At 41.5% G+C, this 285,169-nt stretch overlaps 2 protein-coding genes across 3 annotated transcripts; both read left to right on the top strand.

Annotated features, from left to right (window-relative positions):
* Nucleotides 1-49,127: 49,127 nt before the first annotated feature.
* On the top strand, nucleotides 49,128-251,601 carry KCNQ3 (potassium voltage-gated channel subfamily Q member 3). 2 transcript variants are annotated; one of them, XM_051609671.1, is made up of 16 exons: nucleotides 49,129-49,460; nucleotides 214,008-214,098; nucleotides 214,779-214,905; nucleotides 216,679-216,851; nucleotides 218,809-218,964; nucleotides 220,310-220,420; nucleotides 221,545-221,640; nucleotides 223,185-223,279; nucleotides 224,845-224,871; nucleotides 228,475-228,531; nucleotides 235,908-236,095; nucleotides 237,070-237,172; nucleotides 240,222-240,353; nucleotides 242,364-242,462; nucleotides 248,058-248,142; nucleotides 249,083-251,601. In XM_051609671.1, exons 1-16 carry the CDS (start codon nucleotides 49,129-49,131, stop codon nucleotides 249,818-249,820), a joined length of 2,610 nt encoding a protein of 869 aa, XP_051465631.1. In that variant the 3' UTR covers nucleotides 249,821-251,601. The 2 variants fall into 2 exon arrangements, with proteins under 2 accessions (XP_051465632.1, XP_051465631.1); XM_051609672.1 differs by lacking the exon at nucleotides 228,475-228,531 and having other exon boundaries at nucleotides 49,128-49,460.
* An 8,196-nt stretch (nucleotides 251,602-259,797) lies between these two features.
* HHLA1 (HERV-H LTR-associating 1) lies at nucleotides 259,798-280,581 on the top strand. The gene is made up of 17 exons (XM_051609679.1): nucleotides 259,798-260,033; nucleotides 260,272-260,334; nucleotides 264,029-264,137; nucleotides 265,944-266,003; nucleotides 267,151-267,231; nucleotides 267,711-267,794; nucleotides 267,888-267,971; nucleotides 269,593-269,676; nucleotides 270,244-270,300; nucleotides 270,405-270,491; nucleotides 270,766-270,858; nucleotides 271,848-272,054; nucleotides 272,572-272,643; nucleotides 273,340-273,411; nucleotides 279,520-279,676; nucleotides 280,018-280,100; nucleotides 280,325-280,581. The coding sequence occupies exons 2-17, from the start codon at nucleotides 260,329-260,331 to the stop codon at nucleotides 280,366-280,368; spliced, it is 1,380 nt and encodes a 459-aa protein (XP_051465639.1). The 5' UTR covers nucleotides 259,798-260,033; nucleotides 260,272-260,328; the 3' UTR covers nucleotides 280,369-280,581.
* The last annotated feature ends 4,588 nt before the right edge of the window (nucleotides 280,582-285,169 follow it).

The following is a 285,169-nucleotide window of genomic DNA, read 5'->3' as shown; positions in this document are numbered from 1 at the left end:
CCAGTGGCCCACAAGAGTATAAACACACATCACAAAGTATCAACTACAAATGACTAAGGTAATGCACCCTTGAGATAAGAAGACATAAGGAAGAAGACAAAGAACATAGAGCCAACATAGATAAAAGAACCCCTGTATAGTGAAAATGCAAAGAAGATAACAAGCAGAATGAAAGAGAGGCACAGCACTGACAAGAAAAAGGAAGAGCAAAGAAGGAAGAAGAGCACCAGCTTTGTCTCCCTCAGTTAAGGACGCGATGGCTGATGAAAGCTGCTGTGCATCTGCAGCAGGCTGCTCCTATCCACAGTGGAAAATAAAGGGCTGCTTTTTTTGAGGCACTTGCCTCATTCTGCCACTGCAGACTCAGCAGTTGTATGTACAGCATTATCTTACTATGTAATTGGGTTAAGCAGATTAAAATTTCAGAGAGCACTGTGTGTGTGTGTATTGCAGTATTTCACCTCTAGCTGGATGACTGGCAGAATTTAAGCAGTTTGCAGTGGATAGATCTGTTTATCATCCTGTAGACAGGAGAGGGATGGAGTTAATGACAACATTCTTGTAGTAATGAGAAGAAAGAGGACGTACAATGGTTCAGGAAGGCCCTTGGATTTACCACAAAACTTCCTCCTTGCTCTAAAGCTGAGTGGTGGGATGTAAGATTTGGATTTACTCAATCACAATGAGAGTTTTGTTGCTCATGCACAAAACTGAAGAATCTGGTTCCTCCCAGAGCAAAGTCGACTCACCTGGGTTAAAAAAAAATCCAACCCAACGCAGAAGAGAATTTGTTACACTATTACAGTGTAAAGCTATACTGCACTTACAAGTGTATTGCAGAACAACATGCACTAAAATAGCAAAACTTGGTTTAAAACTGCCTTTGGTCTTAGAGTCTGAGTTGCTCAGTGTGGGTATCTGAATATACCCAGTAAGGGGAACAGGATTGGGCATGCAAAGTGTGCTTTCCCATTCCTTATTTCAAATGATAATTCCCATAAGGGCAAACCGGTGAATGTCAAATACATTTCTTACTGGTTAGTGAATAGTGGAAGAAAGCTGCAGGGTAGCTTGAGCATTTATTCTCTTCCTGAGCTAAAGAGCAGGTGTTAGCTGTCAGAGCTAGACTGTGTAACTGCAACTCCACCGAAGCAAAAATCACAGAATCACAGAATCAGAATGGTTGAGGTTGGAAGGGATGTCTGCAGGTCAGCTGGTCCAGCCTTCCTGCTCAGGCAGCACCACCCCGAGCCAGCTGCCCAGGGCAATGTCCAGATGGCTTTTGAATATTGCCAGAGACTGGAGACTCCACAACATTCTGGGCCACCTGTACCAGTGCTCAGTCACCCTCACAGTGAGAAAGTGTTTCCTGATGTTCAGAGGGAACCTTCTTTGTTTCAGTGTGTGTGCCCATCGCCTCTTGTGCTGTCACTGGGCACCACTGAAAAGACCCTGGATTCTTCTTTGCACCCTCCCTTCAGGTATTTATTTGTAGTGATAAGATTCCCTTGAGCCTTCTTCAGGCTGAACAACCCCAGCTCTCTCAGCCTTTCCTTATAGGAGTGATGCTCCAGTCCCTTCATCATCTTTGTGGTCCTTCGATGAACTCTCTCCAGTATGTTCATGTCTCTTTTGTATTGATAAGCCCAGAAGGGGACACAATACTGAACTTTATGAGACTTCATGAAGTGTATATGAATTTACAAACTTGATGAATCATACTTACAGAGGGCAGCATTTACTGGTAAGGTTTATCTTACCCGCCAGCTCGTTCATTTAAAATACCCCATTATCAATGCCATCCTCTGCATGGAGGTGAAATTTACAACACAAGATATGACACTGTCAGAAACTGGTGGCTAGGATCTCAGCTGGACTGCTGTGAAGGTCACAGCCAGATGTGAGCTTTAGAAGGACTTGTGGAAGAGAGATGACCATAGAGCAAATACTGCTTGTATGATGGGATCAGAAGCATCTGCCTGCAGGGCTAATGCAGACATAATATCCATGCAGGGCTTGTTGAAAAGCAGCTCATCACACAAAGATGTAGTAATTGCTTTAGTGATTGCAAACCAACCATAGCAGCTGATATCCATCCACCAACCTAATTACATGTCCTCCCTTTGTAAGGTGAGGAAGTTTGTCATGAGTCCAACTGCCCCTTGACTTTGATTGAGAAAGGACTTGTCTTCAACAGCATCTCATGTTAGTGGAATAGACAGAGAAGGCCAGAGTGCCAGAACTCAGGGTGCAAAAGATCAGGTAGATGTATAGGAAATTACTGGAGTCATGACACAACCCTTTCCCCTACCCATCGGCACAAAAGTCCTGTTAGTTATTGTTAATTGTAAATTATTTGAGAATAAACGTGTTTCTTCTGCTATAGAGTAATCTGTAGCATGTTGAAGTTTATTGTTCCTATGCACACCACCTGAGCAATACTGGTTCAGTATACAACTGTCTCCTTCCATCTCTGCTACACCCAGGCAGAGTAAAATCTCAATGAAGCTGAAAACTAGGAAAGCAACTTAAAAATTAGTAAGGGCACGAAGTATGACATAATTTAGAAAACAAAGCTTACAGAGTGACAGTTTATGTTTTACATTTTTAAAAGCAGAAATTGACAAAAAGGATTATTAGTAGCAGTAATGCAGATGTTGGCTTCGTGGTCGTGCAGTGGAACTATCTAATAATCAACTGGGATCTCTCTGGGTAAGTTTTGTACAGTTTCTGCAACGAGTCTGTCCCAGTCAAAACGTTACAAGAACCACAGAGAGGCATCAGGCCTCAAGCCTGGTAACTGTATTGGTTTCAGAAACACCATGAATTAGCTGAGGTGATTTTAAAACTTACTGAAATTGGAAGGAGGAGGGAAGGAAGGGAAAAAATGTCTCCCACTAACCAAACCATGGGAGATGTTACTTCCATTCCTTGTTTTCTTTAACATAGAGTCAGTTAGACATACTGGACATGGTCTCTTCTGCTTTACAAGCCCTCCCTATAGACAGCAACAACCATGCCCTTCTACAGAGAAGAATCTCCAACAGAAAGCTTCCATGAGAGGCACACAATCATTTAAGAAACTCTACCCCTACAGCTCCTCTGTAGAAAACCCCTGACTTGGTGGGAATTGGCCAGGAATCAAGAGCTAAAAGTCCATTCATTAAAGGAGATGGTATAGTACAGGATCAGCCCTCTATTTTGTCTAGATATCAGTTTAATAGTTCACCCTTGGGTGAGTTCAGATCTGCACTCAATGGCAATTTTTCCATATAGGGCACACTATGGAGGTATTTCCAACTATAAGAGATTTTTCTCCAATTTGACAACAGTTTTTCTAGCATGAAGAATAGGAAAATCATCATAACCAAGTCCACATTGGAAGCTGTACTTCTGTTACAGTGAACATAACTTTCCATGTAGTACAGCCTTAGCGTCTGGGAGAACAAATCTCTGAAGTTGTAACATCATACGAGCAGAAGCAATTAAAAGCTCCACTGCTCTAAAATGTAAGTATTTTCCTCTTCAGAAACTTCACAGAAAATATGTGCATAGAAGAGGAGACTGGTGAACATTTGGTTAGAAAGGTGTGAGCTGTGGCTATGCTTTGACCCTTGTTTTTGTGCTCTCAGTGCTAACCATCTGCAAGTCTACTGGCAGGATAGTTATGCCTGGTTTACAGTGTACATAAATTAGTGTTGGCTCCTCTGGTTTTACAAGCAGGCAGGCAGCCATCTGACTTTTTAATTAAAGATTTCACTGAGATTGATAATAAAGTTCCAAAATGCTTCCATATTTAAATGAAAGTGCATCAGCACTATAAAATTTTCAAAGGGAAAACATCCACAGAGATTTATCAGTCACCTATGAAGTATGCCTGAAGTGAAGCATGACATCAGCTATGAAAGAAACCCAAGCTGTCTGATTTTCTTGCACAGAACTACATTCTGCTGTGAAAATAACTGAGGGAATCAAGTTCATTTTTTTCACTCAGTTTATTTTAATTTCTGGGAGCCTGAGCCTTTGCATTGGACTTCTGAACATTTCAAGATGCTGACATTCTGCATCATTTTCACAACTCCCTTTGTGCTTATCCTCAGCCTCTATAAGGAAAATTGTGTTCATCTCACTACAATTATTTTTCAATATGCTAGATAAAAATATATGTCTGATTAAATTTACTCTTACATTTTAAATTTGGTAATTCATAGAATCATAGAATGGTTAAGGTTGGAAGGGACATTAAAGATCAACAAGTTCCAACCTACCTGCTGTGAGCAGGGACACCTCACACTAGACCAGGCTGCACAAGTCCCATCCAACCTGGCCTTAAACAATTCCAGGGAGGGGGCATCAACAACCTCCCTGGGGAACCCATTCCAGCACCTTACTACCCCCATGGTGAAGAATTTCTTCCAGATGTCTAACCTAAACCTACCCTCTTTCAGTTTAAAACCATTACCCCTTGTCCTATCACTGCCCTCACTGGTGAAAAGCCCCTCCCCAGCTTTTCTGTAGCCCCTTCAGGTACTGAAAGGTGCTCTAAGGTCTCCCCGGAGCCTTCTCTAGGCTGAACAGCCCCAAGTCTCCCAGCCTGTCTTCATAGCAGAGGTGCTTCAGCCTTCAACCATCTTGGTGGCCCTTCTCTGGACCCTCTCCAACAGCTCCATTGTCAAGCATTCTTAAAACTTTTCCTAGTGTGTTTCCAGGTCTACAGTAACTGGGCACTGGAACAGGTTGCCCAGGGAACTGGTGGAGTCAGCATCCCTAGAGGTATTTGAAACATGAGTAGATGTGATGCTGAGGGACGTGGTTTAGTGGTGGACTTGGCAGTGCTGGGCTAATGGTTGTACTAGATGATCTTAAAGGTCTTTTCCAACTGAAACAATCTTATAATTCTATGTTTGTATTATTTTAGATAAATTAATTAAACTTCTTCAATGTTCCCTTCAGAAATGTTGAGATTCAGTCTGAACATGATCTAAGTGGTCGGGAAGTGTCAAAAGTTCCTGGGACATGTTAATTTGTACCTTATAGATGTGAATGTGTAGGCAGATTACTTTGTGTTAACTGTGCTGGGATGATTTCTGTGGGGCTGAAGGTAATTTCTCACACTGTATCAGCTCAGATGGGACATATAATTACATGCCTGTGATCTGTAAAGCAAATTCTGCCTCTTTATCAGTGTTTGACAGTGGACACTTAACAACCTGGTTAATCAAAACCAAATTATACTATTAAAATTAATGAGGCATTGAAGGGGTTTAATGACTAACGGAAGATTTTTTAAAGCCTCTTCCAAAGGGATTACTCAGTTTAGTATTTGCTCTTAAGTAGCAGACAAATGTTTGGCATGGAAGTTGTAGCTTTTCAGTCAAATGCATTTGGGGTCAACTCAACCCTGCTATCTCATCACTGAAAACCTTACATCTTGTTCATGTTCTTTCAACAGACAAAAAAGCTCTTCCTTCTTTCTTCCCATTGTATTACTTCAGGATTCAGTGCCAAGGATTGAAGGGCAGTTGGCAAAAATGAGCATTTAAATCAGCTTGGGGCTGAAGAGACTTTATTATTGAGAATAAGCTGTATATAGTAGCTGAAACACAAGATTAAAGCAAATTGCCACATGTAGTTAGAGAAGTCTGCATTTTATGAGATAATGAATTAGTTTCAGCACCTGCTAGCTCTTGAGATATGCTTTGGTAGATGAGGATTGGGTTAGGGATCAGTTAAGGAATCTGGACATCCATAAATCGATGGGTCTGGATGGAACACAGCCGCGGGTGTGGAGGGAAATGGCAGAGGTCATTGCTAGGCCACCCTCCGTCATCTTTGGTAAGTCATGGGCAACAGGAGAGGTGCCTGAGGTCTGGAAGAAAGCAAATGTCACTCCAGACTACAGCAAGGACAATAAGGAGGACCCATGTAACTATAGACCGGTCAGCCTCATCTCCATCCCTGGAAAGGTGATGGAACAACTTATTCTTGGCACTATCTCTAGGCATATCAAGGATAAGGGGGTCATTAGGAGCAGTCAACATGGTTTTACCAAGTGGAAGTCATGTTTGACCAAACTTATAGCATTCTATGAGGAACTAACTAGGTGGATAGATGATGATAGGGTGGTAGAGGTGGTTTATCTTGATTTCAGTAAAGCATTTGACACTGTCTCGCACAGCATCCTCATAGATAAGCTAAGGAAGTGTGGTCTTGATGATCAGGTAGTGAGATGGATCATGAACTGGTTGAAGGGAAGAAGTCAGAGAGTTGTGGTCAATGGGACAAAATCTAGTTAGAGGCCTGTGACTAGTGGAGTCCCTCAGGGGTCGGTACTGGGACCAGTACTATTCAGTATTTTCATCAATGACCTGGATGAGGGAACAGAGTGTAACCTTGGCAAGTTCGCTGATGACACTAAACTGGGAGGAGTGGCTGACACACCAGAAGGCTGTGCTGCCATTCAGGGAGACCTGGACAGGTTGGAGAGTTGGGCAGGGAGAAACTTGATGAAATTCAACAAGGGCAAGTGTAGAGTCTTGCATGTGGGGAAGAACAACCCCATGGACCAGTACAGGTTGGGGGCTGGCCTGCTGGAGAGCAGAGTAGGAGAAAGGGACATGGGGGTCCTGGTGGACAGGAGGATGACCATGAGCCAGCAGTGTGCCCTTGGTGCCAAGAAGGCCAATGGCATCCTGGGGTGCATTAGAAAGGGTATGGTTAGTAGGTCAAGGGAGGTTCTCCTCTCCCTCCATTATGACTTGGTGAGGCCGCATCTGGAATCTTGTGTCCAGTTCTGGGCCCCTCAGTTCCAGAAGGACAGGGAACTGCTTGAAAGAGTCCAGTGCAGAGCCACAAAGATGATGAAGGAAAGGCTGAGGGAGCTGGGCCTCTTGAGCTTAGAGGAGACTGAGGGGAGACCTCATCCCTGTTTACAAATATGTAAAGGGTGAGTGTCAGGAGGATGGAGCCAGGCTTTGTTCAGTGATGTGCAGTGATAGGACAAGGGGCAATGGGTGCAAACTGGAACACAGGAGCTTCCACATAAACATCAGAAAAAGCTTCTTTCCTGTGAGAGTGCCAGAGCACTGGAACAGGCTGCCCAGAGAGGCTGTGGAGTCTCCTTCTCTGGAGACATTCCAAACCTGCCTGGACACGTTCCTGTGTGATGTGCTCTAGGTGATCCTGCTCTGGCAGGGGAGTTGGACTAGATGATCTTTCGAGGTCCCTTCCAAACCCTCTGATTCTGTGATATCAGACCTTAAAACTGGGCCCTTGAATCAAGAAAAAAATTAATACTTTGGTCAGACAGTCTGAGAGTCCTGTTTCCTGCCTAGCTGCAAGGACTTTGTGTGTTATTCTTTGATCTGGAGCCTTTCTCCAGTTGGGAAAGAAGATCCAAAATATTGTTCAGTCTGTCCAAAGAATGAGCACCTGTGTATGAATGCAAATAAAAGTGACATACCCGTGTCACTCATTCCACCAGTGACAGAGCCTGGGATATGGTTCAGAAGCCCATCGGTTGAAAACAGGAGACAAAAACATGCTGATAAATTTCTTATGCCATTGCCCACAGCAGTAGGTGTGAAAAAAGCCAGATGAAGCCAAATCAGAACTCCATCTAGCCCAAGATGTGGCTCAATACCAAGCAGGATATTTCATAAGCTGGCAAAATGTGTGGAGTGGCAACATGCCCACCACTTTGGAGGGCTGCGTGTAACTGCCCCCCAAGCTTGCTGACCCTCTAGGGGAGGCAGGGCTGAAACTCAGGTTCTCTGGGACACTCTAGCTGAGTCCTTTCCCTCTCATACTGGGAGAGGCAAAATTCAGTTTTGCATACCCTGCGGGGAAGTATTGACCATGTCCTGCAGAAGAAATGTTGAAACTAGAGATCCTTCCCTGATACAGTCTCAGACAGTCAGCAATTGCAGGATAACCTGACCTGGGGGCTAACATGCAATTATCTTTGATGGAACACTCCTCTGTGAATCTCTGTAGTCATTATTTCACACTAACTGTGCTTACAACCTGCAATCTGTATCCTGTAGATACAAGATTCATGCTTTAATTATGCATCTGGTAAATATTGCATCTGGTAAATATTGGTCTTTGTTTATTTGAAGACTTCCAACATTTCCCTGGGGATTCCTAGTTCCTTTGATTATTCCTGACATCTTCCTCAGAACCTTTTCTGCTTCTGTTACATCCAGGAATGACCAGGACAATATATAAGGAGTGAGTGCTCTGTGGTTTGACACAGCAGTATATTCTCTCTCACTTTTCTAGATTCTTAATGGTCTCTTATCTTTTGAATACTGTCAAGCACCAAGCTCACATATTTATAAAACTGTCTACAGGGAGCTGAAACTTTATTTCCTGAGGTTCAATAGCTTGACAAGAACCTGCCACTGTGTGTTGACAGATCAAGCTGGTTTAGGTAGAGTTTTTTTCCCCTTTGTATTTAAAGACATTGAAATATTGTTTTATTCAACCACCTGACCACTTGGGATTTCCAGAAATGTTTGCCCTCTTCTCAGGCAGTGTGAGATATGACTACTGCAACTCCTTTTGTGGCTTCAAAATTTATCTCAGTGAATGCTATCATCTCATTATTCATCTCTTTTTCTGGACCATTTGAGAAGATGTTGAGTAGCTCAACTTTGAGCACAGATTTCTCTGGGGATCCATACATAATCCTCCTCCATTGTGAAAACCAACCATCTAATCCTACTGTTTCCTGTCTTCGAGAAATTTTTAATCCTTGAGGTGACCTTCCTTCTTTGACTGTGATGGCTTAGTTCTCTTCCAAATCTTTCAACCTTGTCAAAAGCTTTTTGAAAAACTCGGTGCATTTTATCAACTAGAACATCCTTTTCCACCTGTTCACCAAAAATATTTCTATTTGAGCTGAAATATTGACAGTAAGACTTTCAAGTGATCACTGACTTCAGTTGATGCTGTTTATTCTGAGATGCCTTTATAGGGAAGTGAGTTTTTTTACTTTTTCAGTAAGTGCTGAGACTTTAGAAATTCCCCTGAAGGAGTTTAAACTTGAACATTGGAGATCAGCATTTCCTGCCTTAAAACTTGTTTTGACTATGTGGAAATACACAAAGAGAAAGTAGAATACACAGAATCATTGAATCGTAGAATGGTTTGTGTTGGAAGTGACCTCAAAGAACATCCTGTTCCAACCTTCCTGCCGTGGGCAGGGACACCTCTCACTAGATCAGGTTGCCCAGAGCTCCGTCCAACCTCACCTTGAACACTTCCAGGGAGAGGGCAGCCACAACTTCCCTGGGCAACCTGTTCCAGTGTCACACCACCCTCATAATGAAGAATTTCCTTCTGATTCTGCTGAGGACAGAAGCTGGTGGCAAAATGAAATGGTAAGGAATTTCAAAATTATATCTCCCAAAAAGCATAAACAGACAATTTTTACTTCCCAGCTTTTGTCAAATTAGGAAAGATAAAGGCAAAAAAGTTTTGTTTTTTTTTTTCCCCATGAAGGCAGGTAGGATGAAAAAAGATGTTACCACTTGCAGAGAAAGCAGAGGAGAGAACTAGAGACCTTCCACCTTCTGGACTGAAGCTGAGGAGTAGGCAGAACATGCTGAGATACCAAAGGCACAAAAGTGCAAAAACCTTCAAGCATTTTTGTCCATGTTACTTCTTAAGAATAAAAAGCTGGAACCTTTGCAAGCAAACCTGCCATCTTCACTTCCTCAGCAATCAGGCTGTAAAATGTTTTTCAAAAATGTAATTTTCAAATGGAAGGTTGTTCCAGCAGAAAAGTTCTCCAACAACTAGTTGCATGTATATTTCCTTTTATCTTAGAAACCCATTTTCAAATTCAATATTTAAATTTTTTCAAAGGTAATGAACTCTTGCTCTACACTAGAGCTGGAAAGAGCTGAATGTTCTCTTGTCCCATTTAGACCTGAAAAAAACGCATATCATTTGCATGTCAACAGTCTTTAGTAGATTCACTTTGTACATCCTTTGCATGTCTTTGACTGTATGAGTATTAACAAATCACTATCTGCATATGAAAAATCTTTCTGGAAAATGGTAAGAGGTTGGTGAGAAGCTTTATCATATTTATCATATTCATTGGCATTTCAGGGAGAGGCGATTACAGTGACTCCACTAAATTTATTACCACACTCTGTCAGGGGATTCAGACCTTGACAGTTTTCCCTTGGGTATTCTGATAGTGTAATTTAGAAATCCAGTGAACCATAAAAAATGCAAGAGTTTTTTAGACCTTAGTCAAGAAACTCATTGTGAATTCCCACAAAAAGGATTTTGGAGTGAAGTATGACTTGGGAGTCTAAATATAGCCTTCCAAATGGTGATAGCAAATACATCAATGAACCTGAGAACATCAGTCAGGAGAAAGAATTGTGGTCTGAATATAGGCTTTGAAAACAGGTGCTAATCCTTCTTCCACTAAATCCTTATGAACCTGAACAGTTTTATTGGTCTCCTCCTCCAATCTGGTGTTTCAAGACAAGAAAGTCTGTGCAGTTAAGAATCCAACTGCATTTCTGTGAGTAGGTGTTGAAACCTTGGAAACAAGGTTTAATATGAATTCCTGCAGCACCTATGCATATAAATCAACTCATGCACCACTAACTGATGGGTGTATGTGTCAACCCCTGCACAAGTGAATAGAACAGAACAGTTGGAAGGGACCTACAAATATCATCTAGTCCAACTGCCCGACCAGTTCAGGGCTGACCAAAAGTTAAAGCATGTTATTAAGAGCAGTGCCCAAATGCCTCTTAAACACTGACAGGTTTGGGCATCAATCACCTCTCAGGAAGCTTGTTCTAGTGTTTGACTATCCTTTTGGTAAAGAAATATTTTCTAATGTAAAATCTGAACCTGGTGAAGTTTCAAAGCATTTCCACACATCCTGTCACTGGATCCCAAGAACTCAGCCTCTCCCTCTCCCCTTCCCCTCCTCAGGAAGCTGTAGACAGCAATGAGTTCCCCCCTCAGCCTCCTTCTTTCCAATCTAGACAAACCCAAGGTCCCCTACCGCTCCTCATAGGAGCCCTTTCACCAGCTTTGTCGCCCTCCTCTGGATGCAAAAGAAAAGGACCTTCCCTTTCATGGATTTGCTTAGAGATCAACCAAGGACAGCAGCTTTACTCTTTGCCAGCTTAGAGAAGCAGAGTCCAGACTGGGAAAATGAATTCAAACCTTCTATGGGGTTGATGAGTCCCTGCCGTCTTGGCCCATGTTTGCTGTCGTATCTCAAAAGCTGCGTGATCCAACAGAGGCAATGCCAGCTCCTGTCCCTCCTCCAGTCTTCACATTAAGTCCTTCCCATCCATGACCTAGAGACAAGTGCATTTTTTTTCACCACGCTTCACACAAGCAACACCCTAACAACAGATATTGCAGTGCCTATTTGCTGTGCTAGGTCTACTGCCTCATGTTGTCCATCAAGTGACTAATTCAGCCACTTGGGCTAGAAAGGAGAGGACTCTTGATTTTTCTTTCTTTTCAGGACACTGTTCTTCTCCTGCCTTATCGACACAATCAGTAGAGCTGCTGGAGGCCCTGTTCCTGTCACCACCATCCTGTAGGCATCCTTCAGGCCTGTGCAGGATGGTGCTGCTGGCAGAGCTCCAGGCATTGTGCAGGAGTACACCCATGCAAGAGCTGACAGCAAAACAGGGTCAAGCCTCCCTGCCTTACTGCTGTTCCAGCCTGATTCCTGGTGTTTTCAGACTCAGAGAGTGTGGTGTCCCTAAAAGTTTTATCCTTGTTGCCCCAATCTTTTTAATATATATATTGTTTTTTATTAGCTTGATATGTACCCTGTAGCTTCAGAGATCACTTATACCTGTCTCTTTCTCATCAGGGACTTGTATAATCCTCACAGGATTGATGGAGTTACCTGGTCATGGTCCTCACTCCCTCTGCTTCCTCTTTCAAAGTAGGAATATGGAATCATAGAATCATAGAATGATTTGGCTTAGAAGGGACATTGAAGATCATCAAGTTCCAACCCCCCTGCATGGGCAGGGATACCTCCCACTAGAACAGGTTGCTCCAAGCCCCATCCAACCTGGCCTTGAACACTTCCAGGGATGGGGCTTCCACAACTCCTCTGTGCAACTTATGCCAGAGTCTCATCATCCCCACACTAAAGAATTTCTTCCTAATATCTCATCTATCTCTCTACCCTCTTCCAGCTTGAAACTGTTCCCCCCTCACCCTGTCACTCCATGCCCTTGTAAAAAGTCCCTCCCTGGCTTTCCTGTGGCCCCCTCACGTACTGGAAGGCTGCTCTAAGGTCTCCCCAGAGCCATCTCCAGACTGAGCACCACCAACTCTCTCAGCCTGTCTTCACAGGAGAGGTTCTCCAGCCCTCTGATAATCTTTGTGGCCCTCCTCTAGATTCGTTCCAACAGCTCCATGTCCTCCTTATGTTGGGAGCCCCAGAAAACACTTGTGTTTGGCAGCAAAATTCCTGCCTCCAGTGGTGATGGTAGAGAGCACTATAGTGCCCATATTATGGCTGGCTGAAAAATTCTGTTTCCACTGGAAAGTTTTCTTCATTTGCTTTCGATAAAATTCAGCCCCTGAAACTAAATTTCCAAAATTACTTCAAAGCAGGAGGGTCTGCATGGAATGAAAAATACACCAACAGTTTAATGGGCTGCTTTTGAAAACATGACTCTTTGTTTTTTGGCTAAGTCAATGTTTCAGGTACAAACAGAGCTTTCTGCTGATTATGAACGAGCTCAGCTTTTCCCTACTTGTAGGATTTTATGTTTCATTTTCAAAAGGACCTTGCTTTGCTCATTTGTCATCTTTGGTGGGTTTTTTTTGCAGTTTCTGGGATGAACCTCATGCTCTCTACACATAGTGGTGAGTCTGGGATCAAGACAAGGTGTTGTATGTGTTCAGAGACAGTTTGACACCAAATGTGTCATTAAAGTGCCAAAGCACATAAAAGTAATGGTCCAGGAAGTGCTGGCTCCTACCCCAGGGATCTTAAATCTAAAGACTTGTTCACTTAGCAAAAGTGACTGCATTTAATTTGCAAATTGATGTAATCCTTGTTACTCCAAGCAAAGTGTCATCTAGATAGTTGAATACAGGCCATGTCTGAGATACATCGCTTGATACTCAGCACTGAGTAGTTACTGAACTCACTGCATAAATTACGGGGAAGAAACTCTTGTTTTTAATAAGCCAGGCAGAGAAAAAGGGATCTAAAAAATAAGATGTGGTCAGAATGTCACTTTCTTAAGAGAGTCAGCATCAATCCCTGCCACAGGTCCAGCTTCACAGCAAATTATGGCTCTTTCAGAAAACAAACAAGTGTGGTTTCTGTCACCTATACTAAAATGATGAGTTTGAGGTCCCTCAAAGTCAATGGAAAGACAAAAAAACATCCATACAGTTTGTCTGTAGGGTGAGTAGGCTCCTAACCTAGAAACTTTGATAGGAATATATGCCTAACTTCTTAGGCAGATAATTCCAAATATTGTTTAATCGATTATTTTGTGGTATCTCCCTACCATCCTTCACACCACATAAAGTTTGCTATGAAAATATCTGGAGATCTCTGTGCTGCACCTGGAGGCCAAAGATAAAAGAATTCTGAAGGAAATAAATTTTCCAAGGTCTTGTTACAACTACAAAATGAACAGAAAGGTATCAACTTTCTGCATCTCCTTCTGACATTTCCACATTTAGCAAGATAAGTTCTAATGAAGAAAAATACTGTTTATTATTCTTCCCCATCCATGATTTTATAACCTTCAAGCAGAAGGAAAGATGAGCCAATACTGGAATATAACCTGGAAAACATTTACTTGTGTTTATTGGTTCAGCAAAGGAAAGTTTAATAATCAGCACAATGGGGGTTCCTCTTCACTCAGACATTTTTCCTCTACAATTGCAAATGCATTTCCAGGCTGTCCCTCACTTTGAGAAGTTTGCTGTTTGAGACATAGCCAACTGGTTTAAGGAACTGAAACACTGAAAGACCACCATACCCTGTTTTGTTCTGATACTGCCTTTGTTCTGAGATTGTGAGTTTGAAGAACAGACCTCATTGGGAGGACTGGATTTGGTCATCTTTGAGAGAACTTTGTAGAGCAGGGATGATGGTTGGACTCAGTGATCCCAAGGGTCTTTTCCAACCTGAATAGTTCTATGATTCTATGATTCTATGAAAAAATCTTGTAGAAGAGTGAAGAGAACAAAAGTAAGAGAGAATGGAGGATCTTGCTAGAGATGATCCTGACAGCCTAGAGGACAGCTGGAGCACTCATATGAGGCCCCCACTTTAGACGTGCAGAGGATTAGGTTGCACAAAAAGGTTGAAGGTAGATAGGAGAAGGGGATTTGTGGGGATTTGGGTGTGTTAGCAGCCTCTAGCTAGCTAATGCTGGATTTCATAAGAAGTATACAGCTTTGATCAAACATCCATGGCTTCTCACAAGCCTCCCACTGCAATGTCCAGAGCACCACATTCCAGGGATGACAGCCAGCTGTCCTGTCTGGGGCTTGAATGAGTGCCCGTATAGGAAAGCTGAAGAAAGTCTGTAGCATCCCGGGCACTTTTTGAATGACTCTTGGCTGGTAGCAATGGAGGGAGTTTGACAGTGGGTGCCCCATCCCAGGCTCCTGAGGCAGTGGCAGCCAGCTGGCAAGTGACACCAGAAGGCTGAAGGCAAGTGATCCACAGACTGCAGTACTCAGCCATTCTTAGCATCTCTTGCTCTTTCATAAGAAGGTAGGATTGGCAGGACTTTTGGGTGAAATTAGCTCATAGAGAACAAACCTTTGCTTGTTAAATGCATGATGTATCAGTTGTTTGTACATGCATCTAAATAGCACAAGATTTTAAGACCAGAGGGCAGGGGAGGCATCACATTCTGTTTGTCAGTTTTTCGTTGTAGAAAACATGAAATTTCTTCTATTAAACACCTTATTAGCCAGAGCCTGACTTTCTGGCATGCAGAAGTTCATCCCTTTGAAACTAAGCTGTCTGGATTATGTAAGACCCAAGACACAATTTTCCAGCCTTGGAACGGATTAGTCTTTTTTACCAGCTCAGTGAACACTGACATCTCTTTTGTTTGATAACTGCATATTTAGCTGCTGAGCAGGCTCAGATCCCATCTTTATTTTATTTTTTTTTACCATCTGGATGCAGTGCCAAGGTGCAGTCAAGCAGCAAACTGTTTCAGTCAGGTATTTTAAGGAAGAATTCAAATTTAGTTATGTCTTCCACGAATTCAGCCAAATTCACCCTCGTTAGCTTTAAATTCTCAGCACTCTCTAGATGGGAAGTGTGCAAGTACTCCTTTTTAACTGAGGACCTGTATTTTTACTGTGTCCATCTCTGGAGCCCTCAACACAAGAAGGACATGGACCTGAGTGCCTGAAACTGGAGTGGGTCTTGAGAAGGGCCATGAAGATTATGAGAGGGCTGGAGCACCACTGCTACAAAGACAGGCTGAGAGAGCTGGGGTGTTCAGCCTGTAGAGGAAAGGGCTCTGGGGAGACCTCACAGCACCTTCCAGCATCTGAAGGGGCTACAGAAAAGCTGGGGAGGGGCTTTTGACAAGGTCTGTAGTGACAGGATGAGGAGCAATGGTCTCAAACTAGAGCAGGGTAGTTTTAGATTAGACGTTAAGTAGAAGTTCTTTACTATGAAAGTGGTGAAACACTGGAACAGGTTGCCCCGAGAGGTGGTGGAGATCCCTTGAAATATTCAAGGTCAGGCTTGATGGAGCTCTGAGCAACCTATCTAGTTGAAGATGTCCCTGCTCACTGCAAGGGGGTTGGTCTAGATGACCTTATAGTTCCCTTCCAACCCAAGCCATTCTATAATTTTATGATTTTTCAAGTGTCTTTCCACCTTGACTGAATTTCACTTACGTGACTAGTACTCTCAACAATCCCCTCTTAGCAGAGTCTGCAGCACATCCTAGGAGCTCTTCTGCAAGATTGTCACGCACAGTGCAGTCTCATGTCATGCTTGAACACGGTCACTTCACCAGTTTGCCCATCCTGTGTCACTATGTCTCAATATCTTTGAAAGGTGGACTGATACGTGCATTACCATAAGTGACAGACTTAAAGAAGTAAAAGATTTTGCCATCTCTTTTCTGATGGGCAATTGTAAAAAGAGTTCACTGCCTTTGAGAGCTGTGACTGCAAGTCCCCTGACAGCTGCATTTGTACAGGAGCCAGGGGAGGAGTGAACAGGGGAGCCAGACTTCGAGCATGGAGAAGGGCACTTCAAAATACCAGTCACCTGTGAGAACACACCTGTAGAGCTGAAGGTCATTCCAGAATCTGAGAGGTGAACATGTACCATGACAAACCCATCAAAAAGACACAGACGTGCTTGCAGAAATGATTCATAGACCTGTTGTAGTCAGAGGGGCCATTACACATAAAGGTCGGGCACTTTGCACACAGCACATGTGAGGGGGTCCCCCAATCAGCAGTCCCTGGTTACACACCTTCCAGCAGCTTCCCTCTGTGGAGCTGTTGGTGCAGATAGCATTAATTTATCCTTAGACTCTCCAGAAGTCAGGCTGATTTGCTTTACTCCTGTCCACATGCTTGCTCTATCTAGTGCAATGTGGAGCAAAATATTGTGGTGACCGTGAAGTTTTCATTCCTTTGGGTTGGGTTCAGAAAATGATGGGAAGTAAACCAGGAAAAAACAGCAAGCCTGAAGGAGGTCAGTGTATTTGTGGTTGATACCATGTAGAGCAGGCACAGGTTTGGGCTGATGTGAAAGGCAGAGGTGATATCTCACCACTGAAGTGCTATGTCACCTCAGATACTTCACTCTCAGAGGTGAAATATCAACTCTGAGAGTGACAGAGCACTGCCCAGAGAGGTTGTGGAGTCTCCTTTGCTGGAGACATTCCAAACCCACCTGTACACATGCCTGTGTGATGTGCTCTGGGTGATCCTGTTCTGGCAGGGGGGTTGGACTAGATCATCTTTCGAGGTCCTTTCCAGCTCCTAAGATTCTGTGATTCTGTGATTCATCTAGGGATATCAGTAACTATTTTCATTTATTCCAATGATCCTCCAGATCACTGCAAATATTCTGTTAGCTCCAGAGGGCTGGTTAGCCCCAAACTGCTGATCAAATGAAAAAGAACCCCAAACTGTAGAGAGAAATAAAAGGAATATCAAACACTCAAGAGACAAGGAACAAAAAGATATGGCTCTCCTCAGAAAATCAGATCTTCTGTAGTGCACACATCTGGCAGTCTTTATTCAGGCTTTCTTGTCTTTGTATAGAAAGAGAGAGAGAATGAACATATGTATAATGAAAAGATAAGACTGGATATGCACTGAAATGAACCATCATAACAGTAGGAATTCCTGATTTTTATGTGCCTAAAATATCTTCTTTGAATAATACTTGTGTTAATCTTATTTTTAGTTTTAAATTATTTAATTCTGAAAAATTATTTAAGCTCCAGAGATGCCTTGAAAGATGTCACAGACAATTATATACTGCTGCTTAATATTCAGAAGAAGGAGAAAAGAAGCTGTTAAAACTATCCATGGTCTGTGCCAGAGCTCCAAATGTCTCCTCTGAAAACTAATTACATCTTGGCATATGGAGTCCTGGCAAAAGTGTTGCAATAAAAATAGAGGACAAGAAAAGAACTAATTCTCTCCATTTAAAAAATAATTCATAAAGCAAAACTCCTTGGTCTCCTGCTGCTTGCAAGCTGTTAATATAGAGCAGAGAGGAACGTTTCCTAATTTAGTATGGACTTTCTTCTAAGATCTGCCAATTCTTCAGATGCTGGGGGAGAGCTAGAGTAGCAAAGCTGTCCAGAATATCAGAATTATAATTGTTTTTGTCAGTCTCTGCTGCCTATCAGCAGAGATACTGGCAAGTAATCCAATTAAAACAGACATCTCTTATTTGGAGACTTGCATCCTAAAAAGGTCATCCAGGTTCCCATGAAGAAAGTGGGACTTTGTCACCAACTTCAGTGAAACCAGGATTAAAAGATTTATCTTGATTTTAGTAATCACTGATGGGATAGAAGGACACTGGAAGTATATGCTTAAATCTAAGCTATTAATAGGCTGTATTGACTGTAAATTGGGACATTATGCTTCAAGGAGATTAGTCTCAACTACCTTTAGATTTCTACCATGTGAACAGCTGTCTCTCTTCTAGTCACTGTTCACACTTATATAGTTGTAGAAAGGAAGAAGCATCTTAAAGGTATGAGTAAACTACTTCTGTTGCTTATGACAAAGTTAATGTTGATTCTCCACAGAGGTTGTGGAAATTGTTCCTGGTGCATTTTCTGCCTGGGGCCAACTAACACGTTCCCCAGTAGTCTCCAAACACAGCTGAAGAGCTACTGCAAGCCAAGGTCATTCCCCATAGGCGCTATGGATGCAGCTCTTTTGCTTCACAGGGTAAAGAATTTGCTCCCACAGAAGCAGGCAGCTGCCCTTTGTGTCACATAGCAGGGATGTAGACATAACCTAAGACACTTGGTGCAGCTCACAGTTTAGCTTTGGAGATGTCTGGATTCAGCCACATGGATGGCTTTGGCACATCTGAGTACCTGCATTTCTTCCTCATATAAAAGCACAGAATTGAGCTCCAGTGTGGCAAGGGCAAACACGGCAATCGAACAAACAGCATTGCATGATGTAAATTGAGGTAAACAAGAAATCACCGTCCAACAGCAACAGAACTGAATTTTCTTGCAATTTTGATGCAAAATTCATCCTCTCTGAGCCTGGTCTGGCAGCCAGGAATCTAGAAATTCTAGAAAACAACTGCAGCATTTTGCAGATACTGTGCAAGCCTTGGTCTGCATTTCTTGGAGCAAATGGAAACTCGATTGTCGATTGTCTGCATGAGAACTTCCAGTGCTTCTCTTATTATATCTGGCATTTATACAATAGCAATATCATCAGTATTTTGATATTCATATAGAAGGAGGGAGAGTTAAAGCTAAACAGATGTTGATCTGTCTTATGGTGACAGCACATTCCTGAACATCTCTCAGATTTCATACACTTTGTGCCTTTTAGTGCTCAAGTATTTTTCTTCCAAAATTTATTTAGAAGAAAGTTAATCTTGAAACACTTGTGACTCTGTAAGTTCTTCAGTTTAGAAGAGTATGATTTTTCTAAAGTCTGAGGAGATAAAAAGAATTAGGAGATCATTTTGACCATCCAAACAACAATTTTGTGGGAGATTATTTTCAACATCAGCCAAGAGACTGTACTCCTGGTACCACTGAAATAAAAAATGTCAGGACTTCAAATCACCAGGTCTATTTAAGAATTTTAATTAGATTACAGGTTAATATTTTTTACCTATGTCATTTTTCACCAGGAGTCAGTTGGGAAAGGTACTCCTGCAGTTTTAGACAATTTTCATAACGTATAATGAAAGTATATAATGTGAGCATGCTACTTTTCATTTTAAAGCAAAACAAAATGTATTTCAGTAAACTATTATTGACTATGCTTTTGGTGATTAAACAAACTTCAGTTAATATTTACTGCTTTTGCTAATTTAGGTTTTGAACTTATCATGATTTGACTCAGGACTGGCAGTTAAATGGGTGACAACAATGCCCTCCATCCCTACCCTCTCCCAACCCAGGTAGGGAAGGGAGAGAGAATAAGGAGAGGGCCTTTCCAGATTGAAAACTACACTAGAGAGCTTTAATTAAATGCTAGTGATAAAATATGTACAAATATATACAAATATGTGCAGGAATGTGCAAAACCCCTATTGCCTTCCCCTACCCCCAGCAGCTCCCCTGGCATCTCCTGAGCTGTGAGCAGCTCTGAAATGTCCCGGAGCTGCCAGAGAGAGGGCAGAGCAGACAGGAGCTGAGGGGAGGATGATGAAGGTCAGGAATTCACAGGCCTGGGGATCAATGGTGATGGATAGATGGAGTTCTCCCTGGATACTGGCCATGGATGGAAGAATAGGGAAGAAGAAGGGCTTGACTTCCATGATCCCTGAATTTATACCAAGACCTACGTATATATATGGATGGAATACTTTGGTTAGCCAATTTTGCCATCTGTCTAGTCCACTCCTTCCTATGGGAGGGTTGTAGATACAACAGATCTGCTCCTTTAGTGTCCAAAGTAGCAAATCTGACAGGTAGAGAAAAGTGTCCTTGGTGTCTCAGCAGTATCTATAAATATTTGAGTGTTATCAATCCACCAGCTGGAAAACTTGCTGCTTAAAAGATAGTTCACTGAAGAAAAAAAATTAGTATAAAGAAAATTGGTTTCATCCTGGCTCAAACTAGAACAGAAGTATTACACAGAATTATTGCATGATGTTGTAAAGTCATTTAGACTAAAATGAAGAAGTCGAGTCATACCTGTTATGCTTGAAATTAAGAAGGTGTGTATTTTATTTAGCTTAACATCTGCATTAATAAAGATGACATGAAATCTAGGAACACTGCCCTGGGGAGAACAGCAAGAAACTAATCCCTTGTATTGATTACACACACTCTCAAAATTATTTACATTTACTACAATTTTATCAAGATAATATAATTTCTACAGCTTCACCTTGTATTTCATTACCAAGGACAATTGTAGCAAACAATCATTCCCATTTATGTTAATGCTTTCTTTTTATTTTGCTTTTCATTCAACAAACAGGGTTGTACTAATCTTCCTCAGGAACACCCTGGTGTATTAATAGAACTAGAAGTTCAATGTTCAGCTACCAAATGATGCTAAGCATAATTTTTATTCCATAATCAAACAGTAATAAAAACAAATAGAGGGTAAAACTTAATTAAAAAAAGATAGATCCACATTAACACAATGACTGAAAATTATGAGATTTATGAACATTTCATAGATGTCTAGTGGTTTCTCCCGTGTTGGCAAAGAGTAGATAACAGGGCACCAATCAAAGTCAGATAATTAAATGCACACAGATTCACAAGACAATTAATTGGTAGTAATAAGAGCTCCATGTGGTCATTTGGGGAAAAGAAGGGTGCCCAGTGATGCTCTGTAGAAGCCAGCAGCAGAGCCTGAGCGTGGCTTGAGCTCTGGAAGTCGCGCACTGCAGTGAGAGCCCCAGACCCAGCCTCCAGGTGAGGAGCCCACAGGCATTGCTGGACACTTGCTGGCCCAGTTTGTAGGCAGCTCCACAGAGACCTGATAGGCAGCCATGGGCCCTCTAATCCAGGAGGTAAAAGTGCACCCAGGCCCAGGGACTGTAAACTGAAACAACACTGCCAGGAATGGAAAAATGAAGCTACTATTTAACTAAGAGGGAAATTAGCCCTCACAACTTTGTGATACATCAGATAAAGTCTTCATCATTTCAGGCCTTTAAACCATGGCTGAATGCCTTCTACTATAAAAATTGTAGGTCAGCTCTAAGTTAAGTTATGGTACATGTTGAGTCTTGTGACATGATACTGGCAAGAGAATTATTGACCCTTTTGCTAACTACATATTCAGGTACTTGCTTCATTTTTTGAGGGAGATGATTTAAGGTTCCCTAGAATCTGAATTTCATCCTCTTTAATGCAGAGGATGTTGCTAAATAAGGTATAGACCTCCTTCATTTCACACATAGCAGAGCATGGAATCACAGAAACATTATGGTTGGAAAGAACCTTTGAGGTCACTGGGTCCAACCATCAACACACAAAAACCCCAAAACTAAACAATTACACACACCCCACCAGAAAACACCCACAACCCCCCCACAATCTTGGCCACTAGAGCATGCCCTGAAGTGCCACATCTACACGTTTCTTGAATATCTCCAAGAATGGTGACTCAACCACCTCCCTGGGCAGCCTGTTCCAACGCCTGACCGTTGTTCCAGAATAGCAATTCTTCCCCATATCCAATCTAGACCTCCCCTGCTGCAACTTAAGGTCATTTCCTCTGATCCTGTCATTATTTTCTTGGGAGAAGATATTACTGCACCTCTTAATTTTAGACTACAGGAATCCAGAATCTCCTGCCCCACTGCTCTTCTGCAGTCTGTTGCAGATGTCGCTTTCAGAGGGAGAGTAGGAGAGGAAATTTCCATTTGAGCAGGGAGAATTGGGTCTGTGGATGAAGGTCATGTCGGTCACATTCCCTGAGAAACACTGTGTCTTCCTACTGGCGTCATCTTGATTTATTTAATCTAAAGATCCAAGAAAGAGTGTGAAAAAGAAATGGGATCAGGACTGAATGGCACAATCAAAGGCCATGGCTCCATGTCACTTGTGAGTTAAAACTTTCTGACTGTCAAAAACTGAGAGTGTTAGTGAAGCTCAAAGGCATCTCATCTCATTGAGAGCAAAATTAGGGTTGTTGTGCGTGGTGTTCGGAAATAGCACAGTATGTAAATGTAATTAAACCAGTATCATTGATGACTTTGAGAGACTATGCCAGCAGAACAAGTCTTGGCAAAGCTGTGGCTGGCTCTGAGGCCCCCGTTCCACTCCTCTTGTGGAGCAGCTACTCCCTAGGGAATGAGATGTGAATGGCCATAAAGACTACAGTCTTTTGCCCTTCATGGCTGAGGTGGCTTTTTGGTCACATCTCAGTGTGGCCCTGCTGTCAAGACCTTCCTGTGCTCACCACACACCAGCATCTGGTTCCCAGCACCACTGAGGGATCCCTCACGGCCATGGGAATTAGAGCACTCAGAGTACACAGAGACTGTTTCAGTTCCTCAAGGTCAGAACAGTTATATCCATTTTTTTCTCACATGTTTGGCCAAAGTGCCTTTAAAAGCTGTATCTATTGCCATGTTTTTTCCTAGGTTTTAGGTTAAGGGATTACCACTTATTCTGCCCTCATGGAGCAGAAAATACTGCTTATCCTTTCCACAGCATCCATGACTCTTAAAAGGCTCAGCCACAGTTTTCCGCTGCTTCCCAGTGGATGCTTTCTCTGAAACACTTCCCTTTTTTGGACACCTTGATCAAGCTACTCTTTCTCTTTCCAAAGGTTTGTGTTGGAATTAAACCTGGAAAATTTTCAAAGGTACAGAGTAGAGGTAGGCAACAGCCTAATAGTAAATATTACTGAGAACTGCCAGCTTAAACCCTTGTTGCCTATGCAAATACTGTTATAAAATATAAATAAAATATTTAGATTGTTCATTTTGTTTTGTTTCATTTTCTAAAATGTATGGGTTTTTTTCTTTGTTTGTTTGTTTGTTTGTTTCATCAGAGCTTTTAAATATAGCTTTATTTTCAACTTAGCTTTGTAGAATTTAAACTGAAAGAGGACAGATTTAGATTAGATATTTGCAAGAAATTCCTTTCTGGGAGACTGGTAAGGCACTGGACCAGGCTGTGCAGAGAAGTTGTGGTTGCCCCATCCCTGGAAGTGTTCAAGGCCAGGTTAAATGGGGTTTGGAGCAACCTGATCTTGTGGGAGGTGTCCCTGCCCACGGAAGGGAGATGGAACTAGATGATCTTTAAGGTCACTTACAACCCAAACCACTCTATGATTGTGTGATTCTATGATCCTATTATTTGAAACTGAATTGAAGATACTGTTTTCTTAAGGGCTGTGCAAATATCTGTGGGAGGCAATCTTACCTCAGCAGCTGAAATCAGCTCTGGGCATCCACCTGCCGTTTTTCTTCTGCTGAGCACTAAACCTTCCCTTGAAATGGTACCAGAAAGATAAGTAAAGGGTTTGTTACATTAAAGAAGATGAAAACAAAGAGTAGGGCAGTCTATTGTCATTGCTAGTATTGAATCACTCTGTGGGAAACAGAAATTTCCAAAAGCACAAGGTTAAGGAGGATTCTGTAGACATCCCCACTACTTGAGAGCCAGTACGGAGAGAAAGGTAGAATGTGAAGGCAGTGATATTTTAATAGTCAACCTTACCAAAGATAAAGATACAGTCTGAAAAGAACTGTTCTACTTTGGAAATGTGTTTTCAGTACACAGAAAAAAATATTATAAGAAGACTTCCAATTTGGATACTCTACTTTTGTTCCACCCAATTTGGGAAATGCACTGATAGCAATTGATATTACTGATGAGAATACAGAGAAAACTGGAAAAGACTGAGCCATTCAGAGCCTTGCTGATCCCAGTAATGACAGCTGATGGGCATACAATAAGCACAAAGGACAGAGTCTTTACTGGTCAAAGCCTTCTTATAAGTTCCTAGCAGGAAATAAAAAATGGAACTCAGTGAAATGCAAGTTCATATACGTGGTGAGAGAGAAATTAGATGAAACACTGAACAGGAGAAAGCCACTGAGAAAGCAATAAGGATGAAAGAGGCATAAGGGAACCATAAGTTATTAATTAGATCAAAGCCTGCAAAACAGTAGGAATAAAACTTAGTCTTTCTTAAAGAAGCCAGTATAATTTTGGACTGGAGACCCAGGTTTCTCCCACTCCAAGGGATGGGGAGTAGTTGCATGGGAAGTAGTTGCAATACTCCTGACTTCTAGTATTTGAAAATTTTGGTCTCTGTAATGTGATTCTCTTTCCATTTACCCATTTTAGGGTCCATGAGCCTATTAACACTATCAAATATAAATTTGCTCCCCTCTGTTAAAAATGATATAGTAACTTCACTTTAGTTTATGTCATGTTTAGAAACTTTAGCTGACATTTGAAGGATTTTGATGTACATAAGCCATTTTCAAAACACTCAGAACATTTTGTGTCTTTGGTGCCAGCCCTAATGGAGTTCTCATGGAGGTAGTGACAGGAATACGTGGAATTGTGCCCTGAATTTGATTTCTGCAGTGTGCAAAACACTGGAAATGGGTAACATTGTTTTATGTTGCTCATTGGTTATGCTCTTTTATTGCTTTAAATCTCAGACCGAACTGCATCCAGTTCAACTCAAGAAATTTTAGGTAAGTTGGAAACAAGTAATAACATACTTCTAGGAAGATTTTGGCAGAGAGGAGAGTGTTTTGGAGGAGAAGGCAATCAGAGGGGGAGGACATTGAATTTGGTGACTTAAAGGAAAAAAGGTTAAATAAAAAGGCAAATACTACATTAGTCTAGTCAGTTTTTATCCCTGTTGAAAAGCCTACACTGATATCCCAAGCAGCTCTTTAAACAGTGGACACTTAGAAGCATTTAGAAACCTAGTTTGCTTTGATTTCAGTGTTGTCAGACAGCTGAAGTGCTTTGAGGAAGTTTGACTAAAGAAAACATATCAACATTTGGTTCCACATTAGTTTAAGGGGGAGATGATTCCCTACAAAAAGCCTTTAGCTGGAGGAGCACCACCCCAGATGGATGTAAAAGGACACAGACCAGAAGCATCACCTTATCAGTCTATTTTGAAGGGATGAGAAGAATGTGTCATATCTATTTTGATCCAAGATTGTGTGCTAAAACCAAATAATAAAACCTAGTAATATGACAACCCAAAACCTAAGCCTGGCAACAGGATTTGTCTAGCTTGAGATGTGCACTCTGCCTGTATGTTTGTGTGTTTGGCAGTTATTCTGCATAGTATGAACATACTTACATTTATACAGCATATAGATATATGCACATAAAAGTGTTCTAAATCACCAACATGTCTGCATCACAAATACAAACACTATTGTTGCAGTAGCTAATTCTTCTGCATGCAGCCCAGACCATCTCCTTTGAATGATGTCTGTACCCACCACTCATTATTATCCTTGTTGATTGCAGCTGCACTGTCTTGTCTCCACTAGGGTAGTTCAGATACGACCTGCTGTCATTCAGTGTACCTTGCAGACACAGGATAAAAACGTGGTCCTTCTAAAGTGCATCAAAGGAGTGAAAGTGAAATCAGAGACACCTGTTTCGTATTTGAGACCTGGAGCTGACTAATTATTGTGAAGCCTAATGTCACATCTAGCAGATAATCTTAATAAAAGCTCTGCTGCTGACTTCATTGCCAGGTGGGACAGCTGGGGAGATTCTGTAAAGTCAGGGAAAAAGAGGCAAGGGAACCCAAGTCGGATTGCAAAGGAGGAAAAAGTAGGATGTAAAGAATACTGTAAAGAATATTCTCCATTGTGGCAAGTGGAGCATGTTAGAAATCACAAAGATATTTTGAGTTTACTCCCCAAGGGTTTGATTTATTTTGTCCTTGATCTCTGTGCAAGTTTCTGCTTGACATTGAAGGGAGATCCTCTTGCTGTCTTTACCAGCCTGAGGACCATCACCAAAAAGGACTTTGCCAACCACTTCCCAGTGTCAGTGACTTGCCAAATGAGCATCACTCTAGTTACAAATGGTACTTTTTCTGTCCATCCACTCCCCCCCCAACCCACACCCCTTACAAGTTCATCAGCTTAATTCTAGCAAATGTTACCAGCCATGAAGGCTCCAGCTCTTCTCCTTTAACCCAGGAAGGCTACAGATTGACCAGTGAAGTTTGTCTATGCTCTTCTGCTAATATATCTTCTTCCCCAAAGCCAGAAACCTGCAGGGAGCAGAAGGAATTGAATTTCTGCCTTCCCTGTATTTATGTTGCCAATTAAAGAGGCTCATGGGCACATTCCTTCTGAGACACAGACAACTATTTTTTGAGAAATGGGACTGAGAGCACAGCTCCTTTCTCCAGGGCAACTCATCAGTGAAGACAGCCACTCTTGTGATCAAACCTCCTCCTGGCTGCTTGCAGCCTTCCTCTGGGGGTGTACTGGGAGGGAGGGGAAGCTGTGTGACAACATTAATTAATGCAAAAGCCTGTGCATAGCTCCCTGCCTGGGAAGGGGATCAGGGGTAAACAGAAAATGCTGAGACAGAGGAGCACGCACTGCAGAGTTAACCAGCATACAGCTAGTGGCCTTTTGTCAAGGCCTTTTGGTCACAAAGTGGCCAAGTCAGTTGGTTTCCATTCCCACAGTAGTGTGCTTCATCAACAATAGTAGTGGGAGGGCACAGGGAAAAAGGCTAAACTCCCTGAAACCCAGTTCTCCTCCATAGTAGGTAAATGCTTGCTTGGATCTTCCTTTTGGCCCATCAGCATTACTTTTGTCTTGCTTCATCACTGGGACTCTAATGTAGGTCTCCATCTCTCCATCTCTCCATCTCATCTCAAAGTTGACATGGCTCACGAATTTCTGCAGTGGTGGGTACTTATAAAGGCTTTTGGTAACAGCATAGGGAAAGTTGTGTCTGTGGATACATAAAGCATGTAATTCTATTTTCTACAAAGAATATAAAGAGGGAAAAATTTCATGCAGACATTCCTCATTTTTTTTTCCTTCCATATCCTAAAACAGCTAAGAAATTCTGCTAAGAAATACCATAAATCACTGCTTAGTATGCATATGCCTGGAGTGGAAGAGTGCTGTCCTTTGCTGGAAATCTGAAGCTGGCAGTGTACCCAACATGGCACTGGAGATTTCTGTGAACACCCTCTACCAATTAAATCCAAGAGCAATCCCTTTGGAAAACTGCCGGAAACACACACCTGTGATAAACTAACCAGCCACTGAGTGTCATCTTTGCTCCACAAACCCAGCTGAAAGAGTTATTGTGTCAGAAAGGAGAAAGAATGATTGACCCTTAAGGAGACCTCAGATCTAACAAATATTAGGACCTAGATACAAGCCTCGTTACAAACTTGAGAGCTTTAATTAACTCACCTGCTTTAATAACACAGTTATCTGCAGTTTCTCTCTGATATAAAGTACATATTTGAGCTTAAACATCACAGCTTTCTTCTAGAGAAAGGAAAGACCAAATTTCTTTCTTCTGTTGACTCCAGTGACAGCAGCCATGTTAAACCCAGGGTGGATTTGACCCAATGACTCACAGGGCTGAGCTAGTGGGCACCAAGGCAACATTTTTATATCTTCCTCTTCAGACTTAGTGGCTGAATCTCAGAATGCAACAATGGTTCTGCTTCCTTCCTCATTAATTAATTGCAGTATATACTTCTCCTGTTTTGGCTTATGTGTCTTTTGTATTGTAGCAGATAACCTGACTTGTATTTTCCTCTAAACACTGGCCAAGGTTTTCTGCCCAGGGATCAAATGCTACATAGTTTGAAACAAGACTCTCTACTCAATGACCTTAACTCTCGTAATGTACGCAGCCCCCTTCTCAGTTCTTGCTGGACAGGCTTTTGAGGAGTATCAGCTCTGTTCCTGACCAGGTCAGAGAATGCTGCTAAGACCTCAGGGACCTACAACACATTTCATGGCTTGCCAGGAGGCAAGCTCTGACCTTTCAAGTTTCTCCCATATGACCTGGCGTGGTGGTGCAGACTCTGGGCAACCTCCAGCATGTCTGCCCCAGACCCCCTAGTTATGGGTCTACATGAGGAAGGCCATGCACAAAGACAATTCCAGCTGCTCAGAGATGTTAAACATAATTTTCACCTACTGTTAGTCTGCTGACAGACATTTCCTTTTGCTTAGCCACAGGACTCTCAACATCTTTGTTGTCACTTCCAAATCCCTCTCCTTTGCCATTTCAAGATGATCCCAGACAGCATCTCTCTTTCTGTATCATGAGGCACAGGTGAGCACCACTGCAGTAATCAAAATGTATTTATTGGTTTCTTGATACTATATATAGGCTGTTAGGAAGTCTGAATCCCTGCTGGGGCAGATCAGGAAGTCATTAGACTGAAGTAGAAGAAAATTAAATTCCAGAGGATACTGTTCTTCCTAAACTGTACTGTATAGATGGAGAAGAATATGGACATTCAAGAGGAGGGCCCCGGGTGCCAGAGGAAATTCTCTTCCAAGAACTTCTGATGGAAGGAGAAACAGAAGTATGACAGTGTCTGTGTGTATATTTGCCATTTCAATTTTATCTGTGTATCTTCTGTGCTGACACATAAAGAGTTACTGTGTTGAGACAGTAAATGAGCAGTATCTGGTTCTCCAAGCAATTTATCCTTGGCTAATTAAAAGTCTAAACTCAGGGCATCCCAGGGGACTGTTGTTCTGCAAGATGACAAATCTTGCTCAGATCTGAACAATGGCACCTGTAGGTACCTGAGTTATGGAGCTTGAGTTTCACCCAACTGGCAACAGACTGATGGCAGGAACATACCCCAGTGTCAGATGGATTGGTCCAATCTCATAGGTGGATCACTGACCTTAAACTTCAAGGCTGACTTTAATTTCTAGGTCAGCTATGACCCGTTGTCTCCCTTTTATTGTCAGCCATCCCAGTAAAACCCACACACAGGGCAACTTGCTGGCCTTTCCAGCCTCGCCCTCCTGAGGAGCCTTTGTCCATCCACTGTGGCACTGCAGTCATCTGAACTATGCCCCTACATCTCTGTTGTTGCAATGAGACTGTGTTTGATGGGTTTTCTGCTAAAAAGAGTGTATTTTTACTGGATTAAAGTTAAATGGTCAGGGTTAGCAGCCTTCAAATGCATACCTCCCTGTCCATATCAGAGCTTAATGAATAACCCTAAAAGATGAGCTATAATGATGAAATAGAACAATATGGGAAAGATGAAGAGAGAGCAGCTCAGAAAACTAATATTCTTCAATACAAATTAATAGAATAGTAAAGACTGTGGTCTAGTGAAATTCAGGCCTCATTAAAACCGGTGGGATCTCAAATGCCCTGTAAAGAGTGTGGCAGGAAACAGAGGCAGAGGAAGATTGTTGTCACCTGAGGAGTGAGTCCTCATGTTAGAGCTGGGGAAACAGAAGTGTCCGCTGCAATGTTCACCAGCAGATGGAGGGGTTTTGTCTTTCTAGAAGAGCTACTTCTGCACTAGGGACCGGCTTGTAACAACTATGCCAAATAGAGCTGTGTGGCTGTCACTAGTTTCTCATGTTGTTGGTCAGGGTAGTCAATTAGTCACGTCTGCCTAGATACTTTTTTTTCCTCGGTGTGAGGGCTCATCTGTAGGCCTTGCAACAATGATTTTTCTTTTTTTTTTTTGCCAGTAGTGAGGCACTAAAGAGCAGCTCATATGCCATGATATTTTGTAGCTGTCTCATCCTGTTTGTTTTTCTGCTTCATAGCCATGTATTTGCTCTTGTGCAAACTGTAATGAACCTCCTTCTCCTTTCTCCTTCTCTCCATATTTTCCATATTTCCTATCTGTCTGTCTGTCTGTCTGTCTGTCTGTCTATCTATCTATCTATCTATTTATAACAGTGGTAGCTATATGGAGGTTTGCATTAATTGCATTTCTGCCAGTTTGTACCCAGGAACCCAAGAAGAACAAGAAGTGGTTCCTTTGCTAGAAATCATCAACAGAAGAAATGCCCCAGGTAGAGAGAGGATGTGACATATTAGACAGTTCAGTGACCACATATTAATATTCCCTCTACTTTCCATTTATCTGTAAAAATAATGTTCCAAGTCACAGAATCACAGAATCACAGAATCTTAAGGGTTGGGGGGGATCTCAAAAGACCATCTAGTCCAGCTCCTCTGCCAGAGCAAAATCACCCAGAGCACATCACACAGGAACGTGTCCAGGCAGGTTTGGAATGTCTCCAGTGAAGGAGACTCCACAACCTCTCTGGGCAGCCTGTTCCAGGGCTCTGGCACTCTCACAGGAAAGAAGTTTTTTCTGATGTTTACGTGGAACCTCCTGTGTTCCAGTTTACACCCATTGCCCCTTGTCCTGTCACTGGTCATCACTGAAACAAGCCTGGCTCTATCCTCCTGACACTTGCCCTTAACATATTTGTAAACATTGATGAGGTCACCCCTCAGCCTCCTCTTCTCCAAGCTAAAGAGACCCAGCTCCCTCAGCCTTTCCTCATCAGGGAGATGTTCCTCTCCCTTCATCATCTTTGTGGCTCTGCGCTGGACTCTTTCAAGCAATTCCCTGTCCTTCTGGAACTGAGGGGCCCAGAACTGGACACAATACTCCAGATGTGGCCTCACCAATGCAGAATAGAGGGGGAGGAGAACCTTCCTTGACCTACTAACCACACCCTTTCTAATGCACCCCAGGATGCCATTGGCCTTCTTGGCACCAAGGGCACATTGCTGGCTCATGGTCATCCTCCTGTCCACCAGGACCCCTAGGTCCCTTTCTCCTACCCTGCTCTCCAGCAGGTCAGCCCTCAACCTGTACTGGTCCATGGGGTTGTTCTTCTCCAGATGCAAGACTCTACACTTGCCCTTGTTGAATTTCATCAAGTTTCTCCCCACGCAACTCTCCAGCCTGTCCACGTCTCACTGAATGGCAGCACAGCCTTCTGGTGTGCCAGCCACTCCTCCCAGTTTAGTGTCATCAGCAAACTTGCTGAGGGCACACTCTGTTCCCTCATCCAGGTCATTGATGAAAATATCAAATAGTACCGGTCCCAGTACCAACCCCTGAGGGACTCCACTAGTCACAGACATCCAACTAGATTCTGTCCCATTGACTACACACCCATACAAGTCCAGTCATGCTCTTCAGAGAAGAACACCTAATGCAAGAAATGAGACCTTGAAGGAGTGAAGGATACAGAGGAAGTGCTAAACAGCAAGTAAATAGTGAATCTGAGGTGGAGGGAAGGAGAAGGTTGAAGTGAGTCATAGTGAGAAGAAAACATTGTCAGAGCAGAGCTTATGAAGGAGCCAGACATCTCCACTTTGGATGCTCTGGGAAGTGCTTCTATCAGGTGTGCTTCCCCAGGCCTGCACCGTAAGGATGTAAGGTGTAGGTATTTTCTTACCTGAGGTGAGGAAGCACATGATGCTGCCCTGAGTTGGAGCTGAAGAAATATCCTGTTAATAAACTTGTATTCTTCTTGTCCACCTGCCCAGAGACCAGAACCCAGTGTGCTGCCTTGACCTCTCTTTTTACTCAAAGCCTCTGGATATTTGTCGCTTCTCATTTTTGTATTTTTCCTAAACCTCAACACAATACTTAATGCTGTAGGAGGACAGACAGCCAACACAATGCAAGGTGCAGGCCTGCTTCCATTTTGTACATATACTTTTGTCCCTCATCAAGCAGTTCTTGGTAGCATTTATTGTCTGTAGGAATCCTTCTTTCATCAAGGTTTGGGACATGATGAAGCATAATTAGATCTTTTTTAAGGCAAGACCTAGAGTCATTAAAGCAACAGCTACAAGACAGAACAATCTAGTGTGGACTTCAACACAGCTTGCGTTTACACCCGAGCTGTTTGCCCTGGAGCATTTCTTTCCTTATCTCTGATTACTTAGTCATAAAGATTTAAGGAATAAGGACAAAAATCCTATCTTCTCAGTATGTCTTAAAATTGGTACAGAGCTTACAATGCTAATATTAATAAAGGGTTGCAACAGTTCAGCTATTAATACATTTTCTCTGGCAGAGCTTAAGAGAATACAATGAATGCTGGGTAGAGTATGTTATGTTAATTAGCATAAATATAGGAAAGACCTTTTCCCTTCTGAATATAAGAATACTTTAAAATGAATGCTGCAATTAACATATACAGACAGGAAAGTAGAGATTAAATGTATCACTGGTAGCACCATCTTATGAGCTACAAACATATGTTTTGTACAAGGAGAGGATCAGAAAATTTGCAGACAAGGTGAGGAGCAAGAATCAAGAGATGGAGCTCTTTGGATACAGTGAACAGAAACAACCCTGGAGACTTCTCCAGGTGGAAAACTGCCTGGTTTTACACAGTATAGAGAACGTCGTCTTCAGGGTCTTTTAAAATCATAGAATCATAGAATGGTTAAGGTTGGAAGGGACATTAAAGATCAACAAGTTCCAACCTACCTGCTATGAGCAGGGACACCTCACACTAGACCAGGCTGCACAAGTCCCATCCAACCTGGCCTTAAACAATTCCAGGGAGGGGGCATCAACAACCTCCCTGGGCAACCCGTTCCAGCACCTTACTACCCTCATGGTGAAGAATTTCTTCCAGATGTCTAACCTAAACCTACCCTCTTTCAGTTTAAAACCATTACCCCTTGCCTATCACTGCCCTCACTGGTGAAAAGCCCCTCCCCAGCTTTTCTGTAGCCCCTTCAGGTACTGAAAGGTGCTCTAAGGTCTCCCCGGAGCCTTCTCTAGGCTGAACAGCCCCAAGTCTCCCAGCCTGTCTTCATAGCAGACATGCTCCAGGCCTTTGATCATCTTGGTGACCCTTCTCTGGACCCTCTCCAACAGGTCTATAACTTTCTTGTGCTGAGGGCCCCAGAGCTGTACACAGTATTCCAGGTGAGGTTTCACCAGAGCAGAGTAGAGGGGCAGAATCCCCTCCCTGGCCCTGCTGGCCACACTTCTTTGGATGCGTCCCAGGACACAACTGGCTCTCTGGGCTCCAGCACACACTGGCAGCTCATGTTGAGCTTCGCATCAACTACCACCCCAAGTCCTTCTCAGGACTGCTCTCCAGCCATTCTTCCCCCAGCCTGTATTTGTGCCTGGGGTTGTGCCAACCCAGGTACAGGACCCTGCACTTGGCCTTGTTGAACTTCATGAGTTTGGCACTGGCCCACCTCTCCAGCCTGTCAAGGTCCCTCTGGATGGCATCCCTTCCCTCTTGGGTGTCAACCACACCACACAGCTTGATGTGATCAGCAAACTTGCTGAGGATACACTCAATCCCACTGTCCACGTCTCCAACAAAGATGTTGAACAGCAGTGGTCCCAATACTCACCCCTGAGGAACCCTTTTGGGGAAAAAAAAAACCCAGTGACCCAGTTGTCTCCCTCATCACATTTATATCAGTGAATTAATATGGATTGTTTTTTTTTTTTTCTAATGAGAGCTATCCTGGAAAGAGAAAGGGGAAAAACCAAACCACCAAAAGATATCTTTCCTCCCAGTATTCCAGGTATTCACTTCTATGGAAATTAACTGCCTTGTCTGAAGTGTCTCCCTATATCATTCCCAAGACTGCAATAACCTCATAGGAATAAATGGTTGCAGTGTTGTGTTTTTTCTTTTCCTTTAAATACTGTCTTGAAATATGAAATGGAGAAACTTCCAAAGCTTTTTTTTTTTTTGTAATCAATTGGCAGAATTGGATACTGGGTCTAAAATGTTTCTTTTATAGAGAAAACCAGGACCATGTCACAGCAGGAGCTACAGTAGGGTAATGAAACACAATCCTTCTGATTACAAGACCAAAACAAAACAAAATGCTAGTGCTTCTCAAATCACATGTAATGCACACACATAGTAGATGTTGTTAAAGTGAAGGTCTTTATATATTTCTCCTTGCTTTTAGTGTCCCGTTAAGCCAACAAGAAGTCCTCTCCTATTGTGGCTTTTCCCACAGAGCAGAGTTTGGCTCATGTTTATTGATGGCACTGATGTAAAGTGATTTAACCACCCCAACAAAAAGTAAGAATTTAATAAGCAATGGGAGTTTTGGATTTGAAGGCATGTGGGGCATAATGTTGGGCAAGGATATCTTACAAAAGTCCAAGGGTCTCCACCACCCACTGCTAAAATTTGCTCCTGTTGATGCTGTGCTGAGTTTACTGTAGGTTTCAGTGAAAGTTTTGTCAGACACCTCATGGAGAAGCCAATTAGGACTGGCAGAATTATTAGGTGACCTTTGGATCTGGCCTAATGAAGAGGTTATTCTAGTTACTTGAGTTTGACCTGTAATTTCCCTGTGAATGCTTATGAGCAATTTTTTATAAGATAGTAACAAGAGGAAGTAGAAATAAATAGACAGCAGAAGCTCTTTTCATTTTTCATTCAGAATCTGCCAGAAAAGTCTACTTTCTTCATCTCAAGATTAGAAAATGGCACCATATGCCATATTTGAAGGACTCTGAGCAAATAATTATATGAGCAGCCTGCTCTAGCAAAGTTCACAGGAGTCAAACAAAAGTTTCCCACTGACTTCCTAGAGTTTTCTCTGGTGTCTTAAGAGTGAATGTTTCTATTTGACCTGCATTGTAGTGTTGTATCATAACAATTTAAGATGATACACAATATCTTCTATTATTCAGTATTACTGTGAAGATGTATCAAATGGAGTGTGTTTTCCAAACACAGGATGGTCTGTCTGCCGTTACTGAGGTTGCAGTAAATTCTCTGAGTGATACATTATATGACTCAGAATCAGTTTGAAATAACACAGCCCCACTTGGTTCCTGGTAATCACACTGGAGATGTGTTTTGCACCATACTATGCACAGAAGTGTTGTCTTATTCAGATCCATCTTTTTAGCCTCTGTTTTCAAGCACACAAAACACATGACTAGGTATGCAAAAGTTCAGGTTTTGGTGAGACAACGTTTGGGATTATTGTTCTAGCCTGTGTTGTTTGTTTATAGTAAAAGGAATATATGTATATATAGCTGCACTATTAGCCTGACTGCTCCAGATTCTTTTCTGGGTCGAAGGAGGAAGAAAAGGGGAGGCAGAACTGAACCCAGCCATTCAGATACAAAATGAATTTGTTTTTTTTGTTTTGAATTTAATCTTAGATACCTTTATTTACAAAATGCCTCTGTCCCTTACTCCTGATCCAATCAGTACAGCTTTTTTGCATTTGATACAATAGAAGTGTGTTAAAGGCAAAAATAATGGCCAAAGCCTTATGCAAATTATTGGTATTACACTTCTGTTAACAAGCAGATTTTTAGTCTCCACAACAATTTGGAGATTAAGACAGATAGATCAGAGAACAAGTATTTCTCCATCTGTCCCAGCAACTATGTATTGAACATCTCTATTTAGAAACCTAGATAACAAATAGCTTGAAGAAGGCCATGAAAGTACAGCTGTTCCAAACATTTTGTACCATTTTGATTATCAGGATCCAAGCGTAGGATGTGTAGTGCATGGATGCACTTTGAGCTTCAGGGTGGACTCCTGTAGTCCTACAATTAAGGGGTGGAAGCTGCCTAACAGCTCTTTTGAATTTGATTGCTCAGAAGCACATGAGGGTGGGTTGTTTTTTTTGTTGTTGTTGTTTTTGTTGGTGTTTTTTTTTTTTTACATGTTATAGAAATGTTCTGAATATTGTGCTTAGTTTTCCTTTAATGTTTTCTCTGTCAACCAGATAAAATTTTCCTCTGCCTCACTGGTGTACTGTAAACATCGGCTAAGCGAAGAGCTGGAAGTATTTAATTATTGTGATAATATGAGGCCATTATATCTCATTGATTGTAGGTAGCTGGCCCTGGGGAATGCACTGTATAAGCAACTGAAGTGCTTTCCAGACACTAATTATTGCCACAAGACTATCACTCCCACTTGAAGGTAGGGAAATCAAGGCATGGAGCAGTAAACACTTGGGCTTTCAAATACAGCAACTCTCAGTCTAGACACTGAAATCCATACTGAAAATTTTCAACTAATTATGGTGTTTTTCTCTTTCCAGGCTTGCTGCAAAGCTGTTGGTGCAGAGTTATTCCAAAGATCTGAATGAGGCCTTTTAGTTTGGCTAAGACAGCCTTGCCTTTCACTTTTGATCAGTTCTTTTAGGGCAGAAGTTCTGGTGGCTAATACACCTTGTGCCTCCATGACTTAAAAGCAAATGTTGGAAACTGCAGGCCAAGCTGCTTGCTCCTTGATGTGCTGTGAGCTGTTGGGGTGACACCTGGGAATTCCAGATTCAGTCTCCCAGATCTCCTTTCCTTCCAGCTTTCAGTCTCCAGCAGCAGGAAGTCATACTTGTGGCCCAGCAAAGCTGTGCCACAGATGGAAATGCCAAAAGGCAGCTGAGGTAGTGAGAAGGAACATGGGCTTCTTTCTAACATGCACAAATATGTAACGTCTCTCCAATGCACTTAAATTAATGTTCCTGTAGTTTCTTGTTAAGAACAGAGATACCTTGTGGTGCAAGCACTTTCCCTTTCAGTGAACAGTGACGCCTCCAAAGAATGAGGTCTTGACAGTCTGAGAGAATTAAGTCTCTTTTCAAGCAGAAAGGCAAGCTACAGGGGAAGGAGCTGCAATGAGAATACTTTCCAGCTGCTCTGTCACTTGCTTCCATGGTGAATTGCTGGGGGCTCTTTCTCTGAGGCTAGATATATTTAGACTTTCCTTGATAGATCATTCTTCTAAGAGCAGATTGATTGGGTCAAGATATCAGCTGCAATTTGGCCTAAAAGTAGGTAGTGATCTGGCAAAGGATTCTACTCTGCAGCTCTTCCCCTCAGCTTGTTTTCTTCTAGTAAATCTGCCTGTGTTCTCTAACTGGCCCCTGTGCTGAATGTTGCTACATACAGAAGGGCCAGCAGGAGCAACAAAATGCCCAATTTTTAACAAATTTAAAATGTAGGGATTGAAACATAAGCTACAAGATTCTGTTAAACTGGAGGGTGCAGTGTGCTCCTCTGCAAGCAGTTGCAAAGACTTGGGATGGGCTCTGGTCCTTGTTCTCTCCAAAGCCTCTGCAAGGGACTCTGACTTCCAAGACCTCCAACTGTGGCATTAAGAGAAATCAGTCTTTTCCAAAGCAACCTCAAAGCATATTTCCCCAACTTGAACTAATCCATTTTTTTTTTTTAACTTGTTTTTTTTCTCCCCCATGAAATCAGGAAAGTGGATTTGCAGTGCTTTTCTGAAACTACAGAGAGTTGCCTGACCCCTGTTCCGGGGAAGTCCCCACTAGGATCGCACATCTGGAATGGTAAATCCCCATGTCAGAAAAAAGAGACCATCACAACCACAAGGCTCTTAACTGGACCAGCTGAGGCACCAAAAACTATGGCTACAGCAGAGTCAGAAATAATTCCCCTGTAGGCAGAGTTTAGCTTCCTCATGCCCTAGGAAGGAAACCACATCACCCTCAACTCCAGCTGCTCCAGCAATGTCCCTTGGTCATCAGCAGTCTTTGGTGGATGGGCCTTTGGGTATCTAAGGCTGTTAAGATTATACAACTGCACTGATGGTTTACATGAAAAACAAAGAGATGCCACACTGAAAAGGAACAAAAACTGGGTTCTGGTTGCTGTCGGGTTGCTGAATGCAGAGCAATGCTGTGAAAAACCTCACGCAAGTTCAACTCCATTAAAGACCCTCATGCAATCTCAACAGTACAGCCAGCAACCTCAGGGCTTGGAAAGGACAGTGGGAGCAACTTGTTTGCATCTCCTCAAAATTCTGTCTTTTGGTTTTGTCCAGATTTTGAGTTCTGTTGTTATTTGTTTGAATCTCCAAAACAGAACTGTGAAATAGTAAAACAAACACTTTAAACAAACTTTAAAACGATAAATTTGGGCACTGTCTAAACATCTGAAAAATTAGTAAAACCCTCTCCACTCAATTTAATCCTTATAATAATTTTCTTGTTAACATATTTTGAATTTTACCAAAAAACTTGTTTCCCCCTAGTTCTGCTTGAGGCCTCTTCACGAACTCAAGAGACAGAAGCCATTCATCTCATTATGTTTTTGTTCTTATATCTTTCTAGAAATGTTTATCAAAGACTTCAGTGACAAGGTTTGCAATGAACCTGGGTATCACTACCTGCATATCTTCTGCCTAACACAGAGGATCAAGATAAAATTAATTTTGAGTGATCTGCAGTTTGTTTTCAGCCTCCTACGAACCTGTCTCCAGTCACAGTCCAAGCCCAAACATCTGCTGCGGTGAAAGTGACTTGGACAGCAAGATTAACAGATGTGCAAGGAAAAAAGATTTTGTTTTTAATCAAAAAGCCCAAAAATGAAATTGATGTTCAGCTTGGAAGCCCATGGCAGACTCTTTAAAAGGTGAAGCTACAAAACTGAGTGTGATTTCAGGCTGTCTGAAGATTCAAATAGACATGGGGATATGTGGCCTTGCTACTGAACCTCAGACAAAAATACTTCAAATCTTCCCAGTTTACAGGATCCATGGATCAGCAAACAGACATTTGACTGACTGGGAACAGATCAGTGATGCTGCCCTGGCCAGCCATGGGTGTCCTCAGTATCCACCCCAAGGAGGAAGCAGTGTCCCGGTTTAAACCTCCCTGAAACTCTGAGCATGAGCAGCTACCCAGACAGTGAAACTGTTACTGTTTCCTCAGCCTTTTAACAACTTATTTTAAACTGAAACCACCCCCCTAACAGTTTTGAAACTAATTCTAATGAACAAGGAGTGATTTACCACCTTCTCCCAAAACTTGTTTCCAAGAAAGAATAATAATAAGGAAGATCTTAACTTACCCCATGTTGATTAGAAGCAGTATGTCTTTTTTATGTCAGTTCATACCATTCAAAATTAAACTGAGAGAGCCTTTATATTATTGCTGAAAAAATGCCACGGATTTCTGCTCCTAGCAAAGTTTTCAGGTGTCAGACCACTATTCTCATATCTGGGACGTGTCTGCTCCTCAGCAAGCCCTGAACTGAATTATCAGTGAAATAAATGACAGTAACTTCAGGCACTGAAAAGAACCATCTGGTGGAGATGACACTAGCAGATGTGCTTTCCCTGTCGGTACCTCAATCCACTCAATACTTAAGAACTGCACTGCTATGTAACTTCTTGCTCACCTGATTCTTAATAATAAAACATTTCTGTTCTTGCAGCACTGAGGGATCCTGTTCATTGTGCCAGGCTCTGCACAGTGCCAGGCATTTTGGTCTCAAAGCACTGAAGCCAGAATGCTCCAGTGAACTCTGTGCACTGGCCTTAGAAGAAAATGAAGCCTAGGGCCAAGTTCTAAGGAACATGACAAAAAACTGCCCTCTGAATGGGATACAAAGTGACATTGATCACAGACACACACAGGGAATAAGTAATAGTAGGAAGAGAAAGCAGGATTTTCAAGTTCTACACCCACATATTAATTGTCAAATCAATTCTCCTCTTGATGTGGCTTAAAGACATACTGTCTCTGATCATGGTTGCTTTGGATATTCTATTCTGAAATCAAGCTAAACAATAACATTATTAAAGAAGCACATCCATATTGTCACTGGACAGATACCTTGGACTCAGACCTACATTTGCAACATTCCAGCAAATGAGACTTGCTGGCAAGGCAGAGGGCTGCTCCAAAGCAGAGCTTTGTGAGCTTGCTCTTATGGCTACTTCCTAATCAGCTCTGTTTAAGAACACTGAAGTCATTGATAGCTGAAACAGGGTCCCGTGATGGTGAAGGGTCCTGTGTCGTTCAAGATGGGAGATGTGGACAAATGCTCAATTTGACAGATTTCTGATGTATCCTTGCTTGCTAAGGTACAAGTATTATACTATAGCTGGGAGCTGCAACAAGAGTATGGTCACTCCATCATTTCTTGCCTGAAGTTGACTTTGGAACAGTGTAGGCTGATCAATATTTATCTTTGTGCAATAAAAGAGAGTTTTCTACAAATGATGGTAAACCTTTCCTCTTACTGAAAGCTAGCACATAGAAGGTGCAAATTATAAAACAAAAAGGCAACATTTGAGAACAACACAAGCTATAGATTGGGGAGCACCATTCAAAGGGGACGTGTGTATTTGGGTGTGTCTGTTCAGCTGGAAACCAAGTAGAAAAAAAAATGAGCTCCTGGCATTGTGCAGCTCGGTGTTGTTTTCAGCATGAAGAGACAGTATGGACAAGAGAGTGGTGTCTGCCTGTGCAGAAGAATGCCTGCACTGAAAGAAGCCACCTGAAAACAGAGGTATGCATGTGGTGTAGGCTTGAAGGCTTTTGGTGGTTCTTCAGAGCTTCAGTGTTCGAAAAGCCCTTAAGGAGCTCCTTGTCAGAGACTGCTCCTGATGAGAGGTGGAAGTTGGCAATGGGTTTTGTATCTTGTTAGAGAAAACTGGGCAGGGAAAGAGAGGCTGGAAATAGGTTATAACTGTTACACTTGTGAAGACAGAAGCTATCCTGACTCAGCACAATTTCTTCTTGTGTTTGGAGAAGCTGATTGGTGACATCCTTGGAAGGCGGAAGTGGAGCCTTGCTGCTACCAAAGACAGTGGACAAAAACTTTGCCTGTGGAATAATTGCCAGCCCACAGGCTCTTTTAAAGGATGTTCCCCTCTCAATGACTGAATGTGAAACGAGGATGGGATAGCTCTGCAAACCAGAGGTGGGTTGATAGCTGTGAATCATAGTGCACTTTTTGGGTTAAATTCCTTGAAATTAAAAGCTGTGTCAGATACTTCAATCAATCCTTTGTGTTGCTGGGTGTTCAGACGTTGGAAATGAGGTAATATTTAATTATGGAGTCTCCAGCCTTGCTGAGATTCAAAAGTTGTTTGGACATGATCCTGGGCAACTGGTTCTAGATGGTCCTGCTGGAGCAGGGGGGTTGTACAAGATGACTTCCTGGTACTTTCCAGCCTCAACCAGTCTTTGATTCTGTGATGATTCTGTGATGATATAAATATCTGAAGACTGCTTCCTATCCATCAGAGAGAGGTCCAAGTGAAATTATAAGGACTCTGCTGGAATAGAACTATTGAGGGTTGTAAAGCAAACTGTACCATGACGGCTTGAAAGCCAACATCACCATTTCAGTTTGTGTGATGCCTTGTACAACTAGTTATGATGCTACTCAGAGCTCTTGGTGGTCTTGTACTAGTATTCAATTGTTTTCATATTTTACCTACAGTGATGGAGCCCATGTGGAGAAACATAATTCTGGCACCCAAGACATTCAAAACAAAGGCCTCTCTTTGTCTATCTCCACTAGGTGGGACCTGACTGAAGAATTTTCAAGGTGTCCGTGTATAGCAAATACAAACTGATACTCAGAGGTTTCTCCCAGATGTTGCCATATTTCCCCCTCCTCTACTTCAAATCATGGCATGTGGCCACTCCTACTCAGCAGAAATTTAGAAGCACTGGATAAATATTTCCAGAAAATACCCAAAAGACATACTGGTTTGCTAAGCCAGGCTGGTTCCTTGTTTAAAAGTAGACAGCATAAAGAAAAGCAGTGGGTAGGTTCCCTGCAAGAAAAATCCTTGGAAACATGACTTCTTCAGGACTGAAAGAAGGACTTTGGTGGGAGCCCTTTGTAAAAACAGTCACAGGCTGCACTTCCTAGTAACTCCAGGATAACATTGTTTGTTGATGAATCCATAGCATGATCAGTAAGTATTTTGGACATTTCAATTCATTATTCTGATGTTAAGCAAAAATATCCAATTGATAGAATCACTTTAACAGGGAGAGACTACATTATATTAGGCACAATTTGGGAACTTAAACATTTTCTGGAAAGAAATGGAAAAATCATTCCAGGCAGACATGATTCCACTATGTGTTCCTCAGAGGTGCCAGCTGTAGTGATGAGAGTTCAAATGTCAGGATTTCAGGCTCATCCTGTGATGTCCCAACACCTGGAAGTGAGACTCTCACCTTACTTTCATTCACTTCCAGTCAGGAGGAGAAGTGAGAAATGCCAGGGGGCTCAGAAAAAGATGTAAAACATGAGGTTAGATGAGGGAAAATGAAAGACCCACGAAGATCCATCCTTACTTGCTTGTTTTTCCTTCCCTGAAGAACTGTGCTATTTTTTCAGGCAGCCCTTTGACTTTTAATATCACAGTGCTGGTGTGCCTCCTGTGCTAAAGAGGCATGCCTGGAAATCAATCATAGGAAGTCAGATCCAAAAGCCTGAAAAGATTAAGCATGTTCTGCTAATTGGATAGAGGAATAAAAAATATAGGACAAGTGTTTTTTTCAAGAAAGTCAATGACTAAGATGGTCACAACTCAGAAGTGCAAGGGATGACCCAGGAGTCCAAGGTCTGGAGCTGTTGTTGGCCAAGGCCCATACACTGCTTAAACTTTGCTGGCTGAAATCCACCCTCCAATCTCCAAGACAAGGACTGTGCAAAATGATGGGACAAGCTTATGGATTTACACATGCTTTCTGTACTGTGCCATGGATTCAGTAAGGTAAGCGTGAGTGAATTATAGATGCTCTTTTGATTGGTTTACAACGATCTTTTAATGGCACTGAGACAGTGTGAAGTTACAGTGTATTGATTTTCTTTTGTAGTGGTGGAGATTTATTCTCCTCTTTATGTTTTCCATGAAGCCAGTAGGCAGCAAAGCCAGTGGCAGCTGGCAGTTGGTCTTCCATTTCTTTGGATGGCACAGGCAGCCATCTCTTGTGCTCAGAGGATCCTTGAGTGTCAGGGAACTATCTTAGGGAGAGCAGAGTTGACACTGGTGATTTCTGTGGACTTGTTTCCACTGTTGACAGGCAGTGATATTGTCTGCTATGTCAAAGTTGCTGCAGTTGCAATACAGGGAACATTTGACCTGCCAGCTCTCAGACCAGTGGACCAGTCCTGATAAGTCTTCTCTTCAGGTGAGCACTGTTTCTATGAAGGTATTTTACAGAGGGTGCTTTACTTTGTTGGATTTTTTTGTGGGGTTTTGTGTTGGGTTTTTGGGTGGGGGATTTTTTTGTGTGTGTGTTTTATGTATGTTTGCTTCCTTTAAATGAATTTCATAGAATCATAGAATCATAGAATCCTAGGGGCTGGAAGGGACCTCGAAAGATCATCTAGTCCAACCCCCCTGCCAGAGCAGGGTCACCTAGAGCACATCACACAGGAAGGCGTCCAGGCGGGTTTTGAATGTCTCCAGTGAAGGAGACTCCACAACCTCTCTGGGCAGCCTGTTCCAGTGCTCTCTCACTCTCACAGTAAAAAAATTTTTTCTGATATTCACCTTAAACCTCCTATGCTCCAATTTGTATCCATTACTCCTTGTCCTATCACTGGTCATCACTGAAAAAAGCTTAACTCCATCTTCTTGACACTCACCCTTTACGTATTTGTAAACATTGATGAGGTCACCCCTCAGCCTCCTTTTCTCCAAACTAAAGAGACCCAGCTCTCTCAGCCGTTCCTCATAAGGGAGATGTTCCACTCCCTTCATCATCTTTGTGGCTCTGCGCTGGACTCTTTCAAGCACTTCCCTGTCCTTCTTGAACTGAGGGGCCCAGAACTGGACTCAATACTCCAGATGCGGCCTCACCAATGCAGAATAGAGGGGGAGGAGAACCTCTCTTGACCTACTAACCACACCCTTTCTAATACACCCCAGGATGCCATTGGCCTTCTTAGCCATAAGGGCTAAGAAGTTTGAAGTTTGGGACCAGCAGCTCCAGCCCCACAGTTACTCCAACCCTGAAGAGGATCTAATGTAGGATTTGGTTTCCAGCTGCCTTTTGTCACTGCAGAGAAAAGGAAAACAGCTTGAGGCAGCAGCCGCTTTTCATCAGGCTCATCTGCAGTCTAGGGAAGGAAGAGCTGGATGGCATAACTATCTTTTATTTTTCTGCACAGCATAGACTTTTCATGGACATGTCCTCTCCTCTTCCATCAACAGATAGGAGGAGCAGAGACTGATTGTAGCCTCTCCAACACAACTTCCGTGTGCCCTTCTGCTTGGCCTGGTTTCATGGAGTTCATGCAAAGATTTGGAAGCCAGAAGGTGACATTTTAATCACTTTGACTATCTGGAGATCACAGACTGTAACTTCCAGTTAAATTAAGCCATAGCTATAAAAAAAAATGATCAAACCTGCAGCTCTGTCTTAAGATCGAGTCTGAGAGTGTTTTGTGCTAGACTAGGCTGTTCCACTGATTGACTGTTAGGTTTCATTTTCTGTTAATTTAGTAGGCAGATTGCCTCAGTGCTAAACCCTAAGAAACAAGCCCTAAAATAAAAAAGGAGCTTGACATTTAACTATGAGGAACAAGGAGGACATGGATGCAAAAAGAGGAGAGAGGAAATGCTTGAGCATGTCTGTGCTGCTGAACGTTGAAGCCATGGTAGACGAGTTAAGTTGGGCGTTTCAACAACGTAGCTACAGCAGCACAGCACTGTGTTTGTGATAGAAATCCCCTAAACCAGCCCCCATGGGGCTTCAGGCCTCTTTTATGGCAAGAATGCTCCTTCTGCCCAAGTTAGCTGGGGTATTAGTGGTGTGCTCTGCACTTCCACTGCCTCATTTGATGTTCATCTGTAGGTGCTTCCAGACTGTGTGCAGATAGATTTTGTGGGCATCCCAATAGGGAGTTCTAACAAAGTGGCTGAAAGTGATCATGAGGCAGGTTTGTATGTGGATGGAGTGCTCCTCAAAGCCTTTGGAGCATCAGAGGAGACGGTATGAGGGCGCTTGTTGGAGCTTTTACCAAAGGCTGAGTGGAGGCTGGTGTTAGAGACCTGCTAAAAATGGAAGTAGAAATAAGAAGCCTTGAAGCACTGCAAAAATTTTACTAGGTAAGATAGGGGAGCCAGCAGGACAGAAACAGAAAGGTAACAATATTTGAACCACTTGTGCACTCACACTGAAACTGAGCTCCCTCTTACTTGTATGGTTATACATCTTCATCCTTCATGTGCTGGGTCTTGTTGTATCTAAGACAATGATGTTAAGAGATCCTCAAGTTTCAAAGCTTTCATCCCAAGAAATGATCCCTGTGGTTCTGCTCTTCAGCATCTTTCTAAAAGTGTGTCTTACTAAAATAGGATGTGGCATTTTAATGACACTTTCATTCACACTACAGGCAGTGTTGTTTTCTGTTCCAAACTCCTAGATATCCCCCTGACCATTTTTTTCAAGTACTAAAACCTCTGTTCCTCTGTCCCTGAAGCTCAGGAGCAGCTGTTTGTCCATTTTGCTCCTGAAGCCTTTTGCAGAGTAACTGGTTTTCTGTTTGCAGCTTTCCTTCTTGTAAACATCATCCAGATGTTCCAGCTGAATGTCCATGTGGCTCTACTAAAACACACTCTGTGTTTGTATGTGGTTTACCAAGCAGCCCTGTGCTTTGTCAGTCACAAGAATCCAGCTGATCTATGACTAAGCCCATATAAAGCCATATTATCTTGAAGAACATATATAATCCCTTCCTGTTTTCCTCTGATTTTAGACTAGATCCAGTTTTCTGTTTCACAAGGGCCTGCATCACCTACTGGGAGATGCTTGTCGCTGGTCCCTCTGCACACTCCCAACAGAGCCTGTTAAAGCTTCCTGGCTGCAAACTGCAGCTCAGCAGAAGCACTTGCTTTTGATTACAAAGATCTCCAGTGCCAGCCAAGGAAGTGGATATCAAACCTGTGCACGTTGGGTGCTGCCAGAAACACATCATAAATAATACTAATGGAGCATAATTGCTCATCAAGCCAAATCATAGCCTGGAGTGCTCCATCTGGCCAAACTCCCTTTGACATCAGGGGGAGCTTTGCCAGCAGGTGTGCAATAGGATTGGGGTCCCAAGCAGCAGTACCACCACTGAGGTACTGTAGCATCAGTTCTGGGGGCTGATTCAGATCCTTCTGAAGCTGATGGATGTCTTTGTGCTGATTTGGAAGACTGCAGCTAACTCCACTTGTGTTACACTGCTTCCCAGCTAGTACAGGCACATCTGCACAATAGTTATCTCAGGAGGAGCATGGAGGAGGAGAATTTTTGACACTGAGAGATGGGATTTTAAATTTGGAGAGGAGACAAAAGACTCTTTCCTATTGGGTCTTAAGAGGTGGTTTGTACAGAGGGAATTTTGAGACTTGAAAATGTCCCAAAAGCCTGCCTTTTTGGGAAATGCAACTGAAAAACCCCAACATATAACTGATATTGAAAAGTGTTGTGTTCCTAGTATAAGGGCTATAAAAGCCACACAAGCTGGTGTGTCTGCCTATCAATCACCTATTGCAATTTGACATTGGTACAACCCTTTGCAACAGAAAATAATTTACTACTCCCCCTTGCTCCCTGTGAAAATTATTTACCATCCCCATTTTGCTTTGTACATTTGGTGTTGTGGTTTAAAATGGTGATGAATTGGTTAGCTATAAATTTCTTTCCTACCCCCTTCTCCTCCCACCTCTCCCTGTGTAATGGTGAATAAAGGTTAAGGTATAGGGTGTTCTCTGAAGTAAGTGCTCTATTCTCTGTACCCCATATATCCTTGCTAATGTTTATAGCTCCCCTGTGGTATTGGGAAGTATCATCGCTATTGTACTGAGGTAGAGCAGGAGCTGGAGAGAGATAAATGGCCTAGTTATCAAAACTTCCTAGCCTCCCACAGACCTCCTTGGGAATACAGCTATAAATGACATTCAGATGATGCTGATAGATGTTAGCTGAGCAGGAAGCAGAGCACATGTGTTCCCAGTGCCACGCTCAGGCCAGCCACTCCTGGCTGATAGTGTCATGGAGATGGGAGCTAACCTGACACCGGCTGCTGGTGCCAGGGCTGTGTGGGCGAGATACCGGGCTGGCTGCTCACATCTGCTGGTGGACAAATCCCCTCGGGGGGTTTGTAAAGGTTCAAAATCAGATGGTGACTGAGATGTTTTAATGCTGGAGCTTGCAGAGCTAAAGGCAGATGTGTTAGCTACAAACAGAGAGAGAGGAACAGTAGCAGAAAGGAACTCCAGGCTGCGAGAGGTCTTTTTTCTTCATTGACTGAATTTGCTCAGTTTGGACCCTCAGAGAGTCCAAAGATCAGAGGGGAAATGTCCCTCCTTCCATGCAGTGATGCAATGACAGAAGTGTCATTTTTGGTGACCTGGGACATTTCCAGTAGTGACCTATAGTCTGGTCCAAGGTACTATGGCCCCTGTAGTCCTATGGAGGGTCCAAATATCCCCTCCAGGAGCTTCCATCTGTTGTTCTTCCTGGTGTGTGAAACAGGAGAACTGCTCAGATGATAAATCTCTTGGGAAACAGAGCAGAAGCAGCTACAGTAGGTAGCAAATCTGCTACTCTTACGAGTCTGAAAGCGTTCTTGGATGTCTTGGCACCTCTTCAGGATATACCAGGAAAACTCCCCCATCTGGAGGAGGAGAACTCTCATGAAAACAACCAGCAATCTGTAAGGCTTTGTCTTTTAAAATTTATTTTTTTATTATTATTATTATCTGGCAAGAAATAAAGGCTCAGTTAGACCCTTCCTATCCTTCCAAGGTGTAGCGACAAATACGCTCAGCCCTGCGGGCAAGTTTTTACTCAAAAGCAGCTCTGCGAGGACAGAGGATGTTTCTGGTGTGTAGTGGCAGAAATCCCAGGGCACCCAGGGTGCAGAGCACACAAAAGCCGTGGCTTCCCATCTTCCTTGCAGCCAAGAAACTGAAAGGAAAAGGGTACAGGGCTGCCAATCACATCCCTTCAGGACTTAGACCCGAGGCTGGTAGACATGCTAAAGCGATGCGGGGGGGGATGGTGCTCTTGTGTCCGACAGCTCAGAGCAGATCCCCGCGGGGCTGCTGTGGGGCTTGGGCGCTGCTCCCTCCAAGAGCCGCCCTCGCTGGGGACCGCAACCCGCGCTGGGGCAGAAGCAGCATCTCCCGCGAGAGACCTGTGCAAAAAGCTGTCCCTCGGCGGGTCTCGGGACTGCTCGGGGGTGCTGCCCCCCCCCACCCTCCGCTCCGCTGGCCGAGGCTCCGGCTCGGCTGGGCTCAGCGCGATGCGGATCGGCAGGCAGCGCCTACAGCCGCCCACCCGCCGCCTCTCCCGGCATCCTTCATCCCCATCCTCCGCTCCTTCCTGCTCCGGCGGTGAAAGCAACCCCCCCCGCCGGGGGCCGGGGATGCCCTCCCCCTCCCCTCCCTCCCCTCCAGCCGCAGCGGGGGAGGGGGGCTGTGATGCTGCAGGGGGATCCCCGGGTGTCGAGCGGGGTCTCCCCTTCCGCCGGCTGCCGGGATCTCCCCGTTCGGAGCCGGCGGCCCCAGCGGCGGCTGCTGGGGGCTGGCAAGTGGTGTGTGTGTGTGGGGGGGCGTTATGGGGGGAGGAGGGGGGAGCCCCGTGGAAGAGGGTCGACACCCGGGCCCCACGCACCGTGGATGAGTAGACACCCGGGGCTGGGGGAGCGGGGGGCGGGCGCCCGGCTATTTGCTGGCTGCATACAATGGGCCACTCCCTAATGTGAGGGCTTGGGGGGGAGGCAGGAGCTGGGAGGAGGAGGAAGAAGAGGCGAAGCGGGGCGGGGGGGTGGGGGGGAAGGAAAGGGCTCGGGCATCGGGCTGGTAAATAAACTCCCTCCCTTGCGCCGGTCCAGGTGCCCGCCGCGCTCCTGCCTACCCGCTGCCTGCGGGCGAGGATGACCTGACGGGGATGTGACTGCCTCTCCCGTCCCACCTTTTTTTTTTTTTTTTTACCCCCCTCCCTCCATATATACATATATATACATATATACACACACACACACACACGTGTGTATATATATATATATATATAAAAATACATAAAGAAATCATTTTTTGGGGGGAGGGGCGGGGAGCTCGGATCATGGCCCTGGGGCTCCCGGGGCTGCCGCCGCCGATCTGCATCTCGCCTCCGGGGCCCGAGCATGGGGCTGAAGGCGCGGCGCGGCGCGGCGGGCGGTAGCGGGGCCGGCGGGGCGGCTGCGGGGCAGCGGGGGGCGGCCGGGACCGGCGGAGACCCCGAGCAGGGCTCGCTGGCCCTGGGCACCGGTACCGACCGCGACGGGACCCTGCTGCTGGAGGGCGGCGGGAAGGAGGAGGGCGGCAAGCGGAGCCCGCCGGGGCTGGGGCTGCTGGCGAAGACCCCCCTGAGCCGCCCGGTGAAACGGAACCACGCCAAGTACCGCCGCATCCAAACTTTGATCTACGACGCCCTGGAGCGGCCGCGCGGCTGGGCGCTGCTCTATCACGCCTTCGTGTGAGTACGCGGGCGCGCAGCTCCCGCGCAGCGCGGAGCGGGAGCGCGGAGCGGGGCTGCCCCGAGGAGATGCGCTCGTGGGGGGGGCACCGTTTTGCTTTATCATTCCGGGCGGAAAGTGCTCCGGGGGACTCGCTGCAGCCCCGGGGAGGGATGGAGAGGGTCTTATGGGATGTGCTGCGGAGAGGGTTTGTTTATTATTTTCTCTGTCATCAGGTTTTCCAAAATGAGCAGCTTCTTTCAAGTCTGTGTCTCTCTCCTGCATGTACACCCGCGTTGCCTTGGAGCCGCACGCCCGAGCCCGTGTGTCTTAGAAAAAGGGATGCCCAAAAGACCAAGCTCTGAGCAGCTTTAAGGCGCGCTGTGCTGAAGGGGTTCAGTTCACCCTAGAGCAGGGCGTGGGGTTAAACTGGCTGTTCTAACCCCCGAGTGAACCGACGCTTTCAATAGGTGAAAGTGTCAAATGAAAACCGGTCGGGTTTGGGTCCAACGAGCGTCACCCTGCAGCCCATCACAGCCGAGCACTGCAGCACTGACAACCAGAAAGTTAAACTGGCCACAAGTGAATGAAGCCGAAACATAACCAGAGGTGGCAAGTCAAGTTAATGATCATTGGTTTGAATTCCTAAAGCTTCTGTTCCCTTAAGTTTTCATAAGTAATATAGAAAAAATAACCCTCTTTACAGCATAGAATTGATGAGTCCTATTAATATATCTGCGGTTTTCAGAGTTGCAAGTGTGTTTGGAAACCCAGGGATTATCAGTGATCACGGTGTTGCAGCTTTTCTTTAATGCTAGAACATGTACAACCCTCCATGTGACAGAATCTAAGCAGCGGATTCTGAAATCGGTTTGTTTGCCAAAGACAAACAAAGTACTCAAGGCTGCATGGTCTGTGAGCCTGGAGCTGGAGGCTGGGAATCCTGGATCACCGCGGTAGTCTTTGCACTTGCAAATAAACAGTTTGAGTGTAGGGCTGTGATTTTACCTTCAGGCAGATTTCAGGCAGATTTCTCCTTGGTGTTTGCAGGGATTTAGCTCTGGGCAAGGAGTAAAAGCCAGTGTTCACTGTTGAATTGCTGCTGTGTACCACTCAGTCCGTGCTGCTCCCCTCTTGTCAGTGTTTCCAGAAAGCGTGTCTTGGGACAAAAGTTCTTGCTTTCCAGATAAATTTCTGTGAAAATATGGACACTGAATGCTGTGACTTTTTTTTTTTTTTTTTTGTTATTTTGCCCCATTTTGCCCCAGGAAAACTTGTTCTAACTGGCAGGCAGTGACAGCATTTTGGGGTGTGTTATGCTGGGAAGACTCTTTGGTTCCAAGGTTGATATTTGATCATGTTCAGTATTGTGTAGTGCAGCTTCTGCTTGGGGAGAGCCGTGGCTGGGTGGAGGGCACCCTGTTCATCCTGCCTTGGTTGGCCCAAACACACTGCACAAGTGAGGCTTGAGCACGCACCAGAGCGTTACAGGCACTTGGCATCTCTCTGTGGCCAACTGTGGCAACTGGGTCAGATCTATGCCCAGGCTCATGTCTGGATGTTAGTGACAGGACACTGGATGAGTCCAGAGTGGCTCAGATGGGCTGCATTTACTTGCAGTGATATAACAATTTTCAAGTTAGAACACTCATTTTATATGGATATGTGATTAACCTTAAGATTCTTATGCAATATGGATCATAGAACAGGGGGAAAAAAAAATAAATCAATGTTTTTGTAAGGTTTGATTGTTCTTATTAGTAGATCTGATGTTCTATGTGGCCAGCTTCTCTCTGGTCACTACTCAGTCCTGAAAAACTGGGATATGAGTCTGACCTGGTCTCACTGAAGTAAATTACAGTCTTATTAAGACAATAAGTGCCAAACTCAACATTAATGAAAAAAACCCCAAAACACTTCTAGGAGTCCTTATCCTTAAAGGAAGTAAAATACACAAGTCCTGATCTGCCAGCCCAGCACAGACACCCCATACTCATGCCCCAGACCACCCAGGGGGGCTCAGCAGTCCCAGCCTGCCATGGGCCACACTGTGCTTTTTTGTTCAGTCTCAGCTCCTTCTGAACACAGTAGAAGTTGTGGGCTCTTACCTCACTGCAGGATCAAACCCTACAAAGACATATCTGCCAAAAGTGTGAAGAGAAGAGTGTGTTGAGATCTTGCTGACAGGCTTCAGAGCTTGTTTCTGCAACTGGAGAACGATGACCTGCTTGAGAGCAGAAGCAGTGCAGTGAGGAAGTTGACATCCTTTGTCTTCGTTTTGCTTTCAAATGAATTGTCTTTCAACCTTTTTTTTGTTTGTTTGTTTTTTGTACTGAAAGGAGTATCTCATGTTGGAGGTGCTGCTGTGACACTGCACAGTGCCATCCCAGCAGTCCCCTAGTGCTTCTCTTCACACTAGAACAGTGAGACATTACCAGCCTTTCCATGAAGTCTACAAATTTGATTCTGTTTTAGTTTTGAAGAAAAGTCCCGTTTATCCTAATCACAACTTACACTTTCTCAGTTCTCTGAGTAAATTTGCAGTAAGTACCATGCAACCAAATTAAGAGCAAGAAAGTTGCTCACGTGTGCAAAAATCCAGAGAATAAACAGCTGAGGATCAAAAAGAATTTCAGTATGGTTGGATGTGATGGATTCCCAATAGATCCAGGCCTTCAGAGGTGTTTAAGGAAGAACAGAAGCGAAGGACACTGGTTTCTCAGGATTTAGGAGGTGGGAAGCTGCAGATGGAAGAGGTTTTCTAACTGTCAGGACACCCCAAGGCTGTTGTGTAGGGGCAAGAAGGGACTTTGGATGCCAGAACTTTTAAAAGGGTGGTACATTTGGGATCTCACTAAATAATATGATGATGCCCACACGGCTGCAAAGGAGTCATGATCCCTTGTATCTCACTGCTACAATGTGCACATAAATAAGGTGTGATGCAGTCCCTGTTGTAGATGCTCAGTTTGTTTTAGGTGGGGTCAGATCTGCTCAAATGATTCAATCTATTGAAATAATTCAACTTGAATGAATAAATGTGATCATGCCTTACCAAGCCCTAGGGACAAAGATGCAGGGGAGAAAGAAAGGGAGAAATTCCTGTTGCCAATTTTAGTGTTCATCTCTCGCTGGCAATGATTTACGGAATGTGTTATGAGACATCTTTCTTGTGATTTTTCCCCCTTCCTATTTCTGCACAAGTGAGTTTGTCCAAATCTATCCTTATAGCAAAGAGAAAGGTGATTTGTTCCTAAAAAAGCTGACTCTGTTTCCTTCACCATCTGAAAACATTTATTCTCTGGCAGCTTTAGTAGACAGGAGATTCATGTAACACTTGTGAGGTTCCCCTCTGCTAGAACACCAGGGTTCACAGACTTCTTGGCAGTATGGCAATATCTTAATGGCATAGCTGATAAGAGAAAATTGATTTTCCCATGAAAAATTTCCCCTGTGTAGAACGAAATTCCTGCTGAACATTTTCAGTAGAATAAATGGGAAAAAAATAGAATCTGGTTTAAGCGTTGAGGTTTTTAATATGGAAATTTGTATTGGGGGCTGCAGGTCAGACTACTATCTATCCTTCCACTTTTCTGAGCCAGTCTCCCTCTAGGTCCCACTGCTGTTCCAGTGATGTACTGTATTTTCTTTCGTGTCTAGCAGCACAATATTTTGCAAGAAAAACCTTGCCATTGTGCCTCACGGGATGTGTACTTCAGCCAGGGAGGCTGGCTTGAGACTTGTTTGCCTCCATGAGCCATCCAAAGGCATTATTTGTGCACAGAAGGATCAATGAATCAAACAAAATCTGAAAACAAGTAATATTCTAATTTTCCAGATTACTTTTAATTGTAAACACACAAAAATTGATGGATAATGGGTAGAGTTCTGAAAGGTAACAACATATAGATCAAGTTTGAAATTGCAATTTGTGGAAAATTTTCAGCCTGACTTAAAGACAAGAGAGGCTAAAGGAGAAGTAGCTAAGAGATGTTCTTATTTTCATAGCATCCTCTGAAACAACTGTAGCCTTTACTTTCTTAGAAAAATAATACTAGGAAAAGACTTGGGATTAGATTTTCTGTTTTGAGAAAATATGTAATATTGGCTGTACTCTGCTGGTGTAGATCAGCACAGTGTGCCTGCTGATGAGAGAGGAAAACCATGGGGAACACTTGAATACCCTTCCCTATTTGCCATACAATCTTCTTTCAATACCACTTAATACCTGTAAAAAAAAGGGGAAGCAGAGTCATACAGTCCATCAGATCATCAGTATTTCTGGCAAGCATCAAGGAGCATGACTGATCATGGGTGAGTTTTTTGCAGGAAAGGACTTGGGGAACAGGTTAAAGGTCTGGGGACTCTCCATTGTTTACCTCTTCACCCTTTGGGAGATGCTCTGTAAAATGAGCTGATCCACCAGCCTGTGTCAGCCATCTGGAGTGAGCTGGGAACAGGCTTGGGGTAAAAAGAAAGACAAATATGAATCCTTCCTTGGCCAGTTAGGCATGAACTCTAAGTGAGTCCCTGGAACAGAAGGGCAAGCCAGCTCCATTAGCAAGTGCCCTTTGCTTATGTGTTCACCAATACGAGGTCTGTTTTAATTATTTATGCTAATTCGTTGTAATGCAGGGATAAATATTCTGCAGTACACTTTGTAAAAAATAATGAAGTCTTAGTCATTGGAGACCTCACCACACACCTCTGCTATGACATCTCTGTTGAGGCTTGGAGGGTCCCCCCGGGGTCTGCATGTGGTTTAGCCAGATGTGACTGTATCAGCCCAGCAGCTGGGATCAGCCAGCATCGCCAGCTGTGGTCACCAGCTGCCCAAACCTGGGGCTTGCTGGTAGGAAGGAAAACAGACAGCAGAGCCTGGGGAAGCCACAGGCTGGATAATGTGGGTGGCTCCCAATCCCCAACCCTAGCTTTGGAATCACTTCGGCAGCTCGTAAGTGCCCAGTGCTTGTTTAGGCACTCAAACTACCTCTGAAGTGATAGACCTGGTGGTGGGAATAGGTGTGGGTTTTTTTTTTTCCTGCGGCCGCAGAACTCCTTGCTCGGGCACCAGTGCCGACAGTGAGACCCACTCCTGGAGCGGGTGCCGGCAGGTTGGTCGGTCAGCCCGTGCTGGGTGTTGCCATGGCTACGCTGCTAACTTGCCGAGTTTTGGTGCTGCTTCCCGCCTGCTCCACGGGCTGCAGGGAGCTGCAGGCACACGGCTGCCTGTGGCACAGGCGTGTGCCTTGGTGTGCCCCCAGACCCCGGGGGATGCAGGTCCCCCAAGAGCCCTTCCGCAAGCACAATCCCCCACTCAGGCAGTGCGGATCGACCATGTGGCCTCATCCCTGGACCCTCCACAGCTGGGGAGGCAGGAGGGAGGATGGGAGGTGTGGGAGAGCGTTGATGCTGCCAGAGACAGCCAACAGCAGCTGACTGCTCGATGCCATCAGCTCAGCCCAGGAATAAGCCCTTCAGAAAGAAGTCATAGCCTCTTGTGTAATAATTCCTATAAAACCCAATAGTCCCAAATGCCATCATTTTGATGAAAGGTGATACAGCAAAGCCCATCCAGCAGCCAGCAAATCATGTTTTTCTTATTGAGAAACTTGGTAGTGAGGAGTAACACCATCTCAGTGCTACCCTGGCAGTCCTGGAGGCACCACCAGTGGTAATGCCCACGATTAGATTTATCTCCAGCACAGCAGCTGGGAGTCTGGTTGAAGATACCATTCAGTTCATAAAAGCCACCTCAGTTTCTTCTTGTGCCTCTCTTTTCTCCTTGCAGCAAACATCAGACCATCATGGGGCACAGCAGGGACTCACACCTCTGGGCTGGCTGCTGGGTGGACAGGACACATGGGGTTTACTTACTGTTTTAATCTGAGATGGAGATTAGGGAAACATTTCAAAAATGAGCAGGGAGAGACTTTCCACACCCGTTTTGCTCATTTTGGTGCAGAATGTAGAAACATTCAAAACAAACCTAAAGGAAATAATAGTAACTAAAGACTATGCGTATTAACAGCTGGATTAAAAAATCCTCATGTATATATAATGCCAGTTATTTATCACTGCGTGCTTGAGTGGGTACCAGTGAATGTGAAGGTGCCCCAGTGGTGCCTACCTCTCCCAAACGTCACCCCAAAAGGCCACTCACCTGGCATCTTCCTTTTCTTTCTCTGGGGCTCCCCATCTTCAGACACCAGTTGATTAAAACCCCTTTATCATAGAATCATAGAATCATAGAATCATAGAATCATAGAATCATAGAATCATAGAATCATAGAATCATAGAATCATAGGGGTTGGAAGGGACCTCGAAAGATCATCTAGTCCAACCCCCCCTGCCAGAGCAGGGTCACCTAGAGTACATCACATAGGAACGCATCCAGGTGGGTTTTGAATGTCTCCAGTGAAGGAGACCCCACAACCTCCCTGGGCAGCCTGTTCCAGTGCTCTGTCACTCTTACAGTAAATTTTTTTTTTTTTTTTTTTTTTTTTTGATATTCACCTTGAACCTATCTATGACTTTATCTATGACTTAGGCAACATGTGGACCTGTTCATGTATGTAGAGCCCAATTCTTTACCTCTTAGTCAGTAAAAAGTCCTTTCAAGCATTGAGTTGTGTGTTGAAGGTCAGGTGGTAGTGTGCATGATCAAGGACAGGGGCTGAACTTGAGTAATTTGGATCTAATTTAACAGCAGTAAGACTCTTTCAAAAAAAAATCAGTCAAGTAAGTGTTGACTTAATTTATATTTTGTTTAGAAACACGGTACGTTGGTGACCTTAGACATAGCCAGGCAGCTGAGTGGTTGGGTGCTACCATGATCAGCCTTGCATGGTATAAATAAATGATAATACTTATTCTTGTAGTTAATAATGCTGTATTCCCTTCTTGTGCTTGGAACTTTACAGAAGGAATGGAGCTGCAGAGACATTGCATCTGTTATTGCTTCTGGCAGATACTGTATTAAATGGGATAACTTAAATATTAATAGCTTTACAAGGAATATGGTCCACAAGAACTGTTAAGTATATGCTGCCTTCTGTTTTAGGATGATAGTTGAGAAGCTTAGCATTTTCTGTGGAGAGAGGGACATGCCCAGGGATATTTAGATTTATGGTAAACTACTTTGGAAAAAGGCCCTTTGGGAGAACTTTCAGACTGGAAATCTCTAAATTGCATTCCCCAGCCTTAAGCAAGCAGACGACTTAAGAACATGTTTAACTTGGAGCAAGTGAAAGGTCCCCCTGATGTCTGGAGGAACCTACCCAAGGTGATTGTGAGGTAATCCAAAGCAAAAGAATGTGACTGAGGTTTGGTGGAAAGCAGCACTAGCTATCATCATCTTCCTCTGCACAACCAACTTGCTGCTCTACTTGGGCCTGGTGAGATCTTCCTAAACTACGGTTCTCCACAGATTCTGTCACAGCCCTTCATCTCTTCTGTACCTTAATAGCCACCTCTGGTTATAGTCACCAGTCACCCTGTCCTCCTTAGAGGTTCTACCTTTTGGTCATGTGTGTGGGTTTTAAAAAAACAAACTGAAATGAAGTAGCATATCTCCAACACTGCTAAATCCCAGTTGGGAGAGATGCTGAGACCCTGACATGAGAAGTATTCAGTGTCTCTTGAGGTGGCATGTGCTCTCACTCCCTTCTCCTACATGCATTAATCTTGCCCAAGTCTTTCCTACTTTACTTTTCTTAGGTTGCTGGTAGAGGGTGGTGGAACATCACAGGTCCATTGTATGGCAGGACCATGGATGCATTTCTTGGCCAACCCATTATTTTGTGATTGTCATGTTGATTCTCCAGGGGTGATTATTTTTTTTTTATTATTCTCAGATGCTTTTCATATTTACTTTCTTCTGTCCTCACTGGTGTTTTGATCACCTTCCAGATTAGTACTTAGTAATTTTGTTAACATTCAATTGAATTTTTTTGTAGATCATTAAGGAAGCACTTAATAAGACCAGAACTGAGCAAATCCATTCAGCATTTCACTAAACACCAACTTCCCCCCTTCCTCGTTAATATGATGTTATTTTTATTGCCTTTATTTATAGCTCTGAAACCAGTTTTCAATTTAATGTAGTTTCTCCTGGTCATCTAAATTAAGAACTAAATCTAGAACTAAGATTTTATGAGATATTGCACAGATGTCAAAACAGCAAATATTTCCTCATTTCTTTTTGTTCAAACCTGGTTCTAGGAGTATGTTTGTTTATTTGGTTCAGTGATATGCATTTATTTGTTATCTTTCAATCTCAGCTTTTTCATGGTTATGACCTGGTGTGTGTCTTGTATAATTAAATAAATCAGTGTTCCTAGTGTTGTCCACCACTAGAGTGGACCTAAAGCAATGCTAAAAGCTTAAATATGTTCCAATCTGTCCAAGTCCTAGTTCTTATATATTTTACAGGAACCATTAAATTTGGGTTACACCTAACTTTGGATGAATGACAGAGATGAAAATCCTAAATCAGGAGACTCTTTCCTGGCTGTTTCCCACTGACTGTAAATACGGAGAGTCTAAAATCTTCTGTTTTCAGTGGGATGGAGAAGAAGTAAGTGCAGCTGCTGAAGGACTTACAGTGAAATCCCCAAAGCACATGGTGGGGAGCTGCCCACCAGGCTCTCAGCAGTGCAGAATCAGCTCTGCTTACCTTTGTTCCCCTCGTGCTTTTCTGTGCACTACTCAGAGTGTTTATGAGGAGGGATTACACCCTGAGGAGGGAATGTCAAGAGCAGCTGATTGAAATTGCAGGGGAATTAATTTAGGAAGGCAATTACCTGAACTGGAATTTGCTCTTCTACCTTTGCTAATACTGCTGCTCTTGTGGGATGTGCTGGGAGAATTTCAATGCACACAAGTGCTGAGACTGATCAGACCTCAGACACATCTGCCCAGTGGCATCAGATGCACAGGACTGTGGGTTAGGACCAGCTTTGCACTGCAGCCATGGCAGCAGCTTTTTTCATGCATACAGTAGTAATTAACTATGTCTAGACTAATTGGCAAAGCCATGCTGGGGATGTTCCCAAGCAGTGACACACACTGGCCAGTAAAACAGTGTTTCTGGATCACCAATGCTGTGGTTTTAGTCTGAGACAACTAAGTGCCTGGGCACTTACCAAGTGTTGCCACAGACCTGGGGCCACTCCCAACAGGAGTCTGAGTGTGCATCCCTGCTTTGGTGGCAAGTGAGGTCAGTGATGAGGATCCTGGCCATGCCAGCTGGCCTGATGGGCAGAGAACAGGACAGAGTGTCTTGGGGTTATGAGAGCAGATGTAATAGTTATTTGTGAGACCTTACCATGTTGAGAATATCCTCCTGGGTCTATGCAAAAAGCCATTTTCCTTTGAGATAAGACCCTTTGCTTAAATAAAGACCCAAGAAATCCTACCCCATTGAAATAATATAGGTTTTACCCTATGTGTGTGTCCAGTAATACATTTTATTTCCTGTACCTTTTCCTCTTCCTCTTCATGGGATTTTGCTGAGACTTTTGCTTTTCCATTTCAATATTCCTTGTTCTGATCCAAGTCCCATGAAGATTCAAATACTTCACCCCCCCATTTAGGCATATTAACAAAAGAATAATTTTTTTGTGGTACTAATCCAAGAGAAAGAGCCCAGTGATCATTTATTAGCAAACATCTCATAATTTGTGCAAAACACAGAAGAAGATACTGCTAATTGCCTTGTTGCTGATATTTGGACATTTCTTCCAATTTTGTCTCACTGTTATTGTAGATGTTTCTCCATTACCTTGACAGGTCCCAGATGCAATGACACTGTGCAGAGGTGGCCTCTGGCAGTTTCTGCTCTCAGGATATGGCATTGTCACATAGTACACTCTCAAATACACTACTCTCTTCTGTGCTAAATTACTTAAAACAGCTAGATTTTCCTGTTTTTCCTCAGGGCCTGAGAGGCAGTCTCTCAACACTCAAAAAGGGATCCATCCATCTAGGGCTTTATCTGAGGTAGCTGCCTGGACTCCTTTTATAGCTGCTGAAGAAAAACAGGAAATAGAAATTTCTGGAATGCAATTTATCTCATCCTAAAGGCGAATCTGAAATAGGTGAGATCAATCACCTCTTGCAGTGCCTGAAACTTTCCACTGACTACAACAGAGACATCAGGTGACTAACTTGAATTTATGTATTTATGCTGCAAACACCTGGCAGGTGGGAAACTTTTTTGCCAGGCCTGAGAGGCAAGACTCAAAGCCACATTAAGATTATTAAATTTAGATATGGTCATGTACATTTCTGTATGTGCAATAGGTATTTCTTTATAGCCAGTGGGGATTTAGTCAATACAGTCAACAGATTTTATGGTGTAATTAATCCAACCAGATGTAGGGGTCTGCTTTACGTGGAGATAACTCACAGCTCCAGCTCCATTGAGCAACTCTCCATTATCCATAGCAGGAGGTGAGGTGACCTGATCTCTGGCAAATGTCTGCAATAAAAAACATTGTCTAAAGGCAAAAGGAATATGACTGTTATTGTTACATAGGCTTTTATCAATATTAGGCTCAACATAAAATTCTAATTCCCTTTCCTCAGGAGCTGAATGTATGAAGCTGCTTATTATGCCAGGTCATGACAGGCCTTCAGTTATTCCTGACATAATGCCAAAGAAAGATATGATGATGTAGATAATGTCCTCAGTTTCATCATCCTACTTATGTTGCTGATTCCAGGATCTTTAAGATACTTCCCTAGCTGGGAGTCTTGAATTTACCTTTCCACTTTCCCTTGGTACTCTGGTTTGCCATGGGTTCTATCTACCTGAGCCTTCCTGCAAATTTACTCAGGATTTATAATCATAGTTGCAGTTGACCCTGAGGTCATGTGCAAACCCAGATTTAACCACCTCTTGTACTGAGTCTCAAACCCAAGGGCTGTGATTGACTGTTTTCCCTCAATCTTCCTCAGGCCATTCAGAATTTACCCTGGCACAGGAGTCACTGTGGTGGAAGTTTGCCAGCAGCACTCCTGCTCCTTCCTATTCTTGAATTTCTGTCCATTTGCATTGCTCCTCTTGTATCCCTCACTCAAAATGAGCAGACAGCACTGCTAGAAGTTGTATTTTAGGGACCAAAAAACATCTTGTGAGTAGCTTGGAACCTTCAACATTGTCCTTCTGAAACCTGCAACAAACGTAGAAGGTCAGTTTAAATGGCCTGGATGAACAAGGGTGATTGTGAGGGTCATTCACAGGGTTAGACTGGTGTTTATGTGCTATAGTTTTCTTTATAAAGCTGAAGACTGTAGCTATGTAAGTACCATTCAGTGTTTTCAAGGGCATACTCACTTTCATACACCAGCTCAGTCAGTAAACTAGCATAATTTGATCTAATGCTGAAATCATTGGAGAACTTGTACAGAATTGAAATGCATGAAAAAGCCCTGACAGAAGGAAGCATTTCTGAGTGGTGGTGTATTCCTTTAACACCTGCTAGTATGTGTTTTGCTTGTTTTTGCAGAAATACTGAGCCAGCAATCTCTTTTAGTCATGTCAGTACAAATGTAGAGTAAATCTATTAAAGTTAGACTAACAATTGGATTTGGCTGCTGTACTGTGAGCTTCCTCTGAACCCACTGCAAAATCTTTACATTTTTTATGGATACTCTGCTAGTGCCAGAGGCCATGGTCAAGGTTCTGCACCTCTTGTGAGGTACATCCCTGCCACAAATAACTTGTCCTCCCAGTAATGTAAGACAACTTGAGAAATGGGGGAAATAGAGATGGAAATGCCCTGGCATAATAGCAAGGGTACACCAACCTGACCCAGAGTTGCTGGTACTCACATCTTGGTGTTTGTAGCTTTTTTTCTTCACTTCAGGAGCTGACTTATACAGGCATGGCATCTTTCTTGCTCTCTCTGCTCCCCAGAGTGAAGAGAGGATTTTTTTCTTCCTTACAAATACAGTTACTTGGTTAACAAATGCAGAGCAAATAAGCTGGAGAACTTGTGCAAGCAAAGCACAGCTGTCTTTCTGGCAGCTTCCTAGCGTAGGTTGTGTGTGGTGTTGGGGCTGTAGGGGGGAGTGGACAACTGCAACCATAAAAGCCATTTAGTTTGGAAGGTTTTAGAGGTCTCCAGTCCAATTTGCAGAGTAGGGCTAACTCTAAAGTCAAATCATCTTTCTCAGGGCTGAATCCAGTTAAGTTCTGTGCACCTCCAAGATCTGAACCACTTTATATTGTGAGGAGTGATACGTTTGGTTATACTTAATAGAATATGTTGCTTTATACATTTCTGATAAGGGCCAGAATTCTAGCCTCAGAGTGGTGGAGAGTCTTGTTCCCTCCCCACTCCATTCCATCCTAAATATGCATGACAGAAATAAAACATAATGTCTGGACAGAAATGCTAGACAGGTCACCACCCACTGTGGAGGAAACAATGCTCGTGTGAACCACAAAGGAAGTTCTTTGTCACTGGGCAAACTAGCGCCAACGGTGTCTATGGAGTACTGGCTGGGTAATACTAGAGATAATTTTTGGTGTAGTCAGGAAGTTCATTGAAAATAGGAAACCTTTCCCAACTACTTCTCCGTTTTTTTAAATTGATGTTGCTGTAATTTGACATGTCCACCAGTTCGTCATCATTCAGAAGAATCATTCACTCTGCGGTAATTTATCCCTGCTCTACAGCTCCTCCTGATTTTCCTGTCTCTTTCCCCCTGTCTTTCTCCTCTTTCTCTTTCTCCTCACTCAATCCCACCTTCTCTCCTTCTTTTGGTGGCAGTCATCACCTCACTAATGAAGCACAACACCAATCACTGGATCATCCAGCTGGGCTTTGTGTGAGATCCCTCAGCCTTTCTTTGTGTCACTATGACAGTAGAGTTCGATCTGACTTCAATTCAGTCTGCCCAAGTGCTTTTAGCAGGTTCATGGAGCTGACATGACAATTTGTCCCTTATCCAGACATAGCTGTACTTACTTTTTCTGTTTGTGGTGGTTTTTTTGTTTGTTTGTTTGTTTTTAAATTTACTGGACTTTAACATTAAGTTAATCTATGTCAGGATTAAAAATTTTGCCTCTAATTGCCTCAGAGTAGGGACTCAATAGGAATGACTTAGTTCATACAGTGCAATCTAGTTTAGGTGCAGGAGTTATCTCTGAATCACCTTGTGTTTCATCACCATTAGTGTTTCTTTTTTGGTTGAGCAGCTCCCTGATACTGAATCCAGCATCCAGTGGTAAGATGGACCCTCTGGACCATCCTGTGACTTTGGGCACATCCTGAAGTTAGAGTCCCTACGTAAACAACCTCACTGTAGGAGACGGTCTAAGAGTTGTTGTGATTCAAACCCACACACTTCTGAGTCACTGCTCCTGATCACTCTTTGCTCTAGAGGTGATGGTGGTGTTAGGGAAGGAGTGATTTATTGATGACCTGTGTAGGTAACAGATTTCTTGCAGTGACTCAGCTGTTCCCTCCAGAAAGCAGGAGCACAAAGTGGAGGTGGACACCTATCTCTCTTCCCAGAAAGGCTAAAAATGGAGATAATATCCATCCCTTGAATTTATCCACATTCCTGGTTCTAGTGGTAGGAGGAAGAGGTTTAGGAACAGCACATACAGACTAACCCAAGTAGCATGCTTCTTTATACACAGCCTGAATCACACCTGCAGCTCTTGCTTTCAGAATCTAGATGATAATACAAGGCCCTGGTTTGCAGCTACATTTGTTGCCAGTGCTGATAACTAAGAAAAATAAAGGACGGGAGCTCCTGGTGTAACAATAAATCAAACTTTCTCTAGCTAGTAAGCATATAGGCAGGACTGAATGTTGTGTCTCGCTGCCTGAAGAACCACATTCTCCAGCAAATGGAATGAGAACACAACATCGCCCCCACAGACCAAAGCAGGACATAATGACCTCCAAAAAAACATTTTGCATGAGACCACAGGAAAGCTCTTCTCTTATAGAATAATATCTTCTAGTTTTCTGGAAACAGTATCTCTACAGTAAACTTTATTGGAGTGAGTGAAGAAAAGAGATTTGGGGCAGATGGAAATATGTCAGTGCTCATCTTTTTTGGTGTTGCTTGTTTTCACTTACTCTATGGTGAGTTAATTTCCAAGCAACTCAAAGTAGATAATGTGTTTATAAGCATTAATCTGAGTGCTCTGTCAATATTTGTTCCAGGCTATGAAGACTGGGAGTTTCTGTAGAGGGCTTTTTCATTGCATAAAAGATGATATAGCAATGGTTGGAAGATTATGCAAGATAAATTCTAGCTACAGATAAGGTCTTTCAGGGGAGTAGTTATCTGCTGAAGAATTTGCACAATAAATTATCAATTTTCCACTTGTCATTTTTAAACACAACTTGGAAATTTTTCCAAAAGACAGCTGTAGGCTGTAGTTTAGCTGCAAATTATGGGCTTAAATCAATAATTCTTCATATTTTTGGCTGTGATTAAACAGAGCTTCAAGTTATAACCAGGAATATGTTGGGTTTTGTTTGTTTAGTTGTTGGTTTTGTTTTGTTTTGTTTTGTTTCATTTTAAATTTTGCAACAGATAAGCAAACAAGCAATGAGGTAACTCAGGAAAAAGTGATTAACTTGTTTCTTGACTGGATCATTAACATAATGTAACAGCATAAGTAGTAGAAGGAATAGTCAGTGTGCTGGCACTCTTCGGACTAACTGTAGGTGTCTTCCATGTAGATGTCTAGACATGGTCAAGTCATTTCAGTTTCCTCAGTTGCCAGTATAGACCACTGCTATAGGAATATTGGTGATTGTTCAACTCATCCTGAAATAAATTATGACATTGATAAATCACATCCTGATTACCAGAGAGGATGCCAAATAAATAGATATCGCTTGACTGTAATAGGAGCCTCAATACCTGGCTCAGATGTAGACACTGACATTACAAACAGTAACTTTACATGAGATGGATCATATCCTAATCACATTGTTGAAGGCTTAGCAGGGATAATAACTTTACAAACTACTCCAAACAAGAAGCTGAAACAGAACAATCCTTTTATTGGCTTTAAGATGACTGCACCAAATCTTTAAATCTCATACAGTCTTAAGTCTGGAACACCTTTCTCAGAGTAGATAAATATATGAACTGAGATCACCAAATCTTGACAAGACTGGATTTGAATTCAGTCTTGTACCTAGAACTTGTTGTCTTGCCTCTTAGGTTCATGTTATATTCCTGTGGGACTCTGCTGGTGTCCCCCAGGCTCCAAGTGTATCCAGAAATGAAATCTTGTCTAGCAATGCAGTGCAGGACTGGCATCAGAAATTGTTGCTGGTCCCTCTGGGTAATGTAGTCCCTACATTGATTGCCAAATAATAATTGCCAGAATGTTGGGGTTTTTTTTGTTTGTGTTGGTTTTTTTTTTTGTTTTTCTTTTAATTTGGAAAGGGTCCCAAGTCAATGTTATCCTATCCAGAGCACAAGTATCCAGCAGTATCTTGGAGTTACTTTAAAAAGTAATTACAATATGGTCATTCCTTCAGAGCTGTCAGCTCTGTTGAAGAGTGGGATGTAATTTTTAGGTGTCCATGCAGTCTCTTTGCCACTGATCTTACAAGGAGAACAGATGGAGCTGTCTGGTTTCTGCCTTGTCCAGAGGGAAAAAACGAATGGTTTTCAGCCCACTTGGTTTAAAATAAATAAATTTTATATATATAAATAAAACAAAATTAAACAAAATAAAATAAAATGAAAAAAAAAAAAAGACAGGGGATGTGAAATAAGCAATAAAGCAAATTGTTTTCTTTAGAGTGTGGTAAGAGCAGCAATGGTGCAGTAAAGAAGCCAGCAGCTGTGAATGCAGTTCCATTGACAATGACAAAACAGCAGCTGAGCTGGAGAAAGAGGCAAGGGAGATGATGGGAAGGAAAATGCAAAAGGGAAAAGGAGTAACTGCACTATGAAAGGTAAAACAGAAGGAGGAAGGGAACTAAGGCTGTTTTTGGAGGTGAAAAAGTTAGGAGCTACTTAATGATGGTGATGCTTGTATAGAGGAAACACCTTAATTGCCCCCCTGGTGCTTTGGTGCCTGTCTCAGCCAAGTTGCCTATTTGCCTCTAATTGCAAAGTGTCTTCAGTGTAAAACCTGTTGTTGCTGTTGGAGACCCTGTGTGGTCTGGGTGGACTGAGGGCAAGCCCAAGACCTGGTCAGCAGTGGGGGGTGTCTTGGCAGGACAGGAGAATTGAACTTCATCTGTTTTTTTAGTGCAGAGCACAGTTCTCAGAGCTGAAATCCAAGGGTAATTTTGTAGCAATTTGGAGCTGACCGTGGGACAATGAACCTCCCTCAGTCCCCTGCACACTCATAGTTTAGCAGCAAAACCTGAAGAAGATACAAGAATAAAGAGGGAGATTAAAGAAGCAGCATATTCAAGGCACATTAGATGTGACTTCTGCCAGGGAAAAAGAGGAATCACTTCACCTACTCAAGCTACAAAACGCGATGCCGATGAGACACAAGGCAGGTTACCCTTCAGCTTAAACACTCTTAGGAGCAGACTCCCTGTTACCTCAAATACTAACCAAGCAGGAGCATCTATAAAGAGACGCAAGTTGAGAGCTTTGACCCTTTAATGAAGCTGAGATGGGTTAGAAAAGGTTAACAAGCAGTTGCCAGTTCACCTCTTTTCTTCCTGATGCTGGAACCCGTGGTATATACCTGGAGAGACAACTTTTGTCACCATTGCTGCATGGGAAAGCAGCCTCCTGCTAAATCAAGCCTGAAATGTCTGTTTTAGATGGTGCTGGATGCAGTGACTACCATTGAGGGGCTGTTCTTTACCAATTGGGTTATGGTTCTTTACTCTGGTACCAAGAGGTTGGATTTTCCAGATTTTCTTTCTAAGAATGAAGCAAAAATTCTATGTGTTTTTTTTTGTTTGTTTTGTTTTTTAAGAAAAGGAAGCTGTGTTTGCCATGACATACCCTGGCTCCACAAGCTGGGGATTAAGAGAAACACCAATAAATCTAAGGGTTGGCAGCACTGTGAAAGGCCCATAAGTGGGGGAATGTTCTGAGCCATTCTCTCCTCCTGGCCTGACAGCACCTCTCTGATAATTTTCTTTACTTCTGTGACTCATATAATGTGTTGCTCTGTAACATGGAGCAAGAACTTTTGTAGTTTTGTTTATGGTTTTATATCACCTACAGAACATTCTCTGAAAGTTAGTGGGTTGAGTTTTTTTAAGATTAGGCGGAGGGACGTCACTGGCCTTGTTCTGAGTCAGCAAATCTAGCATAAAACCAGGCTTTTAGTTGGAGATTAATCTTCATGTCATTACACCCTATTTAAGCCCTCAAATAATTTTTTGTGCAGATAAGGAAATGATGAGCAGTGTGCAGTCATGTGATAAGCTGAAATAAATGGGAGGAGAATGTGATGGCAAAGGTTATGGCTGACATACCTATGAATGTGTGTTTGAAACAGCATAGGACAACACAACTCATATTCCTATTTGGATGCAGTAAGTGCTTTTTTTACTAACCCAGAAATTTCTGATATACACACTACAGAAGTACCTCTAGAGAAAAACAGAGATGAAAGCTCTTTGGACTATGCATCCTTGTACCTCCTAGCATACCCCAGGCTCCTTCCAGCCCTTTTAATCCCATCATATTGTTTGCATAAAGACTCCAGCCTTTTCCTGAGAAACTGGTGAGCTGCAGATGTACCTGACCTCTTCAGCCAGATGCAGTTCACCCTGCCCACCTGTGTCTCATGTGCTGTGCACTGCCCATACATAGCAAAGAGGATCACAGAATCCTAGAATAGTTTGGGTTGGAAGTGACCTTGAAAATCACCTAGTTCCAACTCCCCTGCATGGACAGGGACACCTCCCACTAGACCAGGTTGCTCAGAGCTCTGTTCGGTCTGGTTTTGAACACTTCCATGGATGGGGCTTCCACAACTTCCCTAGGCAACCTGTGCCAGTGTCCCACCACCCTCACACTAAAAAATTTCTTCCTAGTGTCTAATGTAAATCTCCCGTCTTCCCACTTAAAACCATCCCCCCATATCTTATCACTATGTGCCCTTGCAAAAATCCCTCTCCAAGATGTTGGAATATATTGGGAATTAAATCTTGGAGAGTACTGGAGAGACTGGTCCCTCTATCTGGCCTGGTAACGATATGCAAAAGCCATCCCCAAAGGTGACAACCTCACGGAAAATGTCTTTGGTTATGTCACAGTTTAAATAACTTTCTTAGGGCACTTTTGCTTTGTCAGTCTTCCTGAGAGGGTGGACTCCAAGCCTATTGGTAATGAAAGGTGAGAGAAGGGAGAGAAGACAAACCAACTAAAGACTGTTGTGTTTCAGGGCTGCTAGTTTAGTTTCTTTTGCATCAATTCAGATCACTTGGAGACTGTTTTGCTCATAGTGCTGGAGAGGCTGGAGTAAAAAATGTAATGGCATTCATCCAAAAACATATACTTTTTTATGGCAGGTGTCTCATACATGGTCATGCCAGTGGCTGCTCATACACAGCATGTGATGGGTGGAGTATTTGCATCTAAACCAGCTGTTTGCCAGCTGGGTTTGTGTTTCTGGCTGATCAGGAGTTCCTATCCATCTGCATTCTCAAACCATGCTTTTGAGCCCCATCTTGCTCAGATTCATTGTACAAGTTTCAGGTAGATTAGGCTGATTTGTGTAATTCACTTAACCTGAACTCTGCTATTCTCTGCTGTTTCCCTGGGCCTACTGAGATTTTCTTCTTCTTCTGGTTCACCATGAGCAGATAAAGCAACAACATTTCATGCTGCAGCATTTTGGGAAATGAATGGGCTGAATCCTACGAGCAAATCTCAAGGTGTGTTGTGACCCTTCTGACAAGTGCTTAGCCCATGTATGTTGTTTATGTTGCTGCTGTGTGCAGATAGGCTGCACTTGGCTTTGTTTCTGGCAGCTCTGGAAAACTAAGACTGTTTTTGTGTGTCTGGATCCTGCCTGTGGAGCTGCTGCATCCAGGCAATGTAGGCAGTATTTACACAGGTGCTGGGTTACACTTGCCTGTCTAGCTCTTTGAGACACCAATCTGAATCTTTTCAACAAGCTGGTCTTCAAAGAAATTGTCTGTTTTATTGGGAGCTACAGTGAGGTGAGATGGGCCAGAAGGGCTGGCAAGGAAAAGCCAATCTTCTAATTTCAATAGCCAGAACTTGTTAGTGTGGGATGACATTGATAACTGGGATATGAAGGATCAAACTTTGCTGATTTTTCAATCATCAGGGGAGGGAAAAGAAGGAAGAAAATTGAAAGACCAGTTCATCAGAAGTAGGACTTCAATGAAAATATGTGGCAGCATCAACAAGAGCCTGGTTATGGTTGGTGATCTCACTGAGCTAGAAGCTGTTCAGACTCAGAATAACAAATGGGTCTTTGACCCAAATACTTTACAGATTCAGTGTAATAGTGGAATTAACAGGTGGGTCCGGAAGAAGAGGAGTGAAACAAGAACCATTGGCAGTACTTTCAGTTTGCCCTCAATATAAGCTGCTTGTACTGTTGTATGTACCACAGGAATGGATAATTTGAAGAAAGGCTATTAAAATATAATTGAGGTAGCTTCATGCATCTTTGCATCTTCCAGCTTATACCAGTGCAACTAATGCATTTAGAGTGTGTGTGATGAAGATCTGATATGTGATCAATAAGGGCTGGCACAGATCTGGAAGAAACTGCTCTTCCAGCAAGAGGAAAGAAAAAGCACAGGAGGAGTCATGGCTCAGGGTACACTTCTCAGTCAAGATGGTCTTCTAGTGCTTGGACTGTGTTCTGGCATCAGTGCTGAAGCCCATTCCTTAATGGTAAAGCTTTCCTAAGGCCAGTGTGCTGTGCCTTGCAAGACATAGTGGAGTCCTCCAGGCAGGGCACCTCTGCTCTGTGTCTGATCCTCAGCTGCAGAATACGGGGAGATCCTGGATGAACCCTCCAGGGTGCTGAAGAGCTTCCTTCAGTAGAATACAAATTAGTACTTCCTGCTGTAAGAAGTTTGTTTTGACTCAGGGGAAAAAAAATAATAATAAAAAATAAATAAATAAAGAGCCCCAGTACCTCTCTGGATTCAGCTGCAGATGGTTTTTCCAGAAGGATCCTTGTCTGGTCTGTTAATGCATTGGAGGTTGTCACTGACAAATATGAATGGAAAGAAAAATGAGTTAGAATCTCTGAGTAGCATGTTGAAGGGCTCTCAGAAGAAACAGTGGCATTTCCAGCTGAGCTGGAAGTTGGCTGGATCTTCTGGTGAAGATGAAGTGAACTAAGAAATAAACTTGCTGCAGAGAGGCCTGTAGTGCAGAAGTGCCAAAAACCATGTTTCTGGCAAAGCTGTTAGACGTTCTGTTGATCAGCATCTTTCAGTGTTGTGTCCTTTGGCTTTGTAGTCTGACTGACACAGGGAGGAGCAGAGGTTGGAAAGCAGAACTGTAAGTGTGCAACTAATTTTAGATATGTCGATAAGGCACACACTGCTCGTGGGCTTGTTTCAATCTGGCAAGAAAACTGCTGGTTGTGGAGGAATAAATAAAGAGCTTATTCTGGAGACAGCAGCTGAAAAACGTTAAAAGTGAGCAGGATAAAATGCCTTTTGGATTTCTGACATTTCTTGTAGCAGTCAGCCATTAAAAATCCCAAACAACTCCCTTCGAAAAAACCCAAAAGACTTCCAAGGTACAGAAAGCTTCATGCCACACTTCTGAATTGGCAAACTAAAGATGTATCAGGAGAAGCTGCTCAATGTGTCTACATACAGCTTTAACTTGGAAGTGTCACCATTTTAAATGTCACCACTGATTTCACTAGTTACTCTATTGGTGTTGAACAATGTGTCTGGATAACAAACATACTCCAAACAAGAAAAGTCAGTTGATTTTTTTCCTCAGTTGTGGTGTGTTAAGGCAATGTCCTTAAGGCAGCAATTATCCTTTGCTATTAAACACAATGTAGGTAAATGTTTCCAGGACTAGAGTACAATGCTAATATCTCACCATGGATAGTAGCTATGAAACATAAACCTTAGCTATTCATATGACAGCATTATGGTCACCTCCCGGGTCCTTTTCTGACTGTGATGGGGGCAGGAGGTAGGATGGCTGAGCCATGGCAGGAACATGTTCCTTCTAAAGTTGTCAGTGCTTTTTCAAACATGATATTTTCTAAAAGCTGTTTTTTGCTAGATACAATATTTTCTTGGGTATGAGGTGTTCTGTTTTGGGAGGGATCTTTCCTTGTTTTAGATGGTGTAAATCTTTTGATATATGAACACCTAAATTCAATATAAGGTAGAAGAATATTGTTAGCAAAAGAAATTGATAATCCAAATTTGTTAGACCACCTGGGGAACAGTAGTGAGTAAGAAATGTGGTTACCAGAGAGAGGGAGAGGAAAGCATGTAATGGAGCCCATATCTTTCACTGTTGTGAACTGAGGGATTACTAGGCAGGTAGAGGCTGGAAACAATTGATTGTAATTACTCTGTTGGGATTTTAATAAAACCTTTAAAGCAATTAAAATGCTTTTATTGGAAACAGATTTGGGCATCTTTTCTAAGGAGGTCTTATCTCTAAGTGCTGTTTTCAATGTAAATTATGGTTTTGTGAAACATCTCTTTGCAGCAAGTGATACCAGGGCAGCACGTTCTGCAGTCAGGGCTGGATCCCATGGCAGAGAGGAGATGTAGTCAGCTCCATGCCTGTGATATCCCTGCCCTTTGGAGCATGTGGGTCCTTTCTGGTTTCTTCTTGTCCATGTCCGTGCCCATGCCCATGTTCTGCTCGACATTTGTACAGCTCAAGATCGATTTATAAACCACACCAGCAGACTCCTTGGGTTTATCTACAGTGTGTAGAGATGCAAGGGGTCTATGGGGCTGCTGTGTCATGTGAGGGAGGACTATTTATAGCCAGAAAAGCTGAAAAGGTAGGGATGAAAATAAGCACATTATATAAAGATCAGTAAAATATTCCAGTTTTCCTCAAGGTTATGAAACAGCCTTTGTTAAAGTAGAAAAGCATAGTCTTTAAAATATATCTATATTTTGCTGGAACTTAGTGTTTGGAGAAAGCACAGGGATCCTTCTACAAAAATTAATTTCATTGCTGTTGTTGCTAGCACCTATTAAGAGTAAAAAGTTGCAAAGCCATTTCCAAACAAATCTTTCTTTTGTGTGTGCTCCTAATTAGAAAAAAACAAAAACAATATAAAATTTTTAAAAAATTCCTTTAGACTTATAGTGCTTCTCACCATTAGAAAAGCACACTTTAAAAGAAATGTCAACATATTTGTTTATTGAATCTTGAATAACAGATGACCTGGCTAGATTTAAAAAAAAAAATCTTAGTGGTGCTGACTCTCAGTTTCAGTTCAGATCCCAAGATACTTGCAGTATTTCTTGCAGTCCTTGCCACAAGAGCCCTTTTGTGATAATTATAGCATCTTTTTACATAAATGTTAATCTTCTTTATTTATTCTTTTTGCCTTTGGAAGGCTTATGTTACCAACCAGTCATGGAGATGTATGTGTATGTATAAGCTTTCCAAGATAGAAACATAGAAATGAGTACTTCTAGCTCTCTCAAAAATACTTCTTAAAAAAACCAAACCAAAACAAACAACAAAAGCCAAACCAAACCAAAAAACAAACTTTGATAAAAAAAGAATCAGAATATTCTCATTTTTCTTGGGAACTGTTTTCATTTTGTCTGTGAAGGGCTGCTGCTATTGTATCTTTCCAGAAGAGCAAAAATGCAGAAGTTTTTTGAGACTTAACAGCTTCATAGTCTAAAAAAGTGGTGTGGGTAAGATTATGAGGGCAGAAGCAGAAAAAGCTGATGTAGTTAGGTGGAAAAAGTGACAAGCCCGTTAAGTAGATATTGTGTGAGACAAAATCCCATTTACTTCTGTGATGTCACAAGAGCACCTGGCGAGTGTCCTGGTGAATGGGGACTGCTCTGGGCTGTGCATTGTACAGCCAAGGGAGAAAATTGGATCTTTCCCTCATGTGCTCAGAAAGCTCTGCCTTCATTTGGACATCAGGAAGGACTTTATAGTTCTCAGAATCCCTTGGCAAGCTAATGACAAAAATACTGGGATGAAGGAGATTTTAATTTAGTTCTTTGAAAAGCAGCAGCCGGCAATGTAAGAATCCAGGGCAGGAAGGAAATCTTTGCAGGGACTGAGTTCTGTCCTCTTTTATCCAAGGCAGGAACATAATGTGATTTTTTCCTTAAATGAATAAAGTCTTTGTGAAACTTAATTGGAGGCCATCCACACCGGACTGGGAAGAAGACTGCAGTGCAGTACAGGACTCACACTAGTTTTGAATTATGATCTCAGGTATCAGTAGCAGCTGAGAATGGAGCTCTGCATGGGCTGTGAAGGAGGCTGAAAAGGAAGCAAAAAGGCTGAAATGCTCGGTAAATTAACCTGAACTGAGGTCCATGCTTCTGTAGCCAGGCAGTTCCCAAGAGTGAACAGTGTACAGAGAGCCTGGACACATCTGCACATCACTGCGAGGTACACGGATCCCACTGCTTTGCTCCCACGGCTGCTGTTTGAAGGCTGCTCAAGGCTTTTCCTATATTAGTGGCTCAACACCTTTCAATCCCATATCTATATTTATGTTCAGCCTGTGTATGTTCATTTCTGTCCTTTGCCAATGCTGGTTTTCAGTTCAAACAGCTCTCCTGCTTCCCCCATTCCTCACTTTCCCAGCATAAAACAGTCATCAACTTACTGAAAAGAGAACATTTGTGGATATATGAGGAAAAGACCCAAAAAACAACCTTGTGACTTTTTTTGGACCTGTTTGCAATTTTTGCTGCCTGATTCTATAAGATAAGGATCAAAAGTCAACGCAGAGAGACTCTTTTGTCTTGTGATTTATTGACATCAGTGTTTTAAAGTCCTCAATCAAGACTAGACTTCTAATTTTCCTAGGCACTGCACAAGCACAGCATAAGGGCCCTCCTTCCACCTGCTCAGTTTGTAATTATAGCAAACGAGAGAGACAACAGAAATATGAGGCATGAGAGACCTTGTTAATGGATGTACTTGTTCCTCTTAAGGGTTTCTTGAAAATAGTTGGTTAAATTTAAACTTGGGTTCTTTTAGTTCCCTTATGATTTATTACAAGAAAAGTAATATAGGCAGGAAACATGCCTAAAAATATCCAGAATCCTTTTTTTCTAATGTTATACCTTGGAATATGGAAAATGTCAAAGCTAATCTTTGCTTCTCTGGAGGAGGCTCTGGCATGTGTTGGAACCCAGTCTCTGGAAACTCCTTAGATCTCTGTCCAGCTGTGCTATCTGTGCTGGGAAGCAAGAGCCAGTGGCACTAAGGAGGCCTTGCGTGGCCAGTGTCTCACTGAAACCTCACCTGTATCTCCAGTAAAGTCTATAGGTCTTGGTTCACCTGCTTTACAAAAACAGGCTACAGTATTGCTACCTACCAGTCGCCTGAGGTGGTGTCTATGAGTTTACCCCTTTGACTAACAGTTCTCTATGAACTTATGAATTCCCACAATTTCCCCTGTGAATTCCCATAATTTCCCTTATGAACACCTCTAAACTGTTTGAAAATGTGCCAGGTATAATTCTGGTGATGTTTTGCTCTTTGCTTAATCAAACACATTTATTTTAACATCTCCTCATTAGACACTTTTGTCCTGGATTTCCACTTTTCCATATTACTTAGAACACACTACTATTTCCTCTAAATGATAACCTTAATGGGTAACAATAACTTTAAAAAAAAAGTTATTATTTGTTTTTATTTAACTTCACATCTGAAGAATTCAATGCATTGGGTTGTTCAGTGAAACTAAGTCCCAGCTTTAGGAAAGGATCAGTCAAACATATTATCTTTGTACAGGTGTCAAATTCATAGTCCTCCTTTATCATAAACTGCAGAATTAATCCCAGACATGAGCTAAGGTACGACTGAGATTCATTGATGATTCATAGTCATAGAATCATAGAATCATAGGGGTAGGAAGTGATCTCTGAAGATCATCGAGTCCAACCGCCCATGCTGCAGCAGGAACACCTGGGGCAGATCACACAGGAACGCATCCAGATGGGTCTTGAAAGTCTCTAGAGAAGGAGACTCCACAACCTCTCTGGGCAGCCTGTTCCAGTGCTCTGTCACCCTCACAGTAAAGAAGTTTGTCCTCATGTTTAGGTGGAATTTCCTGTGTTGTAACTTGGTGCTGTTTCCCCTCATCCTATCACAGGACACCACTGAAAAGAAACTGGCCTGGACTTGACATCCACCCTTCAGATATTTATAGACATTACTAAGATCCCCTCTCAGTCTTCTCAAGACTAAATAGCCTCTGGGTCGCTCAGCCTTTTCCTTGTATGACAGATGTTCCACTCCCTTAATCATCCTCGTAGCCTCCATTGACTCTTTCCAGCATATCCTTGTCCCTCTTGAACTGGGGAGCCCAGAACCAGACACAATACACCAGGTGTGGTCTTACAAGAGCAGAAGTCAGAGCAATTCATGTTTTTAACTGAACTGCTCTGTCAATACAGACAAAGTTGCTGTGTGTTTGCACCGGGTTGGGCACTGATCTTACTTCTTTCAGATGGTAGAAACGCATTAATTACAGCCTCCTCCTGGATTTCTTCTCGTTCTTGTCACAAGGTAGTTGCAGAGGTGGGGAAAATGCATAAATTATTTTGTGGGATTGCTGAAGACTTCCATCAAAGACAACAAGAGAAGTGTGACAGGTGATGAGAGCAATGCACAAAGGGGAAGCATCTGCAGCTGCTGTGTTACAGCTTTTTTTTAAAGCTGTGCAGATAGATGATGATAAAGGGATCAGATAAAAATGGCTGTAATTAACTAGCCCCTTTGTGTAAAGTTTGGGCCCAGTGATTTGAAGGAGAGAGAGGAGGAAGAATCCCCAACTAACTAATAGATATCCAGGATATTTTAGCTGTTTTTTGTTTGTTTTTTTTTTAATAGATTTTAAAATTTCATTAGAATCCAATGAATGTTTATCCTGTGTTATTAACAAGCTTCACTAGATGTTATGTGGAGTTGAGGAACATTAAAAAGCCACTATAGAGATGTAGGGCAGAGAAAAATATGTGAAAATTAGCTTTTTCTCTCCTCTGGACTCCAGTTTTATTAAACCAGTTTGGAAGATAATTTTTTCACTTTGTAAGGAAATGAACCATAGGAGGAAGATTTTGTGAAACCTCTGAGTGTTTTACCTTTTTATAGCACTTCCCTGACCTCTTTGCATTCTCTTTGTGTTCTTCTGAAAACAAGGAGTAGATGAATTCTAGAGAATACACATTGTCCCCTATACTCAGTAAAGCCTCAAAATGTAAGATCAGGTGGGACCTCAGCTGGTCACCTAGTCCACCCCTGAAACAGAAACCAGAGCACGTCAGATATCTGTTTCATTTGTAGAAGATGTTTGTCCAACCTCTACTTAAAAGCCTGAAATCATGTTGAGTGAATAATGGTTTAGACCATCTACCTCCATTTCATTGCCTTTCCTGTTGGACAGTTTTCTTCCATTACTATTTGAAAACCATTTCTTCTTACCTTTGTCTCTACACATACTCACTGTTGTTTGATATCCCTATGGCCATTTTGGTGAAGCCACTGAGGCGAGGGACACCAGAGCAAGGGATCGTGCCGGTGGATCCCTTCTGCAGTGGCTGAACAGCAAGGAAAACCTCGGCAAAACCGGGGAAGAGAAGGCGAGAGAGAGAGAGAAGTGGAGAGAGAGGGGGAGGGAGCCAGTCCCAGCCCCTGTCCCTGGACAGGGAGTGAGAGATTCTGAGGAGCAGCAGCTCTGATTCACCGAGGGTGGAGGCAAAGGGATGGTGGCCTGACCCCCTCAGGTAGAAGAGCAGCCCCTGGGGAGCACGGCCAGTCTACAGCAAGGGCAAGAAGGAGGACCCAGGTAATTAAAGACCAGTCAGCCTCACCTCCATCCCTGGAAAGATGATGGAACAACTTGATGAAATTCAACAAGAGCAAGTGTCGAGTCTTGCATCTGGGGAAGAACAATCCCATGGACCAATACAGGTTGGGGGCTGACCTGCTGGAGAGCAGGGTAGGAGAAAGGGACCTGGGGGTCCTGGTGGACAGGAGGATGACCATGAGCCAGCAGTGTGCCCTTGGTGCCAAGAAGGCCAATGGCATCCTGGGGTGCATTAGAAAGGGTATGGTTAGTAGGTCAAGGGAGGTTCTCCTCTCCCTCTATTCTGCCTTGGTGAGGCCACATCTGGAGTATTGTGTCCAGTTCTGGGCCCCTCAGTTCAAGAAGGACAGGGAACTGCTGGAAAGAGTCCAACAGAGAGCCCCAAAGATGATTAAGGGAGTGGAACATCTCCCTGATGAGGAAAGGCTGAGGGAGCTGGGTCTCTTTAGTTTGGAGAAAAGGAGGCTGAGGGGTGACCTCATCAAAGTTCACCCTCTATGTTAAGGGCAAGTGTCAGGAGGACAGAGCCAGGCTTTTTCTCAGTGATGTCCAGTGATAGGACAAGGGGCAATGGGTGTAAACTGGAACACAGGAGGTTCCACGTAAACATCAGAAAAAACTTCTTTCCTGTGAGAGTGCCAGAGCAGTGGAACAGGCTGCCCACAGAGGTTGTGGAGTCTCCTTCACAGGAGATATTCCAAACCTGCCTGGACACGTTCCTGTGTGATGTGCTCTGGGTGATCCTGCTCTGGCAGGGGGGTTGGACTAGATGATCTTTCGAAGTCCCTTCCAACCCCTAAGATTCTGTGATTCTGTGATTCTTATAAATCCCACATCCTCTTTTTATTACTGCAGCAAGAGTTCACTTTGTGACCATAATCCATGAAGAATTTCCATCTGAATCACCTTATCTGGGTATTCAGGGTTGGTTTTGTAGCTGTGGCAGTCAGTGTGTTTTGTAGCAATGACTTTCTCTCCTTACTTTCTCTCTACTGGTCTGTGTGTCTCTGCAGATGTTACAGATAAAGGCAATCTATCAGTGACCATAGTGGTAGAATTAAAACCAGTGCTAGACCACCAGCCAGTTCTTGGGGAGTTCTTCTAAAGTATCTCCCACTGACATCTATCTTTTCAGATCTCTCAGTAAGCCAGTTGTAACCCATTCATTGTATATTGCTGCAGGTGTTTAATGTCAAAATGCAGGGTGGTACCAGGCCACATGCTTTTCAATACAAGCACAATAATTAATTGACAATTGATCTTTAAGACAAAAATGGATAGTTTGAAAAACCCACTTACCATGAGATCATACTGAAGGGTTTAATTACATTTTTGCTTCAGGTTTTTCACTGATATAATCTATAATGCAGCATTATATTATTTACCCAGGATCAGCACCAGCTTGGTTGCTTTGCAATTCCCTAATACATTCCTTTTATACTTTTCAATAGTCAAATGTTGTTGGTAGTCCTGCAGCCATTTGAAATTTTCTTTGTTTCTCAAGTTTTGTTGAAATTAACTTGACTGAGATTTCCTCATCCCTTCAAGGCTTTTGGTGCAAGATATGTGTCTGTTGTTTTTAAAAAAATGTTTAATTTTAGCAAATGCTACCTCACATCCCCTTTTCATCACAGATGGCAATCTTTCTGTTCCACCCTCAGTATAAAATTCCTGCTCAGTTTGATATACAGACAAAAATATCTGTCTTTTCAAAATTTCTACATTTTCTACTTTCCTAACAGTTTTGCTGTGTGCCTTTAGCAATAACTCACATTGAAAAAATATGCTGTAATTATTTCTAGCTGTATTGGTCATTTCATTGTTCCCTTCATCTCCCCATTATCGGTCGTGTGTTTTAGAAATGATATTAATTATAATTTCCTTTCCCTTTTCTGCCTGACTCTACAGATATATAAAAATTAATGCCTTACTACCACTTCCACATCCCCTTTCAATATTTAAGGTTTCATTTTCTTTTTTTTTCCAAGCAGAGCACTGTCATGACTGGGGGATTCTGGATTTTTGCAGCCTCCAGTAGTCTCTGTGAGAACAATTCCCACTACAGTCTTCTACTAGGATTTCTTGCTTTAAATATTTGTCCCTGCCAGTGATGCTGAGAATCTCTCTGAATTGGTAAAAATTAACCCTTTCAAAAATTCTTATACTGCTGGTGACTAGTGTGTTCTCTTTATAAACAATAAATGTAAACAGATCGGCTTCATAATGACCAGTATCTAAGCAACCACTCATTTTTAGGTCATCAACTGATTTTTCTTTCTCCATCAAAATGAGATCTAGCATTAAGTTACACTATGCTAGGTGGAAGATTTCCTTTTTCAAGAAATTACTTGTTATTTCTAGAATATCTGGCAAGATTTTATTACTGATTGCAGTTGACCAAAAAAGCATCTCAAGTGAGGTGACATATAATTAATAGGATGCCTATGGACTGGATAATTTAATTTTCCAGTGAGATTTAGAAACTGATAACAGGTAGCACCTAGTTCTGCCTCTTCATGTGGAAGAATGATCCAAAGGGGTGAAGTGCTTTGTTTGTTGTCACTCAGTAAGTTGATGGCAGATTTAGGAGACTTTACTCCTGCCCTGTTATCATGCTAAAGCTGGAAAACATCAGAGTACAGAAGCCAGAAGCTGTGGGTGCCTTTGGCTTCAGTGGGGTAACCTTCACCTGTGTCTCCAAGTGAGTCTCAGCAGGCTGAAAGACTTTATCCCAGGTTTCAAAGGATATTAGGTCCCCATTTCTCATTGCAGCATATAGGTCTTTAGCCCTTTCTCAGTGCCTGGAAGGCACAAGTAACCCTAAGAAGGTGAATCCCATAAGCTTCCAAACTGAAAGTCTTCTTTTCAGGCTCCTGAATATCAAATACCTCTTTCAGGCAGCAGAGAAGCATTGTGGTAATGCCTGTTTTCTTTGCAAAGTGTTTCTGCAGCAGCACATTAGAGCTACTGTAGGCTCTTGAGGCCCTGCTGGACTATTTCTCTCTCAGTAGCCTGACTGACTCTTCACATCTGATGCAATTTCTCATATGTTAGGTAAATATTCAACTGGATGTCATTTAGAAGAAGACAGTCTTCTGAGGGAGGTAACAGCAAACCACCACACTTCTGAGGCCTGAAGTCTAAAGGACTGTATATCCATAATAAAAGCTGGCACATAAATAAAACTCCAGAGTTGTTTTCTGGTATATCTTGAGGCTGTGCTTGAGGAGAACAGGAAAGATGGAACTCTGGACTTGATTCTCCCTCTCTACTCTGTCCTGGTGATGCCACAGCTGGAATACTGCATCCAGTTCTGGGCTCCACAGTTCAAGAGAAACAGGGAGCTACTGGAGAGAGTCCAGAGGAGGGCAACAAAGATGATTGGGGGACTGGAGCATCTCTCATATGAGGAAAGGCTGAAAGAGCTGGGACTCTAGCCTGACGATGAGAAGGCTGAGAGGAGACCTTATCAATATATACAAGTATCTAAAGCTTGGGTGCAAGGAAGATGGAGACAGGCTCTTCTCAGTAGTTCCCAGTGTCAGAATGAGTGGCAACAGGTACAAGTTGGAATGTAGGATGTTCCATTTAAATATGAGGAAAAACTTCTTTACAGTGAGGGTGACAAAGCACTGCAACAGGCTGCCCAAGGAGGTTGTGGAGTCTCCATCTCTAGAGATATTCAAAACCTGTCTGCACGCAGTCCTGTGTAAAGTGCTCTAGGCTCTCCTACTCTGGGGGGAGAGCCAGATTAGATGATATCTAGAGGACCCTTCCAACTGCAGCAATTCTGTGATTCTGTCATTTCACGTTGACATCATCACAAGCACCTCCCAGGAGAGAGACTGGCACCTGAAAGGAGCAACTCATCACATACCTGAGATACTGGGCTGGATTATGCTGTTGAAGCAGCCTCTCTGTTGAAAACTGAAGCACCCCAACTGATGTACCCATCCAACCCCTTTGCTTTCGGGGGCTGCGGCTTAGTGAGTTGGCTGATGCATCCCACCCTGTAAGTCATGAGACATGTCCAAGTCACAGAGAAATTCACTGCAGAGCTGCTAGTGAAACCTGAGTCTCTTGGTTCAGGTTAACAAAATGTAAGCCTGGAGTCACAGAGTGGTTGGGGTTGGAAGGGACCTCTGTTCTGCAGCTGATTTGTCCAACCCCTCTGCTAGAGTTGGATCTCCTACAGTAGATCACTCTCTTCCCTTGTACACATTTTTCTTTGCCCTGTCTGTGCTACCTGGCTTATACAGCTGTAGTTGCACGTGTACTGGAATATGTCACTTGATCTTACCCTTGGCATACTGGGGATGAAAAGCAGTTCTGCTTCTGGAACTCCAAATGAATATTTAAACACATATCTTTTTATTAGATGCTAATTAATATTGTGGATAAAACATTCTAGGGAATTTTGGGAGGGGAATTGTTTTAAATAGGCAAATTATTTCATTTAAAAGTACGTTTACTATACATAATAATAGATAGCTTTCTTACAGTGCTTTGCAACTTCAAAGTGCTTTGCAACTATTAATTAATTAACTGACATGTATGTTCTTTTGGAGGTAAGAAAATAATTATTAACAAGCCCTGTCTTGCACACGGGGAACTAAATGCTAAACATTCATGTTATTTAAACAATTTAGCCACTGTATTGCATGCTTAATTTGTCTCCACAAGCACCACTTCTCCATACATCATGTGAATCAATGCATATGCAAATGAGTAAGTTAAATAGCTGCATGCATACTGTGCATGGTGATTGGCATGCGTAATTATGCGCCCAGTGCCTTGAGTCTTAGGACTCCCTCAGAAGGACAATCAGTCACCCTTCCTTGTGTTCCCTGAAAGTCATTTGAGGTTAATATTTGTCCCCAAATGGGAGATGAAAGATGACATGAACTAAGAGGTGTCCGGGGAGATGGTCCTTGATGTAATCGCTTCTGGAGCAGACCCTGTAACATGGTGGGAGATCAAGCCTAGACTGTCTGCAGCTAGTGCTGCATGTGATGTGTGCCAAAAAGACCCCAACACAATCCAACTAAGACAAAGGGAAAAAGGTCAGTAAAAAAATCAGCCTTGTTTTGCTGATGGCAGACCAGGGAGTCAGTGGCTCAGTCAGCACGCTGTACCTCAGCTCCTATATCCCACACCTTGTGCTCCTGTTTCTTTACGCAGCCCAAGCTAAACCTTATGTTAGCCTCTGTCCAGATCCTATCAAACTTGTGGCAGACAAATCTCAGGGTAATTTTAGGGAACCCTTGTCTTTGTCAAGCATCAGTTAGGGGATAATGCTATAAAGATGGATGGGACAAATGGTTCTGCTGGAACAGGAGCTGAGCACCAGGCTTGCACCCCAGCCAGGAAACTGTGCTTCTGTGGATCGTTAGAGGAGAATGCCCTTGTGTCTCATCCTCCAGGAATATCAGGAGATCACCCAGAGCATGTGTAGAGTGTGGACATGCAGAAAATTGAGACTGCAAAGCAACGTTGGCAAAGCTGGAGAAATGAAGTGACCTGCTCCGGGTCCAGCACTTAAATAGTGTCACATGTAATTGAAGAGAGGTTCCTAATTTTCCCTCCAAGCTGTAGTGCATTTGGGGTTTGAAAACCTGGTGATGGGATGGGAGGTAATTTACATCACAGACATGAGCAGATAGATCCACAGCTTATCCGTTAGACCAGGCACCCTTCCCCTGAGAGGAGAAGAAGGCAATGTGTGTAACTTGTGATGAACTTCCCACCTCTCTGTGACGAGAAGAGAAGCTGAGCTGTGAGATTTAGGACTTGCTGAACAGAACAGAAAGGACATAAGGAAAGTGGATGAGAGCACCCTTGGGAGGGCAACAAAGGAGTGTGACAGCTGAGAAGCAACTGCTGAGTAAGCAGAAGGATTACCAGGCTCAGAGTCTTGAGGAGCTTAAAAAAGGCAACAGGAACAAAGCACCTAGGAGTGTGCAAGAGCCTGTGGATCTTAACAGAAGTGAATCTGTGTAGATGCTTCCCAGGCCCCTAAGGACATCCAGCCTGTGAGCTGCTGAGAAAGTGCCAACAGGATATTCTGATCTCTGCACAGCCATGTCTGTTCCTGTGAGGGTCTCAGTGCTGGAAGGTGGCTCCTTATCTCAGCTCCTGACTCTGTGACTAATAGTTAGCTTCAGTTTTTCTAGTTGCCATTAATCCCACTTCCTTCCTCATGGTCTTTTCCAGCATCTTTTCAGCATTGCCCCTTTGGGCTCCCCTTTGCCTTCCCAGCAACATCCACGTTATTTCTATTTAACCCAACCCACCCCAGGGAGAAGCTCATGATTAGATGATTTATGACACTTGGATGACCCTTGCAACTCTCCTTGCAGCTCTCCTGTTACCTGTTCTCCCTCCCTTATATTTTTCTGCCTCTTCTGATATATTTGCAGCCCCTCCTTGTGTACATTGCCCTAGCCTCTATTTATACAACTCCTGGCATGCTTATTTCTAATCTGAACTGATGCCTCTAGGCATTGCCTTCACATTAGTAACAGTCACACAGCTTTTTAATTTCTTGATTATTTTTTTTTAAGAAAACCTATGATTAGCTCTTAATCCTGGTGTAGACAGTGTGTCCTTATCAATAATTGGCCTATTAAGTTATGGGTACAGCTGAGTAAATGTCATGCTTACAAAAATGTTTGAGAAGGCAATGCATTTAGCTGACTGCAGACTGGTATTTATGTAGTTCCAGGAGAGTAAATAAAGCCTATTCAGTGGCCATCATTACAGCATTATTTTGTCTCCCTCCTTCCTTTGCTCTCAACTTGATGCAAAAGCCCAACCTTGTGCACGGAGTCATACCTCCCAGAGAGTATGAAATCTCCTTAGCTGCTACTGAAATCAATAGCATTGGGGATGTTCCATGCCCTCCAAGACCAGGCTCCAAATCCAAAAGTATCTGCCTTAGTTTTTGGTCCTGCTCCGGCAGGGGGTTGAACTCGATGATCTTCAGAGGTCCATTCCAAACCCAAACGTTCAGTGATTCTGTGAAAGATTATGAGGCCGTTTCTAGTGTTCATTTCCATCACAACTGATGATGTTCTGTGCAGGACTAATATTACTTTTGCCTGTCCAGCTCCTTTTGTGGACTGTACTGATGACATTATCTGACTCATAAATTAAAATATACACCATGAAGGGGAGTGTTTCTGAATGCTGGACAAAGTTGCGATTCTACATTTTTTTCTTCTAACATTTACTCTTGAAATAACTTTTTAAGTTCTACATTCCTTATCTTGTAATGCAACTTGTTTGGAGGTTCTGGCAGGAGGGCACAGCTACCATATACCTTTGACCGATGAACAGTACATCTGTAATTCAGTTGCAAACCAGCCTTCTACAGGAAGTGCTTGTTTTGAAATCATTTAAAAGACAGCTACACCCCTCTGTAACCCCTTGGGCAAGTCTGTGTGTTGATACTTGTGTGTGAATGCCAGGCCTGCAAAGCTCTCAGCTTGTGCTTTGCTTTCTTTCAGTTCTAATGGCTTAAGGTGTATGACTGGACCTCTTCAAACTTAAAGGTAGGTTTGAAATGACGCACATAACTGTAATCAATGTCTGCTAGGTCCGTATCTCCAAAAAGTGGACCCAGGCAAAAAATGAGCAAGAGGTCGTCCCCAAGAAAATGAAATCACAGAATCACAGAATCATAAATAGTTTGGGTTAGAAGGGACCTCAAAGATCATCTAGATCTGACCCCCTGCATGGGTAGGGACACCTCCCACTAGACCAGGTTTCTCATAGCCACGTCCAACCTGGCCTTAAGAACTTCCAGGGATGGGGCTTCCAAAAATTCCGTGGACAACATGTTTCAGTGTCTCACCACCCTCACACTAAAGCATTTCTTCCTAGTATCCAACCTAAATCTCCCCTCCCCCGGTTTTAATCCATTACCACTTGTCATCTTGATACAAGCCCTCATAAAAAATCCCTCCCCAGATTTTATGTAGGCCCTTCAGGTACTGGAAGGCCACTATAAGGTCTCTCCAGAGCCTTCTCTTCTCCAGGCTGAACAACCCCAACTCTCTCAGCCTGTCTTCATAGCAGAGGTGCTCCAGCCCTTTGATCATCTTCATGGCCCTTCTCTGGACTCACTTGAGGAGCTGCATGTCCTTCTTATGCTGGGGGCTCCAGAACTGGACACAGTCTATCTGTTTAAAAAAAACCCAACTTTTATTAATCAGGATTTCATCTGCCTTGATGCTCAAAATAAGATGATATAGGCAGGCAAGAAAGCATATGCACATACTATAATTCATTAAAACATGATTAATAATGACATTCAATAGTGTAATTATAAGAGACCTACACCAAGATGTGGAGGGTTTGTGGAGCTAATAGGACCCTGGCACTTTGGAACAACACTTTGCAATTTCCCAACGGAGACCAGTAACTTCCTAGCTTATACCAAAGCAGTTGCTCAGTTTAGAGATGCCAAGTAGGGAGCTGCAGACATACCATTTGCTTGGGCAAATAAACTGAAACTAAGTTGTTGTGTCATGTTAGGTGCTTGTAAAAGAGTATGTGAAGCCTAAGGAAAAATAAGTCAACCAGTGCCTCTGGAAATAGAAAGACAGTGGGAAGGAGAGTGAGCCTACATAAATAGCCAGCAAACCAGATAAATACATGACAGCACAAGCAGCATCTCTGCTATAGGTTACATATACTTGATTTTCTGGCTTCAGTGTTTCCCAGCCTGGCACTTCCTTTCATGAGGACTCCCTCTGCCTTTTAACATTTTGCACTGAAGGTGAAGCAATTATACTAACTTAACATTTTTTTGGCTTCCATCAGTGTCCAATGCATTTTTCTTTTTGTTTAAAGTTTTTCTTCTGTCTTTCAACAGCTGGTATGTCATCTCCACCAGTAAATGGAGAGGCACCATCTTGCAATAAAACCAGAACCAATGTGGGGAGTGAGACCCTTCTGCACAGGGACAGGCAAAGGCATGTCAAAACAGTTCAAAATGATGGAAAGGTTTATGTATTTAAAATATGAGTGATTAACTGCTAGGACAGATTAATTGAGGAGGTGTATCTAAATGCTGTATGCCAGCAAGTCTTTTCTCTGAGAATAGCTCTCTCTCTATTTTGCTTAACCAAAAAAAACCTGAATGGCTTCCAGAAAATTCATGTGTTAATTTCTGTGTTACACCATGAAACCAAGGCAGATGATCCTAACAGTCCCTCAGAGATTTTCCTGCATTTCCTCCAATTATGATCAGTTAGTCTGACCTCTCACATTGTGTGAACCAGGGCTTTCACTGCTGAGATTTTCCAGCATCAACCCAGTCCCTTCTGATCTCCAAATAGATGTCTCTGGCTCTCCCAGGCTGATACATGGAGACAGTTGGTGCTTGGAACAGGGTAATCCAGATCTCCCCACTCCCACACCCCTGCTGTGGTGCCACATTCACTGTCCCTTATATAAAGCAGAGCTATAGGCAGCAGAGCAAACCCACAGATCAGCTTTTCTGGTACCAGGGAGCTGGTGGTTCCTCTTTGGCTGCACAGACTTAGAAAAGCCAGGGCGAATTTTTCACAATGAATAATTTAAAGTGAACCTTTTTGACCTCATTTTCTATATGCATCTCCTAGCAGAAAGTTGAAGCTAAAGTCATTTGTCACAGCTGAGTGTAAATCCAAGGGGAGCAGATGGGGGTTTCCCAGCCTTGTAGTTGTGCAGGCACCATGTGCATGGAAATGGACTGCCTGGGATGAGGCAGGCAAAACCTCCATGAACAAAAATGTAGCTGCTGCTAAATTTTTCAAAATCGACATCCTGAGTTTACTGGTGGGGTTTTGTTCTTCTGTAAACCTAGTCTAGACTTCCACTAGCTAGGGGCAATGTCCTTGTCAATTAATTCAACTTGTTTATTTTTATTTTTATTTCACTTAGAATGTGTATTGCTGTACATTAAACTGCTTTTCTTTCTGGGATCTGCTGATAACGGCTTTGTAGCACACCACGGGAAGGGCTGAAGACACTGCTCAGGATTTAACCATTATTTCCTCTGTATTTACCACACTAAAAGATGCTCAAGACATCTGGAGGGGGTGACGGGTGGTCAAGAGGGCAGAGGCTGCAGTGCCACTTGCAGAATTGCTGGCCATGGTTAGAAACAGGACTAAGGTGGAGACCATCTTTCTTCTGCCATCATGTACTCTTTGTGACCTTCTTTGACTCCAAACTTAGAGGTTTGTGAAGTGGGCGCAATGCAGGTGGGCTGGCTGGAAGTGTCTGGGGCTTAGTGAGAGGGTGGAGGATTCTCCATCACTTGAAATTGTTACATCCAGTCTAGTGCCTTCTGGAGAGATGTGTCATAGCTGCATTTACTGCCTCAGTGAAGAAATTATTATCATTTTGTTAACACTCCTTTACCAGCAGGGTCCTAACGGTGATAGAATAGCTCTGTGTTTTCCCGGGAAGCCCCAGTTATCTTCTTTTAGCTTTCATTACCGTGCAGAACGGCGTAGCCTGCCAAAGAGCAATATCGATTCCAGCGCATCGAGCGGATCAGGCCTTTGTTTGTTGTGCAAATAGCAAACCAGCAGCAACACTGCAGACAGCAGGAGCAAAACCAGACAACGCTCTGTCTCAGGCATTTGAATTTATTCATCACACCCGGTGTTTGCAGCGCTGGATGACGAGCTGCCTTAGCCTCAATGCCCGGTCTCCATACGGGCTCGAAGCTCCTTTCTGCGCAGTGGGGACTCGTGGCTGCAGGAGGTGGCTCTTGTTGGAGCGTGGCCTTGGAATGGCTGCCGGGAGCTCTTGAAGATGAATTATTTAGATAGAGCATCTTCTAGCCACAGCTACAGATACATCTGCATGTCATGGGCAGCCATAACTCTGTGACGAGAGCAGAGGGGTTTCCCTCTGCCCAGCCTGTTGCTCACTGCTGCAGCGCTGTGCTGCCTGAGGCACAGCAGTGGTGGGAAAGGAGATGCTACCCAGATGAGTGATTTGCTCTGCATCACTGCTGCAATCTGATATATCACAACATGATCTTTGGCTGAATCAAAACCTTACACAGTTATACGAAGGTTTTGCTGAGGTTCTGGCTGATGAAGCGCAGGACTGCAGTCATGGGTGAGTCTGAGCAGAAGGTGCTGGTCCTGGGAGCTGTCACTTCTGCCACCCCTAAGGCAGTTTGCTCATACAGATGATGTCTCTTAACCTGAAAATAGACTCTAGAGGGGTTTGCAGCAGTTTAAGCCTTGCCCTGAGCCAGTGCAGACAACTGCATTATGGATTTTCCACTTATGTGGTCACATTGTAGGGAGTTTCCTTAATATAAACATGGCTCAAATGCCTTAGGCAAAACATTTAGCATCCTTATCTTCTTTAGCTGTCAGATCCGCAAGGTATGACCTGTCTGCCTTGAGTGAGGAACAAAGCCTCATTATTTTAGCTTTAGCATCCGTATAACATGAGGTTAGAAAGATAACTTCCTTGAGGTTAGACTCCTATGTTCTGGGTAGCTGTGAGATCTCTTATGTGTTCCTCTGAACTCTCCTGTGGGAGATGAGATGCTCTCACTATGGAGACCTAAGGGCTTATCTGAACTGGCAGTTCCTCCCCTCCTGCTGGTGTGGGAATTAATTAGTATTTTTTGTGCTACCTAAAATCATGCAATGGTAAAGCAAAAAGTGTCAGTTGCGTGTTTCATGACTGAGCTTGTTTTAAAGATATTTTTTGGTGTGAAACCTCTTTTTGACTGCTCAGTGCTGTATTGTGCAGTGTTATCAAGCCTGTCTGGAACACCTCTAGTAGTAGTGATAATAATGATAATAATAATTTCTAGCTCTTATATAACCCTCCTTTGCAGTGTTTCTCAATGTGCTTTTCTAAGGAGCTTGTGTGTAACAGAAAGAGAAAATTATATTCCCCAGGTCCCTCCAAGCTGATGTGATGCAGGTGGGAGTGCAAGTGAATTTTTCGAGCTCTGTATCCTGGCAGGCAAAGTCTCTTAGGACACCAACTCATGTAGGTTAACTCAAGAAATTGAAACTAGCCTTCTGAATTGCTTGTATGGTGGGTTTGGGCAGTTTGAAAGGGGGAAAAGGGCCATAGATGTGTCACCTGCAGGACTGTGGCTTTTAGGAAAAAAGTAGCAGTCTTTCTTACACCTATTTTCTCATCCCATTCTCTGCTCCAGTTTCCTTCCTTGCTGCATGGGTACTTCCATAGCTTGAGTCATTAGCATCCCGGGTGGGAGGCATTAAGTAGAGCAGTAATTACTCTGATGCCTGACTCAGTTTGATATTGACTGTCAGGAAATGGTGCATTTTTATTGGGAAATAATGTATTCTCAGACTTAGTTAATTTTAAGTAATATTAGCTACAAGACCACATTCCCACCAGTAGAAGGACACTGTGGAGCAGGCAGAGGGCTCAGCCCTGTCAGTGCTCCTGGACCGAACAGGTCAGTACATTTCAGGAATATTGACAGACTAAAAATGTATCACAGGAAGGATCAGGCCTTTTCCTCATCCCAGGGATAACAGCTTTATCCCAGAGTCAACAAGCTTCAAAGCAGAGACTATAAATGAAAGAACTTCATTCCTTGAAGTCCAAAAAGGGACTTTGCACAAAACTGTTGGAAGCCTTGGTACCACAACTATGAGTGAGGTGGCGAAGTTGCCTGTATCACCTCTAGAGATGCTCCCAAGGGCTTGGATGCTTAACTCTGAACTGCCAAAATGTACCCCAGTTTGTTTTAATTTAAAAAGTAGAGAAATCATGAGTCCTACCTGGAGAGAAGATTTTATTTTTTTTTCATCATGGCCCAGCAGGATTGCTGGTGTGAGTTACAGGAAAAGGAATATCCTTGTAGATAGAAAATGTGGAATCAGGTAAGGAAAGAGGTGGCACAGATTGACAAGCCCAGGAGGAGTGCTTGGACCTAGACTGGTGGCCCACACCTCACTTGGACTATTACAGTACCCTAGTGCTTGGCCAAAAGGAGGGACACTTGAGCTGATGTCTCTCTAGAGGAGAATCAGAGCCTTCTAGACACTGCCAGAGTTAAGGAGGAGTTTAATCACTTGGAGAACTGTATTGCTGAGAAGAAACGGGTCTGAATTACTTGTGCTTGAACTGAAGTACTGAAGTTCCTTTAGGGGATTTTATGCTGGGTGCATTTTGAGAAAAACATCTGATTTCAAATTTTAGTCAGGTCTTCAGTTTTTCCCTTTGACTCAATACACCTATTGATACGTTGAAAGATGCATGTTAAATGCCAGGTACACAGCTTGTAAATGCATCATGGGTCATCATTACCAATGGATACATTGCAGAATTCATGTGGAGCTTTCTTTTTTTCAAGAGCATCTTCCTCATGTAGCACATTCTGGTCAGATCATTTCCTGGCTGTTCACAGAGGACAGGAAAGAGAGTAGGTTTGAGGATTCTAATTTATTGGGAAGATGAACAGTTTATGACTGGTATCTTAGAGTTTCTTTCCCCATTCAATAGCAAAACACATATGCCAGCTCTTGCTGTTTAGAACAACAGATGAAATAGTTTCTGAGAAGACTGAATATATTATTTTCAAAACCATTTGGTCTTGGTCTTTTGAGGAACATGAAAAGTACATTTGAGAAGGATTTAATTTTGCTAAAGAATATTTTTGTTTGATCATGCTTTTTGTATTAGGATATTGCCAATCCCTTGTTATGCATTATTAAAACAGATAATGAGATACAATTCTTGCTCGAGGGAGTTTTCAGTCCTCAGAACTGAAGACTTTACAGTCAAAGAATTTGCAATTAACAAGACAGACAAACAGTGGAAGGAAGGAAAACATCGTCTCTGCTCTTAAGGTGAGGAGTGAGGTACAAGGAGATTGAAACTTTAGGTTTAAAAACTTAAATGTAACTTGTGCCTAGATCAGCCCACAAAGGAAACATTGTCTTTCAGTCCTGGTGATCTTGGGTGGCTTCTTCAAAGGGCCGTGGAATCCCAACAGCACAGTCAGATGTGTGTCTGTTAGTTAAACAGACAGTTTTAGGTGTCTAAACTTAAATATTAACCCCATGTTTAAACACCCATTTAAGCTGGGACTAGTCTGTGTCAAAGACATTTGACCAGGGATTAGATGGAAAGTCAATGGGAGATTTCAAATTCTGATGCTCCTTCAGATATTGACTTTATGAGTGCTTCTCCTACTGCCTCTTGTTTTCCAGGCTCATCTGCCAATAAAATGAGACCTGTACATCTCAATGATACTTTACCCTGAACTAATAATTCCTGTTACTCCTTTGTCCATGAAAAGATGAATTTTCATAGTTTTGAGATTTGATTCAACATGACTTTAAAATCTCTGCTGTTGCAGGTGATCTGAGATACCTTACTCAGGCATGCAACGAGCATGGCTATCCACATCAAAGGTCCCCTTTTCAGAATAAACTAATAGAATCACCGTATGGTTTGGGTTGGAAGGGATCTCAAAGATCATCTAGCTCCAGCCCCGCTACATGGGGAGTGACACCTCCCACTAGACCAGGTTGCTCAAAGCCCTATCTAACCTGGCCTTGAACATTTCTAGGGAGGGGGCATCCATAACTCCCCTGGACAACTTCTTATGAAAAGCACCTGAAATGTAGGTCCAGTTAACAGATCTTTTCAGTTTCTCAATCTTAGATATGCATTCTGTCTGCTCCCCTCTTCCAATGCCTTTAAATATCTCTGAAGATTACTCAAAAAAGGGTGGATTACTGTGTTGTTTGCTGGGATTTTTTTGCATCCATCAAATGATAAAGTTTCATCAGGATGCCTTCTGTTCTTGCATTCAGAGTCTGCATTGGATTCTGCCTTTTGTCATTGGGTCTGGGTTTTTTTCCTAAGCTTTTATCCTCTGTGCAAAGGATACATAATCTGCATGGTCTCTGCTGTGGGACTGGCTGAGTCATTCCCATATTCACAGATAGTCTCAGACCTGCTGTGCATTGATACTATTGGTGCTCATTGATGACCGTAGCTGGAGCCCCCGTGTGTCTCTCCTACTAGAGTTCTCTTCTTCTCTTTCAGGCACTGCATAATATGTCCAGATTTTCCTCTTCCTATGCACTTTGGAGTCTGAACTCCGAAGGATTTTCTTCTTCAGGGGATTGGCACTGCAGTGGTTTCTATGTGGGACCCATGTCTAGCCAGATGACAGGGGAGTGTCTACAGAAATAAGCTGTCACTGGGAGGTGATGCTGAAGTGTGGGAAATGGTCTACCTAGGAGCCATCTTCTGAACATGAGGTCTTGTTACATGCCATGCTCCTCTTCTGGCACAGACACCACTTGTCTTGAGGTCTTTTCTCTTACGTGCCGGGGACAGATGGCATGCAAATTGGCAAAGCAAGTTTACTTATTCTATGGTATCTGGGGACAGAAGAGAGGACATAACCATACATTGCAAGGGTGTCAGGTACAGGCATTGGTTGGAGAGGAGGAAGCAGTTGTGTGAGCCCTGTGCTCAGTGTCTCACCTGTAAGGGACCCAAGGGTATTATGGGACAAAAGTGTTTCATTTTCTGCTCCACCCCTCAGACCTGAGGCATAAAACGAATGATGCAATGAGACCTGTTCCAGCATGACAATGCTCTGCTGGTGCATGTACCCCTCATAGTCCTCTTTGGGGCTCAGTTTGAGCAATGCAGCTCTTGATTGAGACCTGTGCAGATGCTGAAGGACAAGGAACTACTGGAGGGCATCCAACAGAGGGCCACTAAGATGATTAAGGGACTGGAGCATCTACCACATGAGGAAAGACTAAGAGAGCTGGGGCTGTGTAGCTTAGAGAAAAGGAGGCTGAGGGGGTGTCTCATCAATGCTTATAAATACCCAAAGAGTGGGTGTCAGGAGGATGGGGTCAGACTCTTCTCAGGGGTGTCAAGCGATAGAACAAGGGATAATTTTCACAAACTGGTACACAGGAGGTTTAACCTAAATATAAGAAAACACTTATTTACTTTGACGGTAACAGAGCAGAGGAACAAGCTGCCCAGAGAGGTTGTAGAATTTCCATCCCTGGAGACATTCAGACCCCACCTGGACATGTTCCTGTGTAATCTGCTCTAGGGGATCCTGCTCTAGAAGAGGAGTGTGGACTAGATGATCTCCAGAGATCCCTCCCAGCCCCTACCATTCTGTGATTCTGTGTGATTCTGTGATTCCCTTTGTTTTTTTCTGCCTGAGTTAAGCTGCTGCTGTAAGTGACAGTTCCCAAATTCCCTTGTTAGTCCAAAGGAATCGACTCCACCAAGATATTGCCTCAGGAGCAATGGCCCACCAATCTTTCTAGCTTTGCCATTTGTATAGCTACTCTTCACCCTGTTTTTTCACCTCATCATGCAACTTGAGAACTTCCATCATAGTATGTGGCTTGGGCTTGCTGCCATGGTGTTAAGATCTTCTGTAGTTTCCACAGGCTTTTATCTCCTGCTTTCTAGAGTTCTAATTAATTCCTAAAATAGAGTAAGTAAGTGAAGAAAGTTAATTTCAGTGTGTCCTTCCCAATAACCTCATTTGCAAGAAAATAGCTCAAATATTGTCATTCATCATTCTTCTAGGCAGTCAGTAAGCCAGCTGACTTTCTTCTGGTTTCCTGGTCAACAGTTTCATAAGAGGACTGCTCAGGTCACCCAGGAGCTGTTTTACTGCAGATTGCAGTCCGGGTGATGGGAACAGGAATAAGATGTCCTGATGACCAGACAATAGGGTGGTTGAATGGATGGTAATGAACCAGAGTGAATCTCTCCATCTTGTAATACTCCAGTGAAAGCTGTTTACTTGATAACGAACATTTCCTATGTGTGAATCAGGCACCTGAAGAAATATTTGGTAATCAGTCACAGAGGATTTGCCTCTCCAGTTGGAGCAACACCATTGCAATTATTGATATTAAGCTTGGGTAAACTGGTTGGAAAGTGTGAAGAGAGCTGGGCCATCAGCAGCCCTTGCACAGAACATCTGGGGAGCTGCCAGTAAAGAGGCAGCTTTTTGTTATTTTCCCAAGTGCAGGCACAGAGGTTTATTTTCTCTCATTATTTATATAATTCCAGCACACAGTTTGAAAAATGTCCTTCCATCTTCCTCTCATTTTAATTAGCTTCATGGTGGGAAATGCAGATTTCCCAATCTGTTGACATACGATGTATGAAAGGGATAACCTCTGGATCTCAGTTCTTCTGTTCATGTTTGAAGCTGCTTGCTGGTTTCCATTCAGCCACAGATACAATTAATTCTTAGCATCTGGCTGTAAATAGTGTTATGTCTGGCTGTGGCAGGGAGACAGGGAGCCCAATTAACACAGCTTTGAATTAGCTGCTGCTTTGCTTTCTGGACCCACTTCTTTTGTGTGTTAGAAGGCTTTAAGCAAAGAAGAAAAAGAGGAGCAAAAGGTATTTTAGATGTGGTTTTGTCTCATTTAATATTCATTTGGAGAATACAGTATGATAAATACTGTCAAATTCATGAAACTACTCTTTCCCTTCTCAGTAATGTGATGATGGTAATTACATGTGCAGAATGGAGTAAAATGCATACAGAACTTCCTCCAGTGAATTACTTTCAAAGTAATGTGCTGAGGATTCTTAATCAGTCAATAGATAACAGGGAGAATAGGGTCCTGACTGTAGGAGAAGGGTAATATAAAGGAGGCAGCTTCATTTGTTTGACACTGTACTGTGTCCAGCACTAATAGACATGGTTGAAAAAATAGAAAGATTCTGGTAAAGTGTAACCAGACATATCTGAGGTTTTCAGGATGTCTTTTTGAGAAAGAGACATCAGAAGATGAAAATATTTAATTTATACAGGTAAAAGCTCCCTTAATCTCTTAAGTTCTTCTAAGAGGAACTTGTGGAAAAGTACACAGGGAAGACATTGGTGAGAATAGATTGCTGTAGCAGTAAAAGCAAAGAGCCAATGGGTAGAAAATGAGGCAACTGCTACTAAAAATACACAGAAAAGCTATCTTGACACTGAAACAACTTAGTGGATGTCATACTGGTAGGTTCTGCACTTGTTTTAAAGTCAGTTTAAAATAGTGTTTGTCTTCCTTGATCATATGCAAAATTTCAAATCAAAGTTGTGTGCTTGAAGCAAGTTCTGTGGGGAGGAACTATGGCCTGTGTGATGCAGGAGGTCAGAATATCCTTCATGACTATGAGGATTTCCTCAAGGCTTAGAAACTCCGTGTATCTAAAACAAGATACTGTTTCTCCCCAAATCTGTGTTATAACAGACAATATACCAGGACTTTTCAGTTTTGGTGCCCTCAGGGGAGCATCTGTGGAAACTTCCTTCTTTTTTCCCTTTCCATGTTCTCATGAATGAATCACAAAAGTTTTTGACTATCTCTAATTCAACCACTTTAAAACCACCACTTTGTGAGGAAAAGAGCATCCTGTGAAGCACACTGGTTTTGGACTATTTAAATTGCATTTGCCCCTGTTTTCCAAGACTGATGCACAAACTTAAGGATCAAAAAATAAGGATGGGATTCAGTTTAAATTTAAGATATCTAAGTGGAGATGAATTCTAGTCTCAGCTGCCATGTTAGCCAGTGGTTATCTGGGGCTTGATTCAGATGCCTGTATGTGGGCATCTCAGTGTATGAGATACCCCCATGGAGCGAGCAGGTAGAGGCTTATGGATTGATGCAGGACCTGCAGGAAACCTAAAGCCTTCTGGACTGGCAGCTAATAGGCAGATTGGATTCCAGAGCAGCTCGAAGGGTATTGAATGTGTAGATGTGAACACAGCATAGTCAATTAAATCCAGAGCACAACTCAGCTCACCCAGAAGGCAGAAGCCTGCTAACTTCAAGAAAGGGCAGGGGGTGGGTTTGCTCAGTCTGAGGCTGTGCTTCCACGTGTGTGAAGGCTTCTGCCAACTGGATTAATGGATTTGCATCATTCATACTGAGGGACTCTAAACCTGGGTTTGATAAGTTCAAGGATGAGGGGGTGATGGAGACAGGAAACCCATGGGATGCTGTTCAGGTGCAGGTCATCATCAAAAAACCTGCAGCTGGGATAAGTGTTTCAGTACTCTGATGTTTGCTTCCCAGCCTCACAATTTTTCAAGGCCCACGAGAGAGCACACCTGAATGTTTTCCACCTTTCAAATATTATGCAAATATTCAAATATATTAAAAAATTATCAGAAAAGTGGAATGTCTGTCCTGTAAGGAAAGGCTGAGAGAACTGGAATTGTTCAGCCAGGAGAAGAGAAGGCTCTGGGGTGACCTCATTGTGGCTTTTCAGTACTTTAATGGGGCCTATAAGAAAGATGGGGACAGAATTATTTAGCAGGGCCTATGACGATAGACCAAGTATTAATTATTTTAAACTAAAAGAGGGGAGATTCAAACTAGACACAAAGAAAAAAAATTATTATTAATATTTATTATGTGAAACACTGACACAGGTTGCCAAGAGAGGTGGTAGGAATGCCATCCCTGGAAACATTGAAGGTCATGTTGGATGGGGCTTTAAGCAACCTGATCTAGTTGAAGATGTCCATGGTTATTGCAGGAGGGGTGGACTAGATGACTTTTGAAGTTCCCTTCCAATCCAAAGCACTCTATGATTCTATGATTCAATAAATATTGTAAACAAGGCTGATATTTCAATAGTCCCACTGATTCTCCTGAGGAGACACTGGATTCAAAGGGGTCCAAGAAGGTTCCTGCCTCTCAAAATGAAGTCAAAGTACAGTGAGATGTGTCAACACCATCATAAGGGCTCAGAAGTAACCTCTGAGGCTTTAAGAAGTTGTGTCCTAAGGGCATAAAAACAACAACACTTCCAAAGTCTGGAGATCACAAAATGTGTGGAGATTCTCTACCAGCCATTAGGCTGCACTGGCTTCCTGTTTTCTGGAAGTTGTGACATTAGCAGCACAGTGCAGATTAATCTCAGAACAAGGTTCATCCACATATATTTTCCTCAAACAAAAAGCATAAAATGTAATGGAAGGTGCTAATGTCATCTCTTTGGCATGAGTAAGAAACTGTGCTGCAGGATCAGGCTCTTCCATTGCAATTTTAAGTCTCAGAGACATTTTTCCATTTTGGAAATTTGCATTGTGACCCTGAATACTCTCTGTTAGATTTTGTGACACTGATAGCCCTAGTGAGGATATTTCTGAAATGAGCCATTTTCATGCAGCAGAAGGAATGTTTCATGGAACATTTCATATTGAAGGTCATCCTAGGAATCAAATCTGTTTTGAACCTTTTCCAGCTGTAGGTGAAAACAGCAGCTTTCTGCAAGTTGGTTGCACAAAAGCGGTCCTTGCAGGAATCAAATAGTCTTAGTGAAACATCCACCTCACTTTCCCTTCACTATCTGAAAGCTTCTCATTGAAGACTGGGATCTGAGACTTTTTAGATGGTACTTGTTGGCAGAGGGGGTAAATGCATCACTAATCACAACTGGGTGTCAGCAGTCGCACTATGAGACAAGTAAAAGACTTTGAAAATGCCAATTGTTTTCTAAGTCCTAAGCTTGTTAAATACTTCATCATTTTTTTCTCTGACAATTGCTAATTCTGCTTGCAGGCTTGTTAACTATTTCTCAGTCAATGAATAAAGTTAATTTACCTAGGTCAAAAACTGCATAATATTCACTGGTCTTGTACCAGATGGTACCAACAGCTCAGCTGAAAAAAAGCAACCCCAAACTTGTTCACTGTGGCCTCTTTCAAGGTTTTTGTGTACTTGTCTGTAACTGCAACTCAAAGCTAAAATTACTTAAAATATATATATAAAAATCATAAAGTGTCCAGTAAGATCTAGATTGGGAAACATCAAAACAAGAAGTACCAAATTCTTGGACCAAACAAACAACCAAAATTTGTTGATTCACCACTGGAGATTTCAGATACTGTGTTGAAAATGGTTTTTAATTGATATTGACATTCCTGAATTTAAATCTCTTTGGATAACTTGAATCAAGAATGTTTGACGGAAGAATAATCTGCTACCATATCAATCTTATTTTGCTTGTGTCAGTGTTCCCAAAGCAAAGGTTGTGTCTTAAATTTCCTCTTAAGACCTTTAAGATAGGTCACACAGCATCCTACCAGTATCCAGCTGAGACAGCCCAAAGTTAACCAAACCACAGCTGAAGTCAGAGATGCCAACTGATACATCACCACTGTTATTGGGTTTCAAACTGTGACTAAGAACTCTAAAATCTGATTTTTGGCTGAAAAAACCCAAATCACAGGAAATAACCAGAACGCTTGGGCCGTGTTTCTTGTTGCTGGAAGGAGGGAAACCTCCCCAGTGTGAACCAGTTCACTGATGTATTATTTCCATGTGGCTTGAGACAGCCTGACAGAGGAATGACTGTATTTATGTCTGAGTTTTTGTTCACATACACTGTCATATTGATTCCCTGTGTCAACAAACATAAAATACAGCATTTAATATCTCATTTTGGCATCCCCAGCAGACTGCAGCAGAGAGCAGTACTGAATATTTTTATTCTGAGTAAAGGAGGAGCCCACAGACAGGGCACAGAAGTTCTGCCCTGGAGAAGCAAGGCCCAAAGAGTTCCTCAGAGACCCAAGTTGAGCCAAACTTATGGGCTACACCTACACTGCTGTTCCAGGTAGTGGTCACCTGGGCATGAAGTGAGATGCTAAGCTGTCTGACAGTATAAATGTACTGAAAGCAGCCAACAGAACAAGAACATTGATTTTTCTGGAAGTACAAGCTGCTTTTCCCACTTCAGTTGGGTGACAGCAATACCCACCCACCCCCCATCCAGTGCTCTGCTCAGCCATGAGTAGGACATTGTGTGGATGCAAACAACTGCCTACACATACATCCTGTTCAAGATTTACAGTATAAAGTATCAGCATATTTTAATAAATCAGCAGATCAGAATTTTTTCCCACCGCTTCTTAATGACTGGCTTTTAGATCTAACAGTTGGGTCTGAGGTCATGGAAATAAAAGCCTCAGCTCACAAAATGGAGGACTAAATCTGGGATGTTACACAGGCACTTTTGTTCCCCTTTCTGTTTGTGTACTCTGCTCGCTTCACTGCCTGTGAAAATCTGGAAATCTTAATATAAATAGAGATTACAGCAGTAAACAGAAGATTCTTGATCATGCCAGCCAGAGTACAGTGGAGGTGTAGTGAAATCAAAGCACTCTATTTTAAATGAGCCTCCTTCCAATGTATTATTTAACCCTCAATATCTAGGGAATGTTGTTTCCCTGAGTATATCTCCCACCCTTTGCTCGAGCTGCCCCATGCCACCTGCCTCCCCTTGTGAAAGATGGATGCACAAACTGAGAGGCAAACCTTTGAAACCTTAACATGGGACAAGTTATAGTGCAAAGGGGTGTACATGGGAATGAATTTCCATTCATGAGAGGTGAGAAGGATGTGCTTTGAAGGTTGGGCATCAAAGAACACTGTTCAGATTTGGCAGGGATTCATTTTTACTGAGATATCCTGTTCAACTGAATGCTGATGTTTAAGTACTCAGACAAAGTAGCCTTTAATGCAAAACCAGAGGTCTTTGGGCCCATTAACAAAAAACGAACCAAAACTACACAAGCACTTTTAAAAAATTTACTGGCAAGCACTGTGGGTGTACAGAACAGTTCACTACTCTTGACTTCAGCCTGGAAGAACAGCTTCCAATCTACAGCTCTGCCACTTCCTTCTTGGTTTGCCCAGAGCATGTCTTTGCTTCCCCAGGGCAGATATTGAATCTTCCTTTCCAGAATGCTTCAGACATGCTGATGAAAAGAGCAGTATGAGAATCCTCAGAGACAGCCTTGGCCTACTGCAGGGAGGTGGGAGTTGTTGCATCAGCACCTGTCTCAGCAGGCTTCTCAGCTCAGGGTTGGTGCCATGTTACTGCTAGTCAGCTTCTGCTTGCCTCGGAATGAGTAGAACAATGTTGTATTTAGCTGGAAGAACTACTGACAAACCTGTAGCTGCTTTGGTTCACAGACCTCACCATGTTGCCCTTGCCCAGCACAGTATGAGTGCAGAGAATCCTGCAAACCACAAAATACAAGTTTTATCTAAACTCTCAGAGCAGTTTTCCCTAAACTCTCACTTCCATGCAAAGCAATTCAAACCCACAACCAGATAATATTTTTAATATATGTTACTGTCAATTCTTCTGCAGTCCCCTTTTCTGCTGGTTTTAAGGTGGTTGTGGACATGCCATTCCTGACCCCAGCCTCTCTTCCTTTTCAAACCAAGGGGGGATTGCCTTTGACTGAAGTTGGCTAGTAGGAGAAATAAGAGACTCAATGAATACAGGGATCTTGTTTCTTTCACCCAAAATTGCTGCACTCTTGGATACCCTGGTGACAGTAAGTAGGGAAGTCCTTTTGTATCAGGTATAGGCAGGGCTGGTACTAATGTCAGTCATTAATACTAATTAGTATTGGCAACATTTTGACCATTGACCCCTGCTGAAAATCTGTCACTAGACTCTTAGATTTTCAGCAAAACCAACTTCTCACAAAATGAAATCAGGAAATATTTATCCTGTATGTTATAAAAGGAGGCTCCATGGGAATTTGTAGTACCTTTATGAACATGCGTTTAGTACTGGTAAGAAATGCCTTTTTGTCTGGGATATTCCATTTGCTGCTCCTGTAGAAGTGTGTACGTGGCTTTTTACAAGGGCATGTGGTGATAGGACAAGGGGGAACAGTTTCAAGCTGAAGGAGGGTAGATTTAGATCAAATATTAGGAAGAAATTCTTACTGTGAGGGTGGTGAGACACTGGCACCAGGTTTCCCAGGGAAGTTGTGGCAGCTCCCTCCCTGGAAGTGTTGAAGGCCAGGTTGGATAGGACTCTGAGCAACCTGGTCTAGTGGGAGGTGTCTTTGCCCATGCAGGGGGGTTGGAACTGGGTGATCTTTAAGGTCTCTTCCAAACCAAACCATTCCGTGATTCTATGGAGAAACTGTGAGTTCTGGAAAATCCTGGTGTCTCACAGGAACCTCATTGGAATTCGGTAGCTGATTCCTTCCCAGATTCTGACAGCTCTGGTTCTGATCAAGCTGGAAGGTCTCAACTGGACTTGCCTCTGGATAGTCTCCTCCCAAAGAGTGGCATAAGGCTGGAAGAGGAAAGCAGGATGACTTTCCTCCCTCTCACCCCAGGGAGGAGGATGACTGGGTGTTGTGGTGGGAGGAAATGGGGCAGCACATCTCACTTGCAGATGTGCTTATCGCTTCTAGCTGCAGCCAAAATCAGTGAGAGCTGTGCTGTGGACTGATAAAAACTCTGAGAAGAGAAAAAATTAAGTGTGGTGTCCCTGTTCTGAGACTTCAAAAATTAAACTGTTCTTTTGAGCCAGTCCTCTGGGCCTCAGTTCTCCCCTCAACAAAATAAATCTGGGACCACTCTGATGTCACAGAAGATTTATGGAAAGAAACCTCTGTGTGTCTGTGAAGCTCACAGGGTGGTGAGGAAGCAAATAGTCTTATTTTCCTAGAAGGGTTTTGAAGTGTGCAGCAGGGTTATATACAGTGCAGATCCAGGGTGCAGAGATAAGGAAATACTGTTTATAGGCTTGCCTGGTGTGCCCCATTCTCTCTGTGCATTGGGTCAGTTGTGAAACCTGTAAAAATAATAATATATGTTTGTTTGTAATTAAAGGTTTCATCATAAGGCATGAGCACAGGGGAGGCAACTGAAGGTTTGTGTGTGTGCAGTTATTGAATAACTTTCTAAATTACAACACCCTGCTAAAGCAGCTAGAGGATCAGGCTAATTTAGTGAGTGATGGAAAAGGTCTGTAATACCATTCTGTGCAGAAGTATTCTTACTCCCTACAGCATGATTTTCTTTTCTTTATCAAGGCTTAGCACATTTAGCTATTATTATTATTATTATTATTATTATTATTATTATTATTATTATTATTATTATTATTATTAATTTTCTGTGTTCAAGGAAGGGTATATGGAAAGAATTCCTAGTTTTATCTTCAGAGCAGAGCTCACTTGCTGCTTTGCATTGTCACTTTACTTGACATCAGGAGCACCTGGCCCTTTTGGTCCTACTCTATCTAACATAATAAATAACATTCTGAGCTCCAAATTGCAGTGAGGTTGTATGTCTATGCATATATATGAACATGTGTGTTTCAAAGATCCTTACACTACAATTTATTCTGTTACACTTAGTCATAGTTAAATAAAAAATATCATTTATTTATTTATAGAAATTTCTAATCAACCTTTTCTAGGGATGTGTATACCAAATTTAATAGTCAAGTCTTTCAAAAATCTCAGAAGCTGAAAATATTTCCTCATATCAGATAAGGACTTTTTGGATTTAATTTCTACTTCTGCATGAAGCTATGGCATTGAAGAAAAGAAATAGAGGTGAAATCTTGACTCCACATAAATTGAATTTCTCCATAGCTTTTAGTGAAATTGGGATTGTACTTTAAGTGAAGGAAAGAGCATTTAGCTGTAAATATTATGCCTTTGTCTGCTAGATTTCAATCTCTTGAGAAGGTTCATAGAGATATTTTTAGCATCTCCTGTATTTTCTTCTCTTTGGCTTCTGAAATTTGTGCTGTTATGCAAAAGCAATACCTGCCTTCCATTTTCTTTCTTTCTTTATTTTTTTTCCAACAGAAACTTCTATGAGGCTGAGGTATGCCTGAAAGGATAAATTAAGCAATAAAGTGCATCCAGATACAGTGGAGGGAGCTGGGCACTTAATTCCCTCTAACTTTTTATAACCCCCATCTGTTCAAACTGCAGCACAAAACCAGTTACTGCCTTCCCGTACTCTCAGTGGACATTGGAGTCAGACTCTGCTCCCAGTATGGGTTTGAAGTGCTGCTGTTTTTCTGGACCATTTAAGAGCCCTGGGCAAGGTTATGCCAGCACGAATAGTTTTGTGTCTGTCTGCAGTGACCTTTCCTGGGCTCTAAGAGGAAATCATTGTGCTGAAATCTATGCTTCAGTGAATTGGGTGCAAATGCTCTAATCTCACCCAAACTTTTTTTCACTGCTGCAACAACCGAGGTCCAATGTGGACAAGTTTCCACAGAGTTTTTGGTCTCTGGCAGCCACCTGCCATGTTCTTTTCCAAAACAGCTGAGACAGAAACCTGAGAAAACCTTGCAGGGAGAGGGCAGTCGTATGGGCAAGTTCTAGTGCACCATGATGTTAGGTTGCAATTCCCAGTGTGGGAAGAAGGTTCACATAGAAAAATGGGGAATTTTGGGATCATCTTTCCTTAATCCTTTAAAGACACGTGGGATACTTCATACAGCCCATTGTATTCGATTACTCTTGGTTCCTATTTTTCAAATTTGAGACAGGAACAGCAGCACATGGCAAAGAAGAAAAAAACATTTAGGTGCCTGACAATGGTGCTTAGATCCATTGCAACTGTGTCTTACAACCTTTCTCTAGAACCTCACCTACTGGGTGCTGTGCAAAGAGCACAAAATACGTAACACATCCCCTGCCCCAGGGATCTCACAAGCCAAACATGACCAACAGGCAACACAGGTACCTGGAAGGTGAAGAAAATGATAAGTTAAGCAGAACTATCCTCTGACTGCTACCTTAGCTTCTGGAGGCAGACAGTTCAGGAGAGGTAATTTTAAGAGTCTTCATGTCATATCATTGGATGCTAGGTTTTTCTTAGGTTCAGGACATGTCAAAACATTGACTTAAGTTTTCCAAAGTATTCCTTTCCTTGGCTTAATAAACCATTAGAAAAAATAAGAAATATAGTAATAACATAATTTTATTTTTTGAGTCACAGAGGCTCCAAATCTAACAAGAGAGGAACACTGCATTGCATGTTACTTATTTATGTTGGGTCTTTGATCCAAAGTAACTCCAACAAATCAGATCAGTTCACAGCAAAGTAGACAGACCAGTATACAAGAAGAAGAAACATCCTGCAGGAGAACAAACTGGCAATCTGGGCATACACAATATTTATTAGAATTATTAGGGTTATGGACTCAAAAGCAACTTAAGGGTCTGCATCTCCAAATGGTGGACTCGTTAAAGAGACAGTGTCCTTAAATCATGCAAAAAGACCTTCCACAAATAAGATTTATTTTTAAAAAGCCAGTTACAAGTACTAGTGTTCCAACTATGAGACTGTATTTTAATGATAATTTAGACAGTAGGATCTTCAAGTGTCCACACATTCATAGCACCCCTGTGTTTATTAGGGGATCGTCCACCAAATTATTAGGACATAAGCTGGTATATATTCTCCCTGTAATAAAGAGGGCACCAAACCAGAATAAAGAAACCTGGTTTCTGTCATGGAGTCTTTCATTGATTTATTGAGTTTTATAACTTATTAATTATTTCTTTGAGTTCCAGTCAGGATGTAGAGACTCATCAGAGTAGCTGAGATCCAGACAAGATGACACTGTCACCCAAAGCTCCCAAGTGGAGTGGCTCAGAGTATCACAGAATCATAGAATCCTAGGGGTTGGAAGGGACCTCAAAAGATCATCTAGTCCAACCCCCCTGCCAGAGCAGGGTCACCTAGAGTACATCACACAGGAACGTGTCCAGGTGGGTTTGGAATGTCTCCAGTGAAGAGCAGTCTGTATTGTTTAGGCACCGACAGGATAGTGACTAGTATCAGTCAAAAGAAGCATTTTTCTCCAAACCTGAAAATTATTTAGCCTCCAAGTGCCAGAATTTGAGAGGAAAGAGCTCTGAAGGACACTTGAGTTTTCAGAATTTAAATCAGATTTTTCTCAACTCTCTTTTGCTTGGTAGAAAATCTAGTCTGACATCAAAATGAGGTGCTGACAGAGAATTTTTTACCAGCTGTACCACGGTCTCATTGGAAGAGACAGGTAGTTCCTGTTAATAGATACAAAGGCAGGAAACAGCAGAAAGGAGACAATCAGCTGTAGGCTTCACATGTTGTACTGCCTCAAGGAATTCTTGCCAACTCGGTGCTCCTCTCCTTCTCCTGGCTAGCAGGAGTATCCTGAGTCATCTCCATGCATGCTGAGACCAGAAAGATAAATTACTTCTGAGACATCAGACTTTTGCAAATTCTGTTGGACTCACTCTCCATACCTTAAAAAAACTAGTATCTGATTAAACTGAAACATTATTTATATTATGATTTTATAGTTTCATTAATAAATTCAGGGAATTCTTAGGTCGTTTGCATGGCTGAGAAGGTTTTATTGATTGTTTTATTTCTATGAGTAAGATCCACTTTAATGGGAGGGGAATATTTTGTTTCTCACAGAGGAATTAATATGGCATAAAATAGTACAGGTTTTGTCACATAGCTATATTCAATGCCAATATAACCTGATTTGGCATAAAATATAGATGCACATCAGGGAACATGTGATTTTATAGCTTTTAAATTCAGTATAATGGAAACTCAAGCTCTGTCACTGAGAATTAAAGTTGTTCCAGGACAGAAAATTTTTGAATAAAGAACAAATCCATTACTCAAAATGCAGAGTTCCAGGCACAGTGTTTTTCTTTAGATTTATTGCCTCTGTATAATGCTGTCTTTGTTTAAGAAAGTTTGGGGTATTCTAATAATACAGAAATAGCTTCTCTGGAGTGGTGTTTTTAACTCCTGTGCTTTTTAGGACCATCTAATTGGTTTAGAGATTTATTGGCCATGTAATGTGATACCAAGGAGTCAGAACAAAGAACAGGAGATGTGAATCCCAAACACTTTGCATGTTTGAGACAAATCATGTGTTATGGATGGCACTGTGACTGACACAGTAAATACTGATAATCTGTGAATTAACTCATTACCAGAAGAAGTGGGTGTGAAACATATTTTAAGACTGGTTAAAGACCATTTTTTTTCAAAACACATCATAAGAACAAAACATTTTGGAGTCAATACTAAATACACTGTAACCAACACCACCACTCCTGGTTGTGGAACCAATACTGTGGAGCTCAGCTTTCGCAGGGCTCAGCACTGGTGAGGCCACACCTCGAGTACTGTGTTCAGTTTTGGGCCCCTCAATGCAAGAAGGATTATTGCATACTTTTAGATGAATGCAGCTTACTGCTCTTCTATGATTCTATGTTTTTTTCCTGCAGATGCCAAAAGAAGGGAGAGAAATCATGTTACTGGGCTGGAAAGAGCAGCCTGAGACAGCTCATTACACTGCAGTCAGAGTTTCTTTGTGGACACATGGCAGACAACTGATAAATTGCATCTGTGCTGCCATGAATATGAAGCTCATTATTGGGGAACTACCTATTTAATGGCCAATCTCTCTCTGGTTTGTTGTAACGTCCATAAATAGCAGTCAGAACACAAAGGGCTTCTATAGCAAATGGTGGAGCTGCCTTTGACACTGGAAGTCACATTTGGGTGGCTGGTGCAGATCAGCTTGTCTGAATGTTGTTTTAGTTGAGTCTGAAAGTAGCTGAAAATTTGTTTAAAAGTTATTTTCACAAAACAAGCAGACAGCTGAACTCCCTGCTGTTCAGTGGGCTCTGGAAAGAAACTTTTGTTGTTGTGATTGATCTGAAGAGTTTAGAAAAGCATTTGGTTTCCACAGTTTTCTCCTGCATTGCACTGGGGACTCTGTTTCCTCCTGTGATTCCAACTTCTCTTTCCTCTTCTTTTTCTTTCCATTTCACCGCTGAAAAAGAAAGGACAACATAAAGAGAAAAGACATGAAGAGGAAAAAAAGTTGCTATTAATTTAATGTTTTGTTGGAAACCACTTCTAATGAGTTTTGGGCCTTTCTTTTTTACTCCCAAAGGAAGCAGTTAATTTTTAGCAACCTGTAGTGCACAGACAATTGCTTTCACTTTTCCTGTGGAAAATAAATGAAGTGAAGCTAAGATACCTCCTTGTTATGCAAATGTGCATAGCTAAATTTACAGGGCTTAAGATTAAAAAAAATTAAGGGACCCAAACCTCCCAAATAGAAAATTTTTGATAGGGCTGCAGCTGGTCTCAGTGCTGACTCTGCTGCTCAGAGTTGCCAGGAGCAGTATCCAGCTCTCTGAGCTGTCCTGGGGTATCTCACTCAGAATGATGCAGCTCGTTTAAAGGTCCTCAGTCACTTTAGAGCATCTAGATGGCACTAGCAGCCTATATTTAGGCACCTGAACTGAGCCCCAGGGGCATGATTCAGCTTCAAATTCATACATTTGGATATCTACAGTGTGCTTTAGGTGTCTATTCTCATGCTGAATAGACACTCGAGTCTGAACCTACCTACAGACATCTAACATTATTGCAAAAGCCTTTGGATATTGGAGGCACCTCGTGAAGGCTGGCAGATACTAATGGGGGTGAGCAGAATTTCTCCGTAAACTCCCTCCACTGTGCTGGATTTCCACATGCTCCTCCCAGCTGGACACACCCACTGTAGAACTTTCCATTGAGGCATCTCAGTCCAGAGCTGGGAGGCCCCTGGAATGCATCTGTGCTCTCACACCTCACACACTAGGAGCAGATGGAGAAAGTACTCAGGGTGCTCTTCTTGCAAACCAGCCCCTCCCTGCCCAAGTGGCAGCTCCAATAAAAGACAGTCTTGTTGTCTCTTTTTACCCACCATTCTTGAGAAATCACGAAGGAAGAGAGCCAGAATAGCCTGGGTGTATTTAAAACCATGTAGATGTGGCATTTCTAGTGGGCCTGGTAAGTTTTTTCTGGGTTGACAGTTGGACTTCAGTATCTTAGAGGTCTTCTCCAACCCTGACAATTCTGTGATTCTGTGATGATCTTGCTGTGTTGTCAGGAAGGAACACTACTATTCCCTTTAAGCTGGTGGCTAGTGGCAGCCATGGCTAGATGACTCCCACTAGCTCTGATGACCTTTTAGCACTGGTGCGACGTGGAATTTGGCAGGCAAACAGTTGGTAAAATGGATTTATAAGTGAAGAAGTCACAGCAATCCTTCTTCTACAACACACTTCAGTTTGTATTTAACTGGGAGGCCAGGGCAAACTTTTGACACCTGCTCTCAATCTACTTTTTGGAATGATGAGTGGGTAAATCAGCATCATTCTCTGAATTGCACTGAAGGAAGACTGCACTGAACAGGGATCTATTTGTAGAGATATTTGCCTGATTCCCTGTACTGTATGAAAGCTAGTAGTTTAGAGACCTAGTGAATAGGGTTACCCTTCCTTTATATATATATATATATATATATATATATATATATATATATATAAACTATTTAGGTAAAAAGGGGGGGGGAAGAAGAATTTTAGGTGTCTGAGAAGCATTTTTCCTAGAAAACTACATTATTATTATATTTACAAGGAAAAAAAATAATCCCCTGGACACACAGGTCTGACAGAAAACATTGAGAAGCTGTGTAGTCCAACCCCAAATCACAGTTAATTTCTGTGTTTTTTCATACAACAGGTGGGGAAACTGAGGCATAGTACAATTACAAGTTTTCCCTGGATGCCTACAGCAAAAGATCCTGTCATGAGGCTCGCACCTGTGTCTTAACCAGCATCTGTTCTGTCCAGGAGTCAGGCTGAAGTAGGAGTCTGTTATGACAGTCTTCTCTAGCAGACCCTGAGATGCACCTGGAGAGTGTGTGCTGTTAATTACTCAGTCCCAGTTTAAACTTCTCCAACTAAATCTCCTTGGTGAGAATGCAGAAACACTCCAGATTAGCAGCCCTATCAAACGGAAGTGCATTACTCAGTGAGTGAAATAAAGTGGACACTAGCTTTCCTCTCCACTAAAATCTTAATGAGGAAGAATAAAAAGCAACCTCCAGACTAATTTTCTAAGTTTCAAACTGTGAAATATTGCACACTGAATGTTTTTGTAGCATTTTAACCCTCCCACACAGGGGAGGAATAGATGATGACCCTCCCTTCCACACTATTGCTGATTTATATCTGTCTGAGATTACAGGCACTAGAGGTTCATCATAAAAGTGCTGACTCAGCCAATTGTGGGGCTGTGATAAATATTGCATGAGATATCCATACATGCAGAAATCTTTTATGGAACATTAATCACTGCTAACTTGATGCTGTGTGATGTTTTACTACTTTATAAGTACTGGAGGATTAATTTAAAAAGCTGATTTACTCTGAACTTTCACTCAAACTTTTGGTAGGGTGAGAATGCAGAGATGCAGGAGCAGCAGAACTTCACTTTGGGGTGTTTTCAGGGTAGGAAATGGGCAGAGATGAGCTTTTCTCTCTTTTGTTCTGTCATTTTTCTTTCCCATAAACTCTCTCTGGAGTTCCCAGCGCTCAGCATCATAGCATACTTAACCCAGTACTGCCATCTTTACCACTAAACCATGTCCCCAAGCACCACACCTATATGTGACTTTTAAATAGCTTCAGGGATGGTGGCTCCACCACTTCCCTGGGCAGCCTGTTCCACTGCCAGACAATGCTTTCAGTGAAGAAATTTTCCTAATAACCAATCTAAACCTCCCCTGGCACAACTTAGGCCATTTCCTCATCCTATCACTTCCTACTTGGGAGAAGACACCAACCCCCACCTCACTGTAACAGCCTTTCAGGCAGTTGCAGAGAGCAATAAGGTCTCCCCTCAGCCTCCTTTTCCCCATTTCTCTCAGCCACTCCTCGTAAGACTTGTTCTCCAGCCCCTTCACCAGCTTGTTTGTCCTTCTCTGGACTCACTCCAGCACCTCCATGTCCTACTTGTATTGAGGGGCCCAAAACTGAACACAGAATTTGACATGCAGCCTCACCAGTGCTGAGAGGACAATCACTGCTCTGGTCCTGCTGACCACACTACTTCTGATACAAGTACCATTTAGAGATACAGAGCATGAATATTCTTCCCTTACTTACCTTATACTTCCCTTAACTTACAAATGCTGGGCCACAGCCACTTCAGCAGCACTGTTTATTTTGCCTTAGTTGCAAATCTTCACACTTTTCATTACTGTTTCTTGCCCCAGGCTTAGACCAAGCCTTAGGTGATATTCATCTGAGTGAATGCAAAGGTCTGATTCATCTCAGCAAAGACAAGCATTGACTTTGACATGTGTGACACTCTAAATTTGCTGGTTATTTGACAAGCTTTTTGTGAGCTAGAAGGGGAACCTAGAGGTGATCCTTCACCTTTTGTAGCTGCCAGTGGCCAGTAATATTCAGATGATGTTGTGTCTTCGCAATTTAAATAACCCAATTCTGGTCAGGCCACCCCATATGTGAGCTTCCTATCAATGCAGAGAAACAGGTCTTTTGGAAAGAACTGAGGGGCCCAGAGCTGGACATAATATTCCAGATGCGGCCTCACCAAGGCATAATGGAGGGGGAGGAGAACCTTCCTTGACCTACTAACCACACCCTTTCTAATACACCCCAGGATGTCATTGGCCTTCTTGGCACCAAGGGCACATTGCTGGCTCATGGTCATCCTCTTGTCCACCAGGACCCCCAGGTCCCTTTCTCCTACCCTGCTCTCCAGCAGGTCAGCCCCCAACCTGTTTTGGTCCATGGGATTGTTCTTCCCCAGATGCAAGACTCTACACTTGCCCTTGTTGAATTTCATCAAGTTTCTCCCTGCCCAAATCTCCAGCCTGTCCAGGTCTCGCTGAATGGCAGCACAGCCTTCTGGTGTGCCAGCCACTCCTCCCAGTTTAGTGTCATCAGCAAACTTGCTGAGGGCACACTCTGTTCCCTCATCCAGGTCATTGATGAAAATACTGAATAGTATCAGTCCCAGTACCGACCCCTGAGGGACTCCACTAGTCACAGACCTCCAACTAGATCCTGTCCCATTGACCACAACTATCTGACTTCTTCCTTTCAACCAGTGCATGATCCACCTCACTACCTGATCATCAAGACCACACTTCCTTACCTTATCTGCGAGGATGCTGTGGGAGACAGTGTCAAATGGTTTACTGAAATCAAGATGCTGTGAAAGCTATGATCTTCATCCACCTCCTTCTCTTTGTGGTCTGTAAAAAAAGCCAGGGCAATTTGCTTGGATACAGGGATTTATGGCTAGCTGAGATGATGTCCTCCTTTACCATCAGGGTCAGCTATCTGGACCATGCAAGATGCCTTGGGGCATCAGAGCTGCCCCTAGTTCCTCCTCTCTGGAAGGCTCTGATCCTGTGCCATATCAGCCAGCCTTGCAAATGTCCCAAGGCCCTTGGACATCTCCAGTGGCACCTGACATCCACATAGGGGTAAATTAATTGAGTCCTTGGTGGTGTTTATTTGTACTCCTCCCCACCTTTTCCAGGGTTCATCTCTGAAATATTAAAATAATCCTTCTTGTCATCATTTTAGGAGAAAAAGAACTTATTTTTACAAGAGCCTGCTGCAAATACAGGAAATTAGAATCAAAGCTGAACTTCTGAACTGTGATGTCCAAAAATAAGGCTTATTTTTCTTCTTACTGACAAGCAGATCAGCAGCTCATACAATCCAGTTGCAGACCAGTGGCATTTAGAATCACAGAATCATAGAATGATTTAGGTTGGAAGGGACCCTAAAGATTGTCTAGTTCCTACTCCCCTGCATGGGCAGGGACACCTCTCACTAGACCAGGTGGCTCAAAGCCCCATCCAACCTGTCCTTGAACACTTCCAGGGATGGTGCATTTAGGCTAGAAGGGTTTTGGCTGTTTGTTGCTGATAGGGCTTGTGATTGTGCAGATCACATTTTCAGCATCCTATGGACCACAGCTGACCTTTACGTTCTTATTTCCTTCCTTGGCTGTCTCTGTTTCTTTGCTTCCCACAGTCTGAATTCCTTGGGAAATGTGGAAAACTTTTCCTTCCTTTTACTACTGCTCCAGTGAGGAACATCTGGTGAGGTGTGCTCCTCTTCTGGCTGGAGCTGCTGGCACAGATCTCTGCTGTGTAGGTGTCTTCATTACACTTCCATGTAACAGCTGAACACCTGTGTGGTGAGAAAAAGCAGGCATAAAAATTGCCTCTAGGTTCAGACTTCTTCTCTAAAGTGTGTTTTAATTTTTGGTGGGAGATGTTGAAACAGAGAATTTGGGTGTCTCATGTAGAGTTTATTTTTCAGCAGGGATTTTCTTTTGTTCCAGAACACCTTTACTAACAAACTGCATAACCAGAACAACAGCAGTTTGTGACTGCACCAGATTAAGAAACACACAAACCAGTAGGATGAACAGAGCTGATGGAATTTCTTGTATCTTGTATCTTTCTATAAAATGATCAGTATATATCATAATTTAGACTTGATTCTCCATACTGAGTGTAACTTGACCACATAAAACCTATAACATAGAACAGAATGCACCAATGTCCTCTTATTTGATGCTGGAGGAAAAAAAATATATTAAAGGTATCAATCAAGCCAGCTAATTGAGAGAGAAAAATACAAAAAAACCAACAAAACAGCAAAGCTACATTTTTGCAATGCTAAAAGCTCCTTCTATTCCTTTTCTTAAGTCTTCATTTTTCTATCCATATCTGTAGTTTGGAATTCTCTTAATATGTAACAGCATAGGTAAACTCATATATTAGATTGGTTTAAAATAAAAGTGACCTTGTAAACATTTTGATCAAAATTTTAATGAACCAGAAGGAAGTTTTTGCTGGGGGCAAATCTCTGAAAAGTGTAAACAGGAAAGGAGGAAGGGGAATTATAGGGGATGGTACAAGATGGTATATTTATATGTAACAGGCTGGAACTACTGAAGAGAAGAAGTAGGCAAAGGTGTAGGGGAAATGACTGAGCATTGGTAAGATGAAGTTGTGGAGCAGTCACCTGGTTTGCTTGGACTACAGTTACTGAAATGGACAATAGGGAACCTTGTTGTGCAGCAACAAGGTACTATATATTGATTTAATGGGTCTGTACATCCAGCCTTCTTTGTTTGGTCCCATCCCTGCCATGGGATAGGTATGTGTCTGGCAACCTGGAAAAAGGGGAGTGGGGAGCTTGGTTAACACTATTGGAACAGTTCATTTCACCTACCACTCTCTGCCTCCTCCAAAATACTCTAAAGAACAAGGTTAACTGTTGATTTTTGCTCATGAGGTCAAAACAAAACTACTGTTGGATGTTCAATGCAAACAATGTTCATTGGATGTTCAGTAAATTGAGCTCTTCTAGGGATTTAGATTTACTGAACAGATTCATTATGCTGTCCATACACCAGCCATCTAAGTTGGTTATTAGAGAAGAAGCTCTACTTTAGAGCCCTTTCATGCCAATGCAACAATATGAGGAATTTTCCCAAAATAAAAAAAGTGAAGCATCATTGGTCACCACTAAAGTGTTTTTAAAGGAAATTCTTGAGATGTGTTACTGTCGTGACGAGAAAAGAAATCAAGAAACCATGTGAATTTCATGTAAATTTGTTAAATAAAGAGAAATTGCTGAAAGTAAGACAAGTGGTTGTGCTCTTACAAGGTTATACAAAATTGGAAAGCAGATCCTGAATCTGAAGTCAGACTACACTAGAATCTAACTGCTAATATCACTGTAGAAGAAGCTAAAGCTGTTACAGAAGTCATTTCCAACTTAAGAAAGCTGATGGGAAGCCAGGCTTCCCTACTTCTCTTCAGAACTAACATGAAATCTTCCAGAGACAGACTCTTCTCAGGTGGTGGGATAATGATAACAGTGAAGACCTGAAATTCTGCTTCCTGCTCTGTCTGGATCAAATCAGGGACCTGACCTCCAAGCTTTAATTTCTTAGCTAAAGAACCACAAAAGCAGGGTGGAAATAACCCTGAGATAAATAATGTGAGAACTTCAGAACCATGTCATGGCTGGTGGGCCTGTGTGACAGCAATTGGGGTTGATGGGGAACAGAAGCAGCTGCACAACATCTCTCTTTCATCTTTGGGTTAGTAATAATTATATGTGCAAGGTGGAGCCATTCCTAAAGAAAGCTGGAAAGAGCCTGGATGATGGAGAGGCTTATAGACCAATCTCTTTGTGCTGTCTCTTTGTGCCTTTTTCATTTTAATCAAATGTTTTGTTTCTGTTGAAATTGGTACAGGCATCCCTAAAAAATAGCTTCATTGTGAATGGTTCTTGTTTTCCTGCCAAAAGTCATTTTAGTGGGAAATGCTGGAAAATCCTTTTGTTTGCTGGCAGTCTCTCCTTGTGGAAGACCAGCTGCTAATTTCTATTAACAGAGCAGGTCTTTATTCCTCCAGGGAAATACATTGTACCAGCAAAGCCTGCCCAGATGCAAGTGCAAAAGTATAGGACAGCCATTGGGGAGGGAGCCAAAGATTCAAAGAGGAAGATCATTTTTGGCTAGAAAAGGTACTGCGTTTGCTTAGGGAATGACTCACAACCTCATGGCAGCATGCATGGCAACACTTCCTCTTGTTAAGAACATTTTTAACCACATTGGGCCCCACCACATCAACCTGTGTTGATTCTTTGGGCTTCTCCTATTTCTCCTCCAAGTTAGGAGCTTCTGACTGACACTCAGTTTCTAGAAAGGGCTGTGGGAAACACACCTGGGCAGACTGGCCTCGTGGGGACGGGCAGAAATGGTTGATGCCATCTGTCAGGACATCAACCAGCAATATCCAAAACTCTGAGTACTGCAGACTTATTGGCAGAAGTTTTAGATGCAGGCATCACACAGGCACTGATAAGCCTGTGATACCTAATGAGGCAATTTTCTCACCAGGGGCAATTTCGTTCCTTTCATCTAGTGCCGGTATTACTGTCTGCTCTTCATTTTCCTCCTCCCTCCCCTCTCTTTAGTCAAAATAACCAGAATTAATTCTTTGCCTTAATGTAGATGTTGCTTGTCTTGGGGAAAACCTGTTTCATATGTCTTGGTAATGAACCCTCCTTTAAGAGCGATGGTATTTTTAGGACTCACTTGCATATATAATCATGCTTTGCATCGCCAGGGATTTTATAGCACACCAGATTTTCCAACATTGTCAAATTCTCCTTATTTCTTTACTGACAAATAGGTATATATCTCATTCCCAGTGATGAGAAGCTTAGCTGCAGGAGCTACAAGAGTGGAAATCAGAGACCAAACATGGCTTTTTTGGCAGCAGCAATCCCTTTCTTCATCTTCCTGCTAGTGCTGGTAGAGAGGCTCTAGATTTACACAAGGGAGTGTGAGGAATTTATATTCCTGGGAATCTAAAAGGTGTCATAGACAGTGGCAGCAGCTACCTTGCACTTAACTCAGTGAATGCTAAACTTCTTTGTTTCTTAGAGGAATTAGCTGAATGAATAAATAGTTGTCTGCCCTGTGAAAATAAAGTCTAATATGCAATTAAAGAGAAAGATCTTCTTTCTGAGGTTGTGGGGAGCTGTTAGCTACAATTATAGGAGGACAAGATGCAAAAATGCTGTTGTTTAGCATATTTAAAAATGAGGATGATTAAAAGAAGTGAAACATACAGAGTCTGTCTTGAAAAGGGAATGCATTTGTAAGCCCCCATGCTAGTATCTGTATCATTAGAGAGAATGCAAGGACTAGTTATAGTATGTGGCAGATAGAAGACTAATTATAGAACACACACTTGATTTTCCTTAATATAATAATGAGAATTCATTAAACAGTGGCAGGGAACAGCAAGATCAGTGCTGCAATCTCCTTGTTATTTATTTCTATTACAGTGCTGCATGGAGGAATCCAATGAGATGGGAAGCCCTGTGGTACTAGGTGCTGTATAAGCACAAATTAGGTGATTGTCTCCTGCAGTTTAAACACTGCTCTCTGCAGCCATTGCCTGTGGGGATCAGGCTCTAGTTCCAACAGCCTTGAAGCAGGTAGCTCTTTCACTTGAATTTGTGGGAATTATTTTTCCATTACATATGTCATCAATTTGCCTGGTTGAGCTCCAGCAGAGGGATCAGGTAGGGCTAAGGGTGTACATGAAAGGGTAGAAGTGGAAGTTGCATTGGGGTAAGCAGGGTGGTGGCACAGACATATAAATGGAATCATTCATGATCTCTGGGTGAAGAGGGTGGCTTATGGCAAGGACTGCTTGTTTCAGAAAAAATATGGAAATTGATAAGTTCAAATTTCCTAGAGCTTCCTATGTGTCTCAGAGACTATGAAATGCCCAGCATAGGGTTTCTGTTGTGTAACGGGTTCCTAATCCTTTTGGGGCTTCCTGGAAAAGGAAGCTTCAAATGAAAATGAGCCACAGAGCAGCCAAATCCCAGGTGCTGGGCAGGAGACTCACACGATTTTTCCCCAGTTCTGTCTTCTGCTTTGGGAACGCAAGGCCACGTTCTCTCTGGTCTTCTGAAAGTCCTGCAGCAGGATGGCTGATCAAGACATATGAGAGGAGTCCCACTGGTTAATGCACATTGCCAGCTGCAGCCCTGTCCTATGATCCTTCTGCTGTCATCTATGAGAGGAGCCATCAAGAAGTTTTTCTACAACTGAGACATCTGTCAAGGTGAAAAATGTTTATTTGGATGGTTTTTCCTTCCACTAAAATATCTTATGTCTTTTGGAATCTCTCTGGTTCACACCCTGTAATGTAGATAACATAGAGTAATGGAAAAAAAATAGGTTTCTTTCATCCCAGTGAACACTTGCAGCATTTATTACACCTACACATGGCTAATATAACTTCATTACCAGGAAAGATCAACGAGCTCAGGACCCTCTTCTCAATATTTATCTGAACTGGATGCAGAGAAAGAGATTAAGACTAGGATAACCATATCCTGATACTATCCCTAAAGACTTGCCCATTTTCCTGAGAATTCTGACTCAGAAATTTCAGGAGATAAAGGTGTCTTTTAGATTCTTTCCTTCTACTCTGGTGTGTCTTCCATTTTTATGTAATGGCTTTATCTAAAGTCACCTGTAAACATAGTATGTAATGAATTATCTCATTTTTCTTTTTTTTTTTTTTGCTTTTGTTTTGTTTTGACTGGCATTTGCTGTTTTTGTGTTATTCCTTCTACCTTTTTTTTTGAAAAGTCAGCTGGTAATTGTCTACCCTTTCTCTGTCTCCATGCTACTTATCATAGAATCATAGAATCCTAGAATCATAGAATCCTAGAATCATAGAACTATTCAGGTTGGAAAAGACCCTTGGGATCACTAAGTCCAACCATCATCCCTACTCTACAAAGTTCTCCCCTAAACCATATTCACCAACATCACATCCAAGCGACCCTAATGACATCAGAGTACTTTTTTCCATATTGATTGTTTCATTTCCAGACAAAGAAATGAAGTTGTTCTTCAAATGGTGACTCTAAGTGTACTTAGGTTCATTCCTATGGTGGAATGAGCCATGTTTGTTAGGAATGTTATAGATTTCCTTTGGCAATAATTGGAATATATATGTAATTGGTCTTTGAGAAATTTGTCTGCAGTAATCAATTTCTTTGGTCAGGAACCAATATTGGCTTTCCAAAAGTCTTGAGTTCTCAGCATTGCCTGAAGATGCAATGCTGCTTGCTGGAAATTATTCACTTGCCTTAAATAAGTGTCTAGTATGAGAAGTTCTAAATTATCCAAGAAAATGACACAGGGTAGCAGAAATGAGGTGGGATCTGAAAGGGACCTACATTTTCTGTAATCTGACCTGGGCTTTCTCAAGGTCAGATCAGATAACCTAGGGTGTATCAGGTGATGTTTACTGCCACCTTTTAGCCAAATTACTCTCCTCTACAACACTGAGTTAACCCTTTGTTATGAAGGGGTCCATATAAGGAATTAGGGTCTGGCTTTCACAGAATCACAGGATCACAGAATTGTCATGCTTGGAAAGGACATCTGAACTCATCGAGTCCCACCATGCACACACACACAAAGAAAACCCCAAACAAGCACAAACAACCAGACATACCCAACCAACAAACACCCACAAAAAAACCCAACCTACAACCTCAGCCACTAGAACATGCCCTGAAGTGCCACATTTACACGTTTCTTGAATACCTCTAAGGATGATGGCTCAGATACCTCCCCGGGCAGCCTGTTCCAGTGCCTGACCACTCTCAGTATAGAGATTCTTCCTAATATCCAATCTAAACCTCCTCTGTCACAACTGCAAGCCATTTCCTCTGGTCCTGTTGTTATTTACTCTGGAGAAGACACCAACTACAACCTCCGTTCAGGTAGTTGTAGAACACAGTGAGGTGTTCCCTTAGCCTCCTCTTCTTCAGACTAAACATCCCTAGTTCCCTCAGCTGCTCCTTGTTTGACTTGTTCTCTAGACCCTTCACCAGCTTGGTAGCTCTTCTCTGGACATGCTCCAGCCCCTCAGTGTCCTTCTTATGGTGAGTGGCCCAGAACTGCACACAGGACTCAAAGTGAGGCCTCACCAGTGCCAATTACAGGGTCACGATCACTTTCCTACTCCTGCTGGCCACACTATTCCTGATGCAGGCCAGGATGCTGTTGGCCTTCTTGGCCATCTGGGCACACTATGGCTCATGTTCATGCAGCTGTCAACCAGTACCCCCAGGTCCTTTTCTGCTGGGCAGCTTTCCAGCCACACTTCCCCAAGCCTGTAGCATTTCCTGGGGTTGTTGTGACTGAAATGCAGGACCTGACACATGGTCTTGTTGAATATCAGATATTGACAGCTATCCAGGTATTTCTGTTTAAGAAAGTTGCCAGCATGATTTTGACTTACACACAATGTTAATTTTTGTCATAATCTATATGAATAAAAACAGAGCTCCAGCTGTGCAATAAGCAACTGTTTAATGAATCCCCATTTGGTTAACATTACTGTCATTTCTCTAGATGTTCTTGTGTGGCTTTATTTGTATGCTCTAATTAAAAGAACTTAAAAGCTCTTGGATGTCTTCTTTATTTATGCATTTTTTAATTAGAAAATCCAATAGTTAAGAATTGGGGCATACGAGGATACAGCCATTTTGTCTCCTGCTGTGATCTTGTTATATGTCCCAAATTAATAGATATCAAGCCAAGTCAGAATTTGGATAAAAATGCCTTTAGGGATTAATCCTGGGTGTATTTGCAGGTCAGGTTGATGATTTAGTATGCGTCAGCTGCACAAGCCCACTGAGTCTTGCATTTGTTCTTGTCATGTGGTGCCAAACACCCTTGTCCTGGAGATGTTCAATCACTAGAGATCCCATGATGCATTTTCAAAAAGAAGGGGTTTTGGTCCGGATGGTCTGGTCCATTTCCAAAGGCCTTGCAACCTCTGGAGTTAGGCTCATACCTGTGTCAGTGGGGCATGCTCTCATTCTTTGCTTCCAAGGCCAAACCATCTGGAGCCGAGGGAATTCTTTCAGATGAAATGGACACACAACCATCCAGTCTAGTTGGGTTAGACAGATTGCTTCACAGGGACCATACACAAGTCCCTACACAAAAATTATCAAATAAAACAATCTGATTCTTGGGAAAAGTGATTTTAAAAAAGCACACAGATTATGTCATTTTCTTACAGAACATCTTCTACCCCATTTCTGTGGTTGTAAGAATGAGAAGATACTTACAGCAGTGATTTGGACACTTCTATTTTTTTTTTTATTTTTTTTTTTTCACCATTTCTTTATGAACAGTTCTATCAGCTGCTACTCTTTAGCTGGAAAGAACAAAGATGTGGAGTAAAGAATTGGCTGGTTGAGTATCTGTTTCCACCTGGAAGAGTAAAAAGGGGCAAAGGTCTGGGAAATCCCACGAGTTCTCAGCCTTGTCAGTTTTTCAATTTCTTCCTTCACTTGCAGCCTGTGAAAAGGAAACACGCTGATAAGTATCGTGAAAGACATCATAACTTCACAGCAGTTTTCCTACTGAGAGCTAGCAAGAATTATTTCACCTTTTTTTCTTGTGCTGCCTCTGAAAACAAGGACAAAAGACCTGCTGTTTTTGGTGAAGCCAAGATTTTCACCTGCATTCTCCTGACAGTAATTCTGTGTAGCACAAATAAGAAATTCTGCAAGAAGAATGCCTTGATACTGTTCTATTTATACATATGCAATGTTAAATCAATAAGGGCATTTGTAGATGATTATAGAAGTAAACTACACCTTTGCTCACAGACACAATGCAGAGGCAAAGGCTTGAACATGCCAAAAAAAAAAAAAGAGACATCCCCATTTTTCCATAAGGAGAGGAGGCTCAGAGTCCAGTCCATGGAGACAAATCTTCCATCATGATTGCTACTGCTGTATCTTTTTTAGAGCAGTACAGTTGTGCTGAGAAGGACATGACATTATTTCCTTTTGGATCCCTTTCCCTGGTATAATTCTGCTCAGAATATTCTGCCTTGGGTCAGCTCTTCATGCTGTTAAATAAACTGCAAGTCCAAGTAACCTCCCCCTGCTTTCATGCAAATACATATAAAAAGGACATCTGAGATTTATAAGAAATTAAAGGGCAGGTTCTTAGCTATATCACACCACCCATTGGTACCAGATGAGAATCTAACCCTAACAATGTTGGGTTTTGGGGTTTTTTTGTCATCTAGACTTGACTAGAAATGTCTTTCTTAAAGTCTCTGTAAACATGTGTTCTTTAATTCTTTATTACATTCTCAGTGGAAGAAGAATGTGTCTAATTTATTACTGCAGAATGTGACTACAAGAATGCTCTTCAGTGCTGGAACACTTTACAGAGCATCTTTAAAACCCTTCATGGAGACACTAATGGAATTTTCCTCCTTCTTACCCAGCATTCCTGTTTCTAAAACTTCAAAAGTATGCCAGTCAGCATAATGCAGAACATCAATTGCTTAAAATCAGGCCTCTTTTCTCTCCTTCCCTTCCTCTACATAAAGCAATTTTCTTTTAAAATGTTTCAAAATTTGCAGCTGTGCTACTGTAACAGGATGTTCTTAGCCACAGGAAACACAGGAGCATCTGCTTTCTGACTCAAATTGTTCTAATTCAATTTTAGTGTACTCTTGACGTGATGAATTCAAGTCCTGTAACTATTGAATAATCACTGGGGAAGATGGATTGAGGTAGGGAAAAGTGATGTGTCATCAAATACCACATTTGCTTCCACCCTATCTCAATGTCAAGCAAAGGGCATGTTTTGAGCACTGTCACCACTGAATAGTGCTCTGTGATCCTGTGGTAAACAATAGCTGTGAATAATATGACAGAATAGAATATAATCTATTATCAGAATAGTCACCTGTTGGTTTTAAAATACAGCTGACAAAAAGATAGTTAAATTCATCCTGATTTATTAATGACTCAACAGCACACTTCAGTTCCAGTAAGCAATGGTACAGACAACCACATATTTCATCCTTTGAGGGACTGGGGTCTAAATTCTAGTTCAAGGAAGAGCCTGGTTATTTAATATTCCTCCTTAGTACCTACCATTGCTATAAATCCTTCCTATGTTGGTTAGTTAAATGGTATTTTATATTCCTGATATATTGATTCAGAGACTAAATTAAATAGCTTATGTTAGATTAGCATTTTCTTCTGGGGGCAGCTGAGCAGTGAAGACTGCATGGACTCTTGTGGAGATGCTGGGGATCCCCCACTGGTCTGCAGAGGAAGGTGAAGGCAGGTGCCTGCCCTGTGTGCCTGAAAGTTTATATGAAAAAGCTTCATAAGAGGGAAAATGTGGTGGGGTAAGAACATGAATCTACACTGAGTTTTTGCTTTCTGAGGGTTCAGGAAATCAGCCATGATATAGTAGTAAGCTACTGACTGATGGTAATGTAAGATCACTGTCAGGAAACTTCATCTCTCAACAGCTTTTTCCCCAATGAATTGCACATATTGCCCTTCTGAATTTGACAAGAAGTCATCTGTATGTTGCACAATGCTTTGCAGTCCTCCTCTAAGAAGTATCAAATGCCTGATTTGGAGGACACACTGTTGCTTAGTAAAGATTTGTCCTTTTTCTAGCAACACCTTTCACTCATGGTCTCTATTCACCGACCGCAGAAGTGGCCTGATTTCAATGTAAGTTTGGCTCAGATCCTTCTTTCCCAGGAATTTTTTTCTGTACCTGGTCCAGAGAGTGTTTTAAATGAGACTCCTCATGCCCTTCTGAATCTGTTAGGCTTTTTGTTTTGCTTTGTTTTGTTTTATTAACAGTGACTGTTGGATGTTTTCAACAAAGCAGCAAACATTTCAAGGTTTCCTTTGCCTGCTGCTGCTCCTCAACATACAGACAGGATATATTGTTGGGAAATTTCCTCTGCCAAGGTGCACATGTGTATTATAATATTACAAATAATATCCATCTAAAGGGGTGGCCCCAAACAGCCTTTCAATGTAACTTTCAAAAAACTTTTTTAATGTCTGTGAGTTGGAATGTTACTTGAACTGAGCATGTCACAAATTTCCCCATTGTCTATACCTTAAGCTGTACCTCATTAGCCAAATTTAGTACTCTGCATAATTCTTTTAAAGGTATTTTGGTAGGTCAAACAAACAAGCAAATATATTGCTCCCTGTCCAAACCCAACTGTTGTACTTTTTAAAAAGATAAATATCTCAGTAAGTCTTGCGTATTAAGCAGATTACCAGAGTTATAAGAAAATCTGGTTTTTATCCAGGGAAGATAGAGAAGAAAATTGAAGGCTTAAAACTGGGAAAAACTACAAAAAAAGGAAACAAATAAAGGAACAAAAAAAGGAAAAAAATAATGGCTGAAATTGGAATCAGGATTTTAGATATATACTATATTCAATGGACATATATACAAATATTTTAAATTGCTTTGGAAATTTCATCCTCAAGATGTATGCTGCAACTCTTACTTTTTTATGCAGCAGAATCCCTTTCAGGGAAAGCCCTGTCCGAGGTACTACCTGTTGTTGAAATATTTGATGAGTATGTAAGGATAGGAGGAAACAGATATAAATAGTTACAAAGGAAGATACCAGACTAGAGGTATGATGCTTTTGTAGCCAATGGTGTGGCCACACACTTTGTGACCTGCTTTGCCTTGCACTACAACCCTTGCCCCTTGGCAGGTCTCTTTGTGCCTTGGGTCTGAGGTGAGGATGGAGAACAGCTCTCTGAGCACAGATTATTATACAGCAGAGAGCTATTTTAGAAGTTCAGTATTAAGATACAAATCCATAAGCAAGAGGGCTTTGGTAGGAACTTAAAATTGAAGTTATCTGATGAGTCAAAAAATAGACAAAACACTTGAAGAGAAATTGTGTTAGTCAAAAGCCATGTTATGTCAAGTCAATATGATTAAAACTTTATTTATTTATTTATTTTTCCCCATCGCCTGGAAGATAAAGACTGAAAAATGTCATGTACTCATCCATAAAAACCCTACACTCTGCATAAGCTGTTTTTAACAGCTTACGAAGTTATAACCTCTCTCTATCTGTCTATCTCTGGGATTGTTATGCCATCAGACACCTTTCTATACCTCCAATGATGGTGTCAGCATTATACAGGGTAACAGTTTCATCAAGATAAACTATCCCCTCAATGAGATAAACCTCCCTCTAGTGTTTACAAACTTGCAGAAATGTCTTCACTGGGGTGTGGATCACTGTGGGAATCCCTCTGTTGCCCCATTACAATTGTCTGAGTTGGGACAGGTAGCAATTCAAAGTCTGCATTTCAGCAGTTTTTTCCTGTGTTCAGTTATTCTAAGGACCTTCCCCAAGGTGTTTGAGAAAGCAGTTTCCCTTCTGTGCAGTTTTCATCATGAGCAATTGCCCCGTGTGTTTCTTGTCAGCTATTATGCCAGATCAACTCTCTGAGGACTTTCCTGTTCCTATTATTGGCACATGTTGAAAAGTTACCTCAGTGACATAACTTGATTTGCTGAGGAAGCTGGGAAGAATTGGAGTCATGTCTATTACTGAGACCATTAATCTGCTTTAATTTTATGAGACAGTAGCATTTTGTTGTTGGCCTGTTCCATAAAAAATGTGCAGGCTGAGGCCTGCTATAGGCTGCAGTAGTTGATTTAAATACCTTTTGACTATTGTGGAAAGAGAAAACAGACTTCTGGGAAGGCGTGTAGCTTCAAGTGAGATCTGCATACTTCAGAGGTTTTAGCCTGTCAGAGACCTCTTCTGCTTGCAAGAACTTTTTGGTTTTTTTCTGCTATCTAACAGTGAAAGTTGCCTGCTTAAGTGCAATAGCACCCATGGGCATGAAGGTCCATCCCCACAATGAGATCAAACTCCCTCCAGGGTGAAGTTTTAATTTCTAACTAACAAAGTTCAAAAGAAATTGAAAAGCAACATCTGAGGCTGACTGATCTATGGAGAGGACCTAAAGAATTACAACAAATTGCCTACTGGAAAAATGCTTTCGAGGTTTGTGGCTTTTTCCCTCTCTGTGTGTAATATTCTTGATTGTCAGTGTTATTGATCCAGACTTTCACCTGTGGCTAGTGGCACCTGCAGCCAGTCTGATGGCAAGGCACCATCAGACTTGAACATTTTGGCACTGTGATGTTAAAAGTGTCTTGGGGATTTTGTGCTAGTGGCAGATAGTGAGCAATTATTTAAACAAATCAATCAAGTGGATTTAAACCCTAATTTCCAAATTTTGCAAAGACTGTGTTTTGGTTTGTTTTTTTTTTTTTCCCCACATGAGCCCTCTCTCCCCTAGATACACAATTCCCCCCTAAACACACTTTCCAGCTCCTCTCCCATGTTTCCTTGCTGCTGACTGGGCACGTGGCAGCTGATGTGGCAAATGTACCCTGTGTAGGGACATGGCCTGCACTGGCTGGTTGACTTGGACCTTGTGCTGGTGGCCAGCTGGAGGATACATGGTCTTGCAGTGTGACTTCAGCACATGAAATCCCACTGCATCTTCTCCTCCCTGGAGGCACTCATTCAGTTCTCCCTCCTCTTTCTGGACACCTGCTCTCAGGAAGCTTGTGGTGATTTCTATCCTAAATATTTTCTCTCACACTTTTAAATCTGTTGAAAATTGGAAGCAGGTTGAAATGCATTGGGAGAAAAGGGTGGAGGAGTGTCTAGCAGACCTTTGGTTTCACATGGCATCAGGCTAAGAGGTGAAGATGTGCTAATGACAACAGAGAAGCTGATTTCATTACACTAAATCTAAATATTGTTTAAAAGTAGACATAAAATTTTAAAAGGATTGCCTAAGCAATGGTATTTCTTTCTTTTCTCTCTTGCATATGCTTGCAATCATTACAGCATTTTTATATTTTTTTCTTTCTGTTTGCATTGTTCCTTGCCTCTAGCACCATTTCTTTCTAAGCCAAACAAGTTCATGATGTTTCTGCTTTGCAGCAGTTGCATCATTCCTTTATTTTAGTAGAAAAAAACCACACAAGTGCACAAGATGTTTCAGATGGACAGCACAGGATTTATCTGCAGACATGAGTCCTGCTGCCTCACCAGTCAGAAACAAGTCTGACTTGTAAAACCTGCAAGAGGAGGATGCAATTTGAATTGGAGCTCATGAAGAACACCTGCAACCATAAAAAGCATCAATGTAAAACTCTCCTCTAATGCCCTGAGAATCCAAGTTAACAGCATCAATGTGCTCCAGCCTATGGCTTTTCCTCAGCATCTACACGAGGGAACCCCCTCTCTGCTGTCCTGCTGAAAGCAAAGCTGAATGTCACCTTCTGATTTCTCTTGCCCCTCCCTCTTGATAGCTCTCCTTTCAGTGCAGGTCTAATCCAATTCTGCTTAGTTTGTAAAGCTTGACAAGATCACCACTCAAGCTGCTAAGTTTTTAAGGTGCATTCATTTTTCATTTCAAATTCTTCCTCTCAAGCTCTGCATAGTTCAGCATTTAAGCTGCAAATGGAGCTGTAGCTGGTGAGCTGAGCAGAAACAAAGAGATGATAAATGAGTTAATACTGAGTTTGTCACAAGGCCATTTTCTGTATGAATTAAAACACAAATTGGCCTCTGGGTTTAGGGTTTCCCAGCCCTGCTACAAAGTGTGTTAGTGCAGAAATCTGATGATAGTGTGTTTGAAGGTCTATTTTTCTTAAAGCTAGACAACTTGGCTGTCCTCTCACTCACTCTGGCACAAAGTCTGAAGAACAGAGAAGAACACTGTTCTTGTATGAGTGATGCTTTAAAAGGGGAGGGTCATACATTAATTAAATTAATTTCTTCAGGTCAGGGGAGCTGTCTGCTTAGCAGCATCTGTCTGTAAAGTATTATGTACTTGTGGTCCCATTTCCTGATGTCTAATTTATTTTTATGTTAAATGGTGCTCTTAGCTGGCCTTCTTCCCTTTTGGTATTTACAGCTACCACTGCTGTTAATTAAAGTAATACTTTACTCCATGCTAGAGAGCAGGACCACATGCCATGAGAACAGTACATTCCTACAACTCAAAACAGCTCCTATCATGAAAAACTGAGGGCAACCCAGACCTTTAGGAGAAAGGATTTAACACAGTAAAAGAGGAGGTAATGCATTAAATGTCACATTATCCTCCACTTTTATTTTAATTTGACATAGTGTGTGTTGCCCTTGGCTAAGAGGGCAGCTCACCTTTAACTCCCTCTCTTGCAGCCTGCAAACATCAGGTCTGCTTTAATGAGGCTTCTGCTCCATCACAACATCCCTCCCTCTCAGAGACTAGGTCTCTGTAGGGATGGACTTTTCAGCCATGTTCTGTCTTCACTTGATGACTCAAAGTCCTTTTCTTCCTTTGTCAGCCTCTTCAAAGCAAATAATTGTCTTTCCACCCATGGCAAAATGAATGACAAGGGAAGGAGCACAGGACTGTGTGTATATTTGCTAATGTAAATAATAAAAATCCTAATAAATGCTCATAAATCCCAGTCAGCAAAGAAACCTCCATCTCACTTCATGAGACAGTATGTAGTGACAGTATTCTTACTTCTTCTGCATGTCCCCTGGGCTCCATGTCCCTGCACAGCATCCACCAGCACTAAAGATCTTTTTTTCACCACAGGGCAGCTGTGAGAAAGCATTCCCTATGATCCCTGCTGTAAACTTGGGAAGAGCAGACAGTGGATGGCATCAAGTAGCTTTCCATGAACTACACCACACTATTACTTTTCAGGGAATTCATGGTTGTTCTTTTACCTTTGCCATGTTCCTTTTTTTTTAATTTTGATTTGTATTTACCCAACCATCTTAAGCAGTATGCATACAGGAAAATTAAAGTGCTTGTAGTACTGATAAAAATAATATGAAGAACTTCCTCAGCCTCTTGGCTGCCTGTTGAGTCGCTAAACATGTTACCAGTCATGGTTCAGTTATCTTCCCTACCCTGCCATAAGTTCAGGGAATACTGCTCTTATCTTGCATATGAGAAATTGAAACAGTGGGTAAAGCCTTGATCTTCAAAGGTTTGTAGGTGAAATGGGATCCAGAGGAAAGTAGGCATGTAAGCAGATTCTTAAATAACTTTGAAGCTCTGGGCCTATGGGACTTCTCAAAGTCAGGCAAGAAAGGCTGTGGATGAGCAGGGAGCCAAGCCCAGATTTCTGCATGCTAGACAAATACTTTGTAATGATCCCAGATTTCACTACATCCAGGTATGCACAGGAAGAGTTAAGTAGCTATTCAAGTGCTAAATATTTTTTCTCCTAAGTGAGTTTGTGAGGATCTTTGTCCTTATTATCTGCAAATGTGAAAATTAAGACCCAAAAAAGGGATGGCACTTTTTAATATGTCACCCTGTGAAGTTTCCTAAGAAGTAGATTAGGGAAAGAGACTCTCCTGCTTGGAGAGGAAGGTTTCAGTTGTGCCTTTTACCTCCTGTTAGGGTGTTTCATCTCTGTGAAGAATTGCCTGAATCTGTCAAAGATCTGAGATCTTGTTTTCTGTGGTCCTAGTGGAGACAGGAGATGAATTTTCCCACAGTTCTGACTTTGTTAAACTTACTCCATCCTCTGCTGCTTCTGTTGTGCTACAATGATTTGCATTCAGCCTGTTCCCCATGCTACCCAACAAGTGCCACATGAGATATCCAGAAGGGTTTGTCTGCTTGGTTCCTGATCCTTGAAACTAGGATTTTTTTTGCAAGCACTGAAAAGCAGAAAGACAACTGGTAGTGTTCTCAGAGCTTCTCATTTCAGTACCAGGTCAGTGTCAAAGAGGAAGGGAATGAGCTCTATCTCATCCCTGGAAGGGCTGGTCATTAAGGCTGTGAATCCCAGTTGCATAACAAATGAGGCAGGGGATAACAAGATTACATGGTTAACCAGAGGATTGCCCACACATACACCTGAATCTGATTCATCCTTAAATCACCCCTTTATTTAAGACTAATAAATTGCAATTTGTCCAAAGTGGCCTTCTTCCACGGGGTGTGCAACACTTTAGGCTTGGAGTTCATCTTGAAGAAAGGACAAGCACTGGTATCTTCAGCTGAAGTGGGTGAGAACTGGTGACAAGATTAATAGATCTGAAGTTGCTGGTGAGTTAAATGCATAAAAGTCAAGTTTTCTAGTTATAATTGCAGTGTAGCTGAACTATATCTGTGTGCACATCTGCTGTATTTAAGGCTTTAATTTCTCTAGCAGTTCAGGAACTTGTTGACTATCTGTTTGTGAAGATGAGATACTGAGCTGGTTTAAGACTATGGACTGACTTGAAACTGTGAACTGAGCCTTTGCAAGTAAATATTAACTAATGGCACAGGAGCCGTCCAGGTGAGATTTTTGCAGTTACAAAGATCTCTCCCAGCAACTTCTGCTGTGCTTAAATGTGTTGCTTGACATCCTGTTTGGCATGACCAAGCAAGAAATTTGTAGAAGTGATGAAACTGTTTTTAGATAAAACACTTGCAAATAATAAATAGAAACTATTCCTGCAGGCACAGAATTGGTTGTATGGGACAGTCTTTTTAGTGTAGGTATTTGTGAGACCCTTTACATGTAGTTATAATATACCAGTAGCAATAAATTAAGTTTGCTGGGGTGTTCATGTAGGACAACAGGCCAGCTGGAATACAGGAACTGAGCGGAAGAGCCTTATCCAATCCACCTGAAGATATTGCTGCAGGGGTATTCACAAGAGAGACTCCCATCATCAGTGGCCACAAGCAAGTGCCTCTTTTTGAGAGATCTGATTCCTCACATGAGCACTATCCTGTGCCAAGATCCCAATAAACTGGTTCTGCTTTTTGACAGACACTTTGTCCGTGAGTGTCTGTGCAATGAGCTGTGGGCAAAAGTGCTACAAATCTATCAAATAATCAGAAAGGTCAATCCATAGTGATAATAAAACTGGGCTCTCAAAAATCAGTGTGTTTAAACAACACCTCTCTCAACCCCAGTTCCTGATACTTAAAATGAAGATATTAATATTCTTGAAGTCTCATGAAGAGAAGTCCCTCTTGAAGCACATGAGGACAATCATGATGCACTCAGAAAAGAGTGAATAATTAGTTCAAACTATGCAGAGTTTGAATGAGTTAGGACAAACACAGTAGAGAGCTGCTGCTCAACAGTGGCACTAAATTGGAGTTGTGAAGAGTTGCCTGGTCAGTGCACGTTGTATCTTACATACAATGAATAAGGTAGTGGCCCAGTGGGAAACTAGTCTGTGATTATGTAGTAGACTATCATAGTGCACACTAAGAATGAATAAAAAGGAATGGAAGGTTAAAAGGCTGTTCCATTTTGGTTTTTTTCTTCACTGTTGATTCCTTTGACCCCAAAATTTGCTATTGTGTCACATACGTTTCTGGACATGAGTGATAATAACAATCAATTCTTTACGGCTAAAAAGCTAATTTCTAATAACATCTTAGAGCTTCTTGATGGAATAGCTTGTGTCCCATGAGACTAGCTTTATGAGAAGTGGAACATTTCTTTTTCTTTTCCTAAAGCTTTACCATGACACATGCAATAACAAACACTGCACTACACCAGTATGTGTTTGTGTTTACTCTGCTTGAGATTCTCCATCAACCCTCACCACTGTTAATAATTCTGTCACCAAAGTTGAGATTGCCATGGGAAGCATATAGACAAAGTTAAATAAACAAAGTGAAAGGCTAAGGAAAAATAAGCAACTTGCATCATGGAAATCTGTGTCCCCTCAGTGTGCTAAGAGCATACCAGCTTATGGAAGAATTGCCAAGAAAGGAATTAGGGAACTTTAGAGTTCCTTAAAGAGGAATCCAGGCAAACAGACTTCACTAAAATGGAGATTTTTTTTCCTGAAGATCCAGATCATTCCTTTCTCTGAGCCCATTTCTAGCCTTTGTTATTCAGTGTGACTCTTCTCCACCTTAGTGCATTTCCATTTGGGCCACTCCATGCTTTTAGAGTCACTTTGGCAGCACCTTATCTGAGCTGATCTCTGTAATAACTGAGGGGAAAAACCAAACAAATAAACAAATAATAAAAAAAAACCCAACAACAACAAAAAACCCAACGTAGACAGAGGTGCATGTACATATTTCTTAACTTGGTAGATTAGCTCAGCTAAGCATACAGTTAAAGGTGGATTCAGGCCTTTTAAAAAGTGGTCAAACCTCTCATTGAGTGCTTTTGATGATGTTCATGTTGAATCATATTCCTAATGGCAAACTGTGACCAGCATCCTTAGGGCACCTTGTGCTGCTACTTACCCAAGTGTAATCTAGGCCTCCATTTCATGTTGGAAATCAGTCTTTTTAAAGAATTTAGGATAAATGTATCAAGACATAATATTTACCTATAGCAAACATGTAATTCAGCAGTATCTGGAGTATTTCTTCACTTTTGAATGGAAACACTGTTCTAGAACCAAGAAGAGCTACCCATCTTGAGTGGGCAAGAGTCAGCCAACAGTAAGTTGCCATTACTGTGAGGAGACAGCCCAGACATATTAACAAGCATCTTGGCATTGCACAGCTCAGGATTAATGATGAGATAATTGTAGGTATCACTGTAGTAGTGATGAGTTACAGCTTGCCTGTGTTTTTCAATTAATCCTGAAAGACAGGCAGGGATGCATTGTCATTACTGTGTAATTATGCTATGGAGGTCCTTTCATTAAACCCCGTACAATGTCAGCTGAGCACTCTTCATGCAGTAGGTGCTATGTAAAAACAGCAGTGAACATGACCTTCCGTAAAGAACAGAGACCAGCAGAAATGTGCATTCCTGGAATAGCTGAAGTGAAGGACATCTCAGAGAGAAATGCTGCATTGCTTCAGGCTGATTCTGACTGGTTTGTTCTCTGGTTTACCCCAGAGAAGGAGGCTACAGAGAAAATAAAGATCAGACATGTAACAAGTGATGTGTCCTTGCACAAAGTGTCTCTTAGATTGGTGATGGTCTTTGCCCATAACCAGTCCCATAATGGGAGGGAGAATTTGCTGGGCACCAACTTTGACTCAACTGCTGTGCTTAACCCAGCCGCTTGGTGCACTGTGTGTGCAGTCATAGCAGCTTCCAGAGATGCCTGGCTAGAAGCATCTTCATCTTTTAAAGCATCATGTCATTGCCTTAATAGAGGCAGTTTTCTGAGTAATGTGTCCAAGATTTAAGCTGAATGCCAGCCAGCACATGTAAGTACCTGGCCCTGAGGCAGGTGACCTTTGGTCTTCTTCACTGTCCCCTGAGAACACCAACCTATATATTGTGTTGATAAAGTCTCCCACACATCATCAAATATAAACTGATTTGCACTTATCCAGACCAGACTTGTTAGGAAGAATGCTGAGGAACAGGGGGTGTAATGGGGGTGGTGCTAGATGAGAAGAGAAAGACTGGGCAGCTACAGACTTCTGACCATTCTTTGGCTCCTGTTGAGTGTAAGAAAAGGAACATAGGCTAAGAGAGAGAGCTGTCTGACATTACATTTCCCTGCCATCCCTTCTCTAAGCAGGCTGAAGCCTACCAGTTATAGCCAGAAGTCAGAACAAGCTTCTTAGCTGGAACTGTGCATTTTAATTAACTCCTGTGCACTTGGTGGCTGAGCAGTGACATTAAGCAGTTTTTTTCTAGTTGCATTTTTAAGAAACTGATACTTTACAGGGAAGAATTTCCCATTTTAGTAATTTTCTTTGACTGCAGGTGCAGACTGTCTTTAGGTAAATAGTTCTTACAACAGGAAAATTCAATTTTGTCTGTGTCAGATCTTGAGGTACTGCATACCAATAGTGCTCAGTTGAAGCCATGAATTGTTCTGATTTATCTCAGCAGCAGATATGCACTAGCTCAGGAATTGGGGCAGGGGGGGGAAGAAAAAAGAAAAAAAAGAAAAAAAAAGAGAGAACAGGGAAACTGCAAAATAAAAGACAACTCTGGCAGTTTGTTGCTTTGAGATTTAATTTTTAAGTAAAAGAATGTTCTTTTTGGCCCCATCTGGAATGGTGAAGCTGGACTGTGGTAACTTAAAGACGGTTATTAGGAAATCTCTGGCTGAGCGTGGTGAGGCTGATGGAAAGGCTTGACTTGTTTTACACAAGCATGACAGTAGACACAGCATCAATGGATGGTTTCTAAGAAATACAGACCCTTATGAATATTTTCCTCCTGCTGTGCAAGGGAGATGTCTCAGGGCTGTTGTTGCCTTTGTTCCGTCACGACGCTCGTCTGCCAGCCTCAGTGCTGTCAGAGCCTTCTTGCAGGGGAGGATTCCAGCTCTGGCAAGTGATTCCCGTTTCTGTTATTTTTAGCATCAAGATGTCTTTTATTCTGGCTGAAGGACAAAATCCCTTTTCACAGGGGCTGCTTGAACAGCAGAAATGAGTGGCTATTAAAAGAAGGCTTACTGTAAAATAGGATAATAACCTAGTTATTTTGCATTCCTAAGTCATTCTTGCATTGATATTTCCTTTCCTATGATGCACACCAATTAAAAGCCACTGAGCAATAAAAAAAAAGCTGTCTGTGCAATAATCTGACAAAGAATCATGAGCTGTGAAAGGAAAGAATTATTTTGTTGCATTAATGTGAAGATCTGTGGCAAATTCTTACAAAGCAGATTTTGTCCTAGACTATTGCTGCAAATGTCCTTTAAGTCTGTGAAATGTCTTGTGAATTTTAATGCCTTTCATGTACAAATAAACACAGGTCACACATTAGGCTTCAAGGACAGCTGCTCCTGAGCAGCATTGCCCTGAATGCTCCTTCAACATTCTCCATAGTTCTGCTTCTGCACAGGTACAAGGACTGTGCAAAGCTCTCTTAACCCTGATGCATTAGATCGGCTTATTGACAATACATGAACAGCTCCCTGGAGCTGGACTGGTTGTCTGGAGGGCAGAACATTGACTAGGAATAAGGGTAGCAGAATATCCTCTTCCAGTGCCTAGTAGTTACAGAATGATGCATTTCAGTGCCCCTGAGGTTAATGGGAAGGTTGGGACATCCCTCAGTCAAGCTGCTTAGCAAATATCATCAAAAACCAGCCGCAACTGCACTGCAGATTTGGATTCAGGAATGAAAGAGGACAGATGAAGCTTGTAAACAGAGAAGGCACTCATTATGCTAACTTCATTGTAGCTAATTAAAAAGGGATATTAGCTGATTGGATTACAGGGGATGGAGCAGAATGACCCTTTGTTCATGCCTGTGCTCACATCAGTAGGATTCTCTGGTCTGTCCAAGATTGCTTCTGCATTATCCTCATTCTTGTTTCTTCTCTTCTGTTTTCAGGGACAGATGTTCCCACACAGTCTGCTCACTAGAGTAGCATGCCAAATGCCCCAGTAGCTGCTGTGCCAGGCTGGCTAGCATGCTTGTCACTCTGCTGTCAGGCCATGGCGGGGAGAAGCTGCCACAGCTCGCTTTGTGCTCTCTGACTGCTCTCAGTTGGTGTGCAGGCTGTTGGCTTCTCAAATCAGAGCTTGGACTGGAGAATCATAAAACCATATCCAGCACCTGACACCACCATGCTGGGCAGGGCTTCTTTCATGTTGTTTGACATCCTCAATTTCCACAAACAGATTATCTGCAAATTTCTTGTGCAAACTTTAAAGAATATTTAGATAGAAGCATTGTGTACCTACCAGATGTGAGACGATACCAGACAGAAGCAATATTGGATATATGCATTTGAGAACTGAACCTGACAAAGGCTGAAACAAAGCCTCATACTCCTCCATATAAAACACCAGGATGCCATTACATAGTCTTTTTAGTGCTAAATCTGTGAAATCATAGCTCTTAGAAATGTAGTCACAGATGTGTCCTACTTCTTTTGCCTTTGGTGGGACTGAGGTTCTTATGATTTGTCACGGTTGCCTCATGTTTTTGATTCAGAGCAGAGGGCATCCTGCTTTAGCATGGGAGTTGGACTAGATGATCTCTAGAGGTCCCTTCCAGCTCTGACAATTCTGTGATTCTGTGTCTTGCTCAGATACAGACATATACAATTATAGATCTACCTGTGGAGTGAGATGAATGTTATGTCACCGATCACTCTGAAGTTTCTTATCAAACTGTTGATCAGCCTGTAGAAAAAGAGGTTGCATTACCATTTTCCCATTGACTGGAAGAATGGTTGTCAGAGTGCATGACAAAATCAGAACTTGAAGATGCAAAAATACAATCCTTCATTTTCAGATCATGAATATAGTAGTCATTAGCTCTTGATTTTAGGGGAGCTGGCTATTGAAATCTGCCTAAAGAGTTTACAGGAACCTGGAAATGCAAAAGGAAAAAAATCCATTATAGTCCCAAAGGATCAGGAGCTGCTACTGAAGGAAAACAGTTGAATCATGGTAGATTAGATTGATAACAGCATACCCTGTTATCACAAAGTAGGGCAGACACAGTAGGAACTAGAACTATTTAGCAGTAGATTTTTGGCTGCCCTAGGACAAGAGAATAGTGGCAGATTTTGCAGTCAGAAAATAGGGCACTCTTACTGCAGGGAGTCATATGGCCTAGCAACAGCCATTTTGTTTGAGTGGGAATATGGTCACTGATGTCCATCCAAACAGCAATGCAGACCAGGAAGACTATGGAAGTCTGGACTGAAAATAAGGGGATTTCTTTTAAAAGTGCTTTTCCTTCCTTTCTTCTTTCTTATTTGTTGGGCTTTGAAGAAGGTATCCTCAAGCTTTCTGTTTTGTGTGCATTGGCACCTCTTTCAGATTAAAAATACCTTTTAGTTTCAAACCCAATGAATGCTCATTGCCTTGGTGCCTGGAGAGTATTTTTGTCTCTTCTGCAAGGTTGTACTGAGAATTCTTCCAGAAATATCTGTGTCTCCCTTCAGTGGGAAAGTGTAGATAATGATGAAAGGATTAATGTACAAAGCCTTGCTGCCCTGTTTTCTACTCTGCTCAATTTTCCATGGTCAGTAGTGCCAATAATGCTGCATGCTTTGCCTTCTGTAGGTCTTCTCCAGGTTTGTTATTATTTGGAGTCTGGTGAAAAGTACCTCAGATTAATTCCCTCTGTCTGAAATGAGGAGAAATGAACATGTAAACACATTTCAGTATGAAGTTTCAAATTCAGCAAATGTGTTGATTTTATATTTTAAAGTTCATCTGAAGGTGAGGACCCTGGGAGGATTACATTAGAAAAATAAAATAACCTCCCATGAGCAGAATATTAAGGCATTCAGTGGCAAACTCTAACTCCATAGGAAAGATTACTCTTCTTCGACTTTCTTACGTTTTGCCAAGAAGCTGACACATCTAAATAATATATTTTACCAGTGAATGCTGTAATTGGAAGAAGTTTAGATAAGAGTGGATTTTGGTGCATGACTATGCACTAGATGACCCCTCAAAGATGTTTCCATATTTTTTATGGTTCTCTCTGTAGAATGAATTGGAAAGCATATAAGCAATTTGACTGAAGACTCATACACCCCTCAACTTGCTGAAGTTCTATTTCCTGACATAGACATATAAATTAGGACCAAATCCTGAACCAGATTCCCCTGATGCTAGGAGTGAGCAAAAACTGATATAGACCAGTTTAGCCACCTAACATCCAATGTCTGTTTTCAACAATTACAAAAGTCATCAAGTATGTGCCCCCTATTACCCTTCTCAAACTTGAAAAACTAATTTCCTGCAATTCATTGAGGAGTGGAAAGCAATAATGGATGCCATTATTTAATAGCATGCAGCTTGAGATTCTTTAGTTTAGGGAATTTTTTGTTTTGTTGGGGGTTTGGGGTTGGTTTTTGGCATATCATTCTGTTATTATTTTCCTCTCTTTACAGAATCACACAAACACAGATTTACCTTGGTTGGAAAAGACATTAAAGATCATGTAGTCCAACCATCAACCTAACAGTGACAAGTTCTTGACTAAACCATCTCCCTAAGTATGTCTGTATGACTCTTAAATACCTCCAGACATGGTAACTCCACCACTGCCCTGGGCAGCCTGTTCCAATGCCTGATAACCCTTTCAGTGAAGAAATTCATCCTAACATCCAATCTAAACCTCTTCTGATACAACTTGAGGCCATTACCTCTTGTCCTATCACTTGTAACTTCACTGAACAGCACAGAGTCCCACCTCTTTACAACCTCCCTTAAGGTAGTTGCAGAGAATGGTAAGGTCTCCCCTCAGCCTCCTTTTCTCTGGGCTAAACAACCCTAGCTCCCTCAGCTGCTCCTTGTAAGACATATGATCCAAACCCTTCTTCAGCTTCATTGTCCTTCTTTGGACCTGCTCTAGTAGCTCAATGTCCTTTCTGTAGTGAGGGGCCCAAAAGTGCACACAAGACTCAATGTGCCTCACCAGTGCCAAGTACAGGGATAAGATCACCTCCCTGGTCCTGCTGGTCACACTAGTCTTGATGCAGGCAAGGATGTCATTGGCCCTCTTGGCCACCTGGGCACACCACCCCCAGGTCCCTCTCAGCTGGGCAGCTCTCTGGCCACTCCTCCCCAGTCCGGTAGCGCTGCTTTAGTTGAAATCAGTAAATTACTTTGTACATTTTAATTTATCCTCCTGGCTATGCCAACAAACCTGCCTACTCTTACCTACCTCCCATCCAAACCTTGGGGCTTATTGATTTTGAGAAATCTATGGATTTCTATAGAAGCCTATGGGTTTTCCAGGGAGTGAAGTTACTGACAAACTGAACTGTGAGGCCAGACATTTTACAGCTCCCAGAATTCAGACTTGACAATATTTTGGCCTATGAATAAGTGCTAGAAACAGCTTTTTCAGTGGTGTGATTAACAATTGCAGGAAGAACTGCAGCTTTCCACCTTCTTTGCAGACATTGTCTCACAGAGGGGTTTGCCCTTTGTATTTTCCTTTAACTTGTTTTGTGTTATGTGCCATGGTTCCAATGACAGAAGAGTAATGCCCCTGAATGTCCGTAGCCATGAATCAAGCAAAGCTTCTCTATATTAATGGATTATTGACTAAAAGAGCCTAGAGTTGTTATATGATTCATTTCGCCCTTCTTGTGAATGCTGAGCTTGAGTGTGGCAGTTGACCTACATACTAACCTGGGAAATCACTCTGTGAAAGACATTCAAAGTCAGATTTTGCCTAGTTTGTATTAACAGATTTCCCTATAGATTCTTATCATGCAGTTGATTAATTTATTATTAGAACACATTATAGACAGCGCTGAGATAATTCTTTTCATTTACTTCTTGTGACCCATTTTGCCCTTCCTTTATTTCAGTGAAGTTTATTCTTTGTCCCTGATTAGTAGTTTCATCTTAGATTCATAGAGTCTGTATTTGAAGAAGAGGTATTAGGTCATCTAGGACAAGTTATTTCATTACTAAAGCTGCTGGGCAGGTAATAGATGGAGGAATCACCATAGGTGTTTCTGTAGCAAGCATATGTCAGAGAGTTTGGCAGTGAATTTGCATAACAGAACAAGGTTAAGTAGACATTAGTCCATCTCCTGTGCTTTGCTAGATGCGTCTGTCTGGTAACAGTCATAGTGTGAGAATCCATCTAATTTGACCCGTATTGCCTTTCTGAACTATCTGGTAGTGGATCTGAATACAAATAGTACAAAAAGTGGCTGTAGAAATAAAAGAAGAAGCCATGGATCTGGGTAAAAATAGTATGTAGTGAGTCATTAGCTCTGGCTTTTCTGTGTGATTTAGGCACGTTTCTTGTCTGCCACACACTGAATCTGACTTTCACAGAATGAACATGTCTCTAGATGAGGCAGGTGATGATATTCTGCTTCATGTGTTACAACCGAATGAACCCCAAATCTGCTAAATTCTCATCACAAATATCTTTATTCCTGGTGAAGAGGAAGAAGGAAGAAAGGTCACAATTTGACTTTCAGATCTCCAGTTACATCTGCAAGCCTGGCACCTGGTGTGTGCATGTGGGGATCATTTCACTTGCAAATTGAGCCTATTTATTGACAGATTCTCCTTATGTCTGCCTCTTTCATATGTCTTCTTGTCCATCTCATTCAGACACTGTCAGAATAAGGACTATGTTTATGGACTGGAGGGGCCTAAAAGAGTTTTCCAAAACAAATTCCAGTGCTACCACTTCATACAACCCCTTATTTGAAGACATCAAGCTCAATCTGAAATTATTTTAGTTATTTTACCCTCACAACTCCAAAATGAATGTTGGTTTTGGAGTTTCACCCTCTGATGCTTAATATATTTTTTCTATTACTCTGGGGTAATTTATTCCCCCTAGCTTTTGCCAGTGTCGGTTTATGGTTTGAATGCTTCATCTTCTCTACTATTTACTCTTCTGATGAATCTAAAAGCCTTTTTTTAGCTAAACTGTCTGGAATATTACCTAGTATTCTCTTCCTAGATGGGCCTCCATTCTCTCCTACATGTCATTGTTCTTTGACTCTCATTGTTCTCTTTGTCATTGTTTTTGACATGGACTACTTTTTCTTGAACTTCAGTGATTCCACTTGGACATAGTATTTCAGAGGCAACCACATCAGTTACCTGTCATTAGTTTGAAATCAATCAGAACAAAACCTGAGAACTGGGACTTAATAAAATATACTGAAACAATCTCCAGAGCAAGAGTCATACTCCTGATGGAAAAAAAGTAAAGAGAGCTAAACCAATTTTTTTGAGATTTACTCAAATTTTAGGAACCTGGGGTGTATAGTCTGTTACCAATTCCTGAATAGAATTAAGTAATATAATTAATAGAATAGATGTGCCTTGGCACTTCTATCTTCATCGATCTTTGTTATCACTATCTAATTGTTCCTCACTTAAGACCTGATAAATAAATAGAGTTCATTTCTGAAGAGATACCCTGACTATAAGTTAAATGAGAAATGCTTCTAATTTGGCTATTTCAACTAAAGACATTTAATAAGTATTTATAGTGACAGAGAAGAAAAGACAATTCTATGCTGAACAAGCACACCCTAAAATAAGATGGAGGATGAGGCCCTTCCCTCAGTTTTTAATTCTTTTCTTAAAACATTATTCAAAAAATGAAAAACCGTAAGGGATTTGAGAATATTTTTGCATGACAAAACACCTTTTTCATCCTTAACATTGGTGGAATGCATCAATATTGAAGCAATGTTGATGATAAGAGTATGACCACAGTAGATGGGAAACGTGCACTTGATCTCAGTGCACCTATTGACTCACCATCACCGTGTCTTTAGTCAAGCAGGAGTTTCAGCCATCCTATGCCTGATGATGGTTCTCTCCATCCTCTTGATATTGGTCATGGATTTTATTGATCAGCTGATGGCAGAGGCCAGGCATGCTGAGGATGGAGAACTTAATTATGTAGGACTGGGATCAACTGGTGGCCAACATTTATGGGGTGCTTAGGAGCAGCTTCCAGACCAAAACTGTGCTGTATTTCACCTCCCATTTCAAAAGACCCAGTCCACCTCACCAACCTGGTGCCTGAGGATTCTCAGAAAGTGCAAGTTTTGGTTAGACAGAACAATTAAACAAAAAGGAACTTAAAGGTCAAACCCTGATATTAGTTTGGGTTTGAGGTACCACCTCTTTTTAAGTATCCTCATTCATGGTGTCCTGGTTTGAGCCAGGATGAAGCCAATTTTCCTTTTACTGATTTTTTTTTTTTTTTCTTCAGCAAGCTTTCTTTTAACTAGTCACAGTGTGTTCTAATTAAGGCTGATAAGAGAGGAATGTTTTTCTAACTGCTGGGTCTTCAAAGTTGCACCTTCATTCTGTGGGCTCAGACACTACCAGGAGATCTATGACCCCTCATAGGAGGCTGAGTTAGACAGACAGCAAAACTGGCCAGAGATATTCCATTCCATATATCTACGTAAGCTCAGAGGAAGGTCAGAGATCACAGAAGACAACTTCCTTCCTGCTTCTTCTTCCCTTCTCTTCCATCCATGGCTGGCATTCGGGGAGGACTCCATCCATCCAGCACTGTTGACCCTTAGGCTCAAGCTCTCCTGACCCTCATCACTCTGTGCTGTCTCCAGGAGCTCCAGGACTTTTTGGGACTGTTCTCAACTCAGGAGATGCTGTGGGAGTTGCTGGGGGTGGGGGGAGGCAAGAGACTTTTGCACATACCTGCACATATTTGTATATAATTGTATATATTTTCTTATATCATTAGTGTTTAATTAAAGCTGTGTAGTTTAGTTTTCAATCCAGCAAAGTCTCTCTTTTTCTCTCTCTCTGTCGCTACCTGGGTGGGAGGGGGAGGGCATTGAGAGCATTGTTGTCGGACCTGAGTCAAACGTGACACATGGTTGTGCTATGCAAAAGGTTTCCTAGGATGATCAACACATCTAGATCATCCTACAGCAAGCTGTAAGAGGAGGCAACACTTGCTGAACTCCTCTGAATTGTGGTGGTACACTGCAAAATGGGAGGTGGCTCCAAGCTCATCTAATGAGCTGTGTAGCAGGCTCTTACTGTTTGATCTGAGACAAAGTACAATCATAGAAGCACAGAATCATAGCATTACTTGGGTTGGAAGGGATCTTAAAGATGATCTAGATTCAACCCTCCTGCATTGGCAGGGACACTTCCCACTAGATTGTTAGTTCTCTCAAAACAGCAAGAAGTAAGGAGGAATACTGAGTTCACTGGGTCAAATAGGTTTTACTAGTGTTTTGGGATATTTTTTTTTTTTCAGGGATAGCACCATGGTGTCCTAAATTAGATACCAAACTGTTTTACCCCAAGCTGATCCTGAAGAGTCACAGCCAGATTGTAAATCACCTGCTTTCTGAGAAAAACAGATACTTCTGAAAAGATTTCAGGTCATTCCTGGCATCCCTTCCCTGCTCACTAATGTAATTCATGGAGCAGGTGGCACTTTTGCATATCTCCCAGTTTTTTGGATAGGAAATGAAACCACAGGGTTCAGATGGTTTCCCAGACCATGGAGGAAGTTAAAGCAGACAACAGAATGCTTCTGTAGAGGTCTAGACTTTACATTATCCAAAGTAATTCAAGACTAATTCTGACTGATACCAAGGATTGTTCATGTAAGTCAGCAAGAGCTAAAGATATTCAAATAAAGGGTCTGTGGATGCCAATCAAGGACAATGCTGAGATCATGTTTGGTAAACAAGAGAAGTGTAGAGCTGGAAATCGATGGATCAAAATCAGTGTGTTGGGAAGCAGGACTAACTGACAAAGGAGAAAATGAGCCAATGGGATGTATAACCTTTGGGGGCTCATTAGTTCAAAATTATAGGAGTGATGACTGGATGTCCTGGTTTGAGCCAGGATGGAGCTAATTTTCATTTTACTGATTTTTTTTAATTTTATTATTTTTTTGTTGGTCTTCAGTGAGCTCTCTTTAAAACACACAGCTGGTGGACTGATAATGCTGGAATATTTATGTTACTGCAGAGACACCAGTGAGGCTTTGCTCTGCTTTGGATACTAAAGGAGCAGAAAAGTCGTATCTGCAACCCTCCCATGGGAGGAGTGGACTAGACAGACAACAAAACTGACCAGTGAGATTCCATTTTATATATATATATATATATATATGCATAGCTCTCAGTATAAGATCAGGGATCATGGAAGCCAAGCCCCTTCATGCTTCTTCTTCCCTTCTCTTCTGTCCATGGCCAGCATCCGGGAAGAACTCCATCTATCCATCACCATTGATCCCTAGGTCCATGCATTCCTGACCCTCATCACTCTCCCCTCAGTTCCTGTCTGCTCTACCACTCTCTCCAGCAGCTCAGGGACATTTCAGAGCTGCTCACAGTTCAGGAGATGCCAGGGGAGCTGCTGGGGATGGGAGGGAGGTAACAAAGGTTTTGCACATTCCTGCACATACTTTTGTATATTTGTACATAATTTATTTTGTCATTGGTATTTCATTAAAGCTGTCTAGTTTAGTTTTTAATCCAGGAAGTCTCTCTCATTTCCCTACCTGGGTGGGAGGAGAGGGGATTGAGAGCATTATTGTTGCTGGTTTAATTGTCGATCCTGAGCCAAACTGTGACACTAGAGAAGGGGGATATGGAGCAGAAAGGAGAAGAGTCATTATGCCTTCCATCTGCTGGAGCACAATAACCGTAGTGATGTTGCTGAACTTTCATATACTCACTTTAAGAGAAGACAGGGCAAGTCAGATGTGAAAAAATGGGTTTAGGTTTTGTTTATTTTCCTTCATCAATTGGCTTCTGCTAAAGATTGAACAGCTCTGGGAATAGGGGTGATATTATTTTCCTATATCTTGTATTTCTTTTCCCTTTATATTCTTAATTTTTCTCATTTCCATCTCTTCTTTCCATGTGCTTTAAACAGGGATCATGCTTAGAGAACATTTGGCTGTGAACTCATCAGCAAAAAGGCAGCTAAATAGCAATGCTTTAAAGAGCACCATGAGGACATGAGTTTGCCAGTTCTCCAGGTGGCCTGAAAGTATGTTGTGTCTGTCTTTCTCCTACAGTGAGCATGTTTACTGGAGTTAGCACCAAAATCAAAAATGGCAAGTTTTATCTTTGCTGTTCTTTTCCCTCCCCTATGTGTATCCTGTTGTTACTCTGTCCAAGGAGGCTGCTTAGGATACAAGAGCAACAGAGCTTGTTCCCATCTTCTCTTATTTTTTCTTCCCTAAATGCAGGTGTATTCAATATCAAAAACTCTTTGTAGAAACTATCTGTAGGAGAAGGAAAAGAGGAATTTTGTTTTCCAAATACATTTCAAAATCAATACTATACTATCACATGTTTGTGCTGCTTTTCCCCTCCATTTTCTCCCCACCTTCCTCTTTCTCCTGAGACCCAACATAACTCTGACCCAAGCTACCAGTCCCATGACAGGGTAGGCCTCCAAATGAAGTCATGTGATGGGTACATAACTTGTCTGGTGACAAGAGAGAGAGGCTGAGGCTGTGGAGTGGGGAGGAGTGTGCATTTTTGTGAAGCTCCCTTTGCCATTAGAGTCCCCAAGGAATTGTGTCTCTAGACGATGTGAAACTTCTAGTTTTCATCCCTCCAGACCAGCACCACAAAATCATCTGGTCACAATTCTATGTAGCATAGGTGTTGTGGGAATCTGTAAGGTTAACATTTGCCTCTCCTTTCCTCTTCTATTTGAACAAGACAAGTAGTGACATAAGAGTCAAGAACCTCCCAAAAAAGGTTTAGTTTTGGGGCTATGTTGACTTCCCGCCACCTCAGCTCTTGTTTAAATTTTCTTCCTGCTGATGCTCTTGTCTCTCACATCACTGAAATAAACCTTTCCAAACTTGAGATTTGCCAGCTTCACTCACTGCATGTCACAAGAAAACAATGTGTTAAAAAAAAAAAAAAGAAGCTAAACACATGAATAACAAGAGAGATTCATAATGTGAAAGACGTGCTGCCTTAGAGGTAACAAGATTTCAGACATACTATTCTATCTGCTCTTTTTTATGCCTTTTTTTGCCTTTTTTTGTTAATGTTTGTGACTAATGTGTCACTGCCCAAGGCTTGCATCTCCTAGTTGGACTGTAGAAATGGGTGGCTCTGTCTCCCTGTTTCTAAGGTGAATATGCAATTTCTGATTGAGAAAACAGGTTCACTTACCTCTAAGAACAGAAAGGTAAAAGCAATATATTTTGCATCCAAATTTAACCACTTGTTAAAGGTTTTTCTTTCTTGTGGCAAGTTTGAGTGTTCCAAACCTGATCCAATGCTACAGGAAGGAAAGAAAAGCCTGTCCCTGACTTCATTGTGCTTTGCATCAGGGTCCACGTAGGCCAGATGTAAATGGTTTCTGACATCACATACATCCGCAGCCTCCACCTGGCTGATACCTTCTCAGGAAGATAAAAATGAAGGCATAGCCATAAAACGTAAACCCAGGATGGGGCACAAAGATGTCTAAAACTGAGGAGATTTTATGGTGTTGCTTTTATCATGTCGATCTACCTATTGCATAAATCTGAGAGGCACAACGTGCTGGTTGTTCCCGAGCAGTGAATCATGGCTGTTCTCAGGGAGCAGCGTGGGCCAGATGCACCTGTCTGCTTGCTCTCCTCTGACTCAGAGCAGAAAAAAAACCTGATCTGGTATCAGAGCATTACCCCTGGTTAAGCTAGAAGGAACCTCTTCTCTATTGCTTTCTCTTGACTTTTTATGACATGTATATTTTGGCTGTTTTGAGGATTTTTTACACGTATGTGCTGGGAACCTGATCCTCTGACATGAATAAGCCTTTAGTACATTTACTGTAACCCATTGTATTGTCATTCTCACTCTTCATTGTTTTCAAGTCTTGAACGTAGTCCCTCATCTCATTAGCTGCATATGGCCCTATGATGTTTCCTGTGCCCTTACCAAATGCAAGTACAATATAAAACTCTTCTTCTCTATTTACACACATGCTCTCAGCCGGTATGGCTAGTCTCTTATTGCATATTAAATGAAAAATTTGCTTGGCATCATCAGCCTGACAGAAGTTGTCTGAATTTTTGTGCTTGACAGTTGACCTTGAGGAAGGTTTGCATGTACGCAGTGCATCAGCAGCGGTTACACAGAGGGGAATTTTGAGGAAGATGTTTTCAGATAAGCCATTGGAGATCTGAGAAACATCCCATCAGGAGATGTTAGATCTTTCTCTCTTGCCAACAACCTTCTTGTTTCACCTCAAGTTCTTACTGACAAAGGGTTTATTTTTACTAACCATATTTCAAGCAGACAGAAGGCCAGTGAATCCTGAATATACACACAAAATATTCTATTATTCTGGAAAATATTATTCTAGAGCAATGGAGAAGTAAATTTTTTAACTTTACTGACACACAGGATGAAGTTTTCAAATACTGATGTGTCAGTTTAGCCCTGTAAAAAAATCCCTTGCAAAACATTTCTTTTGAAATGGAAATACAAGGCTACATCTCACAGTCAGCTGCTGTACTCATTTGCACACCCCTTAGTTAGTTTTTGTCAGCATATCCATGTGCAGAATTATGTATTATATTGGAAATATAAGAATATGTAAGCATATTTAAAGCTCACAGTATGTAACCATTTCTCCACTTTCGGCAGACAGTTTGTTAAGTAGGAAGGAGCCTGTTTAAATCTTATCCTAGATAATAAGTGTCAAGAAACTTGCCCTTATTGATTTAAGCTGGAATTGGTGGTTATGTCTGCACTAATATACTTAACAGGGCTGAGGCATGAGTTTAAGAACTGTCCTAATGGTCCAGATGGTGCAGTCTTTAGCAGGCTCCTCAGCATGGCTGTGAGAAGGGCAAGTTGCTCAAAGGCTTGGGGACAAATTCCAGTAGGAGCAAGGACAGTTCCCAGTAAGGAGCAGGGAGGAGGCCATTCTTGTTCAGGGCATAAGAGATCTGGCCATGTGGGCAAAAGCCCTGGACCTTTTATTTACTGGTATAGATGTAGCCAGTGGATCTTCAGGAACTGTCTGGAGAAAGCAGGGGTCTGAGGGCAGCAGCATCTCTTAACTACCCTTTAAAACCCTGAGAGAGCATCTGAAGGACAAAATGGAGAGAACAGCCAAAGCACAAGCACAGATATGAGCTGTGCAAGTGGTTCCTGCAGAGCTATAGACACTAATATCTCCTGGGCCTTAGAGGAGCTCTGCTCTGTGACTGGCAGGCAGAAGAGGACTTCCAACACACACTGCCCCCACCCTCCCAACTTTGCTGCTTTATTTCCTTGAGCAGCAAGGAACAGTTGTTTGTCAGCTATCTTTATGTGCCATGTCTTGTTTCAGAGCAGCTTTGCAACCCCCCTGCTAGAGTTAAGAAGAGGTGAGGTGCCTCTGAGCTCAGTGTCTGAGACTGAGGAGCCGAGAGGCTCAGCCTTATGCCAATGCCAGCAAGGGCTGGCTGAGGCTGAGGGCTGGAGTCCTTGTACCATGCTCTGGCAACTTGGTACAGGGTTTCAAAAGCCTTGCTGCTACCAGCAGGCAGTGCAGAGGTAGGTGGTGTCAAATATTGCAGTGATTGGTGGTCGACAGGCTGGATATGCTTAGCCTGGTTCTCCTTGAGGAGGTGCTGAGTAGCAGAAACAAGTGCTCAGATGAGCCCCACGTGCTGGCCTGGAGGAGTTCAAGCTGTTATTACTCAGAAGAAAGAATTAAATAAGTGCTTTTATGCAAGGAGATGTCTGGCTACATCTGCACATGAAGTTGTTTCCGCTGGACCAGACACATAACTCTATGCTGGCAGATATTTGTGGTGTGGATCTCTCAGGCTGTCTTTTGATCTCCTTCACTTGCCAAAATTTTAGAAGTGCTGATCATGTTTCCAGTTGCAATTGTTGAGCTAATCTCATGCTCTCTGGAGTGGTGAAATCAGATGCTGGATACATTTCTGATCAAACATATCTTATGGCTTCAGCAAGAGTGGATGCCTATAACAACAACAAATAAATCTGGACCTGGAAGTCCTGGTGGGTGGTAGGCTAAGAAAGCATCAGCAGTGTGCCTTGGCAGGCGGGAAGGTCTGCAGCATCCAGGGATGTGTTAACAGAAGCATAGCAGATAGATCAAGGGAAATTATCATTCCTGTTTACCTGGCACTCGTTACATCCTGTCTATTGTACTGTGTCAATTGTCCGGGTTTGGGACCCTGTACAAGAAAGATGCTGGAAGAAGGCCCATGGAGAGTCACCAAGATGACAGAGGTTTGGAGCTTGTACCCAGTGAGAACTGCTTCTTTGCCCTGGAGAAGAGATGGTTTTGAGGAGACCCTTTTGGTACGTAAGAGGAGGTTATAAAGAATATGAAGCAAGGCTCTTTACTGAGGTGCACAGAGGGAGAATGACAGACAGTGATTATAAATTGAACAGGTGAAGTTCAGACTGAATGAATTGATCTTTTTTTCTATGAGGATAATTAAGCACCTTAACAGTACAGAAAGCTTTTGTGATCTCTGGAGGTTTCCAAGACTCAACTGGAAAATGTACCTCCTCTGATTTCAGCACTTTGAGCAGGAACTTCTTCTAGATACCTCCTCAGGTCCCCTTTGACAAAGTAGTTCCATAACACTATGGTTCTGCTGAGGCCACCATTTTAATTTATGATATAATGACGTCAGGTGGCTGTTTCCTATGCTACTGCTCCAGTATCATCTACATTTCCCAGATTTCCAGTTGTTTATGTTTGCCTGTAACTGCAGATATAAGTGAAAGTGATTTTTAAAAAGTGATAATTAGTTAGAAGCATAGAAAATACATCAGTTTTCCCCCTCTGACATACCTCTGCATTCCCAGTTTGTCCAAGTTTTCCTGGCTGTGTATATAATCATGTCTACACACAGACCTGCTCACTCCACACATTGCCCATGTCAGAGGCAGCAAACTGGACCTGTGTCACTTTCCTACCACCTCCCACTGTCCTATGGGCTCAGGACTGACACAACCTGCTCCCTCTCTCCTTCCCTCTGCCAGTTCCTGAATGGATGCTGGGACATGGAAGAACCAGGAAAACAAGGCAGGGAATAAAGAATCACCCCTAACCAAAGAGCAAGGGATGAGCATTTCCTAATTTACTGCTCTTCCCTTTAGGGAACAGACACAGCATGAGAGAAGGCAGTTGTTAAGGAAGTTTAAACCTTTGGGGTCTCCACTCACTTGCAGAGTAAGTGAGCTCCTCCATGGAGCCCAGATGGGGTTCACCCTTTGCAGGGTGCTGCTCGGTGGCATGGTTTGGTGCACTGCCCACGGGGGTGTTTTCTTTTGGGTATGGTGTTCTTGAAGCCAGCCAGCCTCATCCTTCCCACAGCGAGACTGATAATAAGGACTAAGTGGCATTAGGCTCCTTATTGTTTTCATATCTTGTCTCTTTGTTTTCCAGCTTGGTGTTAACAGCTCTGAGATGCTCAAGGGAACCAAATGCTTTAGGCACTTTATTTTAGGGACAGTTGCTATGTACACATCAGCCATGTACTTTGACCCAGTTTTTGTGTTGAGAGCACGTGGATGACAATGTGGCTGCCTTCCTGAGCTGAGGGACAGGCTCTGGTGTCTCCTCTGCTGAGGTGGTGACATGGCACACAGTCTAGGCAGACAGGCTGGATCAAACACTGTCAAACCAGTACTGAACAGTGCACAGGAAAGACAAGGAAACCAAACAAGATGAAGAAACACATCAAATGTCTTTTTTTCTGGCTTAGCTTGCCTTCCTTCCTCAACTCAGGCTATTCTTGGCCACACGTACACACTGAGGATCTCAGAAGTAACCCTGTTTCAAATGTCAGCAATTTCAGGATTTTTTTCTGTCCAGGCTTTATTGCATTTGGCAGTAGACTGTAGCACATGAGTCCAAGTTCTTGGCTTAGGACTTGATTTGCATTTCAAGTACACAGGCATTAATTTTTACCCATCATTAGATCCCTCAGGAACCTCTTCTTATCCTGTTTATTCAGAAAATGAAAAACACAGACTTCCCCAGTACAAATGTAACTCATTCTAAATCTCTGCTAATTCTACAAGACACCAGTTATACTAATTCCCACCTTGATTAATTAAAATAGTAATAATTTAATATGCAGTTTGTTTCTGATTAGGAAGGACATTTTAATTTTTTTGTTAACCGAGTTGGAAATACAAAACTTGGTCCATCTCTTTCTATTCATCTGTCTCATGTTGTATATTGTTTCCCTTCCTGATTACTTTTTCAATAGGATCATATGGTTGTGTTTGTGATTTCAGCAATAATGGGGACTGTTACTTCCTTTCTAAAGGGCTCAGCAAACTGAAATTGTTATTCTGGCACCTGTTACTGTTAGCTTTCAAAAGACCCATTTCTTCAATCCCCAGTTCAGCTCCAATGTGCTTAGCTCTTTTTAAAAAAAAATGAATAGCTAAAATAAGGTTTTACTGGGGGAGCTGAGGAGGACTGTCACTGTCACATTGTTTGTGCATATGTGTACAGGTACATTCAGTGATGAGATCAACAACTTAGGAGTTTTTTGCAGTTCATCTACCCTACAACTCAGGTCTGAAAAAAAGTGGTTAGTCCCTGGTAGTGCTGGTACAGCTTCACACCATTGCCAGCACTCTGAATGTATGTGTTTTCACATCAATATGCTTAATAGCCAAGAGTGATATGTCCTTATCAATGGGATTAATGACCCAATCCCTCCTTCTAAAACCTTAAAACAAACGGTCCAGTCAAGCCTGTAGCAATCTGATCCAAAGCCCCTTCATATCAACTGGTAAGACTTTCACTGGTATGTGTGTGGTTTGGGTCTCACCAGTGTGTCTTATCATGAGGAGCTGGTGTTTTACAGAAAGAAATGCTTTGATAGTCTCTGCAGTGGTGCACTATGACAGCCTGAGGGTAGCAGCAGCATTTTAACAGCAACAGCAGTTCTGTTGAAGTATCTATTCTATACTTTGATCACAGTGCTCCAAGGTTATGTTTGCTTTATGTTATTTCTTTCTCTCTTCCACACAGCCCTTAAGTGAAGGGTTTAAAGCATCAACCAGTGTCTGTTTAACAGGAATATTTTCTAAAGTCTTTTCTATACAGGATTTTAAAAATTATTATTAAACACTGGGAATATCTTATTTGACCAGTCAACAGATTATTTGGTTTGGCTTAAATATCATGAGCCACAACCCTTGACACATTTCAACATGCTGGGGAAATGCTTGAAATTCACAGCAAATAAAATACTTAAAAGATGATTACCTAATTTTCTGCAGGGAAACCAGCAAGGAGATATTCCATAACCCAGCACTGGGTTTTGACTGGATATGTAGCTTCTCGCTAGCTGATCCACTTTTACAGAGTGGCTGTAGGAATATCCCAATAATGTCTGGGAGACTTCAGCAAACGTGAGGGTATCTTAGACCCCTCTCTCTCTTCATCCTCCTGTTTCTATGGAAATATTCTCTGATGGAGAAGTTGTCCAAAGATTGCTCCATCAGGCTCTGCCTGTCTCACTCTTCACATAGTCCAGCAGGCCATTGCTGTGATCTCTGCCAGCAGCCTCCTGATAGAAACATCTGAGTCAACTGACAAAACCATGAAAGAAGTGAGACAATTGCCTACTAGTTTCAATCGTTCAAGTTCTGCTGACTTCTGCAAGCATGGGACTGTTTACTTCAGCTCAGGACCTGCCTTAACATTAGATTCTAACAATAAATCATCTCTTGAAGCCTGTTCCACTGATCTTTATGGGAAGTTTGCCACTGCCTCTAGTCCTTGGCAGCTGGGTTGGAGTTCAGGCACATTGGCCAAGATCCACAAAAGCACTCTTGGTCTGGACTCTCATTAATTTCAGTGGGGTTCAGGCAGTGAAATATCTTTACGGATCTGGGCCTGCATTCCAAAAATCCTGGAAATTTTAGGAAGTTTATTTAGCACACACTATCCTCAGAGACTGTAGGTCATTCCATTTGTTTGTCAACGCCAATCATTCTTCCACACTGCTACTCTACAGATTAATGGAATTAATGGGCACATAACTTCCTGCTGATATCAGTCAAAAGGGTCTTTAGACTCTTCTGTTCAAAGCACAGAACTTCTCACAGGTCAAACCTCAGAAATAAAAGGGTGAAGCAAGGCAAGGTGAGAGATGAAAAGCCATCCCTGCATGAGACCTAGTCAGAAACCCAAACAACACATCTACTTTTGAAAGATGTTTTTAAAGATTTTTTCTATCTTTTTGAGCCTGCAGTAAGTTATGCAGGTGAACTGATCAACAGGGTGAGGCAGAAATGCAGAGGTCCTCAAATTCAACTCCTATACAGCATCATAAGTCACCCTTATGCTAATAACACCAATGACTTTCAATGGGTCCAGATTGCCTTACAGTGGGAGAGAAGGGTCTCTGTAGTGCTTGATGTATTTCTCTGACACACATTCCTATTAAATTTGATATTTTTTTTTCTGATTCATGACATATACAGAAGGCTGCTTTGTGCAGTTGTCCCCGCTGCACAGTGAAGAAAGACCAGTGCACAGCAGGGCAATATCCAAATGGTTTTAGCAAAGAAGAAAAGCAGGCTGTTGGGTAACTGCTGGGCTAGGTTTTCTGTCTGTAAGTTATTTACCCCAGACTTGTCACAGCCCTTCTAACAAGGAGAGGTGTAAACAGAGTAGACACTCATGTTCATTATGTTAACCATTGTATCAGCTCTTCCTGGCTTTCTAATCCTTCTGGTCCTCTCTTACAACACCCCATCTGAAGTACTGCATCCAGCTTGAACCCCCAACATAAGAAGGACATGGAACTGTTGGAGCAAGTCCAGAGAAAGGTCACAAAAGATTATCAAAGGGCTGGAGTACCTCTCCTATGAAGACAGGCTGAGAGAGTTCTTGTTCATCCTGGAGAAGAGAAGGCTCCAGAGGAGCCCTCTTGCAGCCTTTCAGTACCTGAAGGGGCTACAGGAAAGCTGGGGAGGGACTTTTTACAGGTTGGATGGGGCTTTGGGCAACCTGGTGCAATGGGAGGTGTCCCTAACTGTGACAAGGGGATTGGAACCAGATGATCTTTAAGGTCCCTTCCAACCCAAACTGTTCTGTGATTTGATTATTCTATCCCTGGGTCAGCATAGAAATGTGACATATATCCTAAAGAAGGGCTAAAAAAAAAATAATCTTCTCTTCCTGGTTCAGCTAGTCCAGCTTAGGTACTTCAGAGTAAAGGAAGAGTGGAAAGCCTTTACTTTTGCAGGACTGCATGTAGAGATGTGATGCATTCACTTACTGCTGCATGAGGCATCCCAAGGAGAAGCAAATGAAAGGTGCCCTGTTTATCTCAAAAGACACTGAGTAAAGGCCCATGTGGACAACTGAAATGGGCCCATTGTGTCTAAGGATCCTATTGTTGTCCATGGATATGCAGTCAGTAAAGTCAGTGCAGCTCAGAGAGCAACTCAGCTTGCCCTAGAGTAGACAGCTGATGTTGGGATGATTGAATCACTCCTCAGGCCCCACTGACTGTATTGACTGAACGTCTTGGCTGCAAAAAGAAATTAAGATCCCCAGCATCCAGGCAGACTCCTATCAGTATGTATATGTGTTTCTTTACTTTTGCACTGATTTCCACCCATGGCAACATTGGCTTTTTCCCAGTGTAGCAGCTTGAGTTCAAACCATAGGCAGAATTTCAGCTGTGGGCCCAAGTCAAAACAAATCCATTCCAAGAATGTATCTTTCTTTGTAGGACAGGTATTTATACTGTAGCAACATCCCTACAATACAAAAAAGAACAAAAGCTCTCTCAATCAACATAATTGTTGTGCTAGATTCTAATTTTATTTTAGTGTAAACACTTTATTTGAGTGTACAGTCTTTCATTTGGAAGTGTGAATTCAAGGAATAGGGACATTTTGTACATTAGGTGAGACAGAATCATGAATAAAAAGATGCACTCAAAAGACTTCACAGCCTACATCAAAGACAAATAATTGAAGGAAAGGAAATATGGTGTTTGGGACAGAATCTGACAAAACAGGAAACTAAAGGGAGTGTTTCAAGGATCTAGGCAGGACATGGAGAAACAAGGGAGCCTTAGATGAACTAAGAAGAAATAAAATCTTTTAAGTTTTGGTTTACAAGAGAAGGGAAGGCACTTCTCTAAACCTACTGGTACAACAAAATAATGCAACATCTACAGATACCTGATTTGAGTGTGCTTGAATGTGTGTGAATAATAGCCTGGAAAACCATATAAAGTATGGCTTATTATGACCTAAGGTCTGTACTGAGTGAGATTAAAGAGCAGCCTGGCCTGAGACATGGCCTGATCATCATTATTTTTGCTGATACCAGCCTGGGACTTCCAGCTGCATGCCCACTCCAGCACCATTTCATTCTGGTTCTACAGGGCTGTGGCAGGGGGATGGTAGAACAGCTCAATGCAAGTTATCAGTAAAATTTGACAGCCTACTACCATGGCACAATATCACAGGTTGCCCAAGGATTTGTTTGTATGCAGGAAATGCAGCAGGTAATTCTACAAAGACCATGAAGCTTTAAGAAACTTGCATTTGCTTTCCTTTAAATTTCCCTTGCCGTTTTCTTTTTGTTGGTGTATTTGTAAGCACAATGTTTCACACAGACCAATTCCGTTGTGGCCCACAGGCTGGTTTCCTACTGGTGATTTGGCTCTTGTTTGGTTATGACTGTCATCTCAATCCTTTCCAAGGGAATTAAAAGTAGACAGCTGTAGGTATTGCTTGAAATTTGCCTTCTAGTCTGCAGGGGCAGCACAGGGACTGAATGAGGCTGTATTAGGGAACTCACTTGTATGAGCCTCTTCTTTGTCTCATATGAGGTTAGTTCTGCTGGCCGTGGTGGTGGCACGGACAAGGGCACCCACTCCCCAGCCAGTCTTTGCCAGTCTGAATATGGGTAAGAACAGTGAGTTTCTCCGAGGGCTTCCTCCACCATACTATGACCCATGACTGAAGGGCATGTATTGTATCTTCACCCTCGGGCACTGTAGTCTTGTCTGTGGCTGTATAATGACAGTGAGTGTTGGAATTGTTGCCTCTTTCCCTCACAAGGCTGATAACTGTAATAAGCTAGATGGTCTAGTCATGCACTCTGGAGAGGAGAATTTGAGCTGATGAACTGCTTGGCTTTGGTCTGGGCTTTTTTTTTTCCTCTTGTGCAGTGAAATTCAGTTTCCCTAAAGCATGCAAGATGTTACTTTGTCCCGCTGCCAAAATGACGTTCAGGGGAAGAACAAGTGTATCTGTGCTGAGCTCATTTTCACTTCCCACCTTTTTTCTCTTGGCTTCTGGCGGTAGGTGGTTCCAGCACCCCAGTAGCTGGGTGTCATCTTTTGCACTTGTTTGCCTCTTTTACTTCAAAGCAGAAAACAGTGATGGATATCACCTGCTTTCTACTGTGTCCTAACAGACAGTTCTCCAATGTAAAGATTGCCTTTATGTTTTATGCCAGTTAGCAGCCTTCCAGACAAGCCCAACAGGCTTGGACATGTTGAAGACATTCTCTTTCATTCAGAAAGCTTGCCCTTGAATGTCATGCAAGAGTAGAGCCTGGAAATAATGTAGGCAAATACAAAGCAGTACCTGAGCTGTATCAGTTGTGTGCACAGACTCAACTTTGCTCCTACATGTCATTCCAGAATCCTTGGTATTAGTTTTATTCTCTGTGTCATCAAATCTAACAATAGGTGCTCAATGCTGCATAAACAAAGTTAAATACAGTGGTACTTACTAAACTTCTCTGTCTAAGTTCATATTTAGGAAATTACTAGGTGTTTTAAGCAGATATGTATCAAATGAGCAACTTAATCTGCCTCATAAGGACTGTGCTTAGTTGGGCAGTAAATTGCAAAGCATCCATTCAGCAGATAAGAGCATAAAATATAATTTTATTTTTCTTAAAAATAGCCTGGGATACCCAGGTATGAGCACTCAGGTTTAAAATCTTGGAATGCTAAAAAGAAATAATTTAAAATTATTTTTGTGTCTTTAGTTGGTTGACTTACTTCTCTGTGACTACATGTATGTGTATGAATAGCAATGATGAGCAATGGAAGCTCCCTGTCTGAAGGAGCAATGCCAACCATAAGGACAAGAAAGCCAATACAAACTGAATTCCACATTTTGAGAAGCATTTGTTTACATTTTTTTCAATGGCAGGATAAAGATTTTCTCTAGCTGTTACTTTATATTTCACTTTCACCAATAGATGCCATATTTAGCTTAGGTACATCTTTAACTAGAATAACTCCAGTACAGTCAAGTGTCAGCTTGAACATTTAAAGATGGAATTAAGGCTAAATAACTGCAAAGGGAAAGATCCGAGAGATAGGAAAGAGCAAAAAATGGAGATCTGGATTCTGTGGACAGCAGAAGAGTTTGGTCTAAAAATGTATTATTCTATAAAGGAAACTGCAGCTGTTGTTTGCTAGATGTTTCCTGTTGTTCACACCTTGTTCATGGTTGAATTGTAAGAGATGCAGTTATTACTGAATTCAGAATTAGTGTAAAGAAATATAACTTGGCAGTTGTGTTGCTTTGGTAGGGATTGATTCTGAATCCATCTGTGCAATAGTGGAGGGGACCTGCAACTTCACAGTTCAAGCAAGGAAGGTAGATCCACAGGAAGGAGAAGGTGGACTATGAAGGGGAACAAAATGCTGCAGAGACTGTAGAAATCTCTCTTGGACTAGCCTGGAGGGGCCATAGGTGTAAACAGGCAGATGTAAACTGAAAGACCTCGGAGAATAAATAGTTATTGTCTGCTTCAGCTATTCTTCTTCCTGACACACGAGACCACCACTGTTGCTGTGGCCTCTGGACTTTGTGGTTAAAAGGGAATGACCAGAATTCAAAATAATTGTATCTTTGCAGTAGATCCAACCCCATTTTTTTTAAATTAAATTTGGTTCCTCCTTATACATAGCTAAAAAAAGGTTAAATAAAAATAGAGGTGTCAAAAGCATATTGCAAACAGGAGCAGCAGGTACTCTGCTATTTATACACGGTATAATCCCTTCATATTAGTAAGTCTGTGGCCTTCCTGGATTCTTAACTGTCATAACCACTGATCAACCACTTATTGATAGTCATTAAACATTTATTATCCCTGCCTGAATCATTTCTAAGTGTTCCAGTAATATAAATTGTTCTTTCTTTTAAAATTCAATAATGCAGCTGAGCTTTACCTGCAGTACTCCCTTTGCCCAGCATTTAATATGTTTAAAATCCCCTCTGAGTAAAAATTTCTGCAGAAACACGTTAGAAGAAAAGTGTTCTTTACCACAATAATCCCCCATGAATGTATCTCTGTTAATTAAGCTACTTTTATAGACAATGCAATAATTATAGTCCATTCAAGAGCAGTGAAGAACTTTGCTGTTATTTTACCCTGACATTTTCTCAGTCAGTGTGCAGTCTCACTCATGTAATAGGAGGCTTCTCTCTTCAATCACAGGACACAAGTTTAAGCTGGCTTGTCATACCAGTGTTGTTTTGCATCACCCCTTCGCTCCTCACAGGCACAGCCCAGACAGACCACACAAAACAATGTGAGGGTCACAGCTGCGACCCTGCTCGGTGGTTGTGTGTTACCTCTGTGTGTCTAAATACTAAAATAGGTGCAAAAAAAATGTTCTTACTGTTATTATCTTGTACTTTTCAAGGTCTGAGACTTGTACCTGTATTTACGGGCTGAGACCTGTTAATGTTGTGATGCTGACTGCGTAGTTTGGGTTTGCTTTTCATGTAAGACAAATCCAGTCTGCATGGCATTGTTTCTGCTGGAGGAGATGTTTGCACCCCCCTTGTTTTGATCCGTGACCGGGCAGGGAATCAGATTTAGCAAGTGCAGCATGTCTCTCTTCCTGAGCTTGCAGGTACTCTCTTTTGTAGCTCAGAGATATCTCAGATGAACATTAGCAAAACATGAAGATCAGCTCGTTTGGAGTGCAGAAACAGGATATGAGAACAAGATTTTACGTGACAAGCTTTCTGAAATGTTAAACAAATGAGTGGGGTTTTGCAGTGACTAGTTTTCCAGGTCTAACAATTTATTTGATCAAAAAAACTGCTTCTCCTCCTAAGTTATGCAATTCAGGATATAACTTCTTCTGGAGAAAAGCCATCTGTTTCCTTATGAGCAAATAGTCACCTCTTAACCTACCAATATTGAGTATTGTTAAAACACTTATTTGAGCAACGTACATGCATGGAGGGAGGTTTATCATTGACTGAGAATTTTGAGGGAGAAACTAGATAAACTAAAGTAGTAAGAAATAATTTTCAAAGTGAATTAGGTAGGGGCCACAAAATTCATTGACATTTATCAGCATCACTTAAAAATATATTTCTCGTATCTGATGCTTTTCCCATTGACACAGACTCCACAGAGAAATTTCAAGCTCCAGCTGGGAGCTGAAGCCTGACTAAGGACAGTAATGGCTAAAGGTTATTGTTTTCTAAGTAACTGTGTGATACGTGCTGGGCTGGATACAAAATGCTAGGGTTAAGCAATCATCATATTTGGCAGGGTTGGTGAACCATAACTCCAGATGCAAGTAAGGAGGAATGTTTGAATCTGGATCTTGGCTTGGACCATTGTGAGTGTCTAGAAAAGCTCTCTGTAACTTAGTCTTCTCAGCAAACAAGAATAGGACTAAGCAAACTCTCCATTAGTGCTGATCTTTCTAACACCAGAGTTATGATTAGTGTAAGGAAGCTGGGCTATGACTTCTTTTGCTCCCTACATACCCTGCTAGTGCCCATCCTGCATCTTTCACTGGTTTACTTCATTAGCATTAACTGCCAACTTCTTGTCCTTGGAGTAATGCTGGAGTTCCTAAGAGGAGAAAAGCAGAGGAGAAAATCTCCTCCCTCAGAGCAGAATAAGGTAGAGACAATGCTGGGCCCCAGATCCTGTAGAGCCTCAATGAATTGTTTTGTGATCAAGTTGTTAAGCTGTTTGCTTACAAAGAAGGCTGGAGAAGCTTGCAGAGCTCTCATCCTGCTGGATGGGCCTGAACTCACACAGCAGCTCTTGCTTTGTAAGCTGGCAGGTTTCAGCCCCATGGTGACTATATATTGTTTGAAATTACTTTGGGGTGGTTCTCAAAATGTTGCCATCAAGGTTGTCTTCTTAAGGGATGAGCTCAGACACAAAAGAAAGAAGTGAAAGTGAATCAGGCAATGGTGGAGACTGAGAGCATTTCATTAAGCTTTTGTACTCATCCTGACCTCCATGCAAGTTCTCCACTTCAACTTCTGTGTGCTGAGGAAAAAGCTATAGCATTCCCCTTTGGAACTTGTTTAAATGGAGGGAAAGTTGGAAAGACTTTTTTTTTCTTTGGCTAGAAACAAGCCAAGCCTGCAAATGCTTTTAGCATAAAACCACACTTAGCACTTGTTGCTGTCACCTGCCAGCTTGTGAATCAAGTCTCTGCTTGCCACCCATGTCATCACAGGCCTGATGAGTTTTACACACTCCACTGTTACTCATGAGAAGGGCAGCATAGAGAGCTGACATTTACTGCTGAAATTTTTAAGGTGAAAGTAGGTATGATTTAATTACTTGCTCTGGCTTCTGTACACTTGTACAATGGTGCATATTCCCCTTCACAATTCTTTGGGACTGCAGGGAACTGGAGTAGCCAGTGGCTTTACAAGAATTAATCCAGATCTTGCAGGATTTCAGCTGGAGCTGGAAACTAATGAGGCCTGCTGGACCCAGGCTGACTCCCACAGAGCCAGAAGGATGTCTTTGCAACTTGCATCCACATCAGTAATTCTTTCTGTTAACCCGGTTATCTGAACCCACTGTTTTCCTTGATAACTGTGTTGGTCTTTAAGCTAATAATCTCTATTTCATTACATTTGCAAGACATTTTTTTTAGACTTAACAAAAGAAACAAGGTGAAATATCAATTACTCATTTTAAGATTTTAGTGGGATCCACATTAGACTTTTGTAATGAGGTAACATTTAACTTTGGTCACTACTGACCCGTAGTAGATTCAGACCAGTGACTTACATGAGAAAGCATCTGTATCTGTTGCTGAGCATCTGAGCCAGACATTTCCTAGTGAGATGGATTTACAGTCCTTAATCCTACAAATAAATTCAGAAAAACAGTTTTATGACCAGGCTAATACATGTTGAAGTCTGTGAGGTTTCTGTGAGAAGGAGCAGGGACCAGAGTGAGGGCTTTCAGGAAGAATAATTTAGGCATGTCAGGTAAATTCAGAATATTTGCAGAACACCATATGATCCAGATCTCAGGGTTTTCAGGCACAGAAAGTCAGGACCATGCTCTGCAGTATCAAAGTTTGATCTTTGCCATTTATATCTTAATAAAATCTTGTATCTGTCCTGTCTGGCCTAGTTCACAAGCCAATTTTGGTTTCTAGTCACATCTTCAACTTCATCCATTTGCCCTTAGGGATCAGGTAACCAAGCCATTACCTCCTCTCCTCTCCTCTCCTCTCCTCTCCTCTCCTCTCCTCTCCTCTCCTCTCCTCTCCTCTCCTCTCCTCTCCTCTCCTCTCAAAATGTCATTCCCTTCATCATCTCTTATATATTTTTTTTTAATTTTCTAATTTATGAGGCACTATTAAATTAATGTTACCTCCATTAATCTAGCATCACTTAGAGTGTGTATTCCTTGGAGAAGACAAGAGAAAATTTTCAATTAGGAGTCATTATATCATTACTGTATTTTTTTCTCATATATAGGCATGAACTTCCAGATCTGAAAGGATCCTCAAAACCCTATTACAGAAGGAGAGGGACCTATCTTTTCTCAGTGGGAAATCCAGTCCATCTATTTTAGACATTTGTCCCACTCCTTCATGTTAAGATGCTGACATATTATTTCAAGTTAAAACTTTCTGACCAGGCTTAGATGTCCTCTTCTGTTTTTCTGATAGGTGAACATTTCCTGCTTCTTTTCCTTTTCTTTCTCATGACCCTCAGTTAGTTCCAGTATGCCTTAGAAACCAATACACATTTGCTTCTCTTCACTGCTTTCAATCAAAATTATGTAGGTATTATATATGAGAGGTAATTATGGTTATAAAAAGGGTCTTTCACTCTGCAAGAAGAATCTTATGCAGTTTTCAGTACAATAGGATTGAAAGAGACCTTTTTTTTTTCATAACAAATCGTCTGCTTCTGCACTTTATAGACTCCACACCATAATCATGCCACATGTTTTTGTTTCCATTAATTGCTCCTTCTGTAAGACTGTGCCAGAGCTACTGCCATCTAATTGGTACCAATTTTATAGCTTAAAATTTTCATGGTCAATGTTTACTTTTTTTTTAATCACTGGTACAGGATGCTCTCTTAACCTAAACAGTTTCTTTTTCTTCTCAGTGTTTCTACCTGAATCATTATTGTAATCTCTCTTGTTCAGAGGGATTGATGGTTTCTTGTATCAAATAATGCAGGTTCTGTCATGTTGATGTTTATAGCTTTCTGCAATAAGGCAGGTAGCTATAAAATGTCAGGACTGTAGTGTGTCAATGCCAGGAAACAGCTGTGAAATACTGTGGACTTCTATGTTAGGTACACACCTCTGCCTCTGTGCAGTCCAGAAATTCCCTGTTTCTAATGTCTTCATCCCCACACAACCCCCATGTCCCCACACTAGTGACAAAGTGCATTGTCCACACTTGGCAGATGGGAAAGCAAGGTGAAGTTGTGAAACACAGAGGGAGTCCCTGATGGACCAGGCAGCCTTGGCACACAAAGACCCTGGCTGCTGGAAAATCTTTCCTTCCTTCTGAAGGTTTCATAGTTGCTTAAGGGATTTGATTCTCCATCCTCATTAAATTAAATGGGATGAGGGCATCCAGACATCTGAAGTTCCTCTGAAAATCTCAGCTGTAAAAGTCAGCTTATTAGGCCATTTTCTCCATATCGTGCAAGCAGAAAAAGAAGATCCATTGTGAGTGAAAGAGAGAGACCAGTACATCATCATAAAATAAGAGAAATGGCTACTACTTTGTAATTCAATTGTAACTTCATATTAAATTTAATAATGCATACATTTTAACTTCATTTTTCTCTTATTAAGAGAAAAGAAATTGGCCTAGGCAAGCAAGCAAATAATTAAGCAGAAATATTAAAAAATGCATGAATAATATGGAGCTTAAATGTGTATCGCTTCTACAGCAGCAGGCATGATTTAGAAGCTGAGTCCCTAAAAATGAAGCATTCTTCAAGCTCTTGAAAGCTGTCTAGGAATTCTAGCATCAGAAATGAGTTTTCACAGTGCCACTATCTCTAGAGACACAAGGTTGCTTATTACTTCATGGTCCCCAGCATGGGCTGTATTAAACAAAGGAACACCAACAGGAGGTCCACACTAGGTGACAGGAAAGGCTCCAGTGTAGCACTGGCAACACCTGAGCTGCCTTGAAATGAGCTACCTGGGATATCAGCACTCTGCTTCTTAGCAGGCTGAAGGAGGACATGCTGTTTTCCAACAAGTATGGCTAGCTGAAGTAGCCAATTTAAAACACAACTAAAATCACTACAGTGCCCTGCAAGTGACTGTCAAACAGAGCAGCCCTACCCAAGTAGATGAGGCCCAACATTTAGGTTCTGAAAATAGAGATGTCACAAAAACCACTGAGCCAAATTCCAGGACTCTCTAAGGGCTTCCATGCTACGAGAAATTTGTCTGAAAAGCTTGAAATGGAGCCAGTGGAGCTGATTTCAGCCAGTTTTGTCTTTATAAATACATCCAAACTTGACCTCTTTGAGACCTCCTCACATTTACTGCCCAAAGATTTTCCAGATTCCACATATCTCTTTTTCCATAGAGATATTCTTTCTTCAGCCAGAATTTTTTCCACCCCCACACTGGATGGAGAGAACAGACAAGAAAAGGACAGGGGACATTTAAATACAACAAGATAAATACCTACTGAATTTGACTGACATCTCACTTATATGCCTCTTTAAAACTTTCTTATTCTTTCAACAAAATCCATTTGCAGTAGATAAAAAATATCTGGATGTTCCAGATCAAATCACTGCAAAAAAATATAAATCTTGACATTGAAATGGCCAGAAGTGTCCTATTAAGGAGAACTGGACATTATTTCTTTAGTAAACCTAAGTGATCTTTTATACTAAGAGCACAAGAAGTGCTATTGCAAGGCCAGGCAGACAGACAAGCTGCAGAAGAGGAAACCTTTGTTTCTTGAATGTTATCCAGGCAAAAGCTGTTCACATTGATGGCTGAAATAAACTTTACAGTGTTAATATTCCTCTCTATTTCCTTTCCTCTGGTGGTGAACATTACATTGCATACACCTTCTACCTTCTGATTTCCAGTCCATGTGGGACAAGAAATCCTTTTGAAACTGCCCCAAAACTGTGACTCTTTCTTCTTTACAATAGCTTCAGTTCTGCTACCAGCAACCCTCTTATGGGACCTTAAAGATCATCTAGTTCCAACCATTCTGCATGGGCAGGGACACCTTCACTAAACCAAGTTGCTCAAAGTCTCCTCCAATCTGGCTTTGAACACTTCCAGAGAGCAGTCATCCACAGGTTCCCTGGGTAACCTTTTTTGAGTGTCTCACCAACCTCACATTAAAGAATTTCCTCCTAATGTCTAATCTAAATCTCCCCTTGTCCAGTTTTAATCCATTCCCCTTGTCCTCTCACTACAAGCACTTGTGAAAAGTCTCTCCCCAGCTTTTCTATAGGCCCGCTTCAGGTACTTGAAAGGCTGCTATGAGGTGTCCCCCAAGACTTCTCCAGGCTGAACAATCCCAACTCTCTCAACCTGCCTTCATAGGAGAGGTGCTCCAGCCCTCTGATCATCTTCATGGCTCTCCTCTGGACTCACTTCAGCAGCTCCATGTCCTTATGTCAGGGAATCCAGACCTGGACACAGTACTCTGGGTAGGGTCTCAGGAGAGTAGAGTAGAGGAGCAGAATCCCCTCCCTTGACCTGCTGGCTATGTTTCTTTTGATGCAGTCCAGGACACTGTTGGGCTTTCTGGGCTGCAAATGCACATTGCCAGCTCATGTTGAGCTTCTCATCAACCAACACCCCCAAGTCCTTTTTCCTCAGCACTGTCTCAATCCATTCTCCACCCAGCATATAACTGTGCTTGGGATTCCCCTGATGATGAGTAACCACTGCTGACTTTTAGTGTTGCTACTAAACTGGGTAAGATGGAGTGATTAAAAGCAGCCAGTATAAATACAAATGCCAAAAACAGGTCAGGCAAAACAAACGTGCAAAAAAACCCAAACTTACTTGATGTATTTAGGGAATCTCCATAGCAGACAGGGAAGAGTGAAAGTATTGATCAAAATAAATGCTACACAAAAGAGGAGGACAAATGTCATAAAGTCAGAGCACTGAAGCTCTTTCATGGCTGAGTGAAAGACTTGCTTAGCAGATAGAGCAAGAGAGCTACCAAAGGTGTGGAGGTCTTTGGACAAGGAGGGAGCTGAGGAGCTGTACAGGCTGATGCCAGAGCCAGGCTGTACTGTACATTCTACTGTAGAGCAGGAAGATGGATTTGATTTCAAAGAAAATGTGTCATATTTGCTAATGGCAGTGACAAGTAGCAGGCTAACTGCTGATGAGGGAGTGAGTTTGGTTGGAAGTGTCAAGGCAGAATGACAGCATGGGCCAGACAAATGATCCATGAGATTGGTGTAGGAACTTTGGGTGAAGTTAAAAGCCTTCTCACCTCTTTTTTTTTTTTTTTTTCCTTTTTTTTTTTTTCTGCTGGGTAAGATGTTATTTCTCTTAGTGACATTTTGCTTTATTGCTGTAGGATGCCTAATTTTGACTGGTGATTTGCTACTCAGTGCAGAGGTTCTGGAAATAAAACATAATCCTTGATTTAGTGCCAGGCTCAACAGGATGCTTCAGATTTCCAGACAGGTGAACCTTATCCATGGCAGTACATGGTCTGAGCCTGAAATACAACATGACATTGCTTCATTTCTGACTCAGTCTTGCAGTGAGAATGAACCATATGAGACTGACTTGTCCCAAGGTGAAAGAAGAAAAACATAAAACCATGGCTCCTGCACTTCACAGCACACCAGGCAGAAACCAGTTAAATCCTTTCCAGCTATCACAGCAGGAGCATTACTTTCCTACACTTTATCACCCCAGTGAGAAAACCAGGACACCCATGTGACATGAGCAGCAGGCCTTGCCACCACCTAGGCCTATGGTTGGCTCACAGATGTTTGAAGTGTTCTTCAGAAAAGCCAATATTTAAATGGATACAGGGTCAAACTCAAATCTCCCGGGAACAAATGGGACTCTTATTATTTATCTAAATGGGGTTTGTATTAAAGGCAAAGATCACATATTTATCCCAGTGCCCTTGGAAACTTCCATTCAGAGTGTTTTGGAGTGTTTGATAAAAAGGACATGGGGAACTAGAATTCTGTTTCTTAAGGGATGCTTCTTCACCATGAGAAGAAGAGTTGAGTTTCAAGCTCTCGTTGACCCGTGCTGTTATTTTGTACTGGTCCTAACTCCTGGAATTTATTGTAAGTAGCTTTTCATGGGCAAAATGAATAACGTGTGGCTTTTCAAATGTCCAAAACTGTTCAAACTGTTCCCAACAGGGACCTACATGAACAATTTATTGAGGATCTGGGTACTTCTGCTTTCAGAGTGAAACAGATGGGAATTAAGTAGTTATGGAAACGTCTATAGTTAGCAGAAGTCAGCTAGGTGCATATAAACATAGGGAGCCAAAACTGTATGATTGAAATGTTTCCCATCTTTATATTCTCACCACTACGAATCCAAATAAATGGCAAGTGGGCAAGGTATGCTTGTTCTCTTTGATTTACATACTATAAGGCTGCTGGTGGAACAAAGTGTCAGGTCTGGTCTTTTGAGTGTACATGCAGATATTTATTTTCTGAAGAAACTGGCAGTTTTTCTATTAAGGATGTTTTTTTCCCCTGTAGTTTATGTCATTATGAATCCAGTCTTATTCCTGAATGTTGTCATATACATTTTCAACAGGATAATATTTTAAAAGGTTACAGTTTATTAATATTAAATAATATATTATGAAGAGAGCTGTACAGATGTCTTTGTGGGAGAATTAATGTTGTAATCATATACCATATTTTGCTGTTTATTCTGGAGTTAGAATGAGGAACAGAAATATTCTAGTTTCACCTCTAAAACTCATATGTCACCATGTAAATTATTGTGCCTTGAAAAATGCTCTCATATTTAAAAATGCACTGGAAACAGAAGTTCTGGTTTCTGGGGAGTCCATTTCTTTTATTTTTAAAAAGAGCAACTTATCTAAATGGAAAGTTTCTAAGAGAAAAGCATCATCTAATCTAGATGGCTTAAAAAAAAGCTATTTTCTTTCCACAATGCACAAAGAAGCCTGTGATGATGTTTGTTGCCTCTGGAAGTAGCAAGACATGAAATCAGTATATCTGACGACTGTGCCAGTTCATAGTGACATAAATCAAAAGCTTGCTGAAGTGAAAATGATGGATCATTTAGCCATTTCTGTATTTTTAGCAAATTTATTCCTTGCCATAGCTGATCTGGTCTAGACCAACTTTCCCTGTTCTGGATATACTGGTTAAATGTGAGTCTGCTTCACAGCCCAGCAGATCTTGTTTCAGGATGTTTTCCAGACCTTTTTTTTCCCCCCCAGTATATTTTATCTCTTATATATTGTTTTCTTTGTCTTTCATTTGCTTGTGATGCTGGTTTTTTTTTCAATGAAACAAGAAGACAGATACACTTTTGTAAGTTACAGCTTTATAGTTAAATCCTGTCTGGATTTACACTGGATTTTTCCAGCAAAAGCCGGGAGCAGGACTGAGAGTCTGACCTACACAGAGATTTAACACTTTTTCCCACTGAGTCCCTGCCCCACTGGAGTAAGACAGTAAACAAGTGGTTTTTCTCCTCAGCTTTTCTTTCAGTTAATGCTTGTACAACAAATACAGGCTCTGGTTTCCCACATGAACCCATTAATCCCCACAAACCTATGGGACTCTCATAGTCCTGTTCCTGCTTCTCTACAACAAATGCTGCAGGTGATCATATGAGCCAGTTTACTCTTTTCAGCTATTTTAGATTTCCTTGATTTAAGAGCCATTTTATCCTTGGGATAACAGAAGAACCAGATCTGAAGGCTGTGCTATAACTCACCTCTTTCTTCCTATAAGAAAGGGTGAAAAAGCCCAGCAGTGCAGATAGCAGAGTCCTTATATTGTGCAAAGAATTATTATAATTTCTGATCTAGACATTAAATGGGAATAGCATCGTGGAACTAAGTGTGATTCTGAAATAGCAACTTAGTTCAACAGTTAATGGAAGACTGAGATTGCAGCATTTACTCTTGTGATTTTCAGATAAACACCCTATCTTCCTCCTCACCTGTAGTTGGATCCAAAGCCCTTTTCACACCCGTAGTATCATGTAAGCTTTATTAATCTTCATCATCACTTCCAAATAAGATTCCAGCAGAAACTACCTGCCATTTTGGTGTTTAGGAAAAGCTATGGAAGAATTGACCCTATAGCAAACATCTGTATTTCATTGTATTTTAAATGAGAGATTCTGTGAGGAAAACTTGGTGATCATAGAAATCCCAAATTTTGCTCCTAGAAAATATTTACCCTTTCATTGCTTAGCTCTATTCTAGGCACACTCAGCCAAGGAATTATATTATATATGAGCAGCTGGATTCAGCCTCCTGCTTTCTATCAATGAGGATACCTAGACAAAGCAAACCAGAGGGGGATCAGCAGTGATGAGTATCACCATCTGTGCAGTTTTAGGGAGGGGAAAAATACTTCAGGGCCAAATGTGGGAGAGGTGAGGGAGGTGGGGGCTGATCTAAAAAGTGTAAATGTCAGTGTAATTTTCTTTGTCTTTTGCAAAACAGGAAAAATCACTCAGAAACATGTTACATTTAACTGTATTAAATAAATGATAACACGTTCAGCTCTTGGCAGCTTAAGTTCAAGTGTAATGTAGTTTAGATTAAAAAGAAAATGTCTGACAGGTTCATTCCAATACTTGGGTGTTCACTGAAAGGTCGCTTGTGCCATATTCCTTCCTCTGCATGTGGTGTGGTTTGGAACAAATAATCAATACAGAAAGCAACTGAAAACGGAAATAGCTGCATTACAGTGATAAATGAAATAAAGTTTGGCCACTGTTATCCAAGAGCCAGCCATTTGCAAACTGTGGGAGTTATGTTTCAGGATGAAATGGAGTGCAGCTCTCTTGGATTTCACTCCTGTTATATGGTTGCATGTTGCTGTGGGAACTGGACTAAGTATCCTGAATGGATCTCATGCCTTACATCCAGACCAGTGAGCATTCAACCCCCTATCTCTCTTGAGAAGAAGATCTGAGAAAAATCAAAAATACTGGTGGATTACAGTGGATTGTATCAGGGATGTTGGATCTGCTCAGACTGTTTTTCACTGCTTAAATATGCAGCGCTGAGCAATTAAAGCAAAGTGTCAATTTAGGTAAGTAATTTTATAGGGTTTTTTAGGGGAAGATTTAGACTGCAAAAGAACACACAAACACACCAAAAAATACACAATGTTAGTTGCAAAAATTGACCCCCGCACCAAACCATCATCCAAATGGAAATAAAGGCCCTTGGTGTAACTTTAGTGTCTTTTTCAGTATAATGATGTAAAATCCCAGCTTCTCACGTGATGAGCTTTCTAAGATCATATTATTGAATCATAGAATGGTTTGGGTTGGAAGGGACCTTAAAGCTCATCCAGTTCCAACCCCCTTGCATGGGAAGGGACACGTCCCAGTAGACCAGGTTGCTCAAAGCCCCATCCAACCTGGCCTCAAACACTTCCAGGGATGGGGCTTCCCAGCTTCCCTGGGGAAAGATACATGTTGCTGCTCTGATTTGCCAAGTGCTTCTGGAGTTTACCAGTTGAACATCAACTTATTTGTCCTTAAAAAAACCTATTAGTTTCAGCTAACTTAGAAGTAAAGACATTTTCTTTTAAATGTATCCATTATGGAAAAGAAAAAATGGGGAAAAGAATGGTGGCATTTCTATGCAATTGCATAAATATATTTCAATAGGTAGCAAAGTTAGATTGAAATCTTACGGTCTTCTATCCATATTTTAAATTACCTCACTGTCAAATTGGCATCCTGCCAATTTAGTTGTGAAACTAAAATATCCAAGCAGATATGAGGTGAAAGAAGATGAATCATTAGTCATTACCTCCCTGATGTATTTGTAATAGTTTTCCAAAACAATCACAAGGAGTTGCTATTACCCCACAAGACCTCACAACTAGACATTCAAAGTGAGCATATTTCTTCCGTTTCTCAGTTTGTTTCTGCTTTCAGCTGTTTTTCTTTTAAATGTCTTTCCACCTGGAAAGAGACAACTTGAGGTTTATAAGCTCAAAGCCCACAGCAAGGACTTTATTTTAAGATGGAGCAACATTTGAATATAAATTGCTCACAGTCCCTAGAGTTAATAGCCTTATTCATCCTGAAACCATTTTGGCTGTGGTATGACAGACATTACACTATGATACATAACATTCAGTCTGCAATACTAATGGGCAGCAATATATTGCCCAAGTAATATTTCTCTTTTGCAACAGCATTAATAAAGCAACTGTGGAAGCTATAAACTGCCAGGGTGGAAGTTACAACTGTGCAATGTTCCAGGGAGGAATTTGAGATGACCATTAGAGTTCCATAGCTCAACAGTCATTTCTATAATCAGGAGGAAAAAAAAATCCAATTCTTAAGGATAAAAACCCACCAACCTGTAAGTCTTGGTAGTGACTGTTAGAATAACTGATAATATGTCTGCCTGGAGAGTTTACCTACCTGGTGATACAGGAGAGCCAGAAAAACAGATTTTTAGGGAAAAGATTTAACATATTTTTGAATGTTCAGTGCTTTACTTACAGAAACTTTCTCCTTTTCTAGGGCTGAGAGACAAGGCTGGGGTTTGGTTTGTGCATTAGAGGCTGCTGAGCTCTGGCTGGAACTCCCTCATCCCTGCAAGTTTGCATCCAAATAACCAGCAGCTCCTGCCTTTCTCTGCAGTAGTGTTGCTAGGCAGTTGCTAAGGCTGCTTTCACTCCAAGCTAAAAGATGATCTGTTTTCTACTCCAAAGTGTGAGATTTAGGGAGGAATTATTCTCACCAGAGTCAGTAGTTAGACCTGGCTACTCCTTGCTGAGGAAAGACACCTTCTTGTTGTGCCCTGGTAAAGGTCTGCATAGCTCCAAGATGTCAGGATTGGGTTAGAGCCAAGCAGTGACAGGGGACTCCCAGGGCCACACAGAGGGATCTCCCTTGGGGATTTAACTCCTCAGCATGAGGACTGGGGCTTCTTCCTCTGAGAGCAACTCAAAGTCCAAACAGGCAAGGAGGTTCTGCCTGAGTCTTCCTGGGGGTTACAGCTGATTTTGTTGCTCTTCTGATTTATCTAGTGTTTATAGTTCCTCCCAAAGTAGTCTGAAGTAAAGAGAAAAATCTTTTATGCCACAAATAGTAGCTTATATTCCTTTAGTGATTAACAGCATTTTCTGCAAAACATTTAGAGCAGGGCCAAGGTGGCCAGATGTCCTATGTTCAACCCCTGGTAGTGGTACTAATTTTATCTATTGCCAAGGCATAGCCTTGAACTTGCATCTGCCTTATATAGGGACAAATGAAATGTGCAAAACGTATCCATATCCCTTACTCCTGAAGCCCTGCTAACAATTTTGATAAAATTTAATCTGGTAAATTGGATTAATGAGATCTGGGATTAATTTCCGTTCAGCTGTTGCCAGTTCTTTTGCTGGATATCTATCAAAAAACCTATCGTGCAACACTTCTGTGCACTCTTGGGTAGCTCACTTAATCCACTTTATGGTTTGATTCCTCCTCGGTGAAATAAGGCTAATACCCTATTACCTACCTTAGTCGAGAAGCCAAAAACCATTACTGAAGATGAACTATTCAGGTGTTTGGAGAGTTGTGATAGGGAGAGGAGTGTACCTGTATTTTTTCTTATTGAGTAGGCTGATATTTTCTAAGGCAGTGTTCAGTTATCAAATTTTATTCTGGATGAAATATTTCACATGGCCAAATCATTCTTCATCATGTCAGTTCTTTATAGTCCCTTTATAAGGAACCTTTTTAAAAGAGTTTTCTCTTTTCCACCTCTTAATGTAGTTATGTCCTGCTGAGTGCTTCATCACTTCTCCCCACTCCAAGCTTTCAGAGTGTCTTTTATTTCCCTATTGAATCATCATGATTTCTGGTGATATCTGAGAAGATACAACAAAGCAGAGTTGCCTACTCTAGTACCTCCAGCCACAAATTTGCATTTTTTCCTTTCTCTGTGGTTGCTACAAAAGTTGATTCACTTAAAGTGCACAGATCAAGCATCTGTGTCATAGGAAATTAAATGAGGTGTTACAACATTAATACAGGAGCTTTTGACAGACAGATGTAGGCTCTTTGCACCTGGAATTTGTCTATTTCAGTTTCAAAATGTTTCCTTTACTGAACTCACTGCAGTTTACTGAGCTTGCTTAAGTCTGTGAAAAGAACTGGCTGGCAGAGCTTCAGCTTCCTATCTCCAAACAGGTGTAAGACCAACCCAGAAGGGACCTGGAGAGGTTGCTTTGACAGTCTTTTGCCTGAAGGAAAGTTTAACACTGCAGAAAGCATTTTTGACCGGTTCTTACAAGCTTCCAAGTGATGGAGATGGCCATTGCCTGTGAAACAGATCACTACTAATATATTCGTAGTATATAACCCTACTGATGTGCAGATGTTATTTGCTGTCATTCTCTGTATCATAACACCATCCTCATATCTCCACCAAAACAATGTCCTTTTGTGTTACGCAGGCAAGAAATGGCCTGTGGCTTCTATGCTGTGACCTCTATGAATAACATTTATCAGATTCAGCTATAGCATTAACTTTAACTTAGAGGACCATTAGCCAGTAACAGCTTTTTAGCACTTGCTATTGCAGGATAAATTTATAATCAAGTACACAAAATGTCCATGGGGCATGTCTTTGGGAGATACTGTCTTGCTGGACAAATACCAGGTTAATCTAATGTAGAACTGATGCGTCTGTTGGACCCTGGATCACCAGATATGACAGAAGAGTAATTTCCCTTGTTCATGGTTTACAGATGAGACTCCCTTTCTTCCCAAATATTCCCCATAGACCTTAAAAATCTTTTTCTCAAGTGGAAGTTTTCTGCTCCCAGTTTTGTCTCCTCATCCCAGCCACATCACATCCACCACGTGTATCTGTACCAGATTCCATGCTCATCCTCCAGACACATTCTTTGCTAAAGGTTTGGTTTAGTGGGATTGGGTCTTTGAAGTAAACTACTTGCATTGGGATTTCTTTGGAAAGTATAGGCTTATTACAGAAATTGGCATGAAAAAGAGTTTCTATCTTAGTTGTGAAATTATGGGTAAATAAGGAGAAAGCTATATACATATATCTGTCTGTAAAGACTGAAAAAAGGGAGTGATTTGTGGGACAGAAGGGGATAAATTAGGGAGTAATCAAATGCCACTGAGAAATAATTTAAACTGTTGATTACACCAGAACAATTCAACAAAAGAAGCAATAGCGAGTCTGCTAATCACAAGTAGCTGACAAACAGCTAATCTGACAGAATGTGAGCTAGTGAATAATTTTGTTTATCTCCTTGACTGTTCAGCTTTTGCTTTTTTCTGTCTAAATTAAAGCATATAAGGTGTGTATGGCAAGAACTATTTAGCTTTAAGCTCCTATATTAGTCAGAGGAGAGATCCAGGTACCTCTAGAGTTGGTTAGAGTGGGTAAAAAGTGGGCAGGTTTCTCAATAAATGGGCAGAATATTCCACATCTCTTCATTTACTGTTAGAAGAGCGAAGGACAACTAGTTGGTTTAGAGGCAAGCCAACAAAATTGGGCCAGTTTAGTAGTCTGCCCCAGCACTGTTGTACCTCAAATCCCTACCTTTCAAATGTGCCTTTTCCTCATAAGAGAGCAAAATTTTGTTAAAGCTCTTTTCCAACAAGGCAATTTGAGTATGTTAAGTATGACTCAGCAAAGCACTTAATTATGTCTCTCAGCCTATCCCTAATTAGCAGAGATCTTAAATTCTTCTACAATACTTAGCACATCCTTGAAGTTAACTCAGGCACCTACTTAAGCTATTGAGGATGCCTGGTGGAAAGCAGGTAAGTTAAGCAAGTGCTTCAGTACCAGGCCATGTAACTGGCCGAAAGACAGACAATATCTATGGTAAAACTAACAGCTGAACCTACAGCAGCAGAATTTATTCTTTATTCTCTGATCACAAAACTTTCTTAACTGAGTAAATAAGCTTCCCTTTCCCTCTTCTATTGTATGGATGTGAACTTTCTCCATCTCCCTGATACTGGAGCATTGTTCTCTGCATGTTACTGGGTGTTTTGTGATAAAGGATGTTTTGAAATGTAGAAGTTTGAAATATCTTTGGGAATCTGTTTCTCTTCACTGAACTTTATTGAACTCGACTGCCTTGTGTTTCACTCTGAGAACGGCTGACTCTCTTTTTCCCAGGCAAATGGAATTAACTTTTCAAGTGTGGGGAGGTCAGTTTCATTGGCTTTTTTCCACCTCTGAGTGCCTGAGTTTCTGCAGGAGAGAAAACAAATTGATAATAGTGAAAACTGCTTAGTATCCTCTGGTGTTCTGATGGATGGCAGTATCCTTGCTCTGTGTCTCTTGGTACAGCAAAACACTTCAGCCCAAGAGGTTTTAAAAATCTATTTTTTCTACTTGAATACACAAGTTTTGTAATAATGAACAGCCTTCATACCAAGGTCAGAGCAAAATAATTGTAACTAAGCAGCTTTGTTAGTGAAAACAGAGGTGCATTATTTGATACTGGAATAAGAATTGTGGTTATCCTGTGCTCTTGCTAGTTTTGGTCTTTACTGAGAACTTGCAGGAAACTTGGATGGATTTCCCGAAGGAGATCTGCTTTTGTCCTTCACATTGCCTAGTGTAGAGGGCACAATCTGGATCTTGTAATGGTGCTGCCATCACCAGTATCCAGATACACATGCCACGTAGCTGGATCCAGCCCAGTGCTATGAATAGTCCTCAGGTAGCTCAGTCTTGATTAGTTCCTGTTTTATTTATGACATCTATTTTGTTGCAAACCCATCTAGTGGGCTGGTTGCCTGTGACAGGTAGTAAGGGTATCCTCCACCCTTGGACTCCAAAACCTATCACATCATTTGTTCCATGAAAAAAAAAAGAAATATAAAAAGAAAAAGTGATCGCCACCTTTTTGTGATACAGCAGAGATTGGCTATGACAAAAGGTGGGATGATGGCCACAGCACTCCAGGGTTCCTACAGGTGCTAGATGTCTCATTCCAGAGTTTTACTTGTGCAGCCTGAGTTAAACTGTCTATCATTTGGAAGAAATTTTCTCCATTTTGGATGATGATCAAAAGCAGGTGTTTTTTTTCTCTTTTGTTACTTCTGCAGTTTGGGGCATAATACACTACCCAGGAAGAATAGGGTTTTTTTCACTTAAATGCTTTTGTGATTGAAGGAATGAAATCCTTGACCTCTCCTGTTTTCCTCTGCTGTACTGTGTAGTTTTGGTGAGTTTTAATCCTTTGTACTTTTACATTGTTACAGTGTGAAAAATGACTTGTGGAGAGGTTTTGTGGGTACTTCAAGACGAAGTCTCCATAGTTACCTGCAATTGCAAAGACTGAGTAGACACCCAGCTGGTCTCATCTGTCCTGTGCTCCTGATATACTTGTCTATATACCTCTACAAGCAAAGCAGCATATAGTTATTTTCAGAAGTTTCTCTGAACATACATGCTTAAACTCTGCTAATTCAGCCTTAATTTCTGAGTGAAGGTATCATTCTTGATCCTGTTTTATTTAACTGTCTAGCATTGCTGTCATTGTCCTTCATGATGTGTTGTATAAGGGAATTTCTTTCAGATTTTTAAGAGGTACAGCCCTTTGACCTGGATAGAAAAATAAGTGGCTAAAATATTAACTCTGTACAAGCTCATCCTCAGAACCTTGATAGAAAGTCACTACATAGTGCTAGTTGTCACTTACAGCATTAATTGCCCAGCCAAGCCACCCAAGGTGGGTTACTGTGATAGAAAAGTTTTAAGGCCAGAGATGGTTCCCAAATAGTTTTGTTATGATGCCTAATGAAATGAGACCATATGCTAGGAAAACAAATGGCTCCGTTCCACTGATCCTGAGATCTGTGTAGCATGAGCGAGTTTCCAGTTGAAATAGATCCTAATCAACTGGCATGACCACAAAATACTTGTAACTCTGGGTTCTGAGGTAACAGGTGTGCTGTAGGCTTCTGAGTAACTGCACAGTCCTCTCCCTCTTTTTGACCCATACAGCTAGATCCCCTTCTGAGTCCTGTGGGCTGCAGGAGAGGCCCAAGACTGGGCAGAGTCTGTCCACTGGGACGTGGCTCCTCATGGATGACACTGTGACACTGCGTGAGTTGGCAAATCTAATGCAGTGTAACATTCTGGTGATAATCTCTGTTGTTTCTCTCCTTGTACTGTAGTGAGCCCCCCTCATAAGCCCAGCTATCTCAGTATACTTCTTCTTTTCCTGCCTTTGCCCCCAGATTTGAAAGAAATTTTTATGCAGGGAAGGATGTCTGCCTTGCAGGAACCTGTGCTTCAGGTCTGTTCATCTCCTATTTTGGTTTTCTCCTTTTTATTTGTTATGAGGTTTTTTTTAGTAAAGATAATTCCTAATTGATTCAAAGCAGGCCCAAACCCATAGGGGTGTAGTAAGAGGTTAGAAAGCACAGAGTTTATCCATAGTGAAAGACAGTGAATTAATTTTAGTGTCTACCTCAAATGAAGTAAATGAACCTCAGAAATACTAAAAAATTAAATTACTACAAAATTCCTTCAGGCTTAATCATTACCATTCTAATTAAAAGGATATTATTTGGCCGTATACGTTTCCACTACTTTGTAAAATATATTAGGCTGTGGCTTCTTCAGCCTATGCCTCTTGCCTTTGCCTCTTGCCTTTCCCTTGGCAGCATAAATTGTCTTGGTTTTGTAGCGTCCAACGTGGAGTCTGCAGACCCACAGGGCTGCTTGTAAGAAGTGATAAGTATGAAAAGGAACTAGCAAAAACAAATTGAGATACTAAATCCCTGCATGATAGCTGTGTCCCTGAAAATAAAATTGGACCTTCATGAAGAAAAAAGCTGGAAGCTACTGCAAAAGAAGGAATTATAGCAAGAAAAAAGCATCAGGAGGTTTCAAAGGTCGTTATGGGCAAATACAGAGGGGAGGTAAACTTCAGAGGAAATCTGTTCAGTGTTAATGTGATTTTAGATCAAAGGAATAACATAGTACCTGAGCTGTAGGCAGCTAGAGGAATTAAACTTTTGAACCTCTTTCAGATTTTTCTGCCATTTTCTGTAGCCATTTTTAAAAAATGGTCCAAATACCTTGGTGGAATAAATTGACAGAAGCCTATAACATCAAGACTCTGAACCACTGTAACTTTGCTTATGTAAGGTCTCTCTTTCTAGGGGATCTCTAGTGGAATGATTTATAGACATCCATTTCATAGGGCACAGGTGGCAGTGGAAGTCACATTTCATAGAGCTGGATCTGGCACAGCCATCAATAACTTAGCAAAAACATTTAGGTGGAATTTTTTAAGAGCTTTACAAACAACTGAGAGATTGTTTACAAAACACAGCAAAACTGTGAGGCTATGCCAGGTCTGGAAGTGAAGAGTTGTCCCTCAGATAAAGGTACAAGGATGCAGACTAAAGTTATTTATAATTCAAACACTTAAGCATTGTGTAATTAAAGCACATAGGCTTAAGTCAGGGGGAACCTTTATATGCCTGTGCATGCAAACTTGTGCAGCACTTCCTGGATCAGGCCACAAATGTCCAATTTTTGTCTAAGACCCTGTGATTAAGAGCATCTGCTCTTGAGAAACTCTCAGGTTCTTTACATAGACAGGCTGAAAGGACCACCCTTCTCTTCACAGTAACTTGAACTGCCCCCTCCCCCCCAAAAAAACCCACCAAAACTCAGATTGTTTCAATGCAAATTTTGGCTAAACTAGGAGATGGCAGAATCATCACCTACTGCCTTTGTGCCCTTACCTTTAGCAGTGGATTAAGTGATGGATATCTTTAGGAGTATAGGTTCTAAATCCTATTGGATTTGGAGCATATCAAAAGCATAATCCTTAGGGAGGAACATCTGAAGGAAATCTGACCTGGCAACACTCTTTGGCATCATTGCATTGGCTGAATTGGTTTGCATTAAAACAGCTCTAACTCTGCAGTCACTTCTGTTAATGAAGGGAACAGTGACAAAACTCATGGACAGTTTTAACCACAGTTAGGCTAGAAAAGTCTCTGAGAAGCTTTTGGTCTTAGAGATGAGGTTTGTAGAGTTTATATCTCTGGGAGTCTTAGCAAGTGGAGTTAAATTCTGGGAAGAGGTGGTAGGAGGATGAGGACATGCTGAGCAGTGCTTTCCTAGCGCCCAGGAGCAACAGGAGTGGGCTGCTCTGCAAGGGGGGAGGTGTCAGGAGCACATAGAATCATATCATAGAATCACAGAGTGGTTTGGGTTGGAAGAGACCTTAAAGATCATCTAGTTCCACTCCCCTGAATGGGCAGAGACACCTCTTACTAGACTAGGTTGCTCAAAGCTTGAAATGGTAATTGCACAAAGAGCACAATTCACAGAATCACAGAATCATAGAACGGTGTTGGGTTTCTCCACTCACTCACATGAATTCACTTCCCAGTTTGCAGCCTGTTAGGGTCCTCAGTGCTTCCCAGGCAGATTGTGTGCCTTGTCCAGTGATTGTGATTATTTGGCTATGACACAAGCCAGGACTTTTAGAGTGCATCATTCTCATGAGCAAAATGCCAAGTGTGAAGATGCTCTGGGCTTGCAGGCATGCCACAGTGCTCTCACAGAAGTGAAGATGCTTTTGGACTTGTTCTTTTGTTTAGGTGAGCACAGTTTATAGCCCAGAGTCTGGTCTTCAGTTTCTGGGGTAGAGCATTGAGATTGCAACACTACAGGTTTTGCAATGCTACAGGCTTGGGGGAGAGTGGCTGGAAAGCTGTCCAGCAGACAAGGACCTGGGGGTGCTGGTTGACAGCTGCATGAACATGAGCCAGCAGTGTGCCCAGGTGGCCAAGAAGGCCAACAGCATCCTGGCCTGCATCAGGAATAGCATGGCCACCGGGAATAGGGAAGTGATCGTGTCCCTGTACTCAACACTGGTGAGGCCACATCCTGAGCACTGCGTTCTGGGCCTCTCACTGTAAGAAGGACATAGAGGGGCTGGAGCATGTCCAGAGGAGAGCTACCAACCTGGTGAAGGATCTAGAGAACAAGCTGTACACGGAGAAGCTAAGGGAACTAGGGATGTTTAGTTTGAAGAAGAGGAGGCTGAGGGAAGACCTCATTGCCCTCTGCAGCTACCTGAAAGGAGATTGTCAGGAGGTGAGTGTTGGCCTCTTCTCCAGAGTAAATAACGACAGGACTAGAGGAAATGGCCTGAAGGGAGATTGGATATTAGGAAGAATTTTTATACTGAAAGAGTGGTCAGGCATTGGAACAGGCTGCCCAGGGAGGTGGTTGAGTCACCATCCTCAGAGGTATTCAAGAAATGTGTTGATGTGGCACTTCAGGGCATGCTCTAGTGGCTGGGGTTGTGAGGGAGGGGGGGCTTTTTTGGGGGTGTTTTCTGGTGGTGTGTGTGGTTGTTTGTTTTTTTGTTTGAGAGGTTTTTTGTTTGGATGGTTGGACTCGGGGATCTTAGATGTTCTTTCAAACTATGACATTTCTGTGATTCTGTGATCTGCTTTACAGGTGCACAGAATTGTTCACAGTTGGAAAAGATGTGTAGGTTCACCAAGTCCAATTGTTCACCCAGGGAAAAAAAAACAACAAACAACAAATAACAGAACAGAAAACTGCAACCACACCCCACAAAGCCAATGACAGACAAATTCAAGAAGCCCACCATGCCCACTAGAGCATCACCTTAAGTGCCACATCTACAAATTTCTTGAATATTTATTCCTGTTATTTAGTGTTTCTCCTGAACAATACGGATATAAAAGAGGATACATTTTTTCATGGACACTTCAGTGTGAACAACTATCATCTGGTTAGATTCCTGCCATTATTTGTCCATTAACCCAATGGTGTTAATGAGGTGATAAGTACGGTCCCTAAAAATAAAAATAAAAAAACCCAAAACCCGAAAAGCAAAAACAAAAAACCCAAACCAAAACAACAAAATTGTCTAAAATGTAAAATCAAATAAAGTTACCAGCTTCCTGAAGTTGGAGGTCTCATGTCTGACATTCTCAGACTTTTTTTGTATAGCTGTAACATCAAAAGATTTTTTTTTTCCTTTTATTTTACCAAAACCAGGTATTCTTGTGTAATTGCATAACTCAAGGAGCTGGGGCTTAAGATGAATGCTGAATATTATGTAATATTGTTGCAATTTGTCAGACTTGTTTCTCTGAGCAATTGTCATTTACAAGATAGTTCAACTTAAATTATCCAGAATAAATCTTCCTTAGACAAAGCATCCAAAAGAATTGTTCTGTGATTTTTATATTGGGACACCCTCAAAGTAGGATTTTCCTCCCTTTGCCCTTGCCCTGCCATGCAGCAAACAGTTCATTTTTTTACAGGGATTCCCCCTCAGCCACAAATTGGGTTTCACAGCTCCCAGGGGCTGCATATGCTCAGTTTCCTGCAGCAATTGAAATGTGAGCAATAAAATAAGAACTGTGTCTTCTGGAGCAGATTCTCAGTAGGTGTACAGAGCGACCAACACCTTTGGCTGTTTTCTATGCCCTCAACATTCATATTAGTCAGGGCCTAAATGTGAAATTGGGGAACAGTTGATGGATTATGGCAGCCTCACCTCTGGCACTGTGGTGGCTCATGACAGGGGACATTTCCACTCTGTGCTAATGATCTTTTGTTCTGTCAGAGCAGCTGAAAAGCCCTTCATGTAACAGAGAATCATGCTCCTTTTGTGCACTTCCAGCACCATTTCCAGCTGCACAGCCAAAGACTTTGCCCACCCTCCCCACCCAGATACCCAGTGATGGCTCAGAGAGGGCCCAGTGGGTCCCTCCTGCCAAAGCAGGGAGCATTGTCAATCTGCAGACACTCATTTAATTGCTTGCCAGCTCTGTGTTTCCAAAAGGGAAGGATTTAGGATCCAAAAAGAGCTCATATCACTGCAGTGTGGAGCCAGGACTTGTCAAATCAGTTGCCAGCTGCTGCTGATTCACTAGATGCCCAAGACAAGCAGCTTGACTTTCTTTTTACTCTGTTTCTATTTTCAAAGAAACCGCATCTCGGCTGCACACCAGGGGGCTGTTGTGAGTTTGAATTAATTTGAGACTTCCAAATTAAAATTGCTGCAATACAGCAATCCATTTCACCCTGTGAGGAAGATCTAAGATCCGCTGACTCTTCCTGTGGAGGCACCTGTTTCTCTCCAAAGCTGAGCTCAGTGAATCAGCTTAGACTCTCCACCAAATTAGGCACTGGCTCTGATGAGCCTAATCCAACTGTCAACTCTTCTATTTGCAGGTCTTGGGACCTCACAGGCAGAAAACAGCACCCTAAGTTGTGTCACAGGGCAAGTTAACTGAATATTGTGAAAATATCCTATTTCCAGCAAGCACAGGCATGCTGCTGTTACATTTATGCTCTGGCTTAAAAACATGCATTTGAGGATTTCATTAGGGGGTTATTAATGAAAGCATTGTCCTTAAAAAATCCCTTGGTAGGCTAGGCTAGCCCCTTTACCTTCCTACATGATCAAGTTCGTTAATTTCCAGCTCCTGCTGTGACTGCCAACAGTCAGATTTGAGCAAACGAGCTGAGGATATATTTATATCAGGACAATAACATGAGAGGGTTTGTGGAATAGCATGCTATGAAAACATCAAGAAATAATGTAATTAAATTATTGTTTACAGAAAGAATACTGGCACTTCTGGGTAGATGATGTTTTTAAGCTTTCTTGGAAAGAAGCTAGAATCTGGAACATTCTTTACAAACAGAAATTAGAGGTCAAACACTGAATGAGAAAGAAAGAACAGAGGAATTTCAAGTCCAGAGCTCCAGTAACTGCATACACATGAGCACACACACACGATTACTACAGCTTCTGCTTGTGCAGATCTTAGGCAGAATGAGAGCATCTATACTATCAAGGTATCACTCATTTAAGGTTGTATGAGCAACTACTAAGCTCACATTTTCCCAGCTTTCAGAAGACTGAGTTTGCCTGAACTTGACATTAAAAATGGGTGAAAGAGGTCAACATGCAGTCTTCACCCTATGAATTAGGGAATATATTGGTCAAGGGTGTGGTGTATTTGTTTTTCTTTCATTGTTGAGACGAAGGAGGGGGGAAAGAAAGTTATCTTTTTGGACTCAGTTTGTTGTATACATAGGCATCTCATGCCATTTAAGGTGCCCCAAGGTATCAATAAGGGTCGGCAAGTAGGACACAGAGAGAATTCTCCATGGCACCTCGAATGATAACCATGTCTGTGTAAATAAACCAAGCCCTAGATCTCTGCTAATGAGAATGGGAAATGCAGACACCTGGCCTGCTTGTGGATGGAGAACACAGGTAGAGACATCTGGGTTTGGTTTCAGCACTAACCCTGTCCTGGTGCTTTCATTGTGTTTATGATTCTTATTGCAAAGAAGGAGTCATCAGTTTCATTCTCGCAGCTCTCATTACAGCTGGGTTACTACTGTATCCAGGTAAATAGTGCTGAGTAACTTTCACAGCCATGTCCTCATGGCCAGCTCTTCTATTGTAGTGCTGTCATGACACTGGAGAGGTGGGCTGTGATGATCACACACAGACATTCTGCAAACATTCAGTTTTGCTGAGGTTGTGTATATCATCATATACAATCTCCCAAATTTGGCTGCCAACCCCCAAAAGCTTGACAGCTTTATCTGATGGTGCTTAGTCTAAGCTGAAAAATGTACAAGGTTTGGCCTGTCCACAGAGCCAAAGCAGAGAGCCACCTCCACCACCATGCCCTGTCTGCATCTTCTTCCTAATTCAGGAGAAATTGGGAAGCCACAAACATGGTGTTTGCTGAGCAGAAGTCCTTGTTTCTTCTTCAAGAAGCCTCCCTTGACATTATTCCATCCCCCTTACTGTCTCTTGACCTTTCTCTCTTCTCAACAAACATTTGGATATGCCATTTTTAATTCCCAATATCAGTCTGATCACCCCTCAGTTTTCATTCTCAGATTGCATTTTACTCACATATAATAAAATCACCCTTGACTAAGGCAACAAGATAAACCTTTTAGAAGGATTCCTTAACAGAGTTGGATTTTAGCTGAATACTATATGAATGAAGAGATCCAGCATTGTTAATATAGTAGTTGTGTATGTTGGAAAAGTGCAAGGAGTAGACTGGAAAACATGTTGCATTACACTCTTAGTATTGCTCCTACGTAGTGTATCCTACTGCTGTTTCTGGAAACAGAACACCTGGATGGACCACTGGTGTGAACTTAGCAGGACGTTTTTTAATATGCCTTTTCCACGCTAGTGTGTATTTATGTAGGCCACACAGCTCACCTGAAAAATGGTAAGGGAGAAAGAAAGCTTTTAGCCTCTCAAACTGTAGACAACGTGCCTTGCAAGGAGATACATCAAAGAAAGAAGTTACTGCCTTTTCACCCACCTCAACTGAATTCTCACCTCCCACCTCAACCTGGAAATTACCACCTTCTCAGGTCTGCTAAAAAAGATGTGGTAGGAACCCTTCCTATCCTGTTTCTGTCAAGATGACCCACAACAGAAAAGACAGTCCAGTTATCCTGAGCAATCTAACACCTTTCAGCTTTCCTTCCCAAAAGGGAAGTAGATGTCATCAGCTGAATAAGCTGCTGTGATACAGTGGGCAGGTTCAGAGGTGCTGTTTGATCCTCAGATCTGCACAGAAGTCTCTTGCCATTAAGGAAAGAGGTTGAAGAAGATTATGATGTGAAAACCTCCTGCTGAAATTCTCCTACCTGTGGAGGGTTTGTACACTGAGTTTAGAAGAAATGCCAGCAAATACAAAGCATGTTTGATGGAGAGAGAGCTATTTCATTCTTAGAACTAGAGCAGAGCTGATGTCCTTTATAGGAAATCAGTAAAAATCAGCTGTTAGATTTAGCATATTTTGTTATTTCTGGGCACTATTAAGAAGGTTTCACAAAATGCTACTGAATATGCCAGAATTAAGCAGTATGTTGCATTTGTTGTTTACCCTTCAAAAGGAAACTCATACATTCTCATACTTGAATTCCTTCATTTTTGAAGACAAGAAAGGATTTTTCTGACCAACTACCGTAATCAACTCTTATAATGACAAGGGGGCTCACAATATAATTCTGTATCCATGAAAGAACTCTATGAATTTTGCTTTTTTCAGACCATCTTTTTCAGAAAGAAATCAGGTTTTATTTTTTACAAAATTCTGGGAAGAAAAATCCTGCCTAGTACTCTCAGTGTAAAAGGAGCAAATAGGAAATAAAGCTGTCTGTCCTCTATCACCAAAATGCAGTTAATGATCTGAAAACTTTAGATAATTTATTTTGCTTCTAAATTGATACTTTGGCCTCAGTAAGTTTTCAGAGAACACTTCATATTCACTGTCAGAAATTGGAACAGAGTCCACAAGTCCTGACTCTGAACCCAGTATTAAATCCAAGGGAACCAGAATTGTCCCTGAGGAAACTTAAATTAAAATTAATACGTGATGCACCATAAAGACCACAGCCCTGTGGCTCTCTGCATCACTGATGATTGTTACTGATGACCTGTTCCAAATTGGAGAAGAGACAAAATGGCAATTATGCTTCCTAACAAGTCTTGAAATAACCTGCCAGCCTTGAGGTGCTACAAGAAAATTCTCTTTCCAGTTATTATTATCGGCTGGACCCCCAGGTTCTAGTCCCATTTCTCTGCAAATATCCCTTTGCAGGGAACTCTGATTTCTTACTTAACTAATTTCTGAGCAGAGACCAAGCCAGAAACTTAAGCATAGCTGATGGTATAATTTACTATCAAGAGTTTCAACCACAAGAAAGTAAAATATCTCAAAAAAACCCCAAAAAACACAAATATTTAAACTATCCTTGTTAAAATATATATTAAGAGTAAGGGGGGGAAAAGGAATTGAGCAATAAAAGTAGTATCTTTACAGGAATATGCAAATTGAACATTGAATTAAACCTTGTGAAAGAAACTGTAAGCAAGGACAGAAGGTTTTCTAGCAGTGCAAATAAAAAGAGAATAAGAACAGAAACGCAGGGGAAATGAGGCCAAGAGTAAAGTTTATTTAAGTACAAGCAAAAAAAACCCCACAAAGTAAATATATTAAGGGGGGTTATCACATCTAATACGGAAACAAGTCTCAAAGAAAATAAAACTTTCACAGGAGGAGAACATCACACCCTTTGTCCCAGACTCCTGCAAAACTGGCATATAGATTGTCATGTGAGTGTTTTTAGTAAATCTTTCAAACTGAGTGACAGGGTGTGCATCGTGTTCCCAGCAGTCAAATGCTGAGAAGGTGATCTGTGTAGATCCCAGCTGGCAGTCTGGCCTCAGCAGCATAAAGAGCTGTAACAGTTTCTTTCTTCTAAAAGAAAGAGGCAAACAGAAATGTAATGTGACCATAAAAGAACAAATGAACTTGTAGGATGCATCAGAATTTTTTGCCACTGGAGAGGGGGAAATATTGAAGCAAACTACTGCTAAGTTACTCAGATCTAAAGTACTGTAAGTCTGTGGTTTTTATTTGAGGACCATGGACTATGTGCAGGGACTGAACAAAAGGCAGATCAGAAAATCAGCTTTGTCTTCCAGAGGCTTTCAGCTACTTGGAAAGGATCCCCAATTCCATTCAAAACTTCCTGGAAGGCCAGAGACTGAGAAAGCCACAGACCACGTCTATTGACAATTCTGGCCATCCATATTCTAAGCAGAGAAGTTCAGAGTAGGTCAGTTGCAGAGGTGGGCCACAGGGTAACAAAGCAGAGAGATTATCTTCATATGAGGAGAGGCAAACTGAGTCAGCTTGTTTAATGTCAGCAAAGTGGGGGCTGCAAAAATATATGCTGTCTGTCAATACACCAGTGTGTGATCACTGAAGAGGCAAAAACAATTATTAAGCAGATAGGACAGTGTTGGCAGAACCAAATGTGAATATATGGCTTATGAATGTTTTAGGCAGAAAACAAGAAGGGTTATGACTAGTTGAGAAGTGAGATTCTGTGGCACTCCCTCATTGGAAGCACCAGGGGGGAGGTGAACACAGCATTGGAGACAGAGTCTGACATGCTTTTGCAAAGAATTATGTGATGTCCCATGATAGCAGGGGTGTAATGACCCAAGGGATCAATAGAAGAGGTGTAATGACCCAAGGGATGGATTTCCCTCAGACATTTTATATTCCTGTAATTTCCTTTGCTCCACACTGGTCTTTTAATCCCATAGCCTGTCCGATTGAAAAATCCCAGTACCATCAAGGTTAAGGCAGATGTTTTGCTACTGCAGGATAAAAAATATTTTCCGTGTGTTTGACTTTAAGTTTCACATAAAGTTTTAGAGGCTGCCTTTACATCTCCACAAAACACTGCAGCTCTGAGGTCCAAGAGAGAATAAAGTTCAACTGGTAGAGTTGGTTGGGTGCTGATCTTTATGATAACAGCTCACTATAGCCTTACCTGGCATCATTCAGCTGAGAGGATTTCATATGGCTTTCAAAATTTATGCCCTCATAAATCTATTCATATTGAGTTGTGTTTCACTCCATGGCAAGACCTATAGAAGGAATGAGATCAGCTAAGAAGTAAATGTGTCAGAATTCAGTTCTCAGCAAAAGGCTGTGTGCTGTGGGCACCATCCCTACCTGTGAATCCAATCTGTCAGCAACAAAATGCAAGCACATGGGGAACAAAATGTGCCAAGACTTCACCATGGTTTGGAAAGACAGAAGTTTTATACAGGCCATCTATTATTATGTTCATGATAAGACACCAGAATAAGCAAAATATGATCTTAATGGCTGTTGATTGATCACAGCTGATGAGGAGTCCTGCTCCTTCGCAAAATGCAACACATACATCCCCAAATGTTTCATAACAAGGTTAGAAACAGGAAGAGAGAGCTAATCTGTGCCACTTCAGAATGCGTTGGACATTGCCAGATGTCAGAGGCTGTGTAGCTGAGATCTCCCAAGCCTGTCAGACCTGTTGTACATTCATACCTAGAGAAATCCTGAAAAGATGGTTATTCAGCCAGATCCACCAGACCTGTCTCCCAGCCCAGAAAAGGGGATATGCTTGGTGCAGGGCAAAGCATAAATAACAGACTAGATGTTGGCCACTTCAGCAGCCTCATTCCAAGCATTTGTTTGCATTGAGGACAATATCAAGGTTCCACTGTCATGTGTATAACTCAGTCATAATATCAAATCTAATGCCTGCCCCAAGTTTTTATTATTGAGATGGGTTGACAACCTAATGCTAGAAAGATAACTGCAAAAATAACAGAAAATATGACAATCTAATGCATGATTTTTAGAGTCTTTTTAGCAGCTGTTCACTTGAAAAATTAAGTTGAGGTGTCAAATATTGAAACATCAGTGAAAAGCAGCAATAGCTTTACAAGCTTGCAGGAGACAAAAAATAAGCTGTTCTGAGTAATTTTCTTGACCTGGTTTGTTAATGAATCAAAAAGTGTTGCTCTGTGGCTCCATGTAATAAATGAAGGACCATACTGCAGTCCCTCATGTTCCTCCTTTCTGCAGGGTGCTTGTTTTTAGGGGTCTAATTTGTAGTACAGTTGTAGGCTGACATACCACTTTGTTAATAAGATATATTTCCTACTTATTACCAAAAGTCATACTTTTCTGAGATAAAAATAAAGATTACTGTTTCTCTACTCTCATACTTAGGTAACTGTGGATTAATAAATACCCTGCAGCTTTCTCACATCTTGAGCTCCGCCGTAGAATGTATAATGGGTTTTAATTTGAAGCCATTCATTATTTCATTTCTTTCTCAATTGCCTCTTTCCCTATTTTGTTGCCTTGCCCTTTCCTCATGCAGCTTAACATCATCCTTGTGGTTTTGCCCAGCACAGAGCACTGAACAGATGTGCTCTTTGAGCTGCGCTCAGTCATATCTAGGCCTTTTCCCTCAGTAATTACAGTTAATTTTAGGAATCCTCAGTGAATATTAATAGGGAAAATTGCTCCATCAAATATACATAACATTACACTGAATGCTCCTTGACAATGCACTGCACAATTTCAGAGATAGATTACATCATCCTGAAGTTGCATGCAATTTTCTTTATGCTTAATTAGATTGAGAGTATCAGGAGGAGAGGGGGAATGGACAATGGGTTTCTATAAATCCCTAAAGCATATTACACCTTGCACTTAGAAATGTCCCTCTCCCTAATGTTCCCCTCTAATTTTGTGTGGTTTCAACATGTTTTATCATCTAGCATGATGGAAAGGAATTAGTTGTCTTAATGATAATAATGATCTTCCCTCCCCTACCCTGCTAATTTTTTCCTGATTGACCCTGCAGTAAAATCACAGCTCTACCATACTTATAGGCAGACCAAAACACTGCCTATAACTAAGTCATCGACTGTCATACTTACAAATTTAGCCTGTGACTTCATCCCAGGGCCAGACAGGGGAGGGAAATGGGCAGCAAAGGAGAATGGCCATGATTAAGTACAAATCACCAGAGCAATTAGAGAACGTGACCAGACTCCAAAAAGCTCAAGGAGACATCTCTCAGCCCAATGAATCCACAAGTTTTTTTCCTAGTTACAAAAGCCTGTTCTTTATGTTTGTCATCTTTTTTGCTCCTACTCTATTCAAGGAAAGTTGGCTACGCATAAAGTAGAGCTGCAGACCCAAATAACCTGGTCTTTGTACTTAGCAGCTGTAGCACTGCAACCCATGGTGGAAGGCAGGGAGACAGTTCTCTAAGGCATACGATGGTCCTTGAAGCCAACAGGAGCATACCTCTCTCTATGCCCTCCGACTTGGGCAAGCAACTCTTACCTGCAGCTCACTCTCTGTATTGGCTGATTTCTTGACAGAAATCCCTGTCTTGTTTCAGTTGGTTTCAGTTACCAAATCAGGCTCTCAAGGATATGTGGTTTTCTTGCAGTCATGCAGAAAATTGCCTGATAAATCTGGAATCATAATGTACATCAATTAGCCCTTTGGGTGACTCAGTCCAGACCATGACATCAGTCATTAAGTAAGACTTAATTCTGTACAAAATCTTATTAAAACAGAGCTATGGTTCACATGATAAAAATTAAGACTAATTTTTTTTCAGATCAAAGATGGAAAGATTTGCTGTAAAGACTGAGAGAGAAGCTAAGGAATCATATAGTGCAGAGGTGTCCTGTGAAACAGATCAAGACAGACTATCTGACCACCACCTGCAGTGATGTTTTTTAAGGGTCTGTGTCCTTGGAGCAAGCCAGAGACCATAGAAATTGTCCTGGCAAGGCAGTCCTGGGTATTGTCATTCCCCAGAGTCATGCAGACTACACGACTGGAAGCTAAGACATCTGCCAACCTCATGTTTGATGTTCCCTTGTCTCGTAAGTGCAATCAAACGTGCTATCAAGTGACAGGAGTAAGCTTAAGTATTGGGAGACATGCTAACTGCTTCAAAGTCATATTTTGTAACAAGAACTCCTCACTGTGTGAGAGAGGATGCTCACATGGGAGTCATGGACCAGATAAAAGCCCTATCACATCAATGGACAGCCACCCATATGTAACCAAACTGCAGATACCACTTTAGGATGTTATCACATGACAGGTTCTATCAGCTTTCTGGATGTGTATGGTCATATATGATCTGACAGTGGAAGGCTTGAGGTTCAAGGTCTCCAGGTGCCTCCGCAAGATGTTGCATGCATCAATTTGGGCAAAATTTGGGATATCATGTGTATCAAGGTCTTTATTTCTTTTTGCAAAATGTGTAACTAGTGCTAAGTGTAGTCCTTGTTAAATGATATAACCATTCAAGGATGCTGCTACAATTGTGCTCATCTCAACAGAGAAGTGAAATAAGCCTAGTGGCCCTGTGCTGTAAACTCTGCCCAGCAAAGGGCACATGTCTGCCTTCAACTTGTGTGTGTTATGTTATAGGTTTTGCTTTCTCATAAATATTAATAATGACCCTTTAGGAGCTAAGGATCCCCAAGCAGTTGACAAATATAAATTGCCAAAGTTTTACAACACCCAGAAGGGGAGGGTAAGAGCTGCATCCTTTTAGCATTCTGGTGTAAAGTGGTAAAATGAGGTTAGCTGACTTGTCCAGGCTCAGCCAGTGAGTCAGAATGGGAGCTGGAAAGTGCACCCTGGAGTTATCGTCCTGTGGTTGCTGCTGCTGCTGCTGAATATACACAAGAACAGGCAGCCAGGGAGTTGCCTGAACTATGCTTGTTACAGCTGGTACTGAGTCTCACAGCCCCTTTTCTCTGTTCGTGGTGCCCTGAAGAGCTGAAGCACAAACACACTCCCAGCCCATATGCTCAGGTGCTGAGAACATCCCAGAGAGCTTCTACAGGTGCTGTGGAGAAGATTTCTCTGGGCTGAGGAATGCAGAGAATGATTTTAAGCAGTGTGTGAGTTCAGTATAAAAGGAGACTAGGCACTGTTGGTCTCTTTTTTTTTGTATTTCCAGCAACTGCCTTAAGGGAGTTTCTCTGTTGCCATCATCCTTCCAGGTAGGAAGAAGTGTGAGGATTTTATATATATATATATATACTCTGCATTGGTGACAACAGCAGTAACAACAATAATAGTTAATGTTTCTTGATTTCCTATTAAGTTGCTGAAATTGCAAACATTTCATTGGTCTGAAATGTGGATAAATCATAGGGTTTCTATTTCACAGATGAGTAAACTGAAGATAAGGAAGTGCATCTGTAGCAGAACTAAGAACGTGAAGTCCTTCACTGACACCAGGCAGCCCTCCTTTAGTGGCTAGAGGGAAGTTTTATATATGTACATGATAAAAATCTGAAATACTCTTCATTGATCCATCCAGAAAATGCTTGGCACTATGCCACTTCCCTAGATTATGAGCAATTATAAATGAATCTGCTGAGACATCACCCTGGAGACTGACAGTAAAGTCACTGCCTAAAAAGCAGAACAGTAATGATTATTACCATAATTACCAGTCTAGCCAAAGCTGTTACCAAAGCCATGGTTGAAATCATTGATGGTTCTGCAGTTCAGAAGTTCCTGCTGTAAGTTAACACTTTTTATTTCACAGCTGTGGAGCGCTACAGATGTGTGCACAGCCAGTTACCACAGCCAGCTAACAGCAACCTGTTATACAATGATGCATTGATTGCTTTGACTTAAGGGCCTGTTTAGACTTCTGGTCTGAATTTTGGCTACATTAAAATGCCCTTCATCTACCAGGCTTTTTCCCTCACAGTAAGCAATTTTTTTTCATGTCCTGTATAGCCACTAGGCAGTGGCAGCTTTCCTCTTGCTGTCAGAAGGGCACTGGAAATAGGTCTTCCACCCTGTGTGTCACCCCAAAATAAATTCTGCCTGAGTCAGCCGTAAATCAGTCGATGATCTCTGTGGCACAGTGGCTCCATGTTGCTTACCCTATGCTGATACGGTGCAGGGCACAGTGCCACAATCCAGCTGTTAAGATATGAATACACTACCAAGAATAATTTACAGAGAAATTCAAATACTGCTGACTTAGGGGGAATAAAATCACTGAAGCACTGAACGATGCTGGCAGGCTTGAAGCTGAAATCACATTTGCTTTTGTTCTGCTCTGACATGGGCTGTAGAGTTACAGCTACCACTTTGATTTTTTTTTTACTTACTTTTTTTTTATTATTATTTTTTAAGGTGAAGAGCACAAAAACACTTCTGACAGTGTCCAGTCAAGTGTGAACAAGGTTCATCAAGGATCACATACCTTCCAGACAAACAAGCAGGCAGAGGTCATTAATATTGATTCCAGAATGATACTAACAAATGAATAATCTTCTAGAGTAAATGCCGTAATTTTCCAGAGGGAAACATGGGAAGTGAAGCACTTAACACCACACCAAGGAGCATGGCTGGGCTGGGGGTGTCGGTCAGTCCCTCCAGCCCCTCTCGGCCGCTCCTCCCTCCTCACCCCTCTCCCAGCTCCAGCGCGGGCCCTTCCCCGGGCTGCAGCCCTTCAGGGACAACCTGCTCCCGCCTGGGCTCTCCAGGGCTGCAGCTCCTGCAGGAAATATCCCCCTGCTGCGGCCTGGGGCCCTCCCCGGGCTGCAGGGTGGGTCTCTGCTCCAGCAGGGTCTCTGCCCTGATGCACTGTGTCATCTCCGCCGTGTCTCTCACCCAAGTAGAGGTCTGCTGCACACAGCACAGACAGCTGGTGTGGCTCCAGAGGGCTGAACTCTCCCTGAGGTAAGTGGGAGAGCAACAGATGGCTGCAACAGAAAATAGAAGTGAGACGAGGAGATTAATTTCCTTGTTTAAAAGTCCTTGGCCTTTTCAGTTTTAGAGAATGGCTTAGAATGGATTTCGAGCACAGTCGCAAATGTATTTCGAGCTGTCTCATTTGGGGTCTCTTGATTTTGCCAAGTATCACATATCGCCGTGCACTGTCTGAGGAATCCAAGTCAGGTCCAGCTGTATCACCTCTTGGAGTTCATCCATCACTGCAAGCGACAGCTTTGGAGGATTTCAGTTTGACGTTTACTTGGCTCCTGCTTGTCTTACCATTAACACACTTCTGGTGTCTCCCTGAGAGAAACACAGGACATTGAATATGCCTTTAAATCACCTGTTTCGGCCATAAAATTTTGTTTACAGAGCATGAATTTCTGTTGTCAGGGAGCACTCGTTATTTCTTTGTGGCTACACTGTGACCTTGGTCTTCTAGTTCAACAGACTGAAGGGCTCATTGTAGGCTATCTGGTGGCACTTCTGTTAACCTTGCAAGTGCTCACAAAAGGTGTTGAATTCCTACCGTACCCTGCACAGCTATTATTTATTAATGTATTAGACCTTCACTCACTATATATTCTTGGATTTAGCTTGAAATGAGATATACAAACGTTTAATCTGTTCATCTAGCTGCTGAAAGTCGATTAAATGCCGTAACCTGAAGAGGGAGAGAAATGGCACATTATATAGGTCTGAATCTCAGTCCACGTGAGACTGCAGGAGGTGTAACTTTCCCAGTAGGATCAGAACAGCGATTATCCCAAGGGAACTGGTAGGTGAGGGTAGACTTCATCTTTTTGAGTCTTTAATATCTGAGAGCCAGAAGGCTGTATTTTAAAATGAAAGGTATATAGATAAATATTTAAAGTGGACCAGGAAGGATTCATTTTGATGCTTTGAAGGTGGTATTACTGCTTTGCTAAGATGAGAAAGGGGTTGCTATGATAGGTATCTTAGTGGGGTTTTTTCCCCAGTTTTTTTTTGGTGTGTGTTTTGGTTTTGTTTTTGTGTTTTTTTTTTCCCCTAGATAAAACCTTGTATTTCTTCATAGTATAAAGTACAAGATGTCCTCAGGGTGGGAAGCAACAAGATAGGAAAAAAAAATAAAAATCAGTGGGCAGATACAAGATAAATTTCAAAATCATTTGGCACTAGAAAGCCTTAGTGGCAAAAAAACCTAAATTGTCTTTTGTGTATCTCCCAGGAGAATATTTCTCCTTTGGTGTGTGTAATCTTTGTGTCTGTGCATGTATTAAAACTGCTACTTGGTCTGCAGTGTAAAGATAACATAAAATTAATCCTTAATACCAGATATAAGTTTACAGCCTGAGGTGCTCTCTGGAGCTGTCGTCACTTCTGGGTTGTGGTTCTGATGGGATGTAACATTTCATTCTCTGCACCTTTGTGATAAAGGAACAGCAAAAGGGATTTAGAGAAGCTGACCAACAGACTGCTGGAGAAACACATGGCAAGTAGTGAGGAATTGCCAAGGAAGAGAAAAACGGTGCAGAGGGACAAGATTAAAACTGTGGGTTATCACCTTGCAAACTCTCCTGCCTTGCTGTGTCAAAAGCTCAGCTAGGGCTTTTGGGAACTTGTGGGACTTGTGGGAACCTGGGGAACAACATGAACAGGTCTCATGCTCTCATGCAGAATTGGAGATGGAGCAAGTCAGAAACTGTTCTCATTCCTTCACCAAGGTTAGTCACAGCAGCAACTGTGCACTAGATTAAGTTGCTTTACTTCTGTATTCATAATGCCAAAATCACTTGCTTCAATGCAGTGATGAGAGGTAAGACTTGAAACACAATGGCATCCAAGCGTGACTATCTTTACTGTGGTCAGGGAGAATCAAAATAAACTCACCTTTCTTTGTGATTATATTACCAGTGAGATTTTTGTCAGCATTGCACGTTAGGTAACCACAGCCTGATCAGTGCTCCTGGAAGTGGGACAGGTGTGTTGACAGCAGCTCTGGTCATCGAATGGACTGTGCTGGCAGATACCACTTGGGCCATGTGGCATTTGGGAAGGAAGCAGGGAGGGAGAGGGGTCCTTGCTCTCACTGTAGGTACATCTCCTCCTTCTTCTATGAGACAGGAGCTGTCTTTTTGCACGGTTTCATTTGTGATTAATGAGTTATTATTGACACTATTAGAAAATTCACTATAGTTGTTTATCATTAGATAGCATTCATCTCCTACTCAATTCCTACATTTGGCTATCAGGTTTTGGCTGAAATCAGACACTCAGTTGATAAACACTTCAGAGCAAAGAACAGTTTCAATTCAGGACTCATAAAGGGACCAGTTACTCTGTAAAAACACCTCTGTGTTTGGTATTGATAGGATTAGTGCAAAGTAATTAATATTCCAGGACTGTAACCTGGCTCCAAATTAGATATATGTCCTGCAAAGGAAATAAGTAAAATGTTGTGTACTAATAACACTGAACAGGTTTTTTAAAAATTATTTTATTAATTTTGAGTACCCACCTCATACTCCAGGACTGTCTCGACAAGCTATTATGCCTGCCTTTATTAAAGTTTTGTTAGCACACCAGCTCCTTGAAATTTCCAGAAGATATTGGCCCTGTAGCCAGTGTTCCTTTGTACTTCCTGAAGTTTGTCTTTCAGTTTTACTCTGCGTTTGTACTGCATGCTGCATTACCTCTGTAACTCAGGGAAAGCAGCATTAGCTATGGTCTGGCATCACCCAGGAGAATTCTTAAGACAGCAGAATTAATTTATTGGGTTATTATTAACACAGCTCAGATAAAAACCTCCTGATAGAAATGCTCACCTTAAGGGATGCATAAATGTTGACCCCCTTGGTTGTTTTGGGTCCTGCCTCTCTGGAGTGTTTCTAAATTATGACAGTTACAAGAGCACTTCAAGACTGCACAGAATCTGTACATCAAGTTACATCTCAGCTCCCTGACTGCAATAATGTATTACTGAGACCAAGTGGCTTAAGAATGCTTACAGACAGACATGAGACTGCTACCAGAAAGTAAAAAAGACATAATTTTAAGAATTGTGATTAGAGTCTAGTGGATTATTTAGATTATTTTATCTTGACTTGTGTGGACAGTATTTTGTAAGATAGGAAGGTGTAACACTAAAGCTTCTAGCATGTATTTGTATGGGATGACACTTGCCTACAATTTCAGTTCCTCCTTTAGATTTTACCCTTGTGATCAGCAGGTAAACTTTGTGACACTGAGCAGCTTAGCTAACCTTCTGTCTCATATTTGTCAGGCTATGGAAAGCAGCAGGATGATCACCTTGCAGAGGTTTGGTAGGTCTTCTTCAGCAGCAGGGTCTAAAATGGTTTCAACACGGACATGTAGACTAAATGCAATTGTTTCATTTTGGCACCAGTGTATATAGAAACCAGTCACTCATTTGGAACATAGACATGTCTGCTGGCCATATATCCCTCTTCTGTACTGTTCTTCATTCCATCATGTTGTGTAAGACAGTAGAGATATTACCCAACTTAGGTGATACCTCTCCCCATAAGTGTTTGCATTAAAGTTAATAGTATTACAGAAACACCATGACACTGAGTGTGCATAAAGATGACTGCCACTTTCTGGCTTTAAGTAGTTTTCAGGTCCCCTTAGCAACTGGGTTTTGCATGTGCAACCAAGTGTTTTTAATGAGGGATAATCATCAGACATTGATGCCCATGCTGAAGAGTTAACATTAATGCCCTCCTCATGCTGCAGCTGTTATTCAGAGATTTGTTCCCATTATGTAAGTAGACCGAATGATCCTCTTACATGTTTCTCTTTAACATATTCTTGAGGATGAATGGAAGGATTTACTTAGGAAACAATTTGTGATTTATTTTTCCCTCTGGCTAGTTTAGCTTTGAAAAGAATGAGAGTTTCAACTCAGTACTGATATTGATGGAAAACTTTACTCCGTTAGTTAGTAGTGCTGTACCATCCCCAAAACCCACAAATGTTTCCAAATTTTCTTGTTTATTGAATCACTGCATTTTAGATTAAAACAAAGCCTTTTCCAGCCACGAGTAGATTTTTAAATTTTTTTCAGCAGACAGTGGCCTCATTCATTCTTAAGTCATGTTAAAGATCTCCATTCTGTTGCCAGACAATTTGATCCAGAGCTTGATTTAGCAAAAAATATCCATGAATATTTTATTTTCCTAGCACCTTTCTTTCTTCAATTAAAGGTAAATTAAAGGCTTCATTCTTCCAAGTCTCTAACTGTCAGTTTCTTCCTGGAACAACAACTGTGGATTTTTCTAAAATAAATAGTTAATAATGGCAGGAATGCAATTTCATATTTTCCTACTAAGGGGCAATGAAGCATCTGAAGTTTTTAACCTTGACTTTGAAAGGGCTTTATAATTATGCCTTCTTAAGAATATATGTTTGAGAGTCTGCTCATCCCTGGCTGAGTGGGAGAAGGAGTCTTGTCATTCATGATGGCTGATAACTTGTTTGCCAAATCAAAATTAAGAATAACTGTTCACCTCAGGCTGTATCACAACCATCATCCTTTCTGCCTTCTCAGTGGGTACCAATGAGATTACAGTCAGTTTGCACATGACAAACCAAAAATAACCTCAGCAGTCTGTTAAAATTTAACTCCCCCAAAGGATTGCATCCTAAGAAGCTCTGCAGCTTAGTGCTAGTTCAGCTGATCAATGGAAGGTGAATCATACACTTTATTTTTTTCAGTTTTCAAAAATCCCAATCAGAAAAGAATTGTTTTGTGAACATGGAATGATAGATGGTGGTGTAATATTCAGCACAGATTGCACAGTAAAGTCTTTGCAGGATAGAAATCCCAGGTCTTCAAAGCTGCCACAGTAAAATTTAAAACTAATTCTTTCTTCTAATAAAAACCTTAGCTAAATTGTGTCTGCTTCCAAGCCTTTCATTGCTTTAGTAGGTTTCTCCTATTCAGTACATACCTGTCAGTTGGAAGCCACATAAAGCACATCAGCTAAAAGGCATCTCAATTTGCCATCTGTATTCCAAGCTATTATAATGTAAAGGTTTTCTTTACAGTTGTAAGATCTCTCTTTAAATTTCTCTTTAATGCTTCTCTCATTCAGCAGAAATGTGGGTACTCAGAATTGGTGAGGTAAAAACTCTCCAGCTGACAGGAGATAGACTGTGGGGGGGAAGGGGAAAAAAAAAAAAAAAAAAAAAGGAAAAAAGAGAAAACATCAAAGAAAAATAATCAGCAGCTTTGAATGTTGGGAGTTCAGTGCATAGTGGCAGTATATGCAGGGCCATCTTTCCAAAAGAGGGAAATTACCAGACGTCAGAAGTGCATAGGTTATTGAGGCATGGAGCTTCTTACATGAAAGTGCTTGGCTGTGGGATTTGCTGTCTGACTGTCACCATTTCTCTGTGCCTGCTGTCTTTCATCACAGACCTGTTTCTTCTCTTCCTCTCTTGTGCTCATGCTTTGAGCTCTGATCTTTCACTATTAATGTCAGTGAGAGATTTGCCAGTCATTTCTGTAAGCATAAGATTTTTCTTTCCTTCCATACTCTTCCTTAACTTTCCCACGTGTTTCTTTCTAGGCTTCATCCCCCAAAGCACAGATGTTATTTTTATTTTATTTTATTGTTTTAATTTTTTAGCTAAGGAGTAGAAACACTTCAGAAAAGCAGTGAATAACTTGATTTGTCAGATTTCTTAGAGCATTTTGGGAAATCCTCTTTAGCATAGGGGTGATTATCAAGCTAGTTCACATTTTCCAGCTCTTCTAGAAGTAGCAAACCAATGTCTGTCAGATGTTTAGTTGTCAGAAAATAAATTCAGATGCACATGCACATGCTCACTCTTATGTACAAAGCTACCTGTATGTAGTTGGATATTCATGTTAAAAGTAATCAAGTAATTTCTAGTTGCTCACATCTAAGTCCTGTGAACAATTCATGCTGTTAAGGCTGCTAAATTAAGCCTTCCTGACTCTGTAATGCTGGTATAGCAAGCAGATGTATTCTGGAGTACTACCTACTGGCATGTTCTCTACTGACTAGCTACTTATAAAGACAGAAGAACACTCCTGTAACACTATCTATAAATATAGGAACCAACACTCAGATGTTGTAAGGGCTCCAAAGTTAAGTTTACTTTGGGGGTTTGAGCTTAAATCAGAGCTAAAACTGCCACAAAAGATGTTATAATGATTGAATATACTTTCTAGATTTAACATCTTCACAGCCCTATTTAATTTCCTCTAATATTTTTAGTTCACATAAAAGATGTTCTCCCTATTCATCAAAAGATATTTTAATCCTGACAGGGGGGGAAATGAAGCTCCTGATGTCTGCTTCCTTTTTTTAGTACCTTTTGTTTTACACCCTGTGCTCCCACGTCTGCTTCTTACCACTTTTCTGGGAACCAGGGAGAAGACCTAGGTCAGTGAAAGTGTGGGTGGTGGTGTTAGGAAGGTGAGATAAAGAGACAGATCTGTATCTTCCTGGGTTCATTTCAATGGCCTGTGTGCTGCATATGCTGCAGGTACAACCCCTCCTGCACCTCTGTGGTGGAGGGGTCAGGCTCCTCACTATGAAGATGAGGTCCTCTGTTTCATTTGGAAAAAGCTACAAAAGGCCAACAACTTCAGTCACATGCAGCCACAGAAAATTGGGTGTTTTCTTTAGGTAATTTTAGACACTATCAGTTTAAGCACTGCATTCACCAGAAAAATGACAATTTCACCTCTATGATGAGCCTGAAGCATTAAAAAAAATTAAAAATGCCTATAATAAAAACCAAGTATCTCAACTATTATGTACATGAGGAAGAGTGAGACTGTAATAACTTCCTGCTATAGCAAAATTCTCAGATAAGCCTAAGAAATGGGCAATGCCTTATGTTCCAGGGAAAAGGAAAGAAAATACCCAGGCTGAAGCCAATAGTTAGTGCCAGAGTGACATGAAGATACATCTCTTCCTTATGCCAAATCTGGTGCTTGCCTTAACTTGGACTGTGGAAGGAAGATACACAAAGTGTGTCATCCTGTGCATTAATGACTTCCTGGATTTTATGACACTTCTGTTGAAGCTGTCTTTATTTTCCTTAAATGGTGACTTTTCTATATATACTGCATTTAGAGAAACAAACAAAAAAAACCCACGAACACCCAAACAAACAAAAAGAAAAGAAAAGGAAAGGAAAGAAAAGAAAAGAAAAGAAAAGAAAAGAAAAGAAAAGAAAAGAAAAGAAAAGAAAAGAAAAAGAAAAAGACTATGGAATAGGTTTCTGTGGGATTTAGAAGTACCTGAGCTAGCTTTAACCAGGCTACAATGATAATAGAAACAGATTAACTGTGACAGCACAGGACTTTGTGCTGCCAGGTAATTCATTGCACTAATTAATTGGTTCTCAGCATGGAAAAATAACCCATTCTACTTCAGTTACATTTGCCTTAATAACCTAGCTAGCTTTATTAATGCTAACATTTAATACTACAACATCCTACAGGTAAGTTAGAGGTACTGAAAAGTATTAGTAAGAACATGGTTTGCTATTTGTTCTGCAGTTTAAGGTAAGGTTGTAAGGCTGTATACACAGAACCATGTTCTCTGGAATCAGAGATAATTTTTATTATTTTTATTACTTATCTGGATTGAAACCCCATTGTAGAAAGAGCAAAAGACCTGCAGTGATTTCCATGGAAATTTGTGGTGCATAGGGGAGACTGGGAAACAGATTCACATGGCCTAAACTCAAATGAGATCCAGAATTTTCTACTGCCAAAGTGCCAAGGTCCAGCCTACAGGGCTTAGGGCAGGGAAAAATGAAGGTTGATGAAAGACTTGTCTGGAACTGGCAATGTGTGCTCCCAGCCCAGATAGCCAACCATATCCTGGGCTCCATCAGAAGAAGCATGGTGAGCAAGCCCCTCTTCTCCCCTCTGGTGAGCCCCACCTGCAGTGGTGTGTCCAGCTCTGGGGTCCTAGGTACAAGAAAGACAGGAACCTGCTGGAGCAAGTCCAAGGAGGGCCACAAAAATGGAGACAGACCTTTTAGTAGGGACTGTGACAATATGACGAGAAGTAACAGTTTAAAACAAAAAGAGAGTAGATTCAGAGTAAATGTAAGGAAGACATTTTTATTTTAAGGGTGGTGAAACAATGGAACAGGTTGCCCAGAGAGGTGGCAGATGCCCCATGCCTGGAAATATTCAAGGTCAGGTTGGACAGGGCTCTGAGCAACCTGGTCTACTTGAAGATGCTCATTGCAGGGGGGTTGGATGCCTTTTAAAGATCCCTTCCAACCCAAACCATTCTATGGTTCTATGAGTGTATGATTCTATGAATCTGTCTAAGGCTATCCAGGTTGATATTTCAAGTTTTCTTGGATGCCACTGGGCACCAAGGAATGATAAATTCTCCTAAAAACTTGAGTAACTGTTCTTCTCTAGTTGAAATATCCTTGAGAGTAGGAGTGCTAACCTGGAGCAACAGGAGAGAAACAATTAAGTCAGGATAAATTTGTCATACCCTTTCATTTAGTGTTCATTCTCCTGAATAGTGGTAGCTGGAGTGCCACAAGCTGAACTCATGCCATCTCATTTGATCACTGAGGTGTTCTCTATCCTCTCTTACGGTGCTCAAGTGGTCATTCAGCTTTCTCAGCCAAGAAACTTCGGCATTAACCCGTTAATTTTGTCCTCACTGTAGAGGCCATGAGGCACTGCAGTCCACCAAATAGCCCATAGGATTTGAGAGATTATCTCCTTTTCCTCCATTTAAAGTTTCCTCTCCAAGCAAGCAAGCTAGTGCATGTTGTGGAGGAGACCAAAATCATCTTGCAGATGGAGTAGACTAATGAGAGTAAGCCGGTGTGATGGGTTGACCTTGACTAGATCCCAGGCGACCACCAAGCTGCTCTATCACTCCCCCCTCAGCTGGACAAGGGAGAGAAGATATAATGAAAAGCTCATGGGTCAAGATAGGGACAGGGAGGTCATTCTGCAATTGCTGTTATGAGCAAAACAGACTCGACTTGGGGAAGTCGATTTAATTTGTTACTAATCGAATCAGATTAGGGTAATGAGAAATAAAACCAAATCTTAAAACATCTAATCCCCACCTCTCCCTTCTTCCTGGGCTCAACTTCACTCCTGATTTCTCTACCTCCTCCCTCTGAGTGGTGCAAGTGGTTGTGGAATGGGGGTTGCAGTCAGTTCATCACACATTGTCTCTGCTGCTGTTTCCTCCTCACACTCTTCCACTGCTCCAGCATGGGGTCCCTCCCATGGGAGACAGTTCTACACAAACTTCTCCAAGGTGAGTTCCTCCCATGGGGTGCAGTTCTTCACAACCTTCTCCAGCATGGGTCTCTTCCATGATGTGCAGTCCTTCAGGAACAGATTGCTCCAGTGTGGGTCCCCCAATGGGTCATATACTTCCAGAAAACCTGCTCCAGTATGGGATCCTCTCCATGAGGCCACAAATTCCTTTGGGCATCCACAGCCTCTATGGTGTGAGGTTCTCCATGGGCTGCAGGTGGATGTCTGCTGCACCATTAACCTCCATGGCTTGCAGGGGGACAACCTTCCTCAACATACTCTTCACCACTGGCTGCAGAGGAATCTCTTCTCGAGCACCTGGAGCACCTTCTCCCCCTCTTTCTTCACTGACCTTGGTGTCTGCCAAGTTGTTTCTGTTACATATTCTCACTTCTCTCCTCTGGCTGCCGTTGCACAACAGTTTTTTCCCTTTCTTAAGTATGCTATCCCAGAGGTGCTACCTCCATCACTGATGGGCTCGGCCTTGGCCAGCAGTGGGTCTGCCTTGGAGCCAGCTGACATTGGCTCTATTGGACATGGGGGAAGCTTCTGGCAGCTTCTCACAGAAGCTACCCCAGTAGCCCGCTCTGCTACCAAAACCTTGCCACACAAATCCAACACAGCAGTCATAAGCATGAACACCATGTCAATGCATGTTGACTCTAAAAGGTCCGTAAGATGTGAGAGCTGGTAGCTCCCAAAAGGTTCTAACCTCTATACTTGTGAAATAAAATATGATCTGGACTTTATATGTGCAAATCCTAGAAAATATATCTATGCTTAATTTGTTCCTAGTGGGAAGTGAGGAATAAAGGAAACTCATGCATGCAAAAAGTTTCTGTCCTGATGCAGTGATGTCTTATAAATTAGGAACATTAGCTGAAGCAATTGTTGGTGTGAGCTCAATCTATTTAAGTTGCTGGACCCTGAAAGTGAGTGGAGAGAAGCCAATAGCCCCTGAATTCAATCTGTTCTTAGCTGTTGCTTCTTGTTTCTTCTTTTATCAACTCTCTGATGAAGGTTGGGTCTGTTGGACATCAATTGACTGATAGGGATTGCTACTAAGTCAGCCTATGAAGTCATTGCTGGAGCTGATGCCTGCAATATAAGCCCTGCTTTTGGGCTGATAATGGAAAGGTTAATGCTGTAATAAAGGATGAATAGACAGATGTGCAATTTCCTCCTGCTCTGTAAACTAAGGAACTAATAAATGCTGTGCTAGAAATAAATGGAAAACAAAAGAACAAATAAACCCAACCAACTTTCAGGAACTGAGAAAAAAATATATATATGTCAGTATCTTCCAGCATAATGAATTTCCACATATTAAAAAATGACAGAAAAAGTAAACCTGATGTGAGTTTAAGGTTAGTGACTTAAAGTATAAAGATGCAACTGAATGTGCAAGATGTCAGCTGGATTATTAACTTCTGCTGTCCAGGTCCAAGGGAAAAGCTGTTCCTGCTTTTGTGCAGTGTGGCACGTCTTGTATAAGCAGAATGATTCAAAATTCCTGGCAAAAGAAAATACTTAGATTTGAAAGATTTCATAAGCTTTTCTATCCTTCTGTCCTGTGAAGGGAAGAACACAGTGATCCATTCTGGAGGAAGGAGCACAAATTCCTTTTAAGAGTCTAAAGCATGAAATATTTCCTAGCCTGCCCAAAACTCCAGTAATGGTGTGTACAGAGCTTAATTGCCTGCTTTCTATTACTGTCGTGTTGAATCATTTGTGTTACATAAACAAAATCTATAGCTGCATTCCAGTTGTTTAGCATACACCTAAAGTGGGCACCCTGAGATGCATCTCATAACCTTACAAGCGAGCTGAGTATAAACATGAGTATAAACACTTATTTTTAAAATGTCACAATGACTGAAATAGTGCTAATAATTTAATGTGAAGTACTCACCATGAAAACATTTCAAATTTTGTTCTTATACTTAATTAACTTTATCATCAGATTCACCACAGCACCCTCAGAATTCAAATAAGCTGAAAACTAATAGTTATAAGGTCTCATCATTTTATGGGGTGAGGTGGGACTGCCATACTTGGTTTCATTAACTTTTCTCTGCAGCATTATCTTCATAGGAGAAACTAAGCTTTTCTTCTTGAGAAATTATTACCTTAATAGCTGTCTTTGCTGTGGAAAAACACTAGAATGCATGCACCCTCAAGGGTAAAAATGGAGGGGGGAGTATTTCTAAGAACATCTTATTATCAATTTTGGCTTCATTTCATGATGTTTCAATATTCCATTTGGCAAATATTTGAGTGTCAAAGGTGTTACGTGTAATTTCACTGCTAAGACTTAGTAAGAAAATGCAACTCTTTTTGTTCCTATTGTTAAAGATCATATTTAGACATTTGTGTCCTGTCACCCAGTGGAAAGCTTTCTTCCCTTTTACTTCTTTTTTATCCTTCCCAACACTGCAAGAGGCTGTTAGGTTTGATTCATGGCTTGTTATCTGACGCCAAAAGTGAGATTCATCTGACCTAGTCACCTGGGGCTCTTTTTTTCAGTTGGAGAAGTAGGCACTTCTAATACATAGTTCATCTCCTAAAGTAGATACCTAAAATAGAGCAGATGAATCATGCTTTTAAGGTCTCCAGTTTTCCCCAGTGCTTTAAAGTGAGGCAGGCACACTGAGATGCAGACACTTAGACTGTCAATGTTTGCTATAAGATGAGGTGAATCCCAGCCTGTATTTCGCAAACATCTGGCCTAACTTTTACTGAATCAAAATGCAGGCAGAACTCTTAAGTGCCAAAAGAGTAAAGCTCTCATTTATGTAAAGACACTTTGAATTAGTCCCTTGGAAAAAAAAAAAAAAAAAAAAAAAAAAGGAAATAAAGGGGAGCTGGAAGAGCAATCTGGCTCTGCTCCTTAATTTTCTGTTTAAAAAAAGTTGACTGTTTTGAGTATAGACCAGACTTTTGAGCCTTTGTAGGACTTCTGCTGGTGATAAGCAATGGAAAAAAATCAATGTACAATCGGATGTGAGCACCTTGCTCAGGACTACTCAAAAGTCATTGTAACATTGCTGGAACAGTTAAGAGTCTGTGACCAAAATAATTAATCCGTGTTGAGGACAACTTCAAGCTGTGCTATATCAGCTACAAATGTACAGGCCATGCTGTAGATAGCCAAGGCTAATATATCTATTTAATCAAAGCATTGAAATACTGGAGAGATCATCTGATTCATGCAGTACATCTTTCACCCAGGAAAAAGTTACTACCTAATACTTGCTCACAAATGACTTATCCATGTCCTGGTGGTATTGTGGAGGGAGAAAATCTAACTTTCCACACATTTCAGATGTCTTTATCAACCACCACAGTCAATAAAATAGCTCAGGTCTGACATTCATGCCTATGCAACACTCTTAGTTTTACTGCAGTATTGTTTTAGACCCAGCAAAAAGAAGAAGTTGTGCAACTCTCCTGCAAACCTTTCCCATAATCCCAGTATTCTGAACTGGCGGAGGCACTGCAGGCTGTGAGCACAGCATCAGCATTGTTGCTTTCTGCTCCTAACTTTCTAGTTTTGTTCACTTATAGGATTCACTTATATGATTCAGAAATTCACTTCAGGCATCCAAATATCTGTGTGAGCGTGTTAAGTATCTGCTGCCCCACTAATCCAGTCAGTTTAGTCCTTTGAGCTCTGAGGGCAGTTCAGCTCAATGAATGAGCTTAATTGGCTGTCTGGCTTATCAGATCTGTCATGTTATACCTGAAAATGGATTTAACTCTCCTCTGTATAACAGATTCTTTATAACATTGAGATTCCTTCACCTTTCTGCATTAATGCCACAACAGAAGAAGGTGGCAAAACTCAAATCAGGAACAGGAATTCCCGTTCACATGGATGTTGAATAAGAATAGGAAAGTTATGTCAAAGCTGTGTCCCACTGTGCCCAAACGTGTCCATCTGTAACAGAGGACATCCCTTCAGTAAAACCAGCTGCTCCATTTGGAAGGGAACTAAAGATTCATATCCTCTGAAAATCCTTTGAATCCCAACAGAGCTTCTTAGTACACACCTGCTTTGCTAGATTGTATTCTGTGTCCATAACTTCTCATTACTGCAAATTGGTTTTATTTTTCTAAATGTACTGATGTATGCTGAATTCTGTGTCATCTCAAATTACTTACTCAACTAAACAGAGCTCTTTCTTCAAAGAAAAACAAATAAAAATATTCACTTCCACATTGCCATTTTTTTCCTGAAGGTTGGATAGAATTGTCTTTGCTTGAAACTGTCAGGTTAAACAGGGATAATATAATCTGAGGTCTTAATGAGCCAGTTGAGCAAAAGGGCCATTGTACATTGTGTTGAGAATCATTGTTGCAGGTGGTGGTGAAACACTTTAAGAATAAAATTGGACAGGTCTGGAAAAGGCTGATAACCTCCTCCAAAGACCTCAACTTCAGACTTCAAATGAAATATCACATGTTTACAGGTGATCATTCTGAATTTTGAATGCTGATTAATTGCTTTTGGTAATGCAAAACAGCAGAAATACTTTAAAACAGCATCAAATTTACATTGGTACAAATGCTGTTGTTTAGTTGTGTAAATCATAGTTTTGAGGATACAATGACCGTTACAGAGCTTATGCAAAGTTCACCTTCAAGGAGGATGTGATTCATTTGCTATTCTTACATGACTCATAATTTACTAATGAATGTGAATTGGAGGTGAAAAAGGAGCACATATAACTTATCTGTGCTACATGCTTATCTGTTCCTGTGCTGGCCTTAATGGTTGTGTTACCACCTCGGGTCTGCAGCCTACTGGGAGTTGCAGACCCTTCAATGCTCTTTCCTGTAGAGTTGCAGATCCTATAAAATACCACATGAGACAGCCTCTGAAAGCACCTTTGCTGAATCAAAGTGATTGACATACTGCCAGTAATTATCATTATCTGATAAAAGCCCATCCCTTGGGTGGGATTCTGACAGAGATAAGACCCCTACATTGATATGTTTAAAAATTACTATTTTCATGTGATATCTAAGATAACTGGACACTGGAACAGGCTGCCCAGAGAGGTTGTGTAGTCTCCTTCACTGGAGACATTCAAAACCTGCCTGGACAAGTTCCTGTGTGATGTGCTCTGGGTGACCCTGCTCTGGCAGGGGGGTTGGACTAGGTGATCTTTCAAGGTCCCTTCCAACCCCTAAGATTCTGTGATTCTGTGATAATCTAAATCCTCTGAGACATGCCCAGTTCTTATGTAGAAAGAGATATTCAGGAATATCCTGCTTTCAGCACTCTGTGGTCTTCCCCTGGCCTCCAGTTTATGCCATCTTATGGGTTCCAGGCAATGGGACAGAGCTGGGAAGTCTCGTTGACTGACTGATCACCAATGCCCAACTACAGCCTGCTTATCTATGGAGCATGAAGGAAAAATTTAAATTCTGATGTAAGAAAAGGTTTATAGAACAACATCAAGTCAAACTGGACTCAGTCTGGTTTAATTTGCAGGGACTTTTGGTCTGTCTATTAACATAGTATTTTATTTTATTTTATTTTAATTGTGTATCCCAAGAAAAAACATTCCTCTACTGCACTGCTGGTCTTTTGATCAACAGCTGCTCCAACATGAGCTTAGCCCTTGCATCTTTTAGCAGAGATTGTTTCTTCTTCTCTTTTCTCTCTCTGAATAAAGTGAGAGCAGCTCATCTGCTTTACATTCTGCCTAATAAGAAATCCTTTCCTAATGGTGGATTGATATGAGCTTATTTTGCAGCACCACTGGATTTGCAACTGGGTCCTAAGCTACAGACCAGTTCGTTGAGGTAAACTGATGTGCAGTGTTGTCACACAGAGTAAGATGCAGGGATGACTCTGCACTCTTCTCTTATATAAAAAATAGAAGAAGTTAAACAAAACCTGCTGAATTAAAAAAAAACAACACAAAACAACAAAACAAACAACAAAACCCAAACAAACAAACAAACACAACAACAAAAAAAAGAGCTGGATTGGTCAAAGGATCTGAGACCTTTGTCTAATTTTCCAAGTGTAGGCTGTCATTTATCAGTATGTGAAAAAAATCTCTCCCTGCCATACTTCATGCTTTTAACTGGAAGAGTCTTCAGTCTAGTGTCCTGTGTAACAGCCAAAATTGTGACCATCTCAGGTGCAAAGTGGTAGAGCTCTCAGTGGAGTTAGTGCCAGAAAATTCAGGAAGAGGCACTTGAAGTAATAATGATTATCTCTGATAATCCAGAGATCCCACTCAATCTGCAAGGATTGAACCATTTATCTGGTTCCACTGGAGCTGCATTATCAGGACTTCCTTCATTGCTCACAGTGGAAAAGCCACTAAACTGTTACCTGGACCTGGAGTGTGCTGGTCATGTTCCTGTGGGGTACAGGTTGTGTGTAGCTGTGCACCTTTTCTTTAAACAGTTGCAAGTCTTTGACCACACAAAATGTCCCTTGGGAATGGCATCATGTGGTTGTTTTGGTTTTTTTCTGAATGTCCCTCTCCACGTGAAAACTGAGATCATTGCATAAAGTGCTCATGCTCACACATAAAGGTAAGTGATAGAGTTTGAGATGGCACAGACAAAGAAGATACAACCCAAATAGGATTTTTTTTTTTTTCACTTGGCAATCCCACCTGTCTGAAAGTGTTATATTAGGTTGGAAGTATTTGGATTGTTTAAGAAAGTATTGTTTAAGAAAGTATTTGGATTGTTCTCTTGCAATTTAGAGTCAAAAATAGAAGAAAAATCCCAACTGTCAAAACTCTCAAATTAGTCAAAGATCTGGTTAAAGAGTAAAGATTCTCATTCCAGTTCACTGTAAGAATTATATATTATCACTTCCCTACCTAGAAACTTTTTATTAGAGACTACAGAGGCTATTTCTGGACACTGCTGTCTTCCTCATACTAGAAGTTCAATTTCAGCTATATCATCTTTGGAGGACCTAATATATTTGATATGAGTGTCTGTGAGAAAAGGGATTTAGTCAGATGGAGGAAAGGGTGGGTTGGCTGTTGGACTGGGTTTTTTTCCTTGTTTAGGATTTTTCCTCTCCCTATAGTTTTTTGATCTTAATTGATTTCAAATGGGAAGGTAGAAAATAACAACAGCGTGTTCAGTCGAGGCAAAAAACATGGCAATGGATTTGGAAGATTTTCTTCCTTTTGTATTCTTTGGAGTTTCAAAAAAAATCCATTCAGATGACATAACACCTTTCTCTTCTCCTTTCTAAAGAAATGGAAAGTTTTTGTGGGAAGATCAGCACACGTCTGTGTGAGACATCCTAATTCTTGGGTATCACTGAGATTTTGTTATGTTGTGAAGTGAACTGCTTGATCTTTCATCTGTCTGGACACAACAGTGTTGGTGAATCTTAAAAAGTTACCTTATTAGAAATTCCTACTCAGGATGTTGACATATTGACATGGATGATTAATGATCTTATGTTCTTTACTTACTCTAAATGCATTTTACTTCTTGACAGGGTTTGATGAAGGCTGGGAACTTGACAGCTGAATTACAGGCTGACATTCAGATGTCCTACACTTGTATTTCATAACATTTAGCAGAAACCAATGTGTGAATCTTAAAGTTTACCTTTAGCTTCACACAAATTTTTTAATGTCCTTTGGAGAAGGTCTTTTTAGATGCATTTCTGAAGCTCATTTGTGGTTATTGCAGCTGGGGCTGCTGGGTAATGCAGTTTGGCTCTGTGCTGTTCCTGCTTTGCTGTGCTGCGTGGTCCACCGTGTTTCATAGTCTGTGTTTCAACTCAATTAGCAGCATGCTGCCAGCCAGAGATAAGCCCATGGACAGGCATCCCAGTCATGGCAGATAAGAGCCTCAAACAATAGTTCAGTCCAATGTCATTCACTTAAATAAAAATAAAATTTAAAGCCACTCAGAATATTCAGTTGTAACAGATGCTTTCCCATCTTTACTCAAGCTACAAGATAATAGGAGACATCTAACTCCTTGGCAGGTAATGCTGTCATTGCCTCTACTTTACTTCTGCAATCTGTCCCCCAGTAACCCATGTGACAAGATGTCTAGGTCTCTTCTTGTAACCTAGGCCTTTCAGAGCATCTTTAAAACTTGTCTCAGAGACAAGATGGAAGTGGGGTCTTGGTGGATCACTCCTCTCTTCCAAACTGAGAAAAATCAGACAGGGAAACATAGTGCTCTGGGCAACAGTGGTACACGGGGCACTGAAGCAAAAAGATTTTAGGAGTGGACCTGTAGAAAAAGCAACAAGAGGAGGCAGCTTAACCAGACTCCTGGCTTGGATGTGGAGGACAGGAGAGAGGAACAGTCTGATTTGAAAACTGTTCTTTTGCACCTCAAATGCTTTGCTGTGTAGCATAGATTTCCTCTCCCAGATCTTGCTTTTTAAAAGCTTTCTAAACTTACGGAAACAACAGTGAAGCCCATCCAGAAGAATTCCTGCCAATGAGAACTCAAGGCCATTAAAAATCTGTCATTAGCATGCATTGAGGGTTTTCTGGCTCAACTTCCTATTATGAGAGGGACCATGGGTCTCTCTTCTGTCACCAATGGACTAGTGTCAGTCTGGGCAACCACTGCATCACCTGCAAGGTTGGCTGGGATGTCAATGACATTGGGAACTTCTGAGAATCTAACTTCCTAGAGTTTCTTCCAGCATGGAGCATCTTGCTTTGACTCTGCCATTGCAGCAGAGCAAGAGTGCAGTTCATCTTACTGAGCACGGCTTTTCTACCTTATCCTTGCTGTATAATGGTCTTGGGCCAGGGACTCTTGGATGGAGCTGTGGATGTGTGTGTGTACTCAGTGGAATCTGTGGACGCAGAGAAAGAGGAACCTTTGAACAATCGCTACTTGAAGCACTTGCTGCTTTTTCCTTCCTTCTCCAGGATCTCCACTGGGTTTCTCAGTGCACTTCCCCATACCCCTCTGCATAGCACACATTTGTAGCTTCACAATGTTATTTTGATTTTTCCTGTCACCCCTACCTCAGTACTGGTCTCTATAAGAGGAACTACTCTGTAGCTTGGAATAGCAGAGATGCAAGAATCTAAATATTGAACAGTGAGTATTCCCAACTCTGTGAAAATCAAGCATTCATTCCCTTCTCTCTGAAGAGCTGTTCTCAAATAATTGGAAGTGTCATGTTTTAAAGTTTAAAATCCCAACTCAAGCCTCTCATTAGCAACCATGAAATGATTGATACAAGGTACTGCAGATGTTCTGTGAAAACTGAAGTTTGGATGCTGAGAAAAAGATGGTGAGTAGGAATACAGAGCAACTGTGAGAAAAGATACATTTTTAATCCTTTTGGATAAAAGCCAGTAGTTGAAGAAAATAAGGTTGTTCCTACATGAAATTTGGGAAAGCGTGTGGGAATCATGGTTTTAGGACCATATTGCATTGGGAAGCATAAACCGAAAGCTGAACAAAACACTGCCAGATTTTCCTAATATAATCTCAGAGAATTCCATTAGCATTTACCAGGTGGCAAAACAGAGTGAAACTAGAACAAAAGTTTTAAGGGAAAACAAGAAAGGACGAAATGGAAAAAAACCAGAAAAATCTCAGATTCGTACAAACATTTGGAGACAGAGGAAATTCCAATGGCTTGCAAGAAGTTGCATTGAAGATATGAAAGCAAATACAAGTCAATGCAGTGTTGCATTGGTGGGGATTTCTTACTGTTCAAGAGGCTTTCCTGCCCAGAACCTGAATTATTATTTTGCAAGTAGGATCCTTGACCACATGCAGATGTCATAACTAAATTTACAGCCAGGGGAGCCTCCAAAGACCAACCTCATAGTAGCCTTCCAGTATCTGAAGGGGGCCTGCAGAACAGCTGGAGAGGGACTTTTTGCAAGGGCTTGTAGTGAGAGGACAAAGGGTAATGGATTAAAACTGGAAGAGGGGAGATTTAGGTTAGACATTGGGAAGAAATTCTTTGGTGTGAGGGTCATGAAACACTGGAAAAGGTTACCCAAGGAAGCTGTGGATGACTGCTCTCTGGAAGTGTTCAAAGCCAGGTTGGATGAGGCTTTGAGCAACCTGGTCTAGTGGGAGGTGTTCCTGCCCATGGCAGGGGGTTGAATCTAGATGATCTTTAAGCTCCCTTCCAACCCAAACCATTCTAGGCTTTCAGAGAAACCTGGTCATGTAAGAAGTGGACTGATACAGATGTTAGGCTAATTCTTTCGGGAGTAAAAATATTTAATATTATTAAAAGGTGGTGTTTGTAGTTATATCCTAACAAGGGCTGAATGTAAGGGATGGCATTCGGCTGATTTATGTGACAAGCCCCTCCATAGGAGCTAGTCACTAGAGTCTTTCCTTACAGGTATAGAGAAGAAAATGTCTCTGTAGGTGCTTCTGACCAGCTTGAGCTGGTCAGAACAACATGAATTGTACACTAGAAACACCTGCTTCTCTCTATTAACTCTAAGAGTACTTGAGACATAAAATCATGTCACACAGCACAAAAATTTGACAAAATAAGCCCAGATGCAAATACAGTTTGGCCTGCCTATGATGTTTCTAGTCCTCATGACAGCTTCAAAAGGACTGCTCTATTTTTTAAATAAGTTATAGGCAAAATGCTATGTGATCTGCTTGTAAAATTTTGAAGAGTTAGTGAACAGGATACATGATGAGCACCTATGGAAAAAATAGATAAGTTCTCAGATGTATCTGCACTATATTGACTTCAAATGAGAGCAGATATATGGTAAAATCTCAAAGTACGTGAAATAGTAAAAGAAGTCAAAATTTATCAAACGAAGCAGCCTGTGATGTTCATCCAAGAAACATTAGGTTCATGGTCTAACATAGTCATAAATTACTTCTTTTTTACTGGAAAAAATATGCCTTGTTTTTGGAATACTGTCTTAATACACCAAAATAATAAGATTTGAAAAATATGAGTGTTAAACACATGATTTCTAATAACAAGAACATTTATTTACTAGAACAGCATTTTGTTGTGACAGTGGCTAAAGAGCAGTGCCATTTGGTCATCTGGAACTTATAACAAACTCATCAGGATTTTAGGCAGAACACAGCAAAGAGTTTCCACCTGATGGGCTGTAAAATGATGTAAAATTATAACAAGGATTATTCTGAAAAACTAAAGAACCGAATTCCAGTCCTTCTGTGGCTGATTTACAGTCTTGAAGTCTGGACTGCCATCTGTTGAAACACTGTTTAATAGGAAGCTTAGGCTTAATAAGACTAAAATTTCTATACTAAACCTTGACTTTTACTTCATTTCTTTTTTCTCACCCTTGGTGCTCTCTTTCTCGTGGGTAGTATTGTTGTAACTATGAGTACATTTGAGACTTTGTCCCTCTCTGCCCCTGGATTCTCCAGGTCAATGTTAGCCTCTCTTCTGCTCATCTCCTGTGATTTCAGCAGTTTCTTTCCCTGCAATGAGCCTCTTAGGATTGTACAGTTGGTCTCAACTACTGGACTTAGACAATATAGACTCAGCCATCGTCCTGTTGCCATAGGACAATACAGATTCAACAACTATTAAGCAAGTCAGAGTCTATTTAAGTTTAAAAGCTCACAATATGGTCATAAGCAGCAAGGTGAAGATGTACCTCTTTGTCATCTTTGTTGAGCAAGGGAGATTGATGTAAAAAAACATGACATCTCTGTAACATCTTCCATAGAAAGAGGACACAAGAAGACTTGCAGGCTTCATGAACACCAGGATCTAAAACAGAAGAGGCTTCAGGGAAATCAGTGGGTTGCGTAACATCAGTAGAGATTAACATTCATGAAGTGCTCTGAACACAGACAACATTTCAGGTGCTAAGGGAGGATTGCTGAGATGTGATTTGATTAACTTGCAATCAGTGTTTATCCTTCAGAAATGGGGTGGTAAATAGCTGACCCTTCCAGGATGGATTACAGTTGTGTCCCAATGCAGGCTTTTCATCCCTGCACAGCCCAGAGTACTGTAAGAAGGAACAGAAGTCTGGCTTTGAGGGCTCTATGGTTTTTGAGACTGCAGTTCCTGCTCAGCAGTTGCACCTCTGAGACACTCTTCTGGGCTGCATTCACATACTTTGTGCAACTGGGGTATCAGACCACGTCCCCTGCTGGGATTCACCCTCAAAATTATTGATGGTGACTTGTGATCTGCAGTCTCACCCTCCCACCTTGTTTTTACTGGTATTATGTCCTACGTGATCCATTGCTTCCATGGGTGGGCTCTTGCTTGGAGCAGTGGGATTTGCAGCATGGGCTGTGCTGCACAGAGCGATGGGGCAAGCAGCACCTCTTGTCCTTTAATGCCAACATTTGTAGGGTTTTTTAAGGAGCAAGGAATAGCTTTTCCATCTCTGTGAGACTCCTTTTCTTGCACATCAAATACGTGGGTGCGATCACCTGAACATCACCTGCATTGAATTCGTTTCACTGGGAAAAAATGCAGCAATGAGAGCTCTATCCCCGTGCTCTATGGAGCACCGGTACCCTCTAGTGGTAAAACCGCAGGCAGTTTTAAGCAAAAGATGACGATTTCGCTACTGACTTCTCTTCCTCTTATGCAAAAATCGGTACATCATCTTTAATTGACAGTGCTGGTCTGATGAATGATGCTGTAAATTTACACCTTTAGTTTAAGGAGCTGATGATGTAATTTCCTAGGACTGTTTCCAAGGTGTTTTGCCTTTCATTAAATCATTTAAATGATACTTGTGAGTTGATGGGTGACCAAATTTTCACATGGTATAAAGAAATTGCTGTAATGGAAAGCATAAAGTATCAGTACCTCAGTGCTTTAAAGGGAAAATTAGTGAAGGTACCACTGTAATAGTTCATAGGTGGTTTATAGCTAATGGAAGGAATCATGTTGTCTGGCTCGGGTTCTCATCAGTTTGCTCATTAGACATGCAGGGTAGCTGGATTGTGGGTCTTGAGAAGCCAGTGGCTCGCTGGCTTCATAATTGCAAGGTGGGGACAGCAAGGTATGTGTGACAAATCAGGCTTGAGGACATGGCAGGAACGTCACAGAATTGCTAACTGTCGAATGCATAGAGCAGCAAGAGTGTGGTCATAATGCTTAGATGGTAAAAGACAAATTCTGGAACCAAAAGCCCGTTCCTACCAACCACATAACCCTTTCTATGGAGCATGGCTGGTGACTGGGAGAAGGTCAAACTTGTCAAAGAAAACCAGAATTATTTAGCATGAGCAAAACCATTTGATTCTATTGTAATCCTACTCTGAATGGCTGACCTGAAATTTTCTTGGCATAGGGAGCTTCAGTCTGATTAGCTAATGCTAGGAAAGCCACAGCAAAGGAATCCTTCAGGGTTTGCTGTGAAGTGCTTCACTGTTCACAGAATCACAGAATCACAGAATCACAGAATCCTAGGGGTTGGAAGGGACCTCGAAAGATCATCTAGTCCAACCCCCCTGCCAGAGCAGAGTCACCCAGAGCACATCACACAGGAACATGTCCAGGCGGGTTTGGAATGTCTCCAGTGAAAGGAAACTCCACAACCTCTCTGGGCAGTCTGTTCCAGTCCTCTGAACTGTTGCCTGTTCCTTGCATGGAAGCTGGCAGTTGAAACTGGAGGAAATTCCTTCCTAAAAGGCATCAGGTGCTGTCTGGAGCTCACCTCTCTCCTTTTACTCCAGCTGCAAAAATGTTGCAAGTTCTCAGAACATGCTCCCCTGGCCTTAGGTTTCCATATACATGAGGGAAACAAAACCCCAAGACAAGTTAGAAGACACGTGTTTCTGAGCTGAGCACCCTCCCCCGTGGTCCTTGCTTGCTGCCTACACACTGCAGGCTGTGAACTGTGCTTATTTTGCCCAGTGAAATGAAGTAGAGTTTTATTCAGCAAGAAATGAAATTACACTTTAGGTATCAGATTGAAATTCAAAACAGGTAGTACACACTCAACACAGTTTGATTCTTAACAAGCTTTTTTCCCTGGAAGATTTCAGTACCTGATGCCTATCATTTCTTTGATGTACCCTAGCTATGAAAGCAAGGGATCCAGAGCTTTTATGGAGCTGTCCTTCCAATTTATTCACTAAGGTCTGAAGTATTTCCATGACCATCTGCCCCTCTCTTCCTGTGGATCAGGTTTTGGGAGCATGTTAAAATGCCCATAATCTGGGTACATGAAGTACTAGAGTATGAGCTTCCCCCACTCTGCTTTGTAGTAATCACTTAGGAGACTGACTTGATTTTTCTTACCTCTTAATGTATAAAAGATTTTGAATAGCTTGAACCTGGGAATAGTTCTACAAAGCAGATCAGTGCGACTTCAGACAGGACTGAATTGGATTTACCAGCAGTGGGAGTTAAATTTTCTGTCAGATCTCTGTGTTCTGGAGCCTCATATACTGACAATAGCACAGGGGCAGTGGTTTATCACACACTGTGTTTATTGGAGAGCAGAACTTTACCCTCTGTATTGTTTCTGTTTCAAAACTCTTTATCTTTTCATCTGCATAGAAATGAGTGCAGAAAGGGAAAGAAAATATAAATGCAGTGCAGTTTTCAAGAGAGGGTTTGTCTTGGTGCTGCATTGCATTGAAGAGTTTGCTGTTTCTCAGGTCTCAGGATATGCCAAATTGATTCATTCCACTGTAATTGCGGTGCCATTTTGTGAAGTACACAGCACATCAGTTGGGAATAGACCTCCAGAGCATTACAGTCCCCTGTCATACCATACAATCCCTTCCCAAAATGCAGTATCATCCATTTCTTTCTGACTAATGTAGGTAAGTTAATTAATGCATGCCTGTCCTAGAACCATTCTGATTTAGGACCTTGTCGTGATTTCTTGACTGCCAGACCCCACTGTCCAGGTGGAGAACTCTTCACCTTCATGAGAGCTCACCTCACTGCTCACCAATGGGAAGTAGCCATCCCCTGAAGGTCTCCACCCAGTTTTTTGCAGACTGAATCTCCAATGCAAATACAGAGAGGAGTGACAATGCTGTTGTTTTTCCTCTTATTTCCTTCTAGGTTTCTGATTGTCTTGGGCTGTTTGATCTTAGCTGTCCTGACAACTTTCAAGGAGTATGAAACTGTTTCAGGAGACTGGCTCCTCTTGCTGGTAAGTAAACTGGATGCTGCATGACCCTGGTAATGTTCTTGAGTTGAAATCAACCCCATCAGGAGTGATGGAATCTTGTTCCCAGCTCTGCATGCAATAAGATTTCTTCTGTTGGTTCTGCAGCAGTGGCTGTACACTTACATAGTGGAGAATTCCCAGTCCATTTTCAACACCAAGTAAAAGGGAAGTAAGGAGAGTGGAAAAACACTAGCTTGAGACTTTTAAGTGATAGCTTTTCAGCATTTGCCTAGAACAGTTCTCCCATTGAAGTATCAATAAATTTTCTATTGACCACACCAGACCTGAGCACATTTGAAAACTCTTTTTTTTTTTTTTTGATCTTTCAAAAATTTTTAATAATTCTACAGTATTCTACCAATTCCAGCATCTCTTTCAAGGGATGTCATCAGAATTGGACTCATGTCTGTGCCCTTCCATCAAGGCAGGATAAGCACTTCACCTTTATCCAACAGCAGGGACACATCCTTTCAGCAGAGCAGCTAAGTCCTACTTTGCCTCTTTCATCAACCTGTATTTTCCTCCTTACTTTTTTCCCCTCTCTCACACACACATACCCCAATATGTGCACCTCATCTGTTTCCTCCAATTGTATCCTTGTGTCCAGAATTACTGCAAGACTTGTTATGAGTCTGACAATGTAGTTTATCTCTTTGATACAGGAAACTTTTGCCATTTTCATCTTTGGAGCGGAGTTTGCCTTAAGAATCTGGGCTGCTGGGTGTTGCTGTCGCTACAAAGGATGGAGAGGGAGACTCAAATTTGCCAGGAAGCCTTTGTGCATGCTGGGTAAGCACATGCCCTTTACTGCTGGTTTACCTTTTACGTCTGTTTCCTCTAAGATGTGTTGAGGGGACTTCCAAGAATCAGTGAGTGTCAGTGCAAAGAGCACTGAAATCAGATCTGCCCTTTGTACTAGTAGCTGTGTTCTATTTGGAGCAGTGATTTGAAGTACCCAGCAATAACAATTCATTCTAGAGATTCTTGGGTGTCTGATCAATGAGGAAAAAAAATATATTTCTCCTCTTTTTAATATAGTTTTCTTGTCCTGAGTTCCACTGCATTTTTTCTTAGGCTCATCCCAAAATATACTCTATCTGTCTTCAGTTTCAAACCACTTCAGATCCCAACACTGTGCCATCTTCTCCAGCTCTCTCTTATGTTCAAATGTTGTGTTTTGCTTTTTTAATGTTGATCTGAATTTGCAAACAAGTATCTTCGTGATTTTACCCATGTTATTTCTCAGGCTTCAAAGATGTTGCCTACAACTATAATAAACCCGCTAATTATTCATGTTTGAATTGCCCCATCTTGTCCACAAACCAACTAACCAACATTTAGGATCTCAGTCTGCCCTGAGCACCTGTCATGCACATCCACTTTTATTCCCTCTTTCCCAGGAGTACCTCATTCATTTTGATGCTCTTCTGGCCAAGGTTTTTGCTCTTTATTTGTACAGCACATAGCACTCCGGGGAGCTGTGGTGCTGCAGTTCTATGAATACATTCTGCCTTCCCTCTCCCTCCCTTTGTTCATCTTGTGGGTCTAAATGGTAGACAAATTGGAACAAATTTTCTTCATGTGTCTGTGCTGTCTTATATTAGTACTGCTCCTTTGGGTGCTGCTGTTGTATATATACTTCTTATACTTCTAATAGCACTGTGAAGGCAGCAGAGCACGATGTGAGCAAGTGGGATTGCTGCTGTCTCATGCCTTCACTGCAGAAGTGTCATCTCACTTCTAAGAATGAATCTTCATTCATATCTGAGTAAAGAACAGAAAACATCCCACTTGATTTATTAATATAATCTCTTGGTTGTCACCAGCACAAGCTTGTTTTGAGAATGATTGAAAGTGAATAAAACTGAAATCCATAGAGTGTCACTTTTTTTTGGATGGAAATACAGTCTGAAGGTAATTCAAAGACTGAGTGCCCACAGAATGTATGAAGCCTTTTGGTGTCACTTTTTTTCTGGTATATACATATTTATAAACTCAAAAAGGGGGTGGAGGGTAGGATGGAGAAGGGAAGAAGGAAAGGAAATAAAAAGAAATAAAAGAAGAGGAAGCAATGTGATTTGCATTTCAAACCTCTTCAGTTGATCAGCACATTGGCCCTGTTGAGCACTTAAAAAAAAAACAGAACTGGCTTTGAAATTTTAATGGGAAAACACAGCTAAAAGAACAAAATACAAGATACACTATCAAAACCTGAACTTACCTGCTGACCTGTGGACTGTGGTGTTCCCATGGGACAGATGAATTTAAAGTTGTTTTTTCCTGTCAGCATTCAGACACTGTTTCTGTGCTTACTTGAGCGAGCTCAAACAGCGTCTCAAGTCCAGTGCATTAATCTGTAAATAGATTATGAGTCTTTCTTGTGGGTTCTGTGCATGATGCTGTCTGTGTGGCAGGTGCAGATATCTGTTTAATTGGCAAGAGAAAGCATTTTCAGGCAGCTTTAAAATGTGCCTGGGGAAATTTGCAGCACGACCAGATGGGATTAAGAAGAAGGTGATGGGGCTGCTTTTTTTGGCAGACTTTGTTCTTTTCTCTTTGCAGATATCTTTGTGCTGATTGCTTCAGTGCCAGTGGTTGCTGTTGGGAACCAGGGCAATGTTCTGGCCACATCTCTCAGAAGCCTTCGCTTCCTTCAGATCCTACGGATGCTCCGAATGGACAGGCGGGGTGGTACATGGAAACTTTTGGGATCGGCCATTTGTGCACATAGCAAAGTAAGTGAGGAGCTTGCAGGGCTTAGCTGGGCCTTGAGGGAGAGGCGTTAAAGTGAAAGAGAGGGGATGCACAGGTACAGCACTGCCATGGGATTATGTGTAGAAGCCCAAGCAATATTTTTGTCATTTCAGCTTTATTCCCTCTTCCATTCTCTGAACCATTTCTATCCCTTGTTTTACCCTCTCTACTCAATAGCGGGGCTGAGAAGTGACAAGAGAGAGTGTTGATTCTCACACATTCTTACACTCATTGCAACAGAAGTTTTGCCTTTACACTGAATGAGAGCAGGGACATCCCTTTAATGGTGAAGCATACTGAAATCTTTGACAGACATGCAACATGTTTGTAGTGGCTTCTCAGCTTGTCTGATCAACAGATGGAACAGGACTATGGAGGGATGGAAAGAGACTGGTTAGCAGAAATGTGGTTTCAGAAGGAGCTGCTGGTATAATTTCTCCTTGGAAGCATGGGTCAAGCAATACAAAGATGCACATAGTGTGAACAGACAGACAAAATTTCTAAGATCGTCTTTGTTCAGTCTAACTTGATGCTATAGTCAGACACATCCTGTCTCACAACAGACTGATACGTTGTGGTCTTGCATTTCCACCAAACACTATTACAAGTTTTAAAAAAATCTGCATAAAAATCCTCTAGATGAGACTTCTCATTTGCACAGCGTGGAGAAAAATTGCATATACACTGTGCTACATACTGCTTTTTCTTATCCATGAATGACATTCCTGACATTTTAGGGATTTTTTGAAAATTATAATGCCAGCTGGCACAACATAATTAGACTTTGCTTCTTTTTAGAGGCTGATAGGGATAACCACCCTGCTTCATTTCATACCAACTTCTGTTTCTTCCCCATGTAAACTTGCTACAAGACAGGTGGCACATAAACACATGTAAAAAATGCTTCTCAGGAAACTGAGATTACAAAAGAAGTCTTTGCACCAAAGACATCATTGCTTCAAAACTGTTTAAGGCTTTATTGTGTGGGAATTGATTCAAATGTTCCTGTGTGATTCCCAACCACCACCATCTGGACCTCAGCTGGCTGTAGAATATAAGTGGTTGCAAGAACTTCACTTCACTGGAGACACTGATGAAACAATTTTTATAACAAAGTTAGCCATCAAAATTCCTTCTGTGGTTACACACCAGAAATAAGTCAAGAAAATTGACTTGTCTCAAGACTCAATTATTAAATTCTCAGCTACAACTTTTTTTTTTGTTTTTATTTTTTCAAATGCAGTTCTCAGAAAACAAAAGAAATACTGATTTATTTATTTATTACCCACTTGTGAAGACCTTCACAGAAAAAAGTTTCCACTTTGTTTCAGAAGTTGCTGAGATTTGAACTTGTGTTGCTGCATCTCCCACCCCAGTGGGATTAGCCACACACTCCACTCTAGTCACTCTCTTTAAAACAAGGAAGCTCAGGTTTGTTTGCACACAGACAATTTTCAAGGTCTGTTCTTATTGCATCAACTGATGGTGAAATCATACCTCAGAGCCTGCTTTGATATGCCTAAAGAGAAGAAACTGCATCCTGCTTCAGCCTTGACTCTCTGAAGTCAGGGAATGGGGTGGGTTGTCGATTTGCCTGCAAAGACTGACCAAGCCCATGGGCAGCAGGAATGGGAAGAGTCAAGGTCAGGGACAGAGCCCTGCAGCACCCAGTGTCGTGTGTAGCTAAGCCCGTAACCCAGCTTTATGCAGAACTACAACTGCAGATCACTCCAAGCTGTTCCCAAGGAAGAAGCCATATAAAAGCTAATTCCTGTAAATCTCTGCATTATTTCCCAGTAAGTGCTGAGGTGGGTTGGTGACCAAGCCAGCAGTGACAGCTCTGCTGTTATCCTCAGTGCTTCTCACTTCACTTGATCCTTACTCTGACACTGTGGGTATTGAGACTGTTTTCAGCCCTTCCATTTGTTTTATTTGCAGGAACTCATCACTGCTTGGTACATTGGGTTCCTGACACTCATCCTATCCTCGTTTCTTGTTTATCTGGTTGAAAAAGATGTTCCTGAGAAGGATGCTAATGGGGTGGAGATGAAGGAAGAGTTTGAAACCTATGCAGATGCACTGTGGTGGGGGCTGGTAAGTCACTCCAAAAATACCTTGTCCCTTTCTTAAAAACGTCATATCCAAGTAGATGTAAAGTATTGATGTTAAGGATTACAGTATAAGTGCTGCTAAATTTGGGAGAGGAGCCTGTTGCTGCCATAACATGGCCAAGGTAGGGATGCTTCTACAACAGAACTTATATCCCTGTTGATTTTCAGTCAAAGGCCCTTAGGTGCTTAACCCTTTCAGAAATAGGTCTGTGCTCATGGCTTCTGGGAAACCTCTCTCTTAGAGGAGTGTTTCTTTGGGTGTAACTGCACTGCCTATGCCTATGGGAGACCTAGTGTATGGCACAGTGTCCTGCCTGTCGGTGCTACATCTACATCCCTCAGAAAATGGCAAAACCAAAGCTGATGGATCTGGGAGATACTGTTGACTCTCTTGAGGGACAAAACAGCTTGCAGAGGACCTAGATAGATTAGAGCATTGGGCAATTATTAATCGGATGAAATTTATCAAGTCCAGAATATCTCTGGAAAAGATAACTCAACGCTTCTTTTGTATCTTATTTGCATTCCCCAAGAGTCACTCAGAGAATGCTGTTGGTGGTAGAATACTGAGCAAAAAGGACCTTTGATCCATCTGTTCTTGTCTCTTCTAATGAAGAGGAGAGCATTGGTTTGCATCACTGATCATTTGATCACAAAACAATCCTGCCACCTGGTAGAGGGAATTCACATTGCTTTGCTACCAATAATTAGGGGAGTCTATATAATGCTGTGACTAAAATTCAGCAGCACATTTTTTTTATTTACTGTGGTTCACTCATAAAAGTCAAGATCCCATGGCAACAAAATTAATCAAAATATGCCAAGTGTTGCATATAACTCCTGGATATTTTCATATTCTTACATATCCAGGACATTTAGGTAAAGTCACACTGGTAAGAAAAGGTACACAGCTGGCAATTAGCAATTGTGCTGGAAAGGAGCAAGTTTTCACAGTACACCTTTTTTTTTTTTTTTACAGAAACTGAGACTTCAGGGAGAGGTAGCCATGGTTGTTAAAGTTCTGCAAGCTGTAAACTGTCAAGTCCCATTCCTGACTGTGCACTGATGGTGGGCAGGAGACTCACTCTGTGCTAATCCTACAGAGGCAGCTACTTTAAGACTAAATCCATTCTCCCTGGTGCAGTGCCTCTGGACTCTGATGCCATACAAAAAAAAAAAAAAAGGATTTGACCATCATCAAGTTCCTATCTTAAGAAGCTGTGCATGAGCAACCATAGAGCTCTGTTATGTAGGTTTCCTGGTGACATATAAAGCAGTGCTGTTTGTTTTGCTTTTCTGATGGGAAGTCTTGGTCACTCTGCCCACAGATCACCCTCGCTACCATTGGGTATGGTGACAAGACCCCCAAAACATGGGAGGGACGACTGATTGCAGCCACATTCTCTCTCATTGGAGTCTCCTTCTTTGCTCTTCCTGCAGTAAGTACCTCCCCCCTCTGTTAGGCACAACCTAGCCCTGTGCACTTACAAAAAGAAGATAAAGTGATCAAAATTGCCGCTGGAATCAAAATCCCTTTTAAGGAAGTGATACAGACACTTGAGCTGGTCTATATCAGTAAATCAAACTGGTTTCTTCCCCTCTGCATAGAGCTACTATTGTTTGCAATAGTACGTTACCCCTTTATTCCTTGAACCATGTGCTCATTGGCACAAGACAAAACTAATCCAGCAAGTGAACAGCCTGGGAAATAACAGGGCAGTTCATGAGCCTGTACACTGGCCCAGGTTAGTTTAGAGGTATTGACATAGTCACACAAGATGTATTTTTAAAGTATATGGGGACTCTTGTTTTAATAATTGTGGTTGGACCCATCTTACCCAGCTCTAAACACTTGCGAGCTAGAGACCTACATCTGAGTGGTCATCACAGACCAGTGGTCATCTTTTGTAATCAGTGCAGCTCTGCAGAACATTTTATCTCACTTGTTCCTTCCCAGAGAACTCTGACACCAGCACAGATGTGCTGTTTCTACTCACAAAGTTTAAAGGGAATTTAGTTATCAGGTGACAGTACAAGTATTTTTGATCTAACCAGGTAAATCCTACTCTGGCTGCTTAAGAAATTAACTCTAAATTGCTTTTGAAAATAAATGTATCCTCTTGTGTTACATAGGCCAAGTATTTGCTTTGTCTGCAAAGACCTCAGGTAAGAATGAGACAAGATACATGTCAGATGGACCAAATAGGAACAAAAACCATCTCAAGTCCAGATATTAGGATATTTTTCATTTAGATCTAGACTTTAGATCTAGACTGGAAAGAATTTAATGAAGGATGGGCAGTCACATACACCCAAATCCAGAATACGGTTAGCATAGCTCTTTTATCATACAAGCACAGTTTCACTCTACAAAGGCAGCAGACATTTGAGAAACCTACTTGGGACCTTAAAATGGGTTAAAGCAGTGGGAAAGGGATGCTGGACTGCACAAAGGTCCCTTGCAGCCCTATCCATCTCCACCTACAGACCTGTTTCCTGTCATTACTAATACTTTTTTCTGAGTAAGAAATGTCTAAAATCTTGCATCACTCTGTGCTTTCAGGGCATTTTGGGCTCAGGGCTGGCACTGAAGGTCCAGGAGCAACATCGTCAAAAACATTTTGAGAAAAGAAGAAAGCCAGCAGCTGAACTCATTCAGGTTTGTAACCACTTAAACCCTTGTGTAAAAAGTGGTGTGTATGAAGACTGCTACGTCATGTTAACAAGGACCACTGCTTACTTCCCCCCTGCCTAAATTCTGATTTCCCATTGAAGGAAGTGAGAGGCTGTGTTTATAAATGTGTCAAGTTTTTTGTTTGTTTGTTTGTTTTTTTCACATTGAGCTAGATAATCCAGTAGCCCTTGCAGTTTTGGAGGAATCCTTCATTTCACAGAATATCTTTCAGAAGAACAGTATCTTTAGAAGAAAGGGTCTCATCTTCTAGCTTCTGGAAACCAACCAACTTGTGCATCAGTGCCACAAAACCACAGAAAACAAGCTGTGGAAAAAACAATTCTTTCCAAAATCCAGGTTTTGTCAGTTCCCTTGAGTGAGAGATTTTCATAGAATCATAAAATGGTTTGGGTTGGAAGGGACCTGGAAAGTCATCTAGTTCCAGCCCTCCTACAAAGGCAGGGACAGCTTCCACTAGACTAGGTTGCACAAAGCCCTGTCTAACCTTTTATATGCAAAGTCATGTTTTTATTGATGTGAAAACAGCAATAGAAGTAACAAAATAGACAGTGATAGTTTGAATCAAGGCAAATGATGTAAATAGTATCTGTAGTTTTTAAAACCTGAAACACACCCTGAATCTCCTGTTATGTCACTGGATTATGAGAATATTCAAAGGGAAGAGACTTCTTAACTCACTTGGACATCAGTTATGGCCTTTGTTGCAAATTCAGAAAATTAAGCTTAAAATTACTAGTCTGGGGGCTGACAAATTTGACAGGAGTTACTCTTAGTAGGTGTGGAACACACCCTAATGGCAGTAAAGTAAATGGCATTATTTCCAGGGAGACAGAGAAAGTTTTTGTGGTATCAGATGGAAGTGTTGGTGCTTAAGGCTGCTCAGGATCAAACCAGTCCTCAGGAGAAACAGTCTTAAGTGGCATCCTATGCTGTTCTCATTAAAAACACTCTTTAGCAAACAGAAGGAGCTGCAGGCATGAGTGGTGAATTGAATTCACCTTTTAAATTAAAGTATCTCCACTTACCAGGTAGCTAATTTAGCTACAGTATTTTTTAGGTATGTGCTTAGAGAATTTTAATTGGAGCTAAATGCCAAAATAGAAATTGCTCAGCAAAATTTCCTCTGGTGATACACTAGATACTAAACTAGCTTAAGCACTTCCAGAAATACAGGGCAAATCCAGGAGTGCTTGAAGCTCTTTTAGACAAACCAGACAGGAGAATAAAACCAGTTTAGTCAAACGTAATGTCTTGTTAATGTGAGTGGTTCTGTCTCATATCCTTTTGGTGGTTTTCTCTCATGTTCTGTCTCTTTTACCAGCCCTCCTAGATCATCGTAACCCAGTGCCAATAATTTTGCTGTATAGTGACACTCATTAGGCATAGCTGATTAGTAATTAATTTCCAGATAGTGACTCAGCTGCATCATTATGTTCTTTGCAACAATCTGCCTGTTATCAGCCTGGGGAATAGATTTACCTAATTATTTCCTCTCCCTTGTAATTCAGGCTGCTTGGAGATACTATGCTACTAACCCCAACAGGATTGATCTAGTTGCTACCTGGAGGTTTTATGAATCAATTGTATCGTTTCCATTTTTCAGGTAAGTGCATTGTCCATCTCTCCATCATAATTTTCTGTGAAGTGTAAGTCAGGACAGGAAACAAAGACTTTATATGAAGCTTTTGTAGGTAACAGAGTTGCCTGTTAATTTCATGGCTGAGACAGAAAAGCATGGGTTTTGGCTTCTGGATCCATTTCTTCTGCCTTCCCCTGGTAGGATATATTAGGGGCACACGAGTGCCTCCCTCAGTGGCTCTCATGCTGCCATTAAACAAAAGAGAAGGCTGCCTCACCATCAGCTTTATAAGACTCTGGAGTTTATTGCCCTGAAAGTCTAAATTTCTTTATTTTTGATCCTGATAAAGTTTTTGCCTTGTATTTCAGAACTGTGCTGTTCACAGAGGTGGCCACGGGATGTGAACATGCTTAGTGCTTGTTAAAAGCTCACCTTTTGGCAACACCAATTGCTCCAGGGGATAATTCAGTGGAGGACAACCAATGTATGTTTAAAACTGTCTACCACTGAAACTCTTAACTGAAGGTTCACAAGGAAACTCTTTGAGGGAACTGGGGCATGATTTTATGCTAATCACCACCTCTGAGTTCAGTGGCAAGCATTCCTTACATAAAGGCATTCAGACTTAATGGACATCCATATGTCTGATCATCACTATTCTTGCCCATCTAACAGGCACCTTTCTCCCCTTCAGTTCTTAACATTTTAAAGTGTTGGCCCTATGAAAACCAAGACTTTTAGCTATATACTACCAGCTGCTAATAACAGACATTACTTATCCAAGTTTATGCTTTAAACTTTCATTCTGGACTTGCTGTAATGCCTCATTCTGATGAAAAGTGCCCTTAAACTACTGCTCAGCCCAAACAGAGGTCTCCACACAAAAGCTGTGCTCACTGCAGCTCTGGATGTTGCTTGAACCTGACTTGAAGACACATTCCAGGATTCATCCTTCACAAAAAGCAAATTGCAAATACTAACTCCTTTGTTTTATTCACAATACATTACTTCAGAATTGATTTTACTTTAGTCTAAGAGGAAATCTCACAGAAAAGACATGACAAGTGTTTAGTTAAGGCTCAGTACAATTGTTCCTTTGCTTTATCCCTTCTCACTCTCTATCTGCTCCCATGTTATCCATTACAGAGTAATTTCCAGAGGGTTTCTTGACCTCAGGTTTTGTTCAGAGACTAATTCTCTGGCTTGCCTGGAGTCTAGACTCATTACAGTGAACAAGCTTGAAGTCATGATATATAGGTTCTTCTGTGGTTCAAATGCAACCTGAAACTCAATAGGTGTTTTGCAAATGAAGTCCTGGGAGAGAGGGCAGGGGCACTCACTTCTCACCAAAAGCTAGATTGCCAGTTCTAGCAGCACAGATTGGTTTCAGGTACCTATATCACTTTCTTTGCTTTATGGCTAGCTGGAAAAGTAGCTTTTATTCTGCTGTCAGTTACAGTCACAGAACAAAAGAGAGATAAGCCATTAGCACTAGTTTCAAAATTTCTGTTTTAAAAAAAATCTGCTGAATTTGTTATGCAATTCTTCTCTTCATGCTTTCTTGTGATGCTTCCTCTCTTCTATAAAAGGAAAGAGCAATTGGATGGCACTGCCAGGTATGTAACTGCCGTTATCATAGCTTTGTTTTAATGCAGTTATTAGAGGATGCAGGATAAATGTTTCTTTGTGGATTCATGACCTGTTAACCAAAACTTGCTACTAACACCATAGGTAGTAATTTGAAAGTATTAACCAGTTCATTTCCTAATTGCTTGCTCTTTTCCCTATTTAACAACACATCTAAAATGCTAATTGTACAAAATGTAGTTTTGCTTGCTGATTGTATGTAAACAGCTTTATTGCCAGTTATGATTGATCATGGTCTAGATTTCTCCTGATCCATGCCTTGGCTTAGCATCCAGGTTGTTCTGGGGTGAATTTAAAGTTCTGCTTCATTTTATTGCTCAACAGTTCTGAATAGAGCAGTGTTGCAGTGTAAAGGATCAAGTCTGTGTCAATTCACCATGTGCAAATATTTCTTTATGATAAATGCAAAAGTGGATGGTGAAGATGGATCATCAGTATAGTCAATCACTCTGGCAGTACTAAAAAAATCTACATTAGGTTTCAGGCCTGGGTCCTATCCCTGCTGAGACAGATGGGAAAGCTCTCTCACTTTGGGGAATTCACAAGCAAATAGAACAAAGGAATTTTCTATCCTAATGCTCCTCAGTCACTAAAGATTACAGCAGAGCAGTCACCCTGCAAGGTCTCAAACGGAAATGATGTATTTATCATGGTGTCCAGCTAAGCTGCAGTTTCAAAATCACATAAAGTAATTCAGCCTCTTATGTCAAAAATGTTAAATACTCAAAGCTAACCTGCTATCAGTGGGTCACCCACAACGAAGGACAATAGCAATTAAAGGATACATAGTTCCATAGACTCTGCTGAAGCTATTTCCTTTTGCATCCCTATTTACAATGTAGAGAAAAGGCATGAGAATTGTAACAACATTTGAAAGGTTTTAGTCAGAGGTCAGGCCTGGATTCCAGTACCTGGCCTGATGAAAAGTTATCTTTTTGTTTTTTAAACACATGACAGCTGCAATATAGAAAGCTGGAAAAAAAACAGATTGACACTTGCTGTTCTCCTATGATTTGTGGAGGTTCAAACCTCCTTTAACTGAAAAGAAAAACCTGTCGCAAGTTTTCTTATCATCCAGGCCAGTGGTGTAGTGCTGAATTATTGGGAAGAGATTACTTCCTCCTATTGCCACTATCATCATGAGCTAACCTGCTCCTCTTCAAAGACTGCCAGGGTGGTAGCTGCCTAGTTTGTGAATCCACATGAACCTTAAGTGCTATACAACCATGGCACTGCACAGGCTAAGCAGTCATGAGCAAGCTCAGTGGCATTAACATGGCATCTGGAGATTTTAGCCATCCCCAGGGTTGGTAGCAGATGAATTTCGGCCTTGTAGGAAAGAGCTGAAATCCTTTTATGTAACTCCATGCCTTGAGCCAAAACATGTCCTGACTCAGATGCAGCAGCAGATTAAAATTAGGAAAGTGAATGATTGCTGCAGTTTGCTGTGAGTCACATACCCCCTAGAAAAGCTCCTGCACCTGCAGTGAGAGAAGAGTTCATGGAGAAGCTTTTGAGTTACTGCATCTTGCAGGCCAGTAGAAGTTGTCATTTTATGTTGAAACACTGGATTAAAAACTAAAAAGTATGACTTCCAGCTCAAAATCTTTCAAACTGTAATCCCAAGGCTCCTCGTTCTAGCTGGATATATCTCTTATGTTGTTACATAAGTCACAATAAACCTTCAGTAAACCTGCACTGTAGTGTTCCTGTTAGCAGGAATGTGTTTATGGAAAAGAAGCATTCCACAAGAGGGACTGGAAACCATCCAGGGAAACAGAAGAATGATGGTGCTTGTGGGAACATCCACGACTTCAGTAGACACAGGGCTGAGCCATAAAATCTGGTTGTTTGACAGTCTCATCTCCCATGTCTCATTAAACTCTTATTTACAAACCAGATAATTAAAAAAAAAAATAATTCCTTTTCCTCCTACAGTGATTTAGCTTAGAATGTATTACTAGTACTCCACTGCCCTTTGCATTTAAGGCTCTATTGAAATAAGTGAGCAGTAAGGGAATTAGGTCCTAGTAGAGAGAACAGTCTGTAAGTACACTCAGTCTCCAGCTTCTTGCATCAGTTAAATACTTACTAGGAGAGTTGTTGTAATAAACTACATTGTCTGAGCAGTGGTTGATAAAAGAGAGAGAAGAATTGGTCTAAAGCCTTCCCAGAAGAGTCGGAAAATTTAACTAGTAAATAAACTAAAAATGAGCCTTGGCTGTGGGAAAATTTGAGGATGGGTAGTGCTTTAAGTGGCAGGGTTTTCATTCTGTGGTACGAAAGTTCTTTAGGAACTCCACAGCAGTGGAGTTGAACTCTGTGACAGATCCTTCTAGGATTTCTCCTTGGAAGTAGGAGCTGGCATCATGGCAAAGTCACAGCTCGATGCAGCTTCTGCTTTTTAAACCATTTGGGGAAAACACAGGGAAGATAACAGAGAGGAAGAGTCAGAAGCCGGATCCCAAGGCAAGGTTGCAGGGAAAGGCTTGTGAGAGTAGAAAGCAAATTAAAATTTGGCAGCAGCCCCAGGCTTTCTTGAAGCTCCCTTTAAACTAAAACTACAGAGATATGATGAAGAGCACATTGGACTACCCTTGAGCCAGACAGTAAGCTGGCTTCTGTTGCAGTGAAGGGAAGTGGTATATCCCATGCTGCTCCCTTAAGAACAGCTATTTCCCTGTGACCAGCATAGTCCCCCAAACCAGGAGGAACTGGGACTGTGCTATTCATTGATCACTGGCAGGGAGTTTCCTGATCTTATACCAGAGATGCCACTAGCTTTTCCTTCCATAATCAATGCCTTAAACTACCTACACATGAAATCTGAGATAGAAGTTGCTCTTCTAAACGTATTGAGAAGCCTTTTCATCTGTTTAGCTCCCAAAAACAAAGATTTGTGAGAAATATATGTTAATGCTCATTTCTATTGCAGTATAGCAAAACATTTAGCAAATGTTTGGGTGTTTGACCTAAGTTTCCCAGTTTCTAGGAGGGACCTTTTGCTGGATAGGCATATTATTTATTTTGAAACAAATTTTATGTCTATGTTTGTGAAATGAAATTTTGGCCTGATTTTTCAGCACTGTTTTTGGCAGCTGTTCCACTAATTTCAATTAGTCTAAGAGGTTTGAATGAACTAGACACCAGGAGAGTGTGTTCCTTCCTAAATGTATTCTTATGTGACTGTAGAAAAGGAATTTATCCCCATTTCCTTATTTGTACAAGATAAATAATATTTCTCTACCTTTGGAAAGTTGGTTTAATTTTTATTCAGTGGCAGAATTGGTACTAGTCTTTCCTATTATGTGAGTATGAAGGAATGCATATAATATGGTGCACTTTTGTATTGCCAGGAGAAACAGCATAATGAAAATAAAATCATACTTTGCAAGGTGGAAAATTTCTCTGTCAGTATTCCTTAATACATCTGCCCAAAACAGGAAGGAGGAGAAAGCTACTCAGATCTGCACACTACATTAACTACTAATGAAAGGCTGTCCCCATTTTTTTCATAGAGCTTTTCATGGGTAACCATTAACGTCTCATCTTAACTTTTCTTCACTTTACAGTAATGTCATGTTTAGTAGGGAGTCATTCTTTGGATCAAGCCTCTCAAGAAAACTTAGGTATATACATTCAAGTAACAACTGAGCCTTACTCTTTTCATATTTCTTGCATGCCGTTCTCTGCCTGCACTTTCTGTTTTTACTACAGTAGTTCATTCAACCACCATAAAAAATAAGGGGAGATAAGGCTGAAAAGTTATTTAAACATAAAAAGAAAGTTGCATGACCTTGCAGATATTCATTGTTCTGCTCTTCAGAAAACATGGGATCTAATCCTGGCTCTGCCAATGATCTGCTTAGAAACAACTGCTTTTCTCTGTTTTCACAGAATGGGAATGATACTAACCTACTCTGCAAACCATTTAGAATTTACTGTAAGAAAAATGTACTGTAAGAGCTAAATACTATACCCACACATTCCCAACCTTGCCAACACAAATTCATGCAACCCACTTTGCATTTGAGTTCAGTGGAACAACATCCCTGCATGTGTATTTGCAGGTTCTCATTCAGCAAATTGTAAACAAGTGGATGCTTTTCATCATCTGAATAAAGTTAGTGAGATGCTAAAATACATTGCTGAACTGTGACCTCAGATGTGGGGCAAGAACTTTATCTTCTTGTAAAGAAACATAGAAAAATAATTGGTAGCATTTTAGGAATCTGAAAGACACAACTTCAGAAATACTAATATTTTTACTAATGTGTCAAGCATTTTATTCTATCCCACAGCAACATCTTGCTATCATTCAACTTTAGGTCATTGTTCTCATTCCCACTTCATTCCACAAACATGAAATCATCAACGCACAACTCAGCTTTCCTAGTCTGAGCACTCCAGCTTTTGGAGAACTGCTAGTGAAACACCTCATCTTTTCCCTGGGTGATTAGCCCATGCAAAATAGTCAAGAGGTACTGATTTTGCAGTTTGGTTTGCTTTCTAGTGGTTGATAAATGGAGATACATTTACAGCAACGCAGAGTGGGTCAACATCAATATGGTTTCTACCTATGTTGCTGGCTGCATCTGTTGGTGAGAAATATCCATTCTGTTTTCACAAAGAATTGAACATGGATGATTCTTCCTACAGATTTGTGTGATGTTGCTTATTTTTGCCCATTTCCAATCACTTTAGAAAGTGTTGGTGAGAAGAGGGGCTGAGCAAAGGCCTTTAGTGTGCATGAGGGCTCTTTCTGAAGAACATCAAAGCTGAGCCCAAGTTAGGATTTATGGTCATGTTTCTGGGAAAACAATCTGGATGTTGAGTGGGTTTGGATTTAGAGCCATGCCTACAATTAAATACCAATGAGGACATGCACAAGCAGAGTATGAAAACTGGTTGGCTCAAAGGGGATGTTTCCTTCTCAGACATCAGAAACTTGCAAGTTTAGACCTCAAGATTCAGGGGTGCGAAATGGCTTTTAAAATTAAGAATTAGTTGTTAAGGAGCTACAATCAATTATTTTGAGATCAAACAGTTTTTTTCAGTTCCTATCTATAGAAAAGATTATTATTTTATTTCCTTAAAAAGGAAAGCTGATTGACCAAAATTCATAAGTACCTCAGAAGTGCAGAATGCTCCTTGTTTTATACTAAGAAGCACACGAGCTCTCTGAGATCAACTGAATGTATTCAGTGCAGGATTTGTGGCTGTCCTCATAAAACTAGTTTCATGTTAATTTCTATTTGAAATAGTTTGAGGGAGAACACTTCTGAAAAATTCATTTAGAATGCTTGATTTCCCAAAGCTAAGTATACCCGTGTAAGCACAGCCAATAATGTAGTAAAATATTGCAGCAAATATAGCTTCCTTTTGCTTCCACTTACTTGAGACCAACTAAATCTCATTATTAGCTAAACTGCAAAAATATGGAAAAATTTCCTGATTGTTGTTACTCCTTGTTAGTTGAAAGTGATAAATGCATGGGAGAGAGCTGTTTGATTCACTGTTAGCATTAATTCATTATTTTTCTTCTCATACATGTGCCATATGTTTAAGAAACTCCAATACTAGGCAAAGCACAGAGAGGAGAGTATCTGGCTTGCATGATGGGATGTAACTGCATTATTTCCTTGCATGACTGTTTCTGGAAAAGTATTTCTAGTGCAGTGGTTCCCACTCTTTATTCTGAGCAAAGGTAAAATAGCTGCTGCAGAAGCCAGTCATCTCTTGTGTATCCAGCCACCAATTTAGTCACTCAGATGTTCCAAAATAACTCCCAGTGCTCTTTGGGAGCACAAATCTGAGAGGTGAATTGTTCTGCAGCTGGGAAGCTTTCAAGCCAAACTGTCTGCACTGCTTCTGCCTTCCTCCTTTGATGGTGGTTTGTATCTACCACAGAATTAAGGAATTCTCATTCTGGGACTCCATTTGAAGTGCAAAGATAGAGAGAACACTTTTATTCCACCACAAGGGAGGGGATGCAATAGTGTGCAAATCAAATAAGGGCAACATATCCAAGCTAGTCAGAGAAATTACTCTGCACTTGTAACAGCATGTTCAGGATCCACTTGAATCCCCTTCATTTCTAGAATTTTGAGAGGTCAGGAATGATATTTTATTGAATGTAAGGAAGCCAAATTAAGTGGGAGACATCCACTGTCCCAAGGGGAGGAAGAGTAACTAATATCAGTAGGAGGAGTATGAAAGACAAGCAGCAGTACATGAACCTGTGGGTGGGAACCACTGTCCTAGGCACTCTCATGAAGGATGATGTGATCTGCGCATGCTTCATGCTGGGACTGAGCCATGCGCATGCTGGTTACATAAAGGAGACTGTGTCATGAGAACAAATGTTTACTAAGTCTTTTTTTTAAAAAGCACAATGAAAACAAAAACCCTAGCAGACCCAGATTTCATCCCTTGGAAATTAGATTAAAGTTTTGTTTTGGTTTGTTTTGTTTCTGATGACAGCTGGTCATTATCTGGAAAGAAGCTTGGGTTTTGTTTTGGGTATTTTTGTATACAACATACTGTTGTATTTGTTCATGTGAAGCTGATGAATTATTTTCTGATGATTCTACTGCTCTGGCTGCCTGGATGTGAACACAATTATCTATGTTTCTTGCATAAAAATACTGTTCTGAATCTGAATGTTACTTTAAGGGTTACTCATAAGAATTCAGTTAATGAGGAAGCCTTCAGCTCAGGTAACTTTAGCTTAGTCTAGAGACTGTCTTATTCAATGACTTCTCATCTAGATCTTTCTGTAGTCAATAACAAGATAAAAGTTGCCCCAGCTGTAAAGTCATGCCAAAGTGAATGGAGCTGAACTGCATTCTGTAGGTTTTTAACTTCCCATTGATTATAGAAAGGGGTCTAAAGATTAATCTTACACAGGACATTTAACTTTTCACACATCTTAAAAAAAATCAGATGAGTTTTAGCTCCTAAACCTAAGGTGCTTGAGCAACAGTCTTGGGACAGCAGTTTGTTCTTATGCTTGCACTTATCGATGGGGAAAGTTGAGAAACTCCCTAGAAACAGAATTTGGAAATGCTTTTGGTTTATGTTACTTACCTTAAACAACTACTCCACTAAAAAAAAAACCAAACAAACAACAAACCAACCAATCAACCAAACAAAAACCAATAAAAAACAACCCATAAATGAGTTTGCCTACATGTGCTGTGGAAAACATCACAATCATCAGTTTGAAGGGGGCTCTAGAGATCATCTAATCCACCCCCCCCTGCTAATACAGGAAAAAAAAAATACATAAGAGTAGTATTTTGGATACTTTCCATCATCCACAGACCCTTTTCTTGATGGTCTGATCCCTGTATTTCCTTGCAATGCACTTTATGCTTCCTTGTCTTTTGGTAAGGAACACAGTTATTACAGGAGTTTTAATGGGCAAACTTTGAGAGATCTGGATATGCATTTTGAAGGACCAATCAAGCTTCTGGAGAGTAAGAGGCCATATGTAATGACAACTCTATTTTTCTAATATAGTATCAAAGTTCTCTCTATCAACAGTAGGAATCTTCTGTGTCACTTATTGTTTTGCTTCTTCATCTTTCAGGTGCTCTGTTTTAAACATATTCTCTTGAGTACTTCTGTGTAATGTCACTAAACCTCATTTTGTGACGGTTAATACATTGTTCAAAGTCAAAGTGTACTACTCGACTACGTCTTGCCTTTGAGGAAATCACCTCAACATCTGAAATTATCTGAGCTTTACTGCTAGATTTCATCCTTCTAGGAGCTTTCTTCTCATCCTGGGAGGTCTTAAAACAAGATGATTGATCTTGAAATCCTGAAGAATAAGTAGACTGTAGTGTCTCCTTTCATTTGAGATTCATCTGTCACTGTTGATCTGTTAATCCCTGCACCAGGAAAAGCTGAGCTCCACAACAAGCCTGTTGTGCATACAGTTTTTTCAGACCTAGGGAAAAATGTTTTTATTTTACTGTCACTGAATAGATCTACTCATCCTAAAACTACTTCAGTTTCTTCTTTCTTGTAGCTTATTTCATCATCTCCTTCAGTCTACAAAGATCAGCCATGATTCCAAGCATGCCTAATTGCTCTGTCTCTTTTTCTTCACATTGAAGACCTCACAAACTCACTCCCTCTATCATCTTCATGCCTGTCAGTTTCTATTGCCTGGGTGACTCATTGTTATCACCCAGCTAGATTTTTTTCTTCATTTCTTTGCATTAACAGTGATGTGCCATGATTCCAGACTCTTTTTTTACTATCCTTTTCAAAAGTAATTTCACCTTCAAACTTTGCTTTTATTTTTCATGCCCTTTCAAAATGTGCTCATTAGCTGTTGTCTTCTCCTGCATCTATTTTTCCTATAGCTGAGGGCTTAAAGAATCCAAATTTCACTGAAATGAGATGGATTTAAGACCTGTGTCTTGTAAAGCACTACTGATTTTAACTGTGACCTCTGAAAGAATAGAGAAGTGTTAGTAAGGCAGAAAAAATATCACAGGATTCTTTCTATCTCAGCAGAACACAGACTGCTTTTCGGGACCCTGCACTCACCATCAGTTTAACCTTTAGAGCACCTTGGTGGATCAATCAGATCAAGATTCTAACCCAAAAGCAAACACTATAGAAACTACTTTTTTAAACAAGTACTTAAGGGTGAACATGAGACTGCCCTATACATTCTGTGATGTCTAATTTGCCACAGATATCAACAAGTAGCATCCCATGTTTTTCAACAAAAAAAGAAGTAATCCCTGATTCTTGCTCTATACATTCGTGCTTTGTTTGTCTTTCCTCCCTGCCATTAATTTTTCAGGAAATTACACGGGGGCAAAGTCTGGGTAATATTAATACTATTCACTTAGACTGTTCTAATTCTTCAGTCAGATCGATGCTTCTATCTTCTCGTATTAGTAGCTTCAGTCCTGGTGATGCTGATTTAGCAGGACTGGCTGTGTGTTTCCTTACTTACACAAGTCCTTCTTGGATGCCACTTCCATACTTGTACACACGTGCACTTCACACGTGCAATGACAGGGCAAGTACCAGAACTTACTGGGCTGCAGAAATTGCATTCACATGTATTGTCAGGTTGTCAGCAAGAATATTCGGAAGGCCCAAAAAAACATCCTACACAAAACTTTAGTCCTTCCATCTTTTGTGACAGGGAAACACATAAAACCCTTCTGAATCAGATATATTAATCAAAAAGAGATAGTAGAGATGAGTGCCCCATTAATTAATACTGGAAGAAAAACAAAACAAACACACACAGACACAAAACACCAACAAAAAAAAAAAAACAAACAACAAACAAACAAAAAAAACCCACAGAAAACCACCCCAAAGTACCCCAGACAAAACCTTGCAACAGCCATGATATTCAACGCAGGAATTTTGTATGCTGTAAACTGCAGTATTCCTACTAGAGTCAGCACTTATAAAAGCTGCAGAATCATTACATCATTAAATCCATGTTGCCCTTATAATTTTAAGAGAAAAGTCCTAAGAACTTCCATTGTGGAGGGATACTGGCACAGAACTCTGAAATAGAAATGGATCCTTCTTTCAGGGTACACCAAAGACACCAGAGATACCAGAACACAAAAATAATCCATCTCACCAAGATAACTCCTTAAATAGAGAAAAAATAGTTCTGTGAATGCTACCCTTCACTTGCAAGGTGTGCACACAAGTCTCTGTCCTTGTCCATTATGTCCTTGCATGGTGGACCTTCCCCATGCTTGTCTCTCCTGCCAGCAAGTTTATTGGCTTCAGCTGAGCTGCACAGATTCCTCTCTGCATACCTATGAAATCTCTTTCTTCTGGTCACCATCCTTCAGCTCTGCTCCCATCTGTGGCTGTCAGAAACCTGAGAGCTGCAGTGGCTTCTTCTCTCCTTCCACTCACCCTGCCTGCCCTTCTCTCCTGCTCCTAACAGCCTCTTGACCTCTTGACTGTGTGTGCACAATTCACCTCCCCCTGGAGACATCCCACACTGTGATATCCAAGAATAGGTTACAAGACAGGCTTTCTTCCCGTGGCTTGGCCCTACATTTTTTATTTTTTTTTAAAAACAAATGTGCAATTGGCAAATATTTAAGCACCAAAGTGAACAAGCAAATTACATAATTAGATCATCTTTCACCTGTGAAGTATTCAGAGCATATTTAAGCTGATACACTCAGTAGCAAATTCCTATTCTGGTGCTCTTTTCAGTGGTGTTTGTAATTGCCTTGAAGTCATCAGGCTGCTAGAAGGGTTACTGATGCTGATAAGACAGCAAGTAGATGCAATTCTAGTTGTATGTTATGAGTGAAGGAAAAATAACTGGTCAGTAAATCTGTAAGAGGACAGTGCAAGGAATCATCAGAGGAACAAAATATGTCACTCTACTACAATTTGTATAGGTCACCTCAATTTCTAGTGTAGTGAGAGATGATTGAAAGAGAGTGGTAGAAAGAACTGCCCTACCATGTACCTAGTAATTGCTTGGCAATGCCTTCCCAGTGCTTTACTGGTAATTTATTTGGTCCACAGCACATCTGACTTTCTTTTAGTCCTGGCTATGCACATGAGTTATTCATTTAATAGCCTGTCACAGACCCAGGAGTTAAAAGAAAGCACTGAACAGGAAAAGCCAAGCATCCTTTATCATTAGACAATATAACTGCCTAAGTAGTGGTGTTTCTGTTCTTAATAATGAATCTAATGCTTCAGACATGCCACCAGAGCTGAAGCACTGACACATTGCATAGAGAGGCTAGCAACACCCTCTGGTAACATTTTCAACATTGATACAAAAAATGCTCATAAAAAGCAGTTAATTATCTATGGAGCTCAGCTGTTGCTTGCAGAGATGTTGATGTATGGTAGCCCCAGCAGTGTCCTTGTGTACAAAACATTTATTTAGCCCATTATATACTTAAAGCATCATGAAAACACCTTAAAAGTGTACAAAGGAAGAAAATGATTACTTTTGCTTATTTTGTAGCCAAAAGCTGGGTCTCTTGGATCGGGTTCGTGGTACCAATACTAAAGGAAAGCTATTTACTCCTCTGAATGTAGATGCCATTGAAGAAAGTCCTTCAAAAGAGCCTAAGAATGTTGTCTTGAATAATAAGGAGCGTTTTCGCACTGCATTCCGAATGAAAGCCTACGCTTTTTGGCAAAGCTCTGAAGGTAGCCCATCTGTGTTGATTTCTTCCTATCTGTCCCCTCTTCTCCCCATTTTACTTTGCTCTCCTGCATCTTCTGTTGAAGGTTTGTGACTTTCTGGACCAAGCATGCCTGGTCCCTGGTTTTATATGGCACATTTGGGAAATCTCCAAGAAATGGATGTTGGAGTGCAGGCAACGCAGTGCTTGAAATAAGACAGTGGGCTTCTGAAAAACAGCAATCAATGCAGTATGTAGTTAGTGGTGTGATCAACCTATTTGACGTGGAACAAGAGGGTGCACTGGGGAGTGATGTTGAGCTAAGGCAGCCCCCTCCTAAACTGCATACAGTCCTGCACTAGCCTGTGTCCAGGCTTCTCAAATATCTCCTCACTGCAATCTCTTAAAACCTTGTTTTATAGAGTCAAAAACTGCTTCCCTCCCCCTAAGACTGCCCCTCAGCAGATTTCCCTTGCGTGTCTGTGCATAATTTTTCTCAGCTTCCCTGGGCACACGTTTTCTTCTTGTTGTCTATAGTGTCTAAATTGTCTCTAAGTAACAGTTTCTCCTTCTGCCACCTGACAGCAGTGCATGCTGAGCAGACTACCAAGGATGTAGTTTGCATGTCCACACCAGGAGCTTGGTTATCCTTTTCCATGAAGTTACGTGAGCTCTAAGTGGAAGGAGAACTTGGCCTGTAGCTTCTATGCCTTCTTTAACCTTCCTTAAAATAATTTTGGCAAATATTTATAATTGTTAAAGCTCCTAAAAGTGGAGATTTCTAAATTCATTGGAAAGCAAGTTTCAGAAATTCTGGAAGCTGAGAGGAAATCCTTCAAGTAACGTTACATTGTAAAATAACTTTCAAGAGCTGATCAGAGAAAGAGAGATGCTCCCTTAATAAATTACACTTTATGTAGTTCTTTAGTTAGCTAAATCATCCACTAGAAATTGCAGGATCAGATGTTCACACAGCTTTTTTTTTTACCTGCTTTGCAGATGCAGGAACAGGGGAACCCATGGCAGAAGAGAGAGGCGACAGTAGTGACTTCCTTATGGAAGATATGATCCCCACATTCAAGACAGCCATCCGAGCTGTCAGGTAAATGTCTCTGATGCTCCTCCATGCTTCACCTTGACTTTGAAAGCTTATGTTTTGGGAAATTACATTACCATGTTGCTACAAGTTGATTCATTATTGCTGTTACTGCTTTTGTTTTAGATGCAATAGTTTAAGTCATTCTAGATATCTTGGAAAGCACAAGACAGACCATATTTGAAGTCCTCTTTGAAAATATGGAGGAAGGAAAATTATTTTCAATTGACTGTGCCATTTTTGCAAGATACACCATAAATATATTTCTTATAAAATAATATTGCATAGCTCTGTTACTCCTCCACTCACTAATTTTTACTCTCTTCCCTTGAAAAATGTCCCCATAGGAAAATACTTTTATTTCACTGCAGTTACTTCTTTGTTCCAGAAGTTGTTATATCTGATTCTTTTACACTTGTGCACAGGAGAACCAGTCATTGAAATTCCAAGTTTCCTTAAGCCTGATGACAGGCTTTGCTCATGTTACACATGAATGCTTCCCTCCTGCTGGAAGTTTCTTCATCCCTACTTCTTCCTCAGTTTTCCCTTTCTTTCCTTGGTTCCTGCATGCTTTCAAACACAAACTCTACATCTGTCCTATTTTCCAGCCCCACCTCCATTACTACTGCCTTTCCCACATCCTGTGCAAATGGAATTGATTGATGTAATGTATGATTGATGTAGTTATGAAGACAGCCTGAGATAGTTGGGGCTGTTCAGCCTAGAAAAGAGAAGGCTCCGGGTAGACCTTATAGCACCTTCCAGTACTTGAAAGGGGCTACAGGAAAGATGGGGAGGGGCTTTTCATCAGAGATGGTAGTGATAGGACAAGAGGTAATGGTTTTAAACTGAGAGAGGGGAGATTTAGGTTAGATACTAGGAAGAAATTCTTCACTGTAAGGGTGGTGAGGAACTGGAATGGGTTGCCCAGGGAGGTTGTTGATGCCCCATCCCTGGAGGTTTTTAAGGCCAGGTTGGACCAGGTTTTGTGCAATGTGATCTAGTGGTGGGGTTCCCTGCTCATGGCAGGGCGTTTGGAACTTGATGGTCTTTAAGGTCCCTTCCAAACTTAATGATTCTATGATTCTATTCTATGAAAACACATATTCTATCATCTTTGTGAAGTACAAAAACCCAAACTTTTATATGTGATCATATTTTGTATTAATGCTTGTGACAATGCTTAAAATATTTAAAGTTAAAGATTTCTGTGGAATGGGAGTGGACTTAGGAAGCCATTGCAATGCCCTGCAGAACTGTATTTCAAATATGACATCCAAAATAGAACCAATATGGCTAAAAGCAAACTTAAATGGAATTTGTCTGTTCAAGAGAACAATTTAAATAAACACACTACTTAGTCTACTTCAATGTAAAGGAGACCTAAAGGCTGTAGACTTTGCCTGTACTAAATGCATGTCTGTTATGTAGGACCTCCCAGGAGGCAGTTGGTGGTCTCCTTTGAGGTTTACTTCAGACATACCCATGATGTTGTCAGCTCAAAACATAGCTAGTGGTGGTTTGATGTCTCATAGCAGGTTCTAGTTGTAACAGATCAATGTTCTCACTTAAGGAGTTACAGACATGAGACTTGTGTTGGGCCACTGTAAGGGTGGTGAGGAACTGGAATGGGTTGCCCAGGGAGGTTGTTGATGCCCCATCCCTGGAGGTTTTTAAGGCCAGGTTGTACGAGGTTTTGTGCAAACTGATCTAGTGGTGGTGTTCCCTGCTCATGGCAGGGGGGTTGGAACTTGATGATTTTTAAGGTCCCTTCCAACCTTAATGATTCTATGATTAATTTCCCTTTAAACTCAATCATAAATCAGGCTTTTTCTTTTTTTTTTTTTTCCCTTGTGTAATTTACCCAGACACTGAATGATAAAGGGAAGTAACTCTTTCAGAAAAAACCCTTAATGGGTTTTCAGTGTCATGATCAAGGTTATTTTGAATTGAAATTGCTAACAGTGTGATTCTTTTTTTTTTTTTTAATAATATTTTTGGTGCTATCCATAAAAGGTATCATTTTGAAATCTTTAAAGTTTTATAAGCAAAAGAGTTAAAATATTAAAAACCGTTAAAAAGTCATAATGGAATTATCTTTGCTAAATGAAGGTTCATACAGGCTAAAAATACCCACCAACCTTGAGTAAAGAATAGGTTAGAATCTTAAAAGACAACAGCACTTCCCCAACTGAGACCAATAAGAACATCTAGACTCTACTGAGAAAGCAAACCTTTGGATCCCAAGCCTAAGACAGATTAAGAAAATAAAATGCTTTTCATTCTTTACATATATTTCTTGTCTATTTGACAAGAACAGAAATATTCTACCGTGATATAACAGTATAAGCTCATATACAAAAAGAAAAGAATGAAAAAAAGATTTCCAAATGATTTTATAGTGCTCTGGCAGCAAATTATTACAAGAATTCTGTCATGAATTGCTAGGATATTTTATAATAATAACAATAATAGCAGCTATTATTATTATTACTACTACTATAATGTTATACTGCTGTTTTTTCAAGGACACTTCAGGCAGTTCTAACACTTTTTCTTTTCTCCACATCTTGAACAGTTGCTGACATCTTAACTTTCACATTTTTATCCAATTAACATATCCTATCCAAAATTTTCCCAAATGAAAAATCACAACCAAACTGGAAGCTATTCAGCATTATAGACAAAAAAATAGCTTTAATAAACTGAAGCATTCACAGCTTCACAGCTTCAAATTCCTCTGTGACTTGTGTTTTTGAAAATCAAATTCCACAGATGAGTTTAAGCTTCGAACTATTTCTAGTTATGATGATAGTGCTGAAAAAGACATTTTGTGCAAATAATTTCTTTTAGTCCATTAATTATGAAAAGCCAACTATTGTATACTTATGAATGTCGTATGATATTATTCTCTGCTTAAGTTTTATTGTATTGTTTTGAAATAACATTCTCAGTTTTCTAACATCCAGAGTATTTATCAATTACTCAATAAAAGTGCAAATTATCATTATGGAATTTAAGTAAGAAGTTAGTGATTTTTCTGTTTATCCTGCAGAATACTACAGTTTCGTCTCTATAAAAAAAAATTCAAGGAGACTTTGAGGCCTTATGATGTAAAGGATGTGATAGAGCAATACTCAGCAGGGCATCTTGATATGCTTTCCAGAATAAAGTATCTTCAGACAAGGTAAGAATCCTCTGATAAATGGGGAAAATGTGTAGCTCTGCTGGCAAAATAAGAACATAGTTGGCCTGTTTGCCTACAAGGCCAACCAGGAGCTCTGTCTTTGCACAGTGTAGCTGGTCAATTAAAAAAGCATTTTCCTCAAAGAATAAAGGCAAGTCAGGAGCTAGCAGGGCTAACTGCAGCAGAAGAGGCCACTGGCTCACATTTAGAACAAGGAAATTGGAGGAAAAATCTTGTGAGTTTTCTTGATCGTTGCCTTATTTGATTAGGGTCACGTTGTTCCCTTCTCGCCATTTTATGGATGTTAAATGAAGCAGTAGTTATTCTACATGAGCTTTTAATTGGGCTAGGTTCTCTGCTGATCTGTGCCTGGTGAAACATGTGATACAAGTGCAAAAAACCATCAGCACTGAAGGTTTTACATACCCTTCACTTAGCTGTAAATTGACTTCACTATTATTGCTCTAGAGAAGCTACTCTCTTTAATTATATACTACAAAGCACCATTATTACTCTACAAAATGAGCTCTGCATCATATGAGCTTAGAATTCAATGCAATAATGTATTTTTGGACTCAGGAAGTTAAAGAGGACTCATGATGTTAGAAACCTGCACCCTGTGTATGGTAGTGTCTACATGCCTTGTACCAGAGGTCCTTCCTTTACCTCAGGCTGAGGTGTGATTTTGGACAGCAGGGCACATCTCATGAGTCCTCACAGCAGTGAAGGTGACTGACATGATTAGGCTCAGCTCACACAGTGAGTTAGGGTGAGAATCACAGCACAGCCTCAACCCTGAGGTGTTCTGCTCAGCAGTGCCACACCCCAGGATAAAGAATCACTACATTTCAGCAGCCATTTTGCATAAACACAGGGAAGACTTTTTTAGAGGTTTTTGAAGAAAAGGCATAACTCTGTCGAGCCCTGTGAGATTACTCTTATAGTTAATAGGAAGCTAGTCAGCATAGTTAAAGGTCTTTTTGGCACAATTAATCCCTTCTTAAAACAGATGCCTTGATTTGATCAGCTGAATCTCCCTCACTTTCCTCCAATTTTTCTTCACTGTGTTGACCAGTTCTCCACTGATTGTATTTGGACAAAACCAGGGAGATGAGTTCAACTCATTGTGTTTATGAGTAACGGGGTGCCACAGGAGATTGATGAGACATTGACTGATGGCCCAGCAATGCTAGGGTGTCCAGCAAATGTATAGCTTAGCTTTGTGAGCCTTGAGCTTCTTGAGTTCCATTTTCAAAACTTCGTGGAGCAAGGTGCATGGATTGTCTGATAAAACACATAACTGCTTTGTGGACTAGTGCTGACTGATATCTGGTCAGTTTGGTGTGTGGGCTGAGGGAAGAGAGGCTTTCTTCCATCTGAGCAGTTGGATATGACAAATGTCAGAATATATTGATATAGTAAAAAAGTGTAATTAAATAGGCTGGGGTCTCCCAAACAATAATTCTGCTTTTGTTCCAAATAGAAAGTCAAGTCAGATTCTTTGTAAAACTTGATCTATTCTATAAATAAATAACTTGATTAATTACTGATAATATGTGCAATAATGGCTAGAAAGTCATTGGTTTATTACAAGTATCAAGAATTACCACTACTGGATGAATTCTGATTTTTGCTATCCAGCAGAAAACCTGATGAGTCTCTCCTGACATTTTTAGGAAAAGTTGTTATTGGAGCTTTTTTGACAACTACACCATTTAGTTCCTTTAAAGGAAATGAAGTCATGTATTTCAAATGTCAAAGTTTGGTAACAGTGAGCCAGATATAATTTATTTACCATGAGATTGCCAGGTAATTACAATTCAATGTATTGACTGTAGACCCAGAACAGAACAAACAAGACAAGACCCTCAATTTATTACCAAACTGAAACGTGCTTCTTTTTCTAATCTTTGCTACTGTTTGCTGCAGGTACATAGCATTTTCTGTCATATATTAACATTTAGGAATGGACTTATCCAGTTGCATTTTTCTTTTTCTTTTTTTTTTTAGAGTAGATATGATTTTTACACCTGGACCTCCATCTACTCCCAAGCATAAGAAATCCCAAAAGGGAGGAGCTTTTTCTTACCCTTCGCAACAGTCTCCCAGGTGATTTTTTTATGCCTTGTTGTTTTGCACAGACCAAAATAGAAATAAAAGGTTCATTCATACCAATAAGCACGCTCTTCATTCATCCAGCCAGGACACTGTGGTAGTAAAGATGCTGAGAGGATACACTGCTACAAGATATGTAAGTGTAAATGTTGAGCCAGAAAGATGCTAACTTCCTGAGGAAGAATATATAACAAATATAAACTTAATGGCTTCTTAGTTGTCTAGCTCAGCTTCTTTGCAGTTTGGAAATGTGATTTTATATTAAATACATACATTTGATTATTGATATACTGAGTTTCTAACATTCAACTAGCAAACCCAGTTAAAGCCCCAATACAAATCACCAATAGTTTGAAGGTAAACCAGTTATCTTCTTGAAGAGGAAAAAGTTCCTTATAGCTCTCACGAAGTGGCAAGCCCAGAGTTTTCTATTAGGTGAGAATTGCTGAAAAAACACTGCAATACCAGGTTCCTGGGTGTGAAAGTTACAGAGCAATATTGTATTGCTGCATTCCTGGTAGCAAGAATTCAGTAATAAGTGACATTGCTTCTGTTATTTACAACTATAAATCTGTCAATAAATATCCATGAAGAACCACAGAAGACCATCAACAATCCGTCCCCAAAGCTGTTACAGTTGCTCAGAGCAAAAGTAATGTTAGATAAAATAAATTAATTTGTCTCTATCTGGTTTATCCCACCCAGTGAAAAAATCTAAAAACATGTAAATGTGAAGAGAGAGCCAAATATGGAAGAAACAATGGTCATTTGGGAAACAAAGCAGATTACAAAATTTGAGTGTGCCCATACCATCAATAACCCAATGTGCAAAATCTGACATGCTTTAGATATAGTTTCTGCTCTAGCAAGATATATTTTTAATTTTGTCACAGAACTGAACTTGTTAAAACAAAAGTTTCAGGGTGTATTTCTTCTAAGTCAAGTTAAAGAACAAGTGCTTAGGGATTGTTTTTCTAGGCTTTTATATAGATTATGGAAAGACATAATTTTTTTTGAGGTTTGTGTGGAACCTTTTAGATAAAAATTTAACTTGATAATGAACATTGCAGATCCCATGAAGTTATAAATCAGAGTTCTTTAGTTAATCAGAGATCATCTTCTTACCTCCTGAAGTTAGTCCATCTGTTGGACAGACAGTAGAAAATAACACAGAAGAAAATTTATTATGAGATCTACTTTAGATTTCATAGAATCATAGAATCATAGGGGTTGGAAGGGTCCTCGAAAGATCATCTAGTCCAACCCCCCTGCCAGAGCAGGGTCACCTAGAGTACATCACACAGGAAGGCGTCCAGGCGGGTCTTGAATGTCTCCAGTGAAGAAGACTCCACAACCTCTCTGGGCAGCCTGTTCCAGTGCTCTGTCACTCTCACAGTAAAAAAAAATTTTCTGAAACTCACCTTAAACTTCCTATGCTCCAATTTGTATCCATTACTCCTTGTCTTATCACTGGTCATCACTGAAAAAAGCTTAACTCCATCTTCTTGACACTCACCCTTTACGTACTTGTAGACATTGATGAGGTCACCCCTCAGTCTCCTCCAAACTAAAGAGACCCAGCTCTCTCAGCCTTTCCTCATAAGGGAGATGTTCCACTCCCTTAATCATCTTCGTGGCTCTCTGTTGGACTCTTTCCAGCAGTTTCCTGTCCTTCCTGAACTGAGGGACCCAGAACTGGACACAATACTCCAGATGTGGCCTCACCAATGCAGAATAGAGGGGGAGGAGAACCTCTCTTGACCTACTAACCACACCCTTTCTAATGCACCCCAGGATGCCATTGACCTTCTTAGCCACAAGGGCACATTGCTGGCTCATGGTCATCCTCCTGTCTACCAGGACCCCCAGATCCCTTTCACCCACACTACTCTCCAGCAGGTCAGCCCCCAACCTGTACTGGTACATGGCATTTTTCTTCCCCAGATGCAAAACTCTACACTTGCCCTTGTTAAACTTCATCAGGTTTTTCCCCGCCCAAGTCTCCAGCCTGTCTAGGTCTCTCTGAATGGCAGCACAGCCTTCTGGTGTGTCAGCCACTCCTCCCAGCTTGGTGTCATCAGCAAACTTGCTGAGGGTACATTCTGTACCCTCATCCAGGTGGTTGATGAAGATGTTGAACAACACCGGTCCCAGTACCGACCCCTGAGGGACTCCACTAGTCACAGGCCTCCAACTAGATTCTGCCCCATTGACTACAACTCTCTGACTTCTTCCTTTCAACCAGTACTTGATCCACCTCACTGCCTGATCATCAAACCTATACTTGATCAACTTATCTACAAGGATGCTGTGGGAGACGGTGTCAAATGCTTTACTGAAATCAAGATAGACCACATCTACCAGTCTACCATCGTCTATCCACCTAGTAATTTCCTCATAGAAGGCTACAAGGTTAATCAAACATGACTTACCCTTGGTAAAACCATGTTGACTGCTCTTGATGACCCCCATCTCCTTCATATGCCTAGAGATAGTGCCAAGGACAAGTTGTTCCATCACCTTTCCAGGGATGGAGGTGAGGCTGACCGGTCTATAGTTACCGGGTCCTCCTTTTTGCCCTTCTTGTAGACTGGAGTGACATTTGCTGTCCTCCAGTCCTCAGGCACCTCTCCTGTTACCCATGACTTACTGAAGATGATGGAGAGTGGACTAGCAATGACCTCCGCCAGCTCCCTCAGCACCCTTGGATGCATTTCATCCGGACCCATCGATTTATGGATGTCCAGATTACTCAACTGATCCCTAACCCAATTCTCCTCTACCTGGGAAAACTCCTCCTTTATCTTGACTTCTTCTGGGGCTATATGAAACTGGGGCTCATGGGGAAATCCTGCAGGAGTAAAGACAGAGGCAATGAAGGCATTCAGCACCTCTGCCTTCTTTATATCCTCTGTCACCAGGGCACCCACCTCATTCAACAGTGGGCCTGTACTGCCTCTGGTATTAGTTTTGTTGGCTATGTATTTGAAAAAGCCCTTTCTACTATCCTTAACCCGACTTGCAAGGTTAAGTTCCAAGGAGGCCTTAGCTTTCCTAGTTGCCTCCCTACATTCTCTGACAACAGTCCTATATTCCTCCCAAGTAACCAGCCCCTCCTTCCATGATCTATAGATTTTCCTTTTCCACTTGAGTTTGCCCAGCAGTTCCTTTTTTAACCATGCTGGTCTCCTAGCTCCCTTACTAGATTTTCTACCCATTGGGACACACTGATCCTGTGCTTGCAAGAAGTGGTCCTTGAATGTTGACCAGCTATCTTGAGCCCCTTTGCCTTCTAGCACTCTGTCCCATGGGACTTCCCTTAACAATTGGTTGAGGAGGCCGAAGTTTGCTCTGTAGAAGTCCAGGGTTCTGGTCCTGCTGGGTATTCTGTTCCTCCCACACAGGATCCTGAACTCCACCATCTCGTGGTCACTGCAGCCAAGGCTGCCATTGACCACCACTGCTTCAACAAGGCCCTCCTTGTTGGTGAGCACAAGATCCAGCAGCGCTCCTCTTCTAGTCGGCTTGTCCACCATTTGCATTAAGAAGTTGTCATCAATGCATTGGAGGAACCTCCTAGACTGTGACAGGCTGGCTGTGTGAGTCTTCCAGCAGATATCGGGGTAGTTAAAATCTCCCATGAGGACCAAGGACTGTAGTTGTGAGGCTGCTTTCAGCTGCCTGTAGAAGGCCTCATCAACTTCCTCATCTTGATCAGGAGGTCTGTAGTAGACTCCCACAACTGTATCACCCATACCACCCTGCCCTTTAATTCTTACCCAAAGACTTTCAACTTGCCCCTCATCAGCCCCTGCACAAAACTCGATACATTCTAGCTGCTCTCTCACATAAAGAGCAACTCCACCACCTCGCTTCACCGACCGATCTTTCCTAAAAAGCACATAGCCATCCATGGCCACGTTCCAGTCATGTGAGCTGTCCCACCATGTCTCTGTTATTGCTACCAGATCATAACCCTTAGACCGCACACAGACCTCTAACTCTTCCTGTTTATTCCCCATGCTGCGTGCATTGGTGTACAGGCATTTCAGGAAGCAAGTAGAGCACACTGGTGGGACCAAATCCTCCTTAGACCACCCCCCTTCAGGCCCTGGTATGTTTCTCTTGGGCTTGTCCCTAACAGACCCAGTTTTCTCCCCTTCCCCCTTCACATCTAGTTTAAAGCTCTCTCAATGAGCCCTGCTAAGTCCTGCCCCAAAAGCTTTTTCCCCCTCTGTGACAGGTGCATCTCACCTGCCACCATCGAGCCAGGTGTCTCATATAGCAGCCCATGGTCAAAAAAACCAAAGCCCTGCCTTTGGCACCAGTCTCGTAGCCATTCATTCATTAGCAAACTCTTCCTGTTTACCGCTCCACCCATTCTTACAGGAGGTATGGAGGCAAACACTACTTGTGCTCCAGACCCCCTAACTAGCCGTCCCAGGGCCCTGAAGTCTCTCTTCATTGCCCTTACATTTCTTGTAATAATTTTGTCACTGCCAACCTGAAAAATCAACAGTGGGTAGTAATCAGATGGATTTACCATACTAGAGAGTTTCCTTTTAACATCTCTAATGCGAGCCCCAGGGAGGCAGCAGACCTCCCTGTGGGATGGGTCTGCTCAACAGATGGGCCCTTCTGTTCCCCTCAGACGGGAGTCACCCAGCACAATTACCCTCCTTTCCTTCTTAGTTGAAGAAGTCCTAAGTCGTGGAGCTGAGCAACAAGTCCTAGGTGGTTCACTAGACAAATCTTACGCTCCAACTTCATTTTCCTGTCCTTGAAGTACCAAGGCTTCATACCTATTCGGAGGGTGGAGGGGGTTGGGAGGGTTTTTGCTTGCCTCTCTGAGGACGGACCTCCATCCATTCCTCCATGTTCCTGAAGTTCTCTCCTTCTGTCTGATGACAGGCGGGGAGGGGATCCATCACTTGTTCAATAACCTCTTCTTTCTGCACTTGCCTCAGGGTTTGGCTCCACCAATCTATTTCGCTCTCACATTCTCTGATAGTTCTTAGTCTTTCAAGGCCAGACTGTCTCTTTTCAGCATTTCCATCTCAGTCATTTACATTTTGGTTTAATAAAACTGAGAAAAAAAGCAAACCAAAACAAACAACAAACAAACAAAAAACAAGCACTCGGCCTGGAAACTCAGATTCAGTCTTCAAATACACTAATTAAGAATAATTAGATTTAAAAACACATAGCCATCTGTAGAACTACTACCTAGAGTATCTCATCATTTTTTACAAACCTGAAATTATTCCACCAAGTCTGAGATTATTTTCGTTCAATCTTAAATGTTTTGTTTTATTTTGTTTTCTTTTAATCTTTATCTTAATTTTGAACCAAAATAATTTAAACTTAAAAATGAAAAATACATGTTTTAGAAATGAATTGGAATCACAAAGAGTAAGTAGACTTTTGCTGCTGGGTGTATAAATAACTAAATTCAATCTTCTCTTAAATGGGGCTCCAAGAAGCTGTATGAATGTACCATCAAGGTGGTAATTCTGTTTTTTAATACTAATTACTTGCTGTGATGCAAAGAAAAAACTGAACACTAATAGAATTATTCATTCTTTATAGAAATGATCCATATGTAGCCAAAGCATCTACAGCAGATACTGAAGACCAAAGTATGATGGGCAAATTTGTTAAAGTTGAACGACAGGTATGTAATTTCATTGCAATGATGGGAGTCTGAAGAGCTCATATAGAAATTATAAATTCTGTACAAGTCTTTGGCTGACCCAGGCAGATTTGTACCCTTGGTGATAAAGACTCACACAGATCTTCTACTAACGACCACAAAACTATGGTGTTAGCTTTTAATTAAATAATTTAATTAACTGGAGACTGTGCATTTTGAAACCTGATGAATGAATACCATTATATAAGGCAGAAAGACCCTAATCATGATGTTTAAATGGAACTTTTTACTTCCCTTAAACTCCATACTAATTTTGTCTAGTGTTTTGCTGTGAGCACCACCTGCTTCTGCAGGATCTGGCACTCAAAAGGATTGCCTCCACAGATATTTTTGGGCCCTCTTTGTGTATCCTAACCTATTGCTTGACAAGTCAAGACGCTCTTGTTTTTAAATATATAACTAAATAAGATGGAGGCAAGTGCTATTGATTGGCATCTATTCCTTTAATTGAATGTAAATGTTCAGTCACAAAGTCCTATTGAAAGAGAAAGGAAATTAGTCCTGATATTTAATCCTGATGTTGTGGGCCTATTAAAAGTTAGATAATAGGTCTGTGTGCAAAGGTAATTCCATCTGTTGTTTGGTAATTGCTCATCACCATATGCAATCAAGACTTCTGTCATAATGTTGTAGACTGCTGGTGGATGCTGGCCTGTCAAATATCCAGCAACACTAAGGATTTTTTTGGCACAGTTGGTAGGGATGAGTCTTCATAACCTGAGGCAGTTAGAGGATAAAGTGGCAGTCATTGTAGTCCAGCCTCCATGGGAGAGTCATGATTATCCTGTAGTTACCTTCATGACCAATAAAGGTGGTAGCACAACATTGCTGGGGGCAGTGCAATTGACTCTTCCATTGAACAATTGACTTCAGACAATATCATAACGTTGGTCTTTTTCAGGTTAATGACATGGGGAAGAAACTGGATTTTCTTGTTGATATGCACATGCATCATATGGAACAGCTGCAAATCCATGTTGCTGAGATCAGTCCAATGAAAGAAACTGCTTCTCCTGCAAAGGAGAAGAGAGAAGAAAACAAATATTCTGAATTAAAAACAATAATATATAAATACACTGAGCAGTGTGCTCATGAAACTCCTTACAACTTCCAGCAGGTTCCAGTCAACAAAGTCAGTCCTTATGGTTTCTCAGCACACGGTCATATGACTCATTCACAACCTCTATCATTAGGTGGGCAAAACTCTGCCAAACTGCAAGCCACACCTTCCTCAGCTTCATATGCAGAAAGGCCAACAGTTTTGCCTATATTTACATTAATGGACTCCCAGGTTAGCTATCACTCTCAAGGGGACCTACAAAGCCCTTACTCAGATAAGGTGTCTCCAAGGCAGAGAAGGAGCTTAACAAGAGACAGTGATACTCCATTATCCCTTCTCTCTGTCAACCACGAGGAGCTGGAGCGCTCCCCAAGTGGCTTCAGTATCTCCCAAGACAGAGACGACTTCCCGTTTGGCCCCAACGGGGGATCAGCCTGGATGAGAGAGAAGCGCTACCTGGCAGAGGGGGAGACGGACACAGACACCGACCCTTTTACACCAAGTGGCTCCATGCCTTTGTCTTCTACAGGAGATGGGATTTCAGACTCAATATGGACCCCGTCAAACAAGCCAGTTTAAAAGTGCGTGTGGGGGCAGTCACTGGTTGACTTCTCCATGTAATGTAAGCATACTTTGTATATCTCACTTACTCTACACCCAAAGCTTACTAGTTCAAAACACCAATGGCTGCATAAGATGCATGTGATATTAGTGGTAGTCATTCTGCACCATTTCGTACAATTTACTAATGCAGTTTTTTTCATGCTACCAAAACTAAGGAGCTTAGTTTTGAGCATGGTTTGCATGACTTTACCCTATATAAATGGTACAGCTGATTTCTTCTATGATACATATCTATCTGATACTCTTCAATACAATGGTGAATTGATAACAGGCGAGATATGGTGGTCCTTGCTACATTTTGTAAACAGAGCAGCAAAGTAAAAATATTTTCAGGAGCAATATCCCTTTGTGGAAACATAGTGTCTGAATCCATTTTTCAATCTTAAGTAAACCAATCTCTAACCAACCTAGCCAAGAACATTGAATATTCAAAGCAGGGAAGAAGCTGAGCCAAACTAAAATGCCCTGACTGAAATGGTTTTGTAAACTAAATGTTTCTTATGTGATACATTATTCATCTACCCATGAAATACAACATCAAAATGTAATTAGGCATAGAATTTAAAACTGTCAAAGCCATCTCATGGGATGGGTCAAGGGTATTTACGTATTGTAAAATGCAAATATGAAGCCCTCAAACTCCTTTGAAAATCTCCACTAATGTTTATAAAATTGCTCCAAGAGTGATTACAATAACATTTTGTAGAAAATCTTTTGCTCAGCCCATTTGTTACTTATGGGGCCAAATTTTCCTTTTGTTCAAACAATAAGGTTGTTCAGTGTAGAGAGTTCCAGGTTTATACACTTTCCTCTTTTACTGATTTGTGTGCTACTGGATGAGCTGCATAGTGTAACTTTGCCTCACTTTCCCAATCTGTTAATTAGGAGTTATGCTTCCATAGCAATGTACAGGTTTTAAGGCTCAGTTCACTAATATTTGCAAAGTGGTTTCAGCTCCTCAGATGTTCAGAGCATGGCTATTCTTTTCCTTGGGAGCTGCACAATGTGGGATGCTGCCAAGATCTGTTTCTCTCTGTTTACTGTTTCTCTTGGAAATGGGCTGCTCCAAATCTGTGGATTTGTGCCATATTTAAGATTAATGTACAAATAAATAAATACCATTCTTGTCACCTGACCCTGAGCAATAGAGGGGCAGCTGTGGTCTGTAGGCCTCAGCCAAATACTTTTCATGGCAATTGGAAATTACATTGAGGGAGAGCAGGAAAACAATCCAACCTGCTGTGAACAGGGCAGAAATGAACCAAAGATCACACCACTACAGTGAGAATGTATTATCAATACAGCTAGTGAAATCAGCCTGTCCAAATATGCTATGTAGAATTCATCTGATGTCAATCCAGATGTCCATGAAGTAGTGTCCATTTGATGTCAAGTTTGATGGCTATGTGCTCTTTACTGCTGGTGGAAAACCAGACATTAGAGTTGGTAAGCACAGGGTTCAAGAACCAAAGCACCCATCAGCTTTAGTATGAGATTTTTCTCCTCTTTAATTCAAGTATCTACAATGACCAAATTTCTACCAACTTCAAAAGGAGCAGTGGGGGTGACCTGCTTAGATATCAGATAGTCAGAGGCACCTGCAGTCAGTGGGAAGGCGCTCAGCCCTACCCCACTGATCCAAGGTGCAGCCTCTCTGCCATGTCTCATGCCCACCTTCTGTTGAGAATGACCCATGTCACTCCACACAATGACTTCACCAGCATGGCTTGAGCACTGACCAAAAGAGACATGAGATTGGCCCATGTAGAGTTTTAAAATGTGAACTTTCTGCAGTGACTGCTTGTGAGATGCTGCAGCTGCACAGCTGGGCATTGTTGGCAAATCCCATCAGAGCACAAGGCAGGCAGGCACTTTACTGAGCTTCCCGTGTGTAACTGGTTGTTGCACAGGCCTGGATATTGTGTTCCTCAATGGAAGATCCCTTGTTGGGTTTTGCCCACTGTAGTAAACTTAAAGTTTGATTCCTCAGTATTGTTGATATCTTGTAACAGTTGTTCCATCCAAGGATCTTCTATTCTCTTCCAGATGTAGGAATTTTCTTCATCTTCAGTGTTTATTCTCTATTTAAAGAAACATCTGAAGGATTAGATTTTCTTACTTCATCAGCTTCTTCAGCTAAATCATGATGCATCCTTCTGGGAACAAATTACTGTAGTTACATGAGTAAATAATGCAGACCAGTTGCAACCTTTGAAGACTGAGCTGAGTCCATAGGCTTGTCTGGGGCCAGTAACTATGATGACATGAGGCACAATTTGATAATCACTTAATTGACAAAATAGCCTTTGACCTGAAAGATTATTTTATTTGGTGCAGTTTCATAGCTAAACTTGAAAAGAAGAAAACCAGCAGACAAAAGTGTCATTCGTTGTAATTTGGCATATTGAGAATAATTCTTTGGCTATCTGTGATTCTTGGAATTCCCTGTGTTGCACCTGCTGCAGGCTTTCTATTACATGTCTATAGCAACTCGTAGGATTTAACCTTCACATGACAAATTAAAAGGATTACAAACTGATTTTAACGTTGCTAGACTTCTGAAATTGGTGTATTGTAGAAACATTGAATTTGTGCGGTTGGAAGGGACCTTTAAAGGTCATCTAGTCCAGCCCCCACTGCAGTGCACAGGGACCTTCTTAACTAGTTCAGGTTTCTGGGAGCCTCATCAAGGCTGACCTTGAATGTTTGCAGTGATGAGGCCTCCACCACCTCTCTGGGCAACTTGTTCTAGTGCTTCATCACCTTCATAGTAAAGAACTTCTTCCTAATGTCTAAACTAAACCTACCCTGCTCTAGTTTAAGACCATTGTCCCTTGGAAACAGTCTATCCCAGCTTTTCTGTAGCCCCTTCAGGTACAGGAAGGTGCTATAAGGTCTCCCTGGACCCTTCTCTTCTCCAGGCTGAACAGCCCCAACTTCCTCAGCCTGTCTTCACAGCAGAGACGCTCCAGCCCTCTGATAATTTTTGTGACCCTGCTCTGCACTCATTCCAATAGGTCCATGTCCCTCTTGAGCTGGAGTCTCCAGAACTGGACACAGCACTGCAGGCGGGGTCTTCGAGAGCTGAGTAGAGGGGTAGAATCTCCTCCCTTGACCTTCTAGCCACACTTCTTTTGATGCAACCCAGGATGTGATTGGCCCTCTGGGCTGCGAGTGCACATTGGTAGCTTATGTCCAACTTTCCATCCACTAGTACCCCCAAGTCCCTTTCTGCAGAGCTGCTCTGTGTAGGTATGCACTAGAGAAGCCTGTTTCACTTTTCTTATTTGTCAAGTGCCTGGAATTCCAACTGATTTCATTTGAATCTGGCCCTTCTTAAAATGCTTCTAGATCTGAGCAACCAAAAATAAAGGCAGCCAAAAAACAAGTGCAATCTGAAAATTTTGTTTATTAATGTCTTTGACAGTGGTTATGCCATGCAGTTCCCTTCTCAGTTTCCCATCAAATTCTTCAGTTCAGGTTTCTAATCTCTCCCATACCAGGTCATACAAAGGGAATCTTTTCTGAGTATTAAACCTGGCTGGAAATCCATAAATCTTCTCATTTTAAAGGTATGTTCATTCCAAGATAAAATCCAAACAAGGGCAGAGACTTGATTCACCTGCATGCAGAGTTCAGCCCCAGAGCAGGTGGGATTTGGGCTGCCCTGCACTCTGTGCAGCTGAACTGCCTTCAGTTGAGCATTCTCTATGGGCTGTAAGCACCAATTTACTACATGCAGCTTAAAAACACCAGGTAGGGTATTTGTAGCCACATCATAAACATTTAATGATGTGCTACCTGGCCAGATAAGGTCTGACTCTTCTTAAGTGGCACCAGTTATAAGTTCAGCAAGACCGTCTTCAGTGGACATCTCTGGATCCTCTGGACAGGATGAAGAAGGTGAAAGATGGTCTGTTTAGCTTATTTTAATATTTATTTTTCTAACACACTTCTCAGCAAAACCAGTCACTGGTCTGTTCAGAAGGGTCGGGTGTTTAGCAGCTCTCTGCCTCCCACATCATCTGGTTTAAAAATAGGGTGTGCATCAGCTCTGCTGTCTGTGCTGACAACAAATATGTGTCAAGATGTCACCAGCAAGGTGGGATCTGGAGACCATACCTGGTCTGGGATGTGCACATAAGCTTCATCAGACTCCAGTTCAAGTTGAGTCCAGGATGTGCATCAACCTTGGAGTTGCAATTTCTGCCATAGATACTGGACAAAATAAAACAAAGTACCTGTGATTGTTGGCCCTGGCAACATTTAAAAGGTCAGGACCTGTTTTGCAGGGTAGGTTCACCCTGTGCAGGGAATCAGTTATTCACAATTTCATTTGAGAGAGGCATCTGGATCAATAGTGCCCTTCATACTAGGAATGGATGAGGTTCATCCCCTCTTCCATTTGTATGTGACATTTCAGTTTAGCAGCCACCAGTTTTGTTTGGACCAGACCTTCCTAGCATCTAGACTGACACTGGCACTTTGTTTATGCACAGTTAACTTTAAAGACAATTAACCGTTGGAATCTTCTCTTTGCTGACTCTGAAGTTGTATGAGTGACCAAGAATTCTTTCCAGGCCTTGAGATGTTTTTCACCTGAAAGTCTGGACCTTTCCATTGCTCTCCTTGAAGTTACTAAGAAATTTCAAACTTGATTTTGAGTCCTAATCTGTATTTGTGAATTTCCCAAAGAAAGACAGCACTGATCTGAAGACAATTTTCTTAGCTACATTTTTACTCTATTTTTTCAGTCACTAACACATGACACACATCTGGAAGTTTTTGAAAATGTGAATCTGTGTTTACATTGTGTGACACTGTCTGCAGCATTGTTATCCATCAAGCTTCCTCTCTTTAGATTCAAACTGAGAATATTTCATTTAGGCAGAAGTGAAGGTTTAGCTGAAGTATGCAGGTATCAAAAATGAGATTTATGCTTCAGCTAAGGAGTTGCTCCTTTAAAAGAAAATCTAGTCAGGTAATGGCTGTTGTCCTTGCCTTGGCTTTTCCCTGCACTGAATTAACCAATCCTGCTCCTATAACAACAAAAAAATAATTTAAAAAAAAAAAAAATTCAGCACATGGAAAGAATGATTGAAAAGTCCCTGAACTGACTTTGGCTACATTTGCTCTGTTCTTTTCTGTAACTTTGCTGCATTGTTGTGGTTCAGAAGGGAAACAGTTTCAAATTTTTCTGCTTCAAATGGTGGCCCAACAGCACTGCCAACCAGTTCCCTCCTGAACCCCTGAGTAGCAGGGCTGCTGCCTCATGGCCTTCAGGCGAGCACCGTGGTCCTCTCAGTTTGCAAGATCACAGCCTACAGCAATCAGAAATCGCAGAGTAAGAGCAAATTCCACCTTGCTGGGAGCCCAGTTGTTGCAGAAGTGTCACATCTGCCAACATAAGAACTGGATTTGTCCCGCTTAGTGCACAGAGTGTGAGAAAGAGCTGGATCTTGATTCCTTGCACCCCGCAGCCCCCTCCGCTGAGCTTTAGGTACCGAAGAGCTGCAAACCTAAACTTTCTACAGCACCTCACAAACTTGATGTGGTATCACTTTTTCGGGAGCTCAGCTGAATGTGGGTGTTCATATTTGAAGACCATTTTCAGAGGTACAGAGGAAACGGGGCCGTTTCAAGTCTTTTTAGCTGAGCACTGTGGGAATGAAGATCCTGGGTATCACTATTGCTTCTGATTATTTAGGCTCTAAGATTTGATCCTTCCCAATTCAGCACTTAGTAGCTTCCTTCTGAGGTTAAGTGAAGGAAAATACTGGAAGTGGGATCCTATTTCCATCCTCAAGAATAGGATAGAACTGAGACTGAAGGTTACAAGGCCAGCTGCATTTTGTTTTCTAGTTATGGCATCTTATTATTACTAGTATTTGTGCCTTGCTCACTGAAATTTTCTCCATGCTACAAAGATGCTTTTCAGATTCTGGCTGACAAGGGAACACAACTTTTATACAAGTGGCCTTTAGTGCTCTTTATAATATTATTTATTGTAATTTTTAAACTGTATGTGTAATTTATATTCTGGCACTGTCCAATATTTGAACAACTTTAATATGTTTATTTCAATATATTATGCAAACAATCCTTCTTAACTGATTTTTTTATGTTCTGTCTTTAAAAACTGCACCACTTATTAATAAATAGAAATTTCAATTCTGGTGTGGAGGAATTTCTTTTAATGTAACCCATAATATCTTTGTACATTTTCAAGGAACACAGTATCAAATGTCCCCCTAGCAAAAATATTGGGCAAGATTCTTTTGACTTCAGCCATGCAGGACTGAGCTCATAGCCACAAGTAGACTTGATTGAGGTGCCAGAGCTAGTCCAATTGTGATATCACACACAGTAAGTTGCATTATTTGTTGCTTCTTTTGATTTAGTGGCCATCTACCTTAAATGGCTTTGAGAAAAGTGTTAGTTCCTCCAAAGAAATGTACAGAGCATTCTTCCTGGAAAAAGTCAAACTGAATGGCTGTAAATCTGGTGCTCATTCTTTACACAAAGGTTTTTTGGCATTAACATCAATATTAGCAAAATACTATTAAGAAAGATCAAAGAAAAAAGGTTAGAAGAACAGGATTAATTTCCAATTCTACAGAAATTTCCTGAAATGGGAAAGAAATTTTATGAATGGGATAAATGAATTTTTACATATGTATAAAAATAATTATCCCTTTAAGAGATTAAATATCATAGAATCATAGACTCACAGAATGGTTTGGGTTAGAAGAGACCTTAAAGATCATCTAGTTCCAACCCCCCTGGGTGGGCAGGGACACCTCCCACTAGAGCAGGTTGCTCAAAGCCCCATCCAACCTGCCCTTGAACACTTCCAGTGAGGGGGCATCCACAACTTCCATGGCCAACCTGTGCCAGTGTCTCACCACCCTCACACTAAAGAATTACCTCCTCATGTCAAACAAAATATAAATAGAGGAATATTGCTAACATCTGAACTGACACTTTAGCAAACAAAAAACCCCCCAAAAACCCGAAAACTTTATAGAGTCAGTACATTTCTTAATAAATTAAACTAAATATCTTGTAAAATTGTAATGGCAGAAGAGTAAAGGAGAAGTGTTAAATTCTTAGCAGGCTTTTTCAGAAATAAAATAATAATGAAAATATTGTAATTTACACAGTTGACACTTTTCTAAAAAAATGTTTATTAAACAGTTACTCAAAGGTGCTTTCATGGAAACATTTATTGCTGTATAATGAAATGTAACTGAAGATAAAACTTCAATCTTCCAGAGGAAGCTTGGATTAAGTTTGCCTATTTGTTCTGTTTTTAAAACTGGTGTTTCATTGTCTACTGCACTTTGGCATCTGATGAGAGAAGCAGAGCTGGGAGGGTGTTTCCTACCTACCTATCGGGTAGGTAGGGTTGCAGGATGCTCTAGGTCCTAAGGTATGGTGTGTGCCACAGCTCATCTCTAAGGGCAGAGAAGGTCTGTACCCCAGCCAGGTGGTTGGGCAGCTGTACCTGGGGACACTGGCAGAGTGGGACAGAGAGGACAGGGAGGAATGCTGGGTGCTGGCTGTGGCTCAGGTCACAAGAACATATGGATGGGGCTCCTCCAGTCACACTACTCCAAGTCCTACTTACAAATGTGTTTAAACAGTCTAAAAAAAAAATCCAGAAGGAAGAAGCAGTGATTCTGCTCTCACACTGCTCTCAGCCCACGGAGGGATAAAGCAGCAACATCAAGGCTTTATTTTCTCCCTTCTTCCCAGAACTTCATGCCACACTGTCCTCTCTCTTACAGATAAATCACAGGCATTTGGCTTGAATGTGTGTTTATTTAAATTGCATTGGCAGGGAGTTACCCTGTGTAGCCTTCAGCACATGAATGCATTTATTCAGTAATTTAAATGAATTATTAGCCTCTACTGTGTTACTAAGGAGAAATTAAAAATTACTTATTTTCTTGGTTTGGATTTTGGGATGCTAGCTATGGACACAGTGCTGCCAGACAAAGAGAAAAACAGGAAGAAAATGAAAAAGGAGGCATGTAAAGACTATACTCCTGAGAAAGCACCTTGTTGAGAGGGATGCTCTGAGTGAGAACACAGCATTGTCCCTGAGAGTCAAAGTTGGGGCTGAACAATAACCCCCTCCCCGGTCACCTGAGCATTGCTCTGCAGCTGAGGAAAGTTAAAATTACAGAGTCCCAGGGTAAAACGCAGCATGAGGTAAAACCTGCTGAAAGTCAAATTATCCTCATAGCCAAACATCAAACGATTGGAACTGATCCCGGCACACACATTTTCCAGGCTACACCTGGTTTTGTCAGCTGTTACAGAGAGGACTTTCATCCCAGCCTTCCTGATGAGGTATTGAGCAACTTGTAATTAAACCAGTAAAAGTAGGTCCTGTCAAATAAAAGGTGTTTCCATGTTCCTCAAGCTGCAGCATTTAGTCACTATTTTTTTTTTTTCCTTTTATCAAAGCAGCGACTTCCATACAGAATCAGATCATTTTAGGTAAAATGAAATCCCACTGGATAATGTGTTTTCATGAAAGGCAACATGAAGGAAAACAAAGGTAAGATTGTACGTGTGGGCACGCAGATGTGCAAGCATCATCTTTAACAGCTAGAACTCTGTAAAATGGGGCTGCTGTTGCCTTTCAATTTCCAAAGTTCTTGGTGAAAACAGGATTTTGGAACAGAGACACAGCCCTACCACATGCATAACAAGATCCCATAGACATATTTTCATCAGGAAACCAGGGCTTTTACTCTTTCGAAGTAAGGTACAAGCAAAATATACTAATTAATTTGCTAATTACTTTGCTACCTCCAAAACATATGACTGAAATCTGAAGCCAGAAAAATCCCTTTCTCATGTCTGACCCACTGACAGGTTGCAGTGTTTTAGCCATTGCAATAAGTTTCTTCTATCTTTGGGTAATGTCACAGCTTTCTCTGCCCTAACTGGTGGACATGCAAGGCTGGGATCATACAGTTAAACAAAGGCAAGTAACAACAAAGCAAGCCTGGTGACACACCCATCACCCAAGCAGTATCTACAATAATAAATCAAGTAGTGCTGGGGAGCCCTGCAAACCAAATATCAATAGTATTGGTAGGACCATGACATTGAAAGGACAATCCCAGAGTGTTCCTGAACAGAAGATCCAACATTTCCCAAGCCAGGCTTGGAAAGTGAGGAGAGGCCAGGGATCACTCCTGACAGTTTATAAGCAGCCATCCTGTGCATCTCACCTGCTGCCTCCTTTTGATCTTCTCCCTTTCTAACAGGGGTCAGAATGCTTCTCTGATGAGCTTTTGTGCAGATCTTTTTCTTCCATACTCAGACTGTGAGTCCTTTTACATGGCCTCTCTATTGCTACAAAGTGTTGAGGTGTTGAGGTGTTGAGCGGCTTATGATAAAACTACTGAATGATGATTGTCTGCTTGTAACTGCTGCATCTAAACTCATCAATTTCAGAGGAATCACTTTCAGTCCATGGAAGAAAACCAGTGTAAAATTTCACCCACTGCTTCCAACAGTGACCGTCTCTTGGGTAGTACTAAACATCACTCAGCAGCAACAAAATTGCCCTACATCACTGTTGTGACCACATCTGTCCTCCTCCCTCACCAGGTAACCACAATGCCAGGTGATTTTCTCTTTTAACTGTTATTTTGTTCCTTTTGATTTTCTACATTCAAGATACATCTCAGGGTTCTTCTCCATCATCTCAACACTGTCTCTTGTTTCAACGGCTTCTGCAAGGGCAGCTAAAGCTTTAGCAAAGGGGCCTACCCTGGCCAACCTCTCACCATCAAAGGTGGCATTGGCTTAATTGCAGTCAGATGAGCTGTCCCTTTAAAAGGGGAAAAAAAAATCCTTTCTGCTCTGCAGTTCAAGTCATTACTGCCAAAAGGAGTTTCCAATCCTCACCTGACCCGCCACAGAGTTTTTCCATGCGGGATTCAACTGGCACTTTGTGTTCTTACACTTGTGTTACCTCTAGTAAATTTTTCTGGGATTAGGATAACCATTTTCACAGGATTTTAAAGCAAGATTATCAAGCCTGTCTACTGAAAGTCTTTCAACAAGTGATTATCAAGACCTGGCAATAACCTCCGGTGTTATATACGCTCTGGAGACAATCATCTTTGTCAAGAGAAATCTGGTAAGTTAATATTCACCATTCCAGGTCTTGGTGGTTTCACATGTACCTAGAGGAAACCATTTCAACTCTTCTATTAATCCTTGGTGTTAATGTAGCAAATGAAATGTACTTTTATTATGTGTATGTTTATTGCATTTTATTAAATTATTGTACAAATAAATCTGAGCTTAGAAAGTAGCTGTAGCAGTTCAATGAATGTGTGTTTGTAATGCGGGCATATTTTCACATATTTCTATAGACCTGGTGTATCATGGTGTGCCTAAAATGAGAGGTGACCTTTAGATGTTGGAACTGAATGAAGGTAAGGAATTTAATGCTCAAGGACTTTCTTTTTTTAATTCTTTATTCTCTTCACTTCTGTTCTGCTCTGTTTAGCATGAAGACACAGAAAACCTACTTGATATCTGATTGCACCCTGTTTGTACAGGAAAAATGACAACAGTTCAAACTTCATGCCACATTAAATTGAGTTCAAGCGAAGAATAATTAATATGTTGATTTAAGATTACTGTTAATCTAGAATAACAGAGAGATATTTAATATTAAGAGGTATTAATGAGTGTATGAGGGTAAGCCAAACTGAATTAAAATCTGCTTCAGCAGTTCAGGGAACTCTGGATCAACAGTTCTAAGTAAAAATAATGTGAGTAATCTAAATCAGTTTGAAAGAAACGCAAGAGGAGGATTATCATATCCACTAGAGGTAAAAGAGAATTTGTAACTAAAGACTTGATCTGCAGCCAGTACCAGATAAAAGTTTGGAAGGAAAATATTCAATGAGAGTCAGTTTACGAGATGGTTGTGTGGCACCTGTGCCTTTAGTGCCTGTGGATCTCACTATGTTTTGAAATGGAAATGTTCAGTGTTTTTGAGCTGTAACACAATGTAATTTGCAATCTGGTCATGTATTTCAGTCACTGCAGTAGTGTCGTGTATGCTGGGAAAAAAAAAAAAGAAAAAAAAAGAAAAAGAGATACAGTTGCAAAGTAATAAAAACTTGTCCCTGATAGTTAAAAGTTAGATATCAAGTAACCAGAGTAATGCAAACATTATGACTATCATAAGAGTTCATATTACTAATATCGACATTGCTGAGAGCTTGGATGCTTCAGGCAGCACTTCTAGAGATATTTGTCACAGATGGCTTTGAAATTCAGTTAGACAGCTTATTTGTTCAGAGAGTTAATGCTGGAAAGAGATTTTGGAAAGCAACTAAAAGCTAATGCTTCAGCTTACAAGCAGTGTGTACCTATTGAGGAGCAGAGGCAGTCCTTTCTGGAGCATTACTCTTGGTATTGAGATTCCTCTACAATTTCTTCATAAGCATCATGTACTGTCCAGAGGACACCACAGTCCTGACTCTGGCATTCAGGCAAAACAAACCCTTCCATGAAGGGGAGATTTTCCAGTCATTTTACACCAGCCTTATTTAGTATTTCTTCGCTAGAAATAGAGCAGGATTTTGGCCTATTATGATCCATCCTTCCAGGTTCTGTTTGCATGTTGTCCCAGTCATTAGCTGCTTAGCTTGATGGAGTCTGTAGTGTACAGTCACACCTCAGTTACATGTGGGTGGTGTTGCCTGCTTGGGATTCCTGCTGCAAACCAGCCGTGTATGCAGAGAACATTGTGTGGTGACTACTTTGGAGGAGCAGCTTAGGGGGGACGACAGCAGGGAGCTCCAAATTCAGGTGAGCAAGAAAGCATCTCTCAGTGTGCACGGGGTGTTTCCAAGCATAACTATTTATCTCATTCTCAATTCTGTTTCTGCTTTTACAGCTCATTTTTTCTTCTATCTGTCTTAAGGTCTTTTGGTAGGACAGTTAGAATCCTAGAATCATAGAATGCCAGGTTAGAAGGGACCTCAAGGATCATCTGGTCCAACATTTCTAGGTAATACTATAGTTTATATGATTCTTCATATGTCCATCTTCTTGCCTATTTTCTGCCCCCTTGGGACCATGCTCTCTCTAGCCCTTGCCCTATCCTACTGCACTGAGTCCTCTGTCAGATTATTTTCCTCATCCTGCTAGTTTAAATAAATCAGTCATGAATTTAAATCACTGATAGGAAATTATTTGTTGGCTATCAACCCTTTTGCTTGTGAACCTTTATAGAATAGCTGTGCTTACACATCAGCCTGTGAAATTCTGTTACCAAGGGTTTCTGTGTTAGTCCAAGTGTGATTCACTGGTGACCCAGGAGAGCCCACCTTCTTCAAAGCATATGCTGGAAATCAAGTCTCCCTGCTCTGGCATGAGCACTGATCATCAGTGTGTAGGGACAGACCAAAAGTGGGTCAGAGGATGTCTCCTCCTCCCATCTCCTAGGTCTGAGTCTCTCACTCTTGAGGCCACCACATTCCTCATAAAGAGTAGATGTTTGGGCTCTTTTGCAGCAGAGACCCTCCAGCCAAGACCAGCCTTATGCTGCAGGGATGACATGGTGGCAGTGCTGTTTTTGCCATATTTCATACTGATGTCCTATGGGTCAAAGACAGCACTGGCTGTGCAGCCTGATCACACCCTGTGTGCAGCATATGGGTCAGGAGGAACTTGCTCAGGAGGAGGTCTGTCGTCCATAAACATGTGAGGTTCAACTAGAAAAAAAAAACACAACAAAACAAAACCAAAAACCAGCAAATCACCCCATTGCTGAACTCAGTCAAACACCCAACCCATCCTGAGATTCTCATACTAGAAATACATTCGTGATCTGTGGCTTAATTGTTGGTCAGATCCCAAATATTGCTGCACAATGAGCCAAGCCTGGGATTTCTTGATGCTAGACAGGTCCACAGGACACTGGACTCTGTCCAGGCATAGTTAGTCCAGCTCACAGAAAAGTGATGGAGTATGAAATCTGGGGAGTAGGATTTGGCCATGGCTTTCTCTCTGGCTCAGCCCTGCTCTCCTGCACACGCTGTACAGAAGCCTTGGAAGAATAAAGACTTGAAGATGAGTAAAAAGGATGAGGCAGATGGACTGAATCAATAGGATGAACTACCTAAAAGCTTCTCAGAGCCTTTTTTGAGTTAGCAGAACTGGCACCTAACTTTTTTGACACATCGGATGAGCAAAACCAGACACTTCAAATACAGAAAAGCCTGGTATCATTTCATCATCATAAGGAGGAGTCTCTTTAAAACTAAGTACAAATTAGCCATTTGCAGAATGTTTTTATTTTCTAATGAGTTAAATATGAGAAAAAAATTTAAATGTGCTTATAGTAGTTTATTAACCAAACAGTATTATCTTCAAAATAATGCTTTGCTGCTTACTCACAAGATTAGCTACTGTGAGAGGATATGAAAAAAAAATTGGACTTTTTTTAGCTAATTTTCATAACCTCCCTCATTTTCAATCAACTACAGAGCTATTTGGCATGTTCTGGTTAATTACAAAAACAGGGGGAAGCATGTATAGAAGTGAGAACTTTCCTTCTGTTTTTCTAACTACCTCTGAATCTTTGAAACCTGGAGAGCAGCTCAGTCTGAAAGACAGAGCATCCTTAATCCCTCCCAGGCAACTAGGCAAGGCAGCACAGGACATAACCTGCTGACAATAATTTAGAAATACAAGACTAAGGATGACCAGGCAAGCAACATTGCTGAAGAACAGAAGCTCAGCTGATGTCTGGCCTGAAGTGGAACACAAGTACATTTTACCTTCTTTCAACAGAAAAGGCTCAGCAATCTGATTTATCATTGTCATTTTGGGCACAGGTAATCCTGCCAGAGAAGAGGACTGTGTAGATGACATTCCAAGTCCCATCGAAGCCACAGTTACATACTTTACTAAACTCTTCACTCACACACATCCATAAAAATACTGATTGTGTGATTTCTGATTCTTTGCCATTTAAGTCACCAATCTTTTTTTCCATCCCAAAGATTAACATTTTTTTCATGGTCTCATCATTCCAGAACAAAATGGGACAAAATCACACAATACCAAAAACTTTGACACAACCTAAACAATGTTTCTTTCTCCTAGAGCAGTCCAAACTGCTGGAAGTTGGAGTCCACAATGCAGTGGTTCTGCTGGCATGTGCCAGCAAAGATGAGCCTGGGATTTCTGTGTCTCTTTCTGGTTTGCAACACAGGTAAGGACAATGATTTGGTGCTCTCCAGGCAATAAAACAAGTGTCTCTTTCCCAACTGCTCCTATAGCCCCATTCCCATATTTACGTCAGGCTTGTTTCTTTCACCCTGAGGCAGCAAGGCTGATGGCCTGGAGCTCCAGGGCTGGTGCTGTGCAGCAGGACAGATTGGATGGTAGCATGCCATGAGTCTGGAGTCAAAAGGGTTTATATGGAAAGAGAGAGAAGGGTTAGAAGAGTTCTTAACACCTAGATTGTTGGTCCAAATTTAACTTGTACTAAGTGAGAGCTGACGAGAAACGTGAGAAGCCACAATTTACAGACCTTGTACAATGGCTTGTTCATAGGATATTTCTCTTTATGTGGAAAGATAGAAATGTATCTTGGGTTGTCTTCTGTACAAGACACATACTTTTCTACAAATAAGGAGAAGCACACTGGCTTCACCAGTTTAGGAACAAGCAGCCACATCATGCAGTCACACCTCCTCTTTTTTCTGTTGCTTCAGTCCTATAGTTTTCCTCTTGGGGAAGAGGAGGCTGAACCCAGGTTCCCTGCTCCCTGGTCAGAGCTCTGCCCATTATGTTATAACACAGAGAAGGACATCACTGCCACTAAAGTGAGTGCTCTTTCTCATCAGCTACTAGGAAAGGACTTCTGAGAAGCTTCAGAGAGGCCTTCAGCATTTGCTAGCACTGGCTCAGCAATGAAAGGCAAAGAAGATGGTGTTGGGTCTAGAAAACAAGTCCTGTGTGGAGAGTCTGAGGGAACAGGGGTTTATCCTGAAGAAAAGGAGGTTGAGGGGAGACCTTATTGCTCTCTACAACTACCCAAAAGGACACAGTAGCAAGAGGGGGTCGTCGGTCTCTTCTCCCAAGTAGCAAGTGATTGGAGAAAACGGCCTCAAGTTGTGCCAGGGAAGGTTTAGGTAGGATATTAGGAAAACCTTCTTCACCATAAGGGTTGTCAGGCATTGGAACAGGCTGCCCAGGGAAGCGGTGGAGCGATCATCCCTGGAGGTATTGAAAACAAATGTAGATGTGGTGGTTGGGGACATGTTTTAGTGGTAGACTTGCCAGAGCTGGGTTAACTGTTGGACTCAATGACCTTCAAAGTTTTTTCCAACCTAAATGATTCTGTTGTTCTATGTTTTGGGGAACCTTCTGGATTACTCCTTGGAAGTACTCAGTTCTCCACCGGTAGGGAGCCTAAGCAACCAAGTTCCTGCACTTGAACTTGTTCTCCAATATCTAAGTCACCGCTCTGAACCTTGCCCTTTTTTGTCACTGAGAAAATCCCAGGGAGCAGGTCCAATCTCCTGAGCTCTGCTCCAGTTCATTACTCCCACAGCACAGCTCTTGCAAACAGGACTAATTCGAATTAGTGCTCTGAATAGCAAATGTGCAGCCAGGCTGGGGAGCTTTGTTTAGGTTTGACCTCATTACACTACGTACCTTGCAAACAATGATGTGTGCAAGCCTAGTGCAGACCTCTACAGCAGTTTGCAACTATTTTGTTTTGTCTTTTGATGCTTGAGTGAAGTGGTAAAGCTCTGATATTTAATCTGTTTTCTTTCTTTAGCTGGCAGCTGAAGAATCTGGCAAGTCCTTTAGGACTTCCTTGTTCTTAGCCATCTGATCAAGCTGCTCTTGTGGACACCCAGTGGCTGGCTTTGTAGTGCCAGTGTCCATGGGTTTCCAAACTAGAGAGATGAGACCAGCAAAGTAACCCAGGCAGAGAGTTCAACAGAGAGCTGTGTGGTAGCTCAACAGGGAAAACTGTTTCTCAGTCTCTTGCTTCACTTCACAGCTTCATGCTTGAGAAGAGAACAGAAGAAAGAGAAGCAACTGGCAGTGCTGGCTACTGCAGGTGAGACACAGCACATCAGGAGACCCTGTGTGGGTGTTAATGGGAGTGGGAGCCACTGTGCTGGACACAGAGATGGTGGCAGATGGGCCCTTCTCCTGCAGAGTCTGTGAGCCCCAACTCACCAGCAAGGGCTCCTCACCCTGCATAGGGCTTATCCAGGTTCCTGGCCAGTATAACCTCCATTCTTCTAGGAATATAAAACTGTGTGTTTATTGGGGGGGGGGGTTGTCCCCTTTCTCTCTTCCCAGTTCTCCATTCCCTTCTATTTTCCTCTTTCTCTCTCCTACACTGTGGACACATCCTGCTTCCAGCCCCAGGGTGCTGTTTAAAATTGGTTTAAAATTATGTTTATGTCATTGGAAAATTATACCTCTCCCCAAATTCAATTTTGCTCTTATCTTGGCTTTCTGTGCTTCTTTTTCCATCCTGCTCTGTTTTTTCTCTCTCTGTCATACACATACAGACCTTCCTCCTCACTCACACACACAGAGAGCTCTGCATCTTCATGACTTTGTTGGAGGGAAGTAAAAGAGCCACTTCAGACATTTTGACTAGGGAAAAACAAATTACATCAACAGAAGGAAAACATCTCTGAAATAAAAAGTGGCAGTCAATTTATTCAGTGGAAAAAGTATATGCATCAAGGTAGCTAAAACCAAATGAAATTGGTAGTTCCATCCCTGCTCCATGTAGTACTGGGGAAGGAGGAACATTTCCTGGGCTCTTTCTCCTCCGTTTATGATCTGCAGAGAGACCTGCTGCAATTTTGGCAGTAAAATACCCCCTTGCCCAGCAGGAGAGCACACCAACAGGTCAGGAAGCTGCAGCTTCCTATCAGCCTGCTCAAGGGCAAGTTCAAGGGAAGAGATGACATAGAGCTTGACCTAAATTGTGACCTAACATTGCACTGCCTGTTTGATCTTGCTGTTCTTCAGACTCCTCTCTCTTCTTTTGTTTATCTTATTTTCTCACGACAGGTTTTTGGGTGCACCCTGATACCTCATCTGCTCATTTTGTTTTTCCCATTTTGGAGGGTTGTTGCCCTATATAAGCAGGAGATTAACAGCCATTTTGTAATGCCCTCATGTATCCAGCTGCTCAGAGACCTCCCCCTTTTTTTTTTTTTTTTTTTTTTTTTTTTTTTCAGAGCTGCCTGCAAAGTCGGTGGATCTGGCTTCTCTGAACCTGACAGAGCTGGTGAACAGCATGTTGAACACCACACTCAGAGGTAATGCCCAGGTCCTGGGAAGGTCGACCAGTCTGCCAGCCTGGTCAGTGAGATAAAGGGCTAATGTTGTTCACAGGAGAAGCCATAAATGCACCCTGGCTGCCTCCAGAATATATTCTAGGAGCAGGTTACCCTTGTGCATTTATAATACAGATAGCTGCCTGCCCCAAAGAATGTAGAAATATGAGTGTGTGTGTGTGTGTTTATATATAGACCTATGCAATTACTTATGGGATGACTTTAGAAAGCACTTTATTATCCAGTGTATGTTGAATTAAATTTTTTAAAAAAATAATAATTAAAAAGATAACTAATACAAATGATCCTTCCTTCAGTGGGAATGAGAGAGGATTGAGTTTCAGGCAGCTGTATAATATCAGCACCTCAGGAGTCTGTTAGAAATGAAAGGAGCAGAGTCCAAACATGCTGTTCTCATAATTTGCTGCAACCGCTAATTCCACAGGCATGTGTTTCTGCAGGTACCAAAAAACTCTTCTCCTTGTTGAGTGTCACATCTTACAGCTCGTTTGCCTTCCACAAAGTCTCAGTCACCATCTATAACAGTGAGTGTCTCAGCGCTTCGCTCTGGGCAGGAGCCTTTTCTTTCACACAGCCTGTGCATCCAGATCCTGATTTGTCTCTGTCTCTCCCTGCAGTATCTAACATAAAAAATGTTGACCCTGGCAAGTTCCCTATGCATTACTGCTACTGTGTGAACAATGTGACAAATGACTTGACAGGTGGGTACAAAAGAGAGGCTGGGAATTGCTGGTGCTTAAACTGAATGACTTCCTTTGGAGCTTAAAGCTGCAGCCCAAATTCTTCAGGGTTCATCCTTACGAGCAACATCACTGTACTGAGGACAACAGCCATTGCTCACAACTGGCTGCTCTGAACCCTGGGGAGACCTGATGAACTCAGTTGCACTTGGCTGCACCCAGCCAGCCAGGCTGGGCTGGAGCCATCAGTCCAGTGACCAGCATGGTTGATCCCAGGGGAAAAACCTTCCTTTCCTCCTCTGGGTACAAAGAGCAGTGCAGGAGAGATAACCTGGCAATATATGATACATGACCTTAGCATCTCCTGTGTATGTCAGGACTCTACACCAGGAGAGTCCAGTAACTTCAGTGAGCCCAACAGTAGTGAAAAGCAAGGATTAATGTCTCCACAGGACTGTTTAATGACATGTAAAATGCTGTTGGGCAAATCCTTCATGGTTAATCCTCATTCACATCCCTAATCTCAGTGTATTTAGCATTCCAGGATGGGTCTGAGTGCTCTGATTTTGTGGCTTGTTACTGTAAGATACCGAGAGCAGCTCAGCAGCTAGGGACCAGAATTAGACCACACATGAGCCACAATGGCTTTCATGTTTTTTTCTGGACTCACATATCTCATGAGCCTTATAGTATAACAACCTGGTCTGCTTTAGAGGCTAGTGGAGAAACTTAAATCTTTCTCCCCCAAATCCAGAATATCGTGGTGATTATAGCATCCTCCCAAGCAGTAAAAAATGAGGGCCCAACACAGGTCTCATGTCTGTAACTCCTCAAGTGAGAATATTGATCTGTTACAACTAGAACCTGCTATGAGACATCAAACCACCACTAGCTATGTTTTGAGCTGACAACAACATCATGGGTATGTCTGAAGTAGACCCCAAAGGAGACCACCAACTGCCTCCTGGGAGGTCCTACATGACAGACATGCATTTAGTACAGGCAAGGTCTACAGCCTTTAGGTCTCCTTTACATTAAAGTAGACTAAGTAGTGTGTTTATGTAAATTGTTCTCTTGAACAGATAAATTCCATTTAAGTTTGCTTTTAGCCATATTGGTTCTATTTTGGATGTCATATTTGAAATACAGTTCTGCAGGGCATTGCAATGGCTTCCTAAGTCCACTCCCATTCCACAGAAATCTTTTTAACTTTAAATATTTTTAGCATTGTCACAAGCATTAATACAAAATATGATCACATATGAAAGTTTGGGTTTTTTTACTTCACATAGATGATAGAATATGTGTTTTCATAGAATAGAATAGAATCATAGAATCATTACGTTTCGAAGGGACCTTAAAGATCATCAAGTTCCAAACGCCCTGCCATGAGGAGGGAACCCCACCACTAGATCACGTTGCACAAAACCTGGTCCAACCTGGCCTTAAAAACCTCCAGGGATGGGGCATCAACAACCTCCTTGGGCAACCACTTCCAGTTCCTCACCAGCCTTACAGTGAAGAATTTCTACCTAATGTCTAACCTAAGTCTCCCCTCTCTCAGTTTAAAACCATTCCCCCTTGTCCTATCACTATCTTCTCTGATGAAATAAACATAAACATTCTCTGTTTTGTTATCTAGATTTTACAGCTTTACTTGTTGATATTATTGGAAACTCCACCAGTTATCTCACTGAAATTTTCAAATCCACTTCTATTCTCTCAGGTTTGCATTTCCTTTTAACATTTATCATTGTCTTATTTGTCTGATTTACATTTCCATTGGAAACAAGCATAGAAATGTGAGTGAAGGCCTATTTCTCTTATTCAGCAGCATATTTCTTGGAAAGCATGGATTTGTTGTAAACAAAGTCTCCACAGGGGAACAAAATACATATATCATGTGTATATATGTAATATAGAGACATATATGTTTCCATGAGCAACTATATTTTGTTTGAAAGTTTATTATATTATTATTAAATACTTGTATTTTGGGGTATTATGTTTCCCAAGGAATGATGATGGGCTATATTATCTAAGGTTTGTTTTTTTTTTTCCATGTAAAACTGCTTATAATTTAGAATTTTAGTGAGATGGAAACATTATCCCTGGAAATATGAGCATTTAGATTTGGTGTTGGTTCAAGGGTTTTGTCAAAAATCAGATCAGAAGGAAAATATTTGGCCAGTGGTAGCAGCCACAGACCATTTTGTGTTTTCAACTGTTTAAAATAATACCATATAATGAAAACTGGCAACAATGATCTGGTTTACATTGTTTTATCTTTCAGTGCGTCAGAGCAATGATTCAGATTGTATCTACATCTGTGTGATGACAGGGCAGACAGGTAAACCTCAAAACCATTCAGCCCCAAGATATTGTCCTATTTTAAATGACAACTTACACTGGAATCAAGAATTTCTGGATATTTGTACGTGTTTATATTTGCAGGGAGAAATCTGTCTGACTTTTGGGAAACACTGGAGAAGTCTCCTGTTATTAATTACACATTTTCCAGTAACACATCTTCTGATTTGGGTAAGTACATCCTGGAGAATAAAGGGTAACAGCAGCAACAATGAGAAACATGTCAAGGTAGTGTTTGCAATTTATACTCCATCCTCATAATGTAAAAATAATTTTAAAATATTATTTTTATTATTAATATTACTTATACATACTTATATATTGTTATATTTTATTATTAAATAGATCAATATTTTATATTAGTATAAGTAAGTGCAACATATTTTTATCACACCATATGCAATGGATGGTGAGCACACTAACTTTACCTTCTCATACTTCAAAGATGTAGATTCCATTTTTTCAAGTTTTATGAAATTGCAGGAAGACTCAAACAAAACAGAGGATCCATCAGCAGAACACTTGTGGACATTCAAAAGTGAGCAAGTATTGTCAGATGGAAGTTTACATTCTTCTTGATTAACACCTTGCTAAGTGATCATGTCTGTTTGTTGCACAGAGCTGTGATGCTGAACAACAAACACAGAGTAAGATAAAATTTTGTCCTAACAGCAGCAGTTCAGGTCAGTAACGCACTGAATAGCTGGCAAATTAAAAAATAATTACAAAAAATTTAAAAAAGAAAAAAACATTTGTAAAAAAACATGTTTTTTTGCATTTTATTAAGAAACTAACTTCCCTAAGGATGTAGAGAAGTAAAAAAAAAAAAAAAAGGCATTCAGTTTTGAGCACCTGAACATTTTGTAAGGTTCAATTCATTTAGCTTTTCTTCAAGGCTACACGATGGAAAAAACAATCTTCACACTTGTTTTTGCACAGTAGGAGGAAGGAGAAATTCAGAATTTTACTTCATACCTCTTCATTACTGCAGTTTCATATCTGCAACAAAATGTCTACATTTTCTCCAGCCAGTCTGCTGTCTTTTTATAAGCTCTTTTATTTTGTTCAACAGCATACCAACCTTTATTATCTCTGCACCCCCCCAAGTATCACTCTTGCCACAGATGTCATCAGTTCCCAAATTCCAGGAGCTGTGCTCCAGTACCTGCCTGTTCCCCTTCGTGTAGACAAGAGCTTTCATCTCCTTCTAGAAAATAAAAAATAATTTACATGAAGGAAAAAAACCCATCACTTTGCAGGAACGTTTCAGCTTAATTTTTTTTGTGTGTTTTTAAAAACTTGCCCAATAAAATGTTCCCAATTAAAATTTGAAGCATTATTGGTACTTCCTGTGCTGCCATATTTAAAATGGAGAGGTGACTGCTCACCTACCAGGGGAAGCACTTGAGGAATAGATGGGATTTTCTGGGTGTATTTTAGATAATATCTTCCCCCAGCATGGGGCACCAGCCTCTGCAGCAAGCTGCTGGTGCCCTCCCTCTGTCTCTGTCTCTCCTGCTTCTCCAGCTACCAGGATCCCTCTTGCCCTGAAAGGGACAGAAATCCCCACCATGAGTTTCCCACCATGGCCAAAGACAGTTGGGGTGAAAGGATCGAGGTTTCCATCACCCAATGTGGATGTTTCCAGACCACGAGGGACAGCTGGAGCCCCTCTAACTGCTGGGGGGAGCCGGGCCCCACCGCCAGCCCTGCAGCCCAGCCCCGGTGCGTACGGTGTGAACTGGCACCCTCTTTATCTGCTGGGGTTTGGCCAAAAGCTGGAACCACATCTCTAAGGCTGAGCTTGGGAAGCCCTTCAGGGAGACCTGCTTTGGGCCACTGGAGAGTCAATTCTTTTTTTTTTTTTTTTATTGTAGAATGCTAAAATAAAGGGTCCCTCTCTAGTATTTTGCCCTTTGGGCAAAAAATAGGTTTTGCTCCTCACAGACATCTCTGCCACCAAGGTCTTCACTCACATTTTACTCCCAATTAGGTGAGAAGAGCTGTTTCTCTTGGTCTCCACTAAACATACCTTCTTGAAGTCCTTCCTTTCCCTAGCCCATAGACTTTTCAAGGTCTAGCAAAGTACAGCTTTTGTCCTTCTTTTTTCCATCTTGACATTTTTATATGCTAGTGGGAGTAATGGGTGAGAGACTGGCTGCTGAGCTGTCTTATAAGTAGCAGTGCTTCTTGGTAGACAGATAAATGTTATCCTGAATTACATGAAGCATGTGTCTTTCTGTTCCTGTAGATGACATATTTGCAACTTGGATGCAGACAGTGTCTCCTCAAGAAACCAGGAAACTGATGCAAACAGAGGCAGGTGAGATTGGTCTGTCATTTGGTACAGATATGAAATAGAAAGTAACATCATAGAACCCTGAAATCAGAGAATGGTTTGGGTTCTAAGGAACCTTAAAGATCACCTTGTTTCCACTCCTCTCCATGGGCAGGGACATCTCCCGTTAGACCAGGTTGCTCAAAAGCCTTTCTGACCTGGCCTTGTACACTTCCAGAGAGGGGACATCCACAGCATCCCTGGGTAACCCATTCCAGTGCCTCACCACCCTCACACTGAAGAATTTCTTCCTAATGTCTAACCTAAATGTCACCTTTTCCAGTTTAAAACCATTACCCCTTGTCCTCTCACTACACATCCTTTTAAAAAGCCCCTCCCCAGCTTACCTGTAGCCCCTTCAGGTACTGGAAGGTGCTATGAGGTCTCCCTGGAGACCTTCTCTTCTCCAGGCTGAACAACCCCTACTCTTTCAGCCTGTCCTCATAGCAGAGGTGCTCTAGCCCTCTGATCATCTTTGTGGCCCTCTTCTGGACTCTCTCTCCACATCCTTCTTGTGTTGTGGGCTGCAGAATTGGACACAGTAGTCAGAACTGGCTATAGCAATGTGACTTTGAATATATTTATACATCAGTGACAATGTAAGTGTTTATTAGTTATCTGTGAGCTCAGCTTTTTTTCCCCATTATATCAAGGTAACTTATATTCTTTTCTTTCCTTCAGATTTGCCTTCTTCAGTGCTGTCCACACCACCCTACAGGCCTGGGGCCACACTGAAACTTTACTCAGCTACCAGTAAGTAGCTGCACATCATACAACAAAAACAGTAGTATGCTTGGAAGTATGTGAATATGCAAATTTTGGTGTGCCGAAACAAGAGACATGTCTAATTTACATGATATCTTGTGTATGTTAAACACCCAAAATGTTTAAGGGACTGCTACCATATTTTTTTTGTGAACCAGACACAATCACACATTTAAAACATAAATTCTACTATGATGATAGAACTAACATATGTACTCTGTGTGTCAATTTTAACATGGATTAGTTACTGGAGAATAATAACATCCATTTATTCCAGAGGAACAAATCATGCTTTAAATCTCCATATTTGTGGAAACAAAACTGTTAAGTCAATCCATGCCCCATGAAGTCTACAGAATTGCTCTGAATTTAAAATACTACAAACTTCTTTCTAGGATAAAGAAGGATCAGTATCAACCAGGTTTTCAGGAAAGCTCAGCTCTTTTAAACACTAAAACAAAGGGTTAGAACTTAAGAGCTCAGCATAGCAAATACATGGTGATGTGCCACTCCACTTGTAAGTATCAGACATTCATCTTGGCAATGAAATTCTATTTACATGTCAGTATTTAGTCAGAGATTAAATGTTTTGAAAAAATGGACTTAATTCAATGCTAGAAGGGGAGTCTAAACTCTGGAAGCAGCTGCTTAGAATGCTGAGCATGTGTGTGTCTGAGTCCAGGTTACCAACACCCAGATTTGCAAAGCAAGAGCAGAGCTCAGCAGCACAATGAGAATAAATCCCAGCCATAAATCCAAGTCCTGGGGACTGCAGATGACTAGTTCAGCTCTAGGGACCAGCATCATGGACACTTAAAACTAGGTAAAATGCACCCCATCCTGTAGACATCTTATTACCTTTGGGGTCCTTCCACTCCCAGCCTGGTGGTGTCCTTGATCCCAGTGTTCACACCAGAAGCCAAACCTCTGGGCCAGCTGAGCAGCAGGCAAGGTCCAGCTGAAGTTGCACCTATGTCACAGTTCCTGGTTACATGCTCCCCATTAACCTGGCAGTTGAGAAAGTCAGTTCAAGGGGTGCATTGGAGTGTATATTCCAGCATTGATACTAATATGGAAAGCACATCAGCATTAATATTATTTCATATTGCTTTCATATTTGGAGGGAAAATCCAGTCTGCCTCCTCTGCCATGCAGACAATACCTACATTCGTGTTTTCCAAACTCTGATTGTGAATATCTGCTGGTAAGAGCAGCATAATCATTTTAGGGAGAGAAGAGAAATTTGATATCTGCCACTGAGGTTGGTGTGAAAACTCCTGTAGGACATGAAACTGGGGCAATGACTGTGCTCAGCTCAAAACCCAAAAGGAAACAAATGTTCCTCAGGTTTCCAAATAAGCAGGTGGATCAGTTCCAGGGTTTCCTGGCTTTAGAGCAGCATTCTGCTAGTGTGACTGCTGAGAGCTGTGATGGAGATAGCAGCTCATGGGATGCTCTGGGAAGAGGCTGGTCATGGTTGCCCTGTTGAAGTTGACTCTGCTGCTACCACAAAAGAGAGGGAATGAGTCTGGCTGAGTGGTGAGGACTGCTGGAGGGAATTTTGGAAATCCCTAGGAACACCTAGGGCAGATTGCACAGAAACACATCCAGATGGATCTTGGAATTCTCCAGAGAAGGAGACTCCACAGCCTCTCTGGGCAGCCTGTTCCAGTGCTCTCTCACCCTCACAGTAGTTTTTCCTCATGTCATAACACATTAATTCAGTCTGATTTCTTGACACTTTTGATGGTGTGAAGAGAAGAATTAAGATTAACTAGGTCTTCTTACCTTGATTGGAAACAAAGGAATATGCTATGCTAATTGTCATCCATCAAAACATTCTTATTAAACCAAAGTTCTCTGCAAGTCTTGCTTGCTTTGGGTCAGTGCAAACTGAGGATTAAATAGCAACCAGCCAACTGGAGTGTGTGACTGGACTCGTGGTGTACACAGTCCAGAGTTTCTTCATGTGCCAGTTGCTGTCTGGTGGGGAACATTACAGATCTGGGAGAACTTAGGACTAGGAACCAGCCCATTTGAAATGGCTGGGAAACATGGATTTCAATGAGATCAGTAAACAGAGGGTCACTAAATGCCTCTCTGTTAAAAGCCATGATGGCAGAGGCTGTCTGCCTGCTTATATTGATTATACATTAGGGGAAATAAATCTAACAGTGGGATCACAAAAAAAAAGAAGAACAACCACAGTGCTCTGAAGCCTGAGACATTATTCCAAGAAGTCTTTTCTTAAATCACAGAAGTGGATCCCGACTAATAAAATAGGCAAATGTGCATAAGAGAGCTCACAGGGAGGGCGGCTCACAGTAGCCCTAACATGACTTTTCACTGGCAGCAAAATTTCATCTCAGTGTCAGAGAGATGTGATATTGAGTTAATAATGGAATAGTCTGTTTTCTGCAGCAAGAATTTGTCACTTACCTGCCTGTGACAGTAACATGGTAATTTCAAATGACCAAGAGCAAAGCTCTGCACGGGGAGCTGTGGTTCCTGTGGTTTCTGGCCTCTTTTGACTGATTCAACTTCTTAAGAATGAAAATGTTTGGAAAAGAAAGTTCTGAAATAAATTGCTACTTTTAATATTTATATATATATACATATAATTTTTTTTAATCCACATCTGTACGAACTTCTGAATTTAATCTAAAAATTGCAAAATATTCCACCATAGGAGTTTATTACATAAGAGATAGAAAGCACTATTATAAAGCACTGATTTTTTTTATTTCAACAATATGTGAGTATCCAACCCAAATAAAATTAAATACAACATTAATTGAAAAAGAATGAGAGCATTAAATGCATATACTATTATGCAAATGCAGTATTAATTTAAAATCAAATGATTGTCAAAAATGAAAACCAAAGCAGCTCATTTAACTTTCAGCTTTGTACTTGACTGCTTCTTCCCACACAGATGGATCCAAATAGAAATTGCATTTATTTCATTTACTGTTAGATGAAGTTGAATTTCTGCTGACAAAACACATGGCTTGAGTAAAGCATTTCACACCTGCTTGGCAGGATAGTGAGCATTCACTTCAGTGGAGAGAGAGATTCTTTGAAGGGCAGCCTTAGCAAGGTTTAATTATTCACAGCAACTCAAACATTACTTTTCAGGGACAACTCAAGCTAAAACCTCATTGCCTCATGCTCTGGTGCTCAGTTATTAACACGAGAAGTGTTTGTTAAAGCAAGAAATAATGAATTTTTAATTGCCGTTGAGTGGAAAAAAAAACAAGGTGTAGAAAAATCTATTAAGTGTACAAAGCCTAATGACATTTATGCAAAGCTGCTAAGATAAAGAGAATTCATGGTCCCTTTTGCCCATCCCCGACTAATTACTCCTGATATTTGTGTAGCACCTTTGACACCTGACAGGTTTTCAAAGGAGGTCAGGAGTTTGGGCATTGCCCATTACTCCTCCATGACTCTGACTGCCTTGGGAGAGCACTGGCAGAAGATAAATAGTTTTGTAGCAATCTCTTTCAGGTTGGCAGAGTCTTATTTTCCTCCTGCCCATGAATGCCATTTTATATTAAACTCCTTGTCAGCACTAGGCAACTCAAGCTTATTTCAACAGAACTTCATTAGTTCAAATTTAACCTCCGTAACCTCTCCTATCACATAACATGAGACGGCCCAAAGCTATAAAGCATGTGAGACATGTGAGCCTGGAAATGCAATTACACTGTCTAAGGGGATTATGCTCTGCAGGTAAAACAGTTTATCTACACAAGGCCAAAGCCTGCTGCTAGTCACACAAATGGAAAAAGCCAGTCAACAGCCACACAGAGGCTCTTCCACCCCGATGGGTGCGTGTGAGGGGAACACCCACTTCACGTAAAACGTGTTTCTCACAACCTGGTCCCTGATTACCTTTTCAGAGTCCCAGTGTGGTGTTTGCAGGGATGTCTCTTGTTTTTTGGAGTGGTGATGTAGGTGAGACATCCCTTTGGAAGGGGTGCTGTACACACACGCTGCGTGTGCCGGCAGCTCCCCAGGGTCTGATATGACACCTCACAGGGGAGGCAGCTTCACTGCAGCCACCCAACATGTGCCCTCATACACAGCACCACCTTTTCAGAGCAAGGTATTATATATGCAAAGGAGAGGTAGTTACACACCTATTTTAGCCATGCTCTCATAGCCTTCTAGCATATTATGAATAGCACAATTTTTTTTCTAGCAAGTCCTTGGATTCTGACCCATTTTGACACACCTGTTAGCCAAGGTGCAAGGTGAGGTGTGACAGGTTTGGAGAAAAAAAGACTATGGCAAATGTTAGATTTTTCACTTCATATGATGAAAAGTCCTGAAAACAGCTTCAGTTTTTCCTCACCTTTTCTCAGTTTCCCCACTTTTCACCTTGCTCTCTTTTCTCTTTTTTATAACAGAAAGGGATTCAGAAGAGAGATTGTATTTGACACTGAAAAAACACATAGAAATTGAAGATTTTGTTATAAGCTGCCACCTCTTATTCTGTTGTATCACATTTTCTGACACAGCTGCATCTGCTGTTGGGGATGAAATGTTTGGTGTGTAAATGTTTACATCTTGCTGCTGAGTGCAGAAGATTCAATGAATAGAGTAAACTAGATATTTTCCTTTTAGTTGGCTCAAGAGAAGGGAAGAGGGACTCCATCCCCAGGTACACAACCTCTCTGCTTTTTCTTAAGCTCAAATAAAATAATGGTGGTCACTCGAAGGAGAAAAACACAGTTTAACCATTTGTCACCTAGCAAACAAATAATAAAATGGAGAAGTTATTCCTATCTTCCTCTCAGTGCAGGCAAAAAATGACATTTTCTTCTCCAGCTATTTGTCAGTTTTTATGAAACCTGTTGAAAGATATTTATCCAGAGGATCTTAAAACATTCCTAAAAACTGGGAATATAGACCCGTTGGAGAGGGTCCAGAGAAGGGCCACCAAGATGATCAAAGACAGCCTGAAGACAGGCTGTTCAGCCTAGAGAAGAGAAGGCTTCAAGGAGACCTTATAGCACCTTCCAAAACTTGAAAGGGGCCTACAGGAAAGATGTGGAGGGGCTTTTCACCAGAGAAGATACTGATAGGACAAGGGGTAATGGTTTTAAACTGAGAGAGGGGAGACTTAGGTTAGATATTAGGAAGAAATTCTTCCTTATAAGGGTGGTGAGGAACTGGAATGGGTTGCCCAGGGAGGTTGTTGATGCCCCATCCCTGGAGGTTTTTAAGGCCAGGTTGGACAAGGTTTTGTGCAACCTGATCTAGTGGTAGGATTCCCTGCTCATGGCAGGGGGGTTGGAACTTGATGATCTTTAAGGTCCCTTCCAACCTTAATGATTCTGATTCTGTGATTCTATAAGTTAGCTGGTTATTCAAGTCACTAGAAGGAAGACAGAGACAGATGGAGAGATGGACAGAGAGAAAGCCATAACCTCCACATAGATCATGTTTATTTTGTTAGTAAGGCTTAAAAAAAGTAATGGAGAGAACAGTGAGAGTGTTTATTAGCTCAGTCGTATTAACCCAGGATTCATATTTAGAGGGTGTGTATAGGAAAAGCATGTGGAACCGGAAGTTAATTTTTTCATTAAAGTAACATATGCATATTGAAAATACCAAATACCATCAGTGTACAGTGTTGCTCTTTGTCTTGCTCTTCTACATTGTGGAAAATTAACACTTCAGTGGCAACTGAATCTCCACCTAAACTGGTAACAATAAATAAATTACATCTTTACTATTGTTCCTTACATTTTTGTCAAATAAAAGCAATATGGTTTTAAGTAGCTAACCAGTAATGATGAATAATAAGAAATTGAACAGAATATTTGTGATTTCATAGAATCATATAAGCATCATCAAGATTGGAAAAGACCTTCAAGATCATCAAGTCCCACCGTCCACTCTACACTCAAGCAGCTGCCAGGCTGCGTGTTGTTTTCTTTACAGCTATCTGTCTCATGCAGATTTGAGCTTCAGATACTTACATGATCTTATTAATCTGCATGTTTCTTATAGCCCAGATAAGGCATTGCAAGAAATGCAATGGAACAAGTATATGAACTACTCCCCAGTTGTTGTTTTTCCTAGGGTGTCCTCAGGCATTCCTCCAAGAGTCCCGTGTGACCTCGCCACCTGTCACCCTGATAGTGCAAAAGATCAACCCCTGTGTGATGGAGCTGTGTAGGTTTTTTCAGCTGTGCCTCTGTGTTGGTGGGAGAAGATATTCCCGAAAGGAAGCCATGAGGTAAAAGCTGTCACTAGTTTCTTTCCTTCTCTGCTTAAAATTCACCACTGGGCTCTTTTAGATGACAATTTTCTATCACCAAGACTTATTTTCAAGAGGCTGTGGCTACTGGCTGAGACCCAAATGGGTCCCCAGTGCACCAACCAATACCTGATCCAGCTTCCAGTGTTCAAATTAAGTGAATAAAGCTCAGTTGAATTTTTCCAAATCTTTAATGACATCATTGAGGTCAGAATATATAATTTTATTTCCATATTCAGTATTTTAAGCATGACATGCATACAGCTGGGCTTATGAGAAACCACAAGCTATTACTCTCCTAACTTTAACTGCACCTTTAGGTACTGCGTTGAATACTATTCCTGGTTCTTGAAAAATGCAAATTATGTGTGTGAAAAAGTCAAGAGAGTTGCTTACTCCCACAGTAAGTATATTTTCTCTTCATATGTCTACAAACTTTATCCGTAGGCATAACAAATATTTGAGACATCCAGAGCATTTGCTGTCTTTCATCACATAGCTATTTTATCTGATAGTGATTTTTCAAAAGGATTTAAATAAATAAATAAATAATTTAACCTTTAGGTGTCTTGTAAATATTTTCCTTGTATAACCTCTTCTGACAAGAGTTTTCTTGTGTTCTTGCAGCATTAAAACAAAAATGCCTTAAAAACATCTGCACATCGGTCTAGAGCACTGGGGAATTCAACTGCAAATTGGAAGATTGGTGGCAGTTTTAGTTGTCTCTTTCATTTCAGTGTCCAAATCAGGGTGCAACATGTTATTTGCAAATATTTGTAAGAAGACAAGCTATTAACCAGATGCGGATCTAGAAATGTGTCTTCCTCTGCGGCACTGTAAAAATAATGTGTAAAAACCAGTATATTTTATACAGGTTATGTGACTGCAATAAAAGCATTGAAAGGCTTTTAAAATTGTATTTTTTAAAGAATATTTGTCTGGTTTGCTAGTGAACACAAACAGTTTATTCCAGTTTTGTTTACAATTGTGACAAAGTAATAAAAATGAACTAATACAAAATAATTTAAAAGCAACCTGAAATACTGAAGAGAAGAAGAATTTTTTCCTGGAGTTAAACACATGCAGATTATCCATTATTCCAAATCACAAGTGTCTCACTACTTCAGCAACTCATCTAGTGCTAAGCTCAGCCAAGGAAATGTTCACCCCTCTTGTACTCTCACTCTGTGATACATTTGTGTGAGCTCATGAAGATTCCTCTGCTACCTTATATGCACCTCTGGTGAACTAAAAGCCAGTTCTAAAAAAAAGGAAAGAAAAAACCAAAGAGATTGCACAATCCGATATAGAATGGTTTGAGTTGGATTGACCTTTAAGATCATCTAGTTCCAACCCATGGGCAGTGACACCTGCCACTAAATCAGGTTGCTCAGATCCCATCTGACTTGGCCTTGAACACTTCCATGAATGGGGCTTCCACAACTTCCTTGGGAAACCTGTTCCAGTGTCTCACCAGCTTCTCAGGAAAGAATTTCCTCCTAATGTCTAACCTAAATCTCCCCTCTTCCATTTTAAATCCACTACCCCTTGTCTTCTTATGACATGCTACTGTAAAAAGTCCCTCCCCAGCTTTCTTGTAGCCCCTTCAGGTACTGAAGGTCTCCCTGCATCCTTCTCTTCTGCAGGTTGGACAGCCCCAATTCTCTCAGCCTGTCTTCACAGGAGAGGTGCTCCAGCCCTCTGATCATCTTCATGGCCCCTATTTTACTACACTGCAGAAATGTGATGCTATTATCGACTCAAAGTACATCATAAAGCCATTAATATTTAAAAAAAAAGATGATTTGTCTTGCAGATGGTGCACATTGATGTTTCACTGAAGAAATAAGTGTTCAAAGTACTAAGCTAAAGAGAAAGGTGGCACCACTAGAATGCTGTCCCCATGGAGAGGTGGGGTGCAGCAGCCCTCTTCCAAACCACATTTTACAGGTGTGCCCAATAGCATGATGAAAGCATTTCTGTCATATCAAAGAGCAGGATAGACTGGAGTAGTACCAATTACAGTTGATATTGGAAGTTAGGCCAGTGGAACAAGGAGGAACATTAATACAGTGAAGATATAAATATTAACACAGTCATGGTGCTGCAGTGCTGGGGAGCAATCTTGCTCTGCAGCACCTCTCCTCATTCAAGGCAGAATCAGTTCTGCTGTGAAGAGCTGGGTGAATTACTTCTTTGTGCAACTGCTGCCCTTAAACCTCACAAAGGCATCTTAAAGCCTGAAGACATCATATATATATATATATATATATAAGATCTATATTATTTTCTTGTATTTTTCTCATTAAGTTTTCTGAGAACTCAGGAAGAAGGGCATGAAAACAGGAACACAAGGGAAAAAAATATTAAAGTCATTTTGACTTTCTGGATGTTTTTAGATTTGACTAAAAAGACAATATCAAAAGAAAAATATTATTTGAAAAAGCTTCCTTTTGAAACTGTTGGTTTACTATTATTTTAATGAATCTAATAGCCTCCGAGTTGTAGCACTGACCTCCATGGCAAAGGACACTTTTGTGCTTACTAGAAGTCATCCTGTGTTTTCCCTGCAGGAGTACAAGTCCTTGGGCAAAGTTCTCACCTCTCTGTAGTGCACTGGGGTGTGTCTGAGCCATGCCTGGCACTGGGGTGGGTCACAACCAGCTCCACCCTGAGGCCTTGAAATGGGCTGAGAGCTACTGCCCAGGTGTGTTCACAGGGAGAGAATTAGAGGGTCTCACATATTTTGGGGAGTCTTGCAAAAGGACCTGAGAAGGGATTAGGAGGATCTGTCCTGAATCTGTCCTCTAGTCTCTTAATCATCTTTTTGTCCCTTCTTTGGACTCTCAAGTTTGTCCATGTCTATCTCGTATTGAGAAGACAAATACTGGACACAGCACTCCAGTTGTGGCCTCACTAGTACTGAGGAGAGGGGAATGAACCAGTCCCTTGATCTGCTGTCAATACGGCAGTCAAGAGCACCTTTAACCTTCTTTGCTGCAAGGACACGCTGCTTACTCAAGCTCAACTTGGTGTCCACTAGGACCCGAGGTCCTTTTCTGCCAAGCTGCTTTCCAACTGGGTGGCCCCTAGCATGTATTGATGCATGGGATTGTACCTCCCCAGGTGCAGGACTTCACACTTCTTGAATTTTGTGAAGCTCCTGTTGGGTCATATCTCCAGCCTGTCAAGGTCTCTCTGGATGGCAGCGTGACACTCTGGTGGATCATCCACACTTCCTAGTTTGGTGTCAGATGCAAAGCTGCTGAACGTACACTCTGCCCCAGCATCCAGATCATTTATGAAGAAGTAAAGCAAGACTGGACCCAGTGTTGATAGCTGATGTCACCACTAATTACTGGTCTCCAACCAGACCTGGTGCCACTGACCACCACCCTCTGGGCCCTGCCATTCAGCCATTTTCAACTCACCCCACTGGGCTCATCCAGCCCATATATCAACAGCTTTTCTGTGTGGATCTTATGGGAGACAGCACCAAAGGCCTTTCTGAAGACAATATAGTTCACAGGCCTTGGAGGACCCAAGCCTTTTGTTCACATAAGTACTTTTACAATTCCCAATTTATTAGACTTCTCATTTCTCCATGCTAAAACTCAGCAGACAGTGTGCTTTTGTTGATGGCATCTTTGAAGTCTAGCTGTGCATGACCCTGGCAGAAAGCACATCTTCTCAGTGAGGAGAAGCCTTCCCAATGCTCACTGACTCAACCTTCCCCTGGATTTCACTCAGCTTTGGACTGGAGCCACTGTGGAGAGACGAGAGCAGACTTCTTAACCCGGAGGAATGCCAGGGTTTAAAGCTGTATAAATTTTCACTCATCTTTCATCACTGAACACTAACCCTTGCTAAGTTATTAAAGCCATATTCACATGCCCTAGAGATTTTGTGAGTGATTAATAACAACGAGATGATTGTTATTTAATTACAGCCAAGAGTATTAGGGGAAGTTACTATATGGTGAATGCACCTGCAGAACAGGCTTCTCAGTATAGACCCTTTACATGGCTGGAGCTATATTACTAAGATACACTGTGGGCATAATGACTGTAAGGAATCTCATGGAAGAATTAATTAATAAATGTTGAAGTGGGTTTGATAAAGGCAGTGATCACATGGGTGAGGTGTATATCCAAGAGGGTATAAATAACTTAGTATTGACTTTATTGAAACCTCCATCCAACTGCTTTCGAATAATATCCCTCCAGGTAAGCCATTCTAGATGTACTCTATAATACAGGAGTCAGGAAGAAAACCATGTAGAAAGAAGCTGTGTGGGACTGTGGAGTTGTAGAATAAAGTGTAGGTAAGAAATGTGGGATCGTAAACTATAAGTATTTAGAGCTCTTCTATTTATAACCTAATTTCCCAATGAAATATTAAAAGTTTTTAATAGAACTGAATTCTATATTTGAGCTCAGAGGAACAGATCTTCAACAGATATGTATTTGAAAACTGATAAATAAATGTTCTTTTATTTGGTTGAAAAATAGTCCATGCCTGATTTACTTAGAAAATCATTCTACACTTAGGGTAAACGATGACTATAGTTCAAAACCAGTCCATTATCTGTTATTTAATAAATACCAGTGCAATGCTTTTAGCTTCAGAAGAATTCTTTACACACATTTCTGCAAGTACAACCAGAACTCAAAGTTCTCAAAAAAAAAAAAAAAGTTTATAATTCAGAAAATATATGATACATTAGATCATTCTCAATGCAGATTAGAATAAATGTTTTATTACAAAATTGGATATATATATTTTTTTTGTGTGTGTGATGTGAAGCAAACTAATATAATAGATTGCAGATTCCAGAGTCAGAACAAGGAGCAATGTTCACAAAGTGGTACACAGGAGATATAAGCTCAATGTGAGAAAATACTTCTTTACTCTGAGGGTAACTGAGCACTGGAACAAGCTGCCCAGGGAGGTTGTGGAGTCTCCATCCCTGGAGACATTCAAAACCCTCCTGGATGTTTTCCTGTGATCTGCTCTAGGAGATTCTGCTCGAACAAGGGGGTTGGACTAGATGATCTGCAGAGGTCCCTTCCAACCCCTACCACTCTGTGATTCTGTGATTAACCGGGCTCGATAGATGTAATCCCAGAATGTCTCTTAATTTACACAATGTTTCAGAATATCTGAATTTCATATAATGTGAAGAATTTAAGCATCCTGTTAGACCACATAAGGTGCGAAAACAGTTTGCAAAACAAAAGAAACTTCAAGTGCACCATTCTATTGTTAGATGGACTTGCCCTGTCTATGGCTCTTCAGCAGAGCCCATTGGCTCACCTAAAGCAATGCCAAAATAAACACTCTTAGTCTGGTCCATAGAGGACATTGGTATAATGTGAAGGATACATAAGGCTCATCATTGTTGCAATACGTGCATTTACTGTGTAAGGGTAAAATCTGAATTGCATCAAGCAAAATTATGACCAGGCTACA

This window comes from Apus apus, chromosome 2, assembly GCF_020740795.1.
Source record: "Apus apus isolate bApuApu2 chromosome 2, bApuApu2.pri.cur, whole genome shotgun sequence".
NCBI lineage: Eukaryota > Metazoa > Chordata > Aves > Apodiformes > Apodidae > Apus > Apus apus.
Note: the sequence above shows the minus strand (reverse complement) of the source record. Positions and strands in the feature narration are given on the sequence as shown.

Excerpts from the sequence above, each read along its gene's own strand:
- KCNQ3 (XM_051609671.1), top strand. The coding sequence starts at position 49,129 with ATGGGGCTGAAGGCGCGGCGCGGCGCGGCGGGCGGTAGCGGGGCCGGC. Across the intron at positions 223,280-224,844 it reads GTATCGTTTCCATTTTTCAG|GAAAGAGCAATTGGATGGCA; the intron begins GTAAGTGCATTG and ends CTTCTATAAAAG. Across the intron at positions 237,173-240,221 it reads ACAGCCATCCGAGCTGTCAG|AATACTACAGTTTCGTCTCT; the intron begins GTAAATGTCTCT and ends TTTATCCTGCAG.
- HHLA1 (XM_051609679.1), top strand. Across the intron at positions 267,972-269,592 it reads TGTGACAAATGACTTGACAG|ATTTTACAGCTTTACTTGTT; the intron begins GTGGGTACAAAA and ends TTTGTTATCTAG. Across the intron at positions 270,492-270,765 it reads TAACACATCTTCTGATTTGG|ATGTAGATTCCATTTTTTCA; the intron begins GTAAGTACATCC and ends CATACTTCAAAG.